Here is a 288,358-nt window from a genome sequence, read left to right as displayed (position 1 = left end):
GGCTTCCTTGTTCCTCCAGCTCAGCCTTAGTCAGTCGTCGCTCTGCCTACGCCACGGACTTCCAGGTCTCCAGCTGCACCTTGAACCCTCCACCCCTCGGCTGCACCAGACTTCTCCTTCCCTCCGGCTTCCTCGTCGTCACCCCGGTCTACCGAGCCCCCGTCTCTGCCTCGGTCCCGTGAGCCAGCAGCACCACCTGGGGCTTCCAGGCTGTGGTTGTCGCCCTGGTCGATCGGTCTCTCTGGTCCGCCGGATAATGCACCCTGGTTCCGCCACCGTCAGCCGGTCTCCGTGTTCCGCCTGGGCCAAAGCTCTATCCTGGATCCTCCCACAGTCAGGTCTACCATGGTGTCTGTCTCCACCGACAACTCTTCTTCCCCACCCATCCCCAGCTCCACTCCATCCTCCAAAGCCTCCTCCCTCCCTCCTCAGGTGTACTCGTTACAGTGCGAGTACTGTCACGGTTATTGACTTCTATACTCTGATTTGTTAAGTTCCTCTTTCTCTGCTCCGTTCAGTTTTGATTTTCTCGGTTACTGATTAACTCGTTTGTTTCTATGGTTACGTATCACCTGTCAGTCATTATGTTCGTCTTGTATTTAAACTCCCTGTTTTATTCAGACAAACAAAACTTTGTCTGACTCCCTTGTGAGTTCTCGTTTCAGCTTGCGTGGTTGTTTATACTTTATACTTCTATAGTTTTGTGGATTATAATAAAGACTTTTATTTCTTATACCCTTCGTCATGTGATTCCTACAGCAGCTCTTAATATAAATTCAAATAATACACTTTCATTTAATTGTAAAGCCTTCATTCAAACATTACATTCAGTTCACACAGAAGTATACTCTTTAAAAGCATATTATTTCTGGAATAAGTATGCTAAAGTGTTTTTTTTTTTTTTTTTCACCAGGGCTTGGGGTTCTTTAATAGAGAGAACTATCTTATATAAGACTGTGTGACTGTGTGTAGCATTGCAGATATTGTACGGTTATTTTTAGCTTCTTGGTTCCCCTAATAAGTTTTTTCCTTTTCCGTTCCACATCATGAGCGATCCTGGGAACACTGCGCGCCCTTTTGCCCGTGCTGCAGTAATGGAGAAAAAGTCTAACATTTATTTTCCTGCTTCTCTTTGCGGAGTGCAGAGGCATGATGTTTTCATTGGTCTGGGGAGACAGTGCTGTGAAAAGTTCTGGTGAACTGGCACCCTTGTGAGAGAACTAAATAGGCGACACTCCATCCCACACACATTGCATACGTTTGGCTCTGTGAGTATCGCCGTGCCTTTTTCCGCTGCCCACAAGTAAATATAGGGAAGATGATGACTGATCCAAGCTAATAAACCTCCTCTCCCAGAGCTCACTGCAACATTATTATTGTTTCATTGTAATTTACCTTACATTTATTTGTCTACTAACAACTTAATGAGGCTGGTTTGGATGAATTTACAAAGACTAAAAACATTAGCAAAGATACAAACTCGTTTGTACATACATACTTTTTAAAAAGAGTAATTATAAATAATATATTTAAGTGCTTACTAAATTTGACTTTTTCAGACACTTAATTGAATGTTATTAGTTGTACTTGAAAAATGTTTGTTTTTGTTTTTTTACATTAGTATAGGACTTAATTACATTTATGAATTAAGATTTTTATATGTAATTTATAATTACTTCTGTTGTCTTTGCAATATGGTGTTCTTTACAATGTACTGCTAATCCCACTTTTTAAGTTTATTATTATTAATTATACTTTAATATAATTTCTGTTGAAACTTGTTTTTCATGCATTTCAATATATTTATAATTACACATTTGTAATAATGAAGTTCCGATTTAGTTAATTTAAATATATATTGACTTTGAATGTAAAAACACACTACAGTAAAATTATAATCAATATTACGTTTTTGGTATGTCAATCAACACATCAAAATAAGTGTACATATTCAAAACACAACAAAAGATGATTAACATATAATTATGTAAAATGTACTTTAAAAAGTTAATCTTTTAATTTGACATTATTACAAACTGTACTTTTTTAAAAGTGTATGTCTGTTAAGAAACATTCATATAAGCATTCCTTCTTTAAGTACACTTAAATGGCCTTTTATTTCACCAATATATACTGTATCTGTAAGTACAGTTTTAAAAAAAAAAACATACTTTTGAGATATAAATTACACGACATGTGCACAATGAATACAATTATGCACACTTTTCAAATAAGGGCCAACAGCTTGACATGATATATTAGTTGTTGAGGTCAGCATTAAGTTGAAATAATATCACACCCACACAGTGTTATTTCCTGTCCAACAGGATGTTTGTTGAACATTGGACTGTTCAGTGTTTAAAAGGGTCACTCGGTTGTAGAAATGTTTATATATGAAAGTCTTTGTGGCTTTCAAAGAGCAACTTATTAAATGCTCCATTCTCTCAATGTAGTGTGTGATCTCACCCTTCCCCCAACATCTACAGTATGGTCATTCCCTCATGCAACTGCTCTTTCGTCATTGCCAAGGCACTCTGTTTTGTCAAAAAACACCTGGTTTGAGATTGGGAGGTTCCTCTGAACTGGTGCTGAACCTGTCCTGATGAGGTAGAGATGGAAATCCATTAATAAGTAAAAAGTAAAGCACATTCGCTGTTTCCTAAAACACAACATGGCTCCAAACCTTAGACATTCTTGGATCTAATGCCAGCTGGAACTTTCCGAAGGAGAGGAACTCTTGATACAGCATGTCTCCTCGCTCGGGTTAAGAGCAACAGTCCTTTCCTGGGCCTGTTATTATGACTGCAGTTGTGAGGAAATGTTATCTCTTCACCTTTGGCCTGTGTACATTTTCCTCTATCAACTAGTGACACATGTACAACACAGAAAGAAACTCAGCAAGGAAATCGCTCCTTTGGGAAACATGAAAGGAACTCCCAAAACACTCTTACATGAATAGTCAACAAAGTTTTCCTTCTAGCCTCGGCTGCCATACATTTTCAAACCAAAACAGACTCTTGTTTGTGAAATAGCTTAATCAGTGGAAGCAATTCTGTGACTTATATTGTGTGCTATACTGTGAGCCTTCAACATATTTGAGTCATTTTGCTGTAGATATGGATCAGTGTGAGGCTGTTACATGATCCACACGACCCTCTGACTTCCCTTTCCAAACAGTGCTTTGACAGGGCAAATAAAACCAACGCAGCCTCAAGAATCAAGAATACCCAGAGCAGTGGTGGGCATATAGAGAATCAGGCTTAGGTTTCAGTGCATGGTTTTTGTCAGTTATTACCCCATTTTGTATATTTGGCTGTGTATTGACTTTATGGACTCGACTCAGAGAAATTATTCTGCAAACTAAAGTTTAACTGACTAAATAACTTTTTTCAATGTATTGTTTATCATCAGCCCTGAAAAAGAACAGTATGAAAAGGTAATTAATTCCTATGAATGAATTTCTTTTGTTGTTGTTGAAATAATATCTATAATCGTGCACACATTTTCTTTTCATCCACCATAGGACATGGTTAAACTTAGATCAGTAAAGAATTTATTTCAGATTAGATTGGTTTCGTTACACTGAATCATGACCATTGTGACGTAAATGTGGTTCCCAATTCCTGAGGCTTGTGGAGATAATCATAGACTTCAGGACATAAATGCTTTAGGGCAAGAAAATATTGTCATATTGTTTGACCAAGCAAAAATAGAAGCTTACCCACACTCTGTTCTGTTATTTGTTTCTTCATTGGTTATCTGAGAAACATGACTAGCTCATTCATTGGGATATGTTTTAACAGCAACTGTACAGCTTCTAGAAACAATGCCTGTACCTAAATAACTCCCAAATTATTTATTTCTCCTCGATTTGATTCTATACACAAAGGCAAATGGAAAACATCCCCCAGTTAAGACCTTAAGAATGTTTTGTTAGTATCATCACGTACAGCAAACCATGCAGTTCCAGTATTGCCAATTTCATTTGTTAAAATCACCTCCAGGCTCTCTCTGCAAACTAAAACCAGACTTGGTCCAATCCTCAAAGCTAATGTGGCTGAGGTAAATACAATTAAGCCCAGCCAGAGGAAACCCTGGCTTATTATTGTTTATCTTTAAACCTGACTCCATGTCTCCCCCTGGCCCTGTGCCATCAGTTTTTCTCTAGTCTAGAAGACAAGGGTATTTAATAGATAGATAAATGAAAGAGATCCTTTGTTCTTTTATTTTAAAGAAAATACTGTACATCAGAAATAAAGTCTACTGGATTAAAAAAATTTAATAATGAAAAGGATTGACTGCACGTATAATGTATTTTGAAAAGAAGTCTAAATTAAATAAATATTTTTTTCATATCCAGTGCTGGGTAGATTACTTGCTAATTTTAGTCGGTTACTGATTCCAAATTACATGACAAAAATTGTAGTTAGTAACAAAATCCATTACATTACACATTTAAGGTAATGTAATCGGACTACTTTTTGATTACCTGTAGATTACTTTTGACCTAACTTGTTCAACACATTGATATGAATAGGATAATCTTGTACCATATGGATATACAAATACAAAGAGAAAGAAAATATATTCCATTCTTTGTTATCAGCAACATGAAGTGCTTTAAATGTGCATTAAATATTACATTGCATCAGGGTTTCCCAGACTGCGGTTCGTGAGTGTCACAATCTGTGTATTTAGTTTCTCTCATATGGACTTTTAGTTTGGTTATCTTGTAGACATTTAATTTGGTTGGAAAACAAAGGCAGTGCTTCCCACCCTGCCCATCCATGAAACTTCTCTGTCACTGGTCCCCTCCTGCACTAATACATGTTCTTCACCTCTGTATTCATCACCTCCGCTGTTCCTGCCCAGCTTTAGTTCGTTGTCACCACCAGTCCTGTCCATCACCAAGTCTGCTTCCTCACCCAGTCTTTCTCTCCTGCACACTCTCCAGCCATTCTTTCGTCTCCGCCTCCCCTGGCTACCTTCAACCCCTCAGCTTCACCGTTACCATCTCCTTGCATCACCTCAGTCAGTCGGTCGGTTTCAAAGGATCACCCTGGCTCCTCCCTCCATCACTGCCGTGGTGGGACTCCTCCGTCATGGCCATCTCTTAGGTCGTTCTGGGATTTCATAAGCCATCCAATCCACGGATCCTACGACCACCCATGGGCCCATCCTCCATGGGCCCTTCCACCGTCATCTCCTCCATGGCTTCTTCCACCATCTGCTCCACCCTAGTTCCTCCCATCTGCCACCATATGGGTTTCTGAACCTCCACCATTCTTCCACTCGAGCCATCCATCACAGCGCGAGACCACGCCTTTCCGGGAGGGGGAGTTCTGTCACAATCTGCATATTTAGTTTCTCTCTTATGGACTTTGGTTTGGTTACAATCAGTTTCCTGTTTCATTTCTTCCTAGTTTCCCACCAGTCACCAGTTTCCATTAACACTCATTAATCATCACAGCTGTTTTTCATTGTTTCATTATCACTGTGTATTTAAGTTCCTCTGTGTGCTCACTTGAGTTGTCCATTATTGCCGTGTCTTACACGCTGTCACGTTACCTGTTCTTCATTTGTGGACTATCTGTGTTTGTTTTATAATAAATACCTTTGTTTTGTAACCTTTTGAATGCTCAGCTTTATCATTTGGACCTTAAAGGAGCACGCCGACTTTTTGGGACTTTAGCTTTTTCACCGTATCCTCCAGAGTAAGATAAGTCCCTTTTCATCTCTGTGCGTGCCGTAACTCTGTCTGACGCACCCACCGCTAGCCTAGCTTAGCACAAAGACTGGAGGTAAACGGCTCCAGCTAGCATCCTGCTCCCAATAAGTGACAAACTAATGCCAGCATTTTCCTATTTACATGTTGTGATTTGTATAGTCACAGTGTGTACAAATAACAAGGTCACATGAGACACGTCTATATATCGTCTAACCTAATACATACTGGGAACTATATTTTCAGAAGGCGAAGCACGTGCACACTGTAACTATACAAATCACAACATGTAAATAGGAAAATTTTGGCGTTATTTTTTCACTTATTGGGAGCAGTATGCTAGCTGGAGCCGTTTACCTCCAGTCTTTGTGCTAAGCTAGGCTAGCGGTGGGTGCGTCAGAGTTACGGCACGCACGGAGATGAGAAGGGTATGTATGGACTTATCTTACTCTGGGGGATAAGGTGAATAAAGTCCCAAAAAGTCGGCGTGTTCCTTTAAACTTAACCTTGAGTTTAATGAAAATCTAATAATTATAATCATAAAAAAATCGAAATGAAAATTTATAATTAAAAAAATAAAAACAATCAAAATAAAACACTTACAAAAATAATTTAAAATATATATTTTATTTGTTCACCTGCATGTCATGTGACCATTAACCAACATCAGAGAACTGTAGTTTTTGCATGATCCACACCACCTAGGAGACAAGACACTGCCATTCAGGTCAGCACAGCACAGCATAAACAGAAATTACTTAAGTGCAACTTTAGGTGATTTTAATCAAATTTGCTATAAGCCATCACACTAACACTTTCAATATGAGCATGGGAACATTTCTAGATGTGACACCATTTAACTGTTGAGCACTCCTGATGAAACGTATCAAATGTTATATGTTATGTGGACAATATCACATTTGATATGTTTGTGGAATAAAAAAAAAAAAGGAAAAAAAAAGAACTGTGAGCCATTGTCTAAAATGTGACTCAGACAGATCTCATTGAGGAACTGTTGAACTCTGATATGATGCTTATCAAAGTAGCCCATATTTTCATTACTATCACAAGGCCCAGTTAATCATGTCTACAAACATCAGATTATTTCACAAAAGGAGGGAAAAATGCAAGAATGTATCCCCTCCAATCCAAGAAACTACCCCTGGGGAGAAGTATGCAGTTGGCAATAGGAGTAATGTAAAGCATTGGTGGGGGACTCTCATTTTGAAAGACTGCTTCATAGTCCCCTTCATTCTCCATCTGGTTTTGCTTATTCAGTCACTGGTACTACAGATCCCCTCAGAGTTGACCTCTGCTGAGGTCTGATGCTTATGAGGAGCTTTAAGATAGATTAACTTGGGCTCAGTATGTCAGGTATCTGAAGGGAGATATGATCTACTAGTCTTGCAAAGGTTGAGGCTGAATTATCATAGTGAGAGAACATAGTATTAGTTACAGAAATATTTTGAATGGAAATAGTATATCAAATTCCAGAAACTGAATTTGTACTTTTTAAAATTTATTTGCATAAAAGGCATTATAACAATCTTCTAACTAAACAAGGAAGTCGTTTACACTTCACTGGCCTTGCGTGACAATAAATGTCATTTACAATCTCTTTCCTGCTCCCGAGAGCTCTCTTCAAAGATATCAGCATGCATCTTTACACAGCACAAGGCAAAATCTACAAGCCGTCTGTGGGATAGCAGACATGTCAGTATGATTTATATATATATATAGATAAGACCCATGTCTTTGTCTGTCACAGTTTGTTTTTTGAGAGACAAGGCCCTGCCACTGTAGTTTGTAAGCCTACGCTGGGCCCCATGGGGCCTGATTGGACTGGAATGTGGGCTTGGTAAATTATCTGATCAATACAGTAGATGTGTTTGTGTTTCGTGAGATGCAATCGTGGACTCTTGTGTAGGCAAGCTACAAGTATTCTTCAAAATATCTTTATAAAAAAAAAAAAAAAAACACATGGAATTCTTATTATTATTCTGTTAAGTTAACGAGGAGCTAAGAATAGCAAGATGACACAACCCCCTTCATTTAATTTTTAACAACTTATTCTTGGGTCAAGTGTAGCTCAAAGTAAAAACTAGCTAGTTGTGACATTTCTGGAAAATGATATTATGATGCAGCACTTTTGATGCAGTGCTCTTCACAGCACTTTCAAATAGAACTTTCTAGTGAGTGGAGCTGTGTTTTCAGTTGTATCCAAAACAGATGAATGTGAATGCGACAATGTTTTATTATTTTGATTGTTGTACGTTTCGTGGCAGTTCAGAAATGTGAGTGACGCTAAAACACTCACTCACACAATTTACCACCTAAGCTAAAACCTACCCTAAACCTGGCCGATAGTGTAAACAAAAGCAAATGTGAGATAGTGTTAAGAAGAGCAAATGTGAGGAATCGGAAATGGCCCTTGAAATCGCTTTAAGGCCCCTGTTATGATGACCCTGCCCAAGCACTCTGTATCATAAGTGCACTGCTGTATTAGGTGAGCTACCTAGCAAGTTTGCTACATTAGAAAAGCCATACATATGAAGTTCATGATGTCAATCATGTTCATAGGGGTATATAAGCAGCTTACCTTCTTCCGATAATGTCACTCCTGTAAATGCTAGATTTAAGAACAAACCATTGACAGCACGCCAAACCTGTTTACCTATATTTTGCCCTATGAATATATATATAATCAAGTGAACTCATAATATGGAGCTGGTTATGTGATGCAAATGTCAAAATGTAAGCAACCACACAGAAATAAGTCTTTAATCTAAAAAAATTTAATTAAAAATAAATAAATAAGTATTTTTAATCATAATTTGTCTAAAATGGAATACATGTTGCTGGTGTTTCACTGCCACTACTGGTCATTTCATCTGGAAACTGCAGTGAGTTGTATGTATACGTACTTTTTGGAGATTTGCAAAAATGTAGGTAGAGGAATGTTTTTCCAATGAGCTTATGGTGAAAATAGTTGAAGCCCGCATTTGTTGAGTTAATGCTGTTAGCAGGCATATATTTTCAATTAATAAATAATCAAAGTTTCTTTCAATGAAGAGATCTCTCAGGACAGGTCCAGACAAAAAACACATAAGAAACCCGAGGACCTGAATCATTCGTTATTTGAAATGAAAGCTTGAAAATAGCGCTCTCTCTCTCTCTCTCTCTCTCTCTCTCTCTCTCTCTCTCTCTCTCTCTCTCTCTCTCTCGATATATATCTTCTCATTCCACTGAATCTGCTCATATCTCTCCATCTGAGCAATGAAGAGGAAGTGTAGAACCACCCACTGCATATTCGCTGTCCGCAGGTCTATAACTCCTCTGTGCTCCAGGCCACACAAAGTGTGCTGGGCCTCTTCCTTCACTCAGCAACCAACAGAAGATCCTGATACTAACTCATTTTACAGAGTGATTTCTGACCTTGTTCACGGGCTCAGGTTGAGACCACCAGGTGAACAAGAGAAACAGAGGAACATGGGCATCAGATGCCAAATGGGGAGAGCAGTGCTGCCAGTCCGAACAGAATGATTGAATTTTTCACTGATGAAATGTTAGCTTGTTTTGATGGTATAATACAATCAAGATTTGTTTGGTAAAACAATGTTTGAAAAAAAGAAGAAAAAAAGACATTTTAGGTAAACAGCCATGAGTGAAAACATGAGTGAAAAGTACAAATCTTACTTTTTTTTACAACACTAAAAAATTTCTAACCCTCTCAAATCAAAAATTTCAAGTGACCGATAGCATCTAAATTTTTCAATTGGCCCAAGTGAAATTCTTGTTGCTTTAGTCTGTTAACATTGGCTCAATGAGAAATAATACGTCAGACTAATTGAAAAATTTCGATGTTATCGGTCACTTGAAATTTTTGACTTGGGGATGTAATTTTTTTTTACAGTGAAGCAATACAAAATCCCAAACACAATATTTACATACCCATTTATTGTTAAAGTATGCCATACTTTATCATCAGATTTGTGGCATACATTTCTCTGTGGTGCTCATATACAGTAGTTTGAATCTGGCTTGCAGCATCTCATGATCTCATTCTTTCTTTTTCTCTCTATCATTTCCTGTCCTCTCTCCTGCCCTCAATGAAACTCGTAAAAGGCCAATAAATATTTTAAGGCATATAACAAGTCAACATTTAAGTTGCTAATTCAAGCCTGAAATCAATAGTTTACCTGTTATCATTTACTCACCCTCATGTCATTCCATATGTGTAGGCATTTCTTTATTCTGCTGAACACACAAGAAGAGATTGGTTACACTTTATTCTGATGGCCACTTTAGACATTCAACTAACTATGAGTAATTTTGCAACTACATGTCAACTAACTCTCATTAAAGTATTAGTAGACTGTAGTTGACTTAGGGTTAGGGTTATGGTTAGTAGAATAAGTTTAAATGTAGTTGCAAGGTTATATACAGACAGAGTAAATAAAGAGTAAATTACAGAGTTTCTTTTGGCAGACTATCAAAATAAACTGTTAGCAGATATTAAGCAGACAGTCTACTAATACTCTAATGAGAGTTCCCTTTCAGTCGCTCACATTCGACATAGTCAACGTTACGACTGATTGGGATCACTCTTAGGGAACCTGTCATCTTCAAGTATTGATAAAATGAGCCAGTGCACATTGGCGTGTGAGATTGCGGACAAGGTTCGGAACCTGGACTCCCCTATTTCCCAGGTTGGGGTGTTTTCGGGGGTACAAATTCCTCCGTTCCTGGGTTCCAAGAGGGCCCGACTGGCGGTGTGCGACCCTGTGAAGCCTTGCACCCCTCAGCCCCCTCTGGTGTCGCCAGCCAGCAGCTGGGTGTGGTTCGAGGACCCGACTACGCCTGCTCACGCACCCCCTGCCGACCCATGGAGACAGGTAAGTGTTGCATCGCACACCCAGACCCCGCTTTGGACTGCCCCCGGGCCTTCCGAGCCAGGTCCCTGTCCTCCACCTCGCTGCCCCACCCTGGGTACGTCTGTGGTGCCTCTGGTTCCCCTAGCCTGGTTCGTGGAAGCCTGGAGAGTGCTTCCCAACAGGTCCAGCTGGCTCCTCTGTACCATCAGACTCGGCTATACGATTCAGTTCGCCCAAGTTCAAGTTCGGCGGCATTCGTTACACTTCGGTGTTGAGCGAACGTGCCCCTGTCATGCGCGCAGAGATCACAGTCCTACTGGCGAAGGATGCGATAGACCCGGTTCCTCCAGCCCATATGAAGACCGGCTTCTACAGCCCGTACTTCATTGTACCCAAGAAAGGCGATGGGTTACAGCCAATCTTGGACCTGTCAGGGCGGAGCGCGAGATGCAAATCATTTTATCAATACTCGAAGATGACAGGCTCCCTAAGCGTGATCCCAATCAGTCATAACTGCGACTATGTCTCCGTTCCCTCCTTCAGGGAACGAGGGTTACATACGTAACTGAGACGTTAGTTGACATGTCTACTGTCTTCCAAAGTTACCAAATATAGTTAGTAGAATGTCTAATATGAACCATCGAAATAAAGAGTTACCCAGTATCCTGAAGAATCGCAATGAATCACAATCCCGTTGTACAGTTTATGTTGTACATGTTTTTCCATTGAACTTCCTTATTCACATCAAAGTCTTATTGTTAATGCATTTTTATTTATTTTTTTACTTTAGATTTTAAGCACACAGTCAACATACAGCAAAAAGTTTAAACATACCACAGCACAACTGACCGGTTGTTGGTTTCATAAAATTCCATCCCCAAAACTGTCCAGTAAAAGGAAAGAGAATAGTGGGTATTGGTCACGTTTATTTTAGCTGTGTGCATAGACTGTATTTGTTGGTCCAAACCAAACCAAAAAAAGCCAGAAATACACCTCTTTTCGGAATCTTATGCCCTTGTGAACTCTTTGACCTAGGCAGTATGCTTAAATGTTTGATATACTTACCATTTGGAGCTCTGTTCTAAACAGATCCATTGTGCTCAATTTACCTTTAAACGTTCTATTGAAATAACTAATAACAAAATGCACAGAGGACTGTGGCCACTAACCCTATAAATAGAGGATGCAGTAAGTCAGTATGAAGGTTCTGGGATAACTGTGGTAAGAAAGGCATGATGTCCTTTTTATATTTTATTTTCCTGCCAATAAGATTCTGGAGGCCAAAAAAAAAAAAGCTAATACAAGCCATCTATTTTTGGCTGTGGGGAGCTACCAAAAAAGGCTGATTCAGTAAACAGAGGCTGGTGTTTATTCTACTCAGTGACAGGCACACGTGTGGAAAGATTGAGCATTAGGCAGCTGACCTGATGCAAAGTCATTGTTTAGACCCTGGAAGATTAAAAACGACATCTGAGTAGCTCCTTGTGAATTGACATACTTTCAAAATATTGCTTTAAAGAAGGTCAGTGTTAGTCAATAAATAAAGACTTTTTGAAAATCGCTTAGAAAGGCCTTTCCGCAACAGTTTAATGTTTTAGGCTAGTGGTCGGGGTCTGTCATTGTTATGGATTCCATGGAATAATTTGAGCAGTCTGAGAGAGGTTACACATGTTGGATGTTTAGGATAAAGCAAATGAACTGCAGTAAAAAAGGGCCTCACCTCTCCATGACCTCACAAATCCTCCCAAAATATACTCCAAGATAATAGGATAAGATAGACAACCTCTTGACTTAACTTTAAATACACTGATACTCCCCACCCCACAATTTAACATCTACTGGGTTCATGTTTGCTGTGAACTGCATTTCCCCATCTTGTACGACCCTGTTCTTAAATCCATTTGAAGAACATGACTGACTCCGCAAACAATCCCACACTCTAATTGTAACTGTAGTCTAAATGTATTGCACATGTTTTAGATGCTATCACAACCGATGTGATGGCTGCTGTTGTTGAAGAGATAATGTAGATATATCTGTCTGTGCATTTAAGGTATGCGTGCTTGAATCAGGGCTGTGCTTGTTTTTTGTATTTTACATGTCAAAGGTGGCAGTTTATCTTGATTGAGTCTTTGGTAATGTTCATATCATTATTATTCCAGTAAAGCCCATTTAAAAACTGATAAGATTGCATGAGCCACATTCAGAGAAGAGTAGATATACTGTATGTTACTTTCCTTGGCAACTGTTTACAGCTTATCATTATGAAATGAGTATTGGATAATAAATATAGGCTACATAAATTTAGTTTTTTTAAGAAATTCTTATTATTTTTATTTTTTTTATCTAGGAAGGACACATGAATAAATTTGGCTGACATGGATACATTTCAACATATAGAATAAAATTCAAAAAAATTATAATATTGAAATAATATTTGGTAACACTTTATTTTGATGGTCCACTTTAGACATTCTACTGACTATAACTGTCACACACGGTTGAGGTAATGAAGGAAAAAGATCTGGATCTAATCACTGGTAGTTATAAATGTATTAACAACAGGCACAAATCAAAACACTCAAGAAACATGGACTATAAAAAAACATAAACAGAACCAACAACTCAAACAATCAATGAAAACCCACGGTAACAAAACAGACACAGTTAACCCGTTACAACTAAGGGGCTGTTTACACAACACCGTTTTCAACTAAAAACGTAAAACTTTTTATTTTAACAGCGTTTTGGCTATTAATTTACACGACAACGGCGTTTTGGGTGCCTGAAAATGCAAGCTTTTGAAAACGGGTTTCAAAGTGCACGTTTTTGAAAACAGTCTCTGTGTAAACAACAAAAACGAATGGCCTGGCAGCATAATACAGCGTTTTTAGTCGGTTTCACAGATCTGTGTGAATGGGGGTTGTTGTTGTTGTTGTTTTTTATGTTGGTTGAAAGTCTCTTCACATCTTGATAGCAATCACTAAGTTAAGTGATCAAAATGTATTTATATATTATCGTCTGTGGAAGTCCTATCTGCCTGTCAACATATGTGTTTCCATACCTCTGTCAGTCATCGAGCACCACAACCGAAACAGCAGCCGCCTTTTACAGTTCCTCCTGAACCAAAACAACAAGCGTATGCTGTGTTCAATTACTGTCATTTTGAAGAGATGGAAATGTGACGTTGTACTCGGACGGGTTCGTGACTCAAATTTATTTGTTTCAATCACAACACTATCAACACTGAAATGAATCTGCAGCAGTCAGGTGTACAGGTCAGTGCTCTTTAAGTTGTTTATGTTCATTATTATTGTAATGTGCTTTAATATTTACATTATTTTTTTGTTATTGCAGTACTTTGCACCGCTGTCCTGTGGCTGCTCTGCGACTGGGATAAGAGTGGTGGTCATTATTGAGATGAGAGGAGAGTGTGTCATGACAGGGGCTGCAGTGATAAGGTCAGGAGTGAGAGCCTGGGGCCGGAGAGAGGGGCCTGATGAGTGAGCTCTGGAACAGCTTCACATGACAGCAAACAGGCTTGTATCTGGCCTCTGTCCAGCTAACATGGGTGAAGACACCTGTGGAAAAAGGGTGGTCTTGCACATGGCTAAACGCACACCTGGTAAAGGTACACACAATCCAGAGACATGGAGCTGCATTGTGTCCATGGCAATCAATCTGTGATGGTTATAAAGCATGTGAAGCATATAAAGCACATGTGAAGGCTTTCTTTAGATAGATAGACTCACTAGGACCAAGGAGGTCTAAAATACCTAGAGAGAGCTATCTGCCATCTATGAATTATCATTCATCTCAGTGGCAATAGTTTAGCTGGCACAGGTCTCCCCTGGAAGTGCATCTTTGCTCGAGGACATTTTTTGTTCCAGTGCTTTTGAGCCAATCACCTGAGCCATAAATGACATAAAGGCTGCCTTCGGAAGCATTCCAACCAAGGTAAAAAGGTATTAAAGGTGCTCTAAGCGATGTTGGGTGAAGTCACTTCTTGTTGACGTTCGAAGTATTGTCAAACAAAACGGGGGCTAGCTCGACCCTCCCTCCTCCTCATCCCGTCCCCTCCCCCTCCCTTCCGTGCTTCCTGAAAAACAGAGCCACCTGAATATCGAATTGGAAGCCCTTCTGCCGGCGGAGTTCTCGCCACCTTTTGAACACTTTTCTGATGTAAATTCGGGACTTCGCGTTCCTTCTCCTTTTCCCTATTCTTTGTTATTTGTTCATCGGAACGTCGTCTCTTTGGTCGTGTGTCGGCCATATCAAAATTCTCAAGAATATACAATTTTAACGTTAGTCGTTGTTAGGACATCTCTCCTCTAGCTAACTTCCCTCCTCATGCTTCTCTCTCCTCCACTCCCCACACCCCCCTTCATGTGCACGCGCACTAACCCCCCAACCCCCACCCCCACCCCCAAATCATTCTTGTCGATTATTGGCTGGAACACTGTTTGTTATGTTTCGTGGCCCAGGTTGGGCCAGTTTTTCTTGGCATTTGTGGAGCCTGGGCTGTCTACAGAGACCAAATTTTTTTTACAGTGTGTTCAGGGGACAGGTAGCTAGCGGATAGTGAGGAGATGTTTGCTGGATGTGACAAAAAAAGTTTTGGCCTAAAAAATGCTTGACATCACTTAGAGCACCTTTAAGGCAAGTCCGAATCCAATGTTAGCTTCACTTCTTGTCTCCTTTCCATTCTGTGACAGTTGAGCTAAAAAAATAAAGATTGTGTCTGAAAGTTGCGGTTGGTGGTTAGTTTGTGTCTAAATGTAAATTTTTTATCAACGTTGTACACTTCTGAATTCAGTGCTAGCGAGAAAATACTATTCTAGTAATTTAAACATTTGCTTAGTTTTCACCAAAGCTCACGCTATTCTGCTCATTAAACCATTACGCTCCCTTAAGAAGTCCTTTTCGTGATGTACCTTTCGTGGGCAAACGCTGCCTACAAAGTCATTGCCTGACAAGGCAAAGAGGCAACAAGTCAGCTACCTAAGTTTTCGGACACAGCCATACACCATACACATACCATGGCAGCAACTCAATGCATTTAGTCATGTATGATCAAAACTGCTGAAGTTCAAGCATCAGAATGGGGAAGATCAGTGATATAAGTGACTTTGAACATGGCATGGTTGTTGATGCCAGACAGGCTGGTTTGAGTATTTCAGAAACTGTTGATCTACTGGGATTTTCACACACACTCTTACAAAAAAGAAGCTTCACAGTGATAACATGAAAATAATACAACAAAGTTTGTTTCTAGAAGAAAATGTTTAATAGGGAGCCAATGCAGTGTTGACAGAACGGGGCTAATGCGGTCATACTTTCTGGTTCTAGTGAGAACTTGAGCTGCTGCGTTTTGGATCAACTGGACTTTGTTTATTAAGTGTGCAGGGCAACCAGCCATAATAGCATTACAATAATCGGTAACACTTTATTTTACAGTGTCCTTGTTACATATTGTACATGTACTTGCCATAGTAATTACAGTAAATTATGCATAACTACAAACAACTAATCCTCAACCAAATCCTAATCCTACCTTAACCCTATAGTAAGTACATGTAGTTGCTTAATATTACTCAGTACTTACATATATAATTACACTGTAACAATGACATCCTTAAAATAAAGTGTAACCCAATAATCTAGCCTTGAGGTCATGAACGCATGAACTAATTGTTTCGCATTTTTCACTGAAAGCATATGTCGTAATTTAGATATATTTTTAAGATGGAAGAATGTGGTTTTACGGATGCTAGGAACGTGGCTTTCAAATGAAAGATTGGTATCAAAGAGCACACCCAGGTTCCTAACCGAAGACGAAGACTTACACATTGCCATATCAACATGGACTACATGTCATCTGTCTGGATTGTTTGTCTGTACCTTTTGCCTAATTTGGATTGCGTCTTTGGATTACCCTTTAATAAACTTCTGCGTTTTGGATCCTCAGCCTTTGTGTCTCAGAGTGATTTGTAACACTTCTTGTACATTGATATTATAAAGTATACTTAAAAATTTACTAGGGGCACTTCTCAATAGTCAAATTGATGCTATCTCATTTCCTCGATCCTCCGTCCTCCAGCTTGGGTGTCACTCCTGTCAGCTGAGAAGAGGAAACTGATGAGTCTTGATTTCTGCTGGGACATTCTGATGGTCGGGTCAGAATTTGACGTAAACAACATGAAAGCATGGATCTGTCCTGCCTTGTATCAGTGGTTAAGGCTGCTGGTGGTGTTATGATGTGGAGGATATTTTCTTGGCACACTTTGGGCCCCTTAGTGCCAATTGATCATTGATCAACACCACAGTCTACCTGAATATTGTTACTGACCATTTCAATCACTTTATGACCACTGTGTTCCCATCATCTGATGGCTACATCCAACATGATAGACCAACGCATTCTCATCCTAGGGCGTCATATATCATTGTCATTGAACATGACAATGACTTCACTATACTCAATTGGCCTCCACAGTTACCAGATCAAATATTCTAGTGCATGAGCAATTTTTTACAGTCTCTGGGACATTTCTCAGTACTTAGGTCACTTTTTCAAAACACAGTGAGCACAACAGCAGTCTGTGTGGGCTAATCTGTGGACCATTTTCCCATTGATTTGGCACAAAATACATTAAGTGACTATATCTTTCAAATTACATTAATTATTTTCTTACTCAAACCTAACATACTGTAATACAAAACAGCAATACCATTTTTACAGTAATATCATTTTGAAATATATTCCAAATCTAAAATGAAATACTATCAAAATTAAGATGTAGCAGATGTAGATGTAGCAGAACACTTACGCAGGTGTTAGTCTTTCAATTTCATTACTATCTATACTATAACTTAATCATATACCATACTTTCTACTGTAATGTTAACATGGACCATGTCACATTTACTGCAGTGAATTATAAGTAATAGAGAGCTATAATTTTTGTTTTGTAAAGAAATGTTTACAAAAGAAAGCATTATGTAATGAGTTAGTTTTTACAAGTTTTTATGTCAGTTAGTTTGTCGGGTGAAACCTTTGCTAGTCTTATGGAAGAATGACTTGATTTGAGACGTGTTTTGGTAGTTTTAGTGCATTTTGGATTTGGATTTTACTGCTGTGCGAAGCTGAAAGTCGGAGAGGAGAAATGTGTGAAAATGTGACCCAAGTATTGAGAAATTGGGTCTGATAAAAAAGAAATAAATAAATAAACCTGTAACAACTGTAGACAGGGGAAATTGTATGCATTTTTAAAGTCCCCCAAACAAACTTCACTAGCAAAACCTACACTATAGTATAATATTGTTGTTGCTTAAAAAACAAAAAAACAAACATTTAATCAATATTCATTGCAGCTTTTGAATAGCTATGATTTAAGTGATATGGTTTTGCACACAAAATTGTATAGTTAGGGCAAATACCAGCAGGGGCTGACTTTCCCATGCTAACCAGCCAAACCTTAAATGAATAGTGAGGCCTGTAGTTTAGCATCCAAAGGAGAATTGTGCTGCCATCTTCAGCAGGGTATGTGAACTTACACTGACATGAACATTACTGTAATGGATATATTTACTCAATTTACTCAATGTGACTACTCATTTGATTTTTCAAAGTTGTAAATGAAACGATGAATGCAATTTATTTTTTATTTGTATTTTTTACAAGCAAAAAAAAAATTATAATAATAATTCAGTTTCTCTACTTCATAATCTCATCTTTAGTTTATTGTGTTACTTGCCGTTTCTTTCTTGCCGAGTGAACATTTTGTTATATATATATATTTATATATATATATATATATTTCACTGTGAAATATTTCATTATATTATTATATTTTTATAAAAAATTAATTTGTGTTGTGGCACTCATGTAATCCAGTGTTGGCACTGGTAAATTTTTACTCAGTAATATTTACACTTTACAGAAATGTATTTTTATATCAGATTGTGTCATGATTCTGCCTTCCTGTCCTTGATTTTCTTTAGTCTTGAGGCAGGATCATGACAGACCTGTGTTTTGTGTGCAAGCACATGGCCTTTTGTTTGGGCCATGTGCTTGTATTGTCTCGTTCTCTTGTTATCCTCGTTTTGTCATTATTGCTTTACCTGTGTCACCTGCTGTCTTCATTAGTTTCTCCCTATTTAATCTCCTTGTGTTTGCTGTCCTGTGTTGGTTCATTGTGATTCCTATCTAAGTGTTAATCCTACCTGTGACTACCTGTGAGTACCTTGTGGAAAGTCTTGTCATTGTGAGAGTATTTTTTAGAAGTATAGTTTGTTTATTTGTCTAGTCATAGTTTAGTCTTGTCTGCCTAAGATCCCTTGCCCTGTCCATGTTTTGCCCCCTCGTGGGTTTTGTTTTCCAGTTTTTGTACCAATAAACCTTGTTCATCATACACTGTCTGCATTTGGGTTCATCTCCTCGCATCCTCATAACAGAATGAACCGACCAAGTAAGTACCCAGAAGACAGTATGTCCCTTAGTGCCAAGCGACTATCGGACAGCCGAGAACAATGGTGGCAGTCAACTATCTCTGACACGAAAAGTGGCAAGACTCCGTTTCCCCCTCAGGGAGAGATGTCGTTGAGAAAGCACGCCCAGGTCGTGGAAGAGAGGAGGTTTTTCATACCGGAGTTCCTCCTCAATTCTTACCTCATCGCGGGTCTCAACGCTCCTCCACCCCTGGCAGAACGAGAGAAGCTGGTCTGTCGCTCATTCAGTGATATGGTGGACTGTTTGTGTCGGAAGGAGCCGCAGGGTCCCACCGTGTCGTCGCCACCTGCCAGCCTTCCAGTGATCCCGGAGGGTCGCGTTTTAGCCGTTGTTACGCAGGGGGACCAGGTGCGCTCCACTTCGACTCCCGAGGTGTCATCCCCACCTGTAAGTCTCCGCGGTAAACGAGGGAGACGGTACTCGTGGGAGTCTGCTTCGGAGGCCTCCTCGACTGAGTCTGTCCTGCCTGAGACTGTCCTCCCAGCACCAGTTTCGGTCCCCGCTGTGCTTCCCCTACCTGTCACAAGCCCGGCTTTGGTCTCTGCTCCACGGCCCAGGAGAAAGAAGAGGAAGAAGGGAGTCCCCTGTCTGCCGTCTCAGTCTTCCCCTGGGTCAGTGTCAGTTTCTTAACTTACCGCTGCTGCAGAGAGATCCGTCCCTGAGTCTGCTGCAGTGAATGCCGTCCCTGAGTCTGCTGCCGTAAGCACTGTTTCTGAGCCTGCAGCGGAGGGGACTGCTCCCGAGTCTGCTGCAGAAAGCGCTGATCCCAAGTCAGCTGCTGTGGGAGCTGCGGCCGATCAAGCTGCAGAAGCAGTCCTGCAATCGGTATCAGCTCGTCATAGGATGCCTGTTGTCATTGCCGCTGAGGCTTTACCTAATTATTTGTCAAGTCTTGTCAAGATCCTAGAAGTTCCTTCCAAACCTGTCTTGTCTTCAAGTCCCGAGTCAGCGTCGGAGAGTGCTGTCCCCGAGTCAGCGTCGGAGAGTGCTGTCCCCGAGTCAGCGTCGGAGAGTGCTGTCCCCGAGTCAGCTGCAGAGAACGCTGTCCCCGAGTCAGCTGCAGAGAACGCTGTCCCCGAGTCAGCTGCAGAGAACGCTGTCCCCGAGTCAGCTGCAGAGAACGCTGTCCCCGAGTCAGCTGCAGAGAACGCTGTCCCTGAGTCAGCTGCAGAGAACGCTGTCCCCGAGTCAGCTGCAGAGAACGCTGTCCCCGAGTCAGCTGCAGAGAACGCTGTCCCCGAGTCAGCTGCAGAGAACGCTGTCCCCGAGTCAGCTGCAGAGAACGCTGTCCCCGAGTCAGCTGCAGAGAACGCTGTTCCCGAGTCAGCTGCTGAGTGTATTGTCCCCGAGTCAGCTGCTGAGTGTATTGTCCCCGAGTCAGCTGTAAGGAGTATAGTTCCCGAGTCGGCTGCACGGATTGCTTTTCCCGAGTCGGCTGCACGGATTGCTTTTCCCGAGTCGGCTGCACGGATTGCTGTTCCTGTGTCGGCGGTACGGATTGCTGTTCCTGAGTCGGTTGCAGAAAGCGCTAATCCCGAATCGGATATGAGAAACACTACTTCCGAGTCTGATGTGAGGAGCGCTGGTTCTGGTTCTACTGTGGAGTTCTATGACCCCGTTCCAGCTCCGCTGCCTGCTGCAGCATTGCCTCTCTCCACTCCTCGGCCGCCTACTACACCCCCTGTCATGTATCCTGTTCCGTTACCTGCTGTTCCCCCGGTCACCCCCGCCACTTCTCAGCCCCGGACTGTTTCCCCCAAGACTTTTCCTCATGTGTCCCCATCCAAGTCTGCCCGGAATCCTCGTCCTCAGCCCTCGTCCCGAAGACCCAAGACCCCCAGTCCACCCATCCACCCTGGACTATCCCCCATGAACTCTCTTGTTCCTCCGCCCCCCCCCTCCCGTGTTTGTTATTTTTATTGTTGCATCCCGACCCTGTTGTCGTGTTTTCGTGTATGCCTTTATTGTTATTTGTCATGTTTTGTTGGTTAGTGTCTGTGTCTCAGTCCGTCATGTCCCGCGTTTGATGTCCCCTTGAGGAGCGTCTGGAAGCCGCTCCTTAAGGTGGGGGTTCTGTCATGATTCTGCCTTCCTGTCCTTGATTTTCTTTAGTCTTGAGGCAGGATCATGACAGACCTGTGTTTTGTGTGCAAGCACATGGCCTTTTGTTTGGGCCATGTGCTTGTGTTGTCTCGTTCTCTTGCCCCGCCCCCTTGTTATCCTTGTTTTGTCATTATTGCTTTACCTGTGTCACCTGCTGTCTTCATTAGTTTCTCCCTATTTAATCCCCTTGTGTTTGCTGTCCTGTGTCGGTTCATTGTGATTCCTATCTGAGTGTTAATCATACCTGTGAGTACCTTGTGGAAAGTCTTGTCATTGTGAGTATTTATTAGAAGTATAGTTTGTTTAGTCTTGTCTGCCTAAGATCCCTTGCCCTGTCCATGTTTTGCCCCCTCGTGGGTTTTGTTTTCCTGTTTTTGTACCAATAAACCTTGTTCATCATACACTGTCTGCATTTGGGTTCATCTCCTCGCATAACAGATTGCTGAGGATTAGTTTCATTGTACTGCACCTCACTCTCCTCCTCTTTCTCCATCCAAGCAAACGTCTTTCCCGGTTTCACTTCGGCCTCCGGCGTTCGGGAGCGTTTGAGTGAGTCCCGGAAGGTTTTCCCGGTGAACTCCACGTACTCGTTCTCCTCTTCCTCGATGTTCACCAGCACGAGTTGTGGAGACAGGGAAGAAGGGAACGGATGAGGCTTCCGGCAGAGAGGACGTTCGGGAGAACACACTTGGGATGAAGAGCGTCGCAGGTAAAATAGCTCATCCGGTGCAGGAGTTGGACGTGGAGGAACACGTTTGAAAGGACACGCTCAGGATGAGGAGCGTTTGAGGGAAACAACTTCATCGTGGTTCACTTGAATCAGGGAAAACTCCTCCTCGGATGCGGGAACTGGTTTCTGAGGATGAGTGTGTGGTTTTGTCACTGGCGGCAGGAGTTTGAAGCCAGCGTCTGGAAGAGTGACGTGTTCGGAGACACTGGGAAACATTGGGATTTCACCCTCTATTAGCTTCAAGATGGAAGATCTCACTGGATCCAGTGGTTTGACTTCCAGGAGAAGAACCGTTGTCTTCCATTTTCTCTCCTCCCTTTTCTTTTCTCCAGCTTCTCTTAGCTCAGTTCCTCCATCCATCAGCTTTTCCTGACTGAGCTTCTCTCTTTTTTTCTGATGCACACATCCGTTCTCCTTCACCTTTAAGTTTGCAAGTGTCTCTCTGCCTGTTTTGGCCTCATCTTTATGTCTTCCTCCTCCTCTTTCCTCCTCTCTCTCTCCAGGCTGGCTCTTCTCAGGTAACGTTACCTTGCGGCGTCTGTTGTTGACAGTGAAGGCCTCACACTCCTCCGGAAGTTTCTCTGATTCTTGCGCCGCTCTCTGAGGCAAGTGTGTGAAACACTCGAACAGTTGTCTACACACAGTGCTGAACAGCACCATAATGGACACCGAATGTTGCAAGTCAATTCAATATTTGTTGTCGATATCTGCAGAAAGTCTCGAAAGCCTTTCGATCTGTTCACTCCAATACACCAACAGCAGAACAGAGTCAGAGCTGCAGTTTAGAGATGAAGCTCCACTATGATGTCAGAACATTTAGAACTCTCAACTATTTGAATGGCTACAGAAACACACACACAGTATTTATGAATACTAGTGCAGCTAACAGCTAACAGCTAACATGGTTATTTCAACGATGAAAAGTAAGGATGGCTTACACTGGAAAGATGGGGATTTGCCGTCACGATCGGTAAGAGGAGAGTTAAAAACGTTTAAGCTTGCATAGCCTATATGAGCTATCTGTTGAATAGGCAGGGCAACTATTTAACATAGCATATTCAACATCACATAGTTACAGGCTTCAGCGTGCATGACACAGTTATAACTTAGCATTGCGACCAGGCTATGCTTGAGCAAACAGATTGTGAATAGGCTACTACACATGATGACCGTGAAAGAGATGGTGAATAGCATAGGCTACTATTAAACCGTAGCGATAATGTTAAGCACACCAGAATTAAATATAATATTCAGAAGTAAACAGCATAGCTGACTTACAGATTCAGTTAGCATCCACAAAAATGATGGCCGTGAAAGAGATGGTGAACATCTGACTTACAGATTCAGTTAACATCCACAAATGACTAAGCGTGATGATTCAGGAAGCAGGCTACACAGTGAACTCCGAAAAAACGCTATGCGTGAGCAAACAGTTTGTGAATTGGCTACTACAAATGATTGCCGTGAATAAAATATAATATTCAGAAGTAAACAGTGTAGCTGACTTAATGTTTAGCTGACAACGTGTTTATGTCAGACTGTTTATTTTTAAACCACAACCCTCTAATGTCAGACTGTTTATTTTTAAACCACAAGCTTCTAATCATCTGAACATCTTCAATGTGTGCTTCTTTTACTGATATATTTATCGATATCTTTTGCATTTCTAATCCAAACAACGTTAAACTTGGCACTGCACTTACTCGTGCCCGTAGCAAGACACCTGTCAAGTTTGAAATCCATCGGACTAACGGTTCGAGAGATATGCGAATAAGACACAAACACACACACAGACAGACAGACAGACAGACAGACGTTCCTGTAATTTATAGACAGAAGATTACATCTTAAAATAAATATTTAAATATTCATACTGTATATATATTTTTATATATTAAATTACTATTTTAATATATAAAATAATATTGAAAATATGTTAATATTTTTTTTTTTAAATGTCATTTATTCTTGTAGGGCAAAGCTGAATTTTCAGTCACATGATACTTCAGAAATCATCCTAATGTGCTGATTTGCTGCTTAAGAAACATTTCTGATTATTATCAATGTTGAAAAAAATATTTCTTATTATTATCAATGTTGTTCTGCTTTATAGTTTTGTGATTCGGTTTGTGAAATTATGCTGTCCTGGTCAGAGCCGGATTATCCATAAGGGCACTTGGGCCAATGCCCAGGGGCACCAACCATTCACAACCACTAGGGGGGCACCAAATGACACAAGCTTTAAAAATATTTTTCGTAAATTGTTATATTATTAGTTTTTTTGGTAATGCTTTAGATTATAGCCCGGAAAGTACTACGTAATTAAATTGAAAGTACAGTGTAACTTTCGGTAATTACAGTGTACCTATAAAGTACTTACGTGTAAGTATAGGGGAACAATACGTAAAGTCTTGGGAATAAAGGTGTAACAACCAGGAAAATACTGCGTAATTAAAACGAAATTACAGTGTAACTTTTGGTAATTACAGTGTACCTATAAAGTACATAAGTGTAAGTATAGGGGAATAATATGTAAAGTTTCGGGAATAAAGGGGTAACAACCAGGAAAATAACAAATTATTTAGGCAAATTATGTAGACTGTAAGTATTCCATGTAGTTACAGGGTAAGTATGACATTGCGGGTTGTAAATTAAAGTGGTGCTTCTTACCCTCTTGTTTCATGTAGTTACAGGGTAAGTATGACATTGCGGGCTGTAAATTAAAGTGGTGCTTCTTACCCTCTTGTTTCATGTAGTTACAGGGTAAGTACAATAAAAACACATGTAGGCCTACACACACAATCTGACATCACTTGGAAAACCTTTATTTGAAAAACAACTTATTTCAAAACAGATTTACAACATATTACACTTCTTATTCTTTTTTATTTATTTTTTTAAATCAACTTTTCATTTCAAATACTAAAGTCCTGATAGAAAGTAGCATGTTTTGTGCTGTTTTGTTTCTCTTGCATGGCTTCCTCCTCCTCTTGGTCCTCCTCTTCTTTTTCTATCGTTCCACTGATATGCCTAATCATAAGAAGGAGTATTTTTCTATTCTGTATTTTGTATTAAAAGAAAATACAGTACACCCAGAAATGTTCTCATAATTTACTCATCTTTTCGCTACCGACCAACTGTCACCAGCGAGTGCATGAGAGTCGGCTTGAATGGCTTCGCGTTTGCTGAAGCTTTAAGCGTCCATTGCATCCTCGCGGGAGTTTGATGAGAAACTCACGCGAGAACTGGTGTCTCTGTTCTTCTGCATGGTTTGTTTTTCATTAGTATTATCTGTTATTGTTTGTATTTTGTTGTGAGCAATAATAAAAGCATTAAAAAAAAATAATAATAATTCGACATTCGGTTTTTCGGTGCGCTTACGTCAAGCTTTAAATTTTCAAGCGTAAACTTACTCAACCCTCTCATGAACGCGCAGGTGACAGTTGGTCGGAAGCGATAGTCTACAGTTTAAAATTTTAAAATATTTGGTATTTTTCTTAAAAACGTTTATCGTTTCACTTCAGAAGACATTGATTCATCCACTTTTAGGAACACATGAGCTTGCATTATATGCATTTACAGAGATTATTTATTTTTCTAAAAACTTTTGTTTGTGTTAATCTGAAGAAGGAAATTTGTATACATCTCGGATGACATCAGGGTAAAAGATGAGTAAATGGTGAGGACATTTCTGTAGCCTACTGTAGGCTATTTTCTTTTAACACATAATACAGAATAGCAAGAGACATGTCATGGGATTCCTTCTTAAGATTCATCAGTGGAAAGAAAGAAAAAGAAGAGGAACAAGAGGAGGAGGAAACCAAGCAAGCGCAAGTGCTGTAAATCCGTTTTTAAATAAGTTGTTGTTTTTTTAAATAAAGTTTTCCGAGTGATATCAGATTGTGTGTGTGTACATGTGTTTTTATTGTACTTACCCTGTAACTACATGAAACAAGAGGGTAAGAAACACCACTTTAATTTACAGCCCGCAATGTCATACTTACCCTGTAACTACATGAAACAAGGGGATAAGAAGCATCACTTTAATTTACAGCCCGCAATGTCATACTTACCCTGTAACTACATGAAACAAGAGGGTAAGAAACACCACTTTAATTTACAGCCCGCAATGTCATACTTACCCTGTAACTACATGAAACAAGGGGGTAAGAAGCACCACTTTAATTTACAGCCCGCAATGTCATACTTACCCTGTAACTACATGAAACAAGAGGGTAAGAAGCACCACTTTAATTTACAGCCCGCAATGTCATACTTACCCTGTAACTACATGAAACAAGGGGGTAAGAAGCATCACTTTAATTTACAGCCCGCAATGTCATACTTACCCTGTAACTACATGAAACAAGAGGGTAAGAAACACCACTTTAATTTACAGCCCGCAATGTCATACTTACCCTGTAACTACATGGAATACTTACAGTCTAAATAATTTGCCTAAATAATTTGTTATTTTCCTGGTTGTTACCCCTTTATTCCCAAAACTTTACATATTATTCCCCTATACTTACACGTACGTACTTTATAGGTACACTGCAATTACCGAAAGTTACACTGTAATTTTGTTTTAATTACGCAGTATTTTCCTGGTTGTTACACCTTTATTCCCAAGACTTTACGTATTGTTCCCCTATACTTACACGTAAGTACTTTATAGGTACACTGTAATTACACTGTACTTTCATTTTAATTACGCAGTACTTTCCGGGCTGTAATCTAAAGCGTTACCGTTTTTTTTTTGTGAGAACATCAAGGGAATTGCGATCACTAGCAGCGCTGAGTCTGACGAAGCCGGAGCTAACTGTGGAGACGGTAACACACTATAGCATCTCAGATGGTACCGCCGTCAAATGCACTCGGGCGTTTGTCTTTTAACAGGAAAGGAAAGTGGCATAATTTTGAGAATATTTGGTGCTGTTTTATTTAGAGATGCAACGATTACAATTTTCTAGGCCGATTCCGATTTCCCATTGAGTTTGACCTGCCTATACCGATTTTAGCCGATTCCGATTTAATTATTTTCTAACAACTTTACAGCACACACAAATATTTATTTTCGATCTTTTCTTTAACCCTTTCACGCGCAAGTTTAAAATATTCTAACTAACTCGTGCTTATGTGTATTTAAATATCTGAAACCTAAAATAAACATTATGAGGTTGAAAACACTGCTTAGTTGTGATATATGACAGCGCTGAACGCGTCCGACTCTGGCTCAGCGCCAGCCAACGCGCAAAAGCACAGTTTGAATCTGGCAGTTATGCGACGTCGGTACTGTCAGGGGCACAGAAATAAAAATCTCAAAAGGTTAATCATGCGGCGCGGCGCCCAAGTGCATTTGACGGCGGTACCATCTGAGATGCTAGGCTATAGTGTGTTACCGTCTCCACAGTTAGCTCCGGCTTCGTCAGACTCAGCGCTGCTAGTGATCGCAATTCCCGTGATGTTCTCACAAAAAAAACTTTCGATCCCTGGAACATTTTGAATTGTAACTAAACGTCTAGCGTCCTTGTCTTTCTTTAACTTTTTTTTGCAAAACCACTCAATTGACGTCTGTCCATTTTGAATTTAGAATCATTTTCTGTAGCCGTTAAAAAAAATGACACATTTGTGCGTAACGTTACTTGTTGTGGACCAACTCAACTCTGACAGATTGGGAAGGGAGGGGGGGGGGAGTGATGGTCATGTAATCTTTATTTCTTTATCATTTATTATTAATATTATTGTTGTTAAATTAGTGTTCATAAACGAGTTATGTATGGTCTTTTAAGAATTTCAAGTTAATAATATAACAATTTACGAAAAATATTTTTAAAGCTTGTATACTAAAGTAGCCTAAATTCACGTTTATTTAATTTTTTATTTTTTTGTAAATTCTTTAATTCTTTAATTCTTTTCATCCAGTACATGACAACACATGTATCAATACCGCTTGCAAGGCCAGAATATTACAGTGGTTGAACTTAACAGAAGTAGATGTATTAACAAATGGTCAGAGAAAATAAATAAATGAAAATTACATTGATAATAATAATAATAAAAAAATATTTAAAAAAAATATTGTTTCACATGTAAAGACAGCGTCACAAAGGACCAAAAATCTTCCCAAACTGGAATATCCACCGGGACCCCTGCTTTGTTCTTATTATGTAGTTTGCAAAGCAAACGTTATATGAAGCTGTCCTGGTCATTATGTTGACCCATTCTTTTAACTCTGGGGTTTCTGGAGTTTTCCAGTGTTTCAGGATGACTCTAGCCGTCACAGAGACCCCCACCATAATTACTGCAAACTCTCCCTTTGAAGTATTTGGCATCTGTTCCCTGTCTCCTAATAGACATAACCTTGGTAATGACGGTGTTGTTGTTCCAAGCCATTTGCTCAAAATATTTAAGGTTTGTTGCCATAAAGGTTGAATAATTGGACATTCCCAGATACAATGAATAAAAGTACCTCTATCCTTTTGACATTTCCAACAAACATCATTATTTGTCAGACCCATTCTATTGAGTCTAAGAGGTGTCAAATAAAACCTATGTACACTGTTAGACTTTTCTGTAATTTCTACAGTTATTTACTTTAAATCCCCCAGTATTATACTGCCATTTCTCTTTACAGTAAATAAAGTTCCCATTGCATCATGGGAATTTTCTGTGACGTCTAACACCACATACAGAGACTTACTGTATTTTTTAAATTTGCTGTATACTACTGTATAATTTGACGTAACGGCCTCTCTGGCTGGCACCATTCCATCGTGCTTTTTATTTCCTAATTTTTGCCTTACACCGCGTGTCTACAACGCTATAATAGCCAGAGGCTGTCTATATTGTTCACATTGAAGCGACCGGACCTTTAATACAAAATGCAAACCTGTTTGTCCCTTGTCAGAAATAGCGCGAGTGCTTGGACTGTCAGAAATATAACGGCCGTGGCCCGCGGCGCATCACTCACTACACTGTCTGGGATTTGTCATGTCGCGCAAGAGCATCCAGTGTAGGGAGTGTAAGAGACGGAATTCACTTCACCGAGAGAGAGATCAGCAAGCAAGGTAAAAAATAAAAATAAAAACATTCTGTGTGTGTTGACAGGATTGTGCCCACTGCCCAGTTTAACCTTTACGTTTACCTAACGTTACTCGTCAACATGGCGGTAACGAACTTTACCACGGTAAACTGAGCTAACGTTTCATTTTACACACTTAGTTAGATTATTGAATTGTTGAGTTAAAATATGCCAACGAGCAACGCGTTTACATTAACAATAAATGTGAATAAACTATGTGAAATTCTGTTTTGGTTGTAGATAATGTTGGCCTACTGATGGGAACCTATATAGTTTTAGCATTAGTTTGCATACTATAACATATTATAGTTTTTTTTAATGGAATTTAATATTTACTTCCATTTTTATGCTTAAAGGCAACTGCAACAAAGCGCCAATTCGCGCCAGTGACTTCTCTTTGCTTCTAGCAAGATTCTTGAGGTAGGCCATTTGTGATATATTTTGAGATAAGTTTGCTGAAATGATTAGCCATTATGTGAAAAGTGCTTTGGAGCCACTGGTGCAGACTAGGTAGCTTACAATATCTTATAAAATCTCTATAAAATTGGCTAACTTTATATCAAATAAGTGACCTTTGCATCATGTCTAACTTTATATTTATTACACAGCAAATTAACCAATCAGAAGATGGACCATTGTCTTTGTTCAGTCTCACCAGATTAAATGTATCCAGGTAAGCACTGCAGTAAAACTCACTAATTCATTCATACCAAACCTAGCATTCTAAACAACTTTAGTTTATATGTTTGCATTATTTTGATATTTTATTAGGCAGAAGACTCTACCATTGCAGTCCCACCTGACCAGGAAGGTCCTAATATCAGCGCACAGGTGGGTTAACTACTGTAGGAAGGAGAACAATCATCACACAGTGATTTCTTGCATCTGTCTTACGGTGTATTTGTCTCAGACAGGGACCCCTTCACTGCAGACAAGCTGAAATGGGCTAAAATCATCGATTTCAGTCTTTCTTTCTATGGATCTCAGCATTTTTGGACAGAATTTAGGATTTGTAAGTATTAAAATTTAATCTGGCATAATTTAATTTAGTTATTTTGTATGCTATTTATTGACAAAAGCTGTTTACAAATATATATTCTTAAATTTTTGTGAAAATAATAATAAAAATTAACAAAAAAGGAGGTTAAAAATAATGTGACACTAATATTCTCTCTCTCTCTCTCTCTCTCTCTCTCTCTCTCTCTCTCTCTCTGTGTGTGTTTTATATAGTGTTGGAACCGGGATTTCCTCTGAAGGACTGAGTACATTTGTGTTTGTGGACACGGATACAGACCAGGGAACATTCTGATGTTGTCAGTCAAGTTCTGAACAGGAACCAATCTTTGGAGAAGTTCATTTATTCGCAAAGGTGGACAAAAACATTGTGTTGGCTTTTTTAAAGATTATTTTGATGATGACGTTTACTCCTATGCTGTAGAAAAGATGGAGGAGTAGACAGTCAAACATTGATAATAATAAGAAATGTTTCTTGAGCATCAAATAGACTTCTTTCAAAAGCATTAAGACACCCAAATACTTATTTTGGCCACCAGTGTACATGAATCCAACAAATTTTTGGAAATAAGTGAAATAATTTTTAAGGTGGGGTTATGTGTCATGTATTGTGAAAAGAACTGTGTTTTGTCCTGTGTTGGACATTTCCTTTTTGACTGCTTAAAAATATATTTATATTCTGCAGTTTTATGAATGTAATGGTTGATATTTCATCTTAATAATTGTAAACTAAACAACCAATGACTCTACATTCATTTAGTCAAATGCTAATGTTTTGTTTATGATTTTATGTATGTTTTAAAAAATGTGTGCAGTGAAGGACAGCACATAACCCTAAAACCCAATTCTGGACAAATGTGGGCAAAATAATTTTGATTTATGTTTTAAAAATACTTCCCTTGATCTGAGCGGTACAACACTTGGCTACTTTTCCTAAGTTTGCCTCCTGAACACACAAAAACATTTTTGACTCAATTCTACAATGTTAAGTGGGTGAAAAAAAAAACTCCTTAATCTTGTATTTGGGTAAAAAATGGGCACCCATAGAAATGAATGGGAAAAACTGTAATTTAGAGCATTCTTCTTGTTTTTTTGTAAAAATAAATCAATAGATCCAATACAATGCATATCTAACATACACACAAATGAAGGGCTGATCCTGTACAACATTCTCATCATGGCAAAAACTCACACTCATACACACACACAAACAATGCATTCAATGAGCCTATGACAGAACTGGGCTTATATATATATATATATATATATATATATATATATATATATATATATATATATAACTCACACATACAAAAACAAATAATTGAATGAGCCAATGTCTGACCATGTTTTTTGATATGATCCAATCATCCACCTGGCTCATCACCCTCTCTCTCTCTCTCTCTCTCTCTCTCTCACACACACACACACACACACACACACACGCACGCACGCACGCACGCACGCACGCACGCACGCACGCACGCACGCACGCACGCACACACACACACACACACACACACACACACACACACACACACACACAAACACACACATAAACAATGCATTCAATGAGCCTATGACAATGAGCCTTTTTTTTTGTCACTTATTTAGTTATTTTATGTATGTTCTTACCTGTTTGGTACTAATTAGTTATTTAAATTTGATGTTTTGTGTTTGAAATAAATGATAAATGATCTACTACTTTGTCTTTTCCTTTCATATTTCATATAAAATTTCATATTTATCTAAGCATTTGTATAGTCTCACCTAACACAGATATGTATTTTTTTAAATTACAATTTTAACTTGTGATAGTCAAAAACTTAACCCTTGTGCATCCTTGAGGACATTTTTGGCTTTTTCAGTTTTGTTTTTTTGATCACTTTGCCTGTGTTAATGCTAACTGCATAAAATTTGGCACGGGTGTGTATTTTTATTGGAATTTTACTATTTCATCATAATTTTCTTTAAAAAATCTATTTTGCACTAGTTACACAAAATACTTCCTCTCAGCGCCTTTTGGACAAAAATGTCCCCATTGAAACCCATTAAAACTGCATTTTTTAATCCCTGTGCCGTTTAACTATAAAATGATGCAATCTTTTTTAATAGGCTTTCATTCTGTTGGCAAGGCTTCAAAATTGACATTTAAAAAAAAAAAAAAATCAAATGGTGCCATTTTTTCAGGTTAGGCCTATAAAGCAAATACTCGCTTTATTCCTGTTTTCTGCTTCGGCATATTATAGAGCCAATTGGATAAACTATGCAACGATAATTGTGTGGGTTTGTTGGTATGGATGTCTAAGTGTGGTTTGTATGTGTGTAATAAAATAAAAAGGTTGTTTTGTGCTTGTAATATTTGAGAGAGAAAAACTCAACTGCAAATCGAAAATTCAATCACTGTGTTCACCAGTGGAGTTTTGCTGGCATCCAATGGGGAAAGTCTGGTACTGCGCCCAAACAAAATCTTACTGAAAGCTTATTTTTTGAGATATCGTCCTCAAATTCGGAACACAACCTGTTTAGATTTATGGCTTTGAATTTATATCAGTTTTAGAGTTCCAAATGTTTCATAAAATATATATTTTAGATAAAATATTGATTATAATGTTCATAAATATTTTTCATAAACTTAAATTTCTATAACATTTTTTTGGTTGCACTTTTTTTAAATGTTTCACTTCAACAACAATCTGCCAAGGGTCTTCTTTAAAATGAGACCAAACTTAAGTATTTGCTCCCAAGCATAACAATTTTATGAGAGTTTTTTTACTTGGACATTTTTGTCCACTTTGGACCTATGTGTAAGTTTTTTTTTTAGTTTTTTATGTTAACTGCATGAATTTTGGCACAGGTGTGTATTTTTATTGTAATTTTACTATTTCACCCCCATTTCATTCGAAAAAAAATGTTTGCACTAGTTACACCAAATACTTATTTATATTTTATATAAAATATTGATTATAATGTTCATAAATATTTTTCATAAACTTAAACTTCTATAACTTTTTTTTGGTTGCACTTTTTTCACTTCAACAACAATCTGCCAAGGGTCTTCTTTAAAATGAGACCAAACTTAAGTATTTGCTCCCAAGCGTAACATTTTTATGAGAGTTTTTTGACTTGGACATTTTTGTCCACTTTGGACCTATGTGTAAGTTGTTGTTTTTTGTTAATGTTAACTGCATTAATTTTGAGCTAATATAGAGCCAATTGGATAAATTATCCAATGATAATTGTGTGCGTGTGTTGGTATGGATGTCAGAGTGTGGTTGGTATGTGTGTTATAAAAAAAAAAAAGTGTTTGTGTGCATGTGTGTGTTTGTAGTATTGAGAGAGAAAAACTCAACGGCAAATAACAAAGCCAATCACTGTGTTCACCAGTGGAGTTTTGCTGGCATCCAATGGGGACAGTTTGGTACTGCGCCCAAACAAAATCTTACTGAAAGCTCATTTTTTGAGATATCAACCTCAAATTTGGAACACAATTTCCAATTTTTTAGATTTATGGCTTTGATTTTCTAGCCTTTTTAGAGTTCAACTTGTTTCATAAAATATATATTTTATATAAAATAATATTCATAAATCATTTTCATAAACTTAAACCTATATAACTTTTTTTTGGATTTACTTACAAAAAAAATTTAACTTCAGCAATAATCTGCCAAGGGTATTCTTTAAAATGATACCAAAGTTATTCGAAAAAATATAATGCTCCCAAGCTTCAACTTTTTATGACAGTTTTTTGACATGGACATTTTTGTCCTCTTTGGACCTATGTGTAACTTTTTTAAATTGATGCACAAGGGTTAAGAGGTCAAATTAATGTTATACAGTGGTTCATAGAGTTCAGCCTATATATGCAGCCATTAAGTACTATAGCCATCTAGTGGCTATTGATATTATTGTTTTTTGTTAATTTAAAATACCAAAATCAGACACCAGGTGACAGCAAAGTCACTTCATCTTTAGGTTTTAGCTCTAAGAACTTATTGGAATGATATTTTAATGTAGTTAAAAAAATATAAAAAATAAAACATAAAAATAAGCATAATTTACATAGAAAATATGGTACTTTTTGAAGTAAATAAATTCAAAAATACCCCCAAAATAAAAAAAACACACACCATAAATGGATAGACAAAATTGTATCGAAGACAGTGATATAACATTTATAATAAATAAAAAATAGGATCACACCTGAGTCCTCTGTGCCCACATTTGTCCACAATTACAGGATTAAGGGCTATGTTAATTTAACATGTTTACACATCTTTGTGGCAACCTTTCTGACATATTTACTTTGTTAAAATCATTAGCACAATGAATGAGTTAAAATGAACACAAAAAATGTTGTCCCTAAACTCACCCATTCATGTGTAAAAATTTCACACATCATTTCCAGCATTGGCAGACTGTTTATTTTGTGATATATATGAAATGTTTTAAATAAAAAAATTGTATTTTGTGATAACTTTGTCTAATTGGTTTGTATGTCAGCAGTACTTATGTAGGATAAAAATAAAATTAATCATATATCAAAATTATGAAATCTAATTTATATTTAGTACAAATAAAAATAATGACAGTAGTGTACTGATTAGCTTCGTTTTTACAGTAATGCACTGTATTACACAATTACAGTACCATGTACTGTAAAACTGAAATACGGTTTGGTACTGTAACTCTTAATTACAGTAACTTACTGGCAACAGTTTTGCCAGTAAGTTACTATAAAAAACCCTTGAAAAGTCTAACAGTGTATGATTTTATACTGTGTAAATTGTCCTCTAGCCTCTCTTACATATTTGCCTGTGTTTGACAAAATTCTTTTCCACTCTTCGACCCCAATTACAATCCCAATGTCCTTTTCCCATATCGTCTTTAAATTAGTGCAGACATTTCTGAGCACCTGGTTGGTTTTCACGTTTATTTTTACGTAGCCTATCTGTCATTCGGTGTCGTTGCCAACACGTGTCACGTTGCTTCACTGCTTTGGAGTGTGTGTGTGTGTGTGTGTGTGTGTGTGTGTGTGTGTGTGTGTGTGTGTGTGTGTGTGTGTGTGTGTGTGTGTGTGTGTGTGTGTGTGTGTGTGTGTGTGTGTGTGTGTGTGCGCGCGTGTGCGTGTGCGTGTGCGTGTGTGTGTGTGTGTGTGTGTGTGTGTGTGTGTGTGTGTGTGTTTCAAGGTCACAAACTGGTCCGGACATGAGGGGGATTTCTAATCAGCACTACTCATATTACACCAGTATATCATTCCAGACACATCCCACACATTAATATTTCAATGTTCAATCATTTATTTGTATAGTCATATCGATATACTAAAAATCACTAAATAATAATACAACATTTACATTTTGCATTTAAACAATAACAGTTAATCCCAGTTAATGCAATCAAAAAACATAAATGCAAATGAACGGAAATTCTTATTAAAATCTTACTAAATCAAAATAATACAGTGAGTAAAGAGAATAACAAAAAAATTGAAGTCATCTTCATTTAATTACCATCATGTTCTTCCAAACTATACATTACTTAATTTTCTCAGAGGGATTTTGACTGGTATGTACTAATTGAGAGAGAGAGAGAGAGAGAGAGAGAGAGAGAGAGAGAGAGAGAGAGAGAGAGAGAGAGAGAGAGAGAGAGAGAGAGAGAGAAAGAGAGAGAGAGAGAATTATGACAGAAAATTAATTTATAGGTAAATTGACTCTTTAAGCAAAGTTAAATTCATCTTGCGAATTAGAGCCAGGTCTTAGAAAGTGATCTTGTTGCTCCCCAGTGTTCCCATCAATTAAACTAAAAATACACTCATTAAATTAGACCATGTCATGCAACAACTGCTAGGGCTGGACTGTGGCCAATGGAATACTCTTAACAATCCATTCACTGCATGCAGGCCAATACAGATTTGACTGCAACACTGGATGTGTATTACAGTTTTTCACAATTGCTAAAAAACTAAACCCTATTCTCTGAACCAAATTCTCAATGGCCCAAACCAATTTGTTGAATAAATCACTCCTGCAAAACCTTAAACAAGTGCAGGCAGTTAAACACCTTTTGCAAATATCATGCACACTTTTTGCAAAACTAAACATTAAAACACATTTTGCTCTGTAATATTAAACACAACTACAACACAGCTGTTATTGTTTACACACAACGACTAAAAAATTGTTCGCACTTGTTTTTAATGATGTGATCAAAGCAACTGTACAAACTTTAAGCCAGTTCAGAGTGCAAATGTGGCACTGAATGATGACCATGGATGGAAACACACTTAGAGGAAGAGGAGGAAGTATAAGAGGTGTTGGACAAGAAGGAAGAGTGTAATGTAAGATGCTTTTCATTAAAACATTTCTTTGACCTTTTGGGGTTTTGCATTTGGACTATTGCATTTTTACAGTATGCAAGTTCTGAATATACAGACATTCAATGCTATACTATATTCAATACAATATCATACTTGCAGTAGCCTACAGTACAGAATACAAGATGTTCACTGTACTATACTTTTTTTTATGTAGTTGCAACATTTATTTACTATATACAATATAATTTACCCCCGTAACCATGCTCTAGAGGATGTCTAATGAATGATCTGTAGTGTTTATATATTGATTTGCTGTGTATCAGTACAGGTGAAATGGTTTTGAGGCAATTTGTTATTTGAGGGGACAACCATTTGTAGCTGTGTCAGAAACCATAGTGAACATTTTTGAGTGCACTCAATTCCAAAAGTTGTCATAGGCTATTTCATCTGAATTAGCCTACGAGTTTAACAGTTTAGTGTGTGTAAAAAATAGCAATGTTGGCATACTAAATTAATAAATAAATAAAATAATAAAAATAATAAAACATGTATGCATACACACTGAGCGTGTAAAGCTAAGCGAATCGCTGACGAACTGAGCTACAGCAACAGCTGTCATACAGCTGTCAGCAACAGCAAAATAGTGTCGGCCCAGATCCGGCCCACATCTGGTACGCATGGAATCCACATGTAACAGATTTGGCCTGGATCTGGGCCGACACTGTCGCTGTCTGGGATGATTGCCAGCTCTAGAGTGAATGAGTTCTTTGCAAGGGGCAACATTCTAATCTGAAAAATGAAGCCTACCCGGAAGTGCGAAAAACTGCAATACATTGAAAATCCGCTAGGGGGAGGTCCCAAAAGGGAGCAAATGTCCATAAACCCCATGTTAAAATGTCCGTTTTCACAGCATAAATTCATGTTTTTACAGGTTGGTCCCATGGACTTTTATTGTATTTTTCGATAGGTTCCGAGTGCCTGACAACTGTGAGGGGGGTGAATTTTTTTCTAACTCGTTAGTTTAGATCGTATTTAGATATAAAATGTATGACAAATAAGGGTGCGATTGACAGCCTGATTGACAGCTGACACAACACATCATACCTGTAAGTTATCCTTTCTGAACATTTGTATTGAAATATGGCGCCGCCCATACCCCCCATAAACGGCCTCAAAACCGATCTTCAGAAGTCTATGGGTGACGTCACAGACGCTTTGTCCATATTTTTTACAGTCTATGCTTCAAACCCGTTCTTCAGAAAGTCTATGGGTGACGTCACAAACCTTTTGTCCATATTTTTTACAGTCTCTAGCTCTTTGACACATAACTGACACAGACAGAAGAAAACAACGCTCTCTACGCTGTTTCAAGCTCTTTAGATCGGATAATTCAGTGGAAAATGAATAGAAAATGATAATCTGTATAAAGAATATGTGAGAATAAATATGTTCTCAGACACCAACGATTAAAATAACATCAATTCTCTTCTCTCTTCTGGAATTCTTTTTCTTCAGTGTTTTACACAGGTTTTCAAAACAGCAGCACCACTCTCACACTTTTGTGCAACAGCAGCGGCTCGGGTAAGCTCAAATGTAATTGGACGGCTCGTTTTATCGCGGGGCGACGGGGGAAAAAATCAACACACTAGGCCAAATTTTTTTTTAATAAATAAATATTGCTTTGTCGCGCTGCGATTGATCCACCTGGTGTGAATAGCTCTTCTATTGTTTCGACTCAAGAGCGTCATCACGACGTAAATTTACGCTGTTTAATCACGCTCAGTGTGAACGGACCTTAACTCAGAGTATTAGTTCAGTATTAGTAGACTGTCAGGAGTAGGGTTAGTAGAGTAAGTTGACATGTACTTGCAAAGTTACTTATATACTAAGTAGAATGTCTGTTGGGCAACCATCAAAATAAAGTTTTAGTAGATATTAAGCAGACAGTAGTAATAATCAACTAATCCTCTAATGAGACTTAAGCCCTATTCGCACTGGATTAGTATTATCTGGGGAGCTCGTGTGATTTAGAAATGACCCCTTGGTCTGGTAACGTTTTTTTTTTTTACTTTGATTTTACAAGGGTTACCCAGTGCCACTATAAACTCGACAACTCATCAACAATTTTTCAATTTTTAGTCATTTGGCACTCAGTTACTATGGAAAAGCAGAAACTCTTTAATATTCACATCATCACACAAGCATTCTATATAAAAAAAAAAGAGGATTCATTATATCTGAAGCTCTGTAGACATATCAATACAAATGATTTCAAATGTCATGCAAACTGAAGCATATCTCCCACTTGCTGCATCGGGGGAGTTAAAAAGCTCTTACTAAAAATAGCCAAACAAATTAATTTTAAAGGAGTGTCAAACTCAGCTCCTGGAGGGCCACAGTCTTGCAGAGTTTGGTCCCAACCCTGCGTCAACACATATATCTGTAGTTTTTAAAAAAGCCTGAAGGACTTGATTATCTAGATCAGGTGTGTTTCTTTAGGTTTGAAGCTAAACTCTGCAGGGCTGTGACCCTCAAGGAACTGAGTCTGACACCCCTGATTTAGGACCTTGTCAACGTCTCTGTGCAGGAGCAGGAATAGCAGGATACAGGAGAAAACCAGAAAAGGTGGAGTCGTTGGTATTATCTGCATACACTCCCCCAAAGCTCTCGTCTCCATAGACCTGCAGCCATACCTCATCTTCTGCCTCTAAACGCAAGACAACAGAACCTGATGCCTGGTCCACATTGCTTTCCTGGTACTGGTCATAGGTAAACATGATAGCCTTGTCATTCTTGTAGAGACCGACTTTAGCATCTTTAGTGTAGACGGTCAGATGATAAGTGAAGAAGTACACCCCTGGCAGAACGCAGCGGAACTTTCCGGAAACATCATCATAGTGGTGCTGGTCATTATAGAAGAACTTGTTGAAGCGGATTGGCACGTTGGTGGCGGGAACAAGTTCTTTGAGACCTACGCTAAAGGCTGAATGGTAAGACAAGGCACTGTCCCCACGGGCTCCTTTCAGACCTGGGTTCCCAGGAAAGCCTCTTGGTCCAGCTGGACCGACATCCCCTTTCTGTCCAGGATCTCCTTTCTCACCTACTTCACCTACAAACAACAGAAAAATTATGTACTGTTGCTGGTGTACAACTGGATGAACTGGATTGTGACAGCAGAACAGCAGAAGATTCATTTGTACCGTGGGCCAAAACCTACCCCTAACCCTACCCGATAAACACTTTGTTCTATTACACACCAATAAGGCACTTTATTTTCACTTTTCAAATATTTTCTTAATTTTTATTTAAAATAAACGTTGTGAATTGCATCAGCATAAGCTAAGCTTTACCTTGAGCACCTGCCGTAATCCTTTCTCTCCCTGAAAATATTACAGTAATTCTATTTTTTCTTAAAATAAACTTTCTGATCTGATATGCAATGGGAAAAGAATGGACAAATTCAAACTCAGGTCGATCGCATCAAAAGCCACCCACCTCACTCTCCACGTCACTGCTTCTGTTAATAGACAGGTTTCTTTTGTAATTTTGTCTAGTCCAACGCCGACAAAGTTAGTGTAAATAGCTTTTGCCAATCTCAATCTCTCTTGTAAGGAGTAAATCGAACATGTTTGGTGTGATTGGCTGTTCGTTGTATCAGAAACTCTGGAGTTGACAGAGAATGTTTAAAGTGAGTGTTGTGAAACCGCTGAACCCGATCTAAACCAGGTTGGATTTGTTTGGTTTTGTAAACTTTCAACCAACTCTGAAACTCAGAGTTTGATCAACTAGCTTTGTGAAACTGAATGGGATTTCAGAGGTGAAGTTCCAAAGTTACCAAAGTTCCAAACTGTGTAAAGAGAGTTTACTCTAACCTTTATCTCCTTTCTCGCCCCTCGGTCCATCATGTCCATCTCTGCCGTCTCTCCCAGGTTTTCCACTGTGCCCAGGTGTGCCAGGAACGCCTCCCATCCACATGGCACATGGCTGTCTATCATCAGGTTGACTGACATCTGTCCACGGACCCTCAGGCTCTTCCACCTCCTCTCCTCCCTCCTCAGCCCCTTCATCCACTGCTATTTTCTCCAAATCTTCCTCTAATAGGTCTTGACCTTGACCAAGTCGTCCAATGAGAAGGATTCCCAATAAGATCTTCCAGAGTAGAGTCATACTGATGTCAAAAAAATATTCAAGAATTTAAAAACCATGTTATCCTGCTACAAAAACTATGTATAATACGTTTTATATGACACTTGAGATGTCACACTTCACAATTTGTAAATTGTTTGACTTGTTGTCATGAAGATTGTACAACACAATATTATAACCTAATCCCCAATCTAAACTGCTTGAAGAAACTGGCTTTGGAAATGCCAAAACATTTTAGTGCCATGTCAAACCAAACATGTTTGACCTTTTCTTTACTGATATAGAGGCATTTTATTAAAGCAATGTTATGAAAAAGTCTTTCCTACCTGGCCTGTATGTTTGTGTTCGTCCCTAAAGCACAGAACAGTAAGAACAACCACTGAGCGACACAACTGCCTTTGTTGGGAATGTACTGACAGCACTGAGGGCTTTCTGAACTATATTTATCCAAGTCTAAATGTATTTATGGCTTGTTGAACAGCAGGCCACTTAATTCAATCTGATTCTAGTCTGACATAAAGAAGGGCTTCTTTTCTGTTATATTTATTGACACAGCTTTACAATAACGTTAATTAGTTAAAATTAGTGTATTAACTAACATGAAACAACAATGAACAATACATTTGTTACAGTATTTATTAATCTTTGTAAATGTTAGTTAATAAAAATACAGTTGTTCATTGTTTGTTCATGTTAGCTCACAGTGTATTAACTAATGTTAACAAATACAACCTTTAATTTGAATAATGTATTAGTAGCAATTAATATTAACTAAGATTATTAAATGCAGTTGTATTCTTCATTATGTGTTCATGTTAACTAGGTAGTAGTTAACTAATGTTAACTAATGAACCTTATTGTACAGTGTTACCATTTAAATTATCAAATTATTGAGTGTCATGTCAAGTTTTCCTTTATCCTTTATTGAAATTTTATGACAGCACTGAACTTGCGTTCAACAATTCTCAAAACCCTTGTCTTTTCATAAACACAATTCCAAAATACAGAGAGTCATAAGAGTCTAAATGAAATAATAAGTGATACATTGTTGTTTATATTTATAGAAGTGTTAAATCCAAAGTTGTGCATTTAATGACTTTACTAAATTGTATTGTTTCTGTACATTAGTTTCTGTAATTGCCTGTAACTAGCTTAATTTAGCTTCCTCAGAACAGACTGTTGTCACATTCAGAAAGTTTGGTTGGTAAAAACCAACCAGATGGGGGCAGTGCTTGTTCATCTGGTGTACTTTCATACACAATCTCCAGTACATTATCAACCATTACCTTCTCTATCCCTTAAAAAAGCATTATAAATTCTAGCTTTGATCGGCTGGAAGAAGCAAAAGTTCCAGACCAGCTTGTAAGTGCATGCTCAAAAGCTTGCAGACCTGTAAGTCTAATGAAGTTATTAAAGCATCGAATCTGCATTATAACTCACTTATGGCACCAAATGTAAATCCCTTTTTTTTATTATTTAAGTCATTTGTCTAAATATAAAATAATGGAAGCAATAAAATGTATGCACTCACTGCTTTTGTCTTCTTAATAGCTTTAAAAGTGTTTTAATAGCTTTTTTTTTTCTATAAACAAATAAACAAACAAGCAAACACAGCAAAGTCAGTCAGATCGGATTCTTTACCCCAAGACATTATTAGAAATTACTAGGATTTGTGAAACCTCTGGTCTCTCCGGTCAGAGCAACAGATCCAGTAAAGGTAAGAGGGAATGTTATAGAAAAAAAAATATATTATTATATTACTAAATATTTTATTAAATGTGATAGTTCTTTTATTTAATTAATACTTAATTCTTTACTAAAGTAAAGTAAGAATAAGTAAGAATAATACCATGGAAGTAGAATAGCAATATCAGTGTAAGATATCTCAGTTTAATGTATTGTAATGATAACCAGTGATTGAACCAAAAAATCAGAGATTGAAGAATTGTACCTAAGGCTTCAAAAGCAGAAATATAATTCCTGTAATACTTGCAGTGAAAGGATTACGGCAGGTGCTCAAGGTAAAGCTTAGCTTATGCTGATGCAATTCACAATGTCATGCTGAGCATATTTTCTCCAAATTGTCCTCACAATATGATTGCTTATTCACATCCCAACAAAAATATTTTATATGTACCCTGCTTCAATAATACACACAAAATTGAGGAAAATCAGGTACCCCTTGTCTCTTTAGAAGAGTAAGACTTGCCTGAGGAAGCTTCTGTCCACATCAAGCTATTTTGTAAGAATTTCATGGCACTCCCTGATGGGCTTCTTTAGATGTAATCCATTTTTCAGGTCATAGAAGATTCTGACGCATTAGAAGTTTCTTGTTTCAAGAATAAACTTTTTTTTTTGTTCTTTTTTTTTCTTACATCTGCAGTGCACCAGCCATATGATCACCTTTACAATGAAGCCATTACAAATGTCCTCATTCACATTCCCGACTCTCATTAGAGAAGATATGCAATGACAAGTAGAAGCACTTTCTTTTTTATCACACAATTTCCAACCCCATCACTGACATATGTATTTATTTTGAACCGCTGTACTGATACAAGTCTGATATTATTCACTTTAAAAGGTTTATGTGAACCTGGCCAATTAAGGCTCAACTCCAAGAAAAAGAAGATCCCTGCTGTTTTCATTTTAGATATCCATCATCTTAATTGGTCTCTATTAGCTTTTTTGTTGACAAAATGCACTGCCCTTCTCATTATTCTTCAAATCCCTGTCTCAGGACGTAAGTTTCAAATAAAAGAGACTTATGCATCACAAAAGAGATGTCAATTAAATTTAGAAGCCTCCTGAAGTGTCCAAGGTTCACTAATATTTGTCTTGAGAAGGTTCACCAAGAAGACTTCTGTTCTAGTTTTGATTGAAGCAAATATACAATTTTACTTATTCAAAAGACTTAAATGTCTCTTGTGAAAAACAAGTACATGTTAGCATACTTTTAAAGAGAGTACTTATAATGAAAATAATACATGTGAACGTAATGTTTTTGGACAGTTAATTGCATGCTATTTGCAATTAAATGAAAATGTCTTATAGTTTACATTTATATTAAATGCAATTAGTTGACCCAGTTAAGTAGAAATTAAGTATACTCATATGTAATTTTATAATTACTTCTATTGTTTTCGGTTATGTAATATGGTTAAATTGTACTGCTGAATACTGACAAGCGTTTATGGTAAACTAAAATATACTTTTTTTAAATTTCTGTTGAAACTTGTATGTAATATATTTACATATATTTGTAATTACACATTTGTAATGATGACTTTAATAAAATATTACATTTAAATTATAATCAAGTACTTTTCATGTGATTTAGTGTTAATCAATGCATCTCCTGTATGGCTCTGGCTCTGCTTGACAGTGCGTATGAATATGGTTATATATACTCATGAAATATATATATATACCCCAAAATAGACATGGTACTTCCTTGAAAATAAATTCACAACCATAATGAAATGATCTTTCACAAATGATAGTGCTTTACAATGAACTCTGTTAGATATGGCAATTTATCTGTTCAGTATTAGCCTACATATTACTCACCTGTTGAGTAATAAAAACGCCATCTCTGCCATCTTCCGCTTTTACATTTCAAATCCCTCAGTTCTCGCCATCTCCGAAAAGCCAAGCCAGTGTTGACTCCCATTTTATTAACATGTGATATCCATCAAAACATGTGTTGCGTTCTCTTTTTGCCAGCAGACTCTCCACTGTTTTTTTTTTGTTTTTTTTGTTTTTTTACGGGTGATTCCCTGAAGATTCAAGATTGAACTGCTCCATGGCTTCATTCAAAATTGCATCCTTCCCAACTATATGATAGGTGAATAGCAGTATGTCACAAAAGAAGTATGTCCGAATTGACAGAACTCATAAAAGAGTAGACAAAAAGTAGACAGAAGATACTTTACAATCCCATGAGGCCACGGGTGAGAATTTGTTAATGGCAGTGATGCAGACCATAATCAGGTCACGTGATTAGGGCAACATGGCGAATGTAGTAAGTCCGGATTACATTCAAACTACACACATTCATACTATACATTGCATTTACTTTTTTAGCAGTCTCAAAGTAATTGCTTATACTCAAGAGACTGAAGAGAATATGTGACTCTCATTGTATGGACAAAAGCAATTAAAAGAAAATAATACAATTCTGGAATGACATGATAGGTTAATGTAGGTCTACTGGTTTTGATCACACCCCTAATAAAAGCCATATTGCAGTTTTTCGATGTGTTCGTCAGACAATGGGGAAACCGGCTGACTGTGGAATTTTTCACTTTTGCCTGGCTTGCTGAATGAGGTTAAAAGCACAATGGGGGAATTGATTTAATTACAGTCGATTAATTCAGCTGGTTCCATTCTTAATTGTTTCAAGGGTTTTAATTACAGCTGAATAAACATGTGCTCAATAAACAATTATTCCACAAAGGCCTGAACACAGAATGCTTTTGAAGGACATGTGCCTCGATCATTCTGCTTTTAATGTTTGTTAAGATCGTATGATCTTCAGCATGCATTCCTTCCACCTTGGAATCACTCTAAAGAATATGTCAATTCAAGTCACCTTTATTCATATGCTTTATACAATATGCCACGATGGGACAGCCTCTGCTCCAACGTATCTTGCAGAAAGGAAAGCATAAAGCTGATCGGGCATCTCCGGGGGTCTTCCCAGTGGGAAGAGCACCACTCAGCAAACAGACTCTTCTTCAAAGCATAAGCTGGCCTAGTAGTAGGAAATCTGGCTTGAGGTCCTCATGGAAATTAACCAGGGAGGGGCTGTTGTGCGCAAATAAGCAAGTAAGTAAAGGTTTATTTAAAGTAAGTAAAACAGTGTTTACAGAGAAAAAATATATATGCATACACACATAGAAATAAGATAGTAAAATGACCAAAAATAAAATCACATAATAGAAATACAATAATAAAATACAACAGTGAAATAAATCAGGGAAAGGCCCAAGTGAACAAATGTGATTTGAGATACTTTTTAAAAGTGCATAGTGTAACGAGTTAGCTCAAAGGGGAAATATTAATAACTCATAATTTGTTATGATTAATTATTAATATATGGGTCAGTTAATTGGATTAACTTGATGTAGCTAAATTAATATTACAATCAATTAATCAGTTCGTCCAACGAACTCTTTTCATTATTCATTTATAAAAATAAAAAAAAGCGTATATTTCATGGCCACCGAAAAAGAATTATATCTTAGCCTGTACAGCGCTTAGAGCATGTAACAAGATTAAGATCGTAAAATAGACTTTGTTGCAAGCAGAGAATCAGAACCAAATACATATTGTGCACAAGTTTTATTAACTAAATCAACAACATAACTAATCTAAACAAACACAACTAATCTAAACAAACACACATACATACATACTGTCACATTCACCGTCTGTCATCGTCTTGTCTTCACTACAGTTCCCAGAATCCTCCTTGTTTCCACACCTGAACTCACTCCCTTCATTACCCACCTGTTCATCATCATTATCTGCATCACCTGTCTTGTGTTCATCTGTGTGTGTATTTAAGTTCCTTCTGTTCACCCTTCACTTGTCGGTCAATGTTTGTGTTAGCACTCTGTTTGTGCACGCACACTGTTCTGTATATTCTTCAGTTTAAATAAATATTGAGTATTTAGTATCTTTGCCTACCTTCATCTTCTTCATCAACCCTGAGACGTGACAGATTGACCGACCAAGGAAATGGATGAACGCCTCAAATTCATCCTCGTGGCTCAGGAGAACCACGATTTATCAAGTTTCTCCAGGAAGTTTGTGGAACTCGCCCTCAAAAGCACTTTGGAGGACAAAACCCTCAGCGTGCTGTTCCGGGTCGGGGTCACTCTCCATCAACATCTCAACCTCCCAGACACCACCGGACTGAGTTGGAGAGAGACTGTGTTCCGGTGTCTGGTGAGTGTTGCGTCCCGGTCCGGAACGCCACCGTCTCCAGCCATCTCCGCCACGCTATCCATCCTCATCCATAGTCCAGCCGAGCCTGCACTTCACGCCAGTCCAGCCGAGCCTGCACTTCACGCCAGTCCAGCCGAGCCTGCACTTCACGCCAGTCCAGCCGAGCCTGCACTTCACGCCAATCCAGCCGAGCCTGCACTTCACGCCAGTCCAGCCGAGCCTGCACTTCACGCCAGTCCAGCCGAGCCTGCACTTCACGCCAGTCCAGCCGAGCCTGCACTTCACGCCAGTCCAGCCGAGCCTGCACTTCACGCCAGTCCAGCCGAGCCTGCACTTAACGCCAGTCCAGCCGAGCCCGCACTTCACGCTAGATCTGCCGAGTCCAAGGCAGTATGCGCCATGCCCGCCGAGCCTGAGACTGAGAGCGTCATGCCCGCCGAGCCTGAGACTGAGAACGTCATGCCCGCTGAGACTGAATGCATTAAGTCCTCTTCACCGCTGGTCCCATCCAGCTCAGAGCCCTCTTCGCCGCTGGTCCCGTCCAGCTCAGAGCCCTCTTCGCCGCTGGTCCCGTCCAGCTCAGAGCCCTCTTCGCCGCTGGTCCCGTCCAGCTCAGAGCCCTCTTCGCCGCTGGTCCCGTCCAGCTCAACGCCCACTTCTCAGCTGGTCCCGCCCAGCTCAGAGCCCTCTTCGCCGCTGGTCCCGCCCAGCTCAGAGCCCTCTTCGCCGCTGGTCCTGCCCAGCTCAGAGCCCTCTTCGCCGCTGGTCCCGCCCAGCTCAGAGCCCTCTTTCGCCGCTGGTCCCGTCCAGCACTGAGCCCTCTTCACCGCTGGTCCCGTCCAGCACTGAGCCCTCTTCACCGCTGGTCCTGCCCAGCACAAAGCCTTCACCGCTGGTCCTGCCCAGCACAAAGCCTTCACCGCTGGTCCTGCCCAGCACAAAGACTTCACCGCTGGTCCTGCCCAGCACAAAGCCTTCACCGCTGGTCCTGCCCAGCACAAGGCCTTCACCGCTGGTCCTGCCCAGCACAAAGCCCTCATCGCTGCCCAGCGCCGAGCCCTCATCGCTGCCCGGCGCCGAGCCCTCATCGCTGCCCGGCGCCGAGCCCTCAACGCTGCCCAGCGCCGAGCCCTCAACGCTGCCCAGCACCGAGCCATCTTCGCTGCCCAGCACCGAGCCCTCTTCACGGTCCCTATCAGCCCAATCAGAGACTGTTTTTAGCCATCCTTCTCCGGTACCCGGGACTTTCCCCAAGTATTTTTTTGGGGGGGGGCCATATGCCTCCGTCCTGGCCACTCGAGGGTCGCCTGAGGGGACATCACCGCCATGGCCACCCGAAGGGTCCGCACCGCCATGGCCACCCGAAGGGTCCGCACCGCCATGGCCACCCGAAGGGTCCTCACCGCCGTGGTCGCCTGAGGGGACATCACCGCCATGGCCACCCGAAGGGTCCTCACCGCCGTGGCCGCCCGAAGGGTCCTCACCGCCGTGGCCGCCCGAAGGGTCCTCACCGCAGTGGCCGCCCGAAGGGTCCTCACCGCCGTGGCCACCTGCTCAGCCTGCACCGCCGTGGCCACCTGGTCAGCCTGCACCGCCGTGGTCCCCTGCTCAGCCTGCACCGCCGTGGTCCCCTGCTCAGCCTGCACCGCCGTGGTCCCCTGCTCAGCCTGCACCGCCAAGGTTGGCGGTACCATCCTGAAGTCTCCTGTCTGTCCTGTTCCTGTTCTCCCTCCGGTCACTGACTCCAGGATGCCCACCCCCCCTCCCAGGTTCTGCCATCTACGGCGCGGGTCTAGCTACGGCGCGCGCCTAGCGGGAGGGGGGAGTAATGTCACATTCACCGTCTGTCATCGTCTTGTCTTCACTACAGTTCCCAGAATCCTCCTTGTTTCCACACCTGAACTCACTCCCTTCATTACCCACCTGTTCATCATCATTATCTGAATCACCTGTCTTGTGTTCATCTGTGTGTGTATTTAAGTTCCTTCTGTTCACCCTTCACTTGTCGGTCAATGTTTGTGTTAGCACTCTGTTTGTGAACGCACACTGTTCTGTATATTCTTCAGTTTAAATAAATATTGAGTATTTAGTATCTTTGCCTACCTTCATCTTCTTCATCAACCCTGAGACGTGACACATACATGCATAGGTAAAATGGTGAGTGATATAATGGAACCAGAAGCAGGAAAAGGAACTATGGAAAAGATCCATTTAACTATGAAAAGAACAATCAGCTTATCATTTTCAGAGCACCTCATTAAATTGATACTTTCATGGTCTGTGCAGTTGACACAATTCTTGAAGTGGTTGAACATTGAAGTTGTTGATGGTTCCGTGAGAGTCAAATGTTGGAGTTGCAATCGTATTCTTCTCCGCTGGATGAAGAAGATATGATGAACTTGCATGGTTAGTTCGACTCTGTTCTCATGGCTGGAGTGCAGATTGTGGCCTGCCGGCCTTGGGCCGGAGAGGACACGCAGAGCAAATGGTGGGAGTTGCGATAGTCTTCTTCTGCACTGAATGAAGACGTTGTGCCAAACTCCTGAGGTTGTACTTGATTCTGTTGTGGTTGAGAGAGTCCTATCTCTCCTGAATGAGCACATGGCTGGTTGTGTGTCAAGGCCTGCTGCCCTGGGGCCTGCTGAGGCCACGCTGGGCAGCACGGCACCCTGAATGTACCGAGAAAGCCAAGAGTTGATCGTTGCCCATTCAGTGATGGTAAGGTTGCAGTTTTCTTCTGAGTTGGATTGAAGAAAATACAGTCTGACTCCTTTGGGAGAGTGAAAGCATAGCAGGCGGTGGCCTGCCGGGGCCTTTGGACATCAACCTGAAGAAGCAGCAGTAGAGAGCCAGAAGAAGAGAGAGGAGGGTCACTGTGAATTTGTCTCTAAGAAAGCCTGAGTAAGGCCCCACCTCTCCTGGTTTGCTTGACCAATGATAAGGGTGGAATTTCCTGACGGGAAAATTCCTCTGTGGTTGATTTATGAATCTTTGTTTTAAGCAAGCTCATTTGCATGTGCAGCTGGATTGGTTTCTGATGAAGAAAAGATTATTGTAATACTAATATGTTGCTAATATGTAATACTAATCTTTCCTGTAGCTCAGTGGTAAGAGCATTGCGTTAACAACGCAAGGTTGTGGGTTTGATCCAAGGGGATTGCACATACCTATGTATAATTGTATAGGATAATGCAATGTAAGTCGCTTTGGATAAAAGCGTCTGCCAAATGCATAAATGTAAATGTAAATGTTGCGCAGCTATCGGCATATCATGTACACAATCATTTCGATCTGGTGGTGGTGGGGTGGAAGGAGGAAGAGGACATCCTGGCATCTTCAGGATGGAGGGGAGAGCCCGTCTGGAGGTGTTGGGGAGGATGGAGGGGAGGACCCAATATGGTGGTTTTGGGGGGGATGGAGGAAAGGTCCCGTCTTGGTGGTGGTTGGGGAGGATGGAGGTGGTTGAAGCGACAGCATCTGCGAACTCAGACATGTGTAAGTACCACCCTTTTATACTGGGCTATTAAGATATGATTGGATAGATGAGAAGGTAATAAGTGACGAGAACGATTGAGTCTTCCTGGCAGAACTTGCGCTAGGCTTCATATCAGACTAATGCAGCAAAGTCTGTTTTAAAGTCTGTTTCTGTCTTCTCTGTCTTGACCACGTGACCACATTTTTAACAGAAATAAAACCAACTTATGTGATCGTAGTCATGGTAACCAAAGACCCTTCTTACTCTCGTTGGGGAGATGGGACCACAGATCCCAGAGTGAGTTTTACATATTATTTGTTAACTAACAAATAATTGTGTCTGATTTGTCTCAGTCGTTACAATAGTGAGTCGATTGCTCGTAGGTTGTCAGGAAGAGAGTTCCATAGCTTGGGACCGAAATGACTAAAGGCTGACTCACCAATTTTTAGCCCTTTTTTTGGCACAATCAACACATTACTGTTTGATATTCGGAGTGATCTTGTTGGAGTATATTTATTCAACAAATTAGAAAGGTATTTTGGGGCAGTTCTATGAAGACATTTAAAACTAATAAGAGTCTCATCTTAATTTTATGATGGATTTACTATTTCTCCATGGGACTTTAAAGGGGTGGTAAAACGCCTTTTTTCGAAGGCTTGATTGTGTTTGTGGGGTGCACTGTAACATGTGTTCATGCTTTGTTTTTAAAATTTCGCATTATTTTTCACATATTTAACCATTATTCTACACTGCTCTGTCCCTCCTTGTAAAAACGGTCGGATGATTTCCGCGTTCTATGAAGCCCCCCCCCCCCCCCCTTCAAAATACGCAATGGGCTCAGATTGGTTAGCTGGCCCAGTGTGTTGTGATTTGCTAACCTCCAAGTGCACGTTGTTCGGAAACGTCACGCCCCCTTATCTTTACCGGTAGTTTGTGCTTCACTAAACAACGGCGTCAATATTGCCATACCAGTTTGAGCCCGAATCAGACCCAGAGAATGTTAGTGGATAGGATCGAGCAGAAACTGTTCAAGAACGGCTGTTAAAGGACGTTTCAGAAAGGTATGTTTTTTAAGACTGCAGATCGCTATATGACACTGTTACTTTTGTATATTTAGAACGATTGTAGCTAAATATCTGTCGCCTGAACTATTAATCCAATACGAACACTATACATTGGCTTTACAACAGTAGCCAAATCAAACACAAAACCATGTTTAGCATGCCTGTAGATAAACAAGCATGTAGATAAACAATACATAAAAGCTATAATCAAAGAATAATTTACACTGATCACATAAACGACAACAACCACGAACATTCCAAGTTCTCTGCACTGGTGATATTAAACAGAAGTTTGTATGTGTTTGTCGGATAAGTATGAATTAACGTTAGCATTTAACAAACTGGTTTGTGGAGCCAAACAGCGTTGTCCTTCGTTTACTTCCTTGCTACAATGTACAATTAACAATACGAACTATCACAGGAAAACACAACGACGAAAAATAAATCATATTTACAGGTTGTGGCCCGTAAACAGTTTCTGTTTTTAAAGTTGGAACTGCTCCATCTTTCAGGACTAGCCGTTGTGCGAATTCTTCATCGGAGGAGGGGTTTATGTAAATATTGGGCTTAGTGATGTCAGCAAGCCCGCAGGAATGTCGTGTAGTCCCTACTGGCCGTTTTTTGTAGTTCTTAGAAATTGATTTCTTTAAAAGCAAATATCTCCCTTTGCTTTAAACTTTGAAAGTTGTAACTTTGCAGATGTTGTTTATGCTCAAACAGCAACATTACACACTAACTAAAGTTAGAAAAGTGAAATCGTGTTTTACCACCCCTTTAATTGTCCCAGAGACTGTCTTTGTTTTTAAAGGAGCAACAAAGTTAATACATTCAGAGAGCCTGAGACAAAAATTCTCAACATAAGTGTCTACGGAGTGAGAGGAGGGGGAGATGACATGAGCTCCATGAAGTTTGAAGCAGAATTAGTATAGAGCTAGATAGATAGTACGTATTGACAGTTTTCTTATCATTCACGTTTTTGGAACATACTGAAATTTAAAACAAAAGACATATAGTGGTCAGATATGGCAGCATCTACAATCTGGAGGTGGCTGAGGGTTAAGCCACATGAGATCACCAGATTGAGTGTGTGAGACCATGTGAAATTAACAGAGCTATTAAACTCATTTGGCCTTATGCAGCATGTAACTGGCCCCACAGGAGCATCAGGTCCGAGAACCAGGTCTGGATGGGCCAGTGAGGAGCAACCAACAAGACCTGCTCCCCGTCCTCCCTGACCTTGCACAGTGTCTGTGCAAGCAGGCTCACTGTGGGAAATGCATATTTGCGTAGGTCCAGGGCCCAGCTATGTGCCAGGGCATCCATACCAAGGGGTGCATCGGTCTGGGAGTAAAAAACCGGGCAGTGGGAGGATTGCTGGGAGGCAAAAAGGTCTACCTGTGCGTCCCCGAATCGACTTCAGATCAGCTGGACCCACCTAGAAATGGAGTCTCCATTTTCCCAGCAGCGTCAGTTGTCGTGAGAACGCATCGGCCGCACGATTGAGCTTGCTCGGAATGTAAATGGCATGGGGCAACTTGAGCCGCTGCTGACTCCAGAGGACTAGATGACAGGCGAGTTGTGACAGGCGACATGAGCTCAAACTGCCTTGGCAGTTGATGTACGCAACCGTTGCCATGTTATCCGTTTGGTTAAGGTCAACCACAAAGTGTGTCGCCCATCTCGGGACTCGGCTGTTCAGCCAGTGCTGAAGAGGACTCATATGCATCAATCTGAGCGCCGTAACTGCGGAACATAAAATCACTCTTTTAAATGAAACAAAATATTCTCCACACCTTCCCTCCTCTGGGGGAAGGAGTGGTACGATCACAACCTCCTGGTTCAGAGCTGTTCCCTCCATCTCTGGGTGGCCTGTCTCAGTGCCGATTTGATGAACGATTAGAGGGTTTAGCGGCAGCCTGGGGGACAGGCTATGGGACGCTCAACTTTGCAGCCGGGATGTTTTTTCTGGCAGTACCGGAGCAGGTATAGAAGCCGTAATGGGACGCCCTCTGTGAATAGTGAACTGGGGGGCAGCCCACGGTGGCCTGGTGGCAGTGGTATCACGCCGGGGCAAGATGTGTTTAATTTGCTTTTTGACTGCTGAGAACTGCTGGGCAAAGTCCTCAACATTGTCGCCAAAGAGGTCGCTTTGCGAGATGGGGGGCATCGAGAAAACGCACTTTGTCGGCATCCCGCATCTCAGCAAGATTTAGACAGAGATGCCGTTCCTGGACCACCAAGGTGGGCATCGTCTGCACAGTTGGTCGTCGTGCACAGTTCCTGCATCAACCCCGCCTCAGAACGACCCTTGTGCAGGGTTTTTTTTGTGCTTTTGCTTGATTTACTTGCAGGATGGTCGTCGCATCCAGGGCGGAGGTGGTCTGTCTAGCGGCACTTAGCAGCCAGGGCTGACGTCAGCTTACAGACCTTGGATGGGAGCCACGGACACAAGTGCAACGCAATTGCACGCTCCACCTTTGGAATCTCCACATACCCCCTGTCGGCCCAGCCATTGAGGGTAGTGAGAGTGAAGGAGGCAGTGAAGTGGCTTCATGCAGTAAAAGGTGCCTTCCATGACTTCTGGACCTTCTCATGCAGCCACTTGGGCAGGACACAGCTGTGAATCACGCCCCGCACCCAGGAACCAATTGTACAAACGCAATTGTCAGGGCAAGGCAGAGGGTTCCACCAAAGCCTGATGCCTGTGGAAGCCTGGATAAGCATGGCTGTCACCTCTGAATCTGACTCAGCGTGAGCGATTACCCAGAGGGGAGAAGCTGAGCCACGTCTTCATCCCCAGAGGACAATAGCTCACTCTTCAATGCAGCTATCGACATCTGGTCATCGGATTGTATCCTGAATGACATGCTGGGTCCTCCATGTGAGGGATCCATGCCATCATCTGGAAGCTCGACGGCACTCAAAGGGCTGGAGGAGTGGGGGGTCCATGGGGACTGGTCCGGCTGAAGAGCTCCCACTGTAACCCTCAGATCTCTCAGAGTGTTAACCCCCGCAGCCCTGTACTGTCCAAAGGAAAAATGGGCTGGGTAAAAGCAGAGAGGACTCTACTCTTCATGAGGAAGTAGAGTCGTGATCGCAGCGTCACCAAGGTCATATTCTCACAATGAGGACACGATCCATCCACAAATGCTGTCTCAGCGTGCACGTGGCCCAGACATGTGAGACAGTGATCATGGCCTTCAATCGAAGCCGGGAAACAACCGCATCCAGAAACACACGCATGGAAAAGCATCTTTAAAAATACGCTTTTTAAAGCCAATTTCATTGGCTCAGAGATAATTGGGGCCCCCAAGTGTGACTCCATTTGTTAGTCAATATAACATTGAATATGACTGACAGAAAGGGGTTTCAGATGGATCAAGAAACTTTAACAGGTCTTCCTGAGAAAAATTCAGCTTTACACCACAGAATTTGGGTCCATTTATTTTTTTTGTCAGTGCAAGTATAGATTTGTGACCTTAGAGAGAGCAATTACAGAGGCAGAGATAGAGAATTACAGCGCCATTGGCATAGTCTTGCTAATTTATGTCATATTGAGATTCTTGCTAGTCATTACCCTAATGCAGAACTTTTAAATACTAATGTGTTCCTCATCATTCAAAGTAACATGTAAGCAAGGATGGAGCTTACCTTGGATCAAAATTTGATTTCCTCAGGTTAAAAAAAAAATATATATATATATATATATATATATATATATATTTGTTTAAAGGATGTGGATATACTTTTGATATTATCATTTTGCTCTTGTTAATGAGCAGATAGACATCCTAGGAAATAATGTTAAGAATTGTAGATATTGTGCATGGCTGCTGCACTTGCATTTTGTTAAAACTACATTATAACAGTGAAGTTTTCTAAGCTCTTTTGCTTCAATTGTACTACAATACATAGCATGCAACACATGCTATAGGATCCAACATCTTGACAGTCACAATCACCATCCTCTCATGCTCTCATCTTGCATTGTATGGATGAGAAAATAAATGCTAACATAATTCCTTTTCTTTTATTTCTTTTATTTATACATTTATTTTAGGTGAACTAACCCATTTTCATTGAGTGCTTTTTTATATATAACTGAAAGTCAAAATGAAGTTTTCACAGTAATTATTTATTTATTTATTTTCTTTTATAAAAGCTTGACTTCATTTCTAATATTGTTGGCTTGTTAATGTTAAAGAGTATAAAAGTTTTGGGAGATTTAACAAATTGGTGTTACATTGGTCTCTATTTTACCTTGTATCTAAAATAAATTGGCTTAGTGGAGGCAATAAAATCCTCGACATAACTGCATGGCATTGAACAGAATACATTGGTCTCTATTTTACATTGTATCTCAAATAAATTGGCTCAGTGGAGGCAATAAAATCCTGTACATAACTGCATGGCATTGAACAAAATGCTGGAGACTGTAGGCTACGTGGACAGTTTTTAGAATCTGGACAGTTAAAATTACAGTAATATATATAGAAAAAAATTATATATATATATATATATATATATATATATATAGTACCAGTCAAAAGTTTGGAAACATTACTATTTTTAATGTTTTTGAAAGAAGTCTCTTATGCTTATCAAGCCTGCAGTAAAAACAAAACAAACAAAAAAACAGTAATATTATGAAATATTATTACAATTTAAAATAATGGTTCTCTTTTTTAATATATTTTAAAATGTAATTTATTTTTGTGATGCAAAGCTGAATTTTCATCAGCAAGTACTCCAGTCTTTGGTGTCTTATGATCCTTCAGAAATCATTCTAATATGATGATTTGATACTCAGTTATTATCAATGATGGAAACAGTTGTGCTGTTTAATATATTTTTTTGGAATACTTTTTTCAGGATTCATTGATGAGTAAAACTTTAACAGCATTTATTCATTAAAACAGCATTTATTCCAAATAAAAACATTTCTAACAATATAAAATCGTTACCATCACATTTTATCAATTTAACGCATCCTTGTTGAATTAAAGTACTAATTTCTTTAAAAAAAAAAAGTTATTGTTCCCAAACTTTTGAACGGTAGTGTATATTGTTACAAAAGATTTCTATTCTAAATAAATACAGTTCTTTTTAACTTTTTATTCATCAAATAATCCTGAAAAAAGTATCTCAGGTTATAAAAAAAATATTAAGCAGCACAACTGTTTCCAACATTGATCATAAATCAGCATATTAGAATGATTTCTGAAGGATCATAAGACACCAAAGACTGGAGTACTTGCTGATGAAAATTCAGCTTTGCATCACAAAAATAAATTACATTTTAAAGTATATTAAAAAAGAGAACCATTATTTTAAATTGTAATAATATTTCATAATATTACTGTTTTTTTTTTGTTTTTGTTTTTTTAACTGCAGGCTTGATGAGCATAAGAGACTTCTTTCAAAAAACATTAAAAATAGTAACATTTCCAAACTTTTTACTGGTACTGTGTATATATATATATATATATATATAATATTTTTTTCTTCCCTCTGAGCAATGTTATCATTGTGCCTTTCACTCCAAGTTGCTGTAGGGGGACTGTTGCTGTCAACACTCATAAGCTCATGTGAATATATAACAGAGGCCCAGTAGTAAGAGCAGTGCAGATAAACCTCACTCCACTGGTCTCAAGAGGCAAACCCAGCGAGCCGAGCAGAACCAGCTGCTTGTGATACATATTAGTAAGTTGGAGATCAAAATTAGATAAACATGGCCTTGTAGACCATAAACTGCTGAGCATCAAGGTTAAGTAAAGTTTTTCAGACAAAGGCTGTATGTGATATGCTGAATGGATAAGGGTGGTCTTTGGAGGTCAGTCTGAGCTATAGATCGAGAGTACCTCACACTCACTCCAATTCTTTGTAAAGACAGGTAAGTCCGAGCTGTGAAATCTGTGGACAAGCAAGCATCATCACTAAATAAAAGTGCCCTTTGTGCATTCGATGGCTTTCATGAGTTTTGACTAGAGTTTGCTGGCTTGTATTACACAGTGCCAGGCTCCGCATTCCTTTGACAAGGCATGTAAGTAGTTTTGTGCTTGATGGATGACTCTTATTTACCTGTCAGCCTTGAACTACTTTAATGTTTATCTTGATATCTCCCTGATGGCTTCCCATTCATCTCGTACAGTTCACAAAAAAGGAGGACTGAGGGCGAGCATCTCAATCAATAGAAATCCAGAATGTACCTACACAGTACTTACCTGTGCGTCTCACCTGTGTGAAACAAATACTACCACGCACAAAAGGGCTGGTGAAGAATATAAAACCTTTCCTGTATCAGGCCAGATTAAAAATGTACAAAGACGCATTACAGATAATATGCTATTTAGAAACCAGTCTGCAAAAATCAGCTGTCAGCCTCTTCAGGAAGCACAAGTCAAGTCAATTCAATTCAAATCAAGTCACCTTTATTTATATAGTACTTTTACAGTACAGATTCTTTCAAAGCAGCTTTACAGTGATAACAGGAAAATAATGCAACAAAGTTTGTTTTGGCTGTATAGCTCTAGATGAAAATAGTGTCAATGTCCAGCTTAAGTAAGTTCAGTGTTGATTCATTTCTGTTGTAAAAATCATTAGTTATTCATTTAGTTTATTTATCTGTACAGCAGCTCTGGGGAAAACAATTGGTGATGTCATCATCCAGGTCAGTTCAGTTCTCATACAATAGTGTCAATACAGGCAGATCAGTAATATTGTTGAATACAGTGGCAAGGAACCCAGAGTCCATCAGGTGACTGAATGAAAAAAAATAAAATAAAAAAAACTCAGGAGAAACCAGACTAAGTCGGGGGCCAGTTCTCCTCTGGCCAACAAACGAACAGTGCATGATTACAGCATTACAGGTCAGAAGTCAGATTGGATTGGAACATTCAGAATTTTATCCAGTTCTACCAGAAAGACTCAGGAGGCAAAATACCAAAACAAGTATACGTTTATTTTAACAGCCCAGCAAGCAAATATTATGATATAAAGTTCTTTGGCGTAGTCTGTAGCTCGTAATCCAAGGGTACGGAATCTGCATTTCCTGCCTGAAAACGAAGGCAGGGGTGCAGCCGACCCCTGGGAGGAATGGGAAGGGACCATCCTGGTGAGTGTGGGGAGGATGGAGGTGAATGAAAGCGTCAGAATCTGCGAACTCAAACGTGTAAGGATCGATCTTTTATACTACAAGTATTAGAACACGATTGGATAGATGAGAAGGTAATAAGTGACGTAACAGTTGAGTCTTCCCGGTAGAACTTACGGTAAAGCTTTCATTTCCATCTGGTTGAAGGTCGGAGTCACGCCGGTATGGAGACGGGTTTGCTGAGGATCAGTACCGATGGCTGTCGTGTCGATGAGGCCTTCACAGGGGAGAGTCTAGTTGACACAATCTCTGCTGAAACTTCAGGGATGCGTTGTGGTCGTGTCTAGGCACAGGTCCATCATTTGATCTGGATATGGCCCAGATCCGGCTGACTACCGTAAACCTTCACTCATTTTGGGGCCCCTATGGATGAGTGGTGCCCCTAGCATTTGCCTATTCCGCGGGCCGGTCCTGGCCTTGAGGACTAATGAACTAACGAATGAACGAATTAACTAACTTTTCCGCATTTGTCATTGAGAGCATATGCCGTAGTTTATATATATTTTTCAAGATGGAAGAATGCGATTTTTCAGATGCTAGAAATGAGGCTTTCAAATGAAAGATTGGTATCAAAGAGCACACCCAGGATCCAAACCTACGACGAAGACTTGACAGAACATCCATCAAGTGTTAGACAGTAATCTAGGTTATTATGTGCAGAGGTTTTTGGTCCAATAATTAGAATCTCTGGTTGTTGTTTTTTTGTTTGTTTTTTAGAATTAAGTAGTAGGAAATGATCAGTAATCCATTATTTTTTATATCAGCTATGCATTCCATAATTTTGTGAATTGGTAAGTTTTGTCAGGGCGCAAAGAAATATAGAGCTGAGTATCATCAGCATACCAGTGAAAACTAAAGTTTTCTTTCATGTTTTCAACGCATGACTTGAAGTTTGAACTGTGGGGTATATGTCTAAAGCCCCTTTCACACAGAGATTCCGGAAAATACACGGATAAAGTGACCCGGGATTTGACCCGGGTTCGTTTGATTTTGGTTCATTCACACTGCCAGTGATTTTCCGGAATCAGAGAGTGCGTTCACACACAGAAGGCGCTCTGGCAATTTGCCGGCAATTTGCCGGGTTCAAAGCGTTGTGTGAAAGGGGCTTAAGCTGACTGAAAAAAAAAAAAAATCTTCTTTTTAGTGTTCTTGTGTTCTTTCTTTACAGGGTAATTAATAATAATTAATAACTGCAATTTGCAACACAAAATGAAATGGCTATTGAGCATTTGCACCAATGATGTCAATACATATTACACTAATAATATGTGATAACCTTTTGTGAAAACAATACACAAAAAAATCTAAAATAATTATAATTATAAAAAAAAATTACAATTCATTGTAATTACAATCAAAATACATTATAATACTTATATATTCACTGTTACAACTTTAGAAAGTGTAATGCATAAAAAAAAAAACATGACAAACAACCAATTTCAGATGTAAAAGGAATCTGCAAATATTATAATGCATATTAACTTTGTTTACAATTATTTTTTAAAAGATATAATGCAATATAAAACGTACTCGGTTACTAACGTAACCTCGGTTCTCTCTAGAAGAGGGAACGAGTACTGCGTAAGATATCTTACGCTAGGGGAAAATCCTTTTCCGCGAGATATTGAAGCCAAAAATTATCCTTAATTTTGTAATAATGCAAAACGCGTTGCAGCAGCAATGCAGACATAGGCGAGACAGCTCGCGCGCCTATTGGCTGCTCTGCGGCAACTGCAGCAGCCTATCGAGCGAGGCCTGGCGTGACGTCAGACCCAATCAGGGCACTTCGCGCCCGCTGCGTCACGTCCCGCCGAAATGGGCGTGGTCTAGGCCTATAAATATCGCTCGCAGGCAGCTATTATCTGGTTTTTCATCATCGAAGCAACCAGAGCGTGTGCATGCACGGCAAGATACGCAGTACTCGTTCCCTCTTCTAGAGAGAACCGAGGTTACATTAGTAACCGAGTACGTTCTCTTACGAGAGGTCTCTCGTACTGCGTAAGATATCTTACGCTAGGGGACCCAATGTAAAACGCCGTGCATGCTGAGATCTGACACCAAAGACCCAAGGGCGAAAGCCCGGGGTACATATAGTGCACAATCACTCAGGGAACTCACAGGGAGTCCGGGAAGAGGGAGGGGTGCAGCCTCACTCTTCCACATATAGTAGCGTCGATGGGACGCGAATTTCATCATACAGACAGGGCGGGGTACGGCCTGAACTGATGGGGAAATGTGGGTCTTACACAGTTTGCCCAGCTTTATACTGTCGAACATTGAGCTGTGCTCAGCAGACGCAGCATTCTGAGCTGATCGCATCAGGTCAGATAATACTGGTAAATTTAGACCGACAGCAGCCTGGCCTGCAGGGCGGGAACCTCTAGGTTATAAAACCTTATAAATGTAGACGGGGAGGCCCAGCCTGCCGCCATACAAATATCTTGCAAGGCAATCCCACTTGACCAGGCCCACGAAGAGGCCATGCCTCTCGTGGAGTGCGCTCTGACACCCAATGGGCACTGCATGCCCTTGGAGGCGTATGCCAGCGCTATAGCATCAACTATCCATCTGGATAGGCTCTGTTTCGACGTGGCTAGTCCCTTAGAACGTCCGCTAAACGAAACAAAAAGCTGCTCCGTCTGTCTGAAAACAGACGAGCGAGACACATAAGCTCGTAATGCCCTGACTGGGCAAAGGAGGCTCGCGTCTCTTTCCTCATCAGGGACCGGTAGGGCTGACAGGGAGATAACCTGCGCCCTAAACGGTGTGTTGAGGGATTTTGGAACATAACCGTGCTTAGGTTTGAGTATAACTTTTGAGTCATTGGGCCCAAACTCCATGCACGCCGCGCTCACAGAGAGCGCGTGCAGATCCCCTATGCGCTTCACTGAAGCGAGAGCCAGCAAAAACACCGTCTTGAAAGACAGGTGTTTCAAATCGATTGACTGTAAAGGCTCAAATGGCGCACCTTTCATGGCTTCCAGAACCGTAGAAAGGTCCCATACGGGGACTGAGGGAGGTCTGGGAGGATTCAGTCTCTTAGCCCCTCTAAGGAAGCGGATGACTAAATCGTTCCTTCCTATTGACTGACCAAGCGTTGTTTCTGAGAACGCTGCTATAGCCGCCACATAAACTTTGAGCGTGGAGGGGGCCCTGCCCCCATCCAACAGCTCTTGTAGGAAGGAAAGCACCTCCGTCACACCACAGTTTGTGGGTGACACACCACGGGCTGTGCACCAGCCCGAAAACACGACCATTTCGAAGAATAGAGTCGTCTTGTAGACGGAGCTCTAGCCTGCGTGATCGTGTTTAATACTCCTTTAGGGAGTCCAACATGTACCCGTTGATGGCCCAGACATGAAGGGACCATAGTTCCGGGTGAGGATGCCAGATCGAGCCGCGGGCCTGTGAGAGGAGATCTCTCCTCATTGGTACTGGCCACGGGGCAGTACTTGCTAACTGCATCACGACTGGGAACCAAGGTTGGTTTTTCCAGAACGGTGCTACCAGCAGTACTGAGCATCCTTCTTCCCTGATCCGTTCTATCACCTGAGGCAGGAGAGAGACGGGGGGAAAAGCATAGAGCGGGCGGCGGGGCCACACATGGGCCAGCGCGCTCCTGCTCTTGGAGAAAAATTCTTGACAGTGAGTGTTTTCTTGAGACGCAAACAGGTCCACTTCCGCTCTGCCAAATTTCTTCCACAGCAGATGGACTGTCTGTGGGTGTAGAGACCACTCACCTGCCGGAACATTGTTCCTGGACAGTCTGTCCGGTCCTATATTCAAGATCCCTGGCACGTGCGCTGCTCTGAGCGAGCGCAGGTTGCACTGAGCCCATACCAGGAGGCGTTCTGCCAGCCTGTACAGTTTCTCGGATCTGATACCGCCCTGGCGATTTATGTAGGACACCACAGACATGTTGTCCGAACGGACCAAGACGTGGTGACCTTTTATTTGGGGACAAAAACGCGTCAGCGCGTTGTCTACTGCCAGCATTTCGAGGCAGTTTATGTGCAGGAGCTTCTCCCGTTCTGACCATTGGCCGAAGAACGGTCTGCCCTCGAGCAGCGCTCCCCATACCGAGGTGGACGCGTCCGTGGACACCACTTTCACCCTCGAGGAAGTCCCCAGGCTTACACCTGATTGGTACCAGTCGTTCGCTTTCCAGGGTTTCAGAGCTGTGACGCACTTCTGATTGACCCTGAGGCGAAGCAAACCGGGTGCCCACGCTTCGCGTGGGACTCGCGCTTTCAGCCAAAACTGCAGCGGGCGCATGCGGAGCAGGCCCAGCTGGAGCACTGACGATGCTGAGGCCATGAGACCTAGCATCTTCTGAAATCTCTTGAGCGGGACAGACGCGCCGCAGCGAAAAGAGTTCGCTGTGCGTCGAATGTCTACCGCGCGCTGTTGTGATAGTCGCGCTATCATGGATAGTGAGTCCAGTTCTGTGCCCAGGAAAGATATTTTCTGACTGGGTGACAGGGAGCTCTTCGCCCAATTGACACTCAGACCCAAATCCTCGAGGTGATCGAGTAAAATGGTCGTGTGTTCTATGAGCACTGCGCGAGATTGCGCTAGAATCAGCCAATCGTCCAAATAGTTCAGCACTCGCATGCCTCTCATTCTGAGGGGTGCGAGCGCCGCATCCATGCACTTCGTAAATGTACGGGGTGCCAGGGACAAACCGAACGGCAGGACTGTGTACTGATATGCCTGGCCCTCGAAGGCGAATCTCAAATATCGCCTGTGACGTGACGCTATCTGTATTTGAAAATACGCGTCTTTCAGATCTATTGACACAAACCAATCTCCTTGGCGAATCTGCACAAGGATTTGCCTGGTCGTGAGCATCCTGAACTGTCGCTTCACAAGCACTTTGTTCAGTTGCCTTAGATCTAGTATGGGTCTGAGACCCCCGTCTTTTTTCGGTACCAGGAAGTATCTGCTGTATAGCCCTCCTTCGCTCTGAACTTGAGAGAGAGGCTCTATGGCCCCTTTGCTCAATAGTTTCGTCACTTCGGCTCGAAGTAGATGTGCTACTTCTGTTTTTACCGTGGTCTCGACGCGCGCCACATAGCGGCGAGGGCGTTGGCGAAACTGCAGCGAATAGCCTCTTTCTATCATGTTCAGCACCCACTTCGAAACCCCGGGTAGCTTTGCCCATGCGTCTGCATGGATAGCTAGGGGTTGAATACGAAGCGCGCTCCGCTCGCTCAGCGATGGAGAAGCTTCGGCGTGCTGTAACACAAGCATGGCACTCGTGACATTTGAGGCATGGGGCGCGCTGATGACAGCGGGCAGATTGCCCGCGCTCGACTCCTCTGCGGTGGTTAACCGCGAGGGGGAGGGCTGGGCGGTTCCCGTGGGAACTGTCATGTCTATGTGTGGATGTGGGCGCGGGACAGCGGGCACATTTATCACACCGAAAGCATCGTTCGCTTGAGTGAAGCGAGTGCACGTTGGTTTCGTTTTTACAGAAACCGTGAGACATGCATAACGTGGTGTTAGTGGGCACTGGGTAGTGGGCACGTTCACCATGTTTGAAGCGCAACCGATCTGAGTCGGTTTTATGTGCGCGAGCCCTGTGTGACAGGCTGTGCTTGTGTGTAGGGATGGGCACTGGGCAGTGGGCATTCTTACTACACATGAAACACCATCGGCCGTGGCCGGGACACCAGAAAATACACTCTTTTGGGGATTTATCTGGGTAGCCGTGAAAACGGCATTTGTGTGCAGGCAAGCGGGTGACAGAACCGACTTGTTGGCTGCAGAAAACACTGGAACAGTCACATTTGCTGGAACTGGACGAGCGAATAGCTTTGGTGTGAGTCCGGCCGCAGCGGGACTGGAACACCGTCGTTTTCCTAGCTGTGCTAGGACGACTTCGGGGCCTCGGGCTTCACCGTGATCCTAGGTCGCGAGCCACGTCCTGCGGGGCGGCGACCGGATGAGCGGGAGCGCGGTCTCGCGCTTCTGGCCTGGCGGCGCTGTGAAGTGGAGGCAGTGGACGGTGGCTGTGGCTGTGAGCTCTGAGCAGACGGTTTCGCACGGCCTGCTGCAGAGCTGGAGCGCTTCGGGAGGAAGTGCTTCATAGCCTGAGACGCTTTCTGTACCTCTGCGAATCTCTCCGCGAAGTCCTTGACGGAGGATCCAAAGAGGCCTGTGGCGGAAAGCGGGGCGTCGAGGAACGCGGTGCGTTCAGACTCGGCCATTTCCGAGAGCATCAGCCAAAGATGTCTCTCAGACACGGTGAGAGAAGCCATAGTCCGTCCAATGGCTTGTGCTGCGGACTTAGTAGCACGAAGAGCGAGGTCCGTGGCACTCCTTAAGTCCAGCACACAGATCGCGTCAGGTCCTTCCTCATCCAGCTTACGGAGGAGATCGGCCTGGAAGATCTGGAGCGTTGCCATGGTGTGCAACGCTGACGCAGCTTGCCCGGCGGCGGAGAAAGCGCGGCGGAGCAGGCTTGACGTCGTGCGGCAAGCTTTAGAGGGTAGGGCCGGCTTAGCGCGCCGTCCAGCGGAGGGCGGGCATAAGTGGGCCGCTATCGCCTCTTCAACCGGCGGCAGCGAAAGGTATCCTTTGTTCTTGGCATCGTCAACGGCGGAGAATGCCAAAGAAACAGCAGGACGCACTCTAGCCGAATAGGGGGCGTTCCAGGACTTGGCGACTTCTTCGTGTAACTCAGGAAGAAAAGGCGCCGGTCTGGACGCAGGCGAAGCGCGCTCCCCAGGCAGGAAAAATCCATCCAGCCGGTTGTGAGCGGGCTGCTCAGGCGAAGACCACTCGAGGCCGAGGCTCGCCGCGGCCTGTGCGAGTACTCGCATGAGTTCCGTCTCAATGGAAGCTCTCTTGCCTGACGACGTGCGGGCAGGGGGCGCGGGGTCCTCAGAGCCCGCCCAATCCTCACTGCCTGACGCCAGGATAGAGCAGGAATCATCCTCTCCCAGCAGGGCTTCCTCATCCGCGATGTCAACGGAAGCGGCGGCAGACGGCGGCCGCTGTCCGTCAGGAAGCGATACAGACGAAGCCGGGGAAGCAAGCGGGCGAACCGGCGAGCTTTGGCGGCTGAGGGAGGGTTCCGGGGCCCGCTGGGCGCGACGCCGCGGCGGGCGGGGGAGCAGTCTCCGTGAAGACGGCTAGGCGAGTCCTCAGAGTCGCCATTGCCATCAGCTCGCAGTGAGGGCATCCGCCGTCAGCGAGCGCGAGAGCTGCATGTTCCTCACCCAGGCAGGAAACGCAGATCACGTGGCGGTCCCCGTCGCTGAGTGTGGCTCTGCACGAGCCGCAGGAAGGCATCTTTAAAAAGACGCTAGCTCTTTTAGAATGTGTGTCGCGGCGGCGACACACACACACAAATACAGAGTAATAAAGAGAAGGATATAAGCGCCGGAAAGCGCAGCAGGAAGGCAGGAAGGCGGCGCGGCCAGCGACTTCAGTGACTCGTCCCGCTGAAGGTGCTCTCTCTCGACGGCGCGGCTTCTAATCCAGCTCCAGCGATGCGTGTGCTTCGCTTGAAGGATGAAAAATCAGATAATAGCTGCCTGCGAGCGATATTTATAGGCCTAGACCACGCCCATTTCGGCGGGACGTGACGCAGCGGGCGCGAAGTGCCCTGATTGGGTCTGACGTCACGCCAGGCCTCGCTCGATAGGCTGCTGCAGTTGCCGCAGAGCAGCCAATAGGCGCGCGAGCTGTCTCGCCTATGTCTGCATTGCTGCTGCAACGCGTTTTGCATTATTACAAAATTAAGGATAATTTTTGGCTTCAATATCTCGCGGAAAAGGATTTTCCCCTAGCGTAAGATATCTTACGCAGTACGAGAGACCTCTCGTAAGAGAACACATTACCAATACCTTTATAATGCATTATACATTAAGGCTTTAAGTAAAGTGTTCATTGATGTATTGTAACAAATGCATTTACAGGCTATTTAATGCATTTCTAGCAAAAATGTATCTGTGAAACAATGTGAAAATAATTTTATAATGAATTGTACAAAACTAGTTCAAATCATGTGTGTGATTGAACTCTTCTCATATAGGCACTGACACATTGCTCTTACCATTATAATGTCTCCAATTCAATAACAATACTCAATATCCATTAATATTATCTTTATGAATTGTGGTATGCATTTCTGGGAAACTATGCCATTCACAATTCGCCTTTATTATAGCAGTTCTTGAAAACTAATGCAGACACTATTGAGTTTAAATAGTGTGGTTGCACAGACAGATCTCTTTCCTACATTTACCGATATCTCTACTTGCAAAATCACTAAATGTGTTGTTACGTCCTCCCCTATACCAGAAAGAACAGATTAAAAAAATAAAAATAAAAAGATTTTAAATAAACTGAACGCATTAACGTCTTCAGAGCCCCTGTCTCCCATCCCGACACTTATTAAACACCAACGTCAGTTTGCAAATCAAGACAAAAATATTTATTTAGGGAACAAAGGAAGACAGTAACCAAGAAAACTAAAGACTTTTACATGGAAGCAATTGACTTCAGGAGGCCATACACAACAGGCATACACAACACATTTGCAAGAATACATACTGAGACGTAACAGTGTTTAAAGCGCGTGCAGACCTTTAAAAGAGACAATAAAAAAAAAAAAATACACACTAACATTTAACTGTCTAAGCATAAAAAATAAAATAAAATAAAATAAAACAAGCCTACCTAATACATTCAGTGCCATGATGATATATCGGCAGGACAATAATATAACAAATACTCTGAAATTGGCATCGATCAATCAGGTTGTGAGGTGAACATTTTTGTGCAAATGGATCAATTTCAAAGGCTTTTATTTGATGTTGCCTTTAAAAATAATCTTGTCACTGCAGAAATATAATGCTTTCAGCTTTCACTCCACTCATGTTCTTGAAAAAGATAGCTGGTGCTGCAATTCATTTCTGCTACTGAAGGATAAACTGGCTATTACCACATGACATGCTATCATATTATGGTTACTGCTAGTGACAGCTGACCCGCTGAAATGTTATTTTTGCATTTATATTAGTCCATTGCTTATTTTTGTAGGGATTATCTGGGTTGGGAATGCATGAACAAAAGAATAAGAGTAGATTTGCACCATCTCCCATCACGTCGATCTAGTTTCTATTATGAAACATATTTGGACACGTGTGTGTATGTGGCCAAAAAGTTATGTTCGGTCTAGGAAAATTGATATATTCACCCTTTATCCAAATATTATTCAAAATGTGTTAAAGATTTTGTAAGCATATTGCACAGTTATGCTTGGAATCAATTTTAATTTTTTTTTTTTTTGGATAATGCAATGAAACATGCCAAATTGTGCAGATATAATTTTGGCCAGGCTGTCATACAAAAACATTATGAATATGAACACATGCAAAAACAAGAGCGAACCAAAAAAATATTAATAACTGATTATGTTGTAGTCAATGTATTCTTTTTCCTGTGAGCTTTTTGTTTTCTATGCATTTCTTCTTCTTCTTTTTATAGTAAAATAAAACCTGTAGCTTGCCTTTTTTGAGCTGTAATAGAGTTACTGAATAAATAATGAATAAATGTGATGAAATACACCTGTACATACTGCAAAGACCCCCTGTGTGAACATAGGAACAAACTTCATATACTAACAAAAATAATTGCTTAAAGACCAGTTGCTGAAAGTCATTGCAAAAATTACATAGACAAACTTGGGCTACTTGGGTTTAATATTGCAAATCAGATTTAATCTTTTGTGTGTGTGTGTAGCTGAAGTGTAAAAATACTTTTTGGGACCACAGTATACTGTGTAATGAACATTAGCAAAAATGTACAGTATACTGTATTTTGCTAATGTAAACGTTCCATTTTCATGAGACTTTTCTATAGTTTTATGAATTCTATAATTGAACTGCATGGTCAAATATGGATGATCAAGGACTAAAGGCTAAACATCTGTATTCAGCTGCCTACAATGAGCTGAGTTCAGGAGGCAAAGCAGAACATCCCACTTGGATACTCCGCTGTGTTGCATTGGGACAGTGTACACAGAGCCAACAGCTGAGTCGTCCTCGCGCGTCCTTGCTTATGGCAAGCCATTTGAACTTTTATGCATTTCCAGGATATGAATCCTTGATATCAACAATTGAATTTTCACTAGTAAAAACTATAATTCTTTATATTATCAATTTATATCCTGCGAATGGCAATAGGCAAGCCGTTTTGACTTTTAATCATTCGCAGGATATGAATTCTTGATGTCAACAACTACATTTTCACTAGTTAAAATTATAGTTATTGATATCAGGAATTAGATTTCTACTAGTAACAATGCTAATTCTTGATATCAACATGTACATTTTCACTAGTTCAAAGGATTATTCTTGATATCAACAATTGAATTTCAACTAGTAAAAACTATAATTCTTGATAACTGTAATTGTATTTTCACTAGTGAAATAGGCTGCATTCAAAATCAATTGTTGAAATCAAGAATTATCAACAATAACCGTCAGCGGTTTTCCCATCAGATGCTCTCACTTTTGGCGCCTGCAAAGCAGTCTGTGTAAGATGGAGGAAGAAACAGTGTCACGGGGTGACAAATAAGCCCGGGACTATCCCTGTTAGAGAAATGTCCCCGCTGAGATTTGGGAAGCGAAACACCGTCCCAAAGCCTGGGTGAGCGCCTGTCGCTATGGTAACCTAGTGGCGGATTGACAGCAGGTGTGGGTAATCTGCGCTGAGCGTTTGAATGGGGCCACACTAGCTCATGAGAGTATAAAAAGTCAGAGGAAGAGAAAGTGAGGGTGGTTCTTCCCCTGCTTGTGGTGCTTTTTCCCCCGCTTGGATGTGACTTGTTTCTGTTGGGAAGTGTTCTCTGAAGTGTGTCGTTGAGGGCTTGTTGCGAGGAAAAAGGAATATCGTGTGTATGATAGGGATGGGGAAATGAAGCCTCATGAATCACTGAGGCTTTCCCCTGACTGTTCCGGGAAAAGATTCAAAGCTTCGAGAGTGTCGAGAACAGCGCCGAGAACAGCGCCATCTGGTGCTTATTTAAAATAAAGCAGCCAGAAGCCTGTGTTAGAAGCTCTGGCAGATGAAGCAACCACAACACACTCCATAGTTTCAGTGTTATGTGTACAAATAAAAGCCTTACATGTTTGTGTTTGATTTGTTCATTAAATAAATTAATTTTCCCATTAAAGTGTGACAATAAAATATAATAGCTTATATGATTCAATACGATTTAATGTAGGCCTACTCTCTTTCTCTCTCTCTTTCTACACACACACACAATGAATAAGGACAGTCTGATAGGATCATCTGTTATTAAATGTCAATATCAATAATTGTAAATATCAACCAGACTGAGGCAACAATGACTCGTTAAATACGATCTGAAGTTCGAGCCTTCTGACACCCAAAGCGAAACGCGCACGTGACTGGACAGAAAGTGAGGCTTCATTTGTCATCGATCACGTGACTCTAGTAAACCAATACACGCCTCGATACGGGGCTTCACTACAAATTGTGTCGCTTATGTGATACGCGCATCGAAGCTTCAGTGTCATATGTAACATCACTAGTGTATGAGGAATTGGAAACGGAGAGCGAGAGGGAAAGAGGAAAGTACATCGTCTGGATGGAAGAGTGAAGATAAGTAATTGATTATTGAATCTCCTATTGCACGCTTGATACTGAGATAGATGTGGGTTGAAGTGCTTGGAGTGCGCCGTATGAATAACACTGAGTGAATTAAACTGATTCTCTGCCGTTCTTATCTTCTCCTTCCGTTCGGATGGTGAAGCGAATCCAGTTCATGCCTATGAAGAAGTGTTTAGAACTTCCTTCCTCACACCGCCGATCCTTCGCTCTTTAGATCGAGACCCAGGGTGAGTGCTGGTCTTAATTACACTTTAACGAGTGGACTTGTAGTGTTTGAACTGACGTTCCTTCTCCTTCCTCGCGCTGTATATCGGAGTGAAATTGCTGTGGGTGTGTGAAAGATTGCTTTTAACTGCCGTGCACTCGACCAAGAGTCAGACTGGTATATTGTATATCATCAGAGCCTGGAGAGATCGAGTATGCCCAACTGGGGAAGGGGTTTGAAAGGACAGTTGGTGTGAAGTCTCTGTTGTCCCCACGACACCTGTGAGAACATTATATTGCTGTGTGAAGTTATGATTCTGTCTGTCCTAGAGAAAGCCCAGTTCAGTCTGTGACTGAGTTCGCTACAGCCTGGAAGCCCACCTGTACGGTGTGAAGTTCCTGTCTTTCCCACGACACCTGTGAGAACATTATATTGCTGTGTGAAGTTATGATTCTGTCTGTCCTAGAGAAAGCCCAGTTCAGTCTGTGACTGTGAGTTCGCTACAGCCTTGAAGCCCACCTGTACGGTGTGAAGTTCCTGTCTTCCCCACGACACATGTGAGAAACATTATATTGCTGTGTGAAGTTATGATTCTGCCTGTCCTAGAGAAAGCCCAGTTCAGTCTGTGACTGTGAGTTCGCTACAGCCTGGAAGCCCACCTGTACGGTGTGAAGTTCCTGTCTCCCCCACGACACCTGTGAGAACATTATATTGCTGTGTGAAGTTATGATTCTGTCTGTCCTAGAGAAAGCCCAGTTCAGTCTGTGACTGAGTTCGCTACAGCCTTGAAGCCCACCTGTACGGTGTGAAGTTCCTGTCTTCCCCACGACACATGTGAGAAACATTATATTGCTGTGTGAAGTTATGATTCTGTCTGTCCTAGAGGAAGCCCAGTTCAGTCTGTGACTGTGAGTTCGCTACAGCCCTGAAGCCACCTGTATGGTGTGAAGTCCCTGTCTTTCCTACGACACACGTGAGCCGTTCTACCTGTGACCGTGAGTCCACTATAGCCCTGAAGTCCACCTGTAGGGTGCGAAGCACTCGCCCTCCCAAGACACCCGTGGGAGTTGTACACCGCTCCTGAGCTTGCCCCCTTCTGCCCTAGGGGAAGTCTCGTACGGTGTTTACGGAGGACCTGCTGTAGTTTTACCTGTCCATTTCTTACCGTGGTAATTGCCCTTGGTGTAAAAGAGGAGAGGAAGCTTTGACCATCCGCTCATCGGAGAACTCACCTGTTCACCACCTCCCATTGTGAACCTGATACCAGCTTGGAAGAAGGAGCTCGGTCAACCTACTTACCGTAAGATACCTACCTGCACATTATCGACTGATGTGAACTGTCCTCCACGTGAAAGAGGAGAGGAAGTTCTGACCATCCGCTCATCGGAGAACTCACCTGTTCACTACCTCCCATTGTGAACCTGATACCAGCTTGGAAGAAGGAGCTCGGACAACCTACTTACCGTAAGAAACTTACCTGTCCATTATCGACTGCTGTGAACTGTCCCCCACGTGAAAGAGGAGAGGAAGCTTTGACCATCCGCTCATCGGAGAACTCACCCGTTCATCACCTCCCACTGTGCACCTGATACCAGCTTGGGAGAAGGAACTCTGTCAACCTACTTACCGTAAGATACCTACCTGCACATTATCGACTGCTGTGAACTGTCCTCCACGTGAAAGAGGAGAGGAAGTTTTGACCATCCGCTCATCGGAGAACTCACCTGTTCACTACCTCCCATTGTGAACCTGATACCAGCTTGGAAGAAGGAGCTCGGACAACCTACTTACCGTAAGAAACTTACCTGTCCATTATCGACTGCTGTGAACTGTCCCCCACGTGAAAGAGGAGAGGAAGCTTTGACCATCCGCTCATCGGAGAACTCACCCGTTCATCACCTCCCACTGTGCACCTGATACCAGCTTGGGAGAAGGAACTCTGACAACCTACTTACCGTAAGAAACTTACCTGCCCATTATCGACTGCTGTGAACTGTCCCCTACGTGAAAGAGGAGAGGAAGCTTGGATCATCTACCTACCTGTGAGGAACTCACTTGTCCAATACTTACCTGTCCAGTACCCCTCACTGGGAATCGCTGCCTGTGGGGAAGGTTGTGTCTGCTTTGCCCCGCCTTGGATCCTCCCTGGACGAGGGAGAGGAGAAGACTTTTAAATTAGGATTATCAATTATTTTATTCTCAATAAAATTGTTACTCTTATTCTCTGTCTCTGGTCTCGTCTCTGGCACGCTCCTCAAAGTGTTCTTGGTCTAGGGGTGGGTGTAGTCTGGTTCGGCCCATCCCGACCTGTGACAACAGCTTCATCAGAGCAGGTAACGCTAGATGCGGGAAGTTTCTGCCTTTGATCGAATTTTTAATGTCGCAAATAGAGCAAGAATGGAACTTATGCAGTGTTCATCGAACGAGAATTTGCTTGCTGCTACAAGGAGGCTTTTTCGACGGTCTCGAAATCGACATTCAGGTAAGTAGGCCTAACGTTATATCTTTTGCGAAACCTGTTTCGAAAAGCTTTCTTTTTTATATAATATAAAGTTATTACCATTCATACTCATTGGGATGCATAGCCTACATTTTTTTCTCCTTTCAATCTCATTACAATTTTATGTAGTTTTTTTGTTGGTGCTGGAAACACTTGAAATAGACCTAATTCTAAAATATTATATGTAGCATATTATGTCAAGAATTTGGTAATTGATGTGCAAATAAAAAAGAGTCCCACAATTGTTTGAAAATGATTGAAAAAAATTGTCATGTTGTGAATTCCCAGTGATAGGCTTGACTAGGGGTGCGTTACCAAAGCATTGCAAAGTTGTACGGGAACACGTGTCTTATTTCGAAAGCTGTTGCTATGTAGGACGCAACCTCTGCAGGCTACAGTAAAAGTACAAGTGCCCCGATAAGTCTTCATTGGTGTTGATTAGGGCTTTTGAAGCTTCGAACACGCTTCGTGAAGCTTTGAAACCTTAACGAATAATTTTTTTCGAACAAGTCATTCAGAACCCATATCAAACTGCCAAAGTCACGTGATTTAAGTATAAACAATCCGTGAATCCATGAGCCAGTGTCTATTCTATGATTTTTTTTAATAAATTTGTAGACATTCGAAGTCAAGCCGAAATCTCATTGACCAGTGTTAAACTAAATAAATACTAATAATAAAAAATAATAAAAATAACTGTCTTTCAATTTCTCGTTATTCCTTTTCGAATAGGATATCAAACTGGTAAAATATACACATTGATCACATTTATTCAGTCTTGAATGTTCTGTTTTTAAAGGTACAGCCGAAACACGAGAAAACCTTTGTTGGAATGTTGGCCTGTTTTTGCTTCCTGGCCCAACCTTTACAAAGCTACCTACAGTGACAGAACGAAGAAAAATGACAAACTGTATTTGGTAATGGCACAGTGAATTATGAGATTTTTTTTATATATATATTTTTTATATATATAATAATACAGTAATAATATATATTATATATTTTTTCAAAACATCTTTAGGTAGCCCTGTGGATGACACAGGTAAAGAAGAAGTCTCCCAAATCCAAATGAATTGGAGATTGGCAGATTTCAAACAATGTATCTGTCAAAGTTTCCCAGATGTCAGCCAGAATTTGACTGGATATGAATTAGCCAAGGCTGAATGGAAAGAAATTACAGCTTCAGGTTACTTGTGTCAATGAATTAAAGCAAGCTCTTGGCCGGAGTAGGCTGTACATTCTGCCATTAGCAGAATTATACCAGGTTTGTAATAATTTTCTTTGATAATGCTTAAATGTAAAAGTGTGTTGTGGTGTAAATGACAACAATTACCCGCACAGGAATCACCACCTCCTTTGTGCCTGTCACAAAGTGCACCTGAAGCAGGAGCCAACTCTGAGAGAACTGCATCTGTGGTGATTGACCTTACTGATTTTAGCAGCAACACAGATGACACCGCAGACAGCACAGTGGCAACTAAGAATAGACCTATAATGTTTTAATCCAATATGTACCAGAGTCTGTGTTGATCATTTGTATCTCATAATATTTAAGTCAGATCTTTTTTGATGTGTTAAAGGGATAGTTCACTTTGAAATTAATTTTTGGTATGTTTTAGCTTACCTCAAGGGCATCCAAGATGTAGGTGTCTTTTTTTCCGCAGTAGTTTCAATTTTGATATTTTTAGGTCAAACCGTTCTTGTCTGTCAGTCATATAATGCAGGTCTATGGTCACGGTCTCAAAACACAAGCACAGAGTCCAAATTAAAACAATTCCCCATCGTCCAAATTAAACAATTCCCCATCGTAAGTACACATTGATGGCCTAAGACACGAAACGAGCGGTTTGTGTGAGAAAACGAACAGTATTTATATCGTTTTTACCTCTTATACGCAGACATGTCCGAGTGATCTGATCTGACGTGTACGCAGACTGGCGCATAGATATATACACTAGATGTCGCCTTAAAGACATTCGTTCCAATGAACTGCCGTAGACAAGGCGACATCTAGTGTGTATATATCTATGCACCAGTCTGCGTACACGTCAGATCAGATCACTCGGACATGTCTGCGTATAAGAGGTAAAAACGATATAAATACTGTTCGTTTTCTCACACAAACCGCTCGTTTTGTGTCTTAGGCCATCAATGTGTACTTACGATGGGGAATTGTTTAATTTGGACGACGGGGAATTGTTTTAATTTGGACTCTGTGCTTGTGTTTTGAGACCGTGACCATAGACCTGCATTATATGACTGACAGACAAGAACGGTTTGACCTAAAAATATCAAAATTGAAACTACTGCGGAAAAAAAGACACCTACATCTTGGATGCCCTTGAGGTAAGCTAAAACATACCAAAAATTAATTTCAAAGTGAACTATCCCTTTAATAGGTCTTGCAGCAGTGGCGATTTTTGCGGCAAGAACAAGACAAAGAATTTGAATAATCTTTAATGGCAGACAGAGAAAAAGTAAGTAACTGTATTATTCATTTCACTGCAACCCAGCAACCACCTACTTTTTACTTTCTAAATTTGCAAGTTTACATCAAAGATACATGATAGTAGCATAGGCCTACTGTTAGTCTTGTAATACTTCAGCTGATATGTGTAAATGTCTTTGATTAAGAACATTATTAAAATCCTGCATTAAAGGGATAGTTCACCCAAAAATGAAAATTCCGTCATCATTTACTCACCCTCAAGTTGTTTCAAACCTGTATGAATTTCTTTTTTCTGCTGAACACAAAAGAAGATATTTTGAAAAATGTCGGTAACCAAACAGTTGATAGACCCCAATGACTTCCATAGTAGAAAAAAAAAAAAACTTTAGAAGTCAATGGGGTCCATCAACTGTTTGGTTACAGACATTTTTCAAAATATCTTCTTTTGTGTTCAGCAGAAAAAAGAAATTCATACAGGTTTGAAACAACTTGAGGGTGAGTAAATTACAGAATTTTCATTTTTGGGTGAACTATCCCTTTAAGCTATATAAAAAACTGCATTAGCTGTCTATTATATATAAACTTTTGAATGCTGAGGTCCTCTTTACTAATCTTGTGAAAATCATGTTTTTGACCAGTTGCAAAACATGAGTCTGGTGTGAAAGACATTTTTAATTTAAGACAATTTTGATGTATTGTTACATGAACCCATTTAATCTTTAGTACATTTTCTGAATTGGCATTATAAGGTCTGGATGGTATAAGATGGTTGAAATACAAAAGAAACGATTTATTTGAGAGAATGGACATTAAACTGCTCTATAATGTTTTTTTATGAATTTGCATTTCATGTGATTTTTTTTTTGTTGTTGTTGCTGTTCACACTTGCTAAATATGATCAGATTCCAATTAGATATGCACAAAAATTGGGTTTGGCCTGACAGTCTGAATAATTTGGTACGACACAGGATTTATGCCGGAAGCCCTTCCTGATGTAACCCAGCACTGGAAGTGCACTATTGTACAACCCCAGTACTACTAGGGCCCTGTTTCCACCTGTTATTAAGCAGTGTTTTGGTCGATCGGATGACAAGTAGACGAGGGAGACAAATTCCCGTTTACACCTGGTGTTAAAATCCATCTCTTCTGTCCACTTTCAACTACTTCTGTCCTGATTTCTTTGAGAGGAGGGTCTATGGGCAGGTAAATGGGCTTTTTCAGATATTTCAGTCTAATGGACGACATAAACTCATGCAATGTACATATGAATGACGGAATGAAGGAGAAGATTGAAAAACACAGAGAACAGCAGCTTTCGTTTTTGCTCTGAAAGCCACAAGACCAGCCGAACGCTGGGAGTGTGTGTTAGAAATCAGGAATGGTGAGAGAACATTGTGTTTGGTACGTTTTTCGTCTTCAAACCAAACTTGGGTCTTCAGCCGACAAAGTTTAAATCCCGTCTGGCTAGAGCTCTTCCCATATTGTTTATGTATTAGGTCAGTAGGAGGAAAGGAGACAATGTTTTGTGGTTGTTCAAACACATTCTACCACATGAGCGTTTACACTATGAAAGCATCCGGTCGAATGCTTTTTCAACTACCTCTGGAAGTGTTCAAAAGCTCAGAAAGTTTTAGACCATGTTTAAGACTGTATTTAGCATCGTCCACTTGTGATCTGATCAATGAAAATACATCTTAATACCAGGTGTAAACAGGGCCAAGGACACTCTCACATGCACTCACTCCTATGGACGTGTTTCCAGTCCACCGAACCTGTGTGTCTTTGTATTGGGGGGAGGGATGAATAGTGTATCACCTAATCTTCCATCTATGCGCCATAAACTGTTTGTGGTAGACTCTTCTGGCAACTGCATTACTCCACCTGCGTGCAGTCGCAGTGGGATCGATTAGGGTAAGGGCTTCTCGGACCCTGCACCACTGGACAAACAGCCCTTCTCCACGTAGCAGCCCCCTCATGATCTAACAAGTAATAATAAAAGCACATTTATTTAATTTGACAGTATGTATAATTAATTTTACTTTCCTTTGCCTAACACACCTCACTTCCTTTGTTGGGATAGAGACTGTGAAGTCTTCTGACATGCTGAATGAGCTCTTCCTCAGTCACTTGTGTTTGCAGTTTTCGTATTGAATTCCGAGCTGTTTAGTTTTCCTATAAAGAAATGAAGATGAGCAGCCGGGGATATTGGCCATCTGCTTAATGGTGTGTCCCTTAATGGTGCTTAATGGTGTTCTATCATTAGAAACTCAATTTGCTGCTTTGAAACATTAATGGAAGTTCTTCCACGTACACCTATGACAAAAAGAAACAAAGAACAATTGAACAACAATTACTGATGAGGCCACACGGGTATTCATAACAGTGTGTCTCCACTGGTCGCTCTGCTCCGCACCCTTGTAAATGCCCTTGCGGCCGTGCGCATTTTACTTAATCTAGTACGTTTTCAATCTATTAAGTAGTCTATCTATCTAAGTGTATTCTATTAAATGTAAAAATCACAATTTAAATGATTAAATACAATTAAATATGAAGTGTCTGTGTTCTTTTAATAATTTATTTGCAAAATTCTAGGGATTTTCAAAGTTGGGAATGGGAATTATCAATAATACATTGGAATTAACAGATTAATTTACAAAATTGCATGTAAGCCTATAACAGGGAATGCAGTTGAAAATAATCTTGTTTAAAACAACCAGATTTAATGCTAATTCAGCAAAATGTCTTACCCTACACATTGCTCACTCACTTCAGGGTTATTGAGGCCAAACCTCCTGCATGTACGGTGCATCCTGCACAGATAATTACATTACATTTTAAATGGGACTTTTTTTTTTCCCGCAACATTCATGCTTTTCTGTTGTTCAAATAAATAATCTATTTGTTTTTCTTTTCTTTTTTTACAATAATTGTAAACTGTCACTTTGCATGCATGTCTGCTTATGACCAAACAACATGTTTATATGAATGTTTGTGTATGATACCATTTGTATAAATTACCCCAAATATCCAATTAATTCCCATTTAGTTTCTAACAAGGAATATTTCCCAAAACTCCACTGCCCATGAAAAGTTTCTAGAAATGTTACGCCCCTTTGCAACCCTAGTTAAAAAAAAAACAAAAAAAAACAAAACAAAAAAAACTGTCAGAGTATGTATGTTATTACTGTAGTATTTAAAGTATTTAAACTGTATGCAAAACTGCTATGAGGACAGGTTTTGTTAACAAATATCGCCCCCTGCTGACGAACCATTGAAATCCCCCAAAGTTATGACGTAGTTAAAATCAATTTGAACCTTTGCGATTGTTGCCGGTGGGTTTAAATGGGTTTTAATGGCATCAAAGAGGCCAGTCTGGGGTATTTTTGCAGTAAATAGCTAATTCTGAACCAGAGATGGAGCGTCGCCACATTTTCAAGAAAGACATTGTATAGCGACCCAAATAGCCTAGTTTAAATCATTTAAATGTTCTCAATTAACAGGTCTAACATTTTAAAGGGATAGTTCACTTTGAAATTCATTTTTGGTATGTTTTAGCTTACCTCAAGGGCATCCAAGAAGTAGGTGTCTTTTTTTCCAATTTTTATATTTTTAGGTCAAACCGTTCTTGTCTGTCAGTCATATAATGCAGGTCTATGGTCATCACCTCAAAGAGCATGCAGAGTCCAAATTAAAACAATTCCCCGTCGTCCAAATTAAACAATTCCCCATCGTAAGTACACATTGATGGCCTAAGACACGAAACGAGCGGTTTGTGTGAGAAAACGAACAGTATTTATATCGTTTTTACCTCTTATACACAGCCATGTCCAAGTGATCTGATCTGACGTGTACGCAGACTGGTGCATAGATATATACACTAGATGTCGCCTTAAAGACATTCATTCCAATGAACTGCCGTATCTTATAGTGGTACGTCCATTCAATGGCATAACATTGCCTTCCAGTTTGCCTCAAAACCTCCTCTGCCATTGCCAGTTTGTTCACAGTTCATCGCAGTTCTTGTGCACATAAAACATCACGCAAAAACATCACGCTTTTATTTGAATATGTATTAGCAGTCGTCATTACTATGCACATATCCAAAAAGGAATTCATTATGCACATATCCAAAAACGAATTCTTGATATCTGCAATAACAATTTTTACTAGTTAGTGAAAATTTTATTTTAACATGTAAGAATTAAATTACAGATATCAAGAATTAAATTACAGATATCAAGAAGTATGTTTCTTACTAGTTGAAATTTCATTTGTGATATCATAAATGTATTTTTGCGAGTGATGACGTCATTTTTGATATCAACAATTGAATTCCTGATATCAACAATCAGAATTTCTGATATCAAGAATTGAATTGTTGATATCAGGAATTGAACTGTTGATATCAACAATTCATATCCTACATGTGTTTAAATGTTAAAAGGGCCACAAAACTATAAGAGATATCAGCTTGTATTTCTTACTAGTTGAAATATAATTTTTTAATAAGTTACTAGTAAAAATGTGAATTCCTGGTATCAGGAATTACGTGGTTACTAGTAAAAATGTATATTCTAGATATCAACAATTAAATTGCTACTAGTAAAAATGTTAATTTTTGATATCTGAAAATGTATTTCTGATATCAATATAATTTCAGATATCTAAAATGGCTTTCTAACTAACAATTCACATTCACTAGTGCAAATGGAATTATTGATATAAAAAAAATGACCATTGTTACTAGTAGCAATTCAATTGTTGTTATCAAGAATAGACATTTCATCTAGTGACAATTGAATTCTTGATATCAAAAATAAAGGTTTTTACTAGTAAGAATTGTATTTCTGATATGTGAAACTGGAATTTCAACCAGTAAGAAATCAATTCTTGATATCAACAATTGATTTTGAATGGCAGCCTATGGTGACATTTCACTAGTGAAAATACAATTACAGATATCAAGAATTATAGTTTTTACTAGTTGAAATTCAATTCTTGATATCAAGAATTATCATTTTAACTAGTGACAATTGAATTGTGGATATCAAGAATTAGCATTGTTACTAGTGGAAATGTAATTTCTGATATAAAAAATTGCCATTATTACAAGTAGAAATCTAATTCCTGATATCAATAACTATCATTTTAACTAGTGAAAATTGAATTGTTGACATCAAGGATTCATATCCTGGAAATGAATAAAAGTTCAAACGGCTTGCCATACCTTGCTCCCACTGCAACGGACTTATGAATTTCCTGCAGCTGTGTGCAGCCAGTAGACATCAACAACAATATGCCTCATAAATACAGATTATTACTAACAGTCCAGCTGAGCATTAACAGTGCCATTTCATGCTATTTTAGTTTTATTTAATTTTTTCAATAGAATTTCAAGGAGTAGTTCACCCACACATTTAATGAAATGTATACACTACAATAAGGTTCAATTTAATTGACTGATCATTAACTGATAATTTTTAGTTCATGATACTATTATTAACAAATTGTTAACAAATTAACCCTTATTGTATAGACGGGATTAGATTGTGTCAAGTTTGACGTCAGTGATGTTTGCGGTCACTGACACTTGGCAGCACTTTTCTAGTCGAATACAGAGAGGCCAGGACATTCTTCAAAACGTCATTCTTTGAGATCAGGTCAGAACATTTTTCCATAAGCTGTGAAAAAGTTGATTTATTTGCAATTTTATTTTTTTTTTCTATTTCCTAGTGCCTTACGTAAATCTCCAGACACAAGACACAACAGTTCAGGTCCTTTATTCTCCTTGATATCTTTTATATGGTCAGTGTTGACTCACTTCACTGTACGAGCAAAAACTCCAGATATCGAAGAGGTTTTATTAGAGAACCTCTGTTAGTGTGGCTCATAAATCATCTTCTACTGTTGACAGTCCTTAGGAAAGAGCTTTTAGCTCTGGGCTTTCTCATCAAGATACTAAGAAATTCCAATGTATCCCACTGTCAAATCTAGTATAGAACGGTCCACATTCATTACATCCAATGTGCTTATAAAATAATTATACTAATTTTATACTATTTTCTTTACACATTATGTCCTATTTCTCCACCAGGTTTGTGCAAGTATTCTTCAGTCAGTTGCTAATAAAAGTTTAAACACTGAGACAAACTTTTAAATGTTTAGCACAATCAAAGGTTAGCTTTCACTCAAAGATCAGGTATGAAGGTGTAGAAGCATGCCAAAAGAGTATTGATCTGAGATAAGGCTCTAATGACCCCAAATTCACCTAAAGACAACAGAGGTTCCCGTAATAACAAACTAAAGGTCTCCTCAGAGAGTGATGAATGAAAGCTGAAACAGCACTTTTCCGCTCTGCCACACTTCGCTACATTTTTGGGAACAAACTGATAAGCTCTGTAAATTGCGTTGGTAGTAACATATGCTTGCCAAAATTTTCCAGGTGGGAGTTTGTTTCTTGAAGCGAATAAATTCAGCACTCTGTAAAGCATATGGATGATGTTGAACTTTGTTGGACATCTTTGTTGTTGTGCACAGTTCCCCTCATAGAAGCTGAAATGAGTCGTGTGGCACAAAAGTCCCTCTTGAACAGACACCTGAGTTATTGATTCATTCAGAGACTGAATGATTTATGGACTCTGCTCAAGGGCAGTCCATTTTTAGAAAGTAGAAATAAAGGAGGAAAATACTTCTCACTCTTCTGATTGAGTAATTGTGCAATTGAGTAAATGTGAGTTACCATCATGAATTGCAACTAGGGCCTTGGTTAGAAGCTTTACAGGGACTTTTTGAAAGAAAACACAAGAATAAAAGACTTTAAGAAGTCTTAGCTCAGAAGTCTTAGAATAAGTGATCAAATGTCAACATCTACATCTCGAGCACAGCACAACAGCTGTCAGTCTTTGAGGCTTTAGTAGATGTTTATCATTGCAGGATGTTGTGGAATCAAGCTCCTCTTTACAAGACTTGCAAAACAAAGATTTGGGCTCCCTTTAAGAACTTTAATTATAAGGAAAAGAGGGGCCAGAATATTGTAACGTCCTGGTGCAGGCAAGGGAAGTCATGTGGATTTTTTGCTGCAGGTTTATTAAAAATATTTTTGAGTGAGTCATTAGCTACATTTACATGGACACCTTTTGGTTCAATCGGAATGAAATCAATACGATTGATGAATCTGAACATGGTGTTTACATGAACAATAAATAAAGTAATCGGGTTGATGTGCGCACACTGCACAAATATACAGAGTTTCCCGCTGTTCGAGCATAACTCGAAGACTTGGGGCGGCCGGAAGACTTGGGGCGGACTTGGGGCGGCCGGATATGGCGGCGGCAGTATCAGTAGCAGCAGCGGTAGCAGTTGCAGGTGGCTGTGAATTACTATGGCAAACAAACAGCAAATACGCGATAATTCAGGTGTCTGCAGGTCTGATATTTGTCAAGTATTTTGCAATATTGACATTCTACTGGCTCCGATTGTGCTACATGGCTGCCCGCCAAAGCCACCCTACATGGACAATAAACAAACAAAGGACCAGTCCGAGACTCCAAAAATCTACATGCACACCAACGCAAACTCCACCAAAGTCTGGGCTTTCATCCACCTTCTCGGGCGGTCTTGTCGGTGTGATTTTTGTCCTTATGGTGGGCCTGCATGCTGTCGGAGTCCCTGCTCCTGTCCGCAGTCATCTCCGGTTTGCGCCGCTGCCAGCTGTGCTCCAGGAGCCGGGCTGCTGCCCACCGGGGGGCCATGCCTGGAGGTTCCGCCCTGGTGGTGTCGGGGAGAGGGGCTGCGGACGATTCTGGAGCTGTGCTGTGTTGGGGACTGCCTCGGGGAGCGACCACCCCCGTCTCGCCGACGGTTGTTGGTCCCCCGGGGCGGCTGCTCTGTGCGGGTGTGCCCGACTACCACGTACCCGGCCGTCAGCTGAGTTTTCTGCTCCACGGACTAGTTCACCGGTTAGCAACCTACAATGCTCTGACAAGAGGTTTGTGTTTAAAAACTCTGGCCAACCAGCTTCTCACCAGCCATTGTCTTTCTCCATCCGAACTATTATTTTCCACCGGTGGGTAACTGATGTTAAAGCAAATGACTCTGATGAAAAAGAAAATAAGTCTAAATACATTTTAAGTACATCAAGACTTTTAATAACTATTATCCTGTTTATTGGAAATGTTAAGCTAAATCCCGGGGCTGACTCAAATACTTTTTTGACAACTTTAGGCATAATGGCCTATAACAAAACAGCAGTGACACTGCACGAACTGTAGTTCTCCGTAGCTGCGGGGCCCGGCACCCAAAAGGCATCCCCTCAATAGTTTAATGCAGTCATCATTCACACACCAAATCACGAACCACACCTGAAGTCCACAGACGCCCGCACAACAGTCATCCGAATGAAGCCAAAACCACGTTTGTAATGAAACGCAAATGGGAAATTGTTGTCCGCCCGGAACGGTCACACCGCGTGCAGCAAGAAGCAACAGGCCAGAGTTCACAAAAGACGCGCTAGTAGCGGTCACAGCAGCGTACAGCATTAAGCAAGCAGGCGAGAGTTCCCAAAAGACGTGCTGGGAGCGGTCACAGCAGCGTGCCGCATGAAGCAAACAGGCGAGGGTTCACAGAAGACACACAAGGAGCTTAAATACAAGCGCAGGTTAATGACGTCACATAACTTAATGCGGACAAATGGGCATTCAGCTCATTATACCACACAAACTATACCAGATTTCTTACCGCTGTACCGCAACCACAGAGTATGTTTTTACCTATAACTTGTGAATATTTTCCCCATTCTAGATTTCCAACCCCGATTATCTTCACTCCTCCATCTTTTCCGATCTTACCCTCTGAAGTATCTTCTTCTAGCCCTTTAGTCAAAACAGTTAAAGTACAAAGAAGAAGACCTCATCCAAGAAAAAGTCCAACTAATTTAAGTCAACTCGGTAGCACCAGAGGCTTTAAAATTTGCCATTTAAACACCCGAAGCCTTGTTCCCAAACTAGACAAGTTTAAAATCTTGCTTGCACAGTCTAAAGCACATGTAATGGCAATCTCTGAATCATGGTTAACTCCTAATATTCCGGATTCTTTTCTTTCAATTGAAAATTATGAATTGTATCGTAAAGACCACATTAGCGAGACCGGCGGCGGAGTGGCCTTCTGTGTGAGTCGGAAATATGCGCACTTAATATAATATAATAAAAACTGATCGTACATTTTACACCTCAACATGCAATTACCATTATTGTCACCTACAAGCCACCTAATGTAAGTGAAAGTTCTTATCCATCTCAGCTTTCTGACATAATTAAATCTGTTACATCAAATGAGCTTGTAATTCTGGGTGATATCAACCTTGACTGGAATGATAGCTCATCAAAATCTTTAAAAGCTATTGTAATGAAACTCGGACTGTATCAATTAATCAACAAGAATTGGCAAAACACGCAGTTCCATTCTGGATCTTTTTTTTTACAAATCAGCCTTCAAAATATGCAATGTCTGGTGTCATAGATGTGGCTATTTCAGATCATTCGCTCATCTATGCAGTTAGAACAATCTTAAAATCCCAAAAAACTCATGCCTCCCACTCTGTACCAAAAATACCCATTTCAAAACTGCCACAATTCAATGCTGATTTTAGTGCTACACTGGAGTGATGATCGGTCATTAGAAGATCCAGAACAAATTCTAACACAATTTCATACTAAACTACATAAAATACAGAATAAATATAATACTGCCAGCAAGATTCAACCAAGAAAAAGTAAATTACCTTGGATAAATTCTGAAATACTTCAACTTCTTAAATTGAAGGCCTCTTTTCTTAAATTGTTTAGGTTAAATCAAACATCTGAGAGTAAAAATTATTTTATACAAATTATAAATAAATGTACTTTGGAACTGTGTAAGGCTAAGGCGGTCTATTTCCAACAGCAGATTACTCAATCTACTAACAACCCAAAGACATTATGGCAGACCCTTAAGGTCATCACCGGTGAAAATGAGAAGAAAAATAATGTTAATATTCAAATTTCCCTACGGGGTACTCTTATCTCAGATTCAGAAAAGATTGCAAGTGCTTTTAATGATTATTTTGTATCATCTGTTAAAGAATTGGCTATGCATTTTGCCATTCCCTCTTTGTTCTCCCCTGTTCTCGCTTCAACATCTTGATCAATTCTCATTTTCTGAGATCTCACAGAACGAGGTGATACAAATATTACACCTGCTAAAAAAATCATCATGTCCGTGATATTTATGGTTTAAATACCTTATTTTTAAAGACTCATGCTGATAGCCTCATACCTCTCTTTCTGCATTTAACCAATCTTTGTGTGGCGATGAAGGAATACACATTTCAGGGCTTAGGCCCAGGCAGTTTGCAGACTACGCCACGATGGGACTTACACCCAAAGAATTAAGTATTTTGTTTGACCAGGCACTCAAGTTCGTTGATGGATAGCCAGAGACAGTGGTCCAGTACAAAAATAGAATTTATTTTCACTCCAACAATGATTTAGATTTCACAATAAACATGCACTGTACACCAAATCAAATAAAACACACACTCAGTATTCACTCCACTCACTATACTCACAACGCACACACACCCCTGAGAAAGGAGGGGAATAGGGTGGAATCTTACCAGTGGGAGGCTAGTGGCTCAAGCAATGAGTATCCATGAAGAACACCCCAATCACACGTGTCAAATTTCACACACACCGCAAGAGAAATGACCACACTTGGTGAACACGCAGCCACAGCACACCAAGGGACCCGCCACCGCAAGGGGCACTGCTCCCACTGGCAGTTCTCTTACGAGAGGTTCTCTCGTATTGCGTAAGTTTAGCTTACGCTACGGGTAAAGTCATCTTTTCTCGAGATATGAAGCAAAAAATTATCCTTAATTTTAATATCTTGTCAACGCAGTGCGGCAGCAAGCTGACCTAGAGCAGGCAATCTAGCGTGCTCATAGGCTGCTCTGCGGCAACTGCAGCAGCCTATCACTGAGCCCTTGGCGTGACGTCACGTCCAATGAGCGCGAGCAGCGCGCCTACGCGTCACGGCCCGAGGCGGGGCGTGGCAGAGGGTATAAATACGGGCTGAGAGGCTGCTTTCACTGATTTTTGTCTCTTCAGCGAAGCTCTTCGCATCGCTGATCTTTGAGGAAGCCGCCGTTGAAACCAGCGCTTTGCAAGCCGAGGATTCTGCCTGAGGAAGCCGGCCGCCTTCGCCGCCTTCAGCTATCCCTGCCTGCTTCGCTATCCGGCGAAACATATCCTTTCTATTATGCATTGTATCTCATGTAAAGCTCCGCTCAGCGACAGAGACCGCCATGTTATCTGCGCTCTCTGCCTGGGACCGGACCACGCTGCCCTCGCCCTCGCGGCGGGTGGCTGTGAAATGTGCGAAGAACTGCCGATGTCGACCCTGCGGGCTCGACTCGCCTTGTTCGACGCTCCAGCTGTCTCTCCGTCTGCCTCCACCGGGCCGCGCAAGAAGAAGCGCCGCTCTCAGAGGCCACCGGAACCCGCAGCAGCAGCTGAGCGCTCGCCGGAGCCCCTCCCGCGAGCCTCGCTATCTCCATCTCCTCCCCCCCTTCCCGACGCGCAGCGGCCGGCCTTTGCCCGCACTGCCGTCGCCTCGGGGGATGAAGCGGACGACGCTGTTTTAACGGACAGCTGCTCTATCCTGGCCTCGGACAGCGAGGAGTGGTCTGGCTCCACCTCCTCTGCACAGGAGTCTAGCCGGTCCCGCGCCAGTGTCGACGCGGAACTGCTCCGCCTCCTCACCAAAGCGGTCGAACAATTGGGACTCGACTGGTCCCCACCGAGGGCGCCCGCGCCTAACCGACTTGACGGGTGTTTTCTGCCTAGCCGCCGCCCAGCGCCTGCCTCTAGGTCAGCACCCTTCCTGCCTGAGCTCCACACTGAGCTCTCTAAGTCGTGGAACGCCCCATTCTCCGCTAGACTCCGCTCACCGGTCTCCTCGACCCTCTCCCAAGTGGACGGGGCCGCCGAGAAGGGATATACTCAAATTCCCCCGGTGGAAGATGCTGTGGCAACGCACCTTTGCCCGCCATCCGCCAGATGGCGCTCAAAGTCTGCCCTGCCGTCCAAGGCCTGCAGGACCACATCAGCACTCGTCGGCCGCGCCTTCTCCGCCGCCGGCCAGGCTGCTTCCGCCCTGCATTCAATGGCTGTGCTCCAGATCCTCCAAGCCGATCTCCTCCGAGAGCTGGACGAGAAAGGCCCGGATCGCGCCGTTCTCACGGACCTGCGTAGCGCGACGGACCTCTCCCTTCGCGCCACAAAGTCCGCTGCACAAGCCATCGGGAGAGCTATGGCCTCGCTCACCGTCACCGAAAGGCACCTTTGGTTGACGTTGGCGGATATGAGCGAATCCGAGCGTTCAGTGTTCCTCAACGCACCGCTCTCTCCCACCGGCCTGTTCGGCCCAGCGGTCGCCGGGATCGTCGATCGCTTCTCGGAGGTGCAGAAGGCATCGCAGGCGATGAATCTCTTCCTGCCCCGCCGCTCGAGTTCGTCTGCAGGCCGCTCTCAGCAGCCTCCTGCACGGAACTCCTCTCAGCGCTCTGCCCAGCCTCCGTCTTCGCAGCGACGACAGGGCGGCCGCCCTAGGTCGCGCTCAACCAGCCGTCACAAACCGCCTCCCCCCGGGGACCCCGGCCCAAGGTGACGCTCAAGCCTGAGCCCGCGAAGTCCTCCTAGCGGCTGCAAGGAGGAAAAGATGGCTGAGTCCCGCTGCGGCCGGACCGCCATCAAAGCGCCCAGCTCTGCCAGTCCCCTTAGAAAAGGCTACTGCAGCAGCTTACATCGCAGCCAACGAGCCAGTGATACAACTCTCTCGCCTGCACACAAACGCCGTTTTCACGGCGACCCAGAGAAATCTCATAAAGAGTATGGTTTCGGGTTTTCCGGCTCACGCCGAAGGTGTCATGAGTGTAGAATTTGTGCCCACGCCCCAGTGCTCACCACTACACACAAACACGATCTCCCCGGTAACGCTCACAGAGCGCACTCTCATAAAGCGGGCACGCGCCGCTCGAGTGCTAAAGGTAGAGAATGTGCCCGCTCTTCCAAGCCCACACCTACCCACTGCCCGCTCTGTCACACAGTTATCCCGGGACGCAGATCCTCTAAAGCTCCCTTACACTGGCCGTGTTGCATATGTAAGCCCTGTGCCCGCTCACGAGTGCGCGCACTTACTATCAAACACGTTAAACCTCATGCCGCTCTCGCGCCACGGGTTTCTAGCATCAAAATGTGCCCCGTCCCCAGTGACCGAGCCGTTATGTGCTGTACAGCCAGTCACCATTGTTCGCGAGCCCCCATATTCGAGCACCGGCAGCGCGCGCGCCGCCCCGTCCTCTCTGATAGAGGTTCCCCATCCCGCCCAGCGCGGCGATCCGAACCCAGAGATCATTCGACCCCTAGCTATGTGTGCGAAAGCATGGCAAGCTATCCAGGGCGTGTCAGAATGGGTGCTGAATACTATAATGCACGGCTATTCGCTTCAATTCGCTCGCCGTCCCCCGCGCTTTCTAGCACGGACAGAGACGAGAGTGAATACAGAAGTAGCGCATCTGCTTCAGGCAGAAATAGCAAAGCTGCTGCACAAAGGGGCTATAGAACAGGTGCATCCTTCTCAGAGCGAGTCGGGCTTTTACAGCCGTTATTTCCTCGTACCCAAGAAGGACGGAGCGCTGAGACCTATTTTAGATCTGAGACATTTGAACAAAGCTCTCATGAGACGGCCGTTCAAAATGATCACAACCAGACAAATCCTCGCGCAAATTCGCCCGGGAGACTGGTTCATCTCTCTCGATCTAAAGGACGCATATTTTCAGATTCAGATAATACCCCGTCACAGGCCATTCTTGAGATTCGCCTTCGACGGTCGGGTATATCAGTACACCGTCCTGCCGTTCGGTCTATCTTTAGCACCCCGTACATTTACGAAGTGCATGGACGCGGCTCTCTCTCCCCTGAGGAGACAAGGAATGCGGATACTGAATTATCTGGACGACTGGCTAGTCCTCGCGCAGTCAGAGGCAGAGCTTTTGTCTCACAGAACAGCGCTTCTCAGCCATCTGGAATGCTTGGGTCTCTCGGTCAACTGGACCAAGAGCTCATTACTACCCCGCCAGTCGACTTCCTTTCTCGGAATAGAACTGGACTTTGTGGCTATGACGGCCAGATTGTCAGAGCAGCGCGCGCGCCGCATTCGACATCTCGCCGCGTCTTTCCAGACGGGCAGTCAGGTTCCGCTGAGGACATTCCAGCGAGTCCTGGGGCATATGGCCTCAGCTGCAGCAGTGCTCCAGCTGGGCTTACTGCGCATGCGCCCGCTTCAACGCTGGCTGAAAGCGCGAGTGCCTCACCGAGCCTGGACGGCCGGCCGCTTACGAGTCAGAGTGAATCATGGCTGTGTTTCAGCCCTGCAGCCCTGGCTAGCAGCCGAATGGTATCGTACGGGAGTGACGATGGGAGTTGTCTCGCACCGGATAGTTGTCTCGACAGATGCGTCCAACCTAGGTTGGGGAGCGCTATTAGAGGGCAGACCGGTCTATGGCCCTTGGTCAGACCAGGAGAGTCACCTTCATATAAACTGTCTAGAGATGCTGGCGGTCGAGAAAGCGCTCAAGCACTTCCTCCCATACCTACAGGGCCACCATGTACTAGTCCGCACGGACAACATGTCAGTGGTAGCCTATGTGAACCGTCAGGGCGGTGTCAGATCCAAAACTCTCTGCGCCCTGGCGGAACGCCTCCTTGTATGGGCTCAGCACTCACTGCGCTCGCTGAGAGCCGCGCATGTGCCGGGTCTCCTGAACGAGGGTCCAGACAGACTGTCCAGGGACAATGTTCCCCTGGGGGAGTGGTCTTTGCATCCCCAAACAGTCCAGTCGCTGTGGCGCCGTTTCGGCAGAGCGGAAGTCGACCTCTTTGCGTCAAAAGACAACGCGCACTGCCCACGGTTCTTTTCCAAGAGCGAGGACGCGCTGGCCCAAACCTGGCCCAGCGGCCCGCTTTACGCTTTTCCCCCTGTCTCTATGCTGCCACAAGTCATCGGGAGAATCAGGGAAGCGCGCCACACGGTGCTCCTCATAGCCCCGTATTGGGAGAATCAGACGTGGTTCCCAGATCTAATACGGCTGGCGGACACACCCCCCTGGCCGATACCGGTGAGAAGAGACCTTCTCTCTCAAGCCCGCGGCTCGATCTGGCATCCTCATCCAGAGCGCTGGTCTCTGCATGTATGGATAGTCAACGGATACCCGTTGACTTGCCAATAGGGGTTGTGAACACGATCACACAGTCTAGAGCTCCCTCTACGAGACGGCTCTACACATCTAAATGGTCTGTGTTTAATAAATGGTGCACCGCCCAAGGGCTGGATCCACAAACATGTGAGGTGTCGCGTGTGCTTTGTTTCCTCCAAGAGCTGTTGGACATGGGCAGGTCCCCCTCCACGCTCAAAGTATATGTTGCGGCCATATCAGCTTTTTCCGACTCGGCGCTGGGCCGCGCATTAGGGAGGAATGAGCTCATTATCCGCTTCCTTAGAGGAGCTAGGAGGATGAACCCCCCGCGACCCCCCTCGGTTCCTATTTGGGATCTTTCCCTGGTCTTAGAGGCCATGAAAGCGCATCCCTTTGAACCCATGGAAACTGTGGATATGAAATACCTCACGCTCAAAACCGTTTTTCTGATAGCCCTGTCTTCAGTCAAACGTGTGGGTGACCTGCATGCGTTATCAGTTAACGCGGCATGTCTCGAGTTCGGACCTAATGACTCTAAAGTTATTCTCAAACCGAGACACGGTTATGTCCCCAAGGTGTTGGGCACACCCTTCAGAGCACAGGTCATTTCTCTCTCAGCTTTGCCGGCTACCGGCAGCGAAGTTGACAGTAATCTCCTTTGCCCTGTCAGAGCGCTGAGAAATTACATTACGCGCTCCGCCGCCATGAGGCGCTCGGAGCAGCTTTTCGTTTCGTTTGGTGGGCGCACCAAGGGTCTCGCCGCCTCGAAACACACTCTGTCCAGATGGATAGTGGACGCTATTGCAGCTGCTTATGCGTCTAAAGACCTGCAATGCCCTTTGGGCATCAGAGCCCACTCTACTAGAGGCATGGCCTCGTCATGGGCTTGGACTAGCGGAATTTCTATTCATGACATTTGTACGGCGGCGGGCTGGGCCTCCCCGTTTACATTTGTTAGATTTTACAATCTAGAAGTTCCCGCCCTGCAGGCTAAACTTTTATCAGTCTAAATCTCGCGTAGGCCGGCCCACTTCTGTGCGCGGGCTACTGCTGTTTGATTTAGCCCTCCTGGTTGAGCTGTACAATATAAGGGTTGGTTAGTCAGACCGGCCGCGCCGTTCTGTTCCCCCTACTATGTGCTTATGTACTTGCGCTAGCCATATCATTGGCCGCCTGGCTCACACTCTCGTGTTCCCCGGGCTTCCCTGGGACTCATTCAGTGGATGCCGGGCGCGCACGGCGTTGACAAGGGAGTTCCCGTAGCGTAAGCTAAACTTACGCAATACGAGAGAACCTCTCGTAAGAGAACGTACTCGGTTACCTAACGTAACCTCTGTTCTCTCTAGAGAGGGAACGAGTATTGCGTAACCCGCCGTGCTCGCGCCACGAGCTCACTCGCTTCTGCGACAAAAACCAGTGAAAGCAGCCTCTCAGCCCGTATTTATACCCTCTGCCACGCCCCGCCTCGGGCCGTGACGCGTAGGCGCGCTGCTCGCGCTCATTGGACGTGACGTCACGCCAAGGGCTCAGTGATAGGCTGCTGCAGTTGCCGCAGAGCAGCCTATGAGCACGCTAGATTGCCTGCTCTAGGTCAGCTTGCTGCCGCACTGCGTTGACAAGATATTAAAATTAAGGATAATTTTTTGCTTCATATCTCGAGAAAAGATGACTTTACCCGTAGCGTAAGCTAAACTTACGCAATACTCGTTCCCTCTCTAGAGAGAACAGAGGTTACGTTAGGTAACCGAGTACGTTCTCAGCACCTGGACAATGGACAGACACTGGAAGTAAAAAAAAAAAATTACAATACACAATGTTTAATAAGCCAGCCATTCTAAAGCCCAAGGTGATACTTGGATTAGCAATATGAACAGACTCACAATCACACAATAAATCAAAATAAACAATTAAACATGGACAAATCACATAAAAAGGGTCAAACAAAAGAAATCAAAATTAGGCCAATCCTCTTGGATATCAGTAGCAAGAAAAGGCCTCCATACAATAATTAAAATGAATAAACAAAACAATTAATGTGGTGTCACTCCATCAAACACTCTACACACAAACACTGATTCACAACAATGACAGGAATAATCAGTGTTAAACAGGCAACGATGAAACCCGCCAGCCAGCCGCCTGTTAACCACAGGTTTAATAATCCTTGGTCCCGTGTGAAAAGACAGCCGGGTACGACGAAAATCCATAAACACGTAACGTGAAAAGCATAAGCAAAGCAGCAGATGTTCAGCATCGATGTAGCCAACTGGCGGCCGCACCTCCAGTTAAATAGCACTCCCTAAAATGCACAGGATGTCCATTTACAAACATGTCCCACATTAACCATTACTCAGTATAGCAACATACCCATGATTAACAGCGTAGCGTCACAGGCCCTGAGCTCTGATTGCAGGGCGCACACTCAGCTAGTGAAAGGGCTGCTGTCGCACCGGGGATTCTATGGCACGAAACATTCCCTATAAGCCCACGTTATAAAGTTAACAAGTGGAAAGAGAAACGAAGCTAACCATACCTGCGGCGCTACGGTAGACAGATAACCAGGCAGACATCAGGTCGCTGGGCAGGTAAACAAGACAAGTCGCATACCGGTGACATCATTTGTCAAAAGAAAAGTCCCGGTTTATAAAGGGGTGTAGCCCTCGTGATTGGCTCAAAGTTAACTGCCCAGAACCACTCACAGCTGCAGCAAATTAAGCGTCACTTAGGGAGGCATGAGCCAGTCAAATGCATCCTGCTACAATCGTATCAGGCTTTCTATCTTTCCTACTAACTGGAAAACAGCACAAATTACTTGCAATACTTCCAGCAATGTCTAAGTTGCTGGAAAAAGTCTTGCATAAACAGCTAAGTTTTTACCTTGAAACTAATAACTGGCTCAGTCACTGTCAACACGGTTTTCGTGCTAAGAGATCAACCATGTCGGCGTTATTACTTTTCACTGAACAATTACGTGACGCTCTTAACAAAGGTCACTTTACTGGAGCTATTTTTATTGATTTCCGTAAAGCCTTCGACACAGTGAACCACCAGATCTTGCTAAACAAACTTCTCTCATTTGAACTGTCTCCATCTGTGATAGAAATGCTCTCTTCTTATTTGACGAACAGGTTGCAGACAGTCAAAATTAATCATGTCATATCCCAACCTTTAGTTTGTGACTTGGGTGTCCCACAAGGCAGCATTCTTGGACCCTTACTTTTTCTTTTATACATCAATGATTTCCCTCTATCATCTGATCTTCACATCTTACATGATTAGTTGAAAGAGAACCATCTGACCAAAACTGAATGTATGTATTTTCATTCACCCAGAAAAAGTCTTTCTTTTACTGATTTTATTACTATTGCAAATCAAGATCTTGTCGTCACAAAGACCTACAACTACCTTGGTGTGCTACTTGATTCACACCTTACATATCGGGAACACATTTTTAAATTAACTAAAAAGTTGAATCAGAAACTCTGTGTTTAACAAGATTAGATCATATCTTTCCTTTTCGGTCTCTGAAACATACCTACATGCCATTGTGTTCTCAACAATGTCCTCTTGTCTTCCAATCTGGTCGCTAACCACTAAAGATATTACTGAACCAACAGCACGACTATACTACCGAGCACTTAAGATCCACAGTAACCTTCCAAAGTGGTCTCATCATTGCAGTGCGCTCACACGCACAAATGCTTTGACTTACCAGAACTACGTAAACAGTCATGCTATTGCATTTTATTTTCAGATTCAAAATAACTCTTCACCAGCACTTGCAGTTCTTCTGCCGACACACAATGTGAGACCACTACGTTTCACTAGGTCAGTCTCACAGGCACTCATTCCAGTTCCTCCATACAAAACAACTACGGTCAGAAATCCTTTTTCTATACAGTAGGTATACTAAAATTTGGAATGACATTCCCTATCACATTCGAACATTATCATCCATCACATATTTCAAAAAGTCATATAAACTGTTTCTTCTCGATAGTCATACTTGCACACACTAATTGTTCATGTATTGTTTTTAGTCTTGTTTTTCCGTATTTAATGTTTTATTTGTTTGTATCTGTTTAGTCAATAATAATGTCCTGTATAAATGTGCTGAAATTGTGATCATTGTTTTATGTTGCTGCAGAACCTGCTGTAAACCAGTTTTTAAACAGAGTCAGGCCCATTTATTGTAACTAATTGTTGCTTTTAAATTTTCCTGTATAACAAATTAAATGAATGAATGAACTATTCTCCTCTATTGGTTCTTTATTTGTTTTAAACAGCAGGTGTAATATTAATCCGTCTCTGGTCATGATTTGGAGACAGTGAGCATATTAACCGTTTTGCCCTGCTGCTTATATTTATCACTCAGTAAAAATGCCTCCCCGCGGCCAAAACCAGTCGTCTGTGGATGAGAATCCAAAACAAATACTGGTGGGACGTTGTCCTGCTTCACTTCACAGACGCTGAGTGAAATGAGAATTTTAGAATGACGGGACACTTATTTATATGACACCAGAGAATGTCTAATAGGAAGAGAATTGGCACTCTCTGGTTACTTCCGTTTTCTGGACTGGCTGCAGTAACACTTCTCTGTCCATGCGGGGCGATCGCAGGCGAGTGCAGAATGAATGGAGGTCTATGGTGCTATACCCATCAAAATCCACTTTTCTCAGGATATAATTTTTTGTCTAGTAATTTGAATATTGTATCCGAAAGGAGATGCAAAGAAATTACACGTTGTTGGGTGTTAGATTTTTTTAGAGTCACTTGTTTGCTTTAAAAAGTATTTTAAAGTGTCAATGACGTCATACACATCGTATGACCAGAGATACTGCTTTACGGCAATCCTTCAGTCACTTTGGTGCTTTCGCACTCTGCACTTTCTTTTCTCTCGAGGCATCGACAACACAGCTGACACAGGTAAATACACGTGCTAGACAAGTTTTTTGTTTTGTTTGTTTCTGGTCCCGCTTCGGATGACACGATGCCATCAAGCGGTATCTCTGGTCGTAATCAGTCCTTCACTGACCAATCAGCGTTCATTAGCAGAATGCTAGCGTGTTATGGGCGACAACAACTCAACCTGTAAGAAATTGAAAGGACATAATTACTCGTTCATTTAACTTTCGACCTATAACCCATGTTGCAAAACCTACAATCAAATCTTGAGATTTCTCAACGGCAATCGGGTGAAAGAGAAAAATTTAGCCGTCTAGCCCCATAGACTCCCATTCATTTTGCACTCATGGGCGATCGCCCCCAGTGGAACTCTGGTGGAACTACAACCACAATTCGGTACAATAGGATTTAATAGGAAGTGGCAAGGCTCTCCGTAGACGGGCTCTGATGACACTTTATTCAACAGGAAGAAAAGCTTGTTCCGCGCATCATACGTCAGTGTGTTTCTTGGTTTTGTTTGTTTCTACGCATCAGTGTGTTTCTTGGTTTTGTGACAGAGCCCTGACACTTTAATCCTGACACTGTTTCTCACTGGCTGCATGTATTCATGTTATCTTTTTCAGTGTGAACACACGGCTTATGAGTGTCTCTCATTAGCTGCATGTTCATTTCTTGTTCTGTGTAAGCTCATGGCTAGCGATTGGTTATCGTTGGTCATGTGCTTGTGTGTGATTTCATGTTTGATGTGAGCACATGGCTTGTCTTGTGCTGCCATGCGCTATCTTGTCTAATGTTTGACCCCACCCATTTTATCTCATTATTGGTTCAGTTTCCCCAGCTATCCTCCCTCATTACCTGCCTTGTTTGCTGTCCTATTTATTCCCCTTGTGTTTGCTGTCCTGTGCCAGATCATTGTCGCATGCTGTTGTTACCTGTCTGATGATTCCTGTTGTGTATGTTTCCTGCCTAGTCAGTCGTGTCGAGAGTCTGCCTGCTTCGTCAAGTCTAGCCTTGCATGTAGAGTTTTTCCCCCATGGGGTAGTTTCTGTTTGTTGTTTTACTTTTATATTAATAAAGACCATAATCCTCTGCATCCATGAGTCCTCACTTCAACCCTACCTCAACCCGTGACACTACAATGTTGCGTGAAGATGAGCAACAGTTAATTCAGCTTTGACTCTTGTTTACATTATGTTGGCATAGCAAAATACGTAAAGATACTGTGTTTTTTGTGTCTACATGTACATTTAGCAGATACTTTTATCCAAAGAGTTACTTAATATTAACTTATTGTTATTTAACTGTTGAGTATAAAAGCAATATCACACATTTGTGGTGTTGGTCGGAATATCCGCATGGCTGGGATTACCTGCGATTGCCCCATTACCTCAGCATCAAATTATCACAATATACTACTGATAAGGGGTAGAATCACCCTCTGAATTGGAACTAACTTTGTTTTATTTCATTCACCCTAATGCTCCATAACACACTGTATCTCACCTTCTGCTTTCAGTCTGTGAGGTGCTTTCATTACCTGCCACTGAGTAATGGATAAACAAGCCTTGTTTGATGTAATGAATGAGATGTCAGCCCTTAGCAACACCTCAGCCTACTGAGCCCTAAGCTGTCCCTCATGTTACTGAAGACTTATAATAGCAGAAAGAAAGGTTTCATCCCCCTTTTTATCAGTCCATATTTCCCAGGAATGAAAATTGAGCAAATGCTCCTTCAGATGGAGGATGCAAAGGTCGGAGGTTGATTACCTCCTCCTGACACCAATGCCTTGTTGTGTGCCCAACTTTGCAGTTTATTGCTTCCTTCTCATTCCGTGCTCTCTGCATTTACATTTTCATGCTCTCTTTACTTTTACACACATTGGTGGTTTTGCTTTTTTTATCTTTAAAACTATAATGCTATATAAAACTATATATATATATAAAAAACTATATTAAAACTATATAAAACTATATAAAAAGAAAAACGCACTGTAGCAGCCCCCGAGGACGCAGAGTGTGAGCACTGCGAGTCATTCCCCATCAAAGTGTTCTGTTTAAGACTCGCCTTCAGATCGCGACTTCGAAACTCCTGAAGTATTTCCAGAAAAGTGTCCCATATGCATCAGACGTTCAGCCAATGGTCCGTGGCCATGATGTCTGAGGCTGAGACTACGGGTTACTTGACTGTAACTTTGTTCCCTGAAAAAGCGAGAATGAGATTCTGCGCTTTATTGCTGCACTGGGGGCATGTCCAGGATGTTCTTCAGAAAAAGTGACCTGATGAGCGCACCTGTCACACGTCTATTTATAGCCTCTGACGTGCGCATTCCAATGACGTCACCATCAGAGGTTATTTTAGTCAAATTCTTGTCATGTTTGCCACACGTGTTCACAACTGTTCCCATAGCGTTCAAATCAAGCGCAGCATCTTGTTCCCGCTTTTTCAGGGAACAGGGTTACAGTCAAGTAACCCGAGATGTTTTCATTTGAGTATCTGCCATTGCATTGGTGGGACAAATAGGTATACCACTTAAACCAGTGGTAAGCCAGTGTTGTTATGCTTTGCTGATTGGAATGGCAAACAAACAGAGCAAACTGTTTTCGAAAAAGCATCGCATATTCACAATCCTTACACTTTTCAAGGAATTCAATGTACATTTGGCTTAATTATAGTTGTAAATATACTCAGTCTAACTAAATCTAAACATTTGCAAACCATAAAACTGAAAACTCATCTGCATTTCAGTGTCTGCATGTTTTTTCCCCCAGTATAATTTCATCTCTCTTCTGCTTTGATGGGGGATCATCTCAAGCATATTATTGCAGAGGAGCAGTATGTTTTCATGCTCACAGCAGCATACACATTTGGGCTGTTTTGTTCATCTTCTCATTACAGCTTTGTTGGGGGGTAATTGATTTATGCTATTGGTGCAGCAGCAGCATGTCTACATACTCACAGCAGTGTATCGGCGTACTATAGGCAGTAGCAAGTTCCTGTACTTGCTCTGCAGCAGCAGCAGCAGCATCAATAATCTACAACAACATCAATAATCAACAGCAGCAGCAAGCATAGCAGATCTATTCATCCAAGACCACATACATTAACATTGTCATATCCATTACCATGCTAAAAATATCCCACCAGTTGTCATGACAGAAATTCTATTAACTGATCCAAATATTAAAGGTGCATTAAGCAAGATTCTGAGTTTTTGCAGAACTATGCCACCTCTGGCGGCAAGTGAAACTGCAGCCAGAGATGTGCACGCTCATGGGCAAATCTTTTGTTTACAATCATAATGTCTTCAGAGGTAATAAAGTTATAAATCTGCAAGTCATTTTAAATATGTGAAAGCAAAGGCAATTGAGTAAATTACACACTTATGTGTGAGGGAAAAACGGGGGTAGTAGAAAACTTCGTTTTTTTTTTCCATCTATCTCCATGTTGAACTGTGTTATGTGTTTACTATATCCACTTATGATTGTATTATTATGGAAACACGTTCATGAACAATATAAGTTGTTACTTTGTAAAAGCTCAAAGCACAGTCGGTCAAAAAAGTACACTCAATTGTCTCAAGGTAATAAACAATTAAATGGCACTATGACGTTACCATAAAAGCCAAACAGGCTAATCCGCCGAAGATTTGCGGGGGTTTAGCCTGTTTTATTGATCTGCTAAGTAGCATATTCCAATAGCAATACATCCTAATTAAGCAGTAATTTGCTCAAAATTTGTGTCTAATTATCTAACTTATATATCAGCATTTTATATCACACTCAAGATATTTGAACTGTTTTAATCGAATAGCAAATCATTAAACTACATGTAGTGCAGATTTATTTAGTAGATATTTTGCCAGGGACAATACACACTGATGAACATTTATGTGAAATGTGTCAATACTTTTCAACTGCTGTCCCTGGGCAAGGTCACAGTAGTTCATACATTTATAAGACAAAAAAAGGGTAACTATACACAACATCTATACACTTCCCTATGTTTACTCTCGTCTTATTCCGACGCCTGTCTGAGTCCAATTTTGCCCTTTTGGTTGCACTAGAGACAAGTTTTCTTTTTTTTATCTTGCGTGGAGTTTGCGTTGGTGTTTGAAATGAACTACAAGCAGGTCTCTTACAATCCATCTTCTACGGAGAATGCCGGCGAATACACAAACCTGCCAGACATATAGCTATGTGAGCGTGCCGTGAACGCGCATGACGTCACGCCCAGTCTAAAATTATCTCTTATTTATTTTACTTTACAGGATTATAGAGACAATCTCAGTGATCAGAGAAGGGCTCATTCAGCCCATCAGGCAATTGTTTAAGCATGTATGGGTTAGAAAACGGGTATTTTTAACATGAAAAGTTGCTTAATGCACCTTTAAAAATTAATTATAACAAGTTATAATTAATTATTAATATTACACTTTTGAGCAAATTTGCTACACCTGGAAAAGTTGAAAAGAATATTATTATTATTATTTAAGATTGGTTGTCTCTATTGCATTCTACTGTGTGCAGACTGACTCCCCCGATTAAAACATGAAATCTTATCTTCTAAAGATGATTCCAGATATTACCTTTAACATTACCTGTGGGTGTGGGTGTGGCGCAATGGATAAGACACATGCCTTTGGTGTGAGAGACCCGGGTTCGAATCCACTGTGAGACACCAATGTGTCCCTGAGCAAGACACTTAATCCCTAGTTGCTCCAGAGGCGTGCGACCTCTGACATATATAGCAATTGTAAGTCGCTTTGTATAAAAGCGTCAGCTAAATGAATAAATGTAAATGTAAATGTAAACATTAATCTTAATGAATCTCACCCCAGAGGCGTTAAACATCTTATTGAAATGGCATTAATGTTATTAAGTTTAAAAGGCCACTGGAGAATTAAATAACCTAAATTAAATGCCATTCTCTATTGGTAAAATCAAAATAAGCTTGATTGACACTTGTTATATTCTCAGCTCTCAAGCAGCAAATGATAATGTGAAATGAGGCAATAAAAAAAGCAGTTTATTACTCCATTTATTAGTAGAATGGTTTTGTCCATATTTTATTGTCTAGACATCAGTTAAATAAGCTGTTTCCGATGTTGGGAGTTGAATTGGAAATCTAAATTGAGTCATTGTTGTCAGTATAAAGTGATTGTAGGAATGTACTTCTGGTCTTATGGTTGCATGAATTCCTTTGTTAAAAAAAAAAAAAAATATATATATATATTGTGAGAATACCATGAGTGTCTTTAAGCAAAACCACATTAATAATTTTTTATTCAACAGTTATCAACAGTGCATCTTTAATATATCACTGTCAAGTTCAGTAATCTGGAAATGCCACCTTGACAAGAGTGACTTCTTGACTTCTTAAGGTGTAGGAACTTTCTAGAAATATCTCACATGGAGTGATGAAAAGAGACATGATGCTCAGCATTTATTTCATTTGTCATGCACCTTTTCCTAGGTAAGGCAAAAACCCCAGCGACTCCGTCTCTTAGCACTGAGCTGCATGTCAATCTTCTGTGACAGCATAATATTACAGCACGGCAGGAGATCTAGCACAGACAGTGATGACTTTCAATTAACCCTCAGAATGCTCTCGGTTTATTCCCATTTCTCATGCTTTTTAAAATTTGATTAAATTTCTCTCCTGATTTCGAAGTAGGAACTTTTTTGTAAGTTTCACAGCACAAAGAGCATAACAAATACCATGATTCTTTGATATGTACCATGGAACTGCATGATTATGTTCATATACAATGGTATTTACGTGGTATTCCAAGGGTACTTAAGAGAATACTGTCACAGAACACAGACTCAGGAGAATGCGGAGTACAATTATGAAACAGTTTATTAACCAACAGGGTGAAATGAGATGGCAAAATGTAGCAAATCACAACTAGAGTGGATGAATAATGAAAAAGTCCAAACAGGACAGAACAATTGCACCACACACACCTTGATGATTGCTGATGATGATAATAATAATAATAATAATAACTCTTATCTTTGTATGAGCTGAACAAAGATGAATGGATCACAGGAAGATGATAAAGGCAAGTAGATACCGGTAAGTAGCGATAAGCAATACAAGCAGTTAGGGCTGTATGATTAATCATATTTTAATCGCGATAACAATATCTGTCTCCGACGATTAATTAATCATAATCGTCGCGATATCAATGTGTAAATACCAAGCACAAAACAAACATTGTAGGGTTGCAAACTGTTTGTTTTTCTTATGGGTTGAGAGTGCACGGATGATCAACAGTCTCACGTGACAGTGTTTAGATTTCAAGCGTGCTTTCATGGCGTAGCAGAAGTTGGCGCCACGCGATAAACTTACAGTCATTCAGCTGAAATAAACATAATGGCAGAGCAACAAGATGAAGGTGAAGAAGTGCGTTTGTTAGTTCCCAAAAAGCAGTCATACTCCATTGTTTGGAAGCATTTCGGGTTCAGTGATAGTGATGTTGATCAGTTACGAGTCCAATGCAAACTGTGCTCCTGTGCCGTACAGATGTCGCAAGGTAACACAACAAACCTCATCAACCACCTTAGAAGCCACCATAAAGTACAATATCAAGAATTTCAAAGGTTGAAGGCACAAAAAGCTGCAACCAGAAAAAATCCTCAGCTTTCCACAACACAGACAACAATAATGGGGACATTGTTCAACGCAATACCATATTCGCCATGCTCGCAAAGACACATGGCGAGAGAGAGGCAGAGGTGATCACGTTTCATTTTGCCAAGGATATGTGTCCAATAAACACTGTAAGCAATGAAGGGTTTATGCGAAACGCCGACTGGAAATAGAAAGAGAAATTCACAGTGCTGAATATTTTGCTGCCATAACCGACTTGTGGTCAAGTCAAACTGCGGAGCCGTATCTAAGCTTGACTGTTCATTTTATTGACAGCGAGTTTGACATGAAAAGCAAGCTTTTGCAAACTTTGTTTTTCCCACAAGACCATACAGCTGAATCTATTGCAACGGGCCTCAAAGAAGCGATTTCTGCATGGGGTTTGCTTGAGGAAAGACTTGTCTGCATTACAACGGACAACGCAGCTAATATGATCAGGGCAGCATCTCTGAATAACTGGACGAGACTACATTGCTTTGGACATAGACTTCATTTAGCTATTGGTATGTTGTTTTAACATTTTCCCTTAATATAGTGTAACTATTTCGCCCATTTTAAATGTGAACTAAGTAACTTTTTTACCTTAACCGAACAGCTTCGGAGTCATTGGAATAGTTATATGACTTTTTTCGGGTTGAATGGTGGTCGTCTCGCACCCCCCAAGCGCCTGTGAGCCGAAAAACCACCCTTGCAACTTTGAGCCGGCGGGCCGACAGGCGCAGCATCAGGAAGTATCGCGTGATATCAGGTCTCGCGATGTAACGAATTGCTTTACGGCAAAAAAATCTGCTAAAATTCTGTCATTATTGCGCTCCCTCACGCTGTACGAACCCGAATGAAAAAGACGTTTTAAAGAATGTCCCATCTGCTTTGATGTCGTTGATCTACTAGCCTCTGGTATCCGAGAGTCGCCAACGAGTTTTTCGACAGTGTTGTCAAATATCTATTCCGAAGCTGTAGGGGGAGATCTATAGATAAACCTGCGAGCAAAAAGCGAGAATACAGCGAAGAAATTCCCAAAACTGCATAGCGCTGCTTTAAAGATGCACTTAGTAATTTTTCCAATATTACAGTGACACCTAGCGGCATACAGTATATTCAGCATATTCTGCCAAATAGTCCAATCACAGAGATTTAAAAGTTTAAGATAAAGCGAGCGATATTTGGCTGGTCGTACAATACTATATGTGAACGTATGTGCACCCAGCAGAATTTAGAAAAAGGCAGTGTTTACTGATAAATAGTCTCATGTAGGTGTACATAATTTGTAAACATAAAAAAAAATTGTCACATCAAAATAATGTTCTATTTGTTAGCATTAAAATGCAATAGGTATCAAGAGCTAATGATAAGTTATAAATCTGGATCAGTGTTCATAATGTAGTATTTTCGTTCCCTTTCGTGTTCACTATGAGTTACGTCGTGACGACGAATGGGGTTTTGCTTAGAAGCCTATCACCTTCCAGTATTACAAAATGAGCCAATGGCAAGGAAATGCCATGGGTCTGCGGAATTTGGATAGAGTAACTCTGCCCCACCTCGTGGGTATATAAGGAAGTATGCTGGCAACATGCAGTTATGTTTTTGCTTCGGAGCCAAGAGGTCCTCTTCACTCCTGTAGCCTAATTCTCTCTGAGTGTCATCTGAGTATCTTCGAGACGAGCAGCTCTCCAGTTTGTGTTGGTGTGACGGCGTTTCTCCAGCGAGTTTCACATTCCTGCCTGCTGATCTGTGCAGTGGTCTGCAACAGCGTGTGTGTTTCTCCCTGGGCGCTTCAGCACAACTACTGGGCTTCCTCTCACAAAAAGAGCTTGCACGCGACACGTCTTTTTAAAGCTGTCTCGCCCATGCACTTCTGGATGCGGTCGTTCCGTTTCATTATCTGATGGGCATGAGCTCTGTCTGGCATGTTTGGGCTTAGAGCACACTAATGGGCCTTTCACACAGGACGCGGTATGCGCGGCGCTTGCCGCTGGGTTCAGCGTTGCCCTTCAGATACAACGCGATTTGCGCTGCGCTATGACCGTGGCCAAAGGGTATTCTGGGATCAGTACGCGGTTCTCACATTCAGGCTAGCCCTGTCTCCTCGTGTCTTCACGAAAGTCAACGAGGCAGCCCTTGTGCCGCCACGGCTACAAGGGGTTCGCACCCTGAACTATCTCAGCGACTGGCTGATCCTTGCTCACTCGTTCCACTGAAGTTATTTCAGAGGCTCCTGGTGCATATGGCATCCGCTGCGGCAGCCACACCGCTTGGACTGCTTCATATGAGACTGCTTCAGCACTGGCTCCATGATGGCAACGAGGCACGCTCCAAGTACCAGTAACTCCGACCTGCCATCAGACCTTCACCCCGTGGACGAACCTCAGCTTTCTACGGGCCGGAGTGCCCTTAGAACGAGTTTCCAGGCATGTTGTTGTCTCAACAGATGCCTCCACCACGGGCTGGGGTGCCATGTGCAATGGAATGCTGCTGCGGGCTCCTGGACAGGACCCCAGCGCCTTTTGCATGTCAATTGCCTCGAGGTTTCTGATGGTACGTTTGGCTCTGCACCGCTTCCATGCGTTGCTCAAGGACCAACACGTACTAGTCCGCTCAGACAATACCATCACAGTAGCATACATCAACCGAAAAGGTGGTCTACGCTCCCACCGTATGTCACAACTCGCCCGCCATCTCCTCCTATGGAGTCAAAAGCATCTGAGGTCTCTTCGAGCCATTTACATCCCGGGAGACCTGAACTGTGCAGCCGACGAGCTCTCACGGTTTCAGCCTCTTCCTGGAGAATGGAGACTCCACAGTTCAGCGACGCACAGGTAGATCTGTTTGCCTCCCATGACTCTTCCCATTGCATCCTGTTTTATTCCCTGACCAAGGGCACGCTCGGTGCGGATGCACTGGTGCACAGCTGGCCGCGGGGCCTCCGCAAGTATGTGTTTCCCCCAGTGAGCCTTCTCACACAGACTCTGTGCAAGATCAGGGAGGACGAGGAGCAGGTCATTTTGGTTGCGTCTCACTTGCCCACTCGGACCTGGTTCTCTGAACTTGTACTCCTCCCAACAGCACCTCCCTGGCCAATTCCTCTGAGGAAGGACCTCCTTTCTCAGAGACGGGGCACCCTATGGCACCCTCGTCTCGATCTGTGGAACCTACACGTATGGCTCCTGGATGGGACGAGGCAAGTATGAGTACCCTACCACCTCCAGTGGTGGCTACCATCACTTCCGCTAGAGCATCATCCACGAGACATGCCTATGCGTTGAAGTGGAACCACTTCACCACCTGGTGCTCTTCTTGCCGAGAAGACCCCAGAAAATACCCGATCAGTGTCGTGCTTTCCTTCCTGCAAGATGGGTTGGAGCGAAGGCTGTCTCCCTCCAACCTCAAAGTGTATGTTGCCGCTATCGCCGCACATCACGACGCAGTTGAAGGTAAGTCCGTGGGGAAGCACGACCTGGTCATCAGGTTCCTGAGAGGAGCGAGGAGACTAAATCCTCCTCGCTGTCCTCCCGTACCCTCTTGAGACCTTGCAGTGGTTCTGTCCGCCCTGCAGAGAGCTCCCTTTGAGCCTTGGCAATCAGTTGAGCTTAACCCTCTGAGGTCTGAGCTGTTTTCTGGGCCTGGAGGTGTTCTGACATGCTCTGACATTTGTGTTTTTTTCTGTTACTAGTGACATTTTCATGGCTAAAGTCTAATTACACTGTATTCAGCACAAACTCTGCTACAATAATATATCAGCAGCATGTATGTAAAAGTTTGTAGTTTTGAGATAATGACATTTATGCGTGGTTTGTGAAAATACAAAAAAAAATTGTCACTGAAATAAGGCCATGAAACCCATACTGATTATTTCTTCACAAGACTTTTGAAAATTGTATGACGTAGCCTAGAATATTTGCTCCAAAACTATGTGAAAATCACCCTGACTGCTCATTCAGATAAGACAATATATTGATTTAAAATTTCTAAGACGTGTTTTGTGTGACAAAGCCATATTCGAAGAGGCGTGATCATCTCATGAATATGTAAGCTTTTAACACCTGAGAAAGACAAAGACACTCCCCTAACGGCCCTATTAGGAGCGATCAGGCCCTGTCATTCAGAGCAACCTTGCACAAAGAATGAGGAGATTTAAAAAAGAATGGCTTTTAGATTGTTTGGATTTATTTACAACACAACATAATCCAAAAATACACAACAAATGACAAAAGAGCACATTGAAAACAATGATCCAAAGACAGAGACCTTTGTGCCATTCCTAAAAACATTGTACATACCATTTCCAAGGTGTTTGATTTTCACTTTACCATGTTCATGTACAGAGACTCATGTGAATGTTGAAGTCAGCAGGACTCAGTTGCATCTGGTCCCTGAAAGAAAAGAAAAAAGTGAACATACTGGTATCAAGAGAAACTAGGCCTGCACGATTTTGGGAATACATTTTAGATTTTTCTGGTTAAAATTTTTTTCTTTTTAAAATTCACAGAATACACACACACACACACACACACACAAATGTTTCCAACAATATATAATATAAAGAACACCATATTTGTTGTGCCTTGTAGGCATAAGCTATGTGCAGTACTGCATAAAATAATTTTATTTTACAAAGCAGCCTATAAATCTTCCAAAAGATTTCAGTAACAATGCTAGAGAAAAATATATTGATTATCTTATGTTACTTCAAATGTTTCCATTCGTTATGATGATATGAAATGAGATAATAGTAAAAACATAAAGCCTAATGTTTGGTGCATTTTTCCTTTCAAACGCAATCGCGCTCCAAAATATGATACATTCAAACCCACAGCGCGCTCCAAAATATGATACATTCAAACGCCATCGCGCTCCAAAATATTAAACATTATGGTTATACATATCTATGTTTGAGCAGATATCCACAAACAGTATTTAACAGTAAACACGGGTCTAAATAGTATAATATTCACCATATATCTAGCAACAGTTCAACTGCAATGTGAAGTTTATGCAACAATACCATAAACTAATAAGTAAGAATTTCTTACCTTACATCTTTCTTGTCTTCAAATCGCGTTCTTCTTCTTCTGATGTAAATCCAATGTAAGCTCACAGCGCGTCTTCCAAACTTGACAAAAAGCAGAGACTTGTGAAGTGTTTTGGTGTTTTGTGTTTGAGGTAACGAGGGCGTTCGCGTTACATGTGGAGATTTGCATGTGAATCTCTTTTGCGCGAGTGGGCGTGGCCGAATTAAAAGTAATTAGCAAGCGTTTGAGATACTGGACATCCTGTTGGTTTTATACAAATTACTTAAACAGAGAATATTTGTTTTCAGTTTGAATCCGATCATTTAAAAGTACACACTTAAATGTGTATAAAGGTGTATGGCTCATAAATGTGTGAGAAGGATTCGCTGAGTTTTGTTTCAGTTTATAGACGTGCTCAAGAAAAAAAAGTTCACCACGACGGAGAGGCAGAACGCACACCCTGTTTATTTTCTTTATTTTACAAAAGCACAATGTTTTGATTTGATTGTAAGTGGACACATACAAAAGTAGAAATATCACAGATTCTTTTTTTATATTTCTTTTTTCTGTATAACCATAAATGACGGAGTAATTTAAGTTTATTGTACTACAATGTGAAGAAAATCCAGCAAAACGCGGGGGCGCGTTTTCCGACCTCAGAGGGTTAAGTTCCTGTCTATGAAGACAGCGCTCCTGGTTGCATTGGCCTCCATCAAGAGAGTAGGGGACCTAAAGGCATTTTCAGTTGACGAAGCGTGCCTGGAATTCGGGCCGGCCTACTCTCACGTGATCCTGAGGCCAGGATACACTCCCAAGGTTTCAACCACTCCCTTTCGAGATCAGGTGGTGAACCTGCAAGTGCTGCCCTCGGAGGAGGCAGACCCAGCCTTGACACTGCTCTGTCCAGTACGCGCCCTCCGTGCTTACATAGACAGAACGCAGTGTTTCAGGACCTCAGACAAGCTCTTTGTCTGTTATGGTGGGAAGCCGAAGGGAAAGGCTCTCTCCAAGCAAAGGTTGTCTCACTGGATAGTGTGCCCCATTGCTTTGGCATACCAGCAGCAAGGTCTACCATGCCTCCTTGGTGTGAAGGCTTCCTCTTGGGCTCTAGCACATGGCGACTCGCTAATAGACATCTCTGCAGAGCTGCAGGCTGGGCGACAGCTAAGACATTCGCGAGATTCTACAATCTCCGAGTGGAGCCAGTATCCTCCCGTGTACACGCTTCAACTAGCCGATAACTAGGATCTACTCAGGTGTCTTCGCTTGCTCGCCATTCCACTCCTTGGACTGGATTTGTGTGATATTCTCCTCAGGTGAGTTTCTCCGGGAAGCCCTGAGTTCCTCCAGCGCCAGAGTTTAGTTTATAACCATTTATTACGGCTCTGACAAGGATTGCAAACACTGGTTTCCTACCACCGCCTATACACCTTGAGAACAGATTTGAAGTATTAATGAATGTAGATGTGGAATCCCCAAATGTGATGAATGTGATCAAACAAAGATCGAATCAGCCAGTAGGTCACACTGATGCTAACTGGCACTCAAGGTCGAGCAGACAGCGGCACTCAGCTCAGAATGCAGCCGAGCACAGGACTCTGATAGTGGATGACTCCATAATCAGAAACATTAGCAGCAGGGTTACAACTACGTGCTGCCTTCCACAAGCAACAACTTCCGATGTAAACAGGGAACTTCAGAACATTCTGATGAAACATAAAACTGTAAATCGACTTATCATTCATGTGGGGAAGAATGATATTCATAAAGAGCAGTCAGAACTCCAAGAACTCCTTTATCATCATGTTTGTGATTGTTTTAAATAGTGATTTTCTGTATATTTTAATATTGCTGTGCATCCCTGTGTTTTGTTGCTTGTTGTCTGTTAAAGTGTATCCTCTATGTGCTGCCTTCTTGGCCAGGACTCACTTGTAAAAGAGATTGTAATCTCAATGTGATTTTCTTCCCAGGTAAAATAAAGGAAAAAAAAAAAAGAAAAAAAAAAAAGAAGGATTTCAATGAACTTTTCAAAACACTTAAAAAACTGAAAGTTCAGACATTCATCAGTGGACCACTCCCAGCAAACGGAACAAACAGGTTTTCACGGTTGCTTGGGCTTAATACGTGGCTGCAAAAAACCTGCAATGTAAAAGGAGTGAACTTCATTGACAACTTCAATCTTTTCTGGAGTCAGAGACAACTATTTCAACAGGATGGCCACCACCCAAACAACCTTGGTTCAAGAGTGCTAAACGACAATATCTACTTCTCCCTCCATCATCCTTCTGCAGTGTGTGCCAATACACTCAATCTGAACGGCACACACACACCTGGACACAGTATGAATGACCACAGCACTTCACTTCAGCACCTGAATGGACATTCTGTTGACATATCACACAAAGACAATGATAACACCATGCAGCCACAACAACCTCTGCTCACGGACACAATCTCAGCTAAGCCCTGCCCACAGAGCTCACCACAGACAGACTGTGACAAATTAGAACTGCTCCAAGATTCAGCACCCAAGGACGACTTCCTGGAAAACAGCCAGGAAAACCAGGACAACATATCACAGCCTCCGATAACACCAGAACAACAACCCCTCTCACCAGACACATTATCCCTCTCTCCAGAATCTCCAATTCTGTGCTTCTCAGAGAAAATGGAAGATCTGGTGTATGCTAGAACCAAACTATCCCACTCTTTTGCTGCGAGCCCTCAGATATCAACCAAAAAACATCAGGCCCTGCAAACACCAAAGCCTGCGGGCCCAGCTCGCCCTCCCCCTCCTCCTGTGAGAGCTCTTCGGCCTCTGCCACAATGCCAGGGTACATGGCTTGAAGACAGCTGCAGTGCAACAATCCTCAATGAAACATCCCCTCCTAACTTTACTTTTATGAGTATATGCAGAGCGGGTAGAAGAGGTGGGGGTGTATCTGCTCTTTTTAAAGATGTCTATCAATGTAAGCAAATATCATTTGGGAATTTCCCATCTTTCGAATATCTGGGTATTGTGTTAAAAGGTGCTCCACGCATTTTACTTATCATTATTTACAGGCCTCCAAAATACTCTCCAGCCTTTGCTGAGCACTTTACTGAACTGTTATCAACAATTACCTCAGAGTTTGACTGTTTTGCTATTGCTGGAGATTTTAACATCTACATAGATAATGCAGAAAACAACATGGCAAAAGAAATCAAAACTGTTTTAAAAACTTTTGATCTGACTCAGCATGTACATGGACCCACACACAATCGTGGACACACTCTAGATTTACTTATCAGTAAAGGGTCTAAACATTTCATCGATTGTTATTAAGGATGTAGCACTGTCTGATAATTTATGTATTTTCTTTGATATATTTATCTCTCCTGCCATTGAAGCTAGATCTGTGTCTGTCAAGAAGAGATGCTTAAATGTGAACACTAGTGTACTATTTATGAAGGCTATATCTTTAACACCAAGCATATCTGCTGACTCTGTTGATTTTCTCCTTGATTCTTTTAACTCAAAAGTTAAAAGTGTAATTGATGATATTGCTCCTGTGAAAGTCAGGAAGAAGAGTGGCAGACTAAAAGCACCTTGGAGAAACTCAACAGAAGTGCAAAATATGAAAAGACAATGTAGAAAAGCAGAGCGCATGTGGCGGAAGACAAAACTTGTACAAAGACAGCATCCATGCTTTCAATATGGAACTAGGCAAAGCTAGACAGACTTTCTTCTTGAATATTATAAACACCAACTTAAACAACACAAGCACTCTTTTTGCCACTGTAGAGAGACTGACAAACCCCCTAAGCCAGATTCCCAAATAATTGCTCTCAGACAGAAAATGCAGTGAGTTTGCTTCCTCCTTCTCAGAGAAAATAATAATAATAATATCAGAAAGGTGATCAGCACATCCTTGAGTTCCGTTGGGGTCAGACAGATCGGACCACAACCTGAGAAAGTAGTTACCATGTCTGATTTAGAAAGAAATTTATGGCAAAATTTTGGAAGAAACCGTACAGCACCTTAAAACATCAACCTGCGCCCTTGACGCTCTTCCCACATCTTTTTTCAAAAGTGTGTCAAACTGTTTAAAAGCAGATCACCTAGAAGTGGTAAACTCCTTACTTTTCTCTGGGAGTTTTCCAAACTCCCTTAAAACTGCAGTTGTCAAGCCCCTCCTGAAAAAGAGCAATCTGGATAAGACCATATTTAAAGGGGTGGTTGAATATGATTTCACTTTTCTAACTTTAGTTAGTGTGTAATATTGCTGTTTGAGCATAAACAACATCTGCAAAGTTACAACGCTCAAAGTTCAAAGCAAAGGGGGATATTTTCTTTTAAAGAAATTGCTTTTTAAGGACTACAACAAACGGCTGGTTTGCTAACCCTAAAATTTACATAAACCCACCCCCGGGAACGCGATTTATAGATTATCAAGACAGAATATGCTAATCAATGACTAGAAGATAACTACACATAAGCTACATAAATTCACCAACTAACCATTCAGAAATGTTGTCTCCATGTTGTCACTTCTTCTTGAGTCTCTCCATCTTTCTGACTTCGGTTTGAACATAAAAGGCAAAACGTTTTTTAAATTTCCAGTGTGAGGTAACAGGACACAAGCTGTTGAAGCTCTGCCCTCTGTGCCACGAGCAGCAGCTCATTTGCATTTAAAAGAACAGACACAAAAACGGTGTGTTTTTGCTCACCCTCAAAAAGTGACAACTTTAACATGCTATATAAACATATCTATGGGGTATTTTGTGCTAAAACTTCACATACACACTCTGGGGACATCAAAGATTTATTTTACATCTTGTGAAAAGGGCATTATACCACCCCTTTAAGCAACTATAGACCAATCTCAAATCTTCCTAGGCAAGATCATTGAAAAAGTTGTCTTCAATCAGCTGAGCAAATTATTTAAGCTGGAATGGATACTTTGACAATTTTCAATCTGGTTTCCGACCGCATCACAGCACAGAGACAGCGCTCATAAAGATAATAAACGATATTCGCTTAAATACTGATTCAGGCAAATTATCAGTGCTGGTACTACTCGACCTCAGTGCTGCATTTGAAACTGTCGATCACAACATACTTCTTGACAGGCTGGAAAACTTAGTGGGGCTTTCTGGGATATTCCTAAAATGGTTCAGGTCATACTTAGAAGGGAGAGGTTATTATGTGAGTATAGGAGACCATAAGTCTGAGTGGACATCCATGACATGCAGAGTCCCTCAAGGCTCAATTCTTGCGCCAATCCTGTTCAACCTGTATATGCTCCCACTGAGCCAAATAATGAAAAAGAACCAAATTGCTTACCACAGCTATGCAGACGACACACAGATCTACTTAGCCCTATATCGCCTAACGATTACAGCCCCATTGACTCCCTGTGCCAATGCATTGATGAAGAAAACAGCTGGATGTGCCAAAACTTTCTTCAGCTAAACAAAGACAAAACTGAAGTCATTGCGTTCAGAAACAAAGATGAAGTTCTCAAGGTGAACGCATACCTTCACTCTAGGGGTCTAACAACTAAAAATCATGTCAGGAATCTCGGTGTGATTCTGGAGTCAGACCTTAGCTTCAGTAGTCATGTCAAACCAATAATTAAATCAGCATACTATCATCTCAAATATATTGCAAGAATTAGATGCTTTGTTTCCAGACAAGACTTAGAGAAACTTGTGCATGCTTTCATCACCAGCAGGGTGGATTATTGTAATGGACTCCTTACTGGCCTTCCCAAAAAGACCATAAGACAGTTGCAGCTCATACAGAACGCTGCTGCCAGGATTCTGAGCAGAACCAGAAAATATGAACATATCACAGCAGTCCTCAGATCTTTACACTGGCTCCCATTGATTTTAAAGTATTATTACTGGTATATAAATCATTCAGTGGCCTATTGGACCTCAATACATTGCAGATATGCTCACTGCAATATAAACCCAACAGATCACTCAGATCATTAGGATCACATCAACTAAAAATACCAAGGGTTCAATCTAAGCATGGTGAGTCTGCTTTTAGCTACTATGCCAGCCGCAGCTGGAACCAGCTTCTAGAAGAGATCAGATGTGCTCCTACTGTAGTCACATTCAAATCCAGACTCAAAACACATCTGTATAGCTGTACATTTAAATGAATGAGCACTGTGCCACTGTGCGTACGACTGACTACACTGTATTAAATCCCTGCATTCTCCTTTTGATTCTAAACTACTGTATTCTTCCTTTTGATTCTAAACTGAACTTAAATGGCACTGATTGATAACCTGTGTTTTGTGAAGGGTATTGTAGTAGTGGGGGAAACCCTGATGGTCCTGATGACCAAATTTGTGAGCAAGTGCTCACCTTTCTGGTGGAGTTTGAGAGGGATTGACTCATGACGGTCAAGGGAACACTGTGGTGACTAGTACAGATTACTAGTCTGGTACGGATTATCAAGAGAACACTGTGGTGACTAGTACAGATTACTGGTCTGGATTGGTACAGATTACTAATCTGGTGGGCTCAGATAATCCACGGAATATGAAAATCCGGGGAAAATCTCAGAGTCAAAATAAGATACACCGGTGTTTTGCCAGATGAGAAGTTTATTCTATGTATCATCTTTTTACAATTTTAATTCATTTTATTCTAATTCATTTTATAACTGTATAATTTATCTCTTTTAATTCCTTTCATAACAGTTTTAATTTCCCCTGCTTTTATTTTGTGCCTATTTTCAATGCAAATCTCTATGAATTGCTAGTGTGATTATTATAACTCCTTTCTATGTAAAGCTTTTGAATAATTGTTTGAATTTTCCTTGCTTTTATTTTGTGATTATTTGTATTCCTCTCAATGTAAAGCACTTTGAATTGCCATAGTGTAAGAAATGTGCTATATAAATAAACTTGCCTTGCCTAATAAAAAAAACAAGTGCTGCACTGTGATCTATATAGTGATTTGAGACTCCTAAATTTGTTTTTATTGTCTCTTTTTATGCATGTAGATGCCTTCCCCAGAACCACCAGAAGAAAACACTGAGGAGGATGCTGAAGCTGGATGTGCTCCAAAGAAAAAGATGACGGTGAAGCTACTTTAAAACTGCTGGACAAGCCTTGCCACCTAACAACCAGGAGCTAAGTGTATGTGAGCTGCAGACTTACAGTCATGCATCCTGGATAGTGAGGGTAACCCACTAAAATGGTGGAAGGAAAATGAAAAGGTCTACCCAAGGCTTTCAAAAGTGGCAAAGAAATACATATGCACACCAGCCACAAGTTCTCCTTCAGAGAGAGATTTTAGTGCCAGGGGGAATGTTGTTACTTGCTTGCGGTCCTCCCTAAAGCCAGATCATGTTGACAGACTTGTGTTTCTAGCCAAAAACCTGTAACATGTATGTACAAATACATATATGAAGAGTTCAGATGCAAAAGCCTCTAAGTGCCATCTGAAATTCTTCTTCTAAAATGATAATTTTTATCAAGCTTGTATATTTAAGTTCAGTAATGAAAATTACCTACTAATTGTCATTTAAGTGAAATTACTGAACTTAAATATACAAGCTTGATAAAAATGATCATTTTAGAAGAAAATTTCAGATGGAACTTAGAGGCTTTTGCATCTGAACTCTTCATATGTAAGCCTATTGTAGGACAGGGGGAAAAAAACGGAATAACTCGTTTTTCACATTGGAGTTTTATTCTAATTGTATTTCCATTTGGCATGTAAAAGAGGCCCACTTTAATTTTTACCCGAGTTAAACATTTTCATCAGAAGTTTCAATACAGAAATTAGAAACAGAACATAACTTTTTTTCTTTTTTTTTTTTTTTTTGCTGTAAAAACTAAGCAATAAAAATACTGAAGTGAAATAAAAGTTCTTAACTAACAGAATAATTGTGATTATTAATCGTGATTAAAATTTGGTGCAAAATAATTTACTTTTTTAATAATCGTGCAGCCCTACAAGCAGTCCAAAGCAAGTTCGCAAAGACAAGACCAGAAAACACCTGTGTTTGTGGTGCTGGCTTTTATGGAGAGTTGATGAGTATGATGGAAGACAGGTGTGGTGATTAAGAAGGGTGTGTAGGTGATTACCAGGGAATGTAATTATGGGGAATGTAATGTGTGAAGGAAACAGGCATGATAACTGGTCAATGGTGATCCTGAAAAATACATTATTATCACTTTAGGTGTCCAAAAATTGAGAAAGATGTCCTTGCATGTACTTTTATTCTGCAATATTTACAATATAGAACAACTAATAACTATCATGATTATGGTGAAACAACAAATGAGCTTTTTATGATGTGAAATGTACACCACCATTTTAGTAGGAGATTCAGTAGGAGATCAGAAGGATCTTTTATGTTTTTGAAAGAAGATTATTATACACGCCAATTAAGGCTGCATTTATTTAATCAAAAATACAGGCAAAAACAGCAATATTGTGAATTATTTTTACTATTTATTAAATCATTATTTTTTAAAGACATTATCACTAGCCATTATTCTAGTCTTCAATGTAACATGATCCTTAAAAAAATTATTGAGAAGTATCTTTTTTTCTGGATTTTTTTATATTTTGTATCATTTCAGAAATGTCTGTTATTTTAAATGATGCACTATTTTGTATCATTTTAAATGTACCGTCATTATGGATGAATTTAATGTACCCTTGCTGAATAAAAGTTTTGAACGGTAGTGTAGGCCTACAGTATATCAACTCAGCACTTCTATGCATTACTTGTGGTTCTGGTTACCCATTAATGAGTGTTTTAATGCTATAACTGAACTTTACTCCCTTCGCTTAAAAAACGTTTGTATGCTGTCTCTCGATATTGTGGGTAAATTGATTTTTTTGTAACCTTTAGCCCCATTTTAAATAAATCAGTATCAGAATTAATTAATATGTACAAGGTTCAGTGTTTTGTATTATGGCAATATTACACAATACATTACACCTCATACTGTATGCTGAAATGAGCAAAACTGAACATGCATTATCATACTTAGAGTAGCAGTCATACAGTAGCTGTTTTGAGTCATCTTTGAAATTGCTAGCGTTCCCCTGTTCTCAGGAACATTTTATGAGCTGACAGCTAAATTGGTTTAGTGGAGTTGGGGTGAATTTCCCAAATGGCAGTTCAGCATAAACAGTATAACTTCTTAAACTGACCAGCATGAGTGGATGGCATATTCAGGCCCCTTGTGGTAAGGACTTTACTAAATAATTTCAAACTGCTAAGCAGTACCATGCACATGGCTGAGATCTAGATTTTAACAAATCAAAATTACCATTCATGACCTCTCATTCAAACATTAGCCAATTCAAACATTAGTTTACATTGGTGTAAATGGGCCTTTAGTCTACTCCAAACCCTACATACAAAATAGGGTTCTAAATCAATACTAACCATAACTACTAACCACAACATACTGTTGTTTTGTCTGCTGTCTTTGTCAATTGCCTTTATTGTTGTTTGCTTATTGTAAAGCGTCCTTGAGCCCTGGAAAGGCGCTATATAAACAAAACGTATTATTATTATTATTATTATTACAACGTCTCGGTTACGTACAGTATGTAACCCTCGTTCCCTGAAGGAGGGAATGGGAGACGTTACGTCGACATGACGACGTAATTGGGATCGCCTTGAGAGACCAATCTACTTCGAGTGTATTAAAACGTGCCAATGCACATTGGCATGCGATAATTGCATCAGCTGCTCTGCTTATAACGCAGAAGGTGCGTCACATATTTGTTTTACGCTGAGGAGCCGAGATGTGTTCAGCCGCACAGCGATGATCAGCAACCGTGGCGACAGGACGTGACGTCTCCCGTTCCCTCCTCTAACTTAGACATTCCCTTTCAGACGCTCATGTTCAACGTTATGTCGACGTGACAACATAATTGGGATCCCTATGGAAAACGCCAGAGTTGCTGCCACATCCAGCGCCCTGCGCAAGACTCTCAGGCACCCAACTGACTGAGGGAGTTTGAACTGCTGTTCCGTTATTACCCACACAGTGGAACTCTGATAACACTGTGAAAGCGTGCCTTTCCAGAGGAGAGGGATGCTGCGGAAGCCACATCCTGCCCGGAGGGAGGTAACATGTGGAGAATACACATATTGACTGGCCGGTTAGGGGCAGTACAACATATGGAGTGTCACTGGGGTGGCTTCAGCCTGAGAAGGGGGAGACTACACCGGACAGTGACGGCAGAGTGGACTCTGCCAAGGGAAAGACACGGCCTCACCGCAAGGAGCTACTCGTGGAAGAATACACATATGGGATCACCGCAGGGATCACAACATATGGATCCCAGCCTAGCACAAGTTACACAAGCACATAAGCACCAGGCCTGGTGTCGGACGTTCCACGACGTCCGACTGCCGAAGGGGTGCGGAGGAACTCTACAGGGTTCGCCAAGTGGGGAACTCGACTGGAGCAAAAATCGCACATATCCGCTCCATGTGGAGGTGCAAGCAGGAGTGGCGCAGCAAGCCGACACTAGAGCGGAAACTTCGGTGTTACTGACTGGTTGAAGCGAGCACACGGAAAGAAACCGGCTCAACACGTAGGCTATAAAACCTAGCGAACGTGTTAGGTGTCGCCCAGCCCACAGCTCTACAGATATCTGTCAGCGAGGCGCCGTGTGCCAGCACCCAGGAAGAAGTGACACTCCTAGTGGAGTGGGCTCTTAACCCGAGAGGGCAAGGCACGCCTTGGGCTTCATAAGCCAAGGCGATGGCATCCACTATCCAGTGGGTCATCCTCTGCTTGGCGACAGCCTTTCCCTTCTGCTGGCCTCTGTAACAGATGAAGAGCTGGTCTGAGGTCCTGAGGCTTTGCGTTCTGTCCACGTATAGGCGCAGAGTGCGAACGGGACAGAGAAAAGCCAGGGCTGGGTCTGCCTCCTCCGAAGGCAGCGTTTGCAGGTTCACCACCTGGTCACGGAAGGGAGTGGTAGGAACCTTGGGCACGTATCCGGGCCGGGGTCTCAGGATCACGTGAGAGTTAGCCGGGCCGAATTCTAGGCACGATTCGTCGACCGAAAATGCATGCAGGTCCCCTACTCTCTTGATGGAGGCCAATGCAACCAGGAGTACTGTCTTACAGGACAGAATTTTTAACTCTGCTGATTGCAAAGGGTGTTCTCTGAAGTGCTGAAAGGACCAGAGACAAATCCCAAGAGGGTATCGAGAGTGGGCGAGGCAGATTTAGTCTCCTTGCCCCCCTCAGGAACCTGAAGATGAGGTCGTGCTTTCCCAGTGACTTACCCACAACTGAATCATGATGTGCGGCGATAGCGGCAACATACACTTTAAGGGTGGAGGGAAACAGAATGATTCAACGAAAGTTATCCACCCGGCCCTACTCCAGGGAAGAGCAGCTATACTAATCTGTGTCACCGTGGTGCCGTCTTCTTGCGAAAGCTCAGCATCACAGTAGAGCTGGCTGTGGCAGAGTTTTTTTTTTTTTGTTGTTGTTGTTTTTTTGCAGGGGACTGACACCCTTGGCGATGAACAGACTCACCAGTGACTCGGGGAGCACATTGGGGAACTTTGGTGATTTCTGGCACCTCTGCAAGGTTTAGCCAGGGGGCACTTCTGGACCACTAGGGTGGGCATCATCTGGCCGAGGGCCAGCGCTGTGACTTTAAACACGGTCAGTGACCACACGCAGCTCAACCCTGACTCAGAACTACCCTCATGCATTATGACTGTTTGGCCTTCCACATTATTATTATTATTATTTCAGAGTGGCCGTCACATGCAGGGAAGAGACGAACTGCAGTTGCACTGCCGCCCCACCATTGAGGGTAGTGAGAGAGGAAACATTTTTCTGCAGCTTTTGGCATGTTTGGCTTGCCATATTGGCGCCAAAATGCTTCCATACTGCAAAAGTGCTTCACAAACATCCGGGAAGGCACAGGGGCGGGGCAAGGCGATTATGCGTCACACTGCGCCCCCCGAGTAGCCTGGGAAAGCATGGCTGTCAAGTCTGAATCTGATTCAGCATGAGCACATACACCATATAGTGGGAGCTAAGCATCATCTTCATTTCAAGAGCGTAACAATCCTCTCTCTTGATGCAGTGATTGACATCTAATCCTCCCCTGGAGCCCCAAATGAAATGCTAGGTCCATCATGAGAATGACTAGCAATCCCATCTAGAAGCTGCCAGGCATGCGAGACAGTGAATGTGGTCGTCAACTCTATGGCACACAGCTCACTGATCGCTTAAACCGTAATGAAAAAGGCAAGATGAACAACATGCTGACGTGGTCATGTTCTCATAAGGGAATAACCACCCACAAACACAATCTCAACATGTCTGCGATGCGATAGAGGAGTGAGGGGCCCACACGGATTGGTTACCAGGTGGGGAAGCCTTCACTATAATCCTTCGGTCACCCTGGCTATACGCAGAAGTAGGGCTGGGCGATATGGCCAAAAAAAAATATCACGATAATTTTTTTATATCAGTCGATATCGATAATTATCACGATAAATGTCAAATCTTTATTTCTTTCAAGTTTAAAGGCAGATTTTTGCTCCTAAGTGAACGGTGTAGAAACCAGAGCGTTATTTGTGGTTTTAAACTACTCTTTATTGTCAGAACATATCATGACAAAAACTCTTGCCAAACAGGAGAACATTTCACAAATCTGAGGTAGAACAGTCAAACATTTGTCATTTTTCCTGAACAAAATAAATATCTTTATTGGACAATTAATTCCTTAGTTTCTGCATGTGCTAATTTTTATTTGGTAAAATGTAATATTCTGACTGTTTGAGTTTTATTAAAATTAACCATTGGTCATCCAGTATCATGCATTTAGATCATGATAACCACAGATGAAACCAGGCATACCCTGTAGCACCTTACTATCATGGCAAAATGTAACTTAATGGTTTCTATGGTATTTGTATGAGAAACAGTAGCCTAAATACATTATGAAATACTGTAATTATATTCCATTAGTCCTTTAATACATTGTCTACATTAATAATATAATACAATTCAATATTTATATCCCACATTTCATGGTGCAGTTAATATTACTAGGCTAACGTTACAGTAAATCCATGGTAAATTATGGGAATTTGTAGACGGAAAAGCCTTCAGACTGTATCGTTGCGCACAGTGTTTCTCCTGTTTGTCAGCGCTGTTTCATCTGCCTTTAAACTGGTTTAAATCATTTGTGTTCTTCGCTGAATTCAAGCGCTTCTCACTGTATCTCGTGACCGAGACCGATCAGAGTAAACGCATCTGCTCTAGTGAGCTCATGCTCGCGCTGCCGTTTGGACTTTGAGCCAAGCGGATAAATGGTCCGTGTGGCGCGCCGTTCAAATGAGTTTCGTTCCGCTTTTGGCGCATAAACATTATCGAACTCTTGATATCGTTTTATCGAGAAAAATTATATCGCGATAATTATCGTTATCGTTTTATCGCCCAGGCACATGTGTCTTGACCCCGCATATAGAGTGCCGACCGACGTGCGCTGGGTTGCCGTGCCGTCTGCGCTGTAACGCCAACACCAGCTTTGAAGAGGCGTTCTCCTGAAGAAGCAGACTTGTTTCCTTCTTTTGAAGTTTAACACTGTCATATGATTGTAGAGCAGGAACAGTAAAACCACTCGGCTCCGAAGCGAAAGACAAATTTGGAAGCAGAGCAGCTGATGCAATTATCGCATGCCATCGCAATGTGCATTGGCTCGTTTTAATACACTCGAAGTAGATTGGTCTTTCAAGGCGATCCCAATAACGTCGTCACATCAACGTAACGTCGAACATGAGCGACTGAAAGGGAAATGTAAGCTTAGCGTTAAGTTCTGCCAGGAAGACTTAATCAGCGCGTCATGTATTAACTCACTTCTAACCAATCATGTGTTAACACTCTCAGTATAAAAGAATGGTACTTACATTCGTCTGAGTTCGCAGATACTGACGGCGCCAATTATTTGCTCGCTATCAGTTGCTTACCGCTATGTCTCAGGATCAAACTTTCTGTGATTATTCCGATTCCGACGAGGATTTCGTCCAGCCATCTCCTTCTGCTGCACGGCGCAGTACACGTATTCAATGCCGCGACTCTCCATGGGCACTCTGGTCTTCGGACAATATATCTAGTACCCTCGAGGCAGCCGGCATTCCCTTCAATCATGATCTGTCCAGAGAGGATTTAATTCTTCTGGCCCAGAACACACTGGGCAATCCTCCTACTCCGACGGTTCAGATTTCAGCGATTTCTACTGCAACGAACCAGCCTAAGCAAGCAGGGAACAGCTAAATCTTCACCATCTCATTCTGCCAAAAGATCCACGTCGCTCGCTCGGGCTCCTTCTCCTCTGCATACTCCTGTCAGCGCTGACCCAAGTTCACTTCTCATTCAAGCGGTTCAAAGTCTCACTCAGACTGTTAAAGGTTTAGAATCTAAAATGGCGAATATGGAAAATAAATTTGCTAATCCTCTCATCAGCCTGCGGCCAGTCACGAATGATTCAGCTATTCCTTCATCCGGTTCTTCAAACGTTATCATTTGCCAAAACTTTAATGAATCTGTTTGCACATTTTCTAATTGTAGATATGCTCACATTTGTAGTTTCTGCAGGGATCCGCACCCGAAACCCGTCTGCCCACGCCGGTACAGACCAGCACCTCGCGGGAAAGCCCCAATCCGGAAAAAATTCTGATCAACAGTCATCCTTCTACTCCAATTAATGTAGCATCACTGTCACGCTATCTCTCTTCTCATCCCGATCCGACTTTTGTCGATTACTTAATCACCGGTCTGTCTCAAGGGTTTCGGGTGGGCATCCTTTCTCAACTCACTACGACTTTTGTAGCAAAAAACCTGCAATCAGCTATTAAAGAACCAGATGTGGTTTCTGCACTGCTAGAACGTGAAGTTAATAAAGGATATGTCATTGGCCCTTTTGCTACTCCTCCTTTCTCTCCTTTTCGGGTTAATTCCATCGGCGTTGCAACATGTAAATACTCGGGCAAAAAACGGCTCATTTTTGATATGTCTTCCCCACATTCCTCTTACACAGCAAGTGTTAACGAAAGTATTCCTCTTCCGCCTTTTTCTCTACACTATGCTTCGGTCGACAATGCTATCCATCTCATTAAGTTAGCCGGACAGGGTGCGTGGCTAGCTAAAGCCGACATCACAGATGCGTTCAAGACCATGCCAATTCATTCTTCAGAATGGCCACTATTCGGAGTTAAATGGAATTCCAAATTCTATTTCGCTGTAAGACTCACTTTCGGGTGTAGAAGCAGTCCTCACATTTTTAACAACCTTTCAGAAGCCCTCTGTTGGATTTTGCTGAACGTCAGTAAGCTGCCTTTTGTTTTGCATCTGCTCGATGATTTTCTGCTAATCGATTTTCCATCCCCTCAATCTTCGATTCTAGACACACTTAAACAGATTTTCAGTGACGTTGGCGTTCCCCTCTCCGTTGAAAAGACCATGGGCCCTTCTACTTCGTTAGAATTTCTTGGCATTAACCTCGATACGATCCGCATGCAAGCTTCTCTTCCTCTCGAAAAGCTTTTAAGAATCAGGTTTTTCTTGGAATCTTTTTCTTCTTCTCGCGTCGTATCTAAGCGTGACATGTTGTCTCTGCTCGGACACCTTAATTTTGCTATAAGCATTATTCCCCAAGGCAGAGCTTTCATTTCCCGGTTGTTATCATTGGCTCACTCTGTTCCGAATTTAAGCAATTTGATTCAACTAGATGAAGGCTGTTTGTCTGATCTCAGGTTTTGGACTCACTTGCTTAATGAATGGAACGGGATTTCTTTCTTTTACAATGACGTATTCGAATCGTTCGTCGAATTACAACTCTTCACCGACGCCGCCCCCTCCTATGGCTTTGGGTTTTTTTTCCAAGGTCTATGGTTCGCTGAAAAATGGCCAAATGATTTTCCTCAATCAGATACTGGTTCTGTTTCATCCGCGCTTTACGAGATCTATCCTCTCGCCGTTGCTAGTGTCATCTGGGGCTCGGCATGGTCGCGCAAACGCATAATGATGTTTTGCGATAACGAAGCCACAGTTGCTATCATTAACAAAGGCAGATCTTCTTGTATTACGATCATGCCCTTTCTGAGGCGTCTGATATGGCAATCCGTCGTCTTCAATTTCATTATCAAAGCTGCTCATATTCCTGGTCATTGAGCATCGGTTTCTCGGTTTCGTTTTCAGGCGTTCAGGCGGCTCTGCCCTTCAGCCAATCCGGATCCTTCATCATCAAACTGGTTTAAGACTCATTTAGCTTCTACTCTCAAAAGCTGCTGTCTATCCCCCTCCTTCTATACTGGTCATTCATTCAGAATTGGGGCAGCCACTACAGCAGCTGAACGAGGAGTTTCTTCATCAGCCATTAAGATCATGGGGAGATGGTCTTCTTCTGCTTTTGAATCATTTATAAGAGCAGATTCAACAATTGTCCTCGAAGCTCAGCAAGCCCTCCAGTAACAATCAGGTAAATTTATGCAAGTACTGGTGTTGGTGCACTGCTCTTATTACGCTTATCTGAGCAGTAGCTCTAATTCATTTATCATTAAGCTTACTGTGCTGGTTTATATGTTTCAGCTCTGTTTCTTGTGGCCCGTCTTCACCTGTCTTTCGTCTCTGTGTGATCTATCTCGGCTAGTGGCTGAGCATGGTCTTGTTCCAAGTAAGCTATTATAGTCGTTTGGCCTAGCGGCCTTGTCTTGTGAAACTTGTCTTTCGTGTGGCATTAGCGGCCGTTGTGGCTCCTAAGCGGTCTCGTCTCTGTGGTCTCACATGGCCGTGTGGCCTACCGTGGCCTTGTCCTGCAAGGCCCATCGAGGTCTAGTGACCTCTAGAGGTCGTGGTTCCATGTGGCATTATGGCCGTGTTTATGTTTAGCCTGTTTATGTGTGGCCTTTAGTGGCTTTGTGGCTTATTGCGGCCTCGTCCTATGTGTGGCCATTCGTGGTCTGTGGTCCATCGCGGCCTTTGTTTTGTGTGGTCTTTCATGGCCGTGTGGCCTATCGTGGCCTTGTCCTGTGTGTGGCCCGTCGGGGTCTGTGGTCCTCGAGACCTTGGTTTTGTGTGGCTTAGTTGCCTTGTCTTATAGGCTTGTCTCTGTGTGGCATTAGCAGCCGTTGTGGCTCCTAAGCGGTCTCGTCTACGTGGTCTCCTATGGCCGTATGGCCTACCGTGGCCTTGTCCTATATGTGGCTGTTATGGCCTCGTGGCTCATCGAGGCCTTGGTTTTATGTGGTCCAATGGCCGTCCGGTCTATCGTGGCCTGTCTTGTTTGTGGTCTTTTGCGTCTAATGGCCATCGTGGCCAGCTATATGTGGTCTATTATGGCCTGTAGCCTGCATGGCTTGTCTGCACGTGCCCATCGAGGTATGTTGGTCCATCGCGGCCTTGTTATGTGTGGTCGAGCCGGCCTTGTGGTCAAGCATGACCTTGTGTTTATGTGCGGTCCATCGTGGCCTTGTGGTCAAGCATGACCTTGTGTTTATGTGCGGTCCATCGTGGCCTTGTGGTCAAGCTTGACCTTGTGTTTATGTGGTCTATCACGACCTGGCGCCTCAATGGCTTTTATGTGCAGCCTATCAGGGCCAAGTGGTCCATCGCTGCTTCATCTCTATGTGGTCATCACGACCTTGTGCTTATAGCTAATATGTGTGGTCTTGGACCTTGTCTTTATGTTGTTTATCACATCATGTCTATGCACAGCAATTTTGGTATCATGGTCCATTGAGGCCTTGTCTAAGTTATCATAATCATTATCATAATCAATCAATATTATGGCTTTCATGTATGGTCTATCGTGACCTTGTCTTTATGCAGTTCATTGATATAAAAAAATAAAAAATAAAAAAAATGTATATATATATATATATATATATATATATATATATATATTTATATTTTTTGCTTTTCACATTATTCTTTTAACTTTTCTTTCTCATTCCAGGAACTGCCGGATCCACGACTGGCGGGTACTCTTACTTACAGTTCTTTGGGGGTGGGCTCCGTCCCGGCGGAGATATTCCTCCACCTATCTTGGGGGTGGGCTCCGTCCCGGCGGAGGTATTCCTCCGTCCCGGTGGAGGTATTCCTCCACCTATCTTTGGGGGTCGGCTGCGCCCCTGCCTTCATCTTCAGGCGGGATTTGCAGATTCCGTTACCCTCGCATTGCTTGCTAAGGACGGGGCCTACGCCAAAGACTTTATAAAATGTATGCTTGCTGAGCTATTAATAAATTTACTCTTGTTATATCATTTTATCTCCCGAGTCTTTCTGGTAGAACTGTATAAAAGTGCAATTAAATTGAAATGCTGCCTCTTAAGTTTTATTCATAAAATCAGATAAATTAAAGTTTTAGCATAAGTTCTGCTAGGAAGACTCAATCGTTACGTCACTTATTACCTTCACATCTAACCAATCATGTGCTAATAATTGAAGTATAAAAGATTGGTACTTACACATGTCTGAGTTCGCAGATGCTGACGCAGACAATTACCTCCATCCTCCCCACCTCCAGATGGTCCCTTCCCCTCCATCCTCCCCACCACCACCAGGATGGTCCCTTCCCCTCCATCCTCCCCACCACCACCAGGATGGTCCCTTCCCATACTTCCCGGGGGTCGGCTGCGCCCCTGCCTTCATCTTCAGGCAGAACATGCAGTTTCCGCTACCCTTCGGATTACGTGCTACGGACGGGGCCAACGCCAAACAACTTTATAAATATTTGCTTGCTGGGCTGTTAATAAATATATGCTTTTATTATATAATTTTAACTTCCGAGTCTTTCTGGTAGAGTGCTGTGTAAATCTTTTCTTTCTATATTGATGTTAGATGTTGTTCTCTTACGAGAGGTCTCTCGTACTGCGTAAGATATCTTACGCTAGGGGAAAATCCTTTTTTCCGCGAGATATTGAAGCCAAAAATTATCCTTAATTTTGTAATAATGCAAAACGCGTTGCGGCAGCATGCAGACATAGGCGAGACAGCTCGTGCGCCTATTGGCTGCTCTGCGGCAACTGCAGCAGCCTATCGAGAGCGTCCATCGAGACGGAGCTCATGCGAGTACTCGCACAGGCCGCGGCAAGCCTCGGCCTCGAGTGGTCTTCGCCTGAGCAGCCCGCTCACAACCGGCTGGATGGATTTTTCCTGCCTGGGGAGCGCGCTTCGCCTGCGTCCAGACCGGCGCCTTTTCTTCCTGAGTTACACGAAGAAGTCGCCAAGTCCTGGAACGCCCCCTATTCGGCTAGAGTGCGTCCTGCTGTTTCTTTGGCATTCTCCGCTGTTGACGATGCCAAGAACAAAGGATACCTTTCGCTGCCGCCGGTCGAAGAGGCGATAGCGGCCCACTTATGCCCGCCCTCTGCTGGACGGCGTGCTAAGTCGGCCCTACCCTCTAAAGCTTGCCGCACGACGTCAAGCCTGCTCCGCCGCGCTTTCTCCGCCGCCGGGCAAGTTGCGTCAGCGCTGCACACCATGGCAACGCTTCAGATCTTCCAGGCCGATCTCCTCCGTAAGCTGGATGAGGAAGGACCTGACGCGATCTGCGTGCCGGACTTAAGGAGTGCCACGGACCTCGCTCTCCGTGCTACTAAGTCTGCAGCGCAAGCCATTGGACGGAATATGGCCTCTCTCACCGTGACTGAGAGACATCTTTGGCTGACGCTCTCGGAAATGGCCGAGTCTGAGCGCACAGCGTTCCTCGACGCCCCGCTTTCCGCCACAGGCCTCCGTTGGATCCTCCGTCAAGGATTTCGCGGAGAGATTCGCAGAGGTACAGAAAGCGTCACAGGCTATGAAGCACTTCCTCCCGAAGCGCTCCAGCTCTGCAGCAGGCCGTGCGAAACCGTCTGCTCAGAGCTCACAGCCACAGCCACCGTCCACTGCCTCCACTTCACAGCGCCGCCAGGCCCGAAGCGCGAGACCGCGCTCCCGCTCATCCGGTCGCCGCCCCGCTGTACGTGGCTCGCGACCTAGGATTACGGTGAAGCCCGAGGCCCCGAAGTCGTCCTAGCACAGCTAGGAAAACGACGGTGTTTAAGTCCCGCTGCGGCCAGACTCACACCAAAGCTATTCGCTCGTCCAGTTCCAGCAAATGTGACTGTTCCAGTGTTTTCTGCAGCCAACAAGTCGGTTCTGTCACCCGCTTGCCTGCACACAAATGCCGTTTTCACGGCTACCCAGATAAATCCCCAAAAGAGTGTATTTTCTGGTGTCCCGGCCACGGCCGATGGTGTTTCATGTGTAGTAAGAATGCCCACTGCCCAGTGCCCATCCCTACACACAAGCACAGCCTGTCACACAGGGCTCGCGCACATAAAACCGACTCAGATCGGTTGCGCTTCAAACATGGTGAATGTGCCCACTACCCAGTGCCCACTAACACCGCGTTATCCATCGCTGAGCGAGCGGAGCGCGCTTCGTATTCAACCCCTAGCTATCCATGCAGACGCATGGGCAAAGCTGCCCGGGGTTTCGAAGTGGGTGCTGAACATTATAAAAAGAGGCTATTCGCTGCAGTTTCGCCGACGCCCTCGCCGCTATGTGGCGCGCGTCGAGACCACGGTAAAAACAGAAGTAGCACATTTACTTCGAGCCGAAGTGGCGAAACTATTGAGCAAAGGGGCCATAGAGCCTCTCTCTCAAGTTCAGAGCGAAGGAGGGCTATACAGCAGATACTTCCTGGTACCGAAAAAAGACGGGGGTCTCAGACCCATACTAGATCTAAGGCAACTGAACAAAGTGCTTGTGAAGCGACAGTTCAGGATGCTCACGACCAGACAAATCCTTGTGCAGATTCGCCAAGGAGATTGGTTTGTGTCAATAGATCTGAAAGACGCGTATTTTCAAATACAGTGTAACGTAAATGCCTCTGGGTTAATGCGAATTAGCTCAAGAATATAGGGAATTTTGGCAATATTAATATTTATAACGCATGGTCATAATTCATAAATCGCATATGCATTTACTTTATCAATTATAGGAAATGCCTCGTTCTGTACTGTCTGATCATTACAGTTAAGAAGAAGTATTCCTGTTTACAAAACTCCAAGAAAGTTTGTCTTCTGGCCACGAAGACAAAACCTCTTTGGGTTTATAAATTAAAACTACTCAAAGTAGTTTTATAATATAGAGCCTGTAGCTTTATAGATCTTTTGTTTCATTGACTTTATAAAAAGTGGGTTTTCAAACACAGAGACAGTTAAAAGTATAAATGGGTTTATTAATAAAATGGCACACGCTAGAGATTATAAGCTACAAATATAAACGTACGTAAAATGCAAACGATAAAACAGACAAACATTTAACCGAACAAAAACATAAAACATAGCATGACGTGATCGGAATGAATGACATGAAAGAAAGAAAGAAATAGAGGGAAGATAGAGGGTAACTTAAATCACAGACCTAAGACCTAGACACCTGGAACAGCTTTTATAGGAATCAAAATACTTGCGAGATGTGGTACTCTTTCAGTGTGATGCTGAAAAGGGGACGCGCGTGCGCGTGTCCGGCTGGTTTGCGTCTAGCTTCTTCTTCTGGGTCGTTTCGAAAAACGATGTAAAGGCTCACTTGAATTTAACGTTACCGGAAAAGTTCAGATTCGTCTCCCGGGATGGGAGAGGCTGGAAATCTTAGTTGCAAAGACCGGCTGTTACGACTCGAACATGGGTTCGTTCGATGGAGAAGGCCAGGGCCTCCTTCAGATGTTCCTTGGAGAAGCGCTGCGCCGGGGAGAAGAAGGTCCGAAGAGAGAAAGTTGAGTTGGAAGCGATAAGAGCGGAGGAAGAGAAGAGAGAGAGATGAGGGGGCTTCTGCCGTTTTATCAGACATCTGTTTACGCCCCCTTCCCGAGGCTCAGCGAATCAGATTGTCTTTTTATCTGAGGCGGGAAGAATTCTGTGTTAATGCAGCCCGACCCCACGTGTGGAATCACGAGGGGGCAAAATATGGTATTATGCTCGGGGAATTAAAAACGCATGGAACAATAACGTTTATCACAGTCCCTTATCAAAAATCTCCTTCGTCTTGCGACGGGGATTAAAACAACACCAAAAACGAATAGTGACAAAGATAGCAACACAGAGATACGTTCATATGCATCATTACACACAAATAAAGTTTGATTAAACACACAATAAAGTTGTCAGTGTTTCCGTTATGGCAAGTGACGACACTTTGAGAAACATAGGAATACGTATCAAACATTTAGTGGCTTGTTATGTGGAAGAATATCTGTTTCCAAAGTTCCAGAGTGTGTGTGTGTGTGTGTGTGTGTGTGTGTGTGTGTGTGTGTGTGTGTGTGTGTGTGTGTGTGTGTGTTCTGGAATGCCTTTGAGGCTTGGGTCGTAAAGTTTTATGGTCTGAGTTAGGGTTACAACAAGACACGACTGAGGAATTCCCTTCAATGAACATTTAGAATTCAAAACTATACTCTAGCAAACCAAACCTCTATCACACGTGCATATAGGAAGGTACACACATTATAAAGGAAAATAACAGATATTTCTCTTATTCTCAGTTATACACAAAAGGGTGTTTGTGTGTGTGTGCGGAATGCCATGAGGCCGTAAAGTTGGGGGATACGAGTCACATGGGCGCTGGTAAATGGGTCCTCGTGGGGCAATTATTAACCAGCAAGGACAAAGACGATGTGTTTTGCCATCACATGATCCACTTAATGCGAAAAGCAGATGCCATTGTTGTTACAACAGATAGCGTCACGTCACAGGCGATATTTGAGATTCGCCTTCGAGGGCCAGGCATATCAGTACACAGTCCTGCCATTCGGTTTGTCCCTGGCACCCCGTACATTTACGAAGTGCATGGACGCGGCGCTCGCACCCCTCAGAATGAGAGGCATGCGAGTGCTGAACTATTTGGACGATTGGCTGATTCTAGCGCAATCTCGCGCAGTGCTCATAGAACACACGACCATTTTACTCGATCACCTCGAGGATTTGGGTCTCAGTGTCAACTGGGCGAAGAGCTCTCTGTTACCCAGTCAGAAGATATCTTTCCTGGGCACAGAATTGGACTCGCTGTCCATGATAGCGCGACTATCGCCACAGCGCGCGGTAGACATTCAACGCACAGCGAACGCGTTTCGCTGCGGCGCGTCTGTCCCGCTCAAGAAATTTCAGAAGATGCTAGGTCTCATGGCCTCAGCATCGTCAGTGCTCCAGCTGGGCCTGCTCCGCATGCGCCCGCTGCAGTTTTGGCTGAAAGCGCGAGTCCCACGCAGAGCGTGGGCATCCGGTTCGCTTCGCCTCAGGGTCAATCAGAAGTGCGTCACAGCTCTGAAACCTTGGAGAGCGAACGACTGGTACCAATCAGGTGTAAGCCTGGGGACTTCCTCGAGGGTGAAAGTGGTGTCCACGGACGCGTCCACCTCGGGATGGGGAGCGCTGCTCGAGGGCAGACCGTTCTTCGGCCAGTGGTCGGAACGGGAGAAGCTCCTGCACATAAACTGCCTCGAAATGCTGGCAGTAGACAACGCGCTGACGCGTTTTTGTCCCCAGATAAAAGGACGCCACGTCTTGGTCCGTTCGGACAACATGTCTGTGGTGTCCTACATAAATCGCCAGGGCGGCCTCAGGTCCAAGAACCTGTACAGGCTGGCAGAACGCCTCCTGGTATAGGCTCAGTGCAACCTGCGCTCGCTCAGAGCAGCGCACGTGCCAGGGCTCCTGAATATAGGACCGGACAGACTGTCCAGGAACAATGTTCCGGCAGGCGAGTGGTCTCTACACCCACAGACAGTCCAACTGCTGTGGAAGAAATTCGGCAGAGCGGAAGTAGACCTGTTTGCGTCTCAAGAAAACGCTCACTGTCAGGAATTTTTCTCCAAGAGCAGGAGCGCGCTGGCCCATGTGTGGCCCCGCCGCCCGCTCTATGCTTTTCCCCCCGTCTCTCTCCTGCCTCAGGTGATAGAACGGATCAGGGAAGAAGGATGCTCAGTACTGCTGGTGGCACCGTTCTGGAAAAACCAACCTTGGTTCCCAGTCGTGATGCAGTTAGCGAGTACTGCCCCGTGGCCAGTACCAGTGAGGAGAGACCTCCTCTCACAGGCCCACGGTTCGATCTGGCATCCTCACCCGGAACTATGGTCCCTTCATGTCTGGGCCATCAACGGGTACATGTTGGACTCCCTGAAGGAGTATTAACCCTCTGAGGTCTGAGCTGTTTTCTGGGCCCTGGAGGTGGTCTGACATGCTCTGACATTTGTGTTTTTTTCTGTTACTAGTGACATTTTCATGGCTAAAGTCTAATTACACTGTATTTAGCACAAACTCTGCTACAATAATATATCAGCAGCATGTATGTAAAAGTTTGTAGTTTTGAGATAATGACATTTATGCGTGGTTTGTGAAAATACAAAAAAAAATTCTCACTGAAATAAGGCCATGAAACCCATACTGATTATTTCTTCACAAGACTTTTGAAAATTGTATGACATAGCCTAGAATATTTGCTCCAAAACTATGTGAAAATCACCCTGACTGCTCATTCAGATAAGACAATATATTGATTTAAAATTTCTAAGACGTGTTTTGTGTGACAAAGCCATATGCGAAGGGGCGTGATCATCTCATGAATATGCAGTGGTGGACGAAGTACACATACCATGTACTTGAGTTAAAGTAAAGATACTCAAGGTAAAATATTACTCAAGTAAAAGTAGAAGTGCTGCCTTTAAACATTCACTTGAGTAAAAGTACAAAAGTATTTGCCTTCAAATGTACTTAAGTATCCAAGTACTATGATTTTTTTATTACTATAATGTCCTATTATAATTTTTGTCACAAGACTCTTGCTTAACTCAGTCTACGTGAAGACTCTGTCACTCTTGGCACATCAATCTATTAATAAAATGACATTAATTACATAATTAGTCTATATATATATATATATATATATATATATATATATATATATTTGAATTGAATACATTTTTTGTGTGTTTAATTTTGGACGGAAGGGGACTGATCCCATAAGGTATAATACATTTACAGTATTTACTGTACATATTTTTCACAAGCATCTATGGTCATAATTATAAACATCCTAATGTTATGATACATTCACATAAACCTGCACAATGCCATTGAATATATATATATACACACTACATTATGGGAGCAGCCAATTTCCCTACAAAATTAAACACCAAAACGTATTAATGCAGTGTTTCTGCTACTCCTCAGAAAAAAAAATGCTATTATATGCAAGTAATTTTAGTGTCAAGGTAATAAGCAATGTTCATTATGCGTCAGTATTTACCGATAATTGCTGCAATAATAGCTGCTGCTCTCTGCCCCGCTTAAAATGATTGGCAACACAAATTGTTTGGAACTATTGAGAGCTACACGAATCACGTGACCGCGCGGCGGCGAGATCACAGTAGGCTTGCTCGACTTGAAACGGCACACTGCACAGACCAATCGGTGAATGACATTAAAATACCGCAAGAGCGGAGAGTAGACGGCTCTGTATGCTTTTCAATCGCTCTCGCGATTTCGCTCTATACTTTGATGTCATAAACTGATCGGTCTGTGCAGCGCCGGTTCAAGTCGAACAAGCCTTGTGTGTGTCGCAACCTCTTATATACTGTCTATGGTCGCAACTCTCATATTTAACGGCTCTGGTTCGCGCTTAGTAGATACCACCAAGGCAAGTTCAAAACAAAGCGCGCACGTTGTAGGCTACTGTGATAGGTGGCTCGTTTGACCAGTTAAGTTTTTATCCACTCATAAATAAAAAGGAACGACTGATTTTGAAAATGTAGTAGAGTAAAAAGTAAGATATTTGACTTTGAAATGTAGTGGAGTTAAAGTAAAAGTCTTCCCAAATTTAAATACTTCAGTAAAGTACAGATACGCAAAAAAGCTACTTAAGTACAGTAACGAATTACATTTACTTCGTTACTGTCCACCACTGTGAATATGTAAGCTTTTACACCTGAGAAAGACAAAGAAACTCCCCTAACTGCCCTATTAGGAGCGATCAGGCCCTGTCATTCAGAGCGACCTTGCACAAAGAATGAGGAGATTTAAAAAAGAATGGCTTTTAGATTGTTTGGATTTATTTACAACACAACACATTCCAAAAATACAAATGACAAAAGAGCACATTGAAAACAATGATCCAAAGACAGATACCTTTGTGCCATTCCTAAAAACATACCTTTCATTTCCAAGGTGTTTGATTTTCACTTTACCATGTTCATGTACAGAGACTCATGTGAATGTTGAAGTCAGCAGGACTCAGTTGCATCTGGTCCCTGAAAGAAAGAAAAAAAGAAAAAAACTGTGAACATACTGATATCAAGAGAAACTATAGGGCTGCACGATTTTGGGAATAGATTTTAGATTTTTCTGGTTAAAATTTCTTTTTAAAATTCACAGAATACACACACACACACACGTTTCCAACAATATATAATGAACATGAATATAGGCCTTGTAGGCATAGGCTACGCAGTGCTGCATAAAATAATAATAACAATAAATTAAATCTTCCAAAAGATTTCAAGAACAACTACGCTAGAGAAAAATATATTGATTATCATATGTTACTTCAAATGTTTCCATTCGTTATGATGATATGAAATGAGATAATAGTAAAAACATAAAGCCTAATGTTTGGTGCATTTTTCCTTTCAAACGCAATCGCGCTCCAAAATATGATACATTCAAACCCACAGCGCGCTCCAAAATATGATACTCAAACCCACAGCGCGCTCCAAAATATGATAGCCTACATCCAAACGCGATCGCGCTCCAAAATATTAAACATTATGGTTATACATATCTATGTTTGAGCAGATATCCACAAACAGTATTTAACAGTAAACACGGGTCTAAATAGTATAATATTCACCATATATCTAGCAACAGTTCAACTGCAATGTGAAGTTTATGCAACAATACCATAAACTAATAAGTAAGAATTTCTTACCTTACATCTTTCTTGTCTTCAAATCGCGTTCTTCTTCTTCTGATGTAAATCCAATGTAAGCTCAGACGTGTCTTCCAAACTCGACGAAAAGCAGAGACTTGTGAAGTGTTTTGGTGTTTTGTGTTTGAGGTAACGAGGGCGTTCGCGTTACATGTGGAGATTTGCATGTGAATCTCTTTTGCGCGAGTGGGCGTGTCGAATTAAAAAATAATTAGCAAGCGTTTGAGATACTGGACATCCTGTTGGTTTTATACAAATTACTTAAACAGAGAATATTTGTTTTCAGTTTGAATCCGATCATTTAAAAGTACACACTTAAATGTGTATAAAGGTGTATGGCTCATAAATGTGTGAGAAGGATTCGCTGAGTTATGTTTCAGTTTATAGACGTGCTCAAGAAAAAAAAGTTCACCGCGACGGAGAGGCAGAACGCACACCCTGTTTATTTTCTTTATTTTACAAAAGCACAATGTTTTGATTTGATTGTAAGTGGACACATACAAAAGTAGAAATATCACAGATTCTTTTTTTATATTTCTTTTTTCTGTATAACCATAAATGACGGAGTAATTTAAGTTTATGTTGCTGCTATGTGAAAAAAATCCAGCAAAACGCGTCGGCGCGTTTCTCGACCTCAGAGGGTTAAACACGATCACGCAGGCTAGAGCTCCGTCTACGAGACGACTCTATTCCTCGAAATGGTCAGTGTTTTCGGGCTGGTGCACAGCCCGTGGTGTGTCACCCACAGACTGTGGTGTGGCGGAGGTGCTTTCCTTCCTACAAGAGCTGTTGGATGGGGGCAGGGCCCCCTCCACGCTCAAAGTTTATGTGGCGGCTATAGCAGCGTTCTCAGAAACAACGCTTGGTCAGTCAATAGGAAGGAACGATTTAGTCATCCGCTTCCTTAGAGGGGCTAAGAGACTGAATCCTCCCAGACCTCCCTCAGTCCCCGTATGGGACCTTTCTACGGTTCTGGAAGCCATGAAAGGTGCGCCATTTGAGCCTTTACAGTCAATCGATTTGAAACACCTGTCTTTCAAGACGGTGTTTTTGCTGGCTCTCGCTTCGGTGAAGCGCATAGGGGATCTGCACGCGCTCTCTGTGAGCGCGGCGTGCATGGAGTTTGGGCCTAATGACTCAAAAGTTATACTCAAACCTAAGCACGGTTATGTTCCGAAATCCCTCAACACACCGTTTAGGGCGCAGGTTATCTCCCTGTCAGCCCTACCGGTCCCTGATGAGGAAAGAGACGCGAGCCTCCTTTGCCCAGTCAGGGCATTACGAGCTTATGTGTCTCGCTCGTCTGGTTTCAGACAGACGGAGCAGCTCTTTGTTTCGTTTAGCGGACGTTCTAAGGGACTAGCCGCGTCGAAACAGAGCCTATCCAGATGGATAGTTGATGCTATAGCGCTGGCATACGCCTCCAAGGGCATGCAGTGCCCGTTGGGTGTCAGAGCGCACTCCACGAGAGGCATGGCCTCTTCGTGGGCCTGGTCAAGTGGGATTGCCTTGCAAGATATTTGTATGGCGGCAGGCTGGGCCTCCCCGTCTACATTTATAAGGTTTTATAACCTAGAGGTTCCCGCCCTGCAGGCCAGGCTGCTGTCGGTCTAAGTTTACCAGTATTGTCTGACCTGATGCGATCAGCTCAGAATGCTGCGTCTACTGAGCACAGCTCAATGTTCGACAGTAAAAAAGTAGCAGCACGAGATGTGCCTGGGCAAACTGTGTAAGACCCACATTCCCCCATCAGTTCAGGCCGTACCCCGCCCTGTCTGTATGATGAAATTCGCTTCTCAGCGACTCTGCCATATGTGGAAGAGTGCGGCTTCGCCCCTCCCTCTTCCCGGACTCCCTGTGAGTTCCCTGAGTGATTGTGCACTATATGTACCCCGGGCTTTCGCCCTTGGGTCTTTGGTGTCAGATCTCAGCATGCACGGCGTTTTGCATTGGGTCCCCTAGCGTAAGATATCTTACGCAGTACGAGAGACCTCTCGTAAGAGAACGTACTCGGTTACTAACGTAACCTCGGTTCTCTCTAGAAGAGGGAACGAGTACTGCGTATCTTGCCGTGCATGCACACGCTCTGGTTGCTTCGATGATGAAAAACCAGATAATAGCTGCCTGCGAGCGGTATTTATAGGCCTAGACCACGCCCATTTCGGCGGGACGTGACGCAGCGGGCGCGAAGTGCCCTGATTGGGTCTGGCGTCACGCCAGGCCTCGCTCGATAGGCTGCTGCAGTTGCCGCAGAGCAGCCAATAGGCGCGCGAGCTGTCTCGCCTATGTCTGCATGCTGCCGCAACGCGTTTTGCATTATTACAAAATTAAGGATAATTTTTGGCTTCAATATCTCGCGGAAAAAAGGATTTTCCCCTAGCGTAAGATATCTTACGCAGTACTCGTTCCCTCTTCTAGAGAGAACCGAGGTTACGTTAGTAACCGAGTACGTTCTGGTGATATGTAACACAATAAAAATGGGATAAATACATTATAATTATTTAATGGGATAAATACAGATAGACAATTCATATTTGTCTATCTCTTCCAGAAAAGTCATTCCCTGGCTATTAACACAACAGCCATTTTAAAAGATCTTTCATTCTTTCTGAGAGGCAGGACTAATAAATGACTGTGGTGTAAAACATAATTTGCCCTCAACATGCCACCAGGTTCATATTGCTCCGGTCAGGAGTAAAAGCATTATCATTAATTGTGGACACAGAGGAGTTGATGAAGGAAGTAATGGAGAGGGACCCAAACCCCTGGCAGATCTGTCTAAAAGCCTGAAAGATGATTTTTTATTGGGGGAGCAGCAGATAAAGGTGGGGGAGTTGGGCTAGAATGAACCGTTGATCCCACCACTGCAATTTGGAGTAAATGTCAGATGTGGGATGATTTATGGAGCAAAGGATGTGAGGTGCACCATCTGTTTTCTGGCCGATCACAGCACCATCATGATCCAAAGCTGATGTCTGCACTCCAGTTATCTTGCCATTCCGTTAAACTATTACAATAGCAGTTAGTAATACTGGGACACTAAAAAAGAAAAGAGATGAAGATGGCTGAGGAGTGAAAGCTGTAAAGACTAACTTGACCTGAAAGCATGCAAAGAAGTTTTTATTATTATTATTATTATTATTAATTATAATAATAATAATATTCAACTTCCATTTTTACCTCCTTCAACACCAGAGCATCATCTGTAATTTAACAGTTGAGATTAAGAAATTGGACTCTGCAGAATGACAATATACAGTTGAATCTAAGAAAAAGAAGAAGAAGAAGAAGAAGAAGAGGTGAAATAACAATAAATAAATAAAATAGTAGGCTACAAATAGTAAATAGGCAAATAGTACATTATTTTTTCCCCTTCTGTTTTAATTTACCTTTCCAGATTAAAAGGTAATGATAAAATGGCAGAATGAATCAAAATAATTTGAAACTCTTTAATTAAAGTTTTTCAATAGGCAATGCACCCAGCAAAGTTTACTGAATTAACCATACTATGCCAGAGATTGTCTTTGGAGTAGTTTATCAGATTTGTCTGGGAGAAGAATAATAGAGACCATTACTGATTCAATTAGGCAATTCTAACCAGACATAGAGTTATATGACCGTGTGTGTGTGTGTGTGTGTGTGTGTGTGTGTGTGTGTGTGTGTGTGTGTGTGTGTGTGTGTGTGTGTGTGTGTTAGAAGGAGAGAGATGGAAAAGATACACTAGAGAAGTAATTCCTGGTTTGTCAGAATTGAGAAGAAAGTAGATGGGAATACAGCCAGTTATTTTCCACAGTAGGAAGAAACTTCTGAGTATGCTTGTGTGTGTGTGTGTGTGTGTGTGTGTGTGTGTGTGTGTGTGTGTGTGTGTGTGTGTGTGCGTGCGTGCGTGCGTGTGTGTGGTTTATGAGGACACAAATGTGTATAATGACATGGTTTATGAGGAAACGTACTGAACTGTTTTTTTTTTTTTTTTTTTTTTTAAATGCCAAAGGTTTTCTGTGATTGGGTAGGTTTAGGGATAAGGTTAGTGTATAGGGATAGAAAATACAGTTTGTACAGTATAAAAACATTTATGCCTGTGGAGAGTCCCAGTAAACCACAAATACAAGTATGTGTGGGGTTGGGGTGCAGGGTTTCATTTTCTTATTCAATTTTCTTATATTTTCTTACATGCTTTTTTGATTGATTGCTCATGTCTGCCTTGCTGCTGGTTTGCGTATGTAAGCTCTGTATAGCTTTCTGTTTTTTTATCTTAATTTACTATCACTCCTTGTTGTTTATTTTGCTTATAATAACTTACTCATCAATATATATTAGATATTGTCTAATATTGCCTATCACATTAATCTGACATCGCTAGCTTTTATCTAAATAGTTATCGCTAACACAACATGCTATTATCTCGCTAGCCTGTTAATCTGCTATCCGTGCTTGCCGTCTTTTTTTCTCTCTCGTGTGCTCGCGCCTTTTATGAGTCTATCAAACAACTGTGGTAAGTAGGATCAGTCAACAAACACGGTGAGTAATGTCATCTGTTATTGTCACTTGCACGCTGTGTCACATGTATAGTACTGCATTCTCTGTCAGCACTGAGGGCTTTACATGTGATAAATGCAGGGAGATAGTGAAGGCTGACGGAGAAGATTTCAGAACTAGAGACACGCATCCAAACTTTAATCGAGGATAGTAAGAGTGCAAGGGCTTTAGATACTGCTTTGGATGCGACTAGCTTAGTGAAATCTGTACATTGTGTGATTCTGGCTGTAGAGCCCGTGCAGCAGGGCAACTGGGTGACCGTGAGACGCTGTAGTCGTGGGACAAAACACCACTCTTCCATTCCGATTACAATAACAAAAAGATTCTCCCCACTCAGTGAAACACCCACTGTGAATCCTGTTGAAAGTGCCCTAGTTATTGGCGATTCTATTACACGGAACGTGAAAATAGAGACACCAGCCACCATAGTCACATGTTTGCCGGGAGCCAGAGTGCCTGACATCAAAGCAAATTTAAAAGTGCTGGCTAATTCTAATTGTAAATTCTCTAAGATTATTATTCACGTTGGCACTAATGATGTTTGACTTCGTCAGTCGGAGATCACTAAAATTAATGTTAAAGAGGTGTGTGAACTCGCAAGTACGATGTCAGGCACTGTAATTTTCTCTGGCCCCCTTCCTGTTCGCCGGAGTGATGAGATACTTAGTAGACTGTCTTCACTCAATGGCTGGCTGTCTAAGTGGTGTCTGCAGAATAATATAGGTTTCAAAGACAATTGAAAAAAAAAATTTGGGGCAGACCTAACCTGTTGAAAAGAGATGGTATTCATCCCTCCTTGGATGGTGCTGCTCTTCTCTCTAGTAATATGGCACATAGTCTTAGAGCTCAAACATGACGAATTGGGGTTCAGGTCAGGAAGCAGAAAGACTGGCTAAACCAACCATCTGCTAGGTGTCTCACGTCACAGAGGTCAGATAAATCCCATCACATAGAGACTCTTTCATCTATATCATCATATAGAGACTGTGTCTGTTCCCCAAACTAGGAAATACAAAAAACTCCCAAACCCATTTAAGGGTAAAAATTGTATTGATGTTCAAAAAATAACAAAACAGATATAATACAGATGACCAAATGATAAAGCTCGGGTTGCTGAAAATTCAATCCCTTACTTCAAAAGCACTCATTGTTAATGATATGATTACAGATTATAACCTAGATGTGTTGTGTTTGACAGAAACCTGGCTAAAACCAGACGATTACATGACTTTAAATGAGTCCACCCCCAAGATTACTGTTATAGAAATGAGCCTCGTCTTAAAGGCAAGTGGGAGGTGTTGCTGTAATTTATAGTAATATCTTCAGAATTACTGAGAAGTCTTGTTTAAAATATAAATATTTTGAAGTGTTGTTGCTTAATGTAACACTAGTGTAAATGATAAATAACGTTTGACATTTGTGTTGGCTACTGTATATATACAGCACCATACAGACTTTATCAAATGATTTGCTGATTTTATATCAGAGTTAGTACTGGCTGCAGATAAATTCCAAATTGTTGGTGATTTTAATATACAGTACATGTAGATAACGAAAACGATGTATTGGGATTGTCATTTAGAGACATTCTGAACTCTGTTGGAGTTAGACAACATGTGTCAGGAGGACCTACTCATTGTCGTAATCATTCTCTAAATCTAATATTATCACATGGAATCAATGTTGTTGCCGTTGAAATTCTGCAGCAGAGCGATGACATCTCAGATCATTATCTAGTCTCATGTATGCTTCATTTAGCCAAGGCTGCAAAGTCACTTCTGCCACTAAAGATTACTTTATTAATAATATTCCTCATCAGTTTCATCTCCTCAGCATCCCAAATAGCTTAGAAGAGCCCGATATTGCGACAGAAACTTTTTACTCTCTCTTGTCCAGCACTTTAGACACAGTTGCTCCTTTGCGCTTAAAGAAGATTAAAGAAAATAGTCCAAAGCTGTGGTACAATGGGCACACTCAGGCCCTTAAGAGAGCAGCCAAAAAAATGGAGCGCAACTGGAAGAAAACAAAACAAAATAGAGTTTTGTCGCATTTTATGGAAAGAGAATACGATTGCGTACAGAGAGGCCTTAAAAACTGCTAGATTATTTTTTAACCCTCTCAGAAGAAAATAAACAAAACCCTAGGTATTTATTTGAAACAGTGGCTAAATTAACGAAAAATAAAGCTTCAACCCAAGACGTTTCCAAGCAGCACAGCAGTAATGACTTTATGAACTTCTTTACTTACAAGATTGATAATGTCAGGGAGAAAATTATAACTATGCAACCGTCTACTACAGTATCGCATCAGGCAGTGCATTGTAGTCTCCTTGAGGAACATTTTTATTCATTCATTGCTATAGGAGAGGAAAAAATGTCTAAACTCATTAAATCATCTAAATCGACAACATGTATGTTAGACCTTATACCGACTAAGCTACTGAAAGAGATGCTTCCAGACGTCATAGATTCTCTTCTTAATATCATTAATTCATCTTTGTCATTAGGATACGTACCAAAAACTTTTAAGCTGGCTATGATTAAACCGCTTGTTAAAAAAACACAACTTGATCCTACAGAACTAGTCAATTACACCCCTCCTCCCACAAGGGCCCCAAGGGCCCCAGCAGACCTGAGCCCCGTCTGCCATGCTTTCCTACGTCCAAAGGGAATCAGACTGCCTGGTCTTCAATCCAATCAACTCCTGGCCTTCTCGGCACTTCAGGATGCCGTGCCGTCCAGCGTGCCCTCAACAGGCCAGGGCTGCAAGCTTCGACTCACAATAGCCATGTGCTCGAAACCACCATGCAAGTATTCATATCTTCTCCACCCAATACAGTGACTTTTGACACTCACGGACCCATCAACGAACTCAATTTTCAACCACTTCAAGAATTGTATCCACTGCCCAACCATGCAAGTATCAATTTAATGAGGTGCTCTGAAAATGATAAGCTGATGGTTCTTTTCATAGTTAAATAGATCTTTTCCATAGTTCTATTTCCTGCTTCCGGTTCCACATCACTCACCCTTTTACCTATGCATGTATGTATGTATTTATGAATGTATGTATGTTTGTTTAGTGTTAGTTATGTTTGTGAGTTAGTTAATAAAACTTGTGCACAATATGGATTTGGTTTCTGATTCTCTGTTTGCATACAAAGTCCCTTTTACGATCTTGATCCATTTACAAGTGCTGGTAAGAAATAATAATTTTTCAGTGACCATGAAAGATACATTTTTCTTGGAATAAATGAATAATCAATCAGTTCGCTGGAACTGATTAATTGATTGTAATATTAATTTAGCTTACCTCAAAGTTAATCTAATTAACTGACCCATAATTGGTAATTATGGATTATTATAAATATTTCCCCTTTGAGCTAATATTGTTACACCATATTAGCCCAGTTCTGTCAACACTGCATTGGCTCCCTATTAAACATTGTATACATTTAAAAATATTGCTGATTACTTACAAAGCACTAAATGGTTTAGTTCCCAAGTACTGTACTTAAGCATGCTCTCAACGCATTAAAGTCCTTCACGTCTATTGCAATCTCAAAATTCCGGCCAGTTGATAATACCTAGTAAATCAAAATCGACTGCTGGCAGTAGATCCTTTTTTTATTTAGCACCAAAAGTTTGGAACAGACTTCCTAACATTGTTCGGGAAGCAGACACACTCTGTCAGTTTAAATCTAGACTAAAAACACATATCTTGGACCTAGCATACACTCACCTAAAGGATTATTAGGAACACCTGTTCAATTTCTCATTAATGCAATTACCTAATCAACCAATCACATGGCAGTTGCTTCAATGCATTTAGGGGTGTGGTCCTGGTCAAGACAATCTCCTGAACTCCAAACTGAATGTCAGAATGGGAAAGAAAGGTGATTTAAGCAATTTTGAGCGTGGCATGGTTGTTGCTGCCAGATGGGCCGGTCTGAGTATTTCACAATCTGCTCAGTTACTGGGATTTTCACGCACAACCATTTCTAGGGTTTACAAAGAATGGTGTGAAAAGGGAAAAACATCCAGTATGCGGCAGTCCTGTGGGCGAAAATGCCTTGTTGATGCTAGAGGTCAGAGGAGAATGGGCCAACTGATTCAAGCTGATAGAAGAGCAACTTTGACTGAAATAACCACTCGTTACAACCGAGGTATGCAGCAAAGCATTTGTGAAGCTCACATGAGTTCACTGTACTAAAATGGCCCCCACAGTCACCAGATCTCAACCCAATAGAGCATCTTTGGGATGTGGTGGAACGGGAGCTTCGTGCCCTGGATGTGCATCCCACAAATCTCCATCAACTGCAAGATTATTACTCAATTGTGTCTCTGAGCTGGATAAATACAGATGAAAGATGAAGATGAAGAAGGGTGACAGATTGTATAGACATGAGTGACAGATTGTACAGACATGAGTGATAGACATCTTAAGTGTTTTGATTTTGAAGATCACAAATTTTATGATGTAGAAAATTATATAGATCCAGAGACCCATTTCTGCCATAATTTTCAACAGGACTGTGAGTATTACTCTGATGAAAGTTTCAATGTGGGGATGGGGGGTTTTTCACTGATTCACTTCAATAGCAGGAGTATGCAAAGTAATTTTTTTTTAAATTAAAAGTTACTTGCAAACCTTTAAGGATACATTTAGTGTGATAGCGATTTCTGAAACTTGGATCAGTGAAGAAAAATACCTGTTGGATGGTTTAGATGGATATCAAATGTTTGTTCAGAATAGGTACAATACCTATGGTATACCTCCCCTTTGGAGGTGGTGTTGCATTATTTGTAAGGTCTAATTTAAAATGTAAAGTTATTGTTAATATGACATTTTCTATTGATAATTTGATGGAATGTTTATCTGTTGAAATTGAGGGCAATAGATCTAAAAATATGTCAATTAGTTGTGTTTATTGGACTCCAGGTTCCTGTATAGATAAGTTCAGTAAGATAATATCAGAAATGCTTGAGAAGCATAATGAAAAGCTTACCTTTGTTTGTGGAGATTTCAATATTGATTTATTAAAATCCAATGAGCATACTAAAACATCAGAATTTGTTATGTTTAGTTTGGGTTTTTATCCATTAATATTGAGACCAACACGAATAACTAAAGATAGTGCTTCATTGATTGATAATATTTTTATAAACAAATCTAATGTGAAAACTAAAAGTGGACTTCTAGTAACAGATATTACTGATCATTTACCCGTGTTTACTGTGTTGGACATGTTGAATGAGTTACATTTAAGAATGGAACAACAAAATTTAAATTTAGTTAGATTAAAATTATCTGGAGCAACGGAAGCTATGAAAATAGAATTATTAAATCAAAATTGGCAAATTGTTTATGTTGAAGATGTTAATGATTCATATAATGCATTTTTGGAAATATATGTCCTTTGAAAAAATGTAAACAGAAACAAAAAAAATAGGCTGTCACCTTGGATGACAACGAGTTTAGAAAAGTCATGTAAAAAGAAGAATAAGCTCTACATGGATTTGATTAAGTGTCCAACCAAGGGAAAAGAGGAACAGTATAAAAAATATAAAAACAAACTAACATCAGTACTAAGAAAGCAAAAAAAAGGATTACTATGACCAGCTATTGCAAAGATACAGACATGATATAAAGGGTACTTGGAGGATTATTAATAATGTAATGAAAAATCATAAAGACAGAGATTTTCCATTGTGTTTCAAACATAATAATACAACATTAGAAAATAAAGAGGCTATTGTTGATGCCTTTAACCAGTATTTTGTTAATATTGGTCCAAATTTGGCTAATGAGCTAACAAAGTTTAATAAGGAATATATTAGTCCTACATTTGCTCATTTTAATACAATGTTTCTTGGAGGAGTATGTGATAGTGATGTCTTAGAAGTAGTAAGTAAGTTTAAAGATAAAAAGTCTACTGATTGCAATAATATTGATATGGCTTTTATTAAAGAAGTAATTCATTGTATTATTAAACCCTTCACCTATATTTGTAATATCTTTTTTTAACTGGAACTTTTCCTGATAAAATGAAAATAGCAAAGGTGTTTCCAGTTTATAAAGGTGACGATAAGCAAACACTAACTAACTATATACCTATATCACTGTTACCTCAGTTTTCAAAAATACTTGAAAAATTGTTTATAAACAGATTGGACTCTTTTCTAAATAAATATGATGTACTAAGTGAGCACCAATATGGTTTTAAGAACAACTGCTCTACATCCTTAGCTGTGATGGAGCTTGTTGAACATGTTGCAGCTGCAGTTGACCAAAGACTCAATGTGTTTATTGATTTGTGTAAAGCATTTGACACTATTGACCATGCTTTATTGTTGGAAAAATGTGAACAATATGGCTTGCGAGGTGAGCCACATCAGTGGTTAAAGAGTTATTTAAGTAATAGATTTCAGTATGTACAAATTAATAATACACAGTCTGATTTAGAAACAGTAACATGCGGCCTTCCTCAAGGTTCAGTTTTGGGACCAAAATGATTTATTCTTTATTTAAATGACATCTTTACAGTGTCTACAATGTTGAAATTTGTAATGTTCGCTGATGACACAAAAAATTATTTGCTCTGGAAAAAATATGGATGAATTATTGCAACTGGTAGAAAAAGAATTAATTGTGTTAAAGAACTGGTTTGACTATAATAAGTTATCTTTAAATGAAAATAAAACTAAATTTATGATATTTTCTGGTAATAGGACTCATAGCAATGCTAAGTTACACTTAAATGGAGTTGAAATTGAAAGAGTCTATGAAACAAAATTTTTAGGTGTGATCTTAGATGATAAACTTAGTTGGAAACCACATATTGAATACATTAGAAGTAAGGTAGCAAAATCAGTAGGAATATTGTATAAAACAAAAGATCTAATAAATAAAATAGGTTTGAGAATTATATATTCCTCCTTAGTAATGCCTTATTTGTCATATTGTTCAGAAATATGGGGAAATGCAAATAAAACAAATATAGCTGTATTAATTAAGTTACAAAAAAGAGCTATTCGAATTATTAATAAAGTAGGATATTGCGAACCAACTAACAAACTATTTATTCAAAGTAATACTTTAAAATGTACAGATATTGTATATATAAAAATATTGGAAATAATGTATAGAGCACTTAATAAAAGTCTTCCATCTGGTATTCAGAAATTATTTAAGTTAAGAGAGGGTAGATATAACTTAAGAGGTCTGTTTATGTTTGAATGTGGAAAAGAAAGAATTAGTGTAAAATCTAGATGTGTATCAGTTATGGGTGTGAAATTATGGAATGCACTAAAAGATGATTTGAAATTATGTACTTCTGTTTAGCTTTAAAAAAAAAAAAAAAATTGTTAATGATTATTCAGTTAGTATGTAAATTTTGTTAATATTATGTAAAAAAATAAAAAAAATAATAATAATGTATGTGTGTTGAGATTCAGGAGGCAGAGACAGATCCATATGCAACATGTTTATTGACCAGTTAAGCCAGGCAAAACGAATAAGCCGAATGGCCAGAATAACGGCGTGAACTCGTAATCCAGGAACGGGCAGGGGTCGGGGCAGGCGGCAGACGACGGAATGAGGAGACAGGCAGAAGTTCAGGGCAGGCAGCGAGAATCAGAGTCCGGGGAACAGGCTTGGGTCAGAAGTCAGGCTGCAGACAATCGAGGAAACAAGTAAGGCAAGGATAATTCAGGAAAACGCTCAGACATGCAACACAGGGCGAAACAATACTTCGCACAGGACGCTGAGTGAGTGAGTAAGATATAGTATGGTTAATCAGTGATCATTCAGAACAGGTGCAGCGTAATCAGAACATAAACGATCCATACTAGGAGAAGTATGCAATGCTCTTAGTATTCTGAAGAGGGCGCTCGAGATTGAGTACAGGGAGAATCACGGAGACTGGATGCCGTAACAATGTGCAGTATTGTGTAATTATGTATATTTGTAACGATCACCAGCTGGAGTGCCCTCGAGAGCCACCAGAGGGCGCTCCACAATAGACTATGATCACTTCCTCACAAACTACATTTCCCATAACTCACTGCCCGGACTCATCAGCACTCATCTCATTCACCTGTGTCTTATCACCTTGTTTCACTCACACCATAAATACCTGGTTTTCACATTCACTCAGTGCGAAGTCTTGTTTTACTGTTACTACATTTCTGAGCGTTATTTACCCGTGTTTGATTCTTGTTTTGCTGACCTTGGACTGTTTCACCGTTTCATGGTCGTTTCTCTGCCTGGCCTGACTCGGATTGTTTATTGGACTCTGATTATTGCTGCCTGCCCTGACCTCTGCCTGTTATTTGGATATTCTCTGTGTTTCCTCCTTTGATCTGTTCGCTGTTGATGACCCTGCCTGTACGACTACTCCGTAAATAAACTGCATTTGGATCTTCACCTTCGTGTCTCGGAGCGGTTCGTAACAATATTGTTTTGTTTTTTATAATTTATAATGCTGATTATTCAGGTATGTGGTTAAATAGGGTAGGCAAATATTAGCCTTGGCTTCAACCTACTCCTTTTTTTTGGGGGGGGGTTATTTCATTGTTAAATTTACCAGAAAAATAAAAATCAAATAAAACAAATTTTAAAAGATGCTATCCTATCAATATGTGCCAACATTTCTAAAGAATGCTTTCAGCACCTTGTTGAATCAATGCCACATAGAATTAAGGCAGTTCTGAAAGCGAAAGGGGGTCAAACACAGTATTGGTATGGTGTTCCTAATAATCCTTTAGGTGAGTGTACACATAAAACATTGTAAACTTCTATAATTCAATGTTAGGCTGCATAGATTAGGTCAGCCGGAACCGGGAACACTTCCCATAAATCCTGATGTACTTGTTACATCATAAGAAGAATAGCGTTTACACTAATATTAGTCTCTCTGTTTATCCCGAGGTTTACCGCAGTAAAGCCGCAGAGCTGCTGTAAAGCCAAAACAATCTCTGTTACTGTAATTTCCTATTATCACTGTAAAGCAGCTTTGAAACAATCTATATTGTTAAAGCGCTATATAAATGAGGGTGACTTGACTTGACTTATTCATATGTCTGGAAAAGGGCAACCAACCTGATTATGCAACACAAACCATGAATAAACACAAAGTTTCCAAAAGTTATCATACATTATTTTTGTATGTAATTGAGCAAAGGATGTGTAGGAATATAAGTCTAAGACCATGTCCTGTTCAATGATGTACTGTTATTGAATGAATTGCTCGCCGGCCTATAATTGTGGATGTATTGACATATCATTTTTGTTTTAAAATTAGATAAAACAAGATACATTTAGATACATGTTATATTTATACACACCCAGAACAAGTATTATGAATGTTTAGAAAAAGTGACATGAAGGTTAGGATGATCACAGAGGGATGTGCAGTAATACCTCACCATGAGACTCGTGGCTGGGTATAAAAGTGAAAAGTGATTAATAATGCAGGGCTTTTCATAGTGTGTGGAGATCCCTTCCAGATGTTGACTAGAACTGCGATACTTACTCAGAGCCAGTTATCTGAGCTATGCTGATGAGGATGATTATGGCTCCCCAATTGAAGAAGACACTGGGAGAATAGCAGTCTGTTCTATGTAACACTTGTTTGCTCTTACTGTGAAGCATGTTTTATCATCCTTCCCTCTCAGCACAGGATAATTCATCATGCCACATTACACAGTGCTGTGATGAGGTTAAATTAAAGAAACTCAGTGACTTTACAGAGGATGTCTATAAAATATACATGCAGTTTATGTTTGGAGAATATGGAAAGTGAGCTATAGAGAGTGACATACTTAAATTATGAACTTTCTGCCAAACAGCCCATCAAAACAAGGCTGAGTAGCCAGTATCAGGTCAGCTTTAAACTTTGGACCAATAAGGTCATCTGCAAATAGCAACTAGAACTCTTTAAGAAACTTTCACCCTGTGAAGAGGCGCTCCCTAGATACACTATGCCACAGTATAGGGAATATTTCCTTCCGGCCAGCAGGAACGTTATGTGGAGCCTCATAGCCACTTTTTGAGAAGCTTATACTGGGTCAGTTTATTTTATTTTGAAGGAAAAAGTATGTTGGTGTTGACGATGCCCTGAAAGGGGAGTTCTCTTACGAGAGGTACTCTCGTACTGCGTAAGTCTTACGCTAGGGGAAAATCTCTTTTCCGCGAGATACTGAAGCCAAAAAATTATCCTTAATTTTGAAATAATGTAAAACGCGTTGCGGCAGCATGCAGACATAGGCGAGACGGCTTGCGCGCCTATTGGCTGCCCTGCGGCAACTGCAGCAGCCTATCGATAAGGCCCTATCGTCACGTCCCGCCGAAACGGGCGTGGCCTGGGGCTATAAATATAGCATCGAAAGGCTAGCTTACCGATTTTTCATCTCTTCAGCGAAGCTCTCGTATCGCTGGATCCGGAGAGAAGCCGCGCCGTCTGAAGAAGCCTTTCAGCGGGACGAGTCGACACTCTGAAGCCGCTGGCCGCGCCGCCTTCAGTCGCCTTCCTGCTGCGCTATCCGGCGTTATATCCTTTCTCTGCTACTGTGTTTGTGTATGTGTGTGTGCTCGCCGCCGCGACACACACTCTCATTGCACTAAAAGAGCCGGGCGTCTTTTTCAAGACGCCCCTTTCCTGAGGATCACGCAGCTCTCGCGCTCGCTGACGGCGACCGCCCTCACTGCGAGCCAGTTACTGCCTATGGTGACTCTGAGGACTCACCTGGCATCCTTCTCCGAGACTGCTCTTCCGCCCCCCCCAACCCGCAAAGCTCGCCGGTTCGCCCGCTTGCCTTGCCTGCTTGGGGGATGATACCTGCTCTCCCTCTGTTCGAGCCGCGCAAACCGCGCCGTTCACAGGGGATGTCAGGAGCGGACGGTCACGGGGCTAGCTTTCTCTCTCCCTCTGTTCGAGCCGCGCAAACTGCGCCGTTCACAAGGGAGGCTGGAAGCGGACGGTCGGGGTTAGTTTTTCTTTACGTTACAAGAAAGCTACCCTGCCCTTGCGCCCCATTCACGCGTCACTCACCGGCGAAAAGAGAACTCAGTTCCCTGATTAGGCGACTGGAAATATCAATATTGCAGCAAACGAGCCTGTTGTACACGCACGCTTGCAAGCAAACGCCGAAGAAAACATGTTGACGCTCTCTTATATGCTCATGCATCTATACACCTTTGTGTTCCCCCTGTGGCTCAGTGGCGGAATCTTAGGTTTTTCGCACGAGAGACCGGGGTTCGAATCCCGGTCTAACGGCAGATATATTATGCCGCCAATGCTTCGCTCTGTCAGTTCCCTGAAAGGCGACTGCAGATGTGCATTTTGCAGCCAACGAGCGCGCTGTACAACCCGCTCGCCTGCACCCAAACACCGTTTCTATGGTTCCCGTGCGTCACTGGCGAAAGGAGAAAAGGGTGTTTTAGCCCCGCTGCGGCCGGGCCGACCTCCACTCCTGACACATTTCTCATTCCCCTCTTAAGTTCAGGTGACTGGAAATGTCAATATTGCAGTGAGCGAGCCTGTTGTTTGCACGCACGCCTGCAAACAAACGCCAGCATGTTGACGCTCTTTGATAATACTCGCGCTAACTGAATGTCTATGTGTCTTCCTCTGTGGTCCAGTGGTAGATCATCAGGTTTTCGCGCGAGAGACCCGTGATCGAATCCCGGGTCTACCGGCAAAAAAAAACAAATAATATTTTTGCCGTCAATTCTCGCTCTGGCAGTTCCCTGAAAAGGCGACTGCAGATGTGTATTTTGCAGCCAACGAGCGCGTGGTACAGCCGGCTCGCCTGCACCCAAACTCTGTTTCTATGGTTTCCGCCTCTGAAGTTCAGACAACTGGAAATGTCACGAATGTAGACAAAATGCCACTGCCCAGTGCTCATTCCTACACACAAACACAGCCCGTCACACAGGGCTCGCGCACATGAAATCGACCCAGATCGATTGCGCATTAAACGTGGTAAATGTGCCCACTGCCCAGTGCCCACAAACACCACGTTCCGCATATCTCAAGGTTTCTGTAAAAACAAAACCAACGTGCATTCGCTCTGCTCAGGCGGACAATGCTCTCAGTGTTGTAAATGTGCCCGCTATCCCGCGCCCACATTCACACATAGACATGACAGGTCCTACGGGACTCGCCCAGCCCTCCCCTCTCGGTTGACCACCGCAAAGGAGTCGAGCGCGGGCAATCTGCCCGCTGTTATCAGCGCGCCCCCTGCCTCGAAGCGCGACGCTTATGTTACAGCACACCGAAGCCCCTCTGTCGCTGAGCGACCAGAGCGCGCTCCGCATTCAGCCCCTAGCCATTCGTGCAGATGCATGGGCAAGGCTACCCGGGGGTTTTGAAGTGGGTGCTAGACATTATAGAAAGAGGCTATTCGCTACAGTTTCGCCGACGCCCTCGCCGCTATGTGACGCGCGTCGAAGCTACGGTAAAAACAGAAGTAGCACCTCCTACTTCGAGCCGAAATTTTGAAACTGTTGAGCAAAGGGGCCATAGAGCCTTTATCTCAAGCTCAGAGTGAAGGAGGGCTATACAGCAGATACTTCCTGGTACTGAAAAAAGACGGGGGTCTCAGACCCATACTAGATCTAAGGCAACTGAACAGAGTGCTTGCGAAGCAACAGTTCAGAATGCTCAAGACCAGAAAAATCCTCACGCAGATTCGCCGAGGAGATTGGTTTGTGTCAATAGATCTGAAAGACGCATATTTTCAAATACGAATAGCGTCACGTCACAGGCGACATTTGAGATTCGCCTTCAAGGGCCAGGCATATCAGTGCTCAGTCCTACCGTTCGGCTTGTCTCTAGCCGCTCGCACCCCTCAGACTACAGGGCATGCGAGTATTGAACTACTTGGACGATTGGCTGATTCTAGCTCAATCTCACTCGGTGCTCATAGAGCACAGGACCATTTTGCTCGATCACCTCGAGAATCTGGGTCAATTGGGCGAAGAGTTCTCTGTCTCCCAGACAGATAATATCTTTTCTGGGCACAGAACTGGACTCGCTGTCTATGATAGCGCGACTGTCACCAGAGCGCGTACTAGACATTCAGCACGCAGCGAGCTCTTTCCGCTGCGGCGCATCTGTCCCGCTCAAGAAATTTCAGAGGATGCTAGGTCTCATGGCCTCAGCATCATCAGTACTTCAGCAGGGCTTGCTTCGCATGCGCCCGCTACAGTTCTGGCTGAAAGCGCGAGTACCGCGCCGAGCGTGGGCTTCCGGTCTGCTTCGTCTCAAGGTCAATCAGAAATACATCGCAGCTCTGAAACCTTGGAAAGCAAACGACTTGTACCAATCAGGTGTTAGCCTGGGGACTTCCTCGAGTGTGAAGGTAGTGTCTACGGACGCCTCCACCTTGGGATGGGGAGCACTGCTCAAGGGCAGACCGTTCTTCGGCCAATGGTCAGAACGGGAGAAGCTTCTACACATAAACTGCCTCGAAATGTTGGCAGTAGACAACGCACTGACGCGTTTTTGTCCCCAAATACGAGGACACCACGTCCTGGTCCGCTCGGACAACATGTCAGTGGTGTCCTACATAAATCGCCAGGGCGGCCTCAGGTCCCGAAACCTGCACAGGCTGACAGAACGCCTCCTGGTGTGGGCTCAGCGCAACCTGCTCTCGCCGAGAGCAGCGCATGTGCCAGGGCTCCTAAACGTAGGACCGGACAGACTGTCCAGGAACAATGTTCCGACAGGCGAGTGGCCTCTACACCCACAGACAGTCCAGCTGCTGTGGAAGAAATTCGGCAGAGCGGAAGTAGACCTGTTCGCGTCTCAAGAAAACACTCACTGTCTGGAATTTTCTCCAAGAGCAGGGACGCGCTGGCTCATGTATGGCCCCGCCGCCCGCTCTATGCCTTTCCTCCCGTCTCTCTCCTGCCTCAGGTGATAGAACGGATCAGAGAAGGATGCTCAGTGCTACTCGTAGCGCCGTTCTGGAAAAACCAACCCTGGTTCCCAGTTCTGATGCAGCTAGCAAGCACTGCCCCATGGCCAGTGCCAGTGAGGAGGGACCTCCTCTCTCAGGCCAAGGGCTCGTTTTGGCATCCGCGCCCAGAGCTGTGGTCCCTTCATGTTTGGGCCATCAACGGGTACCCGCTGACCTCCCAAGCGGAGTGTTAAACACGATCACGCAGGCTAGAGCTCCGTCTATGCGACGTCTCTATTCCTCGAAATGGTCAGTGTTCTCCAGCTGGTGCACAGCTTGTGGCGTGTCGCCCCTAGACTGTGGGGTGACGGAGGTTCTCTCCTTCCTACAAGAGCTGTTGGACAAGGGCAGGACCCCTTCCACGCTCAAAGTGAATGTGGCGGCCATAGCAGCGTTCTCAAAAACAACGCTGGGTCAGTCAGTAGGAAGGAACGATTTAGTCATCGTCTTCCTTAGAGGAGCTAAGAGACTGAAACCTCCCAGACCTCCCTCAGTCCCTGTATGGGACCTTTCTACAGTGCTGGAAGCCATGAAAGGTGACCCATTCGAGCCTTTACAGACGATTGATCTTAAACACCTGTCTTTCAAGACAGTGTTTCTTCCGGCTCTCGCTTCAGTGAAGCGCACAGGGGACTTACACGCGCTCTCAGTAAGCGCGACGTGTATGGAGTTTGGGCCTAATGACTCAAGAGTTATACTCAAACCTAAGCACGGTTATGTTCCAAAATCCCTCAACACACCGTTTAGGGCGCAGGTCATTTCCCTGTCAGCCCTAGGCTGGGCCTCCCCGTCTACATTTATAAGGTTTTATAACCTAGAGGTTCCCGCTCTGCAAGCTAAGCTGCTTTCGGTCTAAAATCGGTACTGTCTGCCCCGAATGTGTCCGGCCCAGAATACCGAAATGGCTTGAGCAACGCTCGTTTATAGATCGCGCAGCTTTATGGGCAGTGTGTAAGACCCACTATATTCATCAGTCCAGGCCGGGGTCGCCCTGACTGAATAAAATACCATCACTATAACTGTTTCTTATAGGATGCTACATTATTATAGGAATGATGCTATTCTAGCCACTCTTCCTGGGCTCTCTGTGAGTCACTTATGATCATGTACTATATGAGCCCGGGCACTTGCCCTTGGGACTTTGGTGCTGGATCTTAGCATGCACGGCGTTTTACACTGTTTCCCCTAGCGTAAGACTTACGCAGTACGAGAGAACCTCTCGTAAGAGAACGTACTCGGTTACTAACGTAACCTCGGTTCTCTCTAGAGAGGAAACGAGTACTGCGTATCTTGCCGTGCCTGCGCGCGCTCCGGTTCGCTCCGGCGATGAAAAACCGGTAAGCTAGCCTTTCGATGCTATATTTATAGCCCCAGGCCATGCCCGTTTCGGCGGGACGTGACGTATTGGGCGCGAAGCGCCCCCATTGGTGCTGACGTCACGATAGGGCCTTATCGATAGGCTGCTGCAGTTGCCGCAGGGCAGCCAATAGGCGCGCAAGCCGTCTCGCCTATGTCTGCATGCTGCCGCAACGCGTTTTACATTATTTCAAAATTAAGGATAATTTTTTGGCTTCAGTATCTCGCGGAAAAGAGATTTTCCCCTAGCGTAAGACTTACGCAGTACTCGTTTCCTCTCTAGAGAGAACCGAGGTTACGTTAGTAACCGAGTACGTTTTGTTTATTTTAACTTCCTGATCATATATGCGTTGTGAGTATTTGCCACAGGTTTTTGTATTTGGTTGCACAGAACTGTCATTTCCTACCATGGATGGAATTTTCCTTTTCACACAACGCTTCCCTACCATTAACAAGATTTTCCGGCAAGATGTAGGGCATGTTATGCATCTTCTGACAGAGTACAGAATCTCTGGATCCAAAAACAAGCGAAGCTGCAGAAACATGCGATAGAATCATTGCTTATGCACATTTAATATAATGCGATCATCAAACATTAAACAGCATATAAATCAAAACTGCCTAATGTCACTGAATGAAATGTCGACCCAAGAAGAGGTATAGGACTGAGCAAGCGTTGGGGGTGTTGATGGACTTGATACTCCATCTATGTTTTTTATCATCGCTCTGAATATGATCCGGACGAAGTCTTTGACAAAAACGCAATTTTCACAGCTTACTGTTCAAAATGTAGTTTTTTTTTTTATTATTAAAACATACCCACATTCAAGTGTAGATAAAAAAGAATGACGTTTTTCTTCAAAAAATTAAAATAAAAAAAGAGTGTCTCAGATGCATTTATCCAGATCTCCAAAGCAAGTTAATATACATGGAAGGTTTTATCAATTTGAGTGTTTCCTGGGAATTGAACCCATGACTTCAGTGTTGCTTCTGGCACCAAGTTCAATCGTTTGAGCTTCAGGAATTTCACTTATGTAAAGCAGGCTAGTAATGATTACATTTTCACTTTAGTTTTAGACCAAGTTATGCAAGACAGTAAATGGCTGGGAATTTAAATAATCACTCATCTTTGTATTCATTAGAAAAAGCTGGAGCTGTCTCTGATAAGATGATAATGTCTTTTGTAATGGCAGCTAATCCAACATCCTGTTGTGAGCACAGCACATCAGCTTTCTGTATATTCTGACTTTAGTCTTGCATAGCCAGAAGGTCTGGACTCCATTGCAGCTTTCATTGGCCAAGGACCGCCCAAGAGTAAGTCAGACCGGCTGTTACGACCACTTGGCTCATACAGTGATCGCAACATAAGAAGGGAGACCACACCGCTTGCTACATTTAACAAAGAGTGTTTATTTAACAGAAAATAGAAGTGTATCAGTAAATGTAATGGTTAACCAAAAGTGTAAGGTTCATCAGTAGAATGGAACGGGTGGTGTGAGGAGGTAAGTGCGACAAGCGAGGCAGCCACCAGCCGCACGGACTGACGGCCCGAAGAGGAAAGAGAGACCCGCGAGCACCCGGAAGGCTTCTTTTAACAGGTCATCCATTAACCTTCACGACCAGCCTACAGCTCCACCTGTAGGACTCAAACAGACAGACAAACGGCAACCATAAAACAGACAAACCACAAGCTGCCCAGCAGCACGGCAAAGCGGGTCATGACACCGGCATGTAAAGCAACCACAGTTAGTTTTGATCAACATCATGTTTAGAGAAATGAAAATGTAAAGTCAATACATCCACAATAACAGGTCGGCGAGCAATTCATTCAAGAACATTTAATGTGGTTGTCTCACAGACTCTAAAAATATACTCCAGTTGGTTTAAAATGCTGCAGCAAGTGCTTTCTAGATCCAAGAAATATGTTCACATCAGCCCAATTGTATCTTGCCGCTCCCAGACTGTTGCCCATATCTGCCACACAATAATTGATACTTACCATGATGATAATCCAATCTGTAAAGCTACTTTAAAACTGTGTGTTGTGAAAAGCACTGTACAAATAAATCTGACTTGACCTGACTTTATTTGTGTATTCTGATATGAAATGGGCAAAAGTTTACCGCAGCATGAAAATGCTGCAGTTATGATGCAGTAACTGATGCATTGGCCAAATGTTTAAAAAATGACTAGTCAGTTGCTAGCAGAGAACAACTGAATAGGCATTTATTATTATTATTATTATTATTATTGTGGCTTTGCAGACAATTGCTGTATGAGGATGTGTTTGATACTACTCTACTATAACCACAAGTTTGTGGAAGCAATCTTTGTCTTCACAATTCTGCAGTGTAATAATGGCTACAACTATATCTAGAAGACATCAGGGAGAAAAAAAAATAGAACTACGTATAATCTTTTTTGGTAAAAACAGAGTGAGGGAGTAAGAGAGAGAGTGAAAAAAAAGATATATAGCCTACGGAAGTAAAAAGACATTAGTAATGGTATTTCATGGTCGTTTTCTCAGTGGAGACTGAGAAACGCTGTGCCTCTTCAGAATTGAGAAAACTCAACCATATTATACAATATTAAATGAAATGGTGTAGAGCTAATTGTTCTAAAGACACACTCTCCAAGAGCAGCATCAGCTAAAGAATAAAGTTTCAGAAGAAGGAATTCTCTTTTGATTAATTTGTCATGAGCTCATTATGTTTGAATGTGAGGAAAGTCTGTGCCAACCGATTTTTAACTGTTTTTACGTTTTAGCCAATTGGTGGCTAATTCTTTTGAAGTGTACAATGTCATTCTTATGTTTTCATAAGATCTGCTTATGCTCCAGTCTACGATTCACATTGTACAAATTCATTCAAAATCACCACTTCGTAAAATACAGTAGTTGGTGCTTACATCGCACTATGATCGGTTCATTAACAATATCCTCCCCAAATGCTTGCAATCAGTCCACAAATTGCCTTGAATGGATCAATTTGATGGGGCATGCGCAAATTACAACACATACTGTACATCACAGCTTTCAGTCACAGCTGAATAAAAATGAACTTGAAATGATTTGAATATAAAAAAAAAAGTGAGGTGAAGGCAAAATTTGAAGGAACAGCTTTCATTGAATTGCATACAGATTGAACAAAATGAGTATATTAGCTTTATTATATTTTAACAACTTATAGGACATCTACATGTACAATTAATGCATATCTGTCTGATATTGATATTTCTACTGTTGGTTCTTGGTCCATTCTGGGAATGTAGCCAAGTGTCTCTGAGACAAGTGTGGCTGTAGACCAACCGCAAAACAGCCCGTTGCTCCTTAGCTGAGATACACTGTACCGTTGTCTACATGTTCTGCATCAGTTCTGTGTTTCTTGCGTTCTTCTTTGTTCTATCAGGTCAACATTTTCCGAGGTGCCATAGGTCCCAATTCTCAGGGAAAGGCAATTACTAATGTATGAGAGTTTTTGGCATTCTGTAAAGATTCAGCGTTAGAATGCTTTCTGTGATTTGAAAATCTGAAAGTTGCAACTTCTTATTAAACTTACTTTCTCTCTATAAAAAGAAGATAAAAAGGGAAAGAAAAGAAAAAAGACTACACTGAGCTGTTTGATGTTAAAATTACTCTTTCACCTTGTCTCGATTAAGGATTCTACACCACAGACAGTAATTACACCTTTCAGATGAGCGTGTCATCATCAGTAGGACAAATTATTATTCTGCTGTATGACAGAATCAAAATAACAAGTGTCACATAAATACAGGAGTATGGCTGAATTCTCCCGTAGTGGTTTGGCATGCATAATATCAGTCATATATGAAGGAATGTCTATCACCTTCACTTATTTCTGAATCTGCTTAGCTGTGACCACATGCTATTAAGTTTCAAAATGAGAACAAAACAGAAAGGGACATTAATTTGCACTTCAGCTCCTTTACCTGCAGACACTAGTTTTTTTTTAGTTTTTTTTTTTAGCTGGAGGCTTTTATTTTTAGCCTGACAGAAAAAAATCAGTCTGTATCTAAGGTGATTATGTAAAACTATGTAAAGCAGAATTGTATGTCTCTATCGTGATAATTTTGTGCTTGAATTGGTCTATAGTTTTTTACAATCACTGGGAGGACGCATTTCTCAAGGTAATTTTTCAAAACTCTTCACACAGTTCTCCTAACCAACTTTCTAATTGGCACAGCAGTTCATTTCACATTCAAAATGCAATAAAATGACTGTAAGCAATTCAATTATTAAGGAATTCAGTCTTACTACCTTTATGTTTTGTGAGTCCACAGTCAGCACAGCCCCATCTGCTATTCAGGCAACATGCCTCTCCAAAACCTCACTGAGGGCAGTAAGAACTGAGAGCAGACAGCACAGAATAAAGAGCCATTCAAACGTGACATTCATGCTTTCATAAAACAGAAAGCTGCAGCACAAAAGAATGGAACTGAATGCAGGAGTCGGATTTTAATCACTCAAAATTGTTGTCTGACATTTGTACATAGACCAATAATTAAGAAATAGTGTAGATGGAATGCAAGAACACATCAATTGTGAACGGCCTCCAGCTGCACCACGAGTGTACAGTATTGACAAAATGGATTGTAAAATGGATTCCTGTAGACTGTTGACCATTATGATTAATGATATAACACACACACACACACACACACACACACACACACACACACGAACGACGTGTCATATATATATATATATATGAATAAGACAGCAATTTGCTACATTTCTGAAATATATTCTGAATATAAATATTTTTTATATATAGCCTACTATCAAAACAATTCTTGAAACAATTAGATATTGCTGTGGTGAGTCTTTTTTCATGTCACTCATTACCTATACAAAAGAGGAAAAGTAGGAATAATTTTGTACACTAACGTAAACAGGCACCATGTAACATACTGCAGTGAATTATAAATAATAGAGAATTGACATTTTTGTTTTGTACAGAAATTTTACAAAAGGAAACATTGTATAATTCTAACTGTTGTTAGTGTTTTTAGGTTGTTGTTTTATGAGTGACAAAGTGTGTTTGTTGGGTGCAAACCAACAATCATTGAAATAGAGTATAGCCAAAATATTAAATCAAATTAAGCATACCTCAATCCAGTTGAGGTATTATCGAAATATTTAAATTTTTATTACAGGGTGCTTATTTAACAAAAGGCAAGTAAAACGGTCAGGGTTACATTTTAGACACACACACACACACCTCTGAATGGATAGAAAAGTCCTCAGGACTTATTACCGCATCACTCGCAAGTCGCAACCTGCATTGGTGAACAAGGCCGAAGTCCACCATTCTCCAGTTCTCCAAAAATGCTTGCTACACACACAAAGTTTAGATGTGTACGTGGTTGATGGCCAACCAACCGCCCGCAGCCAGAGTCTAGCCCTGGCAGCATCGCAGGGAAAGATGCACCGGAACTTTTGCACCACGAAAACAAACACTTGCGTCTCATGATTGCCTCTCTCATCTACTACGCGATATCACAGTTTGACATGTCTGTCATAAGAAAGATCCACGTGGTGTCATGAATAATCAAGAGACAGTGTCTTCTCATTGGATAAGAAAATTCAGCCTCATGAATAATTATGAGACACCGATGAGTCAAATAAAGTCCTTTTTCTTACTGATGGCTGATGGAGAGCTGGCAGATGAAGCACACACCTCAGTCGACTGGCGTTGGAGCAATGAACAGGTAAGTATAGCAGGTGAATACACACTTGGAAGCTGATTTGGAAACACCAGAGGCCCTATTTTAACGATCTAAGCGAATGGGGTTTAAAGCGCACGGCGCAAGTGCACTTTTGCTAGTTTAACGACGGGAAAAATGGTTGGTGCATCAGGCGCATGTCTAAAAGGGCTGTCCCTATTCTCTTAATGAGTAATGGTTGTGTTTTGTGTGTAACATGCAATAAACCAATCAGAGTGTCATATCCCATTCCCTTTAAAAGCCAGTTGTGCTCGCGCCATGGCGGATTCTATTTACATGGCGGAATTTGCAAGCAGAAAAGCTAAACTCGATCAGCGATCCAGAGAGGAAACGGATCTGTTCGTGCGCGAGGTTAAAGTGCAAGCAGACCATCTCGGGACAAAGTGTATGCGTGTTGTGGACCCGCCTATAAGCACCCATTACAAACGTGCTCTTTAAATAACAAAAAAAATATTGCGCCATTGACTTTAGACCAGGTTTTTGTTCAATGGCGCAGTCTATTTCAGTTGCCTTAAAAATAGCAACACTCCAAACAGTGTGCCTGAACACAGCTCGTTTTCAAACCAGAACGCCCATGGACGCACAAATGGGCGCAAATGCATTTGCTATTTAAACAACGTGGTGCAGGACGTGAAAATAATAACTGCATCGGACTGAAACTTACGGTGGCCGAGAGATCTCAACGCGCTGCAACTGAAGAAAACACATGCAAATAGAAAAACACCTGCAAATTAAGAAAACATCTTCATCAGTTTCACAACACATGTGTGCTCCAAATACTCAAAACACAACCAAATCAGAAACGCGCTGCAAAAGTTCAGAACACAGCCAAATACAGAAATGCGCTGCAAATAGGACAGAACACAACAGAAATGTTTCCGGGGAACCCAATAAGTGACGGACCCGGCTGGGACGTTTTTTTATTGCTCGTGAGCATTACCTATGCCCAAACGTTACTCCCTTAAAAGGGCAGACGGCAGAGCCCTTGAAGTGGGCACTTTGGAGGGAGTGGGGCACTTGTGTGTTATTATGTAGCCGTTTGGACCGGACTTGATGAAGGGAGCAACGAAAGCCAATGTAATTTCCTCATTATTTTCACCTGGGATGTTCCCATGACAACGCAGCGCCGTCTCATATTTGGACCTCTTATATAGCCTACTGTCTATGATTTGGACCCTTCATTCTAACATTTCTTATGAAACTTATTTTAACATAACATGAATGTGTACAATGTAACTGATGTATATATTAATATCTTTCCCTCATGTTCTTTTTCTCTATCTTTTTTTCTTTAATTTATTTTAGTCTTCAGCTTGTTCTTTTCTGATTAGTAGCCTATTCTTATGACATTGAACATATTATAAATACATTTTGTATATTGTAGGCTATACAAAGTTGTATGTCATAAACGTGTAATCTCTGTATGTTTTGCAACAAAAATAAAATAATAAATTAAATTAAAGTAGACAGCTGTAAGCACGTCCCAGCCGGGTCCGTCACTTATTGGCTTCCCCGGAAACATTTCCGTTGTGTTCTGTCCTATTTGCAGCGCGTTTCTGATTTGTTTGTGTTGTGAACTTTTGCAGTGCGTTTCTGTATTTGGTTGTGTTGTGAACTTTTGCAGCGCGTTTCTGTATTTGGTTGTGTTGTGAGTATTTGGAGCACACATGTGTTGTGAAACTGATGAAGATGTTTTCTTAATTTGCAGGTGTTTTTCTATTTGCATGTGTTTTCTTCAGTTGCAGCGCGTTGAGCTCTCTCGGCCACCGTAGAAACTAGCTAAAAACACTTGCGTCGCGCCTGGCGCTGCATTGCACCAGTTGTGTGATAGGGGCCCAAGGGAATAAACACAGGGATATACTTCTTGGAGTTGTTGCAGGGAACTTGGAATCAGGTGGAGATCACGTAGAGTTGGGTTCGTGTCCTTATTCAAGGTCAGACTGAACTGCGGTGTTTGCTTATAAGTGGTGACAGATGAGGTGAGTAACAATTGACAGGTTCTGGTGACTAGTACTCCAGCGACAGGGATCGTTGTGTGGTGGTGAGAGAGCCTGGTGATCCCCTTACAGTAATGAATTTGGGAATTGATTAGTCCAGACTTTTAAGTGCTTCTATATGAGAAAGGGAAATCCTAGAGATAGTGGCTGCATGCGAAATTGCATACTTCCCTATATGTAGTAGATTAATGACAGTATGTGACAAAAGAAGTATGTCCGAATTCACAGTACTCCTAAAAGATTTGGTTAAAAGTACCCATGACCCACTTCATCCAGTGAGATTCTGAAGTGTGCATACGGTGGACACTTAACTATCCCATGAGGCCACAGGACAAGCTTTATGAATCTCAGTGAAGCAATGTAACTGATGCTGGAACTTTACATGATAATGACAACATGGCGAATGTACATTCATGTTACATTCATACTACACAGAACATACTGTTTTAGTGGTCATGAGGTAATTACTTATTCAAAATAAGTACCTACTCAAGAGAGTATGCGATTTGCGACGCAGCCAGTGTGTTTGTGACTTCGCCATTACTCGTCTGGGCACATGGACTCCAGCTCTGATGGTATTTGTCTTTTGTGAAACCAATGTTATGCTTCAGGATGCTGCGACTGATGCTAGCAATCACTGCAACTGATTCTGTCTAATAGTGTCTTGTCCTTCATAAAAAAGACATTTGATGAAGACATACTTTGAAGTTTTTAGACCTAAACCGGAACCGTCATGCATGTCAGGAGAAAAACAAGGCTTCTAGAGAGATGACATCATTTGGTAAACCATAAATTCCTCATTTGCCTGCTGACTGTTTATTTACTTGTTTTGAGGATTTATTAGTATTAGTATTATTTTATAATTTCTTAGGTCCATAAAAACAGAAAGTCTGCAAGAAACTTTTGCTTGACTAACAGTTTACACACTGCCACCATCTTCACATTTAAGGGATGATTAAAGCTCACTAGACTTTTGCCTGTTGACAGAAGCCAGAGCTTATGTTCTGAAAGGCCAAAAAAAAAAGTGAAATGTGCCACGCTGCTTTCAAAAGACCTTTATTGATCAAACTGTGTTTGCAATCTAACTGAAAAATGTAAAATGTAACAACTTTGGATTGAGATTTTCACACTTTACAAAGATAAATATTGTAAATTAATACATTTCGAATCATATAAGATTAAACAATCAAATGATTCACTTCTTTTTCTTTTACATATTCCTTTCATATTATTAATTGCACAAGGTAAAAAAAAAAAAAAAAAAAAAAAACGTAACAGTCTTAAGCAACAGTAGATGATTCACAGAATTTGCACTTGATTTGCCGGTTCTCCACATCTCTTTACCTGCCTGTAGTCCTTTATATGTTTATTGAGATACTACTGTTGTGAAAAAATAATAATACTACTGTAACTGTGGAGTTATCTGCATTATTCTGATATTTGTTATTACTGCATTATTGTATCAAACATAAAGCAAATGCAACTCCAGCATCTCTGGGTGCATGAACAGAAACACAGGTCATGCACAACTAATTAAGTTCATTTATATAAACCATACACTGAGCACAAATAAGCAAAGCTGATTAAAATGCTTAAAGGAGCTTTTAAAAACATCTTTGTCATAAAATATTACAGAGCCTTGAAATTATGTTCTGCTCATCAAGAACATCTTAAATTTCAGATGCGTGTTTCTAAATAGAATGTGTTTGGAGAGCGTGACTAATTTAATGTTAATTGAATGATAAAGCTGGAATTCTGCATACATGCGCACACACACACACACACACACGCACACGCACACGCACACGCACACGCACACACACACACACACACAGACAGTCAATTATAATAACTTCTAGTCAAAAATACAGAAGACGCTTCCAACGTGGAGAACTAATATACTGTTGGCTATAATTAATTGCTAGAGACCAGATTTGGATTTAGACCTTTTCTTGTAGATGTTTACATTAATATTTTAATGTAAAAAAAAAATGGATATTAAAAATAACATACGGAAAAGTGAAGAATACTTAAAAATGATGTACGGGTTTGCAACAGTAAAGTTAAATGTCCTAACACAATAGTGTCAATTTTCTTTTCCTTTTCCCTCTCTGTTTGGTCTAAAGAACATCTAGTTTATATCATGTAATTATATCATGTAATCATGTAATATCAAAAAAAAAAAAAAAACATACATTAGCAAATATTTATTAGCTTTCCAGCTGTCCCAATATCTTTAGACTTATTCATAAATATAATTATAATTAGCCTTGAACATTGACCATAAAAAATAAAATAAAATAAAAAACATGATTACATTCACTGTATACAGGCCACACAGGTTTAAAAGCCATTGGGGGAAAAATCATCAAACCCAACTTCCCTCTTTTTTTGTTTAAAAAAAAAAACAATACATGTATAAAAACCCTTTTGTTTTAATACCATTCAAAAAATGTACAAGTTGTACATTGTTACAAATATAGTTTTTTTTTCTTTCTTTTTTTTTTTTAATGGCCAAAAAAAAAAAAAAAAAAGTATTTTTTCAAAGAGACATGTAAGAGCTGTTGTTTACTGTACTCAGAATAGTCTCTCTTTTTTTCAGCAGATCTTTTGGACAAGTCTACAAAAATAGTAATATCAACATCTGCAGAATCTGAAAGAAAATTAGAAACTGCTAGCTACATATTACTACTAGAATATAACACCCTGTTGTTTGAATAGCAGACACATATTGAACACAAAAATAAACTCCACAAAATCAGCTTCCCTCAGGATTCTTTCCTTTTCTCGTTTTTCATAGTATTTATACGGCATATGCCTGTAAAATCCTCCAAATCTCACACTGCATTTCCCTCATTTTGTGTGAAAAGTTTATTCAAGTGTTGCCATTTTTGAAACAGAATAACTCTCAACCATTATAATGGGCCACAAGGGAGACCACTGCAGGCCTGGCATTATCTGTTGATAGAGGGCCGTCCTCCACTGGGTTTGTCTTATTGGGGACTGCTGAGGGTTCCACTGAAGCCACCACAAAAGTAAAGTTGTCTGTGCGCCGTCCAGGCCGAAAAGGTTTAGTTGCCTTTGAAGAACTTTTCATACTGGAACCTCGCTGGGGTTTGTCACAGTTGAGAAGTGCTCTGAAACACCTGTAGAACTAACATAGATACACCCAGACAAACAAGTAAAGGGCATTAGAGAACAATGCTGAAATTAATTCATGCACTTATCAGTTTGCAGGAAACATACTGTACACATCAATCTTATGCTTTCATTTACACGTTCCCATGCACGTCGAATGTGCTTCACAAGTCACAAGTGTTGTTGGAAAGAACATTCACAAAAAGTCTAAATAAATACACGATAAAGTGGTCTATGGATCCTGACATAAATGTTAATAATACATTTCACACTTGCTGACGATTCTGGAATAATGTTAATAATGTTAGTCTAATAATGTTAATTTCAGTGTGTATAAAACATTAGGGGTGTCACAATATATCGCAATACAAAAATGCATCAATATGTATCGTGGATTGTGACAATATACTGCATATTAGTTGACCTAAAATAAAAACGTTTTCAATAGCAAGTTTGAAAACGAGTTTTAGTGTCAGTACTACATTAAACTACTATATATAATGATGAATATAATGTATAATAATGCAATGGGGAAATATTTGTGGTTCCTGATTCCAGTAAAAAGTGGCCTGCATTATTGTAAATATATCTGCTGTTCAAGCATATTCGTCTAAAATAATTCTGTATTTTCAGCTTCAGAATCATTAATATTGTTATTCTGGTGTCACCATTGTCCTGTGGATTGGGTTACCAGCACCAAGTCCAAGCCTCATTTACACCCACAATATAATATAAAATTTAGTATTTTAATTAACAGTACATGTTTTGTTAATATTGAATCATATGTCTTGGAGTATCGCAATAATATCGTATCGTGAGTTGAGTATCGTGATATGTACCGAATCGTGACATGAGGGTATCATTACACACCTAAAAAACATACAATATGCTTCAAATGTTTAATCATTTGCGTAAATATGCACTAACGACAAGGCGGTGTAGCTGTTGTGGAAAAAACTAATAAAGAATAGCAGTCGCAGCAGAAATCGTGTAATCGTTCTCCCCTCTGTCATGTTTAAGGAGCGCCCAACTCGGAAATCGAAAGTTTCCCAGTAATATTTACGATAATGCCGATGGCACACAAAGGCAGCATAAGCTCTTAAAACTTTAAGCCTCTATAGTATTGTAGGTGTTATTATTTAAATGCAATACTAATCTTTTTAATTTGTGCTTTGTAATAAAGCAATACTTCCGAGAGCATCGTTCTCATAACTTTGAAACATTGTATCAAACACTACAGTAAGTTTGTGGTTTCTGAATTTTTCTGATTCTCTCAATGCTTTGATTTCATATGACCTTGCAAATGAAAACATCCGCATTAATTTCAGTACCTACACTTCATAAGAGCCACATACCGCTAATGAGTCGTTCCCCCTGCTAGCAACGAAGAATAAGCCCATCAGCCATGGCTGGGCTACGACAACAATTATAGCTCATTTAGGAATTCTGATTAGAAAAGGGCTCTTCTCTTATCCAAACATCCCCATTATCACAGCTGCCTTTTGCAAAGAGACTGATATCCTTTTCACATTCATCATCAGTCCCATTTCTAAATGATATTGAATTCTTCCTAAATCACATTTAACTTTTACCTCTAAACAGAACAATTATGCAATTTGCAACTGAATAATTGCTGATAATGTACACTCTGATAATGCTCTATCATTTCCATGGCCGTAATTAAATGTCTGCGAGTAATATGAAATAATTGTGTCCGCTCCATTTAGAGAGGAGAAGAAAAGGAAAGAAGGAAAAAGGGGGGTCATTGGGAATGCAACAAAGGTAAATTACATTAATAGGCAGTGAAATCATAATAATAACTGGTCAGGCATAAAAAAAGCACAAAGCCAGACGACATTTAATGGTGCTGTATCAATGAATGATTCTGTTTTTATGTAACATAAATACTATATATACAATTATTTTTGAAGCATGGAGAACATACATATCAAATTTATAATTAAACAAAATAACAAAGACGACTGATTTGTCAACTTTGGAGGACCAAAGTTTGAAAGTTTCAGACACTGAAGTGTTGTACAAAAAGGAAAAATGGCAACACTTTACAATAAGGTTTCATTAGTTAACATTGGTTAACTAATTTAGTTGAAGTAAGAATGAACTATATATGAACAATACTTCCACAGCATTTATTAATATTAGTAAATGTTTATTTCAACATTTATAATATATTATGAAAATCAAAAGTTGTATTTGTTAACATTAGTAAATGCACTGTGAACTAACATGAACAATGAACGACTGTATTTTTATGAACTAAAAACTTTAGAACTAATAAATACTGTAACTTCCTCATTGTTAGTTCGTGTTAGTTAATCCATTAACTAATGTTAACAAATGAAACTTTCTTGTAAAGTGCTACCGTAAAAAAAAACATTTAAATGAAACCTTCTCAATAAGATTCTTCTTTAGACAAGTGAGAAGTTATTAGTGGTATTGGCTACTAGTGCTCTTTTAAATGAAAGACACTGCCAGGTTTGTGATGTCACTTTCCTTAAGAAAACGTAGTGTACTTAGTATACGCTCTCTGTTAAGTATACTTATAGTCAACTACATTTCCTCAAGAAATAGAAAGGTGCGATGTTTACACATGATGATCATTCACTGTATACATGTGTCACGGGTAGTCCAAGAAGAAGATGAAGAGAGTAGCGATAGATCAAAATAGATAAGTCTTTTAATAAAACAACAGATGAATCAAAGTAACAGTGGGATCTAATTAATGAGAAACCAATGAGACAAACTAGTTGTGGGAAACCAAGCATAACTGTGACAACGTGATTAAGGACAATCCTGCTCTGCCAGACAAGGGTATGAAAAGATTTAAACATCTAGTATTGCACTTCATTAGTAAGAAGGGCATGCACTTCGTTTTATGTACAAAGATATAGCAATTTAAAATGTTTGGGGAAAAAAGCCCCTGCCAAAAAAAAAAAAAACCTAAGAGAGCTTCTATCACCTTTCTGTGCTTATAATCATTTAATGATCAACCTCTGTTGTTTTCTCTTTGTTGGGAAGAAGACTGACAGGTTGCTTGTTGTGTTAAAACATAGCAAGTCCAGTCCATTCATTTTTAAAGAGGAATGGGACATCACTGGTTCATAACACTTCTGATTGGGTCAGAGACTCTCACATGTATTTGGCTCTGGTCAGAAAAGCCAGAGGGTTGTTTCACACCACATGCGTGAGCAACAGCAGGCTTGTGATGTCCTTTCACACTGAGAGTGTTTCTGCTGCAGAACAGAAATATGGAAGCCTGTTTCTACCAGAGAGTAACATAAAAAAGGGAAGTGACTTTGTTCCTCACAATTGCACAATTGTTCCTCGTTTCTCGCAATATGCATTTTTCTTATTTTATAGTTTATACTTCATCTCACAATTGATTTTTTTTTTTACTCTTAGGCAGAAATGGGCTTTCATACAGAAAGTCAATCAACATGAAACGAAAATTGCAATCATCTTCCCTACTGTTACGTATATCAGAGTGAAACCAGGACTTGATTTTGTCCATCGAGACTTGATTGATTTCGTTGGATTGTTGTCATCTGCTAATTGCTGCAATCTCGCGTTAGTGACAGGTTGCAGGTGGACACATCGTCCAAGAAGAGAAGACGTTGAAAGGGTGAGGGGAAGTTAATTATTTAAATTTAAAGTCCCCCTGTGGTGAAAATCAAGTTTTAAATGTTGTTTGTATGTCTATGTGGTGTTTTTAATATGCTTTAAGACAAACCATGTGCAAATTCATAAGTCAACACCATTGCTGAGTATTTTTTACTTAAAACTGCAGTGAACCAAAGACAGTCTCAAAAACGCAGTTTGAAATCGCTGGTGTTTCTGACGCTACAAACTACCTTGTAACCAATCAGGTCAACGTGTGATCGTCAATGAGTGGAAAGGTGTGTTGGACATCGGCTGCGGGTGGATGTAACCGAGCAGCGAGAGTTGCCGGGGAGCAGCTGAAAACGGAGACGTGAAGTCGGACACTTTTTTCAATACTTGTGTACTGCTTAATACAGCGTCTGTTTGTAAAAGAATAAAGTTTGACATGAGCCTATACCAGTGGTTCTCAACCTCTCCTGCAGGGACCCCCTGACAGGCCATGTTTCTGTTTTAACCCTGAAATGACACACCTGATTCAATTAATGAGTAGTTATTAGAGTAAGAAGAGTAGGAATTAGTCAATTAATCAATTAGTTAACTACTCATTAAGCCTTTAATTAATTGAATCAGGTGTGCCATTTCAGGGTTAAAACAGAAACATGGTCTGTCAGGGGGTCCCTGCAGGAGAGGTTGAGAACCACTGGCCTATACTATAATGTAGTGGGGTCTACGTTTTTTTTTATCAGTTTTATTTTGATAAACATGACACAATATAACATTGCAAATACATGACAAGAGATTTTACTGTTATAAAAAACAGATTTGTAAGCATTAGTAGAACTAAAGGTGTGAGAATAAGCACGAAACCCACGTGATCGTTGTCATGCGGTGAATCTGGTCAATCGTGAAACAGCTGTGTCGTCATCAGAGCTCGTGAGCCACTCTTGAGAGTCCTCCGGCTGCTCTCAAATCGCTCTCGCGGTACTTTGATGACATATGTCACAGTCATGTGGCGTCGGCGCTGTCTCAAGTCGGACAGAATTTCTAACCGGCAAGCACTGCTTCAATACCTTAGACTGGTCTGTGCAGCGCTGTATCGAGTCGAACAAGCCTAATCTCTGAACTGGTGTGAGTGAGTGGAGGTGGGGCTAATTTGCATATTCATAGAACCTACTAAATGTATACTAAATGAAGCAAGGGTGTATAGTTACATTCAAGCTATTTTAAGGCATCAAGATTTTTTTTCCAAGGAAATAACGTTTAAAAATGTCATTTTGGTGATTAAAAATGAGTTTAAAGGGATCAAATTAATGACTACAGGGGGACTTTAAGGATTATTTGGGCATATGAATATGATTATTGATATGATTATTATTTTATTCATAATTTCAGTGCGTTATTGACAAACAGGTTTTGTGGAGCATTTTTCCTAAGCTCAATGCTGAAAGAACTGCAAGCATCACTCTGCTTACGCAAGCAGTATAAATGATGTAGCTTATAATTATGGTCAGTGAAATACATATTTGCTGCTTACATATGCGGTGTGGAAGAGATATGGCATTTGATTGCTTTTACTTTCTTGACTGTGACTCTTGAGGCAAAACCACAAAAGAACGTACGGTAATATATATATGTATGTATGTATGTATGTATATATATATATATATACAGTGAGGAAAATAAGTATTTGAACACCCTGCTATTTTGCAAGTTCTCCCACTTGGAAATCATGGAGGGGTCTGAAATTGTCATCGTAGGTGCATGTCCACTGTGAGAGACATAATCTAAAAAAAAAAAAAATCCAGAAATCACAATCTATAATTTTTTTAACTATTGTTTTGTATGATACAGCTGCAAATAAGTATTTGAACACCTGTCTATCAGCTAGTATTCTGACCCTCAAAGACCTGTTAAGCCTGGTTCACATGGGACGATTTGAAAATTGTCGGCCGATTTTCCAAACCTGAGAGACCCCACACACGGGGATAAAAAATCACGGGTCTAACAGTTTTGGTCGCACAGTGTGTGGTGCACAGCCACACGGCAAAATCAACACATCACACACGAACCGATTTGACTCCCGAGCATTCTCAGGTCAGACGGGAAATCTCGCAAAATACCTCGAGATCAAACGTGACTTCAGAGTAAACAATCATGGCGGACGAAGAGGATGCAGTGGCAATAGTTTGTAGTTTGTTTTTAACCGGAAAAAAACGTTATCAGAAGAAAAGGCGATGATCTCCGACGTCCACCGGACTTTCTGGTGCGCGATGCCGCCGACTGTTTTGATTATGTTTCCCAGTGCTTCCTCGCCGCCTCGTCACCTCGCTTTCTGATTGGCTACACTCCACAGTCCACAGGCTGCGTGCTCGGGGGACACCACACACGAGGAGAAATCGGGCCAAATAAATCCAACATGTTGGATATCCCCGATTTGAAATCGGAGCGGTCCCGATGTCCTTCCGAGCAGACGAGAGCAGTCTTAACACACCACACACGGCAGGAATATCTGATCATATTATTTTACGATAATCGGAGCATCCTTAAGATTGTCGGAAGGAGTGAATCGGGGCTAAAATCGGCCTAATTATCCTGCCGTGTGAACCAGGCTTTAGTCTGCCTTTAAAATGTCCACCTCCACTCCATTTATTATCCTAAATTAGATGCACCTGTTTGAGGTCGTTAGCTGCATAAAGACACCTGTCCACCCCATACAATCAGTAAGAATCCAACTACTAACATGGCCAAGACCAAAGAGCTGTCCAAAGACACTAGAGACAAAATTGTACACCTCCACAAGGCTGGAAAGGGCTACGGGGAAATTGCCAAGCAGCTTGGTGAAAAAAGGTCCACTGTTGGAGCAATCATTAGAAAATGGAAGAAGCTAAACATGACTGTCAATCTCCCTTGGACTGGGGCTCCATGCAAGATCTCACCTCGTGGGGTCTCAATGATCCTAAGAAAGGTGAGAAATCAGCCCAGAACTACACGGGAGGAGCTGGTCAATGACCTGAAAAGAGCTGGGACCACCGTTTCCAAGGTTACTGTTGGTAATACACTAAGACGTCATGGTTTGAAATCATGCATGGCATGGAAGGTTCCCCTGCTTAAACCAGCACATGTCAAGGCCTGTCTTAAGTTTGCCAATGACCATTTGGATGATCCAGAGGAGTCATGGGAGAAAGTCATGTGGTCAGATGAGACCAAAATAGAACTTTTTGGTCATAATTCCACTAAACGTGTTTGGAGGAAGAAGAATGATGAGTACCATCCCAAGAACACCATCCCTACTGTGAAGCATGGGGGTGGTAGCATCATGCTTTGGGGGTGTTTTTCTGCACATGGGACAGGGCGACTGCACTGTATTAAGGACAGGATGACCGGGGCCATGTATTGCAAGATTTTGGGGAACAACCTCCTTCCCTCAGTTAGAGCATTGAAGATGGGTCGAGGCTGGGTCTTCCAACATGACAATGACCCGAAGCACACAGCCAGGATAACCAAGGAGTGGCTCTGTAAGAAGCATATCAAGGTTCTGGCGTGGCCTGGCCAGTCTCCAGACCTAAACCCAATAGAGAATCTTTGAAGGGAGCTCAAACTCCGTGTTTCTCAGCGACAGCCCAGAAACCTGACTGATCTAGAGAAGATCTGTGTGGAGGAGTGGGCCAAAATCCCTCCTGCAGTGTGTGCAAACCTGGTGAAAAACTACAGGAAACGTTTGACCTCTGTAATTGCAAACAAAGGCTACTGTACCAAATATTAACATTGATTTTCTCAGGTGTTCAAATACTTATTTGCAGCTGTATCATACAAATAAATAGTTAAAAAATCATACATTGTGATTTCTGGATTTTTTTTTTTTTTTAGATTATGTCTCTCACAGTGGACATGCACCTACGATGACAATTTCAGACCCCTCCATGATTTCTAAGTGGGAGAACTTGCAAAATAGCAGAGTGTTCAAATACTTATTTTCCTCACTGTATATATATATATATATATATATATATATATATATATATATATATATATATTTTTTTTTTATTTTATTTTTTTTTTCATATTTAAAATTCATATTTAGTATCCAGATAAAGAGTAATTACCATGGTCTTAAAGAAAAGACTATTGTAGACATAACATTACTAATTTATTTTTTACACCAGAATAATATGGCAAGAAAACAATAAAGCAAAAAAAAAATGTAAAAAAACAAATATTTACACATGCAATTTTCTCTGCATGCTTTGATGAGTTATGAAATCTTCAATTTGCAATTTAATATAGCTTACATTACTTAAAATGAATAAAGAGGACATAATATAGCTTTCTTCTCCAGCAACATAGCTGTCATCCACCATTTCATATGACAGCAATACTACTTAATTGGGTCTAATAAAATCTCAGATGTTGAGAACTATTCCACAACTGTGCAAAAGTGATAATAAATATTGATGGCTCACCACTTATTTTGCTCTCTGAGTCATAAATGGAAAGCAAATGTTATGTCAGGAGCACAGTTTTGCAACATCAGACATTAACATTTATAATATGCATACTGTATATATCCCAGTATTCAAATAAATGCTGCTCTTCTTTGGTTTTATACTGAAGATTACAGTAATTCAACAGTTAGAGAAAACTATGTGAAAATCCATTGCTCAAGTTTCATATCTAACAGATGTTCGAGTCACAATCATCAAATACTATGGGAGAAAACACAGGGCCAGACTCACCGAAGATGTTCTGTTCCCGCATTCTCTGATGGACGTTGCTGGCCAAAAAATGTTACTTGTATCTGTACAGCATTTTTAGTCTTCAACTCGCCTCAACTCACAGTTTCCATAGTAACGGGCTGGGAGGAATTGAAGACTGAAAATGACATACAGGAGAATCTTTCCTCATCGACTGGAGTGTGATGTATATCCGGAAACATCACTCAATCCTTCATATTGATTTGTACCAAACAGAATTTGTATGACATGTAACTGTGCAAGACTAACCCGTCATGCAAAATAAAAATAAAAATAAAATTTGATATTCATCTTTGTGGTTTATTTTGAATGCAGATTATTTCTAAGTGGATTTCTGCATCTTCAGTGACCTTCTGAAAAACAATTCTACTGTAGAAGCTTGTTTCTCAAAAAAATAAAAAAAATAAATCTGAATAATTATCTGCAATTTATTGAATTTTAAGCAACAGTTGGTTCCGGCCTAGAACTTCCACCAGACTAAGCCACTGAATTAAAGTTCATGCATTACACTCTTACTTCCTCCCACATGTGGACTGCCCGCTGTGAACTCGCAAAATCCTTGACAAGCAGAAAGCTTCACAATAGCCTTCTGACTGGCTAAACCCAGTTTCCCACACTGAGGTTTACGAGGGAACTACAGGGGGTTTGTGAGTTGATGGAAAGCTAAAAATGTATTAAAAATAAAGGAAATGTATCAAAATATTGTATTTCTTTACCTGCATGTGACCATTGGCCATTAAACGATATCATATATCCATGAACATACGAATGTGCTGTTAAATTATTGAAATATTAAATTCATAAATAGTTTAGGTCAAATGGGTTCAGACATAAAAGCTTGGGAATCCCTGGGCTGACAAAGAATCTGGCCATGGCCTGCAGACATGTTTAATTTGATTTATTTTGAATTATTAGGAGGCAGCACACACAAGCTCTCTCATTTTACTTTCATTTTCTGTTGGACAAGAACACATCAGTCAGTTGAGACTTGAGGCTCGCTCTGACCATATCATTACATTATATGAGTTAAAGGTAGGGTAGGTAATCCTTTTTCAAAAAAAAAAACATTCCAAATTTGTTTAAACTGTGTTTATATACCAATACATAATTAAAATGTAAGTACTCTGAAAAAGAAAATATAAAAATCGAGTGACTGTAGACCTTTTAATCTGCAATAAACACAGCTCATTATTTCCATTCACTCCACCCCCTCCCTTCTGAGCTCCTTCCAAAGCCACGCCCCCAAAACACATGAACAAGACGCATTTATTACCTGAGACGAGTGGAGAGGAAGGAGCGCAGTACATACAGTGACATCATGTCAGAATCACATGTAATAAAATACCTAACTTTATCACTATGAATATAAACAAATGAGATTTATTTTAGTAGGCTACTCACTATCAAGCTAGCATATCGATAATGGTAAAGTTTCATTCGGTAACGAGCTATATTTATAAGGCAAAACTAAAAACAGGTTGCATTGATACACGTTTTTCCATTACCATCAGTTACACTGTGATGAAGGTGAATTTCGTGTAAGATTCATAACATATACGGTGTTTTGCATGTAAGAGTTTCCATGATGAAAACATTGTTGACTCTAATGAAGACTAACGTTAACGTACACTCCGAGTCCGGAGACAAGTACCGCATCGTCGGTTCGAGGACAGGTCCGGGGTTGAGGGCGAAGCAGAGGAGGTCGTTCAAGAGTGCGGGCAGGGTCCGAGGAAGTAGTTTTTGCCTTGTTTGCCTTCGCTGACTGCATGCAGGTGCTTTGAGCTGAATATTTCCGGGAACGGTGACATGTGATGAGTGCACGCAGGGCAGCGCGCGCAGTGGGGCTCGGGCACGAGACATGAAGGCATCTGATTGGTTCTTTACATTCGCACCGAATGGCAGTGATTGGTCAGAGTTTTTACTGTCCTGCAGCTGCTACAGAGGTCTGATTTTTTTCATTCCTTTTTCTAAACACATAATGTATTGACTACTATCAGGATGGAAGGACCATTTCACCCAGTATAAAAAAAAGTGTTTCTGAACAGGATTACCTACCCTACCTTTAATGGCTGCTATCAGATGTCAAATTCACAACATTGAAACATTCAAAGTGATTTGAAAAAAACAGCTCAAAAGGATTCTATCAGACCGCTATGGGAGATATTGATTTTCTTCACATCAAAAAAAAGAAAAAGAAAATTAGTGAATTACACTACATTTAGAATTTGGAAGTTTTCCAAAATAAATACTTGAAAGTGTAGGGGTTAGGGTTAGGGTTAATGGAGTAAAATATTTGTCACTGTCCACCATTGCCCAGTATTAAGTCATTTACAGAACTGATAGATATTTGACATTAGAGTTGTCAAAAAGTACCGACTTCGGTACTGAAGTTTTAAAAATGTGACGAGACCAGCATTTCCCTCTAGCATTTTGAGCACTGTTGAATGGATTCTTAAACACCTTTGATTGGCCATTGTGTTGATGTGCTCAACATACATGTCTGTGATTGGCCATTATGTTGACGCGCTCAACATATATGTCTGTGATTGGCCATTGTGTTGATGCGCTCAACATATATATCTCTGATAGGCCATTGTGTTGATGCGCTCAACATATATATCTCTGATTGGCCATTTTGTTGACGTGCTCAACAAATATGTCTCTGATTGGCCATTGTGTTGACACACTCAACATATGTCTGTGATTGGCCATTGTGTTGACGCGCTCAACATATATGTCTCTGATTAGCCATTGTGTTGATGTGCTCAACATATATGTCTACGATTGGCCATTGTGTTGACACACTCAACATATATGTCTGTGATTGGCTACAGTGATCAACAATGACATCTTTGACGCTCTTCGACGAGCACTTACACAGGAGCGTTTAAAAGCAGGCATCTATCAGTGGATTCCTAATATGTCTGCTGATAGAATGATCCACTGATAGACGCCTGCTTTCAAACGCTTCCGTGTGTATCTGTTGAGCGCTCTGTGAAGAGCGTCAAAGACAACATGTTTTTGAAGCGTTGATCATTGTAGTCAATCACAGACATATATGTTGAGCATGTCAACACAATGGCCAATCACAGACACATATGTTGAGCGCGTGAACACAATGGCCAATCACAAACATGTATGTTGAGCACATCAACACAATGGCCAATCAGAGGTGTTTAAGAATCCATCCAACAGCGCTCAAAATGCTAGAGGGAAATGCTGGTATCATCACATTTTTTAAATTGTGAAAAATGTCAGTACTTTTGACAACTCTATTCGACATAGACATATAGTGTAGTGTCTATGGCCGAATCACAGCTGTTGTGATATTCAGCAAATATTCAGATTTTCTTACTTGTGTGAAATTGCTTAAATGCACATTGGCCTAGACAGTTTTAAACCTACTACAAGCACACTGTTCATTGAGACTAATCTATCAGAATATGCAATTATTCAGTCAGCGGACAAAAGCTGTGCAACAAAGCAGGACAGCAGTTTTGATATGATATCGCATCTGACAAGGGTGACTGAACAGTCTTGAGAGATCTGTCTCAATGACAGACATGACTTTAAATGCTTCTCTGCAGTTTCTTTGTTGTCTGTGCTTTTGGTCCATCTGTATGCAACTGGCACGACATCTTTTCTGAGCTATTCTGAAGTTTGCTCAACTTGGATTAAAGCAACTTGCAGTAGATCTATCCCTTCTACATTGATACACACAGCCAAAGCCTGAGCACTGTGTCCACACCGGAGGAACTGTGCTGACAGTGTTGCATTATCATTTATTTCAATAATGTTAAAACAGCACAATCAGTTGTTGGACGAAGCACATCAAAACAATGAGGTAATTAATCAAGCAGGATGAATGCTCTGTTCCTCTTTCCCTTAGTCATTGAAAGACTGTAAAGAAGTAAGAGCAGGATGCTTAGAGCTGGACACAAAATTAATTAACCTCAGCTGAACAAAATGCACTGATATAGTGTCTAAACATAAGTCGAGACAGCGATATCTGCATTTCTGCTGGATCAAGCATAAAGGACAGTTTTGGGATCTCGCTGATTCAGAATCACAATAACACTGGGCAAAAGAGACTGGATCATACAACAAATTACAGTCAGCATATTCTAACTGTTACATCCAGGAGAGCGATAACAGTATGTTTTCAAGGGTGTTATAGGGTGTTTTGGATGGTTGTTAAGTCATTGCTAGGAGGTTACTAGGGTTGGTCACTTCACCTAGAAAATAGGTTGGTCACTTCAAGTCAAAAGTGCCAAGGACATCAGTATAGCTAGAAACTTTTTTTAGGGAAAATGTAGCACCCCTGTCGTTTCTCTCAGCTCGATTAAAAATCTGCCTCAGACTCTTTTAACAAAAATCTGTGAAAACAGCAACTGCAGTAAATTATAACAGGCCATTTGACTCTAAATCCTTCCCTTAGCAGCAGTTGAAAATTTTATTACAAGTTTGTTACATTTTTGTCCTTCCCTCTGTAGGTCAGTGGTTAACATAGACAAACTAAGCAAATTTGAAATTCCCCATCTTTCGTCTGAACACTCTCCATCCTAGGTTAAATCAGCTAGGTTAAACTATTCTAGGTTAAATCAGTCTCACAGTAAAAGTGCCTAAAAATGTAAATCTTAATTAAATATAGTAGGGTAATAGCCTACGGGGTGTGCTTACACCTGGCAGGTTTGGTTCAATTGCTCTGTTAGTGCAGATAATTTGAATAAGTGTGAACACTGCCATCTGAACCCTAGTGCGCACCAAACAAGCTGAACGAGTGGGTTTTGGTCTGTTACCAAATTTACTTTGGTGCAGTCCAACCAAAGTATGAAGTATGAATGCAAAACAGACCGGATATATCTAAACAAACCAAAAACAGGATGAGATGTCACAAGATGCAACTCTAAAAAGGACAGAATGCTCAAGCAAACCTGTTTTTTCTCGTTATTGTCGCGATATTGCCCTTTACAGTTCAGTACAGGCATCAGAACGTACTCGGTTACTAACGTAACCTCGGTTCTCTCTAGAAGAGGGAACGAGTACTGCGTAAGATATCTTACGCTAGGGGAAAATCCTTTTCCGCGAGATATTGAAGCCAAAAATTATCCTTAATTTTGTAATAATGCAAAACGCGTTGCAGCAGCAATGCAGACATAGGCGAGACAGCTCGCGCGCCTATTGGCTGCTCTGCGGCAACTGCAGCAGCCTATCGAGCGAGGCCTGGCGTGACGTCAGACCCAATCAGGGCACTTCGCGCCCGCTGCGTCACGTCCCGCCGAAATGGGCGTGGTCTAGGCCTATAAATATCGCTCGCAGGCAGCTATTATCTGGTTTTTCATCATCGAAGCAACCAGAGCGTGTGCATGCACGGCAAGATACGCAGTACTCGTTCCCTCTTCTAGAGAGAACCGAGGTTACGTTAGTAACCGAGTACGTTCTCTTACGAGAGGTCTCTCGTACTGCGTAAGATATCTTACGCTAGGGGACCCAGTGTAAAACGCCGTGCATGCTGAGATCTGACACCAAAGACCCAAGGGCGAAAGCCCGGGGTACATATAGTGCACAATCACTCAGTGAACTCACAGAGAGTCCGGGAAGAAGGAGGGGTGCAGCCTCACTTTTCCACATAAAGTAGCGTCGAAGGGACGCAAATTTCATCATACAGACAGGGCGGGGTACGGCCTGAACTGATGGGAAAAAATGTGGGTCTTACACAGTTTGCCCAGCTTTAAACTGTCAAAAATTGAGCTGTGCTCAGTAAACGCAGCATTCTGAGCTGAACGCATCAGGTCAGATAATACTGGTAGTTTAGACCGACAGCAGCCTGGCCTGCAGGGCGGGAACCTCTAGGTTATAAAACCTTATAAATGTAGACGGGGAGGCCCAGCCTGCCGCCATACAAATATCTTGCAAGGCAATCCCACTTGACCAAGCCCACGAAGAGGCCATGCCTCTTGTGGAATGCGCTCTGACACCCAAAGGGCACTGCATGCCCTTGGAGGCGTATGCCAGCGCTATAGCATCAACTATCCATCTGGATAGGCTCTGTTTCGACGCGGCTAGTCCCTTAGAACGTCCGCTAAACGAAACAAAGAGCTGTTCCGTCTGTCTGAAAACAGACGAGCGAGACACATAAGCTCGTAATGCCCTGACTGGGCAAAGGAGGCTCGCGTCTCTTTCCTCATCAGGGACCGGTAGGGCTGACAGAGAGATAATCTGCGCCCTAAACGGTGTGTTGAGGGATTTTGGAACATAACCGTGCTTAGGTTTGAGTATAACTTTTGAGTCATTGGGCCCAAACTCCATGCACGCCGCGCTCACAGAGAGCGCGTGCAGATCCCCTATGCGCTTCACCGAAGCGAGAGCCAGCAAAAACACCGTTTTGAAAGACAGGTGTTTCAAATCGATTGACTGTAAAGGCTCAAATGGCGCACCTTTCATGGCTTCCAGAACCGTAGAAAGGTCCCATACGGGGACTGAGGGAGGTCTGGGAGGATTCAGTCTCTTAGCTCCTTTAAGGAAGCGGATGACTAAATCGTTCCTTCCTATTGACTGACCAAGCGTTGTTTCTGAGAACGCTGCTATAGCCGCCACATGAACTTTGAGCGTGGAGGGGGCCCTGCCCCCATCCAACAGCTCTTGTAGGAAGGAAAGCACCTCCGTCACATCACAATTTGTGGGTGACACACCACGGGCTGTGCACCAGCCCGAAAACACTGACCATTTCGAAGAATAGAGTCGTCTTGTAGACGGAGCTCTAGCCTGCGTGATCGTGTTTAATACTCCTTTAGGGAGTCCAACATGAACCCGTTGATGGCCCAGACATGAAGGGACCATAGTTCCGGGTGAGGATGCCAGATCGAGCCGCGGGCCTGTGAGAGGAGATCTCTCCTCACTGGTACTGGCCACGGGGCAGTACTTGCTAACTGCATCACGGCTGGGAACCAAGGTTGGTTTTTCCAGAACGGTGCTACCAGCAGTACTGAGCATCCTTCTTCCCTGATCCGTTCTATCACCTGAGGCAGGAGAGAGACGGGGGGAAAAGCATAGAGCGGGCGGCGGGGCCACACATGGGCCAGCGCGCTCCTGCTCTTGGAGAAAAATTCTTGACAATGAGCGTTTTCTTGAGACGCAAACAGGTCCACTTCCGCTCTGCCGAATTTCTTCCACAGCAGTTGGACTGTCTGTGGGTGTAGAGACCATTCGCCTGCCGGAACATTGTTCCTGGACAGTCTGTCCGGTCCTAAATTCAAGATCCCTGGCACGTGCGCTGCTCTGAGCGAGCGCAGGTTGCACTGAGCCCATACCAGGAGGCGTTCTGCCAGCCTGTACAGTTTCTCGGATCTGATGCCGCCCTGGCGATTTATGTAGGACACCACAGACATGTTGTCCGAACGGACCAAGACGTGGTGACCATTTATTTGGGGACAAAAACGCGTCAGCGCGTTGTCTACTGCCAGCATTTCGAGGCAGTTTATGTGCAGGAGCTTCTCCCGTTCTGACCACTGGCCGAAGAACGGTCTGCCCTCGAGCAGCGCTCCCCATCTCGAGGTGGACGCGTCCGTGGACACCACTTTCACCCTCGAGGAAGTCCCCAGGCTTACACCTGATTGGTACCAGTCGTTCGCTTTCCAGGGTTTCAGAGCTGTAACGCATTTCTGATTGACCCTGAGGCGAAGCAAACCGGGTGCCCACGCTTCGTGTGGGACTCGCGCTTTCAGCCAAAACTGCAGCGGGCGCATGCGGAGCAGACCCAGCTGGAGCACTGACGATGCTGAGGCCATGAGACCTAGCATCTTCTGAAATTTCTTGAGCGGGACAGACGCGCCGCAGCGAAAAGAGTTCGCTGTGCGTCGAATGTCTACCGCGCGCTGTTGTGATAGTCGCGCTATCATGGATAGTGAGTTCAGTTCTGTGCCCAGGAAAGATATTTTCTGACTGGGTGACAGGGAGCTCTTTGCCCAATTGACACTCAGACCCAAATCCTCGAGGTGATCGAGTAAAATGGTCGTGTGTTCTATGAGCACTGCGCGAGATTGCGCTAGAATCAGCCAATCGTTCAAATAGTTCAGCACTCGCATGCATCTCATTCTGAGGCGTGCGAGCGCCGCATCCATGCACTTCGTAAATGTACGGGGTGCTAGGGACAAACCGAACGGCAGGACTGTGTACTGATATGCCTGGCCCTCGAAGGCGAATCTCAAATATCGCCTGTGACGTGACGCTATCTGTATTTGAAAATACGCGTCTTTCAGATCTATTGACACAAACCAATCTCCTTGGCGAATCTGCACAAGGATTTGCCTGGTCGTGAGCATCCTGAACTGTCGCTTCACAAGCACTTTGTTCAGTTGCCTTAGATCTAGTATGGGTCTGAGACCCCCGTCTTTTTTCGGTACCAGGAAGTATCTGCTGTAGAGCCCTCCCTCGCTCTGATCTTGAGAGAGAGGTTCTATGGCCCCTTTGCTCAATAGTTTCGTCACTTCGGCTCGAAGTAGATGTGCTACTTCTGTTTTTACCGTGGTCTCGACGCGCGCCACATAGCGGCGAGGGCGTCGGCGAAACTGCAGCGAATAGCCTCTTTCTATAATGTTCAGCACCCACTTCGAAAACCCCGGGTAGCTTTGCCCATGCGTCTGCATGGATAGCTAGGGGTCGAATACGAAGCGCGCTCCGCTCGTTCAGCGATGGGGAAGCTTCGGTGTGCTGTAACACAAGCGTGTCGCTCGTGACATTTGAGGCATGGGGCGCGCTGATGACAGCGGGCAGATTGCCCGCGCTCGACTCCTCTGCGGTGGTTAACCGCGAGGGGGAGGGCTGGGCGGTTCCCGTGGGAACTGTCATGTCTATGTGTGGATGTGGGCGCGGGACAGCGGGCACATTTATCACACCGAAAGCATCGTTCGCTTGCGTGAAGCGAGTGCACGTTGGTTTCGTTTTTACAGAAACCGTGAGACATGCATAACGTGGTGTTAGTGGGCACATTCACCATGTTTGAAGCGCAATCGGTCTGAGCCGATTCATGTGCGCGAGCCCAGTGTGACGGGCTGTGCTTGTGTGTAGAGATGGGCACTGGGCAGTGGGCATTCTTCTTACACATAAAGCACCATCGGCCGTGGCCGGGACACCAGAAAAATACACACTTATGGGATTTATCTGGGTAGCCGTAAAAACGGCGTTTGTGTGCAGGCAAGCGGGTGACAGAACCGACTTGTTTACTGCAGGATACACTGGAACAGTCACATTTACTGGAACTGAACGAGCGAGAAGTTGCCATAGAAACAGAGAGCGTCAACATGCTGGCGTTTATTGCAGGCCTGCGTGCATTACAACAGGCTTGTTCACTGCAATATTGACATTTCCAGTCGCCTGAATTCCAGAGGGGAATGGGAAATGTATAGGAAAAAGGAGGTTGGTCCGTCCGCAGCGGGACCAGAAAAACTCCCTTTTTTTCCTTACGCCAGTGACGCACGGAACACCATAGAAACGGTGTTTGGGTGCAGGCGAGCGGGTTGTACAACGCGCTCGTTGGCTGCAAAATACACATCTGCAGTCGCCTTTTCAGGGAACTGACAGAGCGAGCATTGACGGCATAATTTTATCTGCCGGTAGACCCGGGGATCGAACGCGGGTCTCTCGCGTGCAAAAACCTGAGAGTCTGCCACTGGGCCACAGGGGGAGACACATTGTAACTCAGTTAGCGCGAGTATTATAAGAGAGTGTCAACGTGCTGGCGTTTGTTTGCAGGCATGCGTGTATTACAACAGGCTTGCTCACTGCAATACTGACATTTCCAGTCGCCCGAACTTCAGAGGGGAATGAGAAATGTACGAGAAAGAGGAGGTCGGTCCGTCCGCGGGGGGACCAGAAAACGCTCTTTTCTCCTTTCGCCAGTGACGCACGGAAACCATAGAAACGGTGTTTGGGTGCAGGCGAGCGGGTTGTGCAACGCGCTCGTTGGCTGCAAAATGCACGTCTGCAGTCGCTTTTCAGGGAACTGACAGAGCGAAGCATTGGCGGCATAATTTTAACTGCCGCTAGACCGGGATTCGAACTCCGGTCTCTCGTGAGAAAAACCAATGATTCCGCCACTGAGCCACAGGGGGGAACGCAAAGGTTTTCGGATGCACGAGCATATAAGAGCGTCACATGCTTTCTTCGGCGTATGCTTGCAGGCGCGCTTGTATTAAAACAGGCTCGCCTGCTGCAATATTGATATTTCCAGTCGCATGATCAGGGAACTGGGAATATGTATGAGAAATTGAAGGTCAGTCCATCCTCGGAGGGACTAAAAAACACATCTTTCTCCTTTCGCCGGTGAGTGACGCATGAATGGGGCGCAGAAGGCAGGGTAGCTTTCTTATAACGTAAAGAAAAACTAACCCCGACCATCCGCTTCCAGCCTCCCTTGTGAGCGGCGCAGTTTGCGCGGCTTGAACAGAGGGAGAGAGAAAGCTAGCCCCGTGACCGCCCGCTCCTGACATCCTCTGTGAGCGGCGCGGTGTGCGCGGCTCGAACAGAGGGAGAACAGGTATCGTCCCCCAAGCAGGCAAGGCAAGCGGGCGAACCGGCAAGCTTTGCGGGTTGGGGGGGGGGGGGCGGAGGAGCAGTCTCGGAGAAGGATGCCAGGTGAGTCCTCAGAGTCACCATAGGCAGTACCTAACTCGCAGTGAGGGCAGTCGCCGTCAGCGAGTGCGAGAGCTGCGTGATCAGGAAAAGGGGCGTCTTGAAAAAGACGCCCAGCTCTTTTAGTGCAATGGGAGTGTGTGTCGCGGCGGCGAGCACACACACATACATAAACACAGTAGCAGAGAAAGGATATAATGCCGGAAAGCGCAGCAGGAAGGCAAGGAAGGCGGCGCGGCCAGCGACTTCAGTGACTCGTCCCGCTGAAGGTGCTCTCTGTCAGACGGCGCGGCTTCTAATCCAGCTCCAGCGATGCGTGTGCTTCGCTTGAAGGATGAAAAATCAGATAATAGCTGCCTGCGAGCGATATTTATAGGCCTAGACCACGCCCATTTCGGCGGGACGTGACGCAGCGGGCGCGAAGTGCCCTGATTGGGTCTGACGTCACGCCAGGCCTCGCTCGATAGGCTGCTGCAGTTGCCGCAGAGCAGCAAATAGGCGCGCGAGCTGTCTCGCCTATGTCTGCATTGCTGCTGCAACGCGTTTTGCATTATTACAAAATTAAGGATAATTTTTGGCTTCAATATCTCGCGGAAAAGGATTTTCCCCTAGCGTAAGATATCTTACGCAGTACGAGAGACCTCTCGTAAGAGAACCACATCTTGCCCAGCACACAGCTTTGTGTATGGATGTTCGGTAAGGTCTGTAGCAAAATATACATCATAAAAGCCTTTTCTTTTTTCTTTTTTTTTTGACCAAAAAAAAACAAAACAAAAACAAGAGAACCAAACTACAAGTAACACACCAGTGTTAATTTTGACAGCCATTTTTTTTATTTAATCTTAGTCTTCATCTTCAGACGAAAATGCTTATTAGTCTTAGTCACATTTTTGTCATTTTTGTCTTTTATAGATTTAGTCTAGTTTTAATCTACGAAAAGTCATTGCATTTTTGTCAACTTTTAGTCATTTCTTTCAAACTGCAGTTACCAACATTCATTTTGGTAGCTATTTTATATGTAGTCTCTAGACAAAAATGGTTATTATAATGTCTGTCTTTAGACCAATTCAGTTAAGCTTATGAGAAATTTGAATTAAGGTAACAGGCTGTATTGACATTGCACTCTTAGCAGTAGCACTTGTGCAATTCTACATATTCCTAGTTGGATATCAGCCTGCACTTTGATCGCAGGTTTAGTCGCAGCAAACAGCGCAAGCGGTTCGTGACAGAACAAAGACAGACTGAAAGACACTTTAATTTAAGCAAAATATATCAGTGATACTGAGAGAGCATGTGCGCATGGTTGCTAGATTGCAAAGATCAAGTAAATAACCGGGTAGAAAAGCTCTGCTTGGGGGATTTACATTAAAATATAACCACTGTAGGCATGAAAGCTTGTAAAAACAGTCTGTAATGTTTTGTCTCCTCCTTTATGCAATAAAAACAATGAGTGATTTTGGTCAAGTTTTTATTTTATTTTTACCACATTTAGTCTTTTTTCATCAACGATAGTGCATGTTGATATAAACACAGTTATTGATTGATTAATGGCATTGGTATTGTCTCGTCATCGTCTCGTCTTAGTCATGGAAAAAATGGTTGTCAAAGAAACATTTTTCATCAATTTCGCTGCTGTTGGTTAATTAAATTACCTGCTGTCGGTTAATTAAATAGATAATGTGCGTCGGAACAATAAGGAAGGTAACATGCTCATTCTATATCCTTAATTCCATTTTAATATACAGTATATTTCAATCTATATATTTTATAGCAGATGTTACATGCAAAAGTACAGTGCATGTAAAAGTTATATATATATATATATATATATATATATATATATATATATATATATATATTGTAAAATACCGTAGCCAGCACCACCAATGATAATAATTTACAAGCAAGGTTAGTTTTCATGGCTACACAAAAGAGTGGATTCCAAAAAAAAAAAAAAGAGGTTTATATTTAGGGTGTACTAGCTTTCCATTCTGTAGCAACATGGAATGTGTAAATGCATTTTGTGCTCTTTGGTTCATATACAACACTAGACAGGACAAATGACAAGCTCCATCAATCAAACCAGAGTTTTGGTACCTAGAGTGAAACATATCTGGGATTTAGTGGAAGTTAAGCATCTCTCTGATGTGGATTTTCAGACTCCAGAGCTGACAGACCATTTATGACCTTTGGATGGCATTCCATCTTACTCCAGTGAGACCTACTTTCCTGCATTGAGACAACTCAGTGGTACACTCCACAAGAGGGGGAAAAAAACATACTTGCCCTAAAAAACATCTCTCAGAGCCAAACAGAGTTAACTTTATTGAGTTAGGGGAGTGTTAACGTATAATACCTTCTCAGTTGGCAAAAGCTTGAATTGACTACATAAATAAGAGGTCCCTAACCACAAGTGGAAGTGTAGGGCTGCTATTTACCCTCTTCAACAGCTGACACTTTGACGGATGGTGCAAAAGAGCACAATGAATTGGATTGTTTCACATGAGAGTAGGCCAGTAAACCATTCGCATCACTTTTATCAAGCTGACAGTGTAGATAGATTGGACCACAACATCCCTGGCACCCAGTTTCTGGAGACTCAGTGAATGGCTCAGCACACTCAGCTTTGATGGAGATACTTTCTGTTCATGCTGGTATGCAAAAAGTCTGGAGAATCAGTCAGTTGAGCAAGCCCACACAGAATGTGTACACAAAAAGTTTGACAAAAAAAAAAAAAAAAAAAAAAAAACGTGGAACCCAGATTCCACAAGGATTTTAATCGTCAGTGTGGTACACATGGTTGTACAGCAGTCATAATTGAAATGAGAATGCCCTTTTCCTGAATTGAGCTAGAAAATAAGATTCAATAAGATTCAAATAAGGAAAATTAAAGGATCCTAACCTAAGTTGCAGTTTTTTACAATCACGTTGGCACTAATTTTAGAATCTTGATGTTGTTTTTCAAAAATCTAGAAAAAACTTAAAATTGTCATCATTTGTAACCAAGTGTCACGTTTTGGGTTTGTTCTTGTCATGTTTCTGTGTCATGTCTTGTTTCCATGTCTGTCATGTGATTCCCTGTTTGTCATGTGATCCTGCCATGTCTTGTCCTTGGTTAATTGTCTGATCATTGTTCACAGGTGTCCCTTGTTTTGTCATTAGTCTGTGTATTTAAGCCCTCATGTTTGCCATGTGTCTTTGTCAAGTATTGTTTCCTGTAGTCTGCTGTTGTGTAAAGTTCATGTTCATGCTTTGGTTTTTTGTTTTCATGCCACGCCATGTTTTTGTTTCATGTTTTGTTTTAGTTACAATAAACTGCACATGGGTTCTCATCTCTCAACTTGCCTCCAGTGGATCCTTATTACAGAATACTTGACCCCCTACAATGAACCCAGCGGTTGCCCTCCTAAACCTACGCCAGGGGAATCTTCCCCTGGAAACGTATGTGGAGAAATTTTGTGGGCTGTGTTGCCAGTTGGATTTTAATGATGTGGCCCTCAAGGACATATTTAGGGTGAGTCTGAATGAGCCCATTCGCTCCCAGCTTCCTGGGGGGGGGGAAATCCACTGGTCCTTGGCCCAATATATTGACTATGCACTATTATTGAGTGGTTCCTCATTTACTGTGGGTTTTGAGGAGAAGCCCCACAAACCCACAGTATCTGCCAAGCCTGAGCCACTTCACGTCATGCCTGCCAAGCCTGAGCCACTTCACGTCATGCCTGCCAAGCCTGAGCCACTTCACGTCATGCCTGCCAAGCCTGAGCCACTTCACGTCATGCCTGCCAAGCCTGAGCCACTTCACGTCATGCCTGCCAAGCCTGAGCCACTTCACGTCATGCCTGCCAAGCCTGAGCCACTTCACGTCATGCCTGCCAAGCCTGAGCCACTTCACGTCATGTCTGCCAAGCCTGCCAAGCCTGAATTTCTTCATGTCTGCCAAGCCTGAATCTCTTCACGTCATGTCTGCCAAGCCTGAATCTCTTCACGTCATGTCTGCCAAGCCTGAATCTCTTCACGTCATGTCTGCCAAGCCTGAATCTCTTCACGTCATGTCTGCCAAGCCTGAATCTCTTCATGTCATGTCTGCCAAGCCTGAATCTCTTCACGTCATGTCTGCCATGTCTGGGTCTCTTCACGTCACGCCTGCCAAGTCCGACCCGGTGTCTCCTGACAAGATGGCCGCCGCCGAGCCTGTGTCTCCTGACAAGATGGCCGCCACCGAGCCTGTGTCTCCTGACAAGATGGCCGCCGCCACGCCTGAACCTGAGCCCTCAGTTATGGCTACACTAACAATTATGGCCACAGCCATATGGTGTGTGTGGTCGGTGCACACATTTGAGCTTCACGTCACGTCTGCCGAGCCAGAGACTGAGCTTCACGTCACGTCTGCCGAGCCAGAGACTGAGCTTCACGTCACGTCTGCCGAGCCAGAGACTGAGCTTCACGTCACGTCTGCCGAGCCAGAGACTGAGCTTCACGTCACGTCTGCCGAGCCAGAGACTGAGCTTCACGTCACGTCTGCCGAGCCAGAGACTGAGGTTCACGTCACGTCTGCCGAGCCAGAGCCTGTTCACGTCACGTCTGCCGAGCCAGAGCCTGTTCACGTCACGTCTGCCGAGCCAGAGCCTGTTCACGTCACGTCTGCCGACCCAGAGCCTGTTCACGTCACGTCTGCCGAGCCAGAGCCTGTTCACGTCACGTCTGCCGAGCCAGATCCTGTTCACGTCACGACTGCTGAGACTTTTCACGTCATTTCTGTTCTGGAGTCGTTGTCTGTTCCAGCCCATAACCCCATAGCTGTCCCCAAGAAAATTTTGGGGGGGGGGGGGGGGTCCTTGATAGGACCATGGAGGCCGTGCCGCCATGGCCACCTGAACTGTCTGGTCCACCTTGGCCACCTGAACTGTCTGGGGGCATGCAAAGTGCTAAAAACCTTAGTAATTAGTCCTTCAGGCTACAACATTCATTATTGCTGCCCCTCCAATGAGAGTACGGCATAATGCAGTGTGCCCACCACTCTTATGACCCAGACTCTGAACCCCCAGGAAACGAAAGGGGAGCTTAGGTTCTACTTCAAGACCCCAGTATAACTAGAGGAGAACAGCTGAACCATGCTTTGAATAAAAGCACTCAACTTAAGACCCATTAAAGCTATTGCTTTTTACAAAATTACATGACAGATAACATGGAGGCACGCTCACAGACAAACTCGGCAGTTTACTGCTAACACCTCCAGAATATGGAGGGAGAGCAACCGGAAGTGAGGGGGTCGTATCATCTCACTGCGACCAGCCCTTCTAAAAACATATGTCTCAAAGTAGTTTCACCAGCTGAGCTGGAAGAAGCACAGACTAAAAGTGAAAAGATCATCTCAATGCGACCACTCCTTCAATAATCTGCTGCCTCAGCAGATCACAGTTAACATCTCCAGTCATACTGGAGGGAGGGCAACTAAAACTGAAGGGGTTGCATCACCTCACCGCAATCACTTCTCCAGTAAGCAGCTGCCTCAGCAGTTCACTGCTAACACCTCCAGTCAAACCGCATAATTTCACTGCGACTTCTCCTAAAAACAGTTGTCCCTCAGTAATTTCCAGCCAGGGATTTCTAATGCTAAACACTTCTGCTAAAAAGTGGTCAGCAGAAAGTGAAGGGGTTGCATCAACTCAAAGCTACCAATCCTACAACTATGCTAGAAACCAAAAAAAAGGGGATTGTGTCCCATCTTTATTTTATCTCACACAACCCCACCCTCAAGTGCAGGATGTAAACAATAAGAAAGGTTCTCCTCAAGAAGCAAACAGACTCACTAGTCTGCTTTAATGCCGAACGCACTCACTCTCACAGAAGCCTTCTAAGAGGATGAAGCACCAAGGGAGAGATAGTTCGCAAACAACTCATCAACCGCGACATCCTCGCATATTACTCTTCACATAGCCCCTCCACATGCAAATAATTTGCTACATGACATCTTAATATTCTCTCAGCTAGGTCAGAAGCGGCCACAGAGCAGCTTCCTGAACTGACATGAGACCAATGTTTTTTAATAAATCTCCATTCGGACTGGAATAAATTTTTTGAAACTATTTTAGAGCAAGCTTCCAAATCCACAAAATGGTATTTGAGAGCAATGGAGCAATCAGAGGACGCCTAAAAGGGACTTCTTCCCAAACTCCGCCTACAATGCAATCAAGCAAGAACAGAACTTCTTACTGCAAATGCAACACTCTGAGTGACAGTGTCTCTCCCTTGAGAGCCGAACGCGCTCCGTGCAAATCCTGGATTCTATCCCTTGAAAGAGAATCAAGCCAGAATAAAAGCTTTTACCGCAAATGCATCACAATGAGCACATACAGCTCTCACAGATTCTAGTTTATGCATGCACATACAAAGAAAGCAGCTCCTGAAGACAAAAAAAGCTGATGATGTGTCTTCCAGGCACCCTGTTATACTGACGGGTGCTTTGTTACACATATTCAGATACTGGTCACGATGAGGGCGTTCCCCCATAGCGTCATTATCAGATACAGCGTTAAAGTTCCACTTCAAAAAGAAAATTAATTTGGAGTATTTCTTGCCTGCATGCAAAACAAAGGATTGATCACTGAATTTACTTATATGCCCATTAACCCTATCTTTTGGATACAGGTTCTCAAGACAGGGGCCTGAAATAAAAAGATCATCAGATAACTTATGGAATGGTAATACTTTTAAGTTTGTCATTTTGAACAGATGATTTTAGTTTAATGAACAAATTATCTTATGTTTATGTATATTGTACCCATTAACCATTTTGATAGTAGTGCCAAAGTAATTGTAAAAAATGGGTTATAAGTACATGATTGTTCGCTCATGTAAATGAATACAACTTGAAATGTTCAAATGTATGCTGAAAGTAACATCTAATTAACATCTGAGTTGAAATTAATTAGATCACATTTTAGATGTTTAAACATTTAAACATCTGATGAATAATCAATTTAGTGTACTTCCATTTCATGGACCATTGTGGAAGGAAACATATTTACCACAGAATAATGTACCTCAGTCTCAACATGGAGCACAACATAATATAGGCTTAAAAAACATTATACAGAATGTCCGATTCTACTGTGTGACTGTTGAATTTCATTGTACAGAAATGATTCCACCAGTCATTTAAATTCAAATTCACTCACAAATCCAATCCTCAAGTTCTGAACTTCTGATTTTTGCCCAATCTTGGGGCTCCTGCTTTCTTTATGCTCACCTGTTTATTCATGAAGATGTAAATGACAGGATTTATGACAGTGCTGGACTTCGCTAAGATGGAGGGCACTATGCTTGCCTCCACAGTCACCAGTCCAGGGGTTCCAAAAGTGGCCAGCAGAGCCACTATCCCATAGGGCAGCCAGCAGAGTAGATAGAAGATCACCATGGTGATCACCATGAGAAGAACCCGGTGCTCTCGTTTGCGGCTCATAGTCGTGTTCACACTGCTGACCTTCATGGAGAAAAAGAGATTGATAATCAGTAACATTGTTAATTAGTAATAATATCTGTAAAAATAGATCTAAAAATTATCCACAGTATAGTATGTTTAACTGTTTATTATAGGTTGATAATATAACAATGAATATCAAAATAGTATATATTATTTACATTTTTTAAATCATCAAAATCTGGTATAACATCAATACATTTTGGCTGAAAAAGAATCTGTTAAACTAATTAGTCATGGTCAAGTGGTTAGGTGATGGATATTAAGTCCATTGGTGTTTCTCTGTAATGGCTAGAACACTGCTGACTAAGAAATCTTCCTTTCTACCGAATTACCCCAGGAGGATCAATAAAGTATTAATCAAGAGCTAATCAGTATCCTCCCCTGAAAGTGCTCAACAACTGTAGATGGAATGCTCAAGGTTTAGGGACTTCATATGCCAAGGGAAACACAAGTTATCTAACTTTTCAACAAGGTATAATATTTTAAACGTTCTCTCATTGGTACAGTTGTCAGCTTCACCATTTATAATAGATTGCTGCAGGGATGACATATTTTTGTAGGCCAAATGCCAGAAACCAGTTATGGGTGTTGTTTAATGGGATCTTGGTTAAAAGCCTGAAGTAAGGTCTGTGGTTAACATAAGCTCAAGATATTATCACATTTTATTCTACAACATAAAATACATAATTAATACCCCTTGTGATTTTTTTAAAAACTGTTACTTGTCTTGAAATATGCTATTGCTACATATGGGGGCTCGTCTGCTTTTTTTTTCCCCTAGAAGCACATGGACTGGTAATTAGTGAAGAGAATCAGGTGCGCTCGCAGTAAGTGGAGCAGTTTGTTCGTGTTTTGCTTCGGAGAGGTGGCTCATAATTTATTTGTTATGCTCCCCGAGTAGGCTGTAATTATTATTTTAATTTGTATTCCTGGGTTGAGTGCACGGCCGTGGTTGCAGGCCTGGACCGATAGTTCAGCTCTGCACCAGCTGTATTAGATGCTTAAAGAGGCTCGACCGAAAGGAAGACCAGGAAGAATTAGGGTTGAGTTAATTAGTTAGTTGGAGATGTGGGATAGTTTGGGGGAGATTTGATAGTGATAGTAAATGACGTGATTTTATTTGTCAGTCACTATGTTAGTTTGAAAATTATTTGATTGGCTATGTATGGCATTGTTAGAAGAATTCATTAATTCCCCGTCAGAAAAAGGAATGTAGGAAATTATAGGGGATTGTAGAGAGAAAGTAAATCAGTCGATAAACTTTAATGAAAAGATGAGTTGAGAGTGTTGATTAAAAATAAATGGATTGATTGTGGTGCAATGACAGGTGTGTCAGAGACGGCAATAGCAGGTTCTGATGTAGGATCACAGAAACGTGATATTTCGATGAGTAATTTATCATTTGAACAGTGAAAGGAAATATTGGCATTACAGCAGGCTCATGATTAAAAAAAAATGTTTAAGCATGCTACGGAGCGCGAGAAAGAACTAAAAGAAAAGGAAATTGAATTAGCAAAACTTAAGGCTGATGATTTGGTAAAGCAGCGTGAAATTGAGTATGAAAAACTTAAACATGAACAAAGATTAGTATCAGATCGACAAGCTCAATATGATCAGTTACAAATAGAACGATTGAAACTCATGGCTGATGAAAGACTATCAGCAGACGGTGTTAGAGAAAGTAATTTGAAGTTGCTACCAAAATTTAATGAAAGAGACCCCGACGGAGTGTGGTCAATGAAAGAGATTGGCCTTGTACTGATCGAACAATTATGTTTCAGTCAGAATTAGTTGGTAGAGCTCAAGAATATACTGCGCTTTCAGTGGGGGATCGTAAATATTACATGAAGGTAAAAACCCAAGTTCGTAAAGCCTTTGAATTAGTCCCGGAGGCATATCGCAACAAACCCATGTTGAAGTGCGCAACTTTTAATGTGCATACATTTTAGAGCCTGCTAGAATTGATTCTCACTGAGCAGCTTAAGTGTATTATTCCTGAGAGCCTTTACCTATATCTTTACCTATATTAATGAGAACAAGCCTAAGACTGCTGGGGAGGCTGCAGTGTTCACCGATGATTTTTTGTCAGTGCTTAAACATAGTGAATAGGGGTAGGAATTACAATGAAAATTATTTCAAATAAACCTGATTTTACATAAAATACAGATAAAGTGCCTAATGGTCCTTCAAAAGCTATTCCTGACTCCATGTGCTGCTACTGCTTTGAAGAATGGCATTGGAAAAAGTAATGTCCTGTCCTAAAAAGTAAACCAATTCGTGGTAAGGGATCTATAAGATTGCAAAATGTTTTCTCCCCTATATTAATGACTGATTGTGTTCACCCCAAGCTTTGTCCTGCTGAGAAGCCGTTTCAGGCTGTCCCACAGGATGAATGTACCTTTTAAGATTCTGCGTGATACAGGTGCCTCGGAATCATTTATTTTAGAATCTACCTTACCATTTTCATCAGTCATCAGTTTGGGAAAAACTGTACTGGTTCAGGGAATAGCATTTACAAGTATGTCCATTCCATTGCACAAAGTTGTTTTGCAATCTGAATTGGTAAAGGTGAGGTGATTATGGGTGTCCGACAATCACTCCCAGTGAGAGGAGTGGATGTGATTTTGGGTAATAATCTGGCCGGAGTGGGTGTGTGGCCAGATGTATCTCAATCACCCATTGTCGCTCCACTACCTACTGTCAATTCGTTTAATGTTGCTGAGGAATTTCCAGATGTGTTTTTATCATGTGCTGTGACTCGTTCTAAAACAAAAGCGGCTAAGAATTCTATTTAGGGAGAGTTTGATCAAGCTCCTGTGCAAAAGTCCTGTAATTATGCTTTTCCTGGCCTTTCTTTTCTTCCAGCTTCTTTTTCTCATGCAGAGTTGGTAGCTGCGCAGCGGGAGGACTCAATGCTGTCTAGTTTATTTGATGCTATGTTGTCCCCGGATGAGGAGCAGAGAGCAGCAAGCTGGTATTTTGTGCAAGATGGGACGCTGTTACGGAAATGGATGTCCCAGAGCAAAAACAGCTGAGGTGAGTCGTTGGTGCAGATTGTAGTGCCCACTAAATTGAGAGATGAAGTGCTCAACGTAGCGCATGGTCCCTGTACATGGCATTAGAACCTACGCCAAAGAACTTCATAACACAATACTGGCTTGCTGGGCTGTTAATAAATTAATGCTTGTTAAGTCATTTTGCCTCCCGAGTCTTTTTGGTAGAACTGCAAGAGTATTCTCAGGGAGATCAGGTTCTGGTATGGTTGCCTTTGTCTGCTTCACCATTTCGCACAAAATTCTCAGGACCATATACTGTCACTCGGCAAGTATTGGAGTTGAATTATCGTATTTCTACACCTGATCCAAAAAAATCTGTTCAGCTCTGTTATGTTAATCTGTTAAAACCATATTTTTCTTGTGATAATGCCAAATCTAAAATTACTGATGTACTAACAGTTTCAGAGGGGGGTGGTATTGTGCCTATGGACGTAACTGAGGAGAAAGTTGAAGCCCCTGCAGATTGTGTGTTGCAACCTAGGTTGACAAATTCTGCAACTTTACTCAGTTTGGATCATTTAAAGACCCAATCTAGTTTTCAACAGAGAGAGTGTATATATATATATATATATATATATATATATATATATATATATATTATTTATTTTTTTTTATTTTTTTTTTATAAAGGTAATACATGAATTTTCAGCTTTGTTTGGAGATACCCAATTACGTACACATTTAATTGAACATGATGTGGATGTTGGTGATGCATTACCAATTCGTCAACGTTTTTACCGTGGGCCAATTGTGAAACAACAAGAGGATGAGGTTCAGTATTTATTGGATAATGTTTTAGCGAAACCATCTTGCTCTAGCTGGGCTTTAAAGTGTTTACTTGTTAAAAAATCTGATAATTCTTACAGACTTTGCACGGATTACCAAAAGGTAAATACGGTTACAAAGCCTGATGCTTTTCCCCTTCACCGGATTGAGGACTGCGTAGATCAAGTAGGAACAGCTAAGTTTGTCAGTAAGTTCGACCTGTTAAAAGGATATTGGCAGGTGCCATTAACATTAGGTGCAAGGAATCACTGCCTTCAATACATCCTCTGGGTTATATGCTTACTCCGTTATGAGTTTTGGATTAAGGAAAGCACCAGCAACGTTTCAGAGACTGATGAACCGTGTTGTGTCAGGACTTGCGGGCTGTGCAGTTTATTTAGATTATGTAATTGTTTACAGCGATACCTAGGAACAGCATTTAGAGCATGTTTGCTCTTTTTTTCCCTGTTTAGCTGAAGCTCAGCTTACTGTCAATCTGGCCAAATGTAAATTTCCTAAAGCAAATGTGGTCTACTTGGGAAGGGAGGTGGGACAAGGTAGTGTGCGTCCGTTACAAGAAAAAGTGCATGCGATTGAACTTGTTCCTTCGACAAAAAAATAATTAATGCGTTTTTTGGGTATATGGCTGGATATTATTGGGGGTTTTGCCCAAAGTTTTTGTCCGTTGTTTGCCCATTAACTAATCTGTTGTTTGCCCATTAACTAGTTCTGTTAAGTTTGTTTGGTCTCTAGGTTGTCAAAAAGCTTTTGAAAATGTAAAGCTTTTGCTGTCCTCCTCTTCAGTCTTAGCGGTTTGACAAACCTTTTAAGACTCAGGTGGATGCGAGCCAGAAAGGGGCAGGTGAAGCTCTTCTGCAGGCTGGGATGGATGGGATTGATCATCCAGTTAGCTATTTTTCACGTAAATGTAATTATTATCAAGTAAACTACTCTGTCATTGAAAAAGAAGCACTTGCATTGATATGGGCCCTTCAACATTTCGGTGTGTATGTAGGGGGAGGAGCTCAAATTGCCACTTATTCAGATCACAATCCACTGACCTTTCTACATTTGTTGCAAAGCCTGTCAGCGGTTGATGAGGTGGGTTTTGTTTTTGCAACCTTATAATTAGCAAATTAAGCATATTCGAGGCGCAGACAACGTGTTTGCTGACACTTTGTTTCGTGCTCATTGCTGTAAATGATACAGGGGAGTAGGGGGTGAGTGAGAGTCTCCTATGTGGTATTGCTCTTGTGCCGTTTTCTTCCTTCTCCTTAAAAGTATACTTCTATGATCTGGATTGCTGGAGCGTGGGAGAAGAGGGACACACTTTCAATGATGACTTCCACTAATACTGATTACTGATTGTTTGAACACCTTTAGTTAATTTGGATTATTTCTTTGAATAAATTCATTATTTCACTCCTTGCCCCTCTGTGTTGCCTCTCGTGCCTAAATAAGACTCCAGAGGTTTTTTTTGGAACATTGAATGTCATCAGCCAAACAGGTAAACGCATCTCATCGTGTTTATAAACAGGTAACTATTCTATTCTATTCTATTCTATTCTGTTCTATTCATTATTATTTTATTTTTTATAAAAAAAAAAAATTAAACAAGCTTGTTGGAAGCTTAACTGTGATGTTGAAAGTGATGTTGTGGTTAAAAGTGTTACTGTAACTGTTATGCCTTTTACTAAAAACTCTGTGTTGTTAATTAATTGTCTCACAATTAATGTTAAAATGAACGTTTAGTGATGTTGTGCAACAATATATTAGTTGATTGTGATTTTATATGACCAACTTTGTGAAGTTTAGATGTAATTTGCTCACCATGGCTGATGACATCTTTTTGCCTCATACACAGGTGAATCTCTTTTATTTATTTTTGTTATTTTAGATACATGGGGCCCTATTTTAACGATCTGAAACGCAAGTATCAAGCGCGAAACGCAAGTAACTTTGTGGGCGGATCTTGGGCATTTATGCCTAGATTTATGCCTATTTTTTCACATCTTCATGGACACAACAATGATTTCCGTCGTGTGTTAATATTTTTCCGTATAATAATGTATGGTTTTCTAAAAATGAGAACTGCTGCGTCTGTGTGTAGATGAGATAAGCAAAGTGCATGCGTGTTGTGCACACGCTACATTGATTATGGCCAAGCATGCACCCTTAAAATAGCATATGAATAACATGGGCAACGCGCCACTGACTTTAGACTAGGTTTTTCCTGGTATGTGGCAGAATTGTTTTCTAAACCTGCAAAATAGCACCAGGGAACGTTTGCGCCGGAACACGCTTCCTCTTTGCGCTGAACCGCCCCCCCGGGAGCGAAAATGCATTTCCTAGTTTACCGACGCGCGTCTGTGGAGGGAAAAGTCCACTGTGCGTCGGGTGCAAAATAGGAATGATACATGCGTCGGTGAACAAAGTCAATTGCGCTGGGTGCAAGATAGGGCCATGATGTGTATGTATGAATGAATGCCCACTTTGTCACCAGAGGAAATATAAATAATTTTCCTAAAATAGGAAATATTTCAGCAATAATCTGTTGGGGGTTTGTCGAGGGAACCAGGGCGATGCTAACTTCTGGCTTGACCTACAAAAATGTCATCACTGCAGCACTCTACTGACTTTTAATTAAAACCTTTTTATTTAGAGTTCTCACATTAATAAACCTTTTTTTGTGATTGAGAACAAAAGGAAGGAAGGAGGGAGGGTGGAAGGACGGATGTGTGAATGGATGGAAGAAATGTTAATTAGCCACCTGAAAACCATTTTTCTGTGGTTCAGCACTGCAAAAAAGTAATTGTGTGCACCATAGATTAGGTCATGTGTTGATAATTGACAATTATCAACCCACATATGCTAATGGAGAGACAGTAAAGGAGATTTCAAATGTGCATGTCACCATGCCAGCTGATCTTCCCTCATCATGCCACCCCCATTGTCAGTTTATTCAAAGAAGAGCCAGTTATTATTAAGGATTGTGATGGTGTGATTCACCTCCTCTTGTTTTGACCCACCTATTGCTGTTCCAGATCCAGATGTACAATGGGAATGGGTGATTAAAATTAAGGGATGTGCCTTCACAGTTTCCCTGGCAGCATATGATAAGATGCACCTACAGTACCTTCTCATCGCTGCCCTGAAGTCAATGAAAGCCAAATGCAGACCAACTCCACTTTTCTAGCAAAAAGAAACCACAGCCCTTTTTGTGTAGTTACCCCATTGACAATGGATTCCAATTTGATGTGTTTTTTCATACAAAAACTAGATGTAACATTTTATAAAAAAAATATTTTTCCATGCAAAACTTGCCACTACGTTGTTAAGGTGAAATTCAAATTCTGTCATTTATTCTCTCCAAACTTCTCTCCAATTGTGCTCTGGTTTCGGGCAAACTTTTGAGCTCAGAGCCCTCCTCCCGGACAGCATGCCAAATGCGCATGTTTTATATTATGTCTGATTTTATGTAAGTGTGAACTCGTGAATTGACTTTTATGTTCTAATCTTTTCCATTGCCTTGGTGGCGCTTACAAACAGACTATTTTGCTAAGCGACAGTGAAGAGTAATCTCTCTATTAGTGTTACTCGATCTTAGAGCTGCATTTGATACTATCGACCACAACAGATGCTGACAAATTCGAGGACCGTGACATCGCCCGGCATGGCGCAGCCGGGGCCCCACCCTGGAGCCAGGCCCGGGGTTGGGGCTCGTATGCGAGCGCCTGGTGGTCGGGCCTCCCCCCATGGGGTCCGGCCGGGCTCAGCCCGAAGGAGCGACGTGGGGCCACCCTCCCGAGGACCCACCACCTGCAGGAGGGACCGTAAGGGGCCGGTGCACAGTGGATCGGGCGGCAGTCGAAGGCGGGGGCCTAGACAACCCGATCCCTGGACGCGGAATCTAGCTCTAGGGACATGGAACGTCACCTCTCTGGCGGGGAAGGAGCCTGAGATTGTGTGTGAGGTTCAGAGATTCCGACTAGAGATAGTTGGGATCACCTCTACGCACGGCTTGGGCTCTGGAACCCCACTCCTCGAGAGAGGATGGACTCTTCACCACTCTGGAGTTGCCCATGGTGAGAGGCGGCGGGCTGGTGTGGGTTTGCTTATAGCCCCCCAGCTCAGCCGCCATGTGTTGGAGTTCACCCCGGTGAACGAGAGGGTCGCTTCCCTGCGCCTTCGGGTCGGGGATAGGTCTCTCACTGTCGTTTGTGCCTACGGGCCAAACGGCAGTGCAGAGTACCCAGCCTTCTTGGAGTCTCTGGGAGGGGTGCTGGAAAGTGCTCCGACTGGGGACTCCATCGTTCTACTGGGGGACTTCAACGCCCACGTGGGCAGCGACAGTGACACCTGGAGGGGCGTGTTTGGGAGGAACGGCCCCCCTGATCTGAACCCGAGTGTGTTCTGTTATTGGACTTCTGTGCTAGTTACAGCTTGTCCATAACAAACACCATGTTCAAGCATAAGGGTGTCCATCAGTGCACATGGCACCAGGACACCCTAGGCCGGAAGTCAATGATCGACTTTGTGGTTGTTTCATCTGACCTCCGGCCGTATGTCTTGGACACTCGGGTGAAGAGAGGGGCGGAGCTGTCAACTGATCACCACCTGGTGGTGAGTTGGATCCGATGGCGGGGGAGGAAGCTGGACAGACTCGGCAGACCCAAACGTACTGTGAGGGTCTGTTGGGAACGTTTGGCAGAATCCCCTGTCAGAGAGATCTTCAACTCCCACCTCCGACAGAGCTTTGACCAGATCCCGAGGGAGTCTGGAGATATTGAGTCCGAGTGGACCATGTTCTCCACCTCCATTGTCAACGCGGCCACTCGGAGCTGTGGCCGTAAGGTCTCCGGTGCCTGTCGAGGCGGCAATCCCCGAACGCCGTCAAGCTGAAGAAGGAGTCCTATCGGGCCTGGCTGGCTTGTGGGACTCCTGAGGCAGCTGACGGGTACCGACGGGCCAAGCGGACTGCAGCCCGGGTGGTTGGGGAGGCAAAAACTCGGGCCTGGGAGGAGTTCGGTGAGGCCATGGAGAAGGACTATCGGTCGGCCTCGAAGAGATTCTGGCAAACCGTCCGGCGCCTCAGGAGGGGGAAGCAGTGCCCTACCAACGCTGTTTACAGTGCAGGTGGGCAGCTGTTGACCTCGACTGGTAATATCACCGGACGGTGGAAGGAATACTTCGAGGATCTCCTCAATCCCGCCATCACGTCTTCCATTGAGGAAGCAGAGGCTGAGGACTCGGAGGCGGACTCGTCCATCACCCAAGCTGAAGTCACCGAGGTAGTCAAGAAACTCCTCAGTGCTTGTTCCCGGTGCATGTTGGACTCCGGCAGGGCTGCCCTTTGTCGCCGGTTCTGTTCATAACTTTTATGGACAGAATTTCTAGGCGCAGCCAGGGGCCGGAGGGGGTCAGGTTTGGGGACCACACAATTTCCTCTCTGCTCTTTGCGGATGATGTTGTCGTGTTGGCCCCATCAGACCAGGACCTTCAGCATGCACTGGGACGGTTTGCAGCCGAGTGTGAAGCGGCTGGGATGAGAATCAGCACCTCCAAATGCGAGGCCATGGTTATCAGTCGGAAAAGGGTGGTTTGCCCGCTTCAGGTTGGTGGAGAGTTCCTGCCTCAAGTGGAGGAGTTCAAGTATCTTGGGGTCTTGTTCACGAGTGAGGGAAGGATGGAACGGGAGATTGACAGACGGATCGGTGCAGCTTCTGCAGTAATGCGGTCGCTGTACCGGTCTGTCGTGGTGAAGAAGGAGCTGAGCCGTAAGGCGAAGCTCTCGATTTACCGGTCAATCTACGTTCCTACTCTCACCTATGGTCATGAGCTGTGGGTTATGACCGAAAGGACAAGATCCCGGATACAGGCGGCCGAAATGAGCTTTCTCCGCAGGGTGGCTGGGCGATCCCTTAGAGATAGGGTGAGAAGCTCAGTCACTCGGGAGGAGCTCAGAGTAGAGCCGCTGCTCCTCCACATCGAGAGGGGCCAGCTGAGGTGGCTCGGGCATCTTTTCCGGATGCCTCCTGGACGCCTTCCCGGGAAGGTGTTCCGGGCATGTCCCACCGGGAGGAGACCCCGGGGAAGACCTAGGACACGCTGGAGGGACTATGTCTCCCGGCTGGCCTGGGAACGCCTCGGTGTCCCCCCGGAAGAGCTGGAGGAAGTGTCTAGGGAGAGGGAAGTCTGGGCATCCCTGCTTAGACTGCTGCCCCCGCGACCCGGCCCCGGATAAGCGGAAGAAGATGGATGGATGGATGAACCACAACATTATTTTAAATAGACTCGAATATTATGTTGGCATTAGTGGAATTGCATTAGTATGATTTAAATCATACTTATCTGACCGTTATCAGTTTGTAGCAGTAAATGAAGAGATGTCTTATCGATCAAAAGTTCAGTATGGCGTACCACAAGGCTCAGTACTAGGACCGTTGCTGTTCACTCTGTACATGCTACCTTTAGGAGATATCATTAGGAAGCATGGAATTAGTTTTCACTGTTATTTTGATGATACGCAGCTCTATATTTCTTCACGCCCTGACGAAACTTACCAATTCACAAAATTAACGGAATGCATAGCTGATATAAAAACTGGATGACTAGCAATTTCCTATCACTTTATTCTGAAAAAAACTGAGATTCTAATTATTGGACAAAAACGTAATAACCTAGAATACTGTCTAACACTTGATGGCTGTTCTGTCAAGTCTTCGTCGTCGGTTAGGATCCTGGGTGTGCTCTTTGATACCAATCTTTCATTTAAAAAAAAGTGTCTAGTATCTGTAAAACTGTATTTTTCCATCATAAAAATATATCTAAATTAAGTCATATGCTCTCAATGACAAATGCGGAAACAATTAGTTCATGCGTTCATGACATCAAGGCTAGATTATTGTAATGCTATTATGGGTGATTGCCCTGCACGCTTAATAAACAAACCACAGCTGGTCCAAAACGCAGCAGCTAGAGTTCTTACCAGAACCAGGAAGTTTGACCATATTAGCCCGGTTCTGTCAATTCTGCATTGGCTCCTTATTAAACATCGTATAAATGTTAAAATATTGCTGATTACTTACAAAGCACCAAATGCTTTAGCTCCGCAGTACTTCAGCGAGCTCTTAACACATTATAGTCCTTCACATCTATTGCGATCTCAAAATTCCGGCCAGTTGATAATACCTAGAATATCAAAATCGACTGCTGGCAGTAGATCCTTTTCCTCTTTAGCACCAAAACCATAGTTTAGGTCAGCCAGAACCGGGAACAATTCTCATAAATCCTGATGTACTTGTTACATCATAAGAAGGTTTATCCCGAGGTTTACCGCAGTCCACCGGATCCAGGCTGTATCCAGATCTGATGAAGGACCTGCGCCTGGAAACGACGACAACGCAGTCCTGAAGTGTCAACTAGGTTCTCCCCTGTGAAGGCCTCCTTCCCTTCCCTTTACCTCTGTACAGATAAAACGTTGTCATTTTATCTGTACAGAGTCACCACGTGGCTACGCGGAGGTGATAAATAATTCTGTATTATAAATTTAAGCCAGACAAGTAGTTTGTTGAGGTTTGATTTGTAAAGAAGGACTACACGCCTGCGCACATATATATTCAAACGCGCATACCTATGGACTGAACACGTGATGCGCATGTGCTGTGTTTGCGCAGAGGTTGAGTAGGTTTGCGCAGAGATAACTGATAATCGTTTGCACCTTGGAACCTATTTCCGGGAGTGCATTCTAGAGCCACCAGGCACTGTTTTGTGCGGATGGGCGTTGGAGGGTTTTCTGTTAGAACGGTGTCGTGTTAGCGACCCCTAAGTTAATAACTAATGATCTTCGCAACGGAAGTGAATCAATCAATCAAAACTAACTTTAGCTGGACAATAACTTTATCCTAGAGCTGCTGTAAATAGAGCTGCTGTAAAGCCAAAACAATATCTGTTACTGTAATTTCCTATTATCACTGTAAAGCTGCTTTGAAACTATTCATATTGTTAAAAGCGCTATATAAATGAAGCTGACTTGACTTGAAGAGTAGAGGAAGAATCTGGACCCAGGTCTCTTTCTCTGTATTCTTGTATTTGACATCATAATAGATTAAAGTGAATCATGTGAATGCTGTTTGACTTTGTTACTTCTCCATGACAAGCCGGTGTCAGAAATATAAAGTTGCACAGAGCAACTCTATGTGTGTGTGTGTGTGTGTGTGTGTGTGTGTGTGTGTGTGTGTGTGTGTGTGTGTGTGTCAACAATTTGAACAATGAACACATATTATGGCAAATATTAGACATAGCAACGCAAATACTGAGACCAACAAAAATATTAATAATAAAAAAGAAAAATACAGTGTATCAGCATCTTGATAAACAAATATTAGACCACTGTATTTCTGCTTTTCCATAAGCAACACCTATTGTCAGAGAGCGAAATTGCATTTTCATTCAAGCTCGCCTTCTTACTTTGCCTGAACAAAATCGGATAGAATTATAATGCTGAACATACGAGTTGATGTGAACAGGCCTTGAGGCATGTCTACACTGATACCACTGTATATTTACTCCCTGCCATTCTACAGTATGCAACCTTTTGAGCCAGAGGTCTAAGTCAGTCAGTCGGCATGCTGAGGTGTCATCGTAATTCACAGCTTTGTGCATCCAGGTGGAAATTTAATACATAGTAAACATGGTCAAATGTCTTAAAATAAGCTGAGAGTGTCATGGTATCTGAAAACATAATTAATTAAGCCAAAACATGTAATAAAACAAAAATTTGAAGGATGCAGAATGCAGAAAAAAACTTTGTGATTGACAGGTATTGTAAAAATCTACTGGAGAACTTTCTGAGTTGTTCTGTAGGTGCAGATTCCATGTGAATCTGATCTCTAGCACTAACCAGGTGTCCATTCGACCTTCACCTTCAGTTTCATTTAATTGTATGCAATCATACACTAAATAAAATACACTTAAAATGTAATCTTTCTTGCTAACTGTACCATCGGTGAACTCAGAAACAAGGGTGAGCAGAATCCAAATGCAGAGAGTTTATTGTCTGAAAAAATCAGATACAAAAACCAAACTCAGAAAACCAGGAAACAAAGGAATGCAAGGAATACAGGAAACAAAACTGAGGAAACCAACAAGACATCCATTCATGGACAAGATCTGACAAAGAACACAGGAAACAATGGGATTATATGTGCACAGGGGCTGAATCCGAAATCGCCCCCTAAACCCTCATTCACTATTCTCTACGTTAGTCCACTAATACAGTTCTCTTGAAGGAGTGAATGAAAACGAGTGAGTGAATTCGGACAGCCGTTGAGCATACATCGGTTGTACATTCGTTATTGCAGTGCAATGTGGGATTGAATGAGTGCACTCAAAATCGTCCACTATGGTTTCGGACACCACTACAAATGGCTGTCCCCTCAAATAACGCCCTATTTGAGGGTATAGGGGGCGATTTCATTCAGACGATGATTGTTGTTGGTACACTTCACCAAACCCACACTGCAAAAGAATCATGAATCGTGTAAAACCCAGTAAACCTTGAGATTATTACTTGTGGCATTAGATTAGAACTACATATGGATATGAGAACTGTGTATAAAACTAAATAAAATGATGTCTTTATTTTTGAAAAATTTCTTTTAATTTATGAGAATTTTTATTAAACATGGACCTTTATTTTCATTAAAAAGGCTTATTTCTTTTATGGTAGTCAGGTGCCAGTACACATGTACATGCATGCTTGCCCAGAGTTGCCTTGCAGTCGTGCATCTTCGGAAGTGGAGCCGCGTGCAAAGTTACAAAGAAATGGGATCTCGCGCACTCAATGCACACAACCGCTCACCCGCGATGACATAATTTTTGCCATGGACGCGACGAGTATAAACCAGGCTTCACAGTACCTGTCACAAAGAGAATCATTGTACAAATGTACAGACCAACAGACCGGAGGAAGCAGGAAGATCATAGGTCAGAATAGGTCACATGTGAATTCTTCTTATTTTATTTATTTATTTATTTAAATTCCCAGTGATTTATTCTCCATTGGAGAGAGAACCTGATCTAGGTTATAGATCATGTCTAGTCATCATGATCTATTCACTATTGAAGAATACTATGTGTCATCTACAACAATGGTGTCGAACCACATAAAAACTACCAAAAAATTTAAATGGTAGAGAGTATTGATATTTTTACAAAGGTAACTTCTGATCCCAGCTTGTAAGATTTATACACCACTATATACTCTTTTGTATAAAAACCATATACCGTTTCCTTCGCACTTAAATAGCCTCTGCACTTAAAGAAATTGTGTAATGCTAGCTAGCTACATAGCTAAAACAAATCACCATAGTATTGATTAAATTATGATTGAGAACTGGTCTCTCTCAGCTCATGAATATAACACAAAGCCCATTTGTAAGAATCAATGTAGGCTAGCGGTTGACAAATTCATAGTTTCATTAGTTTGCTAAGTGTGCTGTTGGGGATCAGTGCAATGACTGATGATGAAGAACATAAACTTGTCCAACACATTTTATCCTGCCATAGCCGTCAGTGGTCAGAAGAAAAAGAGATGCAATAAAAGGTAATGAGGAAATATTAAGCATGCAGGTGTGCTGGACAGTAGTTGATTTAGGTGCAAAACACAAAAGTGGCTTGTTTGAGGTTATTTGGAACAAACTGGAAAATCAAATGTTAACCCCTGTGTTCAAAGCTGTCCAGTGAAGTGGCATAATGCAAGGTCTCCCAATAACATAGACGCTACTCTGAGGTTTTTTCCCCCACCTGTCCTTAAGCAAAAAATATATACATTCCCTTAACGTATGAAGGATAAATATATAATTATATTATAATAAACAAAATAATTAATTGTATTAATAAATTGTACAGTACATATGGAATTGCAGTCTTTCATATATTCAGGTTTATCACAAAATATGTGACAATATAGTTACTTACACTGTATATCATAATGTACTGTATGTAATTTTATATTCAGTAATACTCGTCATAATATATAGATGTACATGCGATAAAATATTTTACTGTGTGTGAATAAATTTGTTTGAACATATATGCACTGACACTGTTTATATATACACTCACCTAAAGGATTATTAGGAACACCATACTAATACTGTGTTTGACCCCCTTTCGCCTTCAGAACTGCCTTAATTCTACGTGGCATTGATTCAACAAGGTGCTGAAAGCATTCTTTAGAAATGTTGGCCCATATTGATAGGATAGCATCTTGCAGTTGATGGAGATTTGTGGGATGCACATCCAGGGCACGAAGCTCCCGTTCCACCACATCCCAAAGATGCTCTATTGGGTTGAGATCTGGTGACTGTGGGGGCCATTTTAGTACAGTGAACTCATTGTCATGTTCAAGAAACCAATTTGAAATGATTCGAGCTTTGTGACATGGTGCATTATCCTGCTGGAAGAAGCCATCAGAGGATGGATACATGGTGGTCATAAAGGGATGGACATGGTCAGAAAAAATGCTCAGGTAGGCCGTGGCATTTAAACGATGCCCAATTGGCACTAAGGGGCCTAAAGTGTGCCAAGAAAACATCCCCCACACCATTACACCACCACCACCAGCCTGCACAGTGGTAACAAGGCATGATGGATCCATGTTCTAATTCTGTTTACGCCAAATTCTGACTCTACCATCTGAATGTCTCAACAGAAATCGAGACTCACCAGACCAGGCAACATTTTTCCAGTCTTCAACTGTCCAATTTTGGTGAGCTCGTGCAAATTGTAAACTCTTTTTCCTATTTGTAGTGGAGATGAGTGGTACCCGGTGGGGTCTTCTGCTGTTGTAGCCCATCCGCCTCAAGGTTGTGCGTGTTATGGCTTCACAAATGCTTTGCTGCATACCTCGGTTGTAACGAGTGGTTATTTCAGTCAAAGTTGCTCTTCTATCAGCTTGAATCAGTCGGCCCATTCTCCTCTGACCTCTAGCATCAACAAGGCATTTTCGCCCACAGGACTGCCGCATACTGGATGTTTTTCCCTTTTCACACCATTCTTTGTAAACCCTAGAAATGGTTGTGCGTGAAAATCCCAGTAACTGAGCAGATTGTGAAATACTCAGACCGGCCCGTCTGGCACCAACAACCATGCCACGCTCACTTAAATCACCTTTCTTTCCCATTCTGACATTCAGTTTGGAGTTCAGGAGATTGTCTTGAAGCAACTACCATGTGATTGGTTGATTAGATAATTGCATTAATGAGAAATTGAACAGGTGTTCCTAATAATCCTTTAGGTGAGTGTATATATATTCACATTTACATAGGAACATGCAATTGCAATATATGTACACATTATGAGGAAAATATATATTGTGATATATATTTGTGGAAAGCAGGGTGGATTTTTTTTTTGGATGCATTGGTGCACTTTTTTGGACTTCAAAATCAGGAGCGCCATTCATTACCATTATAAAGCTTGGAAGAGCAAGGATATTTTTTTATATAGATTGTGTTCGTCTGAAAGAAGAAAGTTATATACACATAGGATGGCTTGAGGGTAAATAAATCATGGGGTAACTTTCATTTTTGGGTGAACTATCCATTTAAAGGGTTAGTTCACCCAAAAATGAAAATCTTTCATCATTTACTCACCCTCATGTTGTTCAAAACCTCTAAGACTTTCGTTCATCTATGAAACACAAATGAATATATTTTAAATGAAATTGAGCAATTTCTGTCCCTTCATAGACAGCCACCCAACTACCACTTTGACGATTCAAAAAGTTCATAAAGAGATTAACTCAAACTAAACCATTTGAATTGAAGGAATTGTCCAAATTATCAGAAGAGACCCGATCGTTTCATATGATGAACATATTGAATTTAGGCTTTTATTCACATTTAAACATATGTCAACACACATCTCAGTTTTTGTATTTGAGTAGCTGTCAATGGAGGGACAGAAGTCTCTCAGATGTCATTACAAATATCTTAATTTACATTCCGAAGATGAACGAAAGTTTGGATCGACATGAGGGTGAGTAAATGATGACAGAATTTTCAGTCTTACTTATGGGCACAATGGGGATTGATCAGGAATTTGTGAAAAATAAGATGAATAATGCAGAATTTAGTTTAATTTGCATTCTTAATTGCAAGCAAAGTCGGATATTCTTGCCATAGCAAAATCCTAGAAGAACTGAAAACTCAGTGCATATTGTGCATTTTATGCACAATGGTAATTTTCCTATTTAGGCGAGGCATGCTGTGACATCTTTAGCATGCCTGGCTGTGAGCTTAATTTTAATTGATTGTTTGATTGTTTTTCCAAATTGACACTGCTAACATTAAAGCCAGTTATGCATATGGACCCCTGCCAACCACTTCCAGTTAAAGTTCTCATGGGATCATTTTCTTGCCCATCCACATAATCTCCATAAAACAAACTGCAATAAAAGCAATAGTAAAAGTAAAGCTGATCCCATTCTCAAACTGAGCCAGGTTGTATCAAAAGAATCCAGTAAGTCTGTCTCTCACTGTAGTGAAGTTTACAGTCAATAGGAAGACAGATGGTGTCTGAGAGAGCAAGAGAGAGTCTTCAGCAAAGGACAGGCACACAGTCATCCTCAATCTACACATCTTTCATGAGTTTGGCGGAAGGCATCTGTACAGTTTTCTATCGTTGGCCCTAGAATTCCTCAAAAACAACCTTACCAACCAATAATCTGATCTCTCACCCTCAGTCAGACAGTTGAGTCTGAGTTTCACATTCTGGTTATTAGTATTGTGGCTTTGTTGGACTCGCAAAAACAAACTGAGCAAAGTGAATACGACAAATTGCTGCTTGCTCAAGGAAAGACAAACAGATTGCTACCCTCATATGGGACCTGCCCATTTGAATTGCATCGGCAACACAGACTACATTCACACTGGAAGCCTTGGTGCTCAATTACGATGTATTGCTCAGATCAGATATTTTTGGATAGGCGTTCACATTGTTGTTTTAAATGTGGCCAATATCAGATTCCAGTGCAAACAGATCATGGTCCTGAACTTAGCAAAAGAACGTTCCTCAGGGAAGTGTCTTAGGCCCCCTTTTATTCCTCCTATACATAAATGATATGCAAGCAGTTTGTGACTGTAATTTGTAATTATATGCTGATGACTCTGCTTTACTGGTTTCAGACAAGGATGTCGGGAAAATACAAGTGATATTAAGTGAGGAGTTAATTAAAGTAAAAGACTGGCTCTCTGAAAATAAACTCGTATTGCATTTAGGGAAAACAGAATCCTATTATTTGGGTCTAAAAGTAATCTGATCAAGGTTCCTAACATATTTATCAAGGTAAGGGGTAGTGTAATATCAAACAGAAATAGTATTAATTATCTTGGCTGTGTCCTTGACAATGATTTGAGTGGTACAAGTATGGCTATGAAAACCTTAGGTTAGGTTAATGGCTAGAAAAAAAAGTTCTTGCTAGATATGTTAATTTTATGGATAAACAAAATTTACTACTCAACTACTTGAATCATGTTTTGTGCTATGTCATGTTTAGTGCAATGTCATTTTGAGTATGCATGCATTTCTTGGATGTCTGATCTGTCTAGTGTATGGTTGGATAAGTTACAGAAATCGCAAAATAAATTGATAAGGGTGGTTTTAAGTTTGAATATTTGTGCACATGTTGATGTATCTCATTTTAGACATCTGGATTGGTTACCGATAGAAAGCATAGTAGCACATTTTAAACTAAAAATGGTACACAAGTTAAAAGAGCTCCTACATATTTTAACACATATTTCTCTAGGGTAAGTGAGAGACGTCTTTATAATACTAGGGAAAATCTCATGGATATTACATTATATCGTTTTAAAACTATGTATGGTCTTGGTCTTTTGAGTACTCAGGGGCTCAATTGTGGAATTCGTTACCTCTGGATATCAAACGTATTTCTAATATAGTTGGTTTTAGTGCAAATGTAAGTTAGAAGGGTTGTTTTAGTGATGAATTTGTATTAGTGTATTGTGTGGATGTTTAATTGTGATTGTAAACTTTGCAAATGTGGAAACCTATTGTCGCTTTGTATTTATAATAGTATGCAATGCCAAAGTAACCTGTCACTATGAGTGAAGTTTGTGCTTTACATTAAAGCTGCAGTAGGGAACTTTTAGAAAACGTTGACTTAGCCTGAAAATTTGAACAAGCACAGCTTACAGGTCACTCCCCCTCGCTCTCTGCTGCGCTACAGCCCTCCCTCCACAGCTCCTCCCCCACAACAACGGAGCCTGCCGTGAACGCGCAGGCTAGTAAACAGGGCCACTGATGACGGCGGATAAACAGTTATCGGACATTCACTGGTAGGGACTATCATGGCTATCATTGACTATCATGGCCTGCCCATACTTTGACTACAAACTTGGTCCTCAAATCATTACGTATTTTGCGATACATGTAATGTAACTTCATAACGTTGCACTCTTTCTATAAGTTTTAAATAGCTAGCAAGATAATATAATGGTAACGTTACAGTATGTAAGTAATTATTCTAGCGATGTGTAATGCTAAATAAGGTTTGCTAGTACATTATTTCAGCAACATGACAAGCCAGTGCATTAGCAGGTTTCAATTGTTGCTTTGCACACTGCGTGACATTTTATCTGTATGCTATGCGGCTAGAGTTTTGACACTGAGTAAATGGGCTCAGACGCGCTTGTTTATCGTCATCGGTCTTTTTCCGTTTACCTGTCTTTGTTGTATGAGCAGGTGCCACTCGAGAAATTGGCAGTTTTAGTTGTTTGTCCGCCATTAGCAGAGCTGCAGCACACCGGCAGTCTTGATTTTGAACGACTGTAGGCGCTGTGCGAGAGAGGGGGGTGATCAGCACGTCAGGGTTCGTACGGTCATGAAAAACCTGGAAAAGTCATGGATTTTTAAAATGGCAATTTCCAGGCCTGGAAAAGTTTTGGAAAATGAATAAACTCATAAAGTTTTGGAAAAGTCATGGAAATTTGTTTTTCTAAATATCTGTGTACTTGAATTTGTTTAATTAATAAAATTGGGGAAACAACTTGCAATACTTTTTTCGTTTTACTGTGCGTTCACACCGGACGCGAATAGCGCGTCAAATTCGCGCCTGACGTGTCTAGAAATTTACGCGCGTCAGAGGCGAAATGACGCGTTTCCATTAACTAAAAGCGCTGAAACGGACATGAAAGGGGACCCATTTCTTTTGGCCCATCTAGTTTTAGTTTATGACTTTTTGCCTCTTTGTTAAACATTTAAAATATATATGATTTTTTTCTTTTAAAAAATGTATTTGGTCTTTTATTTTCCGTGTTCACATTTATGAGGAAAATAATGAGTCCTCTGAGAGCGGCACTAAAAGACTTTAAAACTTACACAGAGACCTCAAACAGAAAGCACAAAGCCTTCCTAAACGAATTTCGTTTTGTATTAATTGTATCTTGATTTTAAAATGTTTCATTAACCAATTGCTTAATAGCCTAAATAAAAAGTAAATAGCAGAAAATAGATAATCACGACACAGAGGCGCCGGAGTGAACTGGATCATCCATGAACCGAAACTCAGCGTAAAAGGTAGCCTACTCGCCTCACAGACCTAAACAAAACTGAAATAGGCCTATATCTATTATCTACAGAAATATCTACTTTTAAACAGAACAATTCAAAACAAAATAAAACGATGTAGCCTAATCCGTATGAAATGTGCATTTCTCTCCGGCGTGTTCACTACTAAGAAGATCGCGAGTCAGTCAACTTCGTCTTTGCAGTCGAAACAGAAAATACTTGTTTATTAATAAACAATTAAAATTGAGAGAGAGAGAGAATATAAGATTAGTTTGACTAATTTTGAGGACTTCTAATGATCTGTTAACAATCTCGTTTTTTTTTTTTTTTTTTTTTTTATGGCGTTTATCGCATTTTGGAAAAGAGCTCTTCAAGCACATTTAGATTTTTCATCCGCTACTAACGTTACCCGCCCACAAGGAGTTAATTAACATGTATACACAGATGTTTTATGGAAAACTATGTCATGAATATTTAGTAAATAGCAGGGCACAGGGAAAGAAATAGCAGGGCACAAATAGCAGGGCACAGGGAAAGAAATTTCACATTTACACATTAGGCAGACAATTTTATCCAAGTAAGGATACACAAGTGATGATATTTTAAAAGTTATTGCTTTCCCTGGGAATGAAACCCATGACTTTGACATTGCCAGCACCATGCTTTTTGATCTACAGGAAGACTTTGCCCAAAGACTCACCACACTCCCCAAAATAGTACAGGCTGAATCAATCCATAAGACCGTCTGTAAAAATGTGTACGAACCCTGGCGCGTACACAAGCTTGATTGACACTGCTAAGACACTCCTCCTGGCTCTGATTGGTTGTTTCTTACCGGGAGCGGTGTATTTCTGCAAATGGCAATAGGACCACTGGGAGGAGCCTGAGGAGCTTGATTTTTTCACAGATTATCTGTCTCATATTCTACTGTAAGGAAATAATGACCGTTTTAACAAATATGTAAAAAATACATTTTTACAAAAGTTACCAACTGCAGCTTTAAGGACCGCAATGGAAACAAGTTTTTAACTTTGTAGTGTTATCCTTGACAAATGAGTGTATTTCACAATTTTTTGTCTAATAAATCAAATCAAATCGAAATATAAAAAAAACTCATGCAGTACGCTTTCATATGGAAGTAAACACTGAGAAAATTAAAGTAAGTGATTATGCGTTTATAGTGTGTGATCTGCCAAGGAAGCCAGCAAATCTATAAGCAGGCAATATAAAAATAAAATAAAACAAAGACGGTGATGCGAAAAAAGAGAGTAGAGTTTTTAAACATTTATGATATGAGCCCTTGTGTTTTGCTTTTATGAGCTGTCAATGTAATTAATGCTTATGAGCTCTGACACACCACTGTCCTTTACTGACTACCTTTCACAAATGTCTTGATAACGTCAAGTTTGTCAAATCTATGAAGTGACTCCCATAAGTGGAGAATTGTGATGAATGTTACTCTAGAGTGACGTAAAATTCGCATGAATTCCGTCAGAATTCAGAATTCAAGACCTGGATGGGATTTAGTACCACTTATGGAAGAGCCACAAATCGGAACTGAAAAGATCAGATTCCATGTGGTTTGTGCTGTTCACACTGTTATGAGAAAAACAGTCACAAATGAGCCAAAAAAATGGATTTGGGCCACATTTGCTTGCAGTCTGAACGTAACCATAGTCAAACAAAAGGTGAATTCCAAATGGTGTTTTTGCTCCATTGAAGGGCACTTCAAGAAGATGATGCCATATGAAGGGTAATTAATTCCAGATAAAAACTAAATTATGTTGTTTTTTATTGCTCGCATTTCATTGCCACATTATGAGACTCTATTGCCTATAGCCCCCACCAGAGTTCCCACTTCAAGGGTTTCCGCCCTTCAAAGTGAGCAGGGCACAGGGAAAGAAATTTCACATTTACACATTAGGCAGACAATTTTATCCAAGTAAGGATACACAAGTGATGATATTTTAAAAGTTATTGCTTTCCCTGGGAATGAAACCCATGACTTTGACATTGCCAGCACCATGCTTTTTGATCTACAGGAAGACTTTGCCCAAAGACTCACCACACTCCCCAAAATAGTACAGGCTGAATCAATCCATAAGACCGTCTGACAAACAAATAGAGAAATGGTGCCGCTTCTAAACAGAGAAAAAGAAAGAAACACAAAGAAATGGTCAACAACCATATCAAACCAGCCTTACTAATTATCTCCGAACTCTCTTACTACGAGTGATTTTGTAGTAAGTTTCCGATTTTTACAAACTCGTTGTCCTTTTACCCAATATTAACTGCATTTCTAACTTAAATCTCTTTTTCATAGAGCACAGTATTTGCGTTCCAGAAATAAATATCCCATTCATTATGAGGGCAGAGGTTGTTCATTGATAATACATATGCTTTCGATGAAGCCATCCCTCTGCATGATTCCTACTTCATTAAAAATACCAGTGAAAGTGTAACAGTGAAAAGGGTGAATAAATAAATTAAACATGATCATGAGAAAATATAAGAAATACACACCAATTAGAGGATTATTGTCAAGCGAAGTCGGTTCTATCAAAGCAAGCCCACTGATGTAAACAGTTGTTCTGTTGTTGTTGCTTTTTTGTTGAGTTATAAAAAACTTGAGGTGAGTGGGGTTTAAAGTCCTCCTCTATTTAAAAATTGATTAAAAAGAGCTAGATTTGCTAGTAGAAGATAGCAATATGACTTTTTCTGGATTGTTTGACAGCCGACTGACTCCCAATGTGATGCACATACTGTAATTTACAGCATTCCAAGGAAGCTCTTCTCCTCAGTCATTATGACAGCTCTAGGTAAATATCAATTGCTTCTGGTGCAGCACTGGATGTAAATACACCCTCTGAGAAACAACAGTAAAGAACCAATAAAAGAAAAGAAAAAGAAAAAAAAGAGTCAAATAAATGAAAGAGCCAAAGGAGTTCTGCAGAGACACCCTACTACCATTAAGGACTGTGAATGACAAATCAGAGTTGGTCTTCTTACCCTCTCAAGTTATTTATATTTCCAAACTGTTTGTCTTAAAACATCTCTGGCTGAAGACAGGGAAACACAATGGATGGATGGCCAGTCCATTGCAAGGCGAACTCACACAGACACTGACAATTGAATTTTTATCCACCAGCATATTATAATATAATTTTTAAAATATATAATATATATATATATATATATATATATATATATATATAGATAGATAGATAGATAGATAGATAGATAGATAGATAGATAGATAGATAGAGATATACAATATCTTTTTATTTTTTTATTTTTTTATAATATAATATGCTGGTGTATATATATATATATACAGTGGGTACGGAAAGTATTCAGACCCCCTTAAATTTTTCACTCTTTGTTATATTGCAGCCATTTGCTAAAATCATTTAAGTTCATTTTTTTTCCTCATTATTGTACACACAGCACCCCATATTGACAGAAAAACACAGAATCGTTGACATTTTTGCACATTTATTAAAAAAGAAAAACTGAAATATCACATGGTCCTAAGTATTCAGCACCCTTTTGATCTAATACAGCCATGAGTCTTTTTGGGGAAAGATGCAACAAGTTTTTCACACCTGGATTTGGGTATCCTCTGCCATTCCTCCTTGCAGATCCTCTCCAGTTCTGTCAGGTTGGATGGTAAACGTTGGTGGACAGCCATTTTCAGGTCTCTCCAGAGATGCTCAATTGGGTTTAAGTCAGGGCTCTGGCTGGGCCAATCAAGAACAGACACGGAGTTGTTGTGAAGCCACTCCTTCGTTATTTTAGCTGTGTGCTTAGGGTCATTGTCTTGTTGGAAGGTGAACCTTCGGCCCAGTCTGAGGTCCAGAGCACTCTGGAGAAGGTTTTCATCCAGGATATCCCTGTACTTGGACGCATTCATCTTTCCCTCGATTGCAACCAGTCGTCCTGTCCCTGCAGCTGAAAAACACCCCCACAGCATGATGCTGCCACCACCATGCTTCACTGTTGAGACTGTATTGGACAGGTGATGAGCAGTGCCTGGTTTTCTCCACACATACCGCTTAGAATTAAGGCCCAAAAGTTCTATCTTGGTCTCATCAGACCAGAGAATCTTATTTATCCCCATCTTGGAGTCCTTCAGGTGTGCTTTCATGTGTCTTGCACTGAGGAGAGGCTTCCGTCTGGCCACTCTGCCATAAAGCCCCGCCTGGTGGATGGCTGCAGTGATGGTTGACTTACTACAACTTTCTCCCATCTCCCGACTGCATCTCTGGAGCTCAGCCACAGTGATCTTTGGGTTCTTCTTTACCTCTCTCACCAAGGCTCTTCTCCCCGATAGCTCAGTTTGGCCGGACGGCCAGCTCTAGGAAGGGTTCTGGTCGTCCCAAACGTCTTCCATTTAAGGATTATGGAGGCCACTGTGCTCTTAGGAACCTTAAGTGCAGCAGAATTTTTTTGGTGACCGTGGCCAGATCTGTGCCTTGCCACTGTCCCTTGCCACAATTCTGTCTCTGAGCTCTTCAGGCAGTTCCTTTGACCTCATGATTCTCATTTGCTCTGACATGCACTGTGAGCTGTAAGGTCTTGTATAGACAGGTGTGTGGCTTTCCTAATCAAGTCCAATCAGTATAATCAAACACAGCTGGACTCAAATGAAGGTGTAGAACCATCTCAAGGATGATCAGAAGAAATGGACAGCATCTGAGTTAAATATATGAGTGTCACAGCAAAGGGTCTGAATACTTAGGACCATGTGATATTTCAGTTTTTCTTTTTTAATAAATGTGCAAAAATGTCAAAAATTCTGTGTTTTTCTGTCAATATGGGGTGCTGTGTGTACAATAATGAGGGGAAAAAATGAACTTAAATGATTTTAGCAAATGGCTGCAATATAACAAAGAGTGAAAAATTTAAGGGGACTTTCCGTACCCACAGTATATATTTAGTTGCCATCCATCACCAGCAGTTTTGATCTTTTTTTACAAAACTTTCATGGCCTCCAGAATATTTTGTTGAATGAATATCTGAACATGCAATATTTCAAAAGAAAGAACAGAACTTCTGCTTGAAAAAAAAAAAAAAAAAGAAAAAAGAAATATTTTCATTCTTTTTTTTTATCAACTCTTGAATGTGGTTAAGTTTTTAAAAAAGCTACATTTTGAACAAAAAGCTGAATTTTCTTTGGTCAAAGACTAGTATGTGCATAAAGCAATGCTTTTATCGCTTGTTTATTCTTCTTTTTTGATGTGTTTCTCCGTATTGTTGGATCTGGAAACTCTGTACTCTTTCAGAAGATGTGAAATAGCGCCCCCCTAAATAATAACAGTGAAAACATAGATTGCCGGAATATTTCGTCAATAGCAGGGAAGCGACATGAAAAATTCTGTCAATGGCAGGGAAAGAGTTAATCATCTCCAATTCATCCATCCTGCATGTCTTTGGATAATGAAGGAAACTCATAACAACACGGGGTGAACATGCAAACCCCACATACTGTCCTTTTGCCCAATTTTCAAATAGTTTTTTGCTTCAAATAATTTATTTAGATCTTTTGATTCACTATAGAATTGGTTGGTTTGGTTCATGTTTTAGAACACTTTAATGATGACTTATTATTATTATTATTATTATTGTTAAAAATCCCCATGGAAAAAATAGTTCTGGAACCATGTGGTGGGAAGTGTTGTGCTCTATTGTAAAAAGGTGCATGAATACAGAGATAAAAAAAATATATATATATATATATATATATATATATATATATATATATATATATATATATATATATATATATATACATATATATAAACATTTGCTTTACGCGCACTGTCAAGGCCAGATTCACTCAGCGAGAGAGAACAAGAGAAACAGAATATAGAGAAATTCGTCTCAGCCTTAACTATGTATCCACACTCCACATAGAGTATCTGTCAATCTTGTCTCTTTTGGTCTTAATCTGATGGACTGAATGCCCAGGTCTTATGTGTTTGCTGACATGAGGCTTCTTCACCCTGTCAGGACTTCATGTCTCCAGCAAAGACAGCTTCAGGCTTCTCTTCATAAAGAAGCCCTTGCTCTGTGTGGACATGCTCGATACTCCATCCCACTATCTCTTTCATGCCTCTTAAAATCTCAGTATGTAGCGGTGTTGCCCTATCGTCGGATGGGAAACATTATAAAGTCAATCAAAATGAAGCTTTTAAGGCATTCTGTTGAAAAATACTGCAATCTACGGTGCCTTGAAGAGGCTGAAAGTGGTAGTGAAACAGTTATAGCGAATCCTTTTCTGTTTCAAAGGCCTGTGGTATATAACCAAAGCATGCGCCAAATGCATCTAACACTTATTTCAATCCTGTAATTGTGATGTCAAATTACGAAGAAGTCCAAAAGCTATTTTTTCAAGGAAAATTGCAGTACTGACAGGAGTAAATGCTTAGACTGATGCATTGTTTGTTTGCAGCTCCCAAACTAAAGAAATCAGCAAAGAGGTTTTGAGCCTTTGAATGCATGCAACTATGATGCAGAAAATAGAAAAATGCTGCCTTCCTATGAAAACAGATAGATTGCATATTAGGTACTTTCTGATTCACTCACACACTCAGTTCTGCTCTCTTGTTAATCAGTGAATTCAGGTATCTGCAAAAAGCCTTGTGATGTCATGAATATTTAACAGAGACTGCACCCTACTAAATATAATAAAGTTATAGCTGTGACAACAAATCTCATTCCTACAATTGTATAAATACAAATGCACTTATGCTGACATTAAACTGGCTATAATCATATTCAAACAGCTGATTATTATTCACTCCATCATAATATCTTGTTAGAACACTAACATTTTTGTAGAAAACTCATTAAAATGATGAATAATGTTATGCAAATAATGGGACATGGGTGATTAATAAAGCTGAACAAACATACATTTATTACATTCCAAAAACTCAAAAATAGATTGGACTGAACAGACAAACAGTGCAAAAAAAAAAACATTTCAGTGATTCTGAAAAAAAAAAGAAGAAAATTTACTTCCAGTTCACAAATATGTATCCTTAATTTTTCATTTTAAACAACTAATGAGTATCAATATCGAACCTAGTGTAAAGGGTTCATTTGGTCAACAAAGGCAAGTAATTAATCCTAAACTTGGAATTACCTTGCATGGACTGTACCAGCACTATTTGGCAATACCAGCTTAGGTGTGGCTTTTAAAATGTAAACTTGAAAGCCAGTAACAATAATGGTAGTGATATTGTTATTGTATAAACCAATAATTGCAATTGCCAATAATATAGCCCATATAGATAAAGTAAAGCTAGTAAAGCTCAGATTTTGAGTTGAGAAGCAGATACATTTATTGATTTTAACATCAATAACATCTGAACAGTTAATTGACCAATCATTTATATAAAGCAAATAAGTACAAGTTTTCTTACAGTGGGGCTGAGTTGGGACACCTTAATCTTAATGTTCAAAGTATCAGTCATCTCCTGGATAGAGTTAAAACATATACATATATATATATATATATATATATATACACACACACACTCACCTAAAGGATTATTAGGAACACCATACTAATACTGTGTTTGACCCCCTTTTGCCTTCAGAACTGCCTTAATTCTACGTGGCATTGATTCAACAAGGTGCTGAAAGCATTCTTTAGAAATGTTGGCCCATAATGATAGGATAGCATCTTGCAGTTGATGGAGATTTGTGGGATGCACATCCAGGGCACGAAGCTCCCGTTCCACCACATCCCAAATATGCTCTATTGGGTTGAGATCTGGTGACTGTGGGGGCCATTTTAGTACAGTGAACTCATTGTCATGTTCAAGAAACCAATTTGAAATGATTCGAGCTTTGTGACATGGTGCATTATCCTGCTGGAAGTAGCCATCAGAAGATGGGTACATAGTGGTCATAAAGGGATGGACATGGTCAGAAACAATGCTCAGGTAGGCCGTGGCATTTAAACGATGCCCAATTGGCACTAAGGGGCCTAAAGTGTGCCAAGAAAACATCCCCCACACCATTACACCACCACCACCAGCCTGCACAGTGGTAACAAGGCATGATGGATCCATGTTCTCATTCTGTTTACGCCAAATTCTGATTCTACCATCTGAATGTCTCAACAGGAATCGAGACTCATCAGACCAGGCAACATTTTCCCAGTCTTCAACTGTCCAATTTTGGTGAGCTCGTGCAAATTGTAGCCTCTTTTTCCTATTTGTAGTGGAGATGAGTGGTACCCGGTGGGGTCTTCTGCTGTTGTAGCCCATCCGCCTCAAGGTTGTGCGTGTTGTGGCTTCACAAATGCTTTGCTGCATACCTCGGTTGTAACGAGTGGTTATTTCAGTCAAAGTTGCTCTTCTATCAGCTTGAATCAGTCAGCCCATTCTCCTCTGACCTCTAGCATCAACAAGGCATTTTCGCCCACAGGACTGCCGCATACTGGATGTTTTTCCCTTTCAACACCATTCTTTGTAAACCCTAGAAATGGTTGTGCGTGAAAATCCCAGTAACTGAGCAGATTGTGAAATACTCAGACCGGCCCGTCTGGCACCAACAACCATGCCACGCTCAAAATTGCTTAAATCACCTTTCTTTCCCATTCTGACATTCAGTTTGGAGTTCAGGAGATTGTCTTGACCAGGACCACACCCCTAAATGCATTGAAGCAACTACCATGTGATTGGTTGATTAGATAATTGCATTAATGAGAAATTGAACAGGTGTTCCTAATAATCCTTTAGGTGAGTGTATATATATATATGGTATTTGTCATGACAGTATAGTAAATATATTTATAAACTATAAAAAACTACCAAATTAATTGCTTTGGGTTAAAACATCTGCCAAATGCATAAAATGCAAAAGACCTATTAAAATGTAAAATGAAAAAAAAAATATATATATATATACAGGGACGTGGGAACTATATTGTGAGAGGGGGGGCGGGATTCTTGGGGGGGGGGGGGGGGGGGGGGGGGGTTAGTGTAGGCCTAGTAGCCTGTGTTATGTATCCTGATTGACTTTATGATTAGTTAAACCTGTTTTGCACATGCATCCCCACAGAGTTAACCATTTCAGACAGTAGGCTACCGGACAGCCTCTGTCTCGTTCACTTCAAGTCTGTGGGCGTTACGCACAGCTCAGTGTGGCCGCTCCAATTTACCTTCAATGAAATCTATGTCAAAACGCGTCAAAAGAGGCAATGCATTTACGCAGAGCAGGGTCATAAACGCGCAGAAAACGTGGCCATGTGTGTCTGGAGTTCAGCGAGCTCCACGGACCACTCCTTCAGTCTATCCACGGAGCGCTCTAAAGTCAACAGTGCTGAATGAATGATGATCTGCTTTTATGTCATTTTTCCTTTTTTATTCAGAATATTCACAAATGTGTTAGCTATGGCATGAAATATCTGATATTCCGATTGTCAAATATATGCAAGTGGAAGTGTATTGTTGTTTAAACACCTTTATAACGATCGCGTTAGTTGAGCTGTATGCGCGATGGGTGCCGCCGTTTTAATTTCTGCCGCAGACGCAGTTCAGAGAATCGGATCTGTTGGATTTACAACACGCGTAAATTTCACATTCATCCACTTCTCCCGAAATACATAAAAGTAAGTGGCTGGTGAACTGGGAGAAGAATAGAGTAAACATTAAAGTTACTTACACAATGTGTATCTGATATGAATAAAACGTGTCGAATTATAATGGAAAGGATTATTATTACCTCCGAAAACAATACATTTAGAATTTGTAAAATACACACTGATGTCTATAGACATCAGTGTGTATTTTACAAATTCTAAATGTATTGTTTTTTTAGTAGCCTACTTAGGCTATGTGAATTTATATGTCTGAAACCTAAAATAAACAGTATGTGGTTGAAAACACTGAAAAGTTGTGATATATGACAGCTCTGAGCGCGCCTGTCTCTGGCTAAATTCAACATTTGAATTTAGCAGTTGATCATGTGATGCAGGGCCGGCCCGAGGCATAAGCGAACTAAGCGGCTGCTTGGGGCCCCCTCGCCACCAGGGGGCCCCCAATCGAGTTTATTTTTTTTATTTTTTTTTACATATTAATTAACTTAAACAAGTGACATAAATGAATGAAAGGATTAATAATTCAAGACAAGAAAATTCTGATTTCATGATCAATATACCTGCCTACAACTGCTGCTGTGTCTGCCAGTGTTTGAGTCATGCGCATAACCTCGCGTGCATAGACAATTTGTGCACAAAGTCACGGTAATGTTAAGCCATGTCACAAAAATTTGATTTGATCAATGATTTATCCTTTAAATGTAATGATATTCAGAACAGAACAAGAATAAAGAAATAACTATAAACAAGCCAAAACGAAATAATTTAAAGCGAAAGTGAAAGTAAGCGGCGTTGGGCTCACGTATCTCTCTCATTAGAATCAAAATGTTTCAACATTCGCGATGGATTTGGATGGTAGCTAAACTATTCTTTATCATAGGCTTTGTACTTCACTCACGTTCCAATATCGACGGAAAAAATCATCCTCTTCACACGCGCAAAAATGTGCTTGGAAACATCACAGTGGAAGATTACAAAGCTGGAATATGTTGTGTGTGTGTGTTTGTGTGTGTGTGTGTGTGTGTGTGTGCGCGGGCGCGATCGAACAGTGGAAACATAAAAACATACTCCGTCATGTTCATACAAGACATCATTCAAACTGCAAAGTGTTGCAAAACGTTGGAGGATATTTTGCAAATAATTTTTTTAATATGTTTTGTGACAGTTTATTTTCAGAAGTTTCCAAGAGTTAGTAAAATAGTAAAGAAAAAGTTAAAACTTTTTTAAGTATCTATTTTGTATTAAGTATTTATTTTGTATCAATACATAACCTCATTGTATTAATTTATAATGTAACATTATAACTTGACATTGTGTCAATAATCGTCCAGCACAGGTGACTCTGCGTGGTGGGAGGGGGCCCCCAAATCAAATTCTGCTTAGGGCCCCCAAAAGGCTCGGGCCGGCACTGATGTGATGCACTGACCGTTCTGATCACACCGGTGTGAAACGCTCCAGGGACCAGCCTAGACTGATCACAACGGTGTGACCGTACGTGCGAAAGGCTTAAAAACAAGAAATTTTATGACACAAAATGTTGAAATGTAGGCTTAAATCAAACACATTTAATTCAGATTCTGTATATATAAAATGGAAACCAAAAACAATGAAAAAAACAGCTGGCTGACCCCTAGAGGGGTGGGGAAAAGGGGTGGTGGTGGGGGGGGGGGGGGCGGCCGACCCCCCCGCCCCCCCTGTTCCAACGTCTATGTATATATATAGTGTTACGTTGTTGGCACTGTTTTCCTCCTCAGTGCTGTTTAGAATGTCTGTTTAATGTGTTTTTTAACTAGAGTAAACTTTTGGCTTCTCATAGAGAGTTTGCAAAGTGCTTGCAGAAAAATATTCAAAATACAGTCAGAATTTGGTCATATTCTGTTTATGTACGTGTGGCAAACAGAGCGAGGCCGAGAGCCATGGGAGCGGAGCGAGGCCGGTGGAGCGAATGTTAATGAACGACACCTGCGCGACACACAAGTCTCGAGTCCCATGGAGGAGCTCTGGAAGGATATAAAGAGGAATGACGACAGTGGCAGACGAGAGAGGACCAGGGGTCTCATTTATAAAACTGTGCGTAGGAACCTTACTAAAAGTGTACGTGCGCCCGAAAGCCAAAAATGGCGTACGCAAAAAAATATTCAGACTTATAAAACCATTCGTACGCCAGAACCTGCGCAGAATTCACTTTATAAATCCCAGTCAGCGGAAGATTGTGCGCACATGCGTCTCCACCCCGAAATAACCATATATGGAGCTTACAACGCCTAGTTTTACTATGCAGATCCTCATCTGCATATCATTTGCATATGATTATTCATCCACGTGATGACGTTTAACGGTACAAGACACATTACATTAATAAAAATCAAGTAGTTGCCTATCCTTGCCATGTTTTTGAATACATAAATCAATTCAAATACATTTCAGAGAAAGTTTTTGTCATTCTTCTACTGGCCGAATTGTATTTTTAATTGATTTATATTTTTAATGGAAACATATAGGCCTTGGGCATTATTTGCACGAAACTATTTTCTCAGACAATCTGGTATTACCATGATAAGCAATTATCTCTGTGGTTAAAACATTAAAACACAGCACGCCGCAGGAAAAATGTTCAAAAACATCGCATCCACAGCAAATATTTCTATTGATTGAATATAAAAAATGTTGTAACTTCTCAGTAATGATTTCATGTTTAAGTGTTTAACTCCATTAATTTGAATGGCATATTTAATCTAAATGTTTATATCAGAAGTAAAACATAGTTTAAATCATTATTTTATTTATTTAAACTGTTATTTGCGTCAGTTTCACTAAACGGCCCAGTCGCTGGCGCGGACATTTAAGAATGGATATTTGCTTCAAGTGACAGGCTTGGTGAGTGAAATTATATTTGTATCATCTTTCTGTATATGTTTAATTTTCTTTAGATTTTCTGTCTAAAAGTGACCAAAAAGACATTTAACTCCAGCTCACCATCGGTGTCGCCAAACTGCTCCATCTCCAAAACGTTCGTACGCATGGGTCAGAGTTTGCGTGCAGGTGCGCAAATTTTCCCGTCAAGTTTGTTTTTATAAATCACAACTTATGCGCCGGAAGTGGCGTACGCCTCTTTCAGGGCCTGTTTTGTGCGTACGCAACGGTTATAAATGAGGCCCCAGGTCTGGGACATTTGAGTGGTTGTTTTGTTTACATTTTATTCATCAGTCAGGCCGTGATGCAGCTGCCGCTTACTTTCGTTTTATTGTGTTTATTTTTTTTATTTTTTTTTTACTTTTAACATTTGCCGGTTCCCACCTCTTTCTTTCCTGAGCCTAGAACTTTGTTACAGTAAGCATCATGTTAGCCCATTAACCTGATCATGCCAATATTTGGTTTTAAGCCAATAATCTGGTTTCTAGAAATCTGAATAAGACAGCTGACATATGCCTAATAAAGAATGAAAGAGTATCTGCACTATTTCCAGATAAGAATAACACCTGCCATAGTTTATTCAGATCACGTATTTACTGTATAGGAATATTCCAATAGGTTGTTTTAGTTGAACCACTTTAATTGGAAAATAATGTGCATGTAAATATGGTCGGTGAGTCCATAAAAAGATCAACGAGAACTCTACAGTATAGACCCTGGAACTAATACCTACCTATTTATACAAGCATTACATATGTTTCACATATGTGAAAGTAGGTCGAATGGAACATTTGATAATCAGCTCGAGTCCCTGCCCTGATTCCTTCATGCAACTCCCAAATGAACTGGGATTGATACTCCCTGCAGGAGAAATGAATAGTGACAGAGCGCTGAATCCCAGTCTCACTCATTTACGAGGACCACATGTCATTAGCCGTGTCCTCTTACAAATGCCAAGGAGTGAGGACACAGGCTGTTCGGCACTTTCTCTACTCATTTGATTTTGGACGGTGGCTGTGAGAGAAAGGGCTGTAGTACTTCGTTAATCATCAAAACCACAGTGGGGCATTCAACCTAAATGAATTAGCAAGGCCTCAATGACTAATTTCACAAATTTTTGGCAGAAGGCGAGGGACCCACATGATGATCAGATGCGAGACTAACATCAAATTACAATCAGATGCTCAATTCAACTCCTTTGCACAAAGGATCTTGCGATGAGACATTTCTTTTGATTACTGCAAATTAAGGGAATTATAGGACCTGGAAGCTGACTGGACTTTATGTAATGTGCAGAGAGTTTAACTTGACTTATCCAAAGGAATGAGAATTGCCTCAAATACTCTTAGCATTCCACACATAAGACTTTCAGTCATGACTTAAGATACAGTTTTAAAAAGGGTTCTAATGTAAAATAGCATAGGGTCAGAACCATGGTTAGAACCAAGCTGTGAGGGCTGAATGTAGGAGAAGGTAGAGATGCCAGTTGCAGAAATGAGAGCTCAGTCAGGGAATACATGTAATGTTTCATTTAATTAGTCCAGAAAGTAACTCCAAATTTTCCCAATGAGTCAATCCCCAAAAAAATCCAAAAGAGGGTCTAGAAACATCAAAGGGTAAATTATGTTTCCCAAAAAGGTCAAAAAAAAAAAAAAAAAACTTCCATGGGAAAAAATAAGGACAACAAAATGAAAAAAGTCATATAATCAAACAGAAGTAATACATCCAAAGAAATTTACCAAAAGACTGGAGAGGTTGGCATCAACATAACAAGCAAAAAAAACAGAGGAACGGAGCAACTCAAATACACTCACAGGAAATGAGACACAGGTGAGAACAATAACACATGATAAAATGGCGGGAAACTGAAATGAAACACAATGAGGCCAAAACTCATCCAAAAACCTCACACATCACACATCCACATCACAACTACAACAACAGTGACACTGAAAAACAATATCATTGCTGTGTATGCTAATATAGCTATTGTTATAGTTATCTTTATAGTTATTGTTCTTAGTGTGAACGGTCATTTAGTCTTGAGACAGACTAAAGGGATGGACAGATGTACTGCAGATTAAACCCTCGAGACCAATCACTTCAGAATTCAATCCCCATCATTCACAATAAATAAACCGACTGCATTGATTGAATTAGTTTGTCACTAAAGCAGTCATGTCCAAAACCATTGGTGGTTTGTCACTGTGTTGGAACTTCCAAATGTGTCACATCTTCATTTGGGGGTTGGACGGAAGATAGAAACGCAGATGGTGTACGCTGCTTGACATAATCATTTGGTTCTCTGTTCGCATGTGAAAAAGTGTTTACAGATCAAAACACAGCATCATAATTTCGCTCTTGGCCACTACTGCAGTCCTCTCCAGATGAAGGTTTTTATTAGAAAACTGACTTAACCAATCAACTCACATATAAGCTGCTTTTGATGAATGTAGAGATAGATTCATTGACTTATCTTGCATCTAAGAACATTAAGTAAAAATGTTTTCATTATTCATTTTACAAAATCATACAGGGAATGGAGTTTTTGAATGCATGTCCATCTAATGCCAGGCTTCTGAATTTGAAATGGTACATTTTTAAGATATTTATATCCTTTGTATTAGAGCGCCATTAGGAAATATACATTTTATATTTCCAAACATTTATTTTGCAAGCATTGCAATAATCCAATTTTGTTTAATAAACAAAGTGTCCTACAACAGATGCTTAGGCCCACACAAAGATCTGATCTCACCATCATTGAGTCAGGCTGAAATTATATGAAGAGACAGACGGCCTAAATCCATAGTAGAACTGTGGCAACTTCTACCAGATGCATGGAAAAACCTGTTAAACAAATCCACCACACTGTTTTCAGTCAACTCTATACATTACAATTACATTACACTTTTATGAATTTTTGTAACACTTTATTTTACAGTGTCCTTGTTACACATTGCCTGTGCTTACTATGGTAACAACAGTAAATTTTGCATAATTAAAAGCAACTAAACCAAACGCCTCGGTTACGACTGTAATCTCGGTTCCCTGAAGAGGGAACGAGCGTTGCGTCGAAATTGACGCTATGGGGAACGCTTTGCGTGATGACGTCTTGAAGCACATGTAAAATCAGTCCAATGGTGTGGCGGAACGTCAGAGGCGGGTGACGTCACGTACCAGGAAGCTATAAAAGCCAGCCCGAAACAGAAAACGAAAGCTTCGTAGAGTCTGAAGTCGTGCTGACAGGCATGAAGGAGATATGGCAAGGCGACGCAACGCTCGTTCCCTCTTCAGGGAACCGAGGTTACAGTCGTAACCGAGGCGTTCCCTTTCAAGGGAACTCGCGTTGCGTCGAAATTGACGCTATGGGGAACGTCTATACCAACGCCACCATAGCTACAAATGTCTGTCCTGTGTGAAATCAAGTGAGCAGCACTAGGAAGACAAAACCTGAGACCCTGGAGTAGAGTCTAGGTCTAAAGAGTAGCACCTGACGAAGGTGTGCGGTGAGGACCAGCCTGCCGCATCACAAACGTCCTGCAAAGATACTCCTGATATAAGGGCCTTAGAGGCCGCCATACTCCTAGTAGAGTGCGACCGGACAGCCCAAGGAGAAGGCTGCCCAGCCGCCTCATAAGCAAGTGAGATAGTCTCAACCACCCACTTGCTCATCCTTTGCTTAGACACTGGACCTCCCTTGTTAGGGGACCCAAAGCATACAAACAATTGATCACTTTTCCGCCACAGGGCAGCTCTGTGGACATATGCGTCTAACGCCCGAACAGGGCAAAGCAAATTATTCGCCTCCTGGTCCGCTTTTCGAAAGGGAGGAGGACAGAAGGCCTCCAAGTGCCACGAGGGAAACGAGATACCAAAGGGTCTTTCCCCACAGACATTCCACCCAAAGGACTGTGGTAAGCACCTACGGCCGCCACATAAACCTTTAAAGTGGACGGGGTCAGACCTGCAGTGAACCGGTCCTGCAGGAACTCCAGAACTGTACCAATTGGGCAGTTGACTGGATCCAACCGACGGTCACTACACAAAGAGGTGAATACTCTCCAGTTCAGGGCATAAAGTTTCCTCGTGGAGGGAGCTCTGGACTGTAGAATGGTCTCAACAACCTCAGTTGAGAGACCTGACTCTATGAGCTGGGCCCCCTCAGAGGCCAAGCCCACAGGTTCCACAGTTCCGGTCGGGGGTGAAAAATCGAGCCCCCTGCTTGGGACAGAAGGTCCCTCCTGACGGGTAGCTCCAGAGGAGGCCCGTCGAGGAGGGACACAAGATCGGGAAACCATACTCTGCCCGGCCAGCGCGGGGCTATAAGAAGCAGGCAAACCCGGTCCCTGCGAACTCTCTCCAGAACTCCCGGGAGCAGAGCAACTGGGGGAAAGGCGTACAGACGTAGCCTCGGCCACGTCTGTACCATAGCATCCAGTCCCAGAGGAGCTAGATGCATGAGGGAGAACCAAAGTGGACAGTGAGACGTCTCTCGAGACGCAAACAGATCCACTTATGCTTGGCCAAACTCCGTCCATATCAGCTCCACCACCTCGGGGGTGGAGCCTCCATTCCCCGGGCCTCGGCCCCTGTCTCGACAGAGTGTCTGCTCCTATATTCTGGACCCCGGGGATGTAGGCTGCCCTGAGTGACAGCAACTTCCCCTGGGACCACAAGAGGATATGGCGTGCCAGATTGGATAATGGGTGCGAGCGCAAACCCCCTTGGTGGTTGATATAGGCGACTACCGACGTGTTGTCCGTATGCACTAACACATGGTGTCCCCTGAGACCTGTGATAAGGCTCCTCAGAGCCCGGAAGACAGCTAACATCTCTAGGCGATAGATATGCCAGGAACGATGATGGTCTTCCCACAGACCTTGAGATGAGCGACCCTCTAGGATCGCTCCCCAACCCGTGAGGGAAGCATCCGTCGTTAGCAGTTTGCGACGACAAGGAGCTCCCAGCACTGGGCCCTGGGACAGGAACCAAGGTTTCTTCCACATAACCAAGGCACGTAGGCATCGCCGCGTGACCTTGATTGTGCGAAATGGGTTGCCCCTCGGGGAAAACCCTCTGGTCCTGAGCCACCACTGCAGGGGCCTCATGTGCAACAGTCCAAAAGGTATCCCGTTGGAAGCTGCTGCCATGAGACCCAACAGTCTCTGGAACTGTTTGACAGTGAGTAGCTGGCCTAGCTTTACACTTTTTACAGCTGCCAGGATGGAATCTATGCGTGGCGGTGACAGGCGCGCCTGCATCGACACTGAATCCCAAACCACGCCTAAAAAAGTGGTCCTCTAAAATGGAGAAAGCACACTCTTCTTGGCGTTCAGCCGTAACCCCAACTCTTTCATATGGGCGAGAACAACATCTCGATGTTGAACCGCCATCTGATGCGACTGAGCTAAAATCAACCAATCGTCGATGTAGTTCGTGATGCGAATACCCCGGAGGCGCAGAGGCGCCAGAGCTGCATCCACGCATTTGGTGAAAGTGAGGGGTGATAAAGCCAGGCCGAATGGAAGAACTCGATATTGGTATGCTTTGCCCCCGAAAGCAAACCTCAGGAACTTCCAATGACACGGACGGATGGAAATATGCGTCCTTGAGGTCTATCGTGACAAACCAGTCCTCAGACCTGATCTGTGGCACGATTGTCTCAATGTTAACATTTTGAACTTGAGCTGCATGACTGACTCATTCAGAACTCGAAGATCTAAAATGGGACGCAATCCCCCGTCCTTCTTTGGAACTATGAAGTACCGGCTGTAAAAGCCGGTTTCCCTGTTGGAGGGAGGTACATATTCTATGGCCCCTTTCTCTAACAGAGTGTTTACTTCCTGTTCCATAACCAGAACCTGCTCGGGGCCCACCACTGTGGGCAGGACCCCCATAAACCGAGGTGGGTGTTTCTAGAATTGTATCTGATACCCTTTTTCCACGGTCTGCAGGACCCAACGAGAAACATTTGACAGTAGCTTCCACGCTGTCAAAGATTCTACTAGAGGTACCAGCCTCTCGAGACTGGTTTCTGGATTGTGTTGCTGTTGAGTAGTCGGTTCGTCGCCCTGTAATGGCGCACCGGCAGGGAACGACTGAACAGACTGCTCTAACACCCTCCTCAGAGGAGGCGGGCGTCCCGAGGCCACTACGTTTCCGGGTGGTCCTTGAGATATGTGCTCGCCGGAGACCACTGCGCCCTGAAACACCGGAGGCGGCAGAGTTGGCAGACCGGTCCCCTGAGGGCACCGAAGAGAGACGGGCACCGTATTTTTCTCCTGCTGTTGAGTAGTCGGTTCATCGCCCTGTAACGGCGCACCGGCAGGGAACGACTGAACAGACTGCTCTAACACCCTCCTCAGAGGGGGCGGGCATCCCGAGGCCACTACGTTTCCGGGTGGTCCTTGAGATATGTGCTCGCCGGAGACCGCTGCGCCCTGAAACACCGGAGGCGGCAGGGTTGGCAGACCGGTCCCCTGAGGGCACCGAAGAGAGACGGGCACCGTAAAAAGAGGTGTTGGCCGCTCTGCTTCGGGGGGGACTACCCTCATTTGTCCTGAGCCCTCAGACATCAGGACTTTTTCCCAGCAGCCTTCTTGGCGGTAATAACGGTCCGCAGATCCGTTTTACCCCTCGAAGCCTGCTGGGTTTGAGAGTGCCCTCTGTGTCCCCGAGATTTTTGTGGGGGAGCACGGGAGGAAACGCTTTGTTTCTGAGTGGCACGGTGCTCAGCGCTCTTTTTAGAGGAGGGAGGCTGCTCCCGCTCAGCAGTCTCATAGAAAGAACGGCGGGGGAGAAGTTTCTGAAGTGCAGCTGCCTGTTTTGAAGCTTCTTGTGACTTCGCTACAGCACTATTAACTGCGTCTCCAAATAAACCTTCAGTGGAAACCGGTGCATCCAAAAGAACATGTTTTTCTTTGTCCTTTATATCACTTAGATTGAGCCACAGATGTCTCTCAGTGGCCACCAGGGCTGCCATAGAGCGGCCGATGGATTTGGCCGTCTCCTTGGTGGCCCTGAGAGATAAATCTGTGGCTCTACGCAGTTCGGACACAGTATCGGGACCAATAACCCCGCCCTCCTCACAACCACCCAATAATTCTGCCTGGTATGCTTGCATTAATGACATAGTGTGCAAACATGCTGCAGCTTGGCCGGCGGCGGCATAAGCTTTATGAACCAGGGAAGAAGTGAATTTTACTGGTTTGGATGGTAATGCAGGAGCCTTCAGAGAAGATGCCGTTGCTGGAGAGAGATAGCTCGCAAGCGTCTCTTCCACCCTCGGCATCTCCCCATAACCATGCTCTTTATAATTGTGTATAGAAGAGTAGTGGGATGTTTGTGCAGTATATACTCTGTATGACACTGGTTTCCCCCACGATCTCGACACCTCGGTGTGGAGATCGGGGAAAAACGGAAGGCTTCTGCACTGAGGCTGTGCACGAGATGGCAGGAAACGTTCGTCGAGCTTGCTTTTCGAACGAACGCCCTGCCTATCTTCTGGCCACTCAACAGATAATCGCTCGACAGCTCTTGTAACAACATCAAGCAATTCCTCAAACGCATGAGACTGAGGTGGCAAATCCTCAGACTCAGCGTCAATACTAACAACGTCCAACTCCTCAGAGCTGGACAATTGCAGTATTGGTGCCTCCATTGGGGGGGGAAGAAACCGCAACGCGTGCTTCTACACCCTGATGAGAGGCACTGGATCTATCAGAAAGAGGCTGAGATAAGGCAGAGCCCGTCTCAACATCCACTGATAGATCCATTTGCGAACCCCAGGTCTGTGATCGACGCCGTGCCTCGGCAGCGGCGGGACCAGAGCCCTGGGGAACGCGATCCTGGTTAAATAAAGCCAGGCGGGATCTGAGCGTACGCATAGGAAGCGCATCGCAATGCTCACAGCCAGCACCCTCGAGTGCTGACTGGGCATGCTCTTCACCCAAACAGACAACACAAAGAGTGTGAGTATCCCCACTCGTTAAATAACGCGGGCAGGGGTGAACACACACTCTAAACTGCTGCTGCTTACTCGCCATAGTTCTGAATATATATATATAATACAATATAGACAGACAACACCAAATAACAAGGACAGATTTCACACAGAGCGCAACTGAAGACTCAGAAAGCTTTCGTTTTCTGTTTCGGGCTGGCTTTTATAGCTTCCTGGTACGTGACGTCACCCGCCTCTGACGTTCCGCCACACCATTGGACTGATTTTACATGTGCTTCAAGACGTCATCACGCAAAGTGTTCCCCATAGCGTCAATTTCGACGCAACGCAAGTTCCCTTGAAAGGGAACCCGGTCACACTTTATTTTAAAGTGTCCATGTTACACATTACATGTAGTTACTATAGGAATTACTATAAATTGTGCATAATTACATGCTAACCCCAAACAACACACTAATCCTAACCCTATGGTAACTACATGTCAAGTCAAGTCATCTTCATTTATATAGCGCTTTTAACAATGTAGATTGTTTCAAAGCAGCTTTACAGAGATAAACGTATAATTTATGGTAACAGAGATTGTTTTGGCTTTATAGCGGTTCTTTAGTAAAGTTATTTCCAGCTAAGGTTAGTTATGATTGATTCGCTTCCGTCGCAACAATCATTTGTTATTAAATTAGGGGCCGCTAAGACGACACCATTCTCTCTACATAGACTTTAAACGCGAACCTGTGAGAAACGCTGATGGCGTTCACATGCGCATTAAGAATTGGTTCTATAGTTATGTGCGTTTGAATATATGTACGCAGGTTTGTAATTCCCTACAAACCAAGCCTAAACAAAGTACTGGTGTTTCCTTATAATTTTTGATACAGAATTTTATTTTATTTTATCAATTCGGGGTAGATACGCGAATTGAGTTTCCCGACAACGCTTTATCTGTAGAATGGTAAAGGGATCCTCCATAGGGAGAGACTAGTTGGCACTTCAGCACTGCGTTGTCATCGGGTCCAGGCGAAGGTCCTTCATCAGATCTGGATACGGCCTGGATCCGGCAGGCTGCGGTAAAACCTTGGGATAAACAAAGACACTAAAATTAGCGTAGACGCCATTCTTCTTATGATGTAACGAGTACATCAGGATTTATGGGAAGTGTTCCCGGTTCCAGCTGACCTAATCTATGCAACCTAACATTGAATTATAGAAGTCTATAATGTATTATGTGAAAGCTAGGTCAAAGAGATGTGTTTTTAGTCTAGCTTTGAACTGACAGAGTGTGTCTGCTTCCCGGACAATGGTAGGAAGGCTGTTCCAAAGTTTTGGTGCTAAATAGGAGAAGGATCTACCGCCAGCAGTCGATTTTGATATTCTAGGTATTATCAACTGGCCGGAATTTTGAGATCGCAATAGACGTGAAGGACTATAATGCGTTAAGAGCTCGCTCAAGTACTGCGGAGCTAAACCATTTAGTGCTTTGTAAGTGATCAGCAATATTTTAAAATTGATGCGGTTTAATAGGGAGCCAGTGCAGTTTGCGAGGGGAGAGAGCTAGGCCAAAGGGAAGAACCCGATATTGGTACGCTTCGCCCCCGAAAGCGAACCTCAGGAACTTCCTGTGACATGGAAGGATGGATATATGGAAGTATGCGTCCTTCAGATCTATCGTGACGAACCAGTCCTCGAACTGGATCTGACTCACGATGGCTGGAATTGTGAGCATCTTGAACCTGAATCGAGCAGTCGAGAATGATTTTCGGTGTGTGGACGCGTTCGCTGCCCAGCCGCAGGTCTTTCTAGAGGCGGCTGGAGCGGCATACGTGCGCGGGAAATCAGTGTGGCCCGAAGCGTACTGGACGGCGGGAACACAGCACTGATTTCCCGAGAGCTCCAGGGGGGAGGCGACCTCGATCGCTCCGCCCCGGGGGGGACAGCTCTCAGCGGTCCGGCCGCAGCTAGGACCGCTTGGCGGAAGCTCTCTTTGCCTGAAGGACGGTCCTCAGATCGACCATCGGGTCCTCCGCCTCGCGGGCTTCCGCATGGGGCGGGAGAACATCTGAACCCTCAGACGAGGACCGGGAAGATGCCGTAGCAGTCCCATGTCCCGCTGAGAGGTCCAACTGTGAGCCCCACGATCTGCGGTGCAGTGCTGCCCAGAACCACGGGGCTCGCGAGCCTGGCCGTCCTCATCAAACACGGCCAGCCGTGAGCGCAACACCCTGAGCGGCAGCCGTTCACACTCGCTACAGGCGGCTCCCTCGAGAGCCACCCTAGCGTGCTGCACACCGAGGCATTGCACACACAGCTGGTGTGTGTCCGTGCCCGATAAATAACGCAGAAACGGGTGCACACACCTTCTAAACTGCTCGCTTACCATGCTTGTGCAACTGTTTTCGATCTATATTTTATAGAGACAGACAACACCAAATAGACAGACAATTTCACACAGAGCGCTTTAGCTGAAGAGCAAAAAAGCTAACGAATGTGTGTGCCAGAGTCCCTTTGTATCTTCCGGGTATGCCGTCATCTACTACGTCATGACGCAGCACCAATCAGGATTGGATGGATTTCATTCATGCTTCAGACGCGCTACGCTAAGGGCGCTCCCCAGAGTGTCGTCACGACACAAATCCGCAATGGGACTGTGTAATTAAAGGAGAGAAACTTGTGCTTGAACCTCTCTAATACAAACTTCACATGTATCACTCTCAAATAGGGAACCAATAAACAAATCAATTATTTCATAAAACCTGAAAAGGGCATTGTGAAGGTTACTTAGAAAAAGCACTCACTAAACTTATGTTTGTGACAACTTGTTTTCAGCCTGGTCGAAGGACTGTAAAATAGAAATACTACATCTGACTTCTGCTGACTAATGGAATAAGCGCTGGGCATGAATAGATAGTGAATTTATAGTGAAATTCAGCTGTACATGCACCTATACAAGATCATTAAAAATATTTCACTTCATCAGTCAAACTTAGAAACATATCGTTTATGTGCATGGATGGATTCCGTGAACTATAGTATACCAGCCCATCACAAACCTCAGCAGTTAATCGTTTTTACAATAATGTAAAAAAATTAGATTTTTGAATGGTAAAAATCTCACAATTAAATCATTACCATGCTTGTTTAAATCTCATTTTATTTTACGATAAACTAAGTGCAGTTTTGTTGTGTTTTCTTAATCATTTTACTGAGATTAACTTGATCTGTACTGTAACATCCATCACCCACTATGCTCAGCCCCTCACAGGTGAGGAGAGACTCATGTGCATACAGAAGTAAGATGGGGCACTCTGACACAAATCATTTTCAATGAGAGCGGTAGGTTGAATTTAGAGCAGGCACAATCCCATAAAACTGCTGTGAATGTGTGATAGATAAGTGGAGTGTGTGTCTGAGAGCTGCAATGCTGCTTACAGATATTGTCTCTGCAGAATCCGCAGCTTAATTTGTGTAAGTTGGTGCATTTATACATTGAACAAATTTGCTTTCGACAGCTGGCTCAAAAAAAAAAAAAGTATATATATATATATATATATATATATATATATATATATATATATATATATATATACTGTATATATATATATATATATATATATATATATATATAATTACATTTACATTTATAAATGCAAATATAACATCATATATCAGTCGGGATTTTTTTAAGACTGCAAGGGAAGCTCGGCTTCTATCTGCAAGGGAATCGCTGACTCGATTTCCTCCTCATACATTCCCGTAGCGTCACAGTGCAATTCCCTGTTGAAGCCCAGCATCCATTGACTTCAATGGAGCTTCTTTCAACAGGTTTTTTCAGTGCTTCGAAACTAGACGGTCATTGGATAAATGCTGCGATTATGTCCCGCCCACGGACGCTCAGCATCTCTGGGGGTGAATGAGGAGTGGGCTGGCTCCAGGGTTCTGCGTGATGATTGGAGGGTCTGTCGAAAGACTGCGTCTCCTTTTGATTGACAGCGATTTCATACAATAAAAAGTCGCTGATGCTGAAGCTATTCGAGCTCAGTCCCATCGCGGATTTTTCAAGTGTAGTCGAAAGACAAACTGCTGCAACCTTTGTCTTGGTATTTGCTTGTCGAAATTGCTAGCCAATTTTCCTAATACATTTCACACAATTATAAATGTATACCTTTATTATATTATTACTTATTATATATTTTTTATATTATTATTAGTAATAATTTTTTAAAAATTATTAAAATAATTAAAAATATATATTATTAGTAGTAGTAGTATATTATTATTTATACCCTTATTATATTATTACATTTCTACAATTATACCTAACTCTGCTGGCCATTGAGAGGACACTGGTCAAGTCACTGGAAAAGACGCCTAGTTGGTACGACAGGGTCACAGAGCATTTTCTTGAAAATGAACGTAGAATTTACCTATAAATAAATGGACAATTTTTATGATGTAGGCTGAAAATGAGCTTCCCCTCTTTGAAAGACCAGCGTCCACCACTATATATATACTTTCATATCCCCGGTAGCACACATACACACGACCCACTTTATTAGGTACCTTGCTAGTACCAGGTTTTAGAGCTGTCAAATTAAGATAGATAGATAGATAGATAGATAGATAGATAGATAGATAGATAGATAGATAGATAGATAGATAGATAGATAGATAGATAGATAGATAGATAGATAGATAGATAGATAGATAGATAGATAGATAGATAGTTTTATAAAAATATACTTTTTCTTGGTGCCATATGAACGGCATAAAAATATTTGCTGTAAAAAAAAAAAAAATTACTCAAAGATCGAATTTTCTCACACACTACATCTTTTGCAGTTGTTTTATTGTCACAGACCAGTAAATTTAAGCTATTTTCCTTTCCAAGAAACCGTCAACTGTCATCTGAATAAATATTTTTGATACCTCACAATTTGCGCACAAAGACATTTGGATTGAACAAGTCACAGGAAATTATCAGAGAAATGAAGTTGGTAACCCTTATTCCAGCAGTTTCTGCAGAATAAACTGAGATGTAAGAGGCAATGTAATTGAAAGTAAATTACAGGCATGGGACCCTAGCTGTAATGATGAGATATGGATGAAAGGCCATATACCCTGTCAGCAACTGAAAACGTTCAAAACTCAAGTTCCTGTCACATCCACTGTTATTGACTCTCAAAAGAAGCCATGTACAAAAGGATTTCTCACAGGTTAATAATTTATCTTTGCCTCAGTGTGTCAGTCAAAGTTCACACCATGGGAACACATGAAATTTTAATTAAATAAAATGACAGTGAATTAATAGGAAACCTGCTTTCAATGATTTTTATTTATTTTTTCTTCCTAAGTGCTCAAATATTGCATGATGTTATTCCCCATGAACTTGATTAGTCCATTGCATATAATGAAATGCAAATTGCTGATACTGCCTGCAAGTAGCAATAATGGGCTTTGGGTGTTATTACCATTACATGTATCACTGATCACACACCTATAGGTTAGAGAGGCTTGTATTCAACATGAGCAAATCTATAAATGAAACTTTTAACACTTTACGCATGATGTAATGCACAATATGTCAACTTTTTTTAATCTATGAGTTAGATTTGTCTCAGATTTGACATTTTTAGTGTCTTTCACGTTTCTCGCACAATCTTTAGGGACAGATTTTGGTTGATAAGCATGAATATGCAAAAAAATTATACATTTTGTTTAAAAACATTCCAGTAGTTTTTTGTTATAACTTTCATTTGTAGGTTCCAAAAATGTGGACTGTTTTTGAGCAATCATGAGTTATAAGTTGATAATAATTTAATTGATTTTAATGGAGTTAATGCTAGTAATTCTCAGGTTCGTAATTTTTTTATTCAGTGTTGTTTTTATACATATCGGTTACACTTTATTTTAAGATGACATAGTTACATTGCAATACTAATTAACTACATGTACTTACTTTATTTTAAGTTGTCATTGTTACAGTGTAATTATGCATTTAAGTTCTGAGTAATAATAGTTAACTACATGTACAGTACTTATTATAGGGTAAGGGTAGGATTAGGATTTGGTTGAGGGTTAGTTGCATGTAATTATGCATAATTTACTGTTTTTTCTATGGTAAGTACATATGACATTTGTAACAAGGAAACTGTAAAATAAAGTGTTACCGGATTTGGTTTAGGTTTACAGAAGTTACCTGTAATTATGCATAGTTTACTGTTATTACTATAAAAAGTACATGTAGCAACGTGTAACTACATCACCTTAAAATAAAGTGATACCTACATATCTAACAAAAAGACTATTTAACAAACTATGACATAATATACCTTAGAACCCCTATGACAATATGATTATATATGCTACTCACAGCCAGGAAGGGGGGAAAAAATAAGTTGGATACTCATGCATACTCATGGCTTGCTAATGACACCTGGTGCAGACAATCTGCCAGGTACAATTTATACTAATACAAGGATAATATGTTCCCCAGGCATGAATAATATACACGCACACATACTGCACTTCACTGCAAATCATAGTAGGTTTAATCTCAGCATACAATCCACAAGGTGCTAAGTAATCTGAGTTCCAAAAGAGGCTAATTACAAGCTGCTTTTGCCAGTCAGAGTGAACGTAACCTTATGTAAGGGAAGCCCGAGAGAGCCACTTCCTGAGCTTACAAACATCTATTACATGGTCATACTTAGAACTCCAGTAACATTTGCTGTAGCTCATAGCTGATTAAAGGGATACTTTACCGTTTTTTCATATTAAACTATGTTATTCCCTTAACTAAGACGAGTTGATACATACCTCTCTCGTCTCAGTGCGTGCACTAAATCCCTCTGTCTTGCGGCGAAACTTTGTTAGCCCAGTTCATTTAATATGGGCCAAGCAGAGAAGCTACCAAACACCTCCACGTTTTCCCTATTTAAATACAGTTACTCGCGAAGTGTAACTCGACCTAGAACGGTGACACAAAACAAAACGTTGCGCTTTTCTAAGCGTGTAAAATGGATAACTATTTTGTATGGCGGAATACCATAGCAAGTGCTTGTAAGCACTTCGACTTGGCGCAGTAATATCTTCACTCGTGGAAAAATCCTCTCACCGGCCCCCGCTCCCTCTAGTGAAGATATTACTGCGCCAAGTCGAAGTGCTTACAAGCACTTGCTATGGTATTCCGCCATACAAAATAGTTATCCATTTTACACGCTTAGAAAAGCGCAACGTTTTGTTTTGTGTCACCGTCCTAGGTCGAGTTACACTTCGCGAGTAACTGTATTTAAATAGGGAAAACGTGGAGGTGTTTGGTAGCTTCTCTGCTTGGCCCATATTAAATGAACTGGGCTAACAAAGTTTCGCCGCAAGACAGAGGGATTTAGTGCACGCACTGAGACGAGAGAGGTATGTATCAACTCGTCTTAGTTAAGGGAATAACATAGTTTAATATGAAAAAACGGTAAAGTATCCCTTTAAATCCAATCAAAAATCACATCATGAAAATCCATGTAGAGTTTTTCAGTAGAGAATTACCAGCAGGAGTGCTGGTTTCCTTTTCTCTTTGCACACTACACTTTTTTTCTCTCTTTTTCTCCCCTGTAGGTTGGAGTGTTAGTCCTCAGGCTGTAAAAACACGTGTGGATTTGTATCTGTCTGCGTGGAGCCTGCGCCCAAGGCAATGAGCTGGCCAGAATGTAACCTCCACACAGCTGCAGCAGGACTGATAATGTCCAAACCGGTCCGTCCAATGTCTCTGTAGGCCGACAAACGCATCCAGCACCCGAGGCCAAACTCTTAGTTCTGTCACGTCCTACACTGTGCTGTCTCAAAGTACTGCTGAATCACACCAATGCAGGCCCTGTTGGTGATGCAACCCAGACTAGTGAGGAACCATGCACCAGTACAACTGCTTTTTAAAGCTACAATATGTACGATTTTTTTTAATAAAATACCCAAAAATCACTTGCACAGTGTAATATATTTCCTGCAGTTGTGTACTTACAATATCCCAAAAGATATCCCGAGAGCTCCACGTCCGTGACAAACTTCGACTTGACAGAGACGCGCAAATGTAGAGGTGAGCAAATGTACATAAAACTAGTCAATGTTATATAGCTTAACATGATGAAATGTTAGAATATGATCAGTATGTTATTCTAATGTTGATCGAGCTTACTGCTAGTCTCATACAGATAAACTAACACATAGAATAACATAACTTTAAACACACTCAAATGCAGTTTAGTGTGATAGTGTAGACCAAGTGAAACAGCGCTGCGTTACCTCACAAGTTTCATTCATCTAATAAATTGACCTGTGTGAGTAGTAATTCAGCACTTGTGGTTAGTTCGGTAGAATAAAATGTCCTTATTCTTTTATATCCGTGGGACTCGCATGTGGCGCTGATATCTGTCTCTCATTAGCAATCGCGACCTGCTTCATACCACAGTCATGTTAAAAACATCAATGTATTCACTCATCCATAAACATTATTAGATCCTTCGGCATAACGGCAAATTCCGTAATTCCGCTTACGCGTCATCAACATACGGCTTTGTTATTGTAAGAGGTTAGCGACCGATAGCAGCGAAAAAAATTACCTAGAAATTATATCTACACATCTCCAGCTTCTTCTGACAAGCAGCACGTGTCTCCAGACCCCGTGTTCTGACACGTGTAGACGTTGTGGTACACGTAATAGTGCTGTGTACTATAAAACAAGTGATTTAGGAAAGTGATATTGGTAACGGCCCGTGTTTTCTGAGCATTTTACTGTCACGTTATGGTGAGCAGCATGATGGATATAGGACATTCTTTCATTCTCTTGTTATACAAACTTACAGCTTGTACAACAAGTGACCCCTATGATTCAAACAATGATCGTCAAATTCACTTTGACAGCTGTCACACCATGACACACTTGACTGACCTTTTTATGCTGGCATGAGATCAATCATCTATCAGGAGTTTCTGCTCATATTAAAAGTGCTTTAGGCGATTTCAGCCATTTTGTTGATTTCAACCATACACCTTTATTTTGCTGCCCAAAGATTCCAAACAGCAAATCCAAACACATCCTAACTCTATTTTGCTCTTTATAGGGCAATGCGCTGTCACAGAGCAGAGATATGTGGGATTTTTCCAGGACACCAATCAAATTATATAGTCAAATTCAAAACTAAATTGTTGTTTGAAGACATTTGTTGATGTTGTAAATGGATCAGAACATTAGCCGCTAGTACACAAACATACAGCATTGGAGATTACTTTAAATGCTGTCAAAAATGTCAAGTTGATGGTTTAGAAAGCATGCTTAAACAGCTGCTAGATCATAACTCTATGGTTATGATCAGTGTAAAATATGCACGAAAACAGTGATTGAGACGTCAAAGCAAGAGTCAACACAGAGAATGTATGACAGAACTGAATAAAGATGCAAATATTAACAGTACAAGTAGCATGCAAAATTTATATTCATCATAGGCATCCAACTTCTCCAGAAAAGTTACGAATGAAAAGATTTGGTAACACTTTATTTTACAGTGTCCTTGTTACATGCTACATGTACTTACCATAGTAATAACAGTAAATTGTGCATAATTACAAGAAACTAAACCTCAACCAGATCCTAATCCTACCCTAACCCTAGAGTAAGTACATGTAGTTGCTTAATATTACTCAGTACTTAAATATATAATTACACTGTAACAATGACACCTTCAAATAAAGTGTAACAAAAGATTTTTCCTGAGTCTCTTTGCCATTAAAAAAATAAATAAAATAGATTTGATGCTAAATATGACATTTAGGCCAATCGTAACATATACTGATGAACCAAAACATTATGAGCAGCCACAGGTGAAGCGAATATCATTGATCATATCCTAACAAGGCCACATATTATGGTCTGAGAAGATTAGATGCAAAAAATCGGCTCTCGTAATCAATATGTTGGATACAGGAGAAAAGGCAACAATAAAGATGTGAGTGACTTTCACAAGGGCCAATTTGTTATGGCAAGGCGAATGGGTCAGAGTATCTCTGAAATGGCAAGGCTTGATGCATGAGGACAACGAAGGCTATCCTGTCCGGTCCGAGCCAACAGAAGGTCACTGTGGCACAAGTCACACAAAATTGTGATAATGGTTATGGGAATAATTTGTCACAACACACAGTGCATCGTATTCTGCTGCATATGAGGATGCGTAGCTGCAAACCAATCAGAGTGCCTATGATGAACCCTGTCCACCGTCAAAAGCACCTACAATGCAAGCGTTGGAACTGAACCTTGGAGCAGAGGAAGACGGTTGCCTGGTCCGAAATGAGTCCCATTTCTTTTACATCCCGCAAATTGACATGTGGGTGTGGGGTGTTTACCTGTGGACGCACTATGGGACGACGACAAGCAAGTGGAGGGAGTGTGATGCTCTGGGCAATGTTCTGCTGTGAAACCCTGGGTCCGGCCATTCATGTGGACATAAATTTAGCCAATGTTGTAAACCAGGTACATGGCTTCATGACAATGGCTATCCCTAGTGGAAATGGCCTCTTTTCCGCAGGACACCTTCAGTGTCTTGTAGAGTACATGCAAAATAAAACTTTTATCTTAAAGGACTTTTTTAATACTCAGAATTTGGACATTACATTTTTTACTGAGATCTAGTTAAAACCTGTTAAGCTTCACCAGTGCGTCGGCGCACTGAAGCGTTTTTTAATTTATTTAGTTCAAAGTTACTATCAGATTAAATGTTTTACCTTGACAAACTATACATCATTAAAAAGATATAAGACTCAAGTTTCAGTATTTGACCACTATTATATTCTGAGAAACTTATAGTGACAGTTATGTCTTAATTTGTGTCAGGAGTTATGAAATGAAAAAATGCGTCGATACCTTTAATATGAATTATGAGCGTCAGCTGGTCCATTCAGAAAAAAAACTGTTTTTGAACCGTGCTGTCGTCATGACAGTGGTCGTGTATTGATGGTGTGCTAAGCTAACATGCTAGCTAGCCCAGGTGCACCTGCCACCTATAAGTTATTCTTTTATGGTTTTTTTTTTTCTAAATAGTAATGCTTACTGAAATGTTTTAGTGCATTTGATACAGTTTCAAATGTAAGTGAGAACTTTGATAAAATAAATTAGGGATTGAAACCCTATGAATAGCATGTGAATAGCCAGTCGTTAGTAACTATAATGCAGACAAAAGATATGCATATTTAGAGCCATAACCAGGCTGGAGAGGTGTGTGAATGTGTGCATGGGGAGACTGAGACTGAATGGGGCTCGTTTGCACCACAAAACAATAGAGACAATAGACTGAATAGATGACTTAGATGATGACTAAACATCAGTAGCATTTTTAGAGTCTAATCAAAATAAAGTAATTTGACATGATCTTGAAAAACATTTAACTAAATACAGAGTTTTAGACTTATCATTTTCAAATTTTAAATATAACATGGTCACACATATGGCTTTAGCTGCAGTGCATTTCTAGATTGCTACAGTGCCAACTTCAATTTTATTTTCATGAAGATGTTTCATAAAAATAAATTTCTAATAACTTTACAAAACTTTGAAGCTATTTAAAAAATATATTTTCATTATGACAATAATTTATTCTACATTTACAATAAACTACCAGGTGTCAGCTTTCAAATGAGATCATACTTGTGCTTTTAGTGCAAAGGGTTCATGAACTGTGTCTGTTTCAGTTTGGGTATGTCATTTCTGGGGATTTTTCAAAAGTGGCGTTGCAGCTTAACAGGTTAAAAACTAGTGATTTAATTTCATTTTCAGAGTTGCTCCCGTTTCAGTGGGTTTTTTGGAATTCCCCCCGGGCCTTTGGTAGTCCGGCAACATTTTTTAATAGATTTTTTTTAACTGTCGTAAACTGCATACTAGACTTTTTACCAGTTTTGAACTACAGATGTTTCAGTTAAATCAGACAAAACCAATAGCCTTTGCAGTAAGTATAGCGTCAATATGAGACGCAGATAGAAATGGGCCAGAAGGCGCCTCCTAGCGGTCTAACCCTATCCCTACACTAGACCTAAACCTACCCATAACCGAACAAAGCTCTGTGCGTCTCATATTGACGCTAAAGGGTGCCATGTGCGTTCGATGTAGACGAAATGTCAAAAGCGTCAGTATTATGACGCCCAAGGATGAGAATGCGTTGGTATATCATACATAATTTTATATAGCATTTTCTGACTTTTTAGGTGATATTTGCCTAAAATATAATGAACTTTTAATAGTGGGGGACTTCAATGTGCATGTTTGTTGTTCATCTAATTAGCTGGTTAAAGATTTTCTGGATTTGACTGACTCTTTCAACTTTGTTCATCATGTACATGGTCCTACTCATGAACATGGACACCACCTGGACTTATACTAATGTTGGGCCTTTCTGTTGTGGACATTGAAATTCAAAACTCAGTTTTCTCAGATCACATGTCTATTATCATTTCTGTTACTACTCCACGTGTCATTAGGAGTGTTAGTCCTCCAGTTTCTCAGGTTCGAAATGTAAACATGGATACTTTTGAGAAGTTTAAGACCGTATTTTCTGAATCTGACATTACTGGTACTCTTGAGGGCTCCTATGCTGATTTAGATGTGAATGGTTCTTATAATATCTTAAAATCTGCATGCTCATCTATCCTAAACTCAGTAGCCCCATTAAGGGTAAAGAGTTGTAAAACCAAATAAGAACCTTGGTTAAACAAGGACACATGAGACATGAGACAAGCATTAGGAGAGCTGAGCATATGTGGAAGAAGAATAAGTTACAGATAGAATCTCTGGATACTAGCTAAAATAAACTATTTCGTTTAATTTCAAGGTATAGTGAGAATTCAAAAATCCTGTTTAATATGATCAATTCAGTACTTAATCTTTATGTCACTTATCCTGCTCTTCCTGCTATGGCTTGTAATGATTTGTCAATTTTTTTGGTTCTGAAAACTAAGGATATCAGGGTGCAGATTGTGCTCGATTCATATGACCCTTCGGTTGCTCGTTTTACGTCTGTGGTATTTGATCAGTTCACTCTTTCACTTCAGTCTTTAGCTGAGATAATTGGTCAGCTGAAATCTACAAATTGCTGTTGTGATATTGTTCCATCAAAAATCATTAAAGAGTTTACTGACGTTAGATAATAAAAGTCTCACATCAGGACTAGCTCCAATGAGTTTTAAATATGCTATTGTACAGCCCCCTTGAAAAGAACAAATTTGGATCCAAGTGTTTTATCAAATTTCCATCCAATCTCAAAATTCCCATTTTTATCTAAAGTCTTAGAAAAGGTTGCGTTAAACCAAGTGCAGGCTTTTCTAGATCAAAATTACATTTTTGAAAAATTTCAATCTGGGTTCAAAGCAAATCACAGCACAGACACAGCCCTGGTTAAAGTTTTAAATTATATTTTGATTTTGATTAATTCTGGTGATTCTAGTCTTGCTAGACCTCAGTGCAGTGTTCAGTACTATTGATTGTGACATTCTATTCCATGCCTAGAAAAGACTGTGGGTATTCGGGGTATGGCTCTTGAATGGTTTAAACATTTTCTCTTTAATAGGACCTTCTCAGTTAACACAGGTCAACTTTACTCCAAATCTGCTTCATTGATTTGTGGTGTTCTGCAAGGCTCTATTCTTGGTCCAATTCTGTTTTCACTTTATATGTTACCTTTAGGTTCTATTTATCAAAGGCATGAAGTATCTTTTCACTGTTATGCTGACGACACTCATGTGTAACTTCCTGTACGAAAACAGGACAGGAGGTCAATTTTTTTTTTTTTTTATGAAAGCAAAACTGAGATAATCTGGTTCGAGACCTCTTTTTCCCAAAATCTTTCTGATATGGGAAATGTAGCTCCCCTCTGCAAATCAGTGGTTAAGAATCTTGGGGTACAGTTTGTTGATCTACCTATCATGGGTCTGAAGAACTCTCCTCGTGTGTTTGCAATTTACATAATGATGCATTTAAAATGTAATGACTAAACGTATCATTTCAAAAGTTCACAATGCTGTTGCAGATGAAATATAATGTGGATAACATTGAATAAATATATTTTGTCAGGTTAGATACTGATAATTATTGACTTAAAGGAGCTGTATGTAAGAAATGTATTTCAATTAATCATAAAATGGCCCTGATATGTCACCAGACATTAAGAAATCCTGTTCATTTCAAATACTTATATCACTGACAACAGTAGTCCGGCCAGGATATTGTCATTTAAAAGTGAAGTTGCAGCCCTCAACTGATGTTGATGTTGTCATCTTGTGTTTTGGCCTGAAGCTCCACCCTCCACCTATCTACCAATCACAAAGTCAGTAGTGTTTCGGCATCGGGGTTGCCAGCTCTGCTCTAGTTACCACAGCTACGTAGCAGCCTACGTTCCTGCTGGATCCTGCAGCCTATCTGGCAACCTCAAGTCAGGGGGGAGGGGGAGGGGATACACCACTCTACAGTAATTTGAAAGTGATTGCAGTACCAGTTTTGGCCACAATCTTACATACGGCTCCTTTAAACCCCTTTATCTAAACGTCGGACTTCCACTCCCACCATGTTTGTAGTTTGTTAACACTTTTTATTTGAGTTTGCAGTTCTAATCAAATCCTCATCCAATGTGCACTGGGTTGAGGGCAATATTAGCCGACTAACAGATCTGCACTTCAGATTCTAACCAGAAAAAGTAGCCTGTTCGGGTCTCTTTAGAATACTCATTCAACATACTACGATTTGACACACACTAATTTTAATTTTGAATACTATTTAGGACGGGTAGTATGCGAATTGGGATGCAGCAAGAGTTTAGCTCTAGGTCTAACACATCTGAACCAGTTAATCAATGTCTTCCAAGCACTTCCAAGCAATTCTGCTAAAGTCTGCAGGAACATGGCCCTTGAGGAGCAGGATTGGATACCCCTGGAGCACGCCCTTGTCAACAGGTATTCAATAGGTATAGGGTGTAAAAGTTAAGATTGTAAAAGACCAAAGAGCATGTCAAATATTTCACTTTGTAACCTATTTAAAATTAGAAAGCCAACTGTAGGAGTGAACTTGTCTGGTCATTGGACAAACTTGCCCACACTTGTATACACATCATAGAAAGAAATGTCATTGTGAGGCCGCAGGGAATGAGATGTTAATGTTTTTGATTAAAGATTACAAGGGCACATGTAAAATAAATAATACAAATAATAATAATAATTTATAATAAATACTGCAATATACCATTAAAAGGATGATACATTTTGATTTCATGGGGATTTTAAAAAGTGTATATGCCACTCTTTCCAGTTGTTTTTTCCAGGTTTTTTTTATTTTATTTTTTTATGTATGCAAAACATATTCAATGGCGAAACATGCACATGTGTCAAGCATGGTGAACATAAGTAAGCTTGTCACATAATCATGACAACCAATAGGTACATACAAGCAAAAGCAAGTGCAGTCAAAACAGAAATAAAAATCAGAACTGGACATAAATAATGTGTAGTTTAAATAGTCTAAAAATCTTATTTGAACATGATAGCCACCAGAGGGCACTCCTCCCTGGTCTTTTGCCATTCCATCATGAACTACATTTCCCATAAACCTTTGCCTGGACTCATTATCATGTGATTACATCCACCTGTGTGTCATTAGCTGTTGATCTGAGTGTGCTCTCTTGTTTCCCTTGTCATGGTTTATGGTTTATGGTCTTGAACCCATTTCCCTGTTCCCTGGACTCAGTCATTATTTGCCTTGATATTAAGGCTACGTTTACACGGAAACGATCTGAAGAGAAAACGCAAAAGTGATCACTTTTTATTCTCTGTTTAGACGAGCGTTATGGGGGGGGAAATCTGCGTGCATACGGTGACGCAAAAGTGTGTGAAATTTAATGTAGTATGCACTCCAGGTGGCTAGGTGGCAATGTTAAGCACTGATCGGTGCCTTCACTGTCTAGCAGACTTTTGCGTTTTTACCGTTTAGACGGAAACGCGACGGTGGAGCGTTTTTAAGATTTCCACTCTGGAGGGTGGTTTCACTTTTTTGCGTTTTTAAACCCCAAAAACGCTGTCGCCGTCTAAACGAAAGGCACATCTGATAAAATATTTTTACGTTTTCACCTTCGAGCGTTCTCGTGTAAACAGGGCCTAAGCCTGTTACATGAATCATGATTTTAGATTTCCCCAATAAAACGGCATTTGGATCTTCAGAGCAGTTTGTGACAATCACTGATTTAGAGCTTGTATTTAATTTTCCTGTTAGAAGCAGAAATACATAGCTGAGAGTTCTTCCATCTGCTTAAACATACATCTGTTAAGATATAAAAAGCTATAAGATATATAAAACTGAAGAGAAGCCACATTTGCCCCTCAAGAAGAAGGAAAGAGAGAAAGAAAACAAGAGAGAACCCACACAGTTTGTCTACTTGGGTTTCCGAGCAAACACATCAACAGCAGCCAGCTGACCTCTCTAATCAAAGTGCGTAATGTATTTTCACATATCTCTCACACATCTAACACAGCGTTCTGAGTGCATTCAACAATTCCTGTGAACTAAACATCAACAGCTAGCACATACAAGCAAAACAAGTTGCATGCAAAACTTATATATAATAGTCAACCAACTCCAAAGAACTAATGACTGGGTTTGAACTTTTCAAGCCTGGGTTTGGCAAATAGTCTCATTTTGTGACTATGAAATATGTCATTCAGAGCATATATCCCCAAAGACAACAACAGTCCTGAGCTCATAACATATCTTCAGGACTTCCACTTCCAACTTTTTCCATAATTATTTATTCATCTGTGAAAAGCCAGAGAAAGGACTAGTCATCTAATTTAAAGCAGATTAATTGATTTTACTCTCACTGCAACATACAGTCGAAAGAAGATCGCTTTATTAAATTGGGAATTCAACATCATTAGCTAGTTTGATTTATTAGTGTGCTCTCTGCAACAAGGGAGGACACTGCAGTATTTGTCTAGAGAGTCCAGATGTATGTAAATTAGCTAAATAAATAGATAACATACACAAGGAGTGCTATTTTTGCCTGTAGCGGCAGGAATCCTGAGCTATTATTCATGCATTTGCTTTGCGAAGTCAGACTGTCTTCATCTGTGAAACAACGACACTAGGCACCATTATGATGCAATGGTAAAGTGAATGCTAATACAGTAGCAACAGAAGCTTTCACTAAACTGGACAGGCCACTTTAAAGATTCTACAAAGTGACAACTATTGAGTGCAGAAAAAGAGCCAGACTGAACAAAAGATATTGTGAGTTTTCCTTTGACTTTTCCAGTTGGGTAAGTAAACTTGTGGGATGGCTTGAAAACAAATTTATATCCAAAGTAAATACACCAGAACATAAAAGATAAAAAAAATAATTCTGTCACAGTCAGGCTGACCCAATGTTCTTAGAAACACTAGACTTGTAGTCAAGACCGCCTAAATCGAGACCAAGACACTACCAAGACCAGAGGGTATCGAGACCAAGACAAGACCAAGACCAAGACCAAGACAGACCAAGTCAAGACCAAGTATGGCAAGCCGTTTTAACATTTAATCATTTAAACCGACTAGTCTCTATTTTCATGCTACTAGTACTTATTTTTTAGATACTAGTATCTATTCCATTAAGTACTAGTACTTATTCATTAGCTACTAGTGCTTATTCTTTAGGTACTAGTGCCTATTCTTTAGATACTAGTGCTTATTCTTTAGGTACTAGTACTTATTCAGTAGATACTAGTACTTATTCATTAGATACTAGTACTTATTCATTAGATACTAGTACCTATTAAATAGATACTAGTACTTATTCATTAGATACTAGTTCTTATTTATTAGATACTAGTATACTTATTCATTAGTTACTAGTACTTATTATTAGATACTAGTACTTATTCATTAGATACTAGTACCTATTAAATAGATACTAGTACTTATTCATTAGATACTAGTACTTATTCCAATAGTGACTAGTAACTATTCTTTTGTTACTAGTAACAAATAAAAAAATTTGCCATTGACTTCTATGGGGATCTGTCATTCAGATATCAACTATTCAGTTCTGACTAGTATGTATTCCAATTGTGACTAGTACATATATATTAGATACTAGTAGTTATTTATTAGGTACTAGTACTTATTTTTTAGATACTAGTAACTATTACTAGATACTAGTATGTATTCAATAAACACTAGTACTAAGTCATTAGATACTAGTACCTCTTAAATAGATACTAGTACCTATTAAATAGATACTAGTACTTATTCATTAGATACTAGTACTTATTCAATAGATACTAGTACTTATTCATTAGATACTAGTACTTATTCATTAGATACTAGTACCTATTAATTAGATACTAGTACTTATAAATTAGCTACTAGTACTTATTGAATAGATACTAGTAACTATTTATTAGATACTAGTATTTATTCCAAATGTTACTAGTAAGATTTTGGATTTTACTAGTAAGATTTTTAATTGAACTATCCAGTGGCCGTTCTGACTAGTCATAACATAAGACGAGTAAAAAAGCAGTTGTGACTAGTAAAATAAAAAATCTTACTAGTAACATTCGGAATAAATACTAGTATCTAATAAATAGGTACTAGTATCTATTGAATAAGTACTAGTAGCTAATTTATAAGTACTAGTATCTAATTAATAGGTACTAGTATCTAATGAATAAGTACTAGTATCTATTTAATAGGTACTAGTATCTAATGAATAAGTACTAGTATCTAATGAATAAGTACTAGTATCTAATGAATAAGTACTAGTATCTATTTAATAGGTACTAGTATCTAATGAATAAGTACTAGTATCTAATGAATAAGTACTAGTATCTATTGAATAAGTACTAGTACCTAAAGAATAAGCACTAGTATCTAAAGAATAGGCACTAGTACCTAAAGAATAAGCACTAGTAGCTAATGAATAAGTACTAGTACTTAATGGAATAGATACTAGTATCTAAAAAATAAGTACTAGTAGCATGAAAATAGAGACTAGTCGGTTTAAATGATTAAATGTTAAAACGGCTTGCCATAGACCAAGACCAAGTCGAGACCAAGACCGAGACCAAGTCGAGACCGGAGGGAAAAAAACAAAACAGACTAGTGTTGAAGCTAAGCAATAACTTGTATGAATTCAAGAACAGCAGCATCTATTTTAGCATACTAGGGTTCAGCCGCAGTTTACATTCAATATTAGACGGTATTACTTAAACTACACAGGCAGAACAATACAGAGACAGACCATGTCATGTGTGTGACTGTGAGCTCACTGTAAATGTTTTTGCAGACTGGGTGAGATTAACTATGTGTAGCAATTGCATGACGGCTGTTACTGCACTATTAGAGGATTGAGACTCCCTTAACTTTTGTGTACTGTTGAGGACTGACATGACTGGTACTGACTGGTTCATCTGACAAAACATCAAACACCTCCAACACCACACTGTAAAAAAAAATCCTAATTTTACAGAAAATAACTGTGATTTTTTGACGATCATTTTCTTTAATTTTAAATTGTACTCAAAACACTGTAAAATTACAAATAATATCTGTAAAATAAAAATTCAGCTGTTAATTTAGGTATTGTGACATTAATGACAAATTACAGTAATTCACATTTTTTATACAGAAAATTGATTGTATTTTTCATACAGTATTTTTTCTGTTTTCTTAAATTACATAAAAATGTATGTAAAATTACAAATATAATCTGTAATTTAACAGTAACAAAACAGTCAAATGATAAAATGGTCAAATGACTGTCAGCCCCCCAAAAAACTGTAAAACATCCTAAATTAAATAAACTGCTAAACACTGTTATTTTACAGGTAGTTCCTGAATAATCACGATCATATACCTTCATTGTAAAAAAAATCGTAAAAAAAGGGTCAAATGACTGGCAGCTGCGGCTGCCAAACAAAAACCTTAAAATTAAAGTAAAATATGCTAATTTAAATAAACCGAAAAAACACTGTTATTTCACAGGTATTTCCAGCATTATTATGATCAAATACCTTCATTGTTAAAAAATCTTTAAAAAAAGGGTCAAATGACTGGCAGCTGCGGCTGCCAAACAAAAACCCTAAAATTAAAGTAAAATAAGCTCATTTAAATAAAGTGTAAAAAACTTTAAAATACATTTGATGTCACCATGATTGAGATCAGTGTCTGCTTTAGTTGGGCTCATGACCCTTAAGTTTTTAAATTTCATTTTTCTCTGGCTGCTTTAACTGTGTATTTCATACACGTTTGTTATAGCAATAAATGCTGGAGAAAATATCAGATGATCTTGGTCATATATTGATGATGTTAAAGTCATCATATGATGATCTGATTCACTGATGTGTCAGTCAAATCTCTGAATATGAGATGGAGTTCAGCTTTATACAAAGATTATAAATAATGTCATAATGTTCCACACAACCCTTGAAATATTGTGGCATCAGTATAACAATCTGAAATTTAATATTTATATTGTACAGAAAAAGTTGAGCTGGTTCATTTTTATTGTAGTATAGAGACATCAAGAATCAACATATGAATCTCAACAATGGTGACAACCAACAAAGCCTTTTTGTGACTTTATAGTAATTCAGATTTTTTTTCATTGTCACCATTGTTGTGATTCATACGCTGATTCTTGATGTCTGAGTGAGTCTATATGATCCTGCAGGCTATGGCAGTTTTGTCATGCAAAATAAACAACTAATATTGAACAACTTAATCAGATATTTCACTTCAGGTGATATTAATAAAGCAGGAGACTACATGATGACTATTATCACTAAAAAGTGACTAATATCATCTAATCTGAGTTTCTCTTGGATTGCTACAATTACAAACATGCATCAGAGACACACAGTTAATGCAGCCAGAGAAACATTCAAGTTAAACATTAAAGTTAAACACTAAAAGTTCAAGAGCCCAACTAAAGCAAACACTGATCTCCATCATGGTGACATCAAACTTTATTCTTTTCAATAAAACTTAAACTTCTAAACCTCTGTTAATTCTCAATAAGAATGTTAGTATGAAAGAAATAAAGTCTGGATTGTAATAAGTGAAGATGCTGAGATCCTGAGAGATCTGGTTGTGTTTAATGTTCTGTTGGGGTTTAAAGTGTTTCTGTATGGTGTGTTTCGTGTGTCACCATTGTGTTGAAGAGTAGAGCCTGAGCTTCAGTCCAGGATGAGCAGAGAAACACTGATGAAATGCTGCATGTTGCTTTATTTAACAGACAGTATCTGTGTAGTTGCTGATGCAGTGACGTATAGTCACAACAAATCATGCATATAATTAACTGCGTGTTTTTCAGTAAAAAAAAAAAATCCGAAAATAAATGTGAAATAACTGTGTTTTAACTGTGTGTTTCTGTTAAAAAAGATTAATGAAGATTTTTGTAAAAATATTTTGCACTTATTTAAATTAGGATATTTTACATTCATTTTACGTTTTTTTGTACTGCAGCCGTTGCTGACAGTCATTTGACTGTTTTTTTATGGGATTTTTTTACAATGAAGGTGTTTGATCGTAATAATTCAGGAAATAGCTGTAAAATAACAGTGTTTTTCTGTAAAACATTTAAGGAAAATTTCTGTAAAAGTTTTTTGCACTTCATTTAAATTAGGATATTTTACTTTATTTTTACGGTTTTTGTTTGGCAGCCGCAGCTGCCAGTCATTGACCGTTTTTTTACGATTTTATTTTTTTACAGTGCATCTTGCTCCTCCAACAACTGTCTAAAGAATGTGAAATATGTAACCAATTGAAATTATACTTAATGTGTAGATGAAATCGTAACATCAAATTAAAGATACACAATTATAAACTTGGATTAGGCCTAATGTTTAGTCAACACAACGGAGATATGCAGATGATATTTAAAAGACCATTTATTTAGTCTAACACCATCTTAAAAACAATACTGTAATCAAACAACACACACACACACACACACACACACACACACAGATATCAAAGACACAAATTCATCTAAGCAAATGCCTGCCTATCTCTGCCGATTTCGGAGTCTCCAAATGAATCCATTCTGCAACTTTTAAATACATAATAAAATGTGTAAAAACGAAATTATAGGCTTAAGTGCAGGATCCGAAAGTTGGTCGTTTTGTCGCTATGGTTACACCCACACACACACACACACACACACGCCGTTGGTGTTGCGCTCAAAGTCATCTGTCAGTTGTGCAGTTACCCAAAATCTCCTGAATGAAGTTAAAACCCATCATGTCACTGATATGTGTTTTTTAAATCAAGTGATCAAAGAGCTCGTTGCCGCTGCGATCAGTGGCGCGGATAAAGTGTTTTCTGGTGTGGCTCACGCACACGCCGCACTTTCACTCGGACGCGCGCTTCAATCCGTTCTGTTGCGGATAATAATGTTGCATTATCGAACGTTGTGTCATCGTGGATATTGTAGTATTGTATTGCTAAATCCCCCGACCACTATGTCGGTCTGAGACAGCGAGACCTAGACAAGACCGAGAGGTCCGAGACCAAGACAAGACCAAGACCAAAGACCGTCAAGGCCGTGACAAGACCGAGACCACGTAAAAGTGGTCTCGAGACCGGTCTCGAGACCAAGACCGGTCTCGAGACATACATCACTAAGAAACACACAACTTATTTCACAAGTTCACATTCATAAGTTATCTTGCTCTAAATTCCACCCAACCATCTCATTGAAAATGATTTGTTTCCTAGGAGGCAACTTATTCCAAATATCTCCTCATACTTCCCTCCCATACAACTGTGTCTGTCTGCACACGAGTCTCCTTATCTTCAAGATGTCGAAATTGTTGGGTGATGGTTGTAATGTTGTTAAAAAAAAACGTCTAATAATAAGACAAACACAATCAAATCTTTCTGCACTTCTTGGTTTATTGCAGTGGTTCTCAACTCCGGTCCCGGTGACCCATCGCTCTATTCAGTTCTAACAAGCTGTTGATCCAAATCAGGTGTGTTAAATAAAGACATACAAAATCCAAAGAGTGGTGGATCCCCAGGACTGGAGTTGAGAACTACTGGTTTATTGTAAAGTGAAGAATTTTCATCTGGGATTTCCACTTGGGTGGCTATGATTTCGTTGTGACATTCGTTTTTTGACCATCTAAATCAGGGTCCATTCCTGCTGTTGGAAGACAAGCTTCCTGAAGAGTTCATCTTCAACCTTCTCCAACACACCTGTCTGGAAGTTTCTAATAGGTCCTGTGTCAATACCCACACTTGAGGTATTGGCCACTTGAGAGCGCATGCAAGCATCAGGAAGTAAATGCGCAAGACTGTCTCCACACACACAGGAACCCAGACCGACCCCTTCCATAGCCAATATCCCTCTGTCCTCCTTTTCTTCACTAACCGAGGAAGAAGTATCTACACTTCTCCTCTCCAGTCACCCTACCACCTGCCCTCTTGACCCCATCCCCTCGCACCTTCTACAAGCCATCTCTCCCACACTTCTACCATCACTCACACACATCATCAACTCATCCCTCCATACTGGCACCTTCCCTACAGCATTCAAGCAGGCTCGGGTTACTCCACTGCTCAAAAAACCAACGCTAAACACATCATTTGTAGAGAATTACAGACCTATCTCTCTCCTACCATTCATTGCGAAGACACTTGAAAGAGCTGTCTTCAACCAACTAACATCCTTCTTGTCTCTAAACAACCAGCTGGATGTCAACCAATCTGGCTTCAAGAAAGGGCATTCAACTGAGACTGCATTACTGTCAGTCACAGAAGCCCTACGGATCGCAAAAGCTGCTTCCAAATCTTCAGTCCTCATTCTCCTGGATCTGTCTGCTGCCTTCGACACTGTGAATCATCAGATCCTTCTGTCCACCCTCTCATCACTGGGCATCACAGGAACTTCACTCCACTGGTTTGAGTCCTATCTCGCAGGTAGGTCCTTCAAGGTCGCATGGAGAGGTGAGGTATCCAGAGCACATCAGCTGACCACAGGTGTTCCCCAGGGTTCAGTTCTTGGTCCCCTCCTCTTCTCCATCTACACCACATCACTGGGACACATCATACAGGCACACGGTTTTTCCTACCACTGCTATGCTGATGACACGCAGCTCTTCCTCTCATTTCAACCAGATGATCCCACAGTAGCTGCACGGGTCTCAAGCTGTCTGGCGGACATCTCCACATGGATGAAGGAACATCACCTGCAGCTCAACCTGGCAAAGACTGAGCTTCTCGTCCTCCCTGCCAATCCGTCTCTACAGCACGACTTCACCATCCAGCTAGAGTCATCATTAATCACCCCATCAAGATCGGTCAGAAATCTTGGAGTAACGTTTGATGACCAGCTGACCTTCACTGATCACATTTCAAAGACAGCTCGATCATGCAGGTTTGCACTGCACAACATCAGGAAGATCAGGCCTTTCCTAACTGAGCATGCAACGCAACTTATCGTCCAGGCCCTGGTCATCTCTAGGCTCGACTACTGCAATGCTCTTCTGGCTGGACTTCCAGCATGTGCGACCAAACCCCTACAGATGATCCAGAATGCTGCAGCTCGTCTTGTCTTCAACGAGCCCAAGAGGGCCCACGTCACTCCTCTGTTCACCTCTCTGCACTGGCTACCTCTCGCTGCTCGCATCAAGTTCAAGGCACTGACGCTTGCTTACAGATCCATCACAGGCTCAGCTCCCTCCTACTTTCACTCACTCCTACGAGTCTACATCCCTACCAGACACCTACGATCGGTCAACGAGCGACGTCTCGTGGTTCCATCACAGAAAGCCACAAAATCACTTTCCAGAACATTCTCATTCACAGTTCCATGCTGGTGGAACGCTCTCCCCACCCTCATCCGGAATGCAGAATCCCTGACAACATTCAAAAGACAGCTGAAAACCCATCTCTTCCGTGAGCACTTAACCTTATAAAAAAAATAAAAAAAAATAAATAAAAAATAAATCCTTTCCCTTTGAAACATCACTTATCAGGCTTATGCTACTCTGAATAATACCTGAACTTCGTATTTTGAGCACTTCTTGCGTTGTTGTTGTTTTTGCCTCTTTATGATGACTCGCTGAATTTTTGTCCTAATTTGTAAGTCGCTTTGGATAAAGGCGTCTGCTAAATGACTAAATGTAAATGTAAATGTAAATGTCTCAGGTCTGAAAAATGCCAAAGCTCAGTTCCCTTAATGCACTCTAAATCCATGCTTCATGTTTGCTGAAAAAGGTGACTGAATTAAGTTATAATAAGTTGTTTCACTACTTTTATCAGCAGTTAAAATCCAGCTGTCACATTATTACCCTTCCCTCTGTGGGCCAGTGCTTGGTACGCACACAATTTGCATATCATTTCTCACCTTTCTTCAGAGTGCTTTTTATTCCAGTGAAATCATAAATAAATGCAACCAAATTAGATTAGATTATGTGTGTATATATACATACAGCCACACATATGTATATATACTGTATGTATATATATATATAGATAGATATACAGTGAGGAAAATAAGTATTTGAACACCCTGCTATTTTGCAAGTTCTCCCACTTAGAAATCATGGAGGGGTCTGAAATTGTCATCGTAGGTGCATGTCCACTGTGAGAGACATAATCTAAAAAAAAAATAATCCAGAAATCACAATGTATGATTTTTTAACTATTTATTTGTATGATACAGCTGCAAATAAGTATTTGAACACCTGAGAAAATCAATGTTAATATTTGGTACAGTAGCCTTTGTTTGCAATTACAGAGGTCAAACGTTTCCTGTAGTTTTTCACCAGGTTTGCACACACTGCAGGAGGGATTTTGGCCCACTCCTCCACACAGATCTTCTCTAGATCAGTCAGGTTTCTGGGCTGTTGCTGAGAAACACTGAGTTTGAGCTCCCTCCAAAGATTCTCTATTGGGTTTAGGTCTGGAGACTGGCTAGGCCACGCCAGAACCTTGATATGCTTCTTACGGAGCCACTCCTTGGTTATCCTGGCTGTGTGCTTCGGGTCATTGTCATGTTGGAAGACCCAGCCTCGACCCATCTTCAATGCTCTAACTGAGGGAAGGAGGTTGTTCCCCAAAATCTCGCAATACATGGCCCCGGTCATCCTCTCCTTAACCCTCTGAGGTCTGAGGGGTTTTTGGGGTCCTTGAGATGTTCTGACATGCCCTGACATTTGTGCTTTTTTCAGTTGCTTATAAACATATTAATGGCAAAGGTATAATTACACTCTATTTAGCACAAACAGGGCTACCATAATATGTGAGCAACATGCATGTACATGTTTGTATTTTTGAGAGAATAATGTTTATGCATGGTTATTGAAAAAACTAAAAACTAAAGTTTCTGAAATAAGGCCACAAAACACATACTAAATACGTGTCAATAAGACTTTTGACTAATTGATGTCTTTGCCTAGAATTTTTTCTTCAAAATGATGTGAAAATCATCCTGCCCTTATCATTCACATAACACAATACATTGATTTAAATCTTGTAAAATACTTTTTGTTTGTAAAGGCAATATGCGCAAGGGGCGTCAACCATTCAACAGCATCATGCATATGTAGTGGTTCACACCTCAGGAGACAATGGGGCCCGCATACTTAATGAGCCATTCATTCAGGTGTGTCACCTATAGCCACAACAAAGAATGCAAGAGCAATATATATACAGTATATATATATATATATATATATATATATATATATATATATATATATATATATTCTACCAAATTGGTTCACAGTTGGAAGCATGTCAATTTTTTTTTTTTTTACAAATTCTGCTTGCAAATTGTATAATATCCAAGGAAAACATGTCTATTAATTGTGCAGTTAATTCTCATACTGTATTTTCAGTTTTGGAATATGTATCCTCTCCCCAAATTTGTCAATAATAAAACACAATAAAAATTATTTAAAGAAAATGCTTATATTTACCTTTTAAAATTTGTTAACATCTACCTTGTAAATATATTTTTTTTAATTAAAAAGGTTACAATTACAACAACAATTGAAGTGTAATCTTTCTTTGTAAAAACTAAAGTATACATTTTATCATACATATTTCAAACTTCGAATATAGCCTACATTGACAAAACATACTATATTTAACATATTAGCAAAAATTGGCAAACAAAAGCTTATTTGAGGTGGCAGATATTTTACAGTAAAAATGTGTAATCTATCCAAAACTAATCAACGAAATGTTGTCTTTCATATGTCTGTAACATAGGTCTTTCGTTTTTATTATAAGGAATATAAATGTTAATTTGCAGTTTAATACGTTACTTATACAAATACATTTTATTTCAACATATTTCAATCGATTTTACTCAGTATAGCTAAATAGTTTGCTAAAAGCAGATCATTTATTCACACACAGAAACGCAATTCAAATTTAAACCGTCTTTTTGCGAGTTGTGGTAAACAGCGCATCTCTGCGTTCATTCATTCACACAGAAACACGATTTACTTGAGAATGAAAAAAAAAACTTACTACATTATTCCATCCGTTGCTCCTCGAAATACCAGCACTTCTGAGGTAAGTTTTCCATTATTATTATTCCTCACAGCGCTGCGAGACAGTGTAGACAACTACACTTATCTGAATAAACTTGATGTGTTTTCTCGAGCTGATATGTGGGCGTTCACAGTTTGTATGGGATCGTCTCAGTCATTTGCGTTTGAATAGCGCGCGCTCTCCGTGGGCGGGGCCGATTATAACGTAATGAGATGAGATGAGCTCGACTGGAATCGCTCTCTTTTAATACAGATTTCACAAGATTAGAATATTTGTTTTTTATATAAATTACTTCATTTAAAAGAAGAAAATTCAAGCTTCATGCCTGTGTGTCTGTATGCCTGTTTGACTGAGTATTCGCTCAGTTATTGTTCATTTTCGGACACGTTTCAGAATGGACTTCACTGGCAGAGAGAAGGCAGAACTCGCTTCGTGTTTATTTTTCTTTATTTGGCAAAAAGCACAACACTTTGTTTTTATTGTGAGTATACACAAAAATAATACACATTTAACAGAATCGATTGATGTATGAAACTCCTATGGAAAATCAAAGTCAACAGAGTATTTATGAGTTTCTTTTACATTGACAAAAAAAAAGCGAGCTGGTATCGCCGGCGATACCGTAGACCTACAGTGCAGTCACCCTGTCCCATGTGCAGAAAAACAACCCCAAAGCATGATGCTACCACCCCCATGCTTCACAGTAGGGATGGTGTTCTTGGGATGGTACTCATCATTCTTCTTCCTCCAAACACGTTTAGTGGAATTATGACCAAAAAGTTCTATTTTGGTCTCATCTGACCACATGACTTTCTCCCATGACTCCTCTGGATCATCCAAATGGTCATTGGCAAACTTAAGACGGGCCTTGACATGTGCTGGTTTAAGCAGGGGAAGCTTCATGCATGATTTCAAACCATGACCTCTTAGTGTATTAACAACAGTAACCTTGGAAACGGTGGTCCCAGCTCTTTTCGGGTCATTGACCAGCTCCTCCCGTGTAGTTCTGGGCTGATTTCTCACCTTTCTTAGGATCATTGAGACCCCACGAGGTGAGATCTTGCATGGAGCCCCAGTCCGAGGGAGATTGACAGTCATGTTTAGCTTCTTCCATTTTCTAATGATTGCTCCAACAGTGGACCTTTTTTCACCAAGCTGCTTGGCAGTTTCCCCGTAGCCCTTTCCAGCCTTGTGGAGGTGTACAATTTTGTCTCTAGTGTCTTTGGACAGCTCTTTGGTCTTGGCCATGTTAGTAGTTGGATTCTTACTGATTGTATGGGGTGGACAGGTGTCTTTATGCAGCTAACGACCTCAAACAGGTGCATCTAATTTAGGATAATAAATGGAGTGGAGGTGGACATTTTAAAGGCAGACTAACAGGTCTTTGAGGGTCAGAATTCTAGCTGATAGACAGGTGTTCAAATACTTATTTGCAGCTGTATCATACAAATAAATAGTTAAAAAATCATATATTGTGATTTCTGGATTTTTTTTTTTTTAGATTATGTCTCTCACAGTGGACATGCACTTACGATGACAATTTCAGACCCCTCCATGATTTCCAAGTGGGAGAACTTGCAAAATAGCGGGGTGTTCAAATACTTATTTTCCTCACTGTATATATATATATATATAGGCCTATATGGCAAAAAGTAGTTTTAGTGGGTATCCACTATAAATTTAGGTTGGGCAACGATTTTCCAAGTAAACTGAAACCATGAAAAAACTTTGTATGAAGAACAGAAAGATATTTAATCTTCCCATCTGATGCATCTCTCAAAATGTTTTCATTTGGAATTTCAAAATTAAATTTTAATCTATTTTGGAGACATTGTTGAGTACTGATGCAAAAAGGAATCCAAAGCTATTCAACCACTGAGATGTCATATGAACCACTTTTATGGTGCTTGTATGGTGTTATCATTATGGTGTTGTGTTTTTCATAGCTTCATTGAAGCAAAAAGAGATGTTGAAAAATAAGATTTTGGGGTGAACTTTTCCTTTAGGGATCATAGCTGGCATCCAGAACTAGAAAGTTGTTGAGATCCCCTACCAGAATTGTGCCCTTGCACAAGGAACATAGCCCCAGGTGGACTGTAAGCAGCTGCTAAATGACAAACAACCTAACCTTAATCAAATACTGAAATGCTTAGGACAAATGCAAAAAGGTTTAGCAGGAAAAAATGATTTCAGAAAACCAATGGCAGTAGATAATGTTTCACTCACCTGTTTAATGGCATGCAGCAGCTTACCATAGCAGAAAATAATGACCAGGAAGGGGATAATCAGGCAAAAAATAAAGAGGCAGATGATATAAGAAATGTTATTAGCTGTCTTGGTTGTCCAGTCTACAGAGCAGGTGGTTCCAGGGCCTTCTGGGCCATAGCGGCTCCAACCAAACAGAGGGGGCAGAGTCCAGATTAAAGAGTAAACCCAGGACATCACCACCCCAAAGGCCACCTTCCTGTAGTTGGTGGCATCAGCTTCTGTGGAGCCCATCATTGTGCAGTAGCGTTCATATGATAGCACGGCCAGGGAGATAAGCGACACAATGCCTGCAGAAAAAAATATAAAGATATTTCAATAATGTTATAATTTGATTTAGGTTTAAATAGTCGAATGTGACATTCCATTACCGACAGACTGCTGCACATTAAGTTCAATTTTGAGTATTTTTCAGCAGGCATATAAGACATTCAGAAGAGCAGAACTTATGTCTTACTATTAATTCAAGACTGTACAATTTTAGGTGAAAGCAATCCACAAGCCAGTTCTTAACACTGAAGTGTGTAATTTTTGTGACACTTTATGAATTACAAAACTGCAAAAATAATAATAAGTTTTCCCAAGCCCTCTCCATGTTTTCTGTCTTCCACTGGTGTTTTGAGAGCACCACAGAGCACAAACATTAACTTGTCAAGGGAATCAATTCAAGTCTCTAAGATTCACCTTCACCTCTTACTGATTTTCTATTATCAAAGAAGTGGACTGAAGTAGTGTTGTAACCATGACGCTTGTAACTGGCCTGACAAAAGTCTTGGGATTAACTGCACCACTTTGATCATTTTCCCCCATTCCCCCATTTTCCCCCATTTTCCCCATTCAACCAGATTAATGAATATGAAAGTGGTCACAACTAATGCGTTTTGTTCTGAAATCAGATTATTTAAAGCTTCAAGCTATTGTTCATGAGATGTTTGAGCTTCTGTTTACCTTATTTGTTGTTGATCTATGTATGTTGATCAGTTTTTATTTGTGAATAAAAGTCTACATTAACCCTGTTTATAATATAAAACAATCATGTCTCTTCAGAAGACTCAGATTAAAATACTTGATTGACGGACTTCCGGTTGGCGAGCGGAATGGAGTAGCGGTGTTTTTCCAGGCTCCGGCCACACAGCCTCTATTTTCAGTATTGCTCAGTCGGTTTAACCTTAACCTCACTACAACTGCCTTTTAAACAGTAGTTGGACAGTCCTAACCAGCTAATATGTCTAAAACCGCCAAACAATCAAAGAAAGAACTTGCTTCACCGGACTCTGCCATCGACAATGCTACCTTAGCCAACATGCTAGCGGAACTGCGGGCAGACTTGCTAACGAAGCCTGACTCACTGTCCGTCAGATTTGAAAACAAACTCGCTGCCATTGATGCCAAATTAGACGGTGTACAGACCACGGTCACTAACCATGAACAACGTATTTCCGACCTGGAATCTGGGCTGAATCAACTGCAGTCATTGGAATCTCAGCTATCCAGCATGGCCGATGACAACGCTAAACTGAAAGCTAAGATAACTGACCTGGAGGGGAGAAGCAGACGGTGCAACGTGCGTCTCATTGGAGTACCCGAATCTGTTGAGGGAACACGACCAACAATATTTTTTTCTAATCTCCTGGTGGATATACTGGGCAAAGATGTGCTGACTTCTCCCCCGGAGCTTGATAGGGCTCATCGTGCGCTGAGACCCAAACCGGCAGAGGGGGATAAACCTAGAGCCGTGATCATTTGCTTCCACAAATTTCAGACCAAAGATATGGTAATTCGCGCTGCCCGCAAGAAGCGAGACGACCTAAAATATGATGGCAAGTCAGTGTACTTATACGATGATTACTGCCCTGAAGTGATGGACCAACGAGCTGAGTATAAAGAAGTCATGCGTCAGCTGTTCACTCTCAAGCTCAAGCCTTCACTACTGTATCCAGCGCGACTGTTTATCAAGGCCGACGACGGGGAGAGACGGCACCTCTTTTCGGTGAAGGAAGCCCAGCAGTTTTTGGCATCATACCAGAAATCCGGATCTTTGATGGCGATTGGTGACTGACCCTTACAAGAGGCGATTTGCTATTCATGTTACTCTTATTTGTTTACCCATTTTTTTCTCTTGCTGGCACGCATTTTTCCCTACTCAAATGGACATATTTGACTGGTAGCCTAAGCTATGCTATGTTCTCAGACGATCTTATGGGTTTACAGGTAGGCCACTCTCTTTTCTGGGTGATGTTTCGTTGATATATACTCATGGTTAATTTCATCTTTAATGTAATCCTTGTTTGACTTAAGCATGACCATGGGCTATGTAACATGTATATGGACGATGTGTAATGTGGATTATGCCGGGAGCGCAGGCCAGTGCGAGTTATGGTGTGAGTTGTAATGAAGCGTTTTCCTTTCTCGTGGACTGTAACAACTACTTAGTTCACTGCGCTGGCACAAAAAAAAAAAAAAAAAAAAAAAAACCCACCTTTTCCCTGCTCAGAGGTGTTTTGAAAAAAGGTTAGTTAAATCACTTGTTCATATGACTGTGTGGAGGAGTAGAGGGAGATTAAAAGGGGAAGGAGCTCCGGGAGAATTTTGATAATTAGACCACATGTCTGTGTCTGGGGTGGGGTGGGGGGTGGTGGGGGGTGCTACCTGTTTCTTTTCCTTTTATTTACCAATACCTGTCTTTATTTAGCATACTACTCATATATATATTACACTGTATAATCTTAACCTACTTTTGCCTTAATGGAAAGTAGACAAGCAATGAATAACATTCGCTTCATATCATGGAATGTCAAGGGGGCAATCCAACCTACTAAAATAAATAAGATTATCTCTCACCTCCAAGACTTGAAAGGAGATATAGTATTTCTGCAGGAGACCCACTTGCATAGCGCTGAGATTATGCGCATCAAAAGGAGTAGGTTCAGCCAAGTATATCACTCTAAATTTAGTGCAAGAGCTAGGGGTGCTGCCATTTTGATCCAAAATAATGTTCCATTTGAATCAGAAGAGGTTATTGCGGACTTAAATGGCCGGTATGTTATTTTATCAGGGGCACTCTGTCACATCAAAGTCATCCTAGCTAGCATCTATGCACCCAATTGGGACGATGAACAATTTATTTCAAAGATTTTTACTTCTATTCCTAATATTGAAACACACCATATTATCATTGGGGGAGATTTTAACTTTGTACAAAATGCTGATTTGGACAGATCTTCCCGTAGACCGCACTCCCTTACGAAGTCTGCTAAGTTACTAGCGTCTTTTGCAGAAGAGCTGGGTATGTCTGATCCATGGAGGCGCAAATTCCCTGAAAAAAAAATATTTGTCTTTCTTCTCACATGTCCACCGCACTTATTCTCGAATAGATTTTTTTCTTATAGATAACAGACTGCTTTCGAATGTTCTATCATGCGATTACCATAGCATTGTGATCTCAGACCATGCCCCCACATCACTAGACATAAACTTCCCCAATCACAACCGTTTTTTTAAACCATGGAGATTTAACTCAAATTTGCTTGCTAATGACCCTCTGGTGGATTCTTTAAGATCAAGCATTGAACTATTCCTTGAAATGAATGACAAACCAGACGTGACGAGGGGCACCTTATGGGAGTCCCTCAAGGCATATTTAAGAGGCCAGATAATTTCCTACACAGCCCACCTCAGAAAAACTGCCATGTCTAGACAAACCGAGCTAGCACAAAAGATTCTTGAAATAGATGATAGCTATGTAAACAACCCAGACCCCTCACTTTATAAGAAGCGTCTACAATATCAGACAGAGTTTAACCTTTTAATCTCAAACGATGCAGAAATGCAACTGCTCAAGTCGAGACAAAGAATTTTTGAGTCAGGGGACAAGGCTGGCAAACTCCTTGCCCAGCAAGCCAGAGCTGCAGCAGCATCTAGGTTCATTCCTAGTATTATATCTTCATCAGGCGCCACTACCACTGACCCAAAGCTTATTAATGAGACATTCTCCAAATTATACTCTGATCTATATGCCTCCGATCACCCCAACACCAGTTCAGCATGTGGGTTAAGCACTATCGAGTTCCCTAAAGTGGATCAGGGGCTAGTAGAGAATTTAGCTGAGCCAATCTCCACAACTGAGATCATGGGGGCGATAACTACATTGCAGAGTGGGAAATCACCTGGTCCAGATGGATTCACGGTAGAATTCTATAAGAAATTTGCCCCACTTCTCTCTACACTTCTAAGTGACATGTATAATGAGGCCCTATCATTTGGCCGACTTCCTCCAACCCTAACCAATGCCACAATTACTCTTCTCCTAAAAAAGGACAAAGATCCCTTACTTTGCAGTAGCTTCAGACCCATATCATTTTTAAATGTGGACTACAAAATTCTTGCTAAGATTCTAGCCCTCCGTCTTCAGAAGGTCTTGCCAGGAATTATTTCAGCAGATCAAACAGGCTTGATGCTGGGGAGGCACTCATTTCACAACACCAGGAGACTCCTAAACATTCTGAACATGCCCAGCTCCAGCTCTCCTGAGATATTGGTGTCGCTGGATGCTGAGAAAGCTTTTGATAGGGTGGAGTGGGAGTTTCTTTTTGAGATGATGGATAGATTTGGTTTGGGTTCAGGTTTCATTTCATGGGTAAAGTTGTTATATTCATCCCCAGTAGCATCTGTACAAACAAACAATGTGCTTTCACCCTCTTTTCAACTTCACCGCGGCACAAGACAAGGGTGTCCACTGTCCCCTTTACTGTTTGCCATAGCCATTGAGCCTTTGGCTATCTGGCTAAGAACTGAAGAAAATTTTGAGGGCATTTCACGTCAAGGTATCACTGTACGCGGATGACTTGCTTCTGTATTTGTCCAACCCTTCTACCTCTCTCCCCGTAATTTTAGAAATCTTAAAACAATTTGGCCAACTGTCAGGTTATAAACTAAATTTTGGAAAGAGTGAGTCATTCCCAATCAACAACCTAGTATGTAAATTGCCAAACCATGTAGCCCCTTTTAAATGGGTGGACCAAGGCTTCAAATATTTGGGTATTTTCATCACCGGGTCCTTGGCAAACACTTTTAATAGCAATTTTGTACCTTTGCTTAAAAAAGTCGAGGAAGACTTCAACAGATGGTCTACTCTGCCCCTCTCCTTAGCTGGCAGGGTTAACTTAATCAAAATGACCATCCTCCCCAAGTTTCTTTACCTATTCCAACACATCCCGGTACTTATCTCAAAGAAGTTTTTTGCCAAAGTAGATAAATTAATCTCAAATTTTCTTTGGGGTAATAAACCAGTGCGCATGGGGAAAAACATATTGCAGCTCCCTAAAAGGTCCGGGGGGCTAGCCCTCCCCAATTTTTTACATTACTACTGGGCTGCTAACATTCAAAAACTCCTATACTGGACAGTCGAAACCGCGGCCAATCAGCCAGCCTGGGTCCAAGTAGAATTTTCCTCTTCTAAAACCTCATTACAGTCATGGTTATGCTCCCAACTTCCAATGTCAGCTACTGACATTAGCGTTAATCCTGTAGTCATTCAATCGCTTAAAATATGGATGCAATTCAGAAAGCATTTTGACCTGAAGTATCCCTCTATTCATGCCCCAGTATCCCACAATCATAGTTTCAAACCATCTATTATGGATTCTGCCTTTCAACTCTGGAGTGACAGAGGAATCATGGCTATCAAAGACCTTTATGACAATGGTACTTTCATGTCTTTTGCCGACCTGTCAACCAAATTTCAACTTTCATCTGCTCACCTTTTTCGCTTCTTTCAAATTAGGCATTTTGTACAAAGAACTTACCCTGATTTTCCAAATCTACCCCCAGAGACTTTGGTAGACACGCTTCTCAAAGTAAACCCCAATCAGAGAGGGGCTATTTATTATATCTTTAAAGCCCTTGATTCCGCTTTCTCTAATTTCCCCCACAAAACCAGAGATTTATGGGAGCAGGACTTGGGGCATATTGAAGAAGACCAATGGGACCAGATTCTGGAGTTAGTCCATAACTCTTCCATCTGTGCACGGCACGGACTGATTCAATGTAAACTAATACATAGGACTTACTACACTAACCACAGATTGTCCAAGTTCTACCCCAATGTTGCAGATGCCTGTAATAGGTGCAACCAATCTCCTGCAGACTTCATCCACATGTTCTGGTCATGTCCAAAGCTAGCAGACTTTTGGTTTAAAATATTTGACACTCATCACACGGCCTACCATTGTGTAACAAACCCAAATCCTCTGTCTGCCCTTTTTGGTATATCACATGGCAGAACTCTAACAGCTGAAGCACAACACTCTTTGGCCTTCTGTACCCTGCTTGCTAGACGCTTGATCTTACTTAAATGGAAGCAGGCCCTGCCTCCATCATATGACAGATGGATTAAGGAAGTCCTATATAATCTAAAACTTGAGAGGCTAAGGTTCTCCCTTATAGGCTCCTTGAGGAGATTTGATCAAACTTGGAACCCCTTGCTTTCCATCATAGACTCCCTAGACATCATACCTGAGGAGTGAAATGTTTATGTCCTCTGGATCTACAGTGTAACTAACTACTAATGCAAGTTTTTTTTTATTATTTTATTCATCTATTTATTTATCTATTTTTTACTGTTCCATTTTTTTATTTTTTTATTTTTTATTTTACTTTATTTATTTATTTTGTATCTTTTTTTTTATTATTATAATTTTTTTTTATTGTATTGGGTTTGTCTTCTAGGAGCAAGGGGCATCAGGTGGTGGGATCCCATGTAGGGGATAGGGATGGTGTATTGGGGGGAGGTGGGGGGGAGTGTGGGAAAAAAAGAAAAAATGTGAGCACTGTTTCATATTCATAAGTACTGTTTAACATTGTGTACATTGTGTATGGTTTGTGTTCAATAAAGCATATATAATTTTTTTTTTTAAATACTTGATTCATATGGATTACTTTACAGTTTCTTTATGTACTTTTTGATAGTGATGGGACGGTTGATACACTCTGACGCAGTTTTCAAAGCACTTTTGTATCACACACTGTACCGATGCTCGTATCGAAATGACAATGCCACGTGATTGATGACGTTTGAAGCTTCGAACGTCATGCAGTATCGGAAGGTCGGCACAGCTGGTTTGAAAAAAAAAATGGAGCTTCGGGAGAATCGCGACCTCATCTGATGCATAAAAAGGGAAATGATTATCGAGGAGGCATTATTTAAATTATTTAAAACTACTCTTCCCTATAACATAATTTATATTTTCTTAAAACAGAACACCCAAAATATTTTTTCAATTACAATTAGCCTACTATAATTATGATCACATAGCCTACTTGTATATTTTATATTATTGATCAATATGTGAATCCATTGACCAGGCTACACATGACACAAGTTGTGGTCTCATTGGCACAAATGAATTTAGATGAGATGAGATTAGATAGAACTGTATTGATCCCACACTTGTATTGGTCACATGCTTTTTCTGCTCTACAGTGATTTGTTAGATATGGTGGAGAAAACAAGTGTGACCACCAGATATCACTAATGACTAATCAAAAAGCTTTGAGTAATGAACCTTTTTTGTTTTTTGATGAAAGCCTCAAATGCTTCAGAAAACCATAGTTCCCTATCGTTCGGTCACTACGACGTACGTCGTGGTGAACGACGAATAGGAATCTCGCTAGAGAGGCCAATCTACTTCGAGTGAAACTAAACGGGCCAATGCATATTGGCGTGCAATCATTTGCATCAGCTGTGCAGCCTCGCAGTGCGGGTATTTAACGAGCAGCTGGTGCGATTGCACTTCAGCTTTTTGCTTCGGAGCCGAGCGTTTCGATGCTGTTTAATCTACTGAGTGATCAAACAACGAGCAAGCTCTTCAAGATGATCTCTCGTGTCTGGTGCGGGCGATACAGCGCAGCAGCGGGGTCGACTTTCTTTTTCTCTCTTTTGTTTTTGTGTTACTGAGCAAAACAAAAAAAAGCTGTTTTCACAGCTGGTAACGGTGCGCCAAGAGCGCTGAATAGCCGTTCTTATGGCTGGTAAAGACCGCCGTGAAGGGAGACAGCGCACGACAGGTTGCATTCCTGTCTGTGTCCGCTGCGACCGTTCCCCTGCGTGCTTCAGTACCAAGGAGAGTATTTCCCTGAAAGAGCTTACATGGGTGTGAGTTGCATCTTTCTAAAGATGACATTCCACCCGTGTGTTTCTGGTTGCGGTCGTTTCCTGTCCTCACTGACGGCCACGATCACTGTCTCGCATGCCTGGGAAACATGTGAGACTGTGTTTGTGGGTGGTTCATGTTCTCGCACGGGAACATGACCACGTCGACACGCCGGTCAACTCTTCTTTCTCCGGAAAGTTTGAGTCCCCTCTGTTGTTGGCCAGCCGCTGCTTGTGTGTAAAAGCACAGCTGCAGGTCTGCTCGACACTCTGGGGGACCGTGGAGATCGGCGAGAGCTTCCGCGGGGAAAACCCGACGGATCTCTCGCTCCTCAGCGTGTCGTGTGCCGTCGAGCTGCCGGGCTGCAGCGCGGGTTGTCACGGCAACCCAGCGCTCGCTCGGCGCTCTAGGTGCGCGGTCTCCTTGTCTATTCTCCGTTGTAGCGCCCTCCCTGGTGGCCACCAGGAGAGGTCTACTTCAGTAGAATGGCTTGGGTGATCTGAGAGCTGAGGGCTTCTCCTTCGGGGAACCAACCCCCTAGGGCCCCTCCCTCTCTAGCGCATCACAAGTTGTGCAGCTTCTGGATGGGATTGCTGGTCCTTCAAAATTGGAGGAACCTAGCGTTTCATTCAGGGCTCCAGCTGAGGGCAGATGTCGATTGCTGCATCGGAGAGAGGGCCTGTTTTGTTCTGGAAATGAGGGTATGCTGAGTTCCCACTGTAATAGTGTGTGTGTGCTTATGCTGAATCAGATTCAGAACTGACAGCCATGCTTTCCCGGGTCTTTCTCGGATGTGCATTGAAAACTTAGGAGTATGGAGCTATATTGGTGCCAAAATATGGAACGCCAAAAGTGCCAAATTCTGCATAAGTTTTCACCTCTCTCGCTACCCTCGATGGTGGGGTGGCTGTGCCTCTGGCGAGCCACCTCTGCCCTGCATGCGAGGCCAAGGCACTCTTATTGCACGAGGGTAGTTCTAAGCCGGAGTTGAGCTGCGCTTGTCGACTGACCGTGTTCAAGTCACAGCGCAGGCCCTCGGCCAGACGATGTCCACCTTGGTGGTCCAGAAACGCCCCTGGCTGTCCTTGCAGAGGTGCGAGACGTCGTCAAAGTACGCTTTCTCGATGCTCCCATCTCACAAGGTGGCCTTTTCGGCGACACTGTTGAGAATTGGCCCAGCAGTTCTCCGCAGTTAGCAGCAGACTGAAGCGCTTTCCCCGACGTACCACCAGAGTGCCTCGTGGGCCGCCCCTCAGTCTACTCGTCGCCAAGGGTGTCATCCCCTGCAAAAAAAAAAAAAAAAAACACACTCCAGCACAGCCTGCTCTACTGTGTCCGCTGCAGGAGGATGACACCGCCCGTCTCAGCCACTGTTTAAGTGGTCGGTGAAACAATCACCCCTGAGATGGGTGACCCGGAGATGGGTGGAGCTGCTTTCACCCGGTGAGGGCCGGGGAACGAATCTTTTGAGTGTTCCACCACTGGAGTCACAGTGGTACCTAAATTAAAAAAAAAAAAAAAAAAAAAAGAGCAGTTCTTCCATCCCTGGGTCTGAAAAGGGCCAGGAGAGCAGTGGGAGGAGAGAATCCTCACCACTCTCATCCGCCTCTTCTATCGCCAGCAGGCAACAGTGTGCGGTTCGAGAACGCAACCAAGCCACCTCCTGCACCTCCTGCCTCGTGGAACCGGGTAAGTGTTGCACGACACACTCAGACTCCGCTACGGGCCGCCTCCCAGAGAGAGCCTCCCAAGCCGAGCCCCTGTGTTCCACCTCGCTACCCCACTCCGGGTACGCCTACGGTCCCTTTGGTCCCGCTTGTACGGTCTCTGTGAGCCTGGCTAGTGCTCCCCAGTCCGTCTCGCTGGCTCATTCGGACCATCAGGCTCGGCTATGCGATTCAGTTCGCCCGGCGTCCCCGCAAGTTTCGGGCCATCCACTCCACTACAGTGAGAGCAGCCGATGCCCATGTCTTGTGCGCGGAGATCGCAGTCCTACTGGCGAAGGACGTGATAGAGCCGGTCCCTCCAGCCGATATGAGGTCAGGGCACTACAGTCCCTACTTCATTGTACCCAAGAAAGGTGGTGGGTTACGACCGATCTTGGACCTGCTAGTTTTGAATCGGAGCCTTCAAAAGCTACCGTTCAAAATGCTCACGCAGAAACGCAAACTTGCCCCCGTGCAGAGGATCTCTTTTCTCGGTATGGAGTTGGATTCGGTCACTCAGACAGAGCGCCTCACAGAGCAGCGCGCTCAGTTGGTGTTGAACTGCTTGAACACATTCAAAGGCAGGACGGCGGTCCCACTGAAATTCTTTCAGAGGCTCCTGGGGCATATGGCAGCAGCGGTGACCCCGCTTGGACTGCTCCATATGAGACCGCTTCAGCACTGGCTTTTCGGCCGAGTCCCGAGATGGGCGTGGCATCACGGCACTCACAGGGTGACAATCACACCGGAGTGCCGCCAGTCCTTCAGTCCGTGGTCAGACCCCTCGTTCCTTCGGGCAGGAGTCCCCTTGGAACAGGTGTCCAGGCATGCTGTGGTTTCACAGATGCCTCTCCCACCGGCTGGGGTGCCACGTAAAACGGGCATGCAGTGTCAGGGGTGCGGACGGACCCCCAACTGCATTGGCACATCAACTGCCTTGAGTTGCTTGCAGCACGTCTCACTCTGAGCCGCTTAAAAAAGCCGCTTCAGGGCAGAGACGTGCTGGTCCGTACGGACAACACTGTGACCGTTGCGTACATCAACCGACAAGGTTGTCTACGCTCCCGTCTCATGTCGCAACCCGCCCGCCATCTCCTCCTCTGGAGTCAGAAGCATCTGAGGTCGCTTCTAGCCATGTATGTCCCCGGTGTGCTCAACCGTGTGGCCGACGAGCTATCACGAGCTGTGCTTCGGGAGAATGGCGACTCCACCCCCAGGTGGTTCAGCTGATTTGGAGAGAGTTCGGGGAGGCTCAGGAAGACCTGTTTGCCTCCTCAGACACCTCCCACTGCCAGCTGTTTCACTCCCTGACCGAGGGAACACTCGGCACGGTTGCACTGGCTCACAGCTGGCCCCGGGGCCTTCGCAAAAAGGCGTTTTCCCCAGTGAGCCAACTTGCACAGACTCCGTGCAAAGTCAGGGAGGACGAGGAGCAGGTCCTTCTGGTGGCTCCCTATTGGCCCACCCGGACTTGGTTCCCAGAACTCATGCTCCTCGTAACAGTCCCTCCCTAGCCCATTCCTCTGAGGAAGGATCTTCTGACTCAGAGACGGGGCACCCTATGGCACCCGCGTCTGGACCTCTGGAAACTCCATGTCTGGTCCCTGGTGGGACGCGGAGGTTCTAGGTGACTTACCCTCAGAGGTACTTAACACCATCACTTCTGCGCGAGCGCCGTCTTCGAGACGTGCGTACGCCTTGAAGTGGAACCTGTTCGTCGAGTGGTGTTCCTCTCGCAGAGAGGACCCCCGAAGATGTTCGATAGGGTCAGTGCTTTCCTTCTTGCAGCAAGGGTTGGAGCGAAGGCTGTTTCCCTCCACCCTCAAAGTACACGCTGCCGCTATTTCAGCTTATCATGACCACATAGATGGCAAAACAGTTGGAAAGCACGACCTGGTCGTCAGGTTCCTTAGGGGGGCGAGACGATTAAATCCCCCTCGTCCGCCCTCCATACCCTCTTGGGACCTTTCCCTAGTGCTCCGAGCACTCCAGGGTGCTCCCTTTGAGCCTTTGCAGTCAGCAGACTTAAAGCTTCTCTCCTTGAAGACTTTGCTGCTGATTGCACTGACCTCGATCAAGAGGGTAGGGGACCTGCAAGCATTTTCGGTCAACGAATTGTGCCTAGAGTTCGGGCCGGGTGACAACCATGTTGTACTGAGACCCCGGCCTGGCTATGTGCCCAAGGTTCCTACCACTCCCTTTAGAGATCAGGTAGTGAACCTGCAAGCGCTGCCCCTGGAGGAGGCAGACCCAGCCCTGGCTTTGCTCTGTCCCGTTCGCGCTCTGCGTATGTATATGGACAGAACTCAAGGCGTCAGGACCTCAGACCAGCTCTTTGTCTGTTACGGAGGCCAGCAGAAAGGGAAGGCTGTCTCCAAGCAGAGGATGGCCCACTGGATAGTGGATGCCATCGCCTTGGCTTACCAAGCTCAAGGCGTGCCCTGCCCGCTCAGGTTGCATGCACACTCCACGAGAGGCGTTGCATCCTCCTGGGCGCTGGCACGTGGCGCCTCGCTAACAGATATCTGTAGAGCTGCGGGCTGGGCGACACCTAACACGTTCGCTAGATACTATAGCCTACGTGTAGAGCCCGTGTCCTCCCATGTTCTCACCCTAAAGGGGTAGAAGCACTGTGAGTACCGGCTCTGTCGGCTTGCTGCACCCTACTGTGCACCCTTATTGCTCCAGAGTCAAAGCCTGTCGAGTCCTCCAAACACCCTCGGCCCGGACGTGGCGGAGCGTCCGGTGCCAGGCCTTTATCCGCTGAATCCTTGAGAACCGGGTCTAGGCTGGGTCCCATATGTGTGACCCTACGGGGATCCCATATGTGTATATCTTCCACGGCTGCTCCTAAACGGAAGCCCGTGTCTTCCCTTGGGCTAAGTCACCCACTATTCATATGCAGTACAACCCTTGGGTTAGTCCATATGTTTATTCCCACATAACTCTTCTTAAGATTGTGGCTCCCGCAGCGTTCCCCTCCCTCAGTTCGGGCAGCTTTCCCAGTGTTATCCAATAATCTCACTGTATGGGTTATCACGGAACAACAGTGAAGGATACTCTCGGTGTAAGCCCTCTCCTATCGTCCTTCCAGGCAAGAAGGTGTAGAGGCTTGCTCAGGGCGCTGGATGGGGTGCAGCAGCTGTGGCACTTTGGTAGGGATTCCTATTCGTCGTTCACCACGACGTACGTCGTAGTGACCGAACGATAGGGAACGTCTCGGTTACATATGGTAACCCTCGTTCCCTGAGGGAGGGAACGGAGACGTACGTCCCGTCGCCACATCTGCTGCGACCCGCCGGGGCAGCCAGCTCACCGGCTCGGCTCCTCAGCAAAAAACTGAAGTGCAATCGCACCAGCTGCTCGTTAAATACCCGCACTGCGAGGCTGCACAGCTGATGCAAATGATTGCACGCCAATATGCATTGGCCCGTTTAGTTTCACTCGAAGTAGATTGGCCTCTCTAGCGAGATTCCTATTCGTCGTTCACCACGACGTACGTCTCCGTTCCCTCCCTCAGGGAACGAGGGTTACCATATGTAACCGAGACGTTTCCCCATCACTAATTTTTGAAGCTTGAAAATGTTGTTTGAGTGGACTTTCAATGGATGTGTTAGCCAGGTGCAAACAGACAGATGGTGATCAGGAATAAAGTTCAAATGCAGTTTAATAACAGTCCAACAGATAATACATACACAAACGCTGATGCAAACCAGACAGACACTGAGTGGAGGTGAGGAACTTAAAAACACATGGTAATCACCTAAATGACGACCAGCTGTGATGATGATTAGTGTCCATGGGAACTGATGAGTGACGGGAAACTCAAACGTGACTAATGGAAACAAACTAAAAGTCCATGAAAAAACAAAACTACAAACGCATCTGAATAAGTGTAACAGGATGGAACAAAATGATTAGAAAGATTAGAAAATATATTAGAAATAATTTTTGTTTGTGGTCTAAGAGGAATTGAAAGTCTTATGGGTTTGGAGCGACAGGTTGATTAAATGATGGCAGAAATTTCATTGTTTCATTAAAAGAAATTACTGATTATGTTGGTCAGGTAAAGGTAGTTAGAGTTAGTTGAATCTGACTTGAAGCAATGGCAGTAACGTATGTATTTAATTATGTAAAGACGATACAATTAATAAAGTAATCAAGGTAAATACCCTAGTGCATCTGTTAAAGTGTAACACTTTGATTTCCAGGTCAATAAATGCAGACCAGAGATTATGTAAAACAATTAAATCTCAAGGTTTGTTTATTATTAATCTTTTAATTATTTAATTATTATTATTATTATAAAAAAAAAATATATATATATATTTAAGTCCCTCACAATACCACTATCACTTAGTGTGAGTGTTTGAGAGGGCGAAAACCTGCTGTGGGTATTGAGCTCACCTCACCGTGTGATGGTGTGATACGGAGGGAATAATACAAGGTCATGACCGCAGTGGAGCTCACCCGAAATCTAATCCTTCTACAGCCTGATTGCTGATCCATTAACTAAACCACTAGACCATGCCATAAGAACCATATAGTCCATCTCTGAGAATCTATAGGGAAAACAGCTTGGTATTTATGTCTCAAGATGCATTGGCCTGACTACTATGGTTATGTGTGACACCTTAAGATAAGAGTTCACCCAACAACAAAAATTGTGTGTACTTAGCCTTTCCAAACTTGTATGACTTTATTGTTAAGGATGAACTTTTGATTAAAAGCAATGAAAAGGTTTTTATTTTTATTTTTATAATTTTTTTGAAAAACCATATAACAAACGTTACTGCTTATAAGTAACTAGCAATTCCTTAGCTCTTTCTAGAACTGTTTAGAACTTTCTAGAACCTTTTTTCAAGAACAATCCAAATCTTTGTATACTGTATATATTGGAGAGCGGGACAGAGAGGGAGCTTTATGAGCAAATAACTCAACTTGATACTATTTGATATTTGTTTCAGTAGCAATATATCATGTCGCACAAGACAAGTGATACTACCTTACAGAAAAACAAAGCTATCTGGACCAATAATATAGTGAGATTTCAGCAATCACAAAGAGAAAGTGTCTTTAGAAGAATCGTCACTCCATGAATGCCACTCCAAATGCAAATTATTGGATGCTGCCAGTTTCTTGGAGCAGAAATCAAAGGGAGAAAGGAGCTAATAGTGGAAATTGTCAAGTCACAAAATTATGGAAGAATAAATTGAACTGGAAAATTGTATTTATTATTCCATAATTTTATATAAACTCAACTTCACATTTATGTCACAGAAATTGACAGATATGAAATTCTAGTTTTAAATGTTTAGTGGTTTAATTAGAAAATTCTGTTCATTAAAGGGACAATGTGTAGCTTTTTAGGTATTTTATTATCTAAAATCTATATTTTTATTCATAAATATGCCCTCAATGGTGTACAAATACCTATGCCAATGTTCAGACTAATCCTCGTAAACGAAGAATTTATTATCTTTATATACATGGGACGGGTAAGTCCACGGAGGCTTCCATGTAGTTCTACCAAAAAGACTCAGGAGAGAATTATTGAATGCAATAGATTTATTTTTGAAAGATTACAGACGGAATAAAATTGATGCTCGACAAGCTCCGTCTCGGTTCTTTGGCGTGGGCTCTGTCCTCCGTCTGGGTCGGTGAGTTAGCCGGTAGGTCCTGCCTGATGGTCTGGACAGGGGCGGAGCCTAAACCCCCTGACGGTTGGACAGGAGCCTATACCTGGTGGTGGTGGGGAGGATGGGGGAAAACTTTTCTACGACACCTACAGCAACGAAAAGGGGGAGGTAAGGTCAGTCTTTATATCTGATGTTGAACTGTGATTGGTGGTGCGAAATTACATATTAGTGACGTGGCAATAGAGTCTTTCTGGTAGAACTTACGCTGACGCTTCCATTTCTACCAAAAAGACTCAGGAGAGAATTATTGAATGCAATAGATTTATTTTTGAAAGATTACAGACGGAATAAAATTGATGCTCGACAAGCTCCGTCTCGGTTCTTTGGCGTGGGCTCTGTCCTCCGTCTGGGTCGGTGAGTTAGCCGGTAGGTCCTGCCTGATGGTCTGGACAGGGGCGGAGCCTAAACCCCCAAAATAAGGAATATATGATGGAATCCTTACGTACCTAAGATGACTCTGGAAAGTATACAGGGTAATTAGACAACGTGAGAAAAGTTGATAAACGTCATCTAGATAAGGCTTAATACGAAACTAACGTTTGATTATAACGATGATGTAGCCTTGAAATTAATAGGGAGAGTGAAAGATGCAGTTAATAGTGCACTGTGCTTCGGTATGTTACAACTCCTAAACAGAGCAACTTTTGGCAAAAGAAAGTGAAGATCTAATCCGAGCCTCGATAGGCTTGGATAGAGGAGCTGCGCATTAAAAAAAAAAATGAAGAAAAATAAATAAATAAAATAAAGGCAGAAATGAATCTTTGATAGGCCTGTGCGTTAACGTCGGCGGCCACGGTTGGCCTCAGAACTTTTAGCTTAATCGTGAATCTCGATAGATTGCGATGCCTCGATAGGCCGAGGACAAGCATGTGCGATGCCTCGATTGGCCGAAAACGAGTATGTGCGATGCCTCGATAGGCCGAGAACAAGCATGTGCGATGCCTCGATAGGCCGAGAACAAGCCTGAGCAATGCCTCGATAGGCCGAGAACAAGCATGAGTATTAATATCTTAGTTTGGCTATGAAAATAAAACCATAGATGGGAAAGTTAAAAGTAGGTCCGTGATGACCTTCTGTTTAAAAGTTACTAATCTGCTGTCAATGTGACGTTCCCGGGCGCTTCGATAAGCAGAGATGGGAGAATGAAATATTGATATTTCTTAAAGCTAGAATTGCTTTGTGACTGGTGCCCGTGATCAGCGTGAAGTATAGCTTAATAGAACTACGTGTACGCTCGCTAATATTAATGCCTCAATAGGCCGAATAATCGTGTATGAACGAGATACGGAATCTCGATAGCATTACTGTAAAGGCTACGATAAGCCGTGGACCAATGTGAATGTGATGAAACAGGTTCGTGATAACCTTACGTTTACTGCTGCCGGGCCGAATTTGCAATTCGATTAATTCGTTCGATAGGGTCTCAATAGGCAGTTTTGTTCATCGAAAACAATATCAGTGCTTAGATAACTTAAATGAATTGATATTGAAATAGAAGCCACGGAGGCTAGAGAATATTGCGTTGCTATGAGAGACTCAATGAACGCAAGCAGTCGCGGATTCGAATAAACTTTGAGTCTCCGTCAAGGAGTAGCTGTTTGTAGAAGCTATTAATAAAAGGTTAAGTTCATTATATTGAACTCGGTCTAAACGTTCGAATGTAGTAACCGCCACCAGTAGCTAGCGAATAATATTACATAGTAAAATAGGGAAGACAATTAGACAACTCTTATGTTAAATCTTTAATCCTTATCTAAGGTGCAGTATGTGAGAGACTAATACGACGAGATATGCGCAGATAAAGATAATTGATTAGAAACTTTAACAAGATCGAGAGTGAGAATGTCACTGTATGGGAGCTGAGCTTATCTTCTAAATGTGAACAGAAGCCACGTCTGGACACGAATGATGAGGTGTAGATTTTAAACGAAGCCTCGATAGGCAGGGCTGTTAAGCTGCATACAGTACATCCGGGTTATGAAGAAAGGAAGAAAATAAGATGTTGAGAGAAAAGCAAAGTTAAATAGCATATGCACCAGCCCAGTCTTTCTTTAAAAATAGGTCCGTAATTAACCTTACATTTATAAATAATGAGGGCTGTCGCCAGGCGACTTTACGAGGAGCCACAATAGGCAGAGATAACACAATAGGCAGAGATAACACATTGGAATGATGCTATCAGGGAAGCTACGATATGCGTTTACGCACGAAGGCCGCGATTGGCCATGAAATATTTGGCTTTAGCATACAGTTATGAAAGCTCGTACAATAGTGATGCCTCGATAGGCTGAGTTCATGTATCGGAACCGAGATTAGTTGAGAGCTTCGATAGCATTAATGTAATAGGCTACGTTTAGCCATGAAACAATGACAGTGACCATTAGATAGGTCCGTGATTGACCATATATTTATAAATTATGAGGGCTGTTGCCAGGGCGACTTTCCGAGGAGCCAAGAGAGGCTGATATAAGACATTGAGATGATAACAATCAGGAAAACTACGATTTGCGTTTATGAATTAAGCTTGTTCAATAGTGATGCCTTGATAGGCTGATGCCTCGATAGGCTGATGCCTGATGCCTCGATAGGCTGATGCCTCGATAGGCTGATGCCTCGATAGGCTGATGCCTCGATAGGCTGATGCCTCGATAGGCTGATGCCTCGATAGGCTGATGCCTCGATTGGCTGATGCCTCGATAGGCTGATGCCTCGATAGGCTGATGCCTCGATAGGCTGAGTTCATACATCAGAACCAAGATTAGTCGAAAGCTTTGATAGCATTAATGTAATAGGCTACGTTTAGCCATGAAACAATACCAGTGATCGTAAAATAGGTCCATGATTGACCTTACATTTATAATGATAAAAGCTGAAGCCAGGGCGACTTTTCCGAGGAGCCACGATAGGCAGAGATATGACATTAAGATGATTACAATCAGGAAAGCTACGATATGCATTTATGAACGAAGGCCACGATCGGCCATGAAATATTTGGCTTTAGGGTACAATCATGAAAGCTCATACAAGTGATGCCTCGATAGGCAGAGTTCATGCGTCGAGAACAAAATTAAGTTGAAAGCTTCGATAACATTAATGAAATAAGCCACGATTGGCCATAAAAATAAATAAAAATGGCAGTAATCATAGAATTTCAGAAGCCGCGATAGACTTAGAATTATTGCAGCTATCAGAAACGAAAGTCAAGTCAAGTATATTTGTATAGCGCTTTTCACAATACAGATTGTATCAAAGCAGCTTCACAGTATTAAATTAAAATACAATGTTTGTTTCTAGTGGAATTTATTGATTGATCAAATTTAATTAAATATCCCCAAAATATCCCCAACTGAGCAAGCCAAAGGCTTGCCGAAGCCAAAGAAAGAAAGCAAGCCAAGGAAAGAAAGCAAGCAAAAGAAAGTCACGATAGACATAAGCAAGCAGGGATACGAATAACCTTGGAGCATTGTTATTATGGTATTTTCACAAAGCTATGCTACATTAAACAATTATGGGCTGAGTTGACAATAAAGAACGAGATATAGAAATTGACTGCATGTATAACTAAACAGATTTAGCAGCGAAAAGCAGACTTATGATAGATGCATGGATCGTTAACCACCACCAGGAGCTAGCGAAGAAATTTACCTCGATTATGAGTTGAGAGGGCTTGTTGAGCATTTAGTAGGCTACAATCTTAATATGAAAATAGGAAGAGAAGAGAGTCAAGAGACCATTACGGATGGGAAGTAATAAAAGGGGGGTTAAATGGATTTCACTTTCTGTAATGTTGCTGTTAAAGCAACAACATGGAACTTTTCCTCTGCGGTCGCCCTACAGGTTGGAAGCGGAATTGTCCATTACCGCTGTCGTAAAATGATTTACGGTTACTGTCAACGCATTCTCATCCCCAAATCGTCACTTTCAAACGCTCTTCAATATCCGACGCACAAAGCACCCCTAGCGTCAACACGAGACGCTTCGGTTATGGGTAGGTTTAGGTCTGTGGTAGGGTTATGCGTCTCATATGGACGCCAAAGGGTGCCCCGCGCGTCAGACACCGAAGAAACCCTGAAAGCGTCAGTATATGACGCCTTGGGATGAGAACGGGCTGTTACTGTATATGAAGCATGCAGGTTTTTTTTTTTTTTTTTTTTTTTCATATGGGCAATGATAATATTATTAATCTTCCTCCTTTCATAATTTATACATGTTTAGTAGACTAAACATTTTAACTCAAACATTTGCGATTTGCATGTCGATTGCAATGCTCAAATCTGAACGAGAATGATAGCGATAGCATCCTAACCATCTAAAACTAGCATGTTAGTGTTTACTAGCTACCAGATTGATAATTCGCTCATCTACTAACGTTAGCTGATTCATGAAGATAAATGGAGGACCAGATAGTTTCCGTAACGTAGCCAGGCAGACAACAGATTTGAAAAACTAAAGATAGTATGCAAGCAATTTACTTACTAGTTCAACAGCATGACGGCCAAGTCAGCATCGGTCTGACGATAAGCTCACGCCAGCGAGCAAACGCTCGACCAAAATTGATCCTCGTCCTGCCTTTCAGTTTATCACTCTCCCTTTTCCTCTTCCGACTCTACTCCGGCAAAACCTTGGACTTCTTACGTTTCGCTGCTGCTTCAGCCATGACGAAAACACACGCACGAAAACAAACGCGCTGGTTGGCCTGTCACGGCCGGATTTGAGGAAGTGATTGGCGAAGTGACGTATGCCGTAAAGCAGTCGAATTTTGTAGTCTTTTGAGCTCTGGTTACTACCCGCACCCCGAAGTTACATAGTGCCAGTAAAAGCGATACAGACCCCGTCAGGCTCTGGCAGACGTGTCATTCAACCTATTGTAAGTCGATGTACCATCACAAGGGTCTTGGAAATATATTATGAAGGTTGAAAAACTACATGTTGTTACTTTAAAGCACAAACAACATCTGCAAAGTTACAACGCATAGGCCTAAACTTCAAGCATGGAGGACTTCATTTAAAGAGAATACTTTATAGAGCGCGAGCTGTAATATATAGCATACATATAAAGCCGATTTAAAATCTTAGTTGCTCTTTGTTTTAATTCTATTCAGTAACCCAGTTGTAAGTATTTTGCAACTGCCCATGAGTGCGTGGGATCGACGACTCTGAAAATAGATTACCACTGCGCTGTGGGATATCAGTTACGTGAATCTTTGTATACACTTGAAAACTACCACGTCACCAGTGAGTCGCCATTTGAACTTAACCGCTGATGAAGGGAACAGTAGAGTAGCAAGTTAATATACTTACCTGAATGAAGTTTAATCATAGTAAAAAGGGATATGTAAGCAGTGGCCGCTGGAAGCGCCTACCAACGTAAAAGCCTTGAAAGTGGAACTTGAACTTGAAAGAAACGCTGTGTGGAGATCGACTCTTATGAGATTTAAAGCTGCCACACGCTTGTTACTTACACAAGTGTGTCGCACTCGCGCATCGCGAAAGTTGCTGAGATCAAATCAACGATGTGACTTGTGTTGTTATGTTTGGAATCGAAACGCGAGTAAGTGAACGCCGGCGTCTGCTTCTGTGAACTGAATGGAAGCGTAATTGGCAGCTAAAACTTTTCTACGACACCTACAGCAACGAAAAGGGGGAGGTAAGGTCAGTCTTTATATCTGATGTTGAACTGTGATTGGTGGTGCGAAATTACATATTAGTGACGTGGCAATAGAGTCTTTCTGGTAGAACTTACGCTGACGCTTCCATTTCCGCCATCTTGAAAAACTATAATAGCAGAGAGGGACAAAAAGTACTAGGCCAACGCGTTTCCACAACGCGTTTCGTTTAGAGCCAGCGTCACGTGACTGAAGCCAGCAGAAGCGGAGGAGCAGAGAAGTGAGAGGCGCTTGTCACTGCCGCGGCAAGTTTAAAAGGCTGCACTGCACGGTTATTTATACACCGTTCATTCATACATACATATGAGTCACAGGATAAGGAGTCCTCGTCGTCGAAAAAGTCCAAAATAGATCGTAAAAGGAAACGTGACCGGAGATTACAAAAACAAGGGTTACTGTCAGGATAGCTAATGCAGGAGAAAGCTTTCAAAAGAGACCCTGAAGTTGCCTGCTTTCTTCTCGACAGGTAAGTCAATGTTACAGTCTTAATTACAAGCTTTTTTTTCATTGCTTGGTTGTGTACTTTATTATATAGACAGTCGAACATTTATAGTTAAAAGTTAAACAGGCTCTTTGATGAATAGCAGCTATTGAGTAAAGTAACGTTAGAGAAGGCTCTGATGATGATGATATCTAACAATGCACATACTTCAAAAAATATAACGAGTAAAGAAGGCATTACTACTAATTACCATAGTTAATGTTTTTGACAGTCAGTAGTTCATACTGTAACATTCTTTTTTTCGTTGTTTCAAGTTTCAGTTTGTTTTAAATAACAAACATGTTCACCCGAAGAAAAACTCGAAGTGCTATTATAAGACATCCTGTCATAGCTTTTAGGTACATAACGGCTACCGTAGATGCAACGCGCATTTGAAAAAGTGAGGCGCTGGAGAGCATTATTCGTTTGAATGCAAAATACAATTTCACCACTAGATGGGAGAAATTCCTACACAATGTCCCTTTAATGTTGTCAAATAGCCCTTAATTCCAATCATAACAGATATAGACACATTTAAATCAGTAACCACAGTGCTAATAACTGTGTAAAAAAAACACATGTAATAAGTTTTTAATGTGTTCCTCTGGGACTAGTGCTTAAGAACACAGCCCTGCAGTATGAAATTACTTTTTGATTACTTTCTTCAAAATCAAGTGTAGCGTCTTTAGATTACAGCATCCCTATACGCTGATTTCACGCAGCCGTTATTTTGAAATACGATGGCGTATTGTTGTGTTTAATGATGTTGTGTCAATTCTAAAAATGTACATACATTTCTTTCATACTTTAGACTATATACAGTGAAATTCATTTATAAATAAAATAATTTTTTTATATATAATTCAGAATGTAAAAACAGAAGCAGGAATTAACTATATACATATCCTATATTGAATATTAACATCCAATAGTGTAAATCCCGGCAGCAGCTTCAGGTTGGTAATCCAAGGCATTATTGTTTATCTTTACTTCCGGGGTTCTTCCCACCGGAGCCTCACTTTCGATTTCAAAATGGCGGCTGGGTGAAATCAGCGTATATAAGGTCCATTCAGTATTATCAGCAGCTTTATCGTGTTGCTCAGGAGCCAATATCCCTCCTCCATCCCCAGCTCCTCCTCTCGTCCACTTGGCCTTCTGATATTACTCTTCAAATCAGACTGTCATTTATCTTTATTTATGTTGTTATTACATTAAATTATTGCCATTAAGAACTTTAATGATATCTGCAATACATTTATGTTGGTTCTGTTCTGTTTACCCTAAAGGGGGTTATCGCTGCACTCCCTGCTCTAGGCTGCACGGATGGGCAGGGAGTTCTTGCCCAGAACAAAACCACACTGACAATTCAAACTGTATGCTACTTGTCAGACATCTTGGTCAATATAGTGTTCCTGACAGAATTGAATCCAAATAAAACCAACAGTCATAAACATTTTATGAGACATGAGGCTGTTTTTTAGCTTATTTTAATGATAAATTGTCCACATAACATCTCAGAGGAGATGAATCTGATGAAGTAAGCATCTGAAAAATTGCATAAGATTCTCAAGCAATAGAGAAGTGGATTCAAAATCTAATATTCTGGCTATGTTAAGATGCCAAGAGATGGTTTTCCCACAAACAAAGCAATCAAATGTGATTTGTCTTGCTCTGTTGCATTCACTGGCACCTTTCTGATGGCAAAAAAACAAACATTCTCTGCTCAAAAGAAACTTATTGGAAAATATAACAATGGTGATTCTTCTTTAGACTTTTTCATTTTTTACCTAATTCTGCCGTGGCGTATCCCGATCCTCAAGCAGAAGAATTTTTTAAAATAATTTCAGTGCACTTAGTTTGACTTGTGATGCAGAATTACACTGTGTTCTTTCATTTGGCCAGAGAAGAACTGAACCTGGTGTCTCCCAAGGTTTTTTTTTTTTTCTTCACTATGGAGTTTTGTTTCCTTGACTTTAGCTTGCTGAGTTGGGCTTTAAAAGACATTTAATATTCAGTAATACTGTAAATGTTACTGCACTGACACTATTGGATGAGAACAAAACTTGATGTGAAAATAGCTGGATGGCAATTTTAAATTAAGGTAAAGTGTAGTCCTGAGGTTCTAACATGGTAAAAAAAAAAAAAAGAAGAAGAACAAATATGATTTATACATCCCCGAGGATGTGAAGCAAAGTACGTCCCTCCAACATATTAATGCTTTACTTACTGTAGTGTATCTGGTGTTTAGCAATAATATCTATCATAAGCTATTTCCTATATAACCTCCCTGCACAATTGCAGTGACTGCATAATGACACTACTATTATTGCTGCAGTCTCACTGAGTTTAGTGTTCCTGACTGAACGACAGATGACAATATCTGTATCAATATCAACATCAATGTTATTATCTTCATAGCCATCTGAGTCCTGAGAACACACTGCCGGGATTAGAAAAGATAATCATTTCCAAGACATTCTGCATTTTGAAAATTAACAAAGAAATGTATTTTTCACTATTACAACCCCACTTTCTGACCACCAAGAAATATATAATTTTGCATTCCAAAGCTGACAGAGGTGCTGATAGTGATTAAACCCAAAGATGCTGTGGTGTGTAGGCTCATGCTGTCCTTTCTCTGGTCTCTGCTCTTGGACTCTGCTCTCTGCTAGCCTTTTTCTTTACCTGCTGAGCTCTGTCTTTCAATGGCATGTCTCTTTATCTCTTCTGAGACTCTTTATTCCATGGATCTTTCTCTCACTTCATCACATTTCCCTTCTCTCTTCTCCTAGTTTTCAGACAATATAACTAATGTATGTTAGCATGCTAATCAAATGATGTCAGATAAACATGGTGAAAGCAATAACATGCAATCTTCAAACTAAAAAAACATCAAACACTTCATGCCTAATTTAAGTTCATTTGTGATAAAGGTGGACACAACAATTCTTGAAAAATGTTTAATCGGTCATTTTTCAGTCTGAGATGCTGCATTTACATACAGTTTACTGCCTTCAGAAAGAACCAATGTCATCACCTTCAGATGCATTTGCAGCTATAAACTACACCTCTGTCTCTGTGTGTGTGTGTGTGTGTGTGTGTGTGTGTGTGTGTGTGTGTGTGTGTGTGTGTGTGTGTGTGTGTGTGTGTGTGTGTGTGTGTGTGTGTGTCCTTGTGGAGACCTTTTTTGGTCCACATAAATAATACTAAGTGATTATTTAATTTAATTTTTTATGTAAAAACGCAGAAAGTTTTCTGTGATGGGTTTATGGGGTCGGGTTAGTGTAAAGGGATAGAATACAGTTTGTACAGAAAAAAAAGTCATGTCTATTGAATGTCCCCATAAAACATTGGAAACCCAACTTGGAAAATGTAATGTGTATAGGAGTTGGCATACTCTTTAATAAATAAGCTGTTACACAGTTTTGATTTAAAATATTCAAATATATACACTAATTAGGAGTCAGCGTGTTCTAGCGAACATGCAGAAATTAATTTGGTTGTCACGTGATGAAAACCAAAGGGGGAAATGAATTTTTTTTGAAAGGCAAGTTTTAATAAGCTTAACTGGGGTAACTGCCTGATAAGGTTTGGCTTGAAAATAGCGAAGTTGTGCACATTCACGCGTACTATTCCAAGTACAAAGAAAGTATTTTTTTATTATTTTTTATTTATGCTTACACCATTTGCATTTTAAAGTCATTAAGATATTTGTAGAAAATGGTAGACTATACATGTTTTTGAATAGTAAAAAATGTAGTGTGAAAATTTACGAAACATGAATACAAAGATAACATTTCTAAGAACTTAGATCTCAGCAACACGAAGATGTATAAGTTTTGTTATCCCTTCATACAACTAAACGTTCAAACGGAGACAAAGCTGGACACTTTAGGTATTTATGATTAACAGTTTTTTTTTTGTTTTTTTTTTTATCATTTTAATGATTTATGCCAAATGAAATCAAATCCAGATAAATCAAACTTTCATGCATGCAAAGCCATAACAGAATGTTATGAGACAATACGTGTAGATCAGATTCCACTCACCTAACAACGAGTTGACAAAGCCGTACCACACACATCCACTGTCGCCGATGAGCCATCGCCCTTGAGTGCTCGCCGCGAAGCTGAACGGCGTGCCCAACACGCACACCAGGAGATCACTCAAGCAAATATTCACCAGCAGAAAGTTTATGGGAGACCGCAGCACCTTGTAGCGGCAGAAGAGCACGAGAACCAGGAGGTTGTTGAGGAATCCGAAAGTACCGATGAAGCCCAAGCTCATCGCCACGAGCAGGTGGCCGGTGGGACTGAGAGTGCTATAGGGGGAGGACGCCTCCAAATGTCCCTCCACTGCACTGAGGCACAGCGCGTTGTTCGCCCTCCTGCAGCTGATCACACTCAAGTTGGACACAATCATCGCAATCCGTTCTGGGTGTACATTGAACAAAAAGTCACTGCCTTGTTTTCTGGGGAAAAGCGCAACATTTATAGTGCTATTGCGTTTTGACAACAGAATACAATCCATAGAGAGAGGATAATTATTTGCAGTAGAGTTTAAGTGTTAGAAGAGATGCACGACGCTTTTTTTGCAATTGCTGAACTTTGTTGCTCGGTTCATCGGTTCAGAAGTGGGAATAAAGTTTGGCGTCCCTTTGCTCCACCGTGTGGTGATGATTACACTCCTCATATGCGGTTGGAACTGTACTGTGTTGATGTTAGTACCTCCTTCTCAGCTGACGTCTGAGTCTGCTCTACTGAGGTTTAATGGACGCCACATCCAGGTCACAAGGACAAAAACATCTGCAGCTCAGCTGTTCTGTATCTGCTGTCACACGACATATTGGCGAAACTTGTATCTCGTGAGGAATGCTCAGAGTAACATTGGGGG

At 41.5% G+C, this 288,358-nt stretch overlaps 2 protein-coding genes and 2 long non-coding RNA genes across 4 annotated transcripts; 2 read left to right on the top strand and 2 right to left on the bottom strand.

The window, feature by feature from the left end:
* The first annotated feature begins 29,535 nt into the window (after positions 1 to 29,535).
* Positions 29,536 to 30,503, top strand: LOC309500190. The gene is made up of 4 exons (XR_014206496.1): positions 29,536 to 29,701; positions 29,800 to 29,859; positions 29,943 to 30,040; positions 30,259 to 30,503. It is a non-coding gene; the product is annotated as an uncharacterized lncRNA (long non-coding RNA).
* Positions 30,504 to 35,324: 4,821 nt separating this feature from the next.
* On the top strand, positions 35,325 to 35,722 carry LOC309501301. Its single transcript, XR_014206859.1, has 2 exons — positions 35,325 to 35,614; positions 35,645 to 35,722. It is a non-coding gene; the product is annotated as an uncharacterized lncRNA (long non-coding RNA).
* adipoqb (adiponectin, C1Q and collagen domain containing, b) lies at positions 35,621 to 40,953 on the bottom strand. The gene is made up of 3 exons (XM_082173326.1): positions 40,834 to 40,953; positions 40,234 to 40,529; positions 35,621 to 39,470 (listed from the first exon to the last, which is right to left on the bottom strand). Exons 2-3 carry the CDS (start codon positions 40,526 to 40,528, stop codon positions 38,932 to 38,934), a joined length of 834 nt encoding a protein of 277 aa, XP_082029452.1. The 5' UTR covers position 40,529; positions 40,834 to 40,953; the 3' UTR covers positions 35,621 to 38,931.
* A 121,663-nt stretch (positions 40,954 to 162,616) lies between these two features.
* On the bottom strand, positions 162,617 to 288,114 carry tmtopsa (teleost multiple tissue opsin a). The gene is made up of 4 exons (XM_082174055.1): positions 287,515 to 288,114; positions 261,725 to 262,053; positions 190,803 to 191,036; positions 162,617 to 164,565 (listed from the first exon to the last, which is right to left on the bottom strand). Exons 1-4 carry the CDS (start codon positions 287,993 to 287,995, stop codon positions 164,320 to 164,322), a joined length of 1,290 nt encoding a protein of 429 aa, XP_082030181.1. The 5' UTR covers positions 287,996 to 288,114; the 3' UTR covers positions 162,617 to 164,319.
* Between the last annotated feature and the right edge of the window lie 244 nt (positions 288,115 to 288,358).

This window comes from Leuciscus leuciscus (genome assembly GCF_965113295.1).
Source record: "Leuciscus leuciscus genome assembly, chromosome: 6".
NCBI lineage: Eukaryota > Metazoa > Chordata > Actinopteri > Cypriniformes > Leuciscidae > Leuciscus > Leuciscus leuciscus.
Note: the sequence above shows the minus strand (reverse complement) of the source record. Positions and strands in the feature narration are given on the sequence as shown.

What these genes read in the sequence shown, in the direction of transcription:
- tmtopsa (XM_082174055.1), bottom strand. Translation starts at nt 287,995, where the DNA reads ATGGATTGTATTCTGTTGTCAAAACGCAATAGCACTATAAATGTTGCG. An exon ending in CTTTGTCAACTCGTTGTTAG is followed by an intron (nt 262,054 to 287,514) that starts GTGAGTGGAATC and finishes TTTTTTCTGCAG; the next exon opens with GCATTGTGTCGCTTATCTCC. An exon ending in ACATCTTCATGAATAAACAG is followed by an intron (nt 164,566 to 190,802) that starts GTGAGCATAAAG and finishes TATCTATGTTAG; the next exon opens with TTCTACAGGTGTTTCAGAGC.
- adipoqb (XM_082173326.1), bottom strand. Translation starts at nt 40,528, where the DNA reads ATGACTCTACTCTGGAAGATCTTATTGGGAATCCTTCTCATTGGACGA. An exon ending in GGGCGAGAAAGGAGATAAAG is followed by an intron (nt 39,471 to 40,233) that starts GTTAGAGTAAAC and finishes TGTTGTTTGTAG; the next exon opens with GTGAAGTAGGTGAGAAAGGA.